The sequence below is a fragment of the Phyllostomus hastatus genome, unplaced genomic scaffold (assembly GCF_019186645.2).
Source record: "Phyllostomus hastatus isolate PE091 unplaced genomic scaffold, TTU_PhHast_1.1 phas_contig_58, whole genome shotgun sequence".
Lineage (NCBI taxonomy): Eukaryota > Metazoa > Chordata > Mammalia > Chiroptera > Phyllostomidae > Phyllostomus > Phyllostomus hastatus.
In genome coordinates, this window is record NW_025333916.1 from 48,374,928 (window position 1) to 48,663,285 (window position 288,358).

General features: G+C 35.0%; 1 protein-coding gene and 1 pseudogene across 1 annotated transcript; one reads left to right on the forward strand and one right to left on the reverse strand.

The window, feature by feature from the left end:
* Positions 1 to 63,807: 63,807 nt before the first annotated feature.
* CDH10 (cadherin 10) lies at positions 63,808 to 202,298 on the reverse strand. The gene is made up of 12 exons (XM_045847928.1): positions 202,044 to 202,298; positions 140,710 to 141,065; positions 108,237 to 108,531; positions 106,816 to 106,935; positions 106,219 to 106,386; positions 88,015 to 88,202; positions 86,461 to 86,714; positions 81,117 to 81,253; positions 75,937 to 76,058; positions 70,413 to 70,521; positions 66,997 to 67,248; positions 63,808 to 64,790 (listed from the first exon to the last, which is right to left on the reverse strand). The coding sequence occupies exons 2-12, from the start codon at positions 140,938 to 140,940 to the stop codon at positions 64,300 to 64,302; spliced, it is 2,367 nt and encodes a 788-aa protein (XP_045703884.1). The 5' UTR covers positions 140,941 to 141,065; positions 202,044 to 202,298; the 3' UTR covers positions 63,808 to 64,299.
* An 11,841-nt stretch (positions 202,299 to 214,139) lies between these two features.
* On the forward strand, positions 214,140 to 214,537 carry LOC123824836 (annotated as a pseudogene).
* The last annotated feature ends 73,821 nt before the right edge of the window (positions 214,538 to 288,358 follow it).

Below are 288,358 nucleotides of genomic sequence, written 5' to 3' on the forward strand. Positions count from 1 at the left end.
CAATAATTAAATGTATAATTAGTACAAATCAGTGTTTTCACACAGGTACTTGGCATATGTTCAGAAGATGTGAAGGCTCCTGTTCAGTAACTGCTGTGGAAAGTACAATTTAGAATTGTGTGAGGGTTTGTGTGGCTGATCTTTGTAAGAACACTGATGGTGGAGAACAGAGCCAGCACTGTGTTAGAACAAAGCTGAGCCCATGGTAGAAATCTTTATCCTTTTCTTGAAAACGTACTAGTTTATTTAAGTGTGGTAAACTGACCTGCAACCGGCATTAAAGCATTTGAGATTGGTTTTATTGTCTGAATTTTCAAGTCAGAAATAAGTATTCATGGATATAGAAGTTAGATATTAATCCCAGCTTCTCATTACATTTTTCCTTGAACACATATAAATATATATCTTGAATTAAAAGCAGTCATGGTTAATATTCAGGGTATTCTGTGGATAGTTCAACTGATTGTTTATTAGGATAGTTAATAATAAAATAATATGTTTAATTTGTCAAAATATAAGCAATGTTTGTAATTAATAAAATTATTTTACACAAGTATTATTGATATATAAGAAAAACTATAATTATGTAACCTCAAAATTTAAATTTTTACTTTCTATGTTTTAATATTAAAACTAAATAAAACTCCATTCTTATTCACTGAACAAAAAAATACTAACATAACAACTACAAAAGATAATGGGGGCATTTAATTTCTTATCCCGAGTTGCTTCTCCTCTTCTGACATTGATTCTTCTTTTGTACACAAAGCAATTGATGATTTTTGAAAGTACATTTTCCATTAAAGAAATATAGATTAATAGCCTAACAGGCAGCAAGCCTTTAAAACATGTCAGGTGCACCAACAATAAATACATTTTGTGCAATACTCCAAAAGAACCATGATGTTCTCAAAACCAGTTTCTAAAATAATTTTGATGAAGTCATTTTTTCTTAGTGTAACAATCTTACATCTTCCCTAATCATCAAAAAGAGAATATTTACTGTTTTAATTTATATATTTTGTGATTTTTAAGTCATTCCATGTTTACGTCAATATCTTCAATGGCTGCTTTTTTGAAGTGCCAGGAAGGACTATATCCAGGAGATATGACTGTTCTTACAGAAATAGGTAATGCGAGTTTATTTAATTAGAGGCACGGTGATAGAAACAATTCTTTGATCTTTATGCCTTTCCCAAAATTAATTATCCAGTGATGTTTTATTTTTCACCTTATTGAAAGATTATACAAAATTAATTTTCTTTTTTTGCTGTGCTAAACGTGTTTCAGTGGTTTACTGATATCACAAGGGAATCTCCACAGATTCATGCAAACAACTGTGGATCCCTCGACTCTGCAAGACGGAGAATAACAACATCTTTTCACAGGCGCACCTCTGCTTTCCATGAACTGGATGCCTTCACTCCTCACGCGGGGGTGTCACTTGGGACCAGCAGCTGAGTGTCGGAGAGGGAGAAAATGCTGCCAGCAGGTGAAAGCTATAGAAATCTTCTTTCCATTCATATTTTATGGTTCATATTCTGACAAGAGTTCTAATATTAAGCACATTCTTGTCACCCCCTCCTTTTTCCAGGCCAAGTTATGATGCAAGTCAGGTTCCAGTAAGTTTTAAAGTATATATATTTTTTAAAGATTTTATTTATTTATTTATTTATTTATTTTTAGAGAGGGAAGGGAGGGAGAAAGACAGAGAGAGGAACATCTATGGGTGGTTGCTGGGGGTCGTGGCCTGCAACCCAGGCATGTGCCCTGACTGGGAATCCTACCTGCAACACTTGGGTTTGCAGCCCGCGCTCAATCCACTGAGCTACACCAGCCAGGTCATTCCAGTAAGTTTTAAAACCTCAGGAAAACTCTAAAAGATTATATTAGCTGGTCAGAATGTGACTCCTGTGTACCATAGCAGACTAACACCTGTCTTCCCTAAGGAACAGGTCACCAGGGATTGACTTCCCCGAAATATTATCAACAAATGGCTTACAGGATAAGAAGACCTGAATGGCTCAGAAGGAACCTATTGATAAGTCAGGAGGCCCTGTTTCATGCTTTGGGGCTCTGAAATAAAGTTTAGATGGGGAGACCTCTGAGAATGCAATTTTCCTGGGACTCTCCCTGAGGCAAGATTTGGCTGCAGCTTTAAATTTCTGGACACTTTTATGTGTATAGCCTCAGCCCAACTAATTTTGGGGGCATGAATAAAATATTTCAAATTTCAACTTTTGTGGATTATCAAAATCAATCTTAGAACTTATTTGCCATTACTTAGGGGTAACATACAGTTTAATTTTGTGCTATTTAATATGTTTAATAACTCAGAAGAAGAAGGGATAGACTCAGTCAAGAAAAAGATATTAAAAATTTATAACACAGAAGAAATTTGTAAGTTTCCACTGAAGAGTCATTTCAGGCTTTAATGTGGCCTAAGTGCCTTCCTTGTATATTTCTTCTAATGAAGGAGAGCCCATTTCTCAAGAAATTAAAATTGTTCATAATATGCCTATTCTTTATTTCATTATAAAACTTTTTATCCATAAAAGTGAAAGTGTGAAATCTAACTGTAAGTTATATTAAAATGATCCATAACAAAATAAATATCCTGACCCAATAACATGAATGCAAATATCAAATGTTTCTAAAGCTCTTTCTTCTCCTTCTTGAGCCCATTGTTCTCTTCCTCGCCTAATATGGTCACTTTTCTTATTTTTTTTTAACCCATCCTCGATTTGTGTAATTTTATCCCCAAGTCCCTTATCCCCAAACAATAGATGATCAGTGTTGTTGTTGATCTTGTTAAGAAGCTGCTGAGAGAGATCCATTCATCACTCCCTGAATAGCCAGGCGCCCACTGATGTGTACTTGCCTCTGTTAACTGTTTCTGACCCAGGGCTGGAGGACAGGTGCCCCTTCCTGACCACAGCACGGAAGAGCAGCTTTTCAGCTCTCTGTCTGTGTTTTCCTTTTTTGTGGCCACATTTTTCAGTGATAAGTTCATAATTTGGAGACAGCTAGGATTTTTCATCACTACATAGAGAAGAGATGCTCTAATGCATTGCTCGACTCACATAGGGCTCCATAGAAAACCAAACAATGCTTTGTGTTGTTAAGTGACTGTTATTTATTGTCATGGCATTTCCTCAGTTTTGCCAGATGTGTTTTTCTGTGATCTAAATCTTTTGTACTCAGCATTAGTTTTTAGTATTCATCTACAGTGATACTGTAGTTAAAATCCATTCCTTCTCCCTGCTGGACATTAGCCTGCTGTTATTTTGAACAATGCAGCCTTATAATGTCTACTGGTGCTCCTGTACACCTACCTGCAAATGGCACCTTGGGTTGTAGGGTGTGAAAATGTTCACTGTTACAACATGGTACCTGAAAGGATTTTAGCAATTCAACCCCACACCACTGGTGCATAAGTGTCCCCTTTGTTGCAAATCCTCACCAGTAATGGGGTTGCTAGACATTTTAATGCATTGGATGTAAAATAGTATCTCATTATATTTTTAGTTTTTATTTTCTTCATTACAATGAAGTTGAGCATGTTTTCATATGTTTCATGAACATATGTTTTCATATGTTCAATTAGACGGAAGTTTAATTCAACTAATATGACACTTCTATGGAACACTTATTTTTATAATTATTTGGGGTTATGTTTTTATTAATTTGTAAGATTCTTCATATATTCTGAAAGACAATCCTTTCCTTATTATATGTTCAGCAGGTATCTTCTATTTTGTGATGTGTGTTTTTATTGCATTTGTTGTATTGTTTGATCCAAAACAAATCTTAACTTTAGAATGGTTGACTCTATTGACATTTTCCTGGATATTTAGTGCTTTAGTATCCTATCCATTAAAAATACTTGCTTTAATTCAAGGTAAAAAGTATTGTTTTATACCTTATTCTACATTTTTATGTTTTGTTTTCATACTGTTTTAGCTTTCTCTGGTATTAATTTTTTGCCATGATGTGTAGTAACAATCAGTTATATGGATAATGAACTTTTGTACTTCCTATCACTGTAGACTTCACCAATTTGCACTTCACCTAAATGTCATATCTGTCATAGATCAACATTTTCATCAACATAGGCCTCTTTCTCAGGCCTTTATTCAGTATACTTATTTTACCACTTTTGTTCCCCAATCTTCCTAATTGCTGTAACTTTATAATATTCTGGAGTCTTAACATGGCAAGTTCACTCCTCTAGTTCTTAATATTCAAAGCAAGTCTTTGCTCATGCTCTTTATATAAGTTTTAGAATTGTATTTACAAGTTCCATGCAAAATACGTTTGTTTGTTTCTGTTTGTTTGGGCATCACATGAAATTTATTACTCACTTCCTGGATATTTTTATTTTTTTCTAGGTACTCTTTGTTTTTGCTATTATAAAAGGTATTTAAAATGATATTTTCTAATACGTTTGTGCTGTATGTAAAAGTAATTTGTTTTCAATATCCATTTATATATAGTAATTTTGAAAAACACATTCATTATTTTTAGTAATGCAACTAGTAAAATCTTTGGCAGAATTGCTATCTCTTAAATTTAAATAAATATAGCTACATATTGGGATAAGAAATTTTAATTCTAAAAAGGTTCAATAACTATTTGAAAACCCTTCAAGTCATCCTTTACTCCAGGGGTGTCAAACTCATTTTCACTGGGGGCCACATCAGCCTCACGGTTGTCTTCAAAGGGCCAAATGTAATCTTAGGACTGTATAAATGGAACTACAACTTAACAGTTAAGTGAGAGTTCGGTGCTGCTGCCAGGTAGGAACAAGATGCCAGGCCAGATAAAACAAGGAGGAGGACTGGATTTGGCCCGTGGGCCTGGTGTTTGCCACCTGTGCTGTATCAGACACCCAGATAAGTGCTCTTTCATCCAAAGAAAAGTAAGGGGGCAACATCAGCCTACGACACATTTCAGAGATCCTCGTTTTTGTTAAGATGTTAGAGTGCTCCCTATATATCATAAGATTGACATTTTACCAAAACAGAAATGAGATAACTTAAAAATAAAACTTGGTATCAGCATTGGAGCAAAAAGGCAAATTGAAGAATGGTTGATTTAAAAAACAAAAGAACCTATGGGGAATCTTTCAGTGTTCCATAAAGAGATAGAGACTCTATTATTTTTAAAACTCTTATTTTGAGGTGCATTTAGGTTCACAGAAGAATTAAAAAGAATATGCAGTGTTCACGTGCATCCTTCATTCTTCTCCACCGACACTTAGCCTTTTATCTTACTGTGGCACGTTTGTCAAAACTAAGAAATTAACTTTGATACAAACTATTAACTAAACTACAAAATTTATTCACATGTCTTGCAGCCTGTCCAGGCCTGGAAGGTCCACTCTAGATTAGGGCGGAGGAAAAAAATGCACGGAGCTGTGGGAATGCTTGACATGCCTTTATTCAAAAGTGGGCGAGCCATGCATGCTGCAAGCTGCTTGTCCCCCAAGGGAGAGTCCCTACCCTCTTACATACTGAATACAAACAAAGCTGGCAGAGTGCCAGAATATATTGTGTTATACTCAATATTCAGCCTACCCTATATTATGGGAACCCTTTATTGGACCCAGTCTCAAAGCTATGAGAACACTGCTTATCAGGCCCGTTCTCAAGGTTATGAGAAACTGCTTCCCTTAGTTGCTCAGACATCTGGGTGAGGAAGCCAGGCTGCCTCTATTTACCCTACATCATATTTCACCAGTTTTTACAGTAACATCCTTTTCTTCTGTTCCAGCATGTAGTCCAGGATATCATGGTGCATTTAGCTGTTACATCTCCTTAGAAACCTTTTATTTGTAGCTTTTCTCTGTCTTTTTTTTTCTTTTTTCCCCACATGCTCTTGAACCTTTTGGAGATACTGGTCAGGTATTTCCTAGAATGTCTTTTATTCAAGTTTACCTGTTTTTTTCTTATGATTACTCTGATGTTATGAATTTTAGAGACAGTGCCATTTAGGTGAAGCACCCTTCTCTTTGCATCCTGTCAGAAGGCAGATGATCTCCATGTGTGTATAATTGGTAATATGGAGCTCCATCACTTGGTTACAGTGGTGTTCACCAGGTTTATCTACTCTAAAATTACATTAAAAATTAGCCTACTTTGTTCATTAGAAGGGATTTACTAAATTCAATCAACATTCAAAGTGAGAACAATTAAGTCAGCCTTCTGAAGTAAAGATCAGCAAAGAATTTGTGATATGTTAAAATCACCACAGTGATTAAGAAATATTTTTGGTGAAATATTTTAGGGGATTTTTATTGGTACATTGTACCCTTCATCTCACAATATATTTGTATGATTGAAACCCTTGTAACCCAAATTTTCTAAAGGCAAGTGATGATTGTAATTGTTCAACTTACTTTTGTTACTTCGAGTCTGTGATGTTAATAAGTAGACAAAAATAACATTAGTAAATAAAACAACCATAAGTTGAGTGCTCTGATTAGAACAAAAATTACTCCAACAATGTATGAGTAAACATGAAACTGTGGGTATATGAAAAGTTTTTTGTTTGTTTTTTAAATTATATTTCAAAAGGTAATTGCAATACAGAAATGGTGAACCTCAATGAGGTTAAAGGTTGTAGTCATTATTTTTACTTATATCATCCAAAAGTTGTCAAAATGTTGAATGAAAGAAATAATGCAAAAAAATGACTGATACAGAAATAAGAGATTCAATACATTTAGGTTAAGTAGAGAAAATGGACAATCAAAAATAAAATAAAACACAAGTCCTGGCTGGTGTGGCTCAATGGATTGAGTGCTGACCTGCAAATCAAAAATAAAATACAGAAATGATAAACATTAAACCCAAGTTATTAAATTTTAAATAAAAAGTATTTTCTTAATGAAGACACTATGTCCTTTCACCTAACAAATCAAGTTATCTCAATTGATTAAGGTGGCCACAAATAATTTATGCAGACATGTGAATCTATATGTGTGGGGCGTGAGGGTGGGGATTGGTTAAGAAGCCTTGAATGTCAATGAAACAGGGGTTTTCAAATATTCTCCCACCATGTCTATTTACTGAGCATTTATGATGTAAAATATTCTATGTGTTAAGGACATAATAGTAAATAAAAGAGGTATGGTCTAGACCTGGAGTTCATAGAGCTTCATTTCTTATCTGTTCAGTGTATTTGGTTACTTAAGTAACACCTAAGATAAATTCCAAATAAAAATAATGTAAATGTCATTGCATTGGGAACAAAGCACTAAATTTTTATACACCAATAATGCTTCAGCTAAAAGTTGTTTAGGTGAATAATCTTCAAGGATTCTGTATTTATTCTTGTTGTGATTTGTTACCAGAGCTATGTTAAAAAGACAGAATTTTTAATAATACCTGTGTCCTCATTTCCATAAAAGAGCAATGACCATTTGGGAAACAGTAAAAGCTGATGTTCCATATTGTTCTCCCTAAGCTCAAGACTTCCCCTGGGGGCTAAATAGATTTGCTAAACCACATGTTGTTTACCTAATTTTTGTGCCAAAGCATTAATGAGACTCCTATGGGTAATGATGCTTTGCCAAAATATTGGTTCTTCAGTTCAATATCACCTTTATTCTTGGCAATACATTTATTTTTCTATCTACATTTAAAAAAACAAGATATAATTCAGCATAAAAATAACACTCAGAAGATCCTGTTGAATTTCATTACTTTACACAGAATTTAAGTTACAAGTCTATTTCAAATACACATACTGTGAAAGAAAAATAAACAATAGTAAACTTTGACCTGTTCCATTCTGTGGCAGTGAGTAAAATAATCTGACACTTTTGTCTAGATTCTAACTTTTTAATGTGTAAAGCAAAAGAATAAAGACATAAACTGCCTATATATTTAGATTATAAAGAATATTTAAATTTGAATGATAAATACCACATTTAATAATAAGAAAAAATGAAATTTAATGAAGCTTAAGTCTCACTTTAAATAATACATTTCCCTATATGTTATTTGCAATTCCAAAACCCTAAAAGCTTTAAAACCAAGGAGTTTTTGTTGGTGGCATTGCTGTTATTGTTGTTGAAAGTTTTGGACAAGTTCATTTGGCAGTAAAACTACTCCTGTGTGGACCTGAGGCTCCTTCCAGTAATTATTCAGCCCTGTGCATAGTACAGCTATTCACATGGTATCAGCAAAAGACAACATTTCATTTCAGACTCAGACCTGGATATTAATGGTTTATGATGTATATGCTATGTATTAATATGTTAAAACACAAAACCAATCTGTATTATGAAGCATCAGTGACCTCAAGAGTTTATAGAAGGGATTCTTAAGAAATTCTTAAAATGGATTAGAGATGCCATTTACAAAAGACATTAAACAAACAAAAACGAATAATCAAAAATAATGATGTCTGGAGATTTCTTTGATCTACATAAAATTAATTTTATAAGGTTACCTTTCCATGAAGAGACACCAAGAAGAAAAGGGTCTCACCAGAGATATCATCTTGTTGACTGTGTTGGGCTGTCCTGTAAACTCTTTAATAATTGCTAAACCCTCTTTGTCTGGAAGCTAGCCATGCTGGCAATGACTTGGAAAATACATCTCTATAGATTCCCAGGAATATTATAATAAAATTGTTATATCTATGTAAAAAATCAATGCAAACATATCATCTAAATAACATTTCTTCCAAATATACCAAATGGTTTTATTTTGACAGAGAAAGCCAGTCACTTAACAAGACCTTTATTCTTTAAAGGAGACAGGGCGGAAACCTGGAAACTCAGGGCCAAGTAGAATGGATCTATCTAATTAAGAGGGTTGTGTGGGGTGCTCCACCACCCAGACAGTTTTGGTGTCACGGTCAAACTAGATTCATTTCTAAGGACATTCACAGGAAGGAAAGTGAGCGTCCATTATGGCCAGAGTGTGGACCGACAGAACTTACTTATGTCATCACAGACATAATTGTTTCATGACTACATCTAATTCTTTTCATTCCCTTTACATTTTTTTAATCGCTGCTCCACTTACAATGTAGAAAGTGGAAAGCAACAGACGATCAAAGACATCACCATGAATATGTCATCTATTTTTACAAATACGTCAAGCTATTGTGATATCCCAGAGTGTGTATCGAAAGACTATTCAAAGTTGACTTACTCCACCACGCTCATAGAGGCAACTTTATTTCTTCATGATGGAATTTACTTTAAGACTATCCAGAACTGTCTCCTTTGTCCATAAATTCCTCAGAACATTTTAAGTTGCATTTCTATTTGGCATAGTTTATATGGATATGCACAAAGCCAAATATCAATTGTGTGTCTCTTTGATTACTTACATTCTAAACAAAACTCATTAGCTTTTGCTCTCTGTGTACCACAGATATGAAAAAACTGATGTGTGATTCTATTTATGTCACCAAAAATAATATTACCCTTCCCTTTAGTCCTAACAAAGAAAAAAAACATATTTAAATGATGAAAAAATATTAGAGAGTTATAAGAACATTGTATTTATTTTGGACAGAGAAACATATTGTAGCAGCATAACATTGGTTTACATGACATGAGGCAAAATTAGATCCAGGACTATGTTATTTCTAAATAAATGATACATGTTATTGTTCCATGTGTTCTTCTATCAATGTACAGTTTAAGGAGGATTGTTTGTTGAGAGTGCTAGGATACTATGAAGAGAGTAAACTCATCCTTGTGATTGAGAGCCCTGCCAGAGGTGTCCCACAGACGAAATTGTCCTATTCAAAATGCTACATTGTGCATTCTCTGGGCTTTCTCTGTGACATGATTCTTAACAATTAGTAAATCTGTAATAAACATTAACATCATGAACTGTACTTGAGTAACTATTGTTGAAATATTTTATTTGGCAGGTAACCCAGAGGCTTTTTAGTTTATGGACAAACTAGATTCATAGACTCAAAGTCGTATCAAATGTTTTATTATTTCTGAAGGATAGACATTTTATAAATACCCTTAAAGATCAAGGTTGTAAAAGCAGAAGCTTATAAAATTCAAGCAAGTAACAAAAATGTGTGCTTGGATCAGGTGCACAACAACAATATATGATTGACCCTGCAGTTAATTGAAAGATGTATGCATTTCTAAGGACATTCATTCAAATGACATGTTTTTAATTATGCTGCTCAAAAACAATAAGCAAACAAAAATAACTGTGTCAGTTATCTACTATTGTAGTCATGTTGTATAGAAACAATCTCAAACACCTCAGTGACATGTGTGTTTAAAGACCTATTTAACTCCCACATCTGGGGGATTTTATGTTGGGCTAGCGCATGTGTCTTTGGTCTGCTGACATGGGTAGAGCTAACACAAGTGCCTATGGATTATGTGGCTTTCAAATGACCTCAAATACCCTTGCTCCAGCAAGCAATTGCAGCCATATCTTTATGTCATTCTAAGAGACTCAAGAAAGAAGATAGAAACACACAGCATTTTTTTTTCAACTCTCTGCATGCAATATATATCCATCCCATCAGTCTAAGTGGGTTCCATGTTCGAACTCAGAAGTTAGGACTGGAGAAACAGAGTGTCTTTAGTGAGGTAAACTGCAAAGTCATGTGGCAGAAGACATGGACATGAGAGTAATGGGTAGGGAATGTTGGCCATGATTCTGATCAACCTCCTTTACTTTGCATGCTATCTCTAATACAGGAGCAGCCATCCTTTATTAGATAAGGTGTTTAAGGATTAAAGTAGAGTCTCACTCTACTTTAGACTACAGTCATATACATTCAACAATCATTTCTATCTGCCATGAGTGCTCTGTAATCGAGGCCAGTAGAAAGGCGATTAATACTACATAAGCTGTTGTTAATCAAATTATAAAGACTGCAGACATATGACTTATAATGGATCTGTTCCCTTTATTTATGAACCCTATTCTATTTATAATGATTCATGCTCTTATTTTTTTTTTTATCTTTGGAATTGGTATATAGAGTTCTCATGATAGATTTTATCCTTAAAAATAAGTCTGTTTTCATATTAGGGCTTGGAGAAAATAGAAAAATTAGCCAAATTTATTTATTTTTCATAGATGAAAGATTATGAGTTCCTAGCACTGTTGCTGATAAAATTAAACCAACAAACAATCAAAAGCCATGAAGTTAGTTTGACATATAAGCTCATCTAACATTAACTTTTAGGTCACCCACAAAGGATTTCTATGTAAGATTGTCTCCCTACCTTATGCTCTGTGAACAAGAATTAAATTTTTATACTTCTCCTTAACACAGAGCAGTTGTCAATAGTTTTTCAATCAGCGTTTGCTGACTGAATTGGATGAAATATGACAATAGAAGTCAATCAGTAATTCTTGGTGCTTCATATTTTTCTAAAGCATTAGCTGAAGGAAGACGACAGCACGTCTAATCTTTTACTTTTAATATGTTTTGATTCCATTTGGCAACTTCTTCCCAGATTTCATCAAAAATGATGATGAAGATAAAATAAGATTGAAAGACAAAAGCTAAGATGATAAGTTCTTTTTGGAAGTGAAAAAGAATTGTCTAGGACTAGGGTTCAGTGGTTCAAATGTATGTTCCTCCACAAAGGCTATGCTTGTATGTGTGATGTGTTTAATTTTTTTTAATCATTATTGAGACTGCCATCTGAGAGTTCTACAGCAATCTAAGGGTAGCTAATTCTACTCTCAGGATAGTCTTGCCTTCTCTCAAAATATATTCAACCCAAAAGATATATTCTCTCTTTCAGAATGACTATTAAGATTAAATTACTTTCATAAATTTAGTGTTCTGGTTACCATAATGTTGTCATCACTAATAAACATGTAGGAGAAATTTAAGATAATATGATAAGATGTACAACACAAATAAGGTACTATTATTTATCATTTGAAATGTAGTTCTTTTTTTAAAAAAATATTTATTTTTAGAGAGGGAGGAGAGAGAGAGAGAGAGAGAGACATCAATGTGTGGTTGCTGGGGACCATGGCCTGCAACCCAGGCATGTGCCCTGACTGGGAATCACACCAGCCAGGGCTGAAATGTATTTAGTTCTTAAAAAATGTTTAAGGAAACCATTACTAAAGCTCTGTATTCATAAGACATAATAAGCTAGTCAAATTTTATATTACTACTGTCACATGAGTTGTTAAATGCCTGTTGAGATAAATCTCTATTATCCTATTTTTAATAAAAGTAGTATCACCATGAGTATAAGGTGTTTATACATTAAGATCTGAAATATGACAAATCCACAAATGGAGGAAAATTTAAGGATGACTTTTGCACTAATTGTATGTTTAAGAATAATATTCTTACTAATAATTCAGTACATAAAATTATTTGGAAAGTTTAAAATTTAAATATGATTAAATATCGAGGAGTATATCATGTTAGATAGGTTTCCATATCCACCAAGTTCAAATCTCATCACCATCTCTATAAAGGAAAGAAATCCTTTGCTGAAATAAGTAACTTATACTTGGGAGAAAAGAATAGAAGTGGTTAAATGCTCTCCACTGTTGAGAGCCTTGACCTGTTACTATTACTAATACTGATCAACTATTACACACTTGACCTTTAACATTTGATGCATCATTGCCATGAGTATAAATATCTATACAACATGGGAATACAGGTGTCAGTATATTGAATTATGTATTTTTCTTGTTCATGTATATGATTCTAGAGCAATAGTTGCAGGATGAAAAGTTTTACCTGTTTAGGAAAGCACTGTGGGATTTAAACAAATCACTAACCAGATAATAGACTAGCATTATATCACCCAATAGACTGCACAAGTGGAGTTCCTGACCTGATGGATTTTTTCACAGCATACCCACGGGAGTGTCATCAACTATTCTCCTTCCAAACTATGTGAATAAACTTAAGGCTTTTTCAAGGGCCTGTCTGCTTGCTTACCCTTTCTGTATTTACACTTAAGACAGTTTGCTTTTGTGATAGCCACAAGTAACATTGAAATATTGAGGATGGTTAAGTTCTTCAAAAGAAAGGTATCTCTGTGGCATCCATTCTGATGCATTGTTTCACAGGGGATGTATTTTGAGAAAGGGCAGATGGTAGCATTTCCCAGAACATCTGTTACCCATCATTCTTTCACAGAGCAACCCAGATGCTGTTGACAACTTGTATGTAAATCATGCTGACAATTTGTTCACTGTCTTTCCTGCTGAGACTGAGGTTGTCCTGGTCATACCATTTATCAGATCGAGGAGACACTGCAATCCCACAAGAGCAGCTCCAACAGTGTTTTGGCCAGGACGCTCTAACAGCCATTAAATCAATGGAACAATTTATCTACCTTGCAGTTATCTTCATATTACAGCAAGGATTTCCTACCTCACCTTTTGTAGTCTTATCTGAAGGCATGTGTTAGATATTAAACACCCTATAGATAGGAAAATGCCAAATTGCTTTCTGATACCTGTCCTTAACTTCTATTATTATTTGTTAGGGGTTATCATTTCTTTGACCTTGCATTTTAAGATTACCTTCATCTCAGAAAAATGACATAAGAGGGAAATTATGCATGCACAATTTCTATATAAATGTCAGATTTTTTAGTTTATAAATGCCTGCTATAAAAAATTCACAGTACTGAAGTTGATTTACAATCCATTTCAGCCTGAAATCTATCTTATTCTAATATGTGCCTTGTACTGAAATGCATTTTTCACATAGTTAAAAAGAAAATTAAAAAAAATCATTTATTTAATTAACCTACCTGCCCAAAGGATAAACTAAAACCATTGGCATTTATTAAATGATTATAGCTTTTATAAACAAACTTAATTAAACCATAAGAGAGGGAGTAAAGAGAGAAAATGCATAATTAGAATTTTAAAAACCTAAGCTTTTGAAGGCATTATACAAAACTTCTTGTTAAGATAATGAAGATAAAAATTAAAAATTTGGTCCAGTAATCTTAATAAAATTTTTCACATCAAAATATCCATTTAATTTGTAAAGTAAACAAATGTTTCATTGCAATGTTGATTATTCTGGATTTTATAACAATTGTCATCCTCTCAGTCATTTTTGTTATATAATTATAGGTTAACTGAAGCAACTGGTTAAGTATGCTACACTATAATATATTATAAATATATTCTATATTTAACTTTCAAAATAAAATATATATTGTATTATATAATACATGTATATATACATGTATAAAGTTATAAAATAAAAATAATAACTCTTAGATTGTTGTTATAAAAATGGGCTTGAACAGGAACAGTAATTCTTGCACTATAAAAGTCGGTAAAGATAGTTTCATGTGGGTTCTCTTTTAGTCAGCCAGCCTATTAAATTATAATTGCTTTAGACTAAAAGCAATGTTAAATCTTTAATTTTTAGAATTTTGAATTACAGAATTTATTTTATAGAAGACAGTGACATTTTCTCCCCAGTTTTTACAAATAGATCTTACAAGGGATGGGTATTTATCCTGTAACTTCTGACAAGTGGGACATTACCTCAAGGCAATCCCCAAACTTAGGAGGACTTTGAATAAACAATTACTTTTGTTCCAGGGATATGGCTTGAATGCTTTATTTTAAGTGAGAAAGATGAAGAAGTAACATAATTGACTAAAATGTAGCCAGTTAAAATATAACATATGTCTCCTTCACCAGGAGATTTTTGATTAAGAAAATAATGATACATCCTTAAAGTGTACCAGCTAAAAATTATTTAGCCTAATCTCTATCAGATACTTAGATACTTTAAAGTATTTAGTTATATAAGAAAGTCCTGAAGTAGAAGCTCAACACTATTTATAAGAATCCCAGGCACCCTAATTTTTCTATGTTTCTCAGTTATCTGAGTGACTGAAATAACTGTTTATTGAAAAATAAGATAAAAAAAAAGAGCTTGTGACTCAGGCAACCTGGGTTTGAATATTAATTTTTCATTTTTAACTGTGAGACATTGAGCTACTTACTTATTATTACTTTTACTAATTTGCAAATTATGAATAATCATGTTCCACCTCATCAGATTCTTGTGAGGACTGAAATAACATGTAAATACTTAGCACCTTGTTCAGCAAATTTTACTCATTTGATGACGTTTAGCTTTCTTTTGCAGTTACAGCAATGTAATATACACATGCATCATTGTTTTAAATTGAAGACACACTGAATGGCCATCAACTGCTGATACATCTATAGATTGGATTAGTACTTAATATTAAAAGGAAAAACTAATCAAAGTAACTACATGGTTGGATCTCAAAATACTGCAGTGAGGGTCAGAAGCCAGACTCAAAGTGTTACACACTGTGTGATTCCACAGGTGATGGTCACATTCTGGAAAAGGGAAAAGGCATGACATGAATGACGCCCATGTGACCTCAGTGGTTGTCAGAGGCTGGGGTCAGTATGGAGCTCTGTGCAAGGACATAATGGAATTCATTAAGCTGGATTAAATGTTTTGTCTTGATGGTGGTGGTTACAAGACAGGACTCACCAAACTATACACCTAAAAACGGTGATAATTTCCTATAAAACACCAATGGCACAATAACCTGACTAAAACACTGAATTTCCAACTCATTATGCAACCATTCTTAAAATTGAAATGCTTTTTATTTATTATTCTTTCTCCTTCATCCTGAAATAAACATTTCCAAGATTGTTTAAATTGTAACATATTATTCAGTAAATTCAATCTCCTTTTTTGGCCTTTGTTTTATTTGGTTTAATAATATTAATCTCTTTTTTCTTTATAACATTCTCTCCTTCCTCTGCTATGATAGTTCAATAGAGTGATTTTTTTATTATTGTTCAGTTGCAGTTGTCCCTCCTTTTTCCCTGTTGCTCTCCCCTCCCTTATCCTCCCCCCCATTCCCACAGTCAATTCTCACCCCTCAGTATCTGTGCCCATGAGCCTTCTATTCATGTTCCTTGAATTACCCCTTCTCTTTCTTTCTTTCATTAACCCCCCTCCTCTCAGGTCACTTGTAGTTTGTTCTTTATTTCCATGTCTTTGGTTCTATTTTGCTCATTTGTTTCTTTTGTTGATTAGGTCCCACTTCTAGGTGAGATCACATGGTATTTGTTTTTCACTGCCTGGCTTATTTCACTTAGCATAATGCTCTCCAGCTCCATCCATGCTTTTGTGAGGGGTAGGAATTCCTTCTTTCTTTTTGCTGTGTAGTATTCCATTGTGTAAAGGTACCACAGCTTTTTAATCCACTCATTTACTGATGGGCACTTAAGCTGTTTGTAGCACTTAGCTATTGTAAATAACACTACTATGAACATGGGGGTGCATAGGTTCTTTTGAATTGGTGATTCAGGATTCTTAGGGTATACTCCCACCAGTGGGATCACTGGGTCAAAAGACAACTCCATGTAAAGCAGTGTTAGATGTTAATTGTACCTAAAATTGAGCCTCTTGGCCCCATAACTCAAGGATAGCTAATCTATGTAAAATATCATAGTAATTTTAACCAATTTCTTGTGTAGGGCTTTTTAAAATAAGTTTTTGTCAATGAGTAGCAAGAGTAAAAAATAGATTTATCTATAATTTATGTTTAATATGTACTCAGATTTATGTTACACGTATATACATATGTGTAACATCTGGAAAGAATATTCACCATACAATATTTGCACTTGCTAAAATATAAAGTATGTAATAAAATTAAATTTAAAAAATCAGTATTTATTTTTATATTTTTAAGATTATTTTTGTATCTGTATAAATGTTCCCAAAACATTTCCCAAATATGATGGCACCATAACAAAGTATTTATTAAGTGATTTTTATGTATGTTTATCATACAAATCAATTAGTGAAATTAATTGGGCCATAGAATTAAGAAAAGCCATGTTCTGGGATTTTATTTTCTTATTAATAAGGAAACATCAAACCAAAAATCTCTGTACAATTTTGTATATGTATCTACTAATTAATGCACACATGTGTGAGCACACACACACTTTTCAAACTATTGTATGATACCAATTAAATCCAAGAATACACTAAGAGTGTTAACATTGTTCACCTGTATTCTGAGCAGTAAAGTTTATCCAAGTCAATCTGTATTGAATAGGTTCTACAGTATACTTGTAGATGATCATACTGTGAAAAAAAAATTAGTTTAACTTGAAACTCTGATCTGATATATATTTCTTTAAGACCTTATGGCTCTGTCTGTTGAAATGCAACATACACCAGTGCCTTCTTGCCATTGGCAGAATCCATGAAAGCACAAATTGGATGACCACACATTTAGCTTTCCCAAAACATTTCCATTATGTTTTTTTTTCTTGAACAATTAATAATGCTCCCATTCACTATAAACTATGCAGGATGACATTTATAGGACCACACTATTTATTTACCATTCAAGTTCATCATGGTCCTGGAACAACTCTTTTATCAGTTTATATCTGGGAATTTTTTACAGAAACTTGGTTTCTGACTTATGAATTATACCTCTAGAGTGTTTAGGTCAATTTCCACAAACAGATTTTTGTAGTTCCTTCTTAGGTATCTTTAAGATAAATTATAGTAAACTCCAATTGGTATCAACTTTCACACAGTGATTCTAAAAGAAAACCATAGCTGCCTCCTCACATACTGGTGGGCAGAGAGGTTTACTATCTGTAGGGTCATAAAAATCACTTCGTACCTGTGAAACTCCTTACTTTGCCTTCCATTTTAATTGAGAGCCTCGCTGGGTAGAGTAGTCTTAGTTGCAGGCCTTTGCACCTATAAGTGGAACCTAATCAACAAAACAAATGAGCAAGCAAAATATAACCAGAAATATTGACATAAAGAACAAACTCACAGTAATCAGAGGGGAGAGGGGTAATGGGGGAAGGTAAGGGAAGGACTGTTGGGAACCGCCCTGACTGGTATCAGAGGCTGAAACCCCCGCCTAAGCTAAGGCTAAGGGAACGCCCTTGGAACCGTGAGCCAGCAAGGAGACAAAATCTTATCTTCCTGGCAGGAATGCTGCTTCTGCTGCTGAACCCCAAAAAGCTTGGTCGGTTAGCCAAAGACAGGTAAGATTCCCCACGGGGGGAACAACCCAAGCCAGGCATGATCACTTTGGGAGGCCCCCCCCAAAAGAAGGACTTGGGGGGCTGCAGCAAAAGGGGGGTGATGGACCCTCACTCCTCGGCTTTGACAAAGTCTGAGTTCTCAGCGTCCGGAAGAAAATCTCCTTATCTCTCGGTGGCCCTAGTTCCCTTGCTCCACCTAAGCCTAAAACAATGACAGGGTAGTACAGCTCGGTACTGAGAAGTGCGGATTTCCCGGGGTGATCAGGCCTAAGAAAGAACATGTAAATTACTGTGAAACCTTCTTTGTTTGGAATGCTCTCAGTTGAATGAGAAGGGTCTTAGGAGGAAGTTAGTTTGTTCCTCAGCCTTACAGCTCTTTGACCCCCAACTCAATAGACGGGCAGAGTTCTTTGTTTTCTATAGTTCCTTACTTCCCCTGGTGAGTGCAGTACTTTACCTGAATTATTATGCAGGATGAGCCTAATAAAAGCAGGTATGGACTGTAAATCGTCACGCTCCCCACTAGGGGGGGTGGCCATTTCGTCCCTACTTCCCCACAGAAACAGGTTTGTCTCTGTGCATGTTGTTATTTCTCGCGTGTTTATTGTCGAGCCATCCACAGCGTTCCGTGGTCACTGCTGGGTGGTGACCCACGCGCAACAAAGGACCATCAAAGAACATGTATAAAGGACACATGGACAAAGCCAAAGGGAGTAGATTCGAGGATGAGAGGCAGGAATGGGTGGGACAGGGGGCACTGGTGAGAGGCAAATGGAGACAACTGTACTTGAACAATAATTTTATAATATCTTTATAAAGAGAAAATAAAGGGAGGATAAATGTTGATGGAAGGAGACTTGACTTAGGGTGGTGAACACACAATTTAGTACAGAGATGATGTATTGTGGAACTGTATACCTGAAATGTGTATAATTTTATTAACCAATGTCACCTCAATGAATTTAACAAAAATGAGAAAAAAAGAAATTGCTTTGTAAAGGGAAGTCTGTTTTCATGAACTTGACTAAACTCAAACACCAGAGAAAGATAATAGATGTGAAAAGTATTTAAGTCCAAGGTGCCACTCTACATCCTGTTTTGTCAGGAGCCTTTACTAGTCAAAATGTAATATTCCAGTAACCCATGGGGACAAGTTATTGTTCAGAGTTGGCTTACAAATGTATTCTGACATAAATAGAAAATCACCTTCTTAAAATTTGATCAGTGGTACGTCTTCTGCCTTCGGTATATACTAGGGCAACTGATATTATTTCATTAAATACAGAAATTATTTTGTCTTATTGGTGCAAAATAAGAAATATGTTTGTTTTATTGTGCACAAAAGTTCAAGATTCCTTGAAAAGCATTCATCTCCAAAAGGAAGTCCGTATGTTATAAAAATAATAAATTTTTCTTAATTGGTAGTTTATCTTTTCCTGGCAAACATTAAATTTATGGACTTTAAGTGTTATATGAAATTCAAGTACATCACTTTGTACTTCAAAGCCCACCTCCATTGACTCAAGTTAGAGTATGTTTTGAAATACCAGGAGATGGAGCTAGAGACAAGATGCCTCTGAAATGCTGGGGTCAGGAAACAGATTAAAACCCATTTTAACCCCAATCCAGGCAGTCATAGTTTATGATATTTATCAAATATTTGAATTAAACCTTTGTAGGGATTATCAGTTAGTTTCAAGATGGTGAGCTGAGTATATATCATCTCTTCTTCATACGTTAAACTTGATATATTTATGAAATGATATTAATAAATAATAAAATATAAGATACATATCTATCCTCAAAAGCAAGAAAAATAATGTTTAGGTGATTAGAAACTGTGAAAAAAGTCTCAAAATTAAAAATAAGGAGCAACAGAATAAAGATCAAAGTTACAATTTGAGCTACGTGCAAGAGTGTGCCTTAAAGTACTACACAAAACAGTACCTGGCTCCAGGCCATGTGAGAGCTTTCATCTGCCTTAGGGGTACCTTTCCACCAATGGTGACAGGATAATCAGGTTGGCCTTTAAAAAAATAAAGACCTGTATCTTTTTATTTTATTGGGTCCCTTAGACCTAAAGGTATTATGAAAATTGATGCTGCCCTGGCTGGTGTAGCTCAGTGGATTGGGCGCAGGCTGAGAACCAAAGTGTCACAGGTTCGATTCCCAGTCAGGGCACATGCCTGGGTTGCAGGCCATGACCCCCAGCAACCGCACATTGATGTCTCTCTCTCTCTCTCTCTCTCTCTCTCTCTCTCTCTCTCTCTCTCTCTCTCTCTCTCACCCTTCCCTCTCTAAAAAGTAAATAAATAAAATATTTTTTAAAAGTTTTAAAAAATGATTCTTTCTTGCTAAATCATAATAAAGAGTTTTAATTATTAAGTCTCTGATTTGTTAATCTATCTTTTATTATGGGCAATGATTTATTTACTAATGAAAAAGCTGAAATACATACATATGTATTTTTCCTTTCTAGCCTTTTATCTTTTTCTCCCCTTGTATCAGGACTAAATATATTTTTGTCTGAAGTAAATATGGTAAATCAGAACAACATCCTTGAATACCAGACAGGCAATATATGAGATTGTTCATAAATAATGCAAGCTTATTTCTCAAAATTTTGGATAAATTTTCTAATGAAATAGAGACCAAAGTGTTCTAATATTCATAGTTCCTTCAAAACTTGTTCATCATCACTAAGCCCTTATTATATGAAATCTTAAAGGGACTTATTTAAGAAAAAGAAGAAGACCAAAACTATGAACAGTAAAATGACAACAAACTCACAACTATGAACAACTGAACCTAAAGAACAAAAACAAACTAAGCTAAGAACTAGAATAGGAACAGAATCACAGAAATGGAGATCACATAGAGGGTTGTCAGCAGGTAGGGACAGATGGGAGAATGGGGGAAAAGGTACAGGGAATAAGAAGCATACATGGTAGGTACAAAACAGAAAGGGGAAGGTTAAGAATAGTATGGGAAATGGCAAAGCCAAAGAATTTACATGTATGACCCATGGACATGAACTAAGATGGAGGAATGCTGGAGACAGGGAGTTGCAGGGTGGAGGGGGCTAAAGGGTAGAAAAAAGGGAACAACTATAATAGCATAATCAATAATATACTAACAAAAGACAAAAGAAAGGAAACTTGTCTGAAATCATTGCAGTTGCTTGACTTTGCGTTGGAAATCATTCAAGATCTGTTTAGCCATTCACCCAGCAACTAACAAGCAACAGAATTCTGAATGAATATGGCTTTTCCAGAGCTCCATCCATATATGACCCAATTAACAGGATCGTTCCTCTATAGGGCTCTGCTTTAACACTGTCTGATCAGACTCATGAGTCCAAGTTCAGAGGTGTATTTCCTTACATTTCCAAGCTGAGTAACACTGTTACTGACTTAACACTTGATATATCCTAACCTGTAAGCATTCTTGATATGAACTATAGTAGAATGATTCAATTATAAGCATTATTTCTCTCTCCACATGTGTTTGTATAACTACATAGTGAAATCAGAAGCAGAACAAAATTACCTATACATCCCAAACAATACTCTACTACCCAAAAAGCAAATAATGCCTTCATCTGAATCTTTTACTTTGTATTTTATAAAAGCAAACATATTGAGCCCAATTTTGTTATTATTTATTGTTATTTGTTTTGCCTATATTCACATTTTAATTCAATCTTATATCAACCAAAAATGTAACAATGGCCTAATACTTAACACACAATTTTTAAAAAATCAAGTAATGAACTACAATGAACTAATATTGGTCATTGGCTGAACAGAAGTAATTTGTAGGTAGACAGACAATTTCAGATATGACAAATTTATCTATTCTTTTTGTCAGTTTAAGAATAAGTATGAGAAATATTTTCTTGACAATGCATGTACCAATCAAATATTTTAAAGAAGGTTGTGTTTTGTTTTTGCAATTTCATGTAAGAACACTATTTCAGGTATTTTAAATACTGTATCAACATACGAACATCATCAAAAAAGGGAGACATATGTTCTATATTCTGCATATGTGCATTTATTGTGAAAAAGGAACCAATAAAAAGCAATTTTTCTAGGAATGAACTCATCAAATATAATAGTTTAGCATTGATTTTAATTAGGTGAATATTTGCTTAGCCAGGTTCATTATTTTCTTAGGGATGCCATAGCAAAGTACCAGAAACTAAGTGGCTTAAAACAACACAAATGTATATACTCACAGTTCTGGAAGTCGGAAGCTTGAAATTAAGAGTTGTCAGGGCCATGTTCCTTCTGATATCTTCAAGGACTCCTTCATTGCCTCTTCTAGCTTCCTGTGTGTGTGTGTGTGTGTGTGTGTGTGTGTGTGTGTGTGTGTGTGTTTAAGCAATCTCTGGTGTTCCTTGGCTTGAAGGTACATAATTCCTGTCTCTTCCTTCTCCCAGTGTTTATCTGTCATCACAAGGACACCTTCTTAAAAAAACATCAGCCATATTGGATTAAGGGATGACTCTTCTTCTAGTATGGCCTTGTCTTAACCAATTACATCAGCAACAACCGTATTTCAAAACAAGACCACGATCTGAGACATACTTAGAGTGAGGACTTCAACATATCTTTTTTTTTTGAGGGAATACAGTCCAAAGTGTAACACTGGATATTACTATTTAAAAAGTCAACATAAACAAGCTCAATTTATCGAGGAAAGTTGGATACATTTGCCTGCACCCTTTTGCATTGGGGAAGAGACCTAGCATCTCTGTCGCCCAGGGATATCAGTTGATTGTGAATGAAAAGGGTAAAGAAATGAAAGGTCTGAAAATTTCTAAATTAAAATGTTTGCCATAGGCAATGATTTACAGTTATGATATCTCAATCAACACTCACCCAAGTTTGAAGGTACATGTAGCTTCTTTTTGAAGAAAACCCAGATGAGCTCTATTAGTGCCAGAGCTCTGCTCTGGGTAGAGAAGACAGAGCTGTTCAACTGGAAGAAAGCACTGCCTTCTCATTCTAAACTTCAAAATACAGTGCTTGTTCCCATTCTTTCTGGTAAGCATGGGGTCAACAATGGCTTCTCTTTATTCTCTAGGTTAGTATTTATACATCACAGTGGTGTTGGAGTGTTTAGTGCTATTCTAGTGGAACGGGAGGCACCACAAAGTTCCTAAACCAGGCCAGATGATGGTCTGTTCTCAAAGTTTTAGACGTGGCCAGTACATGTAACTTTATCTAATCCACTGCAGCACATAAGAAAATGTGAGCGTCATGTAAATATTTATAGAATAAATATTGATTGAATAATTCCTGCTGGAGTGTTTTGTTGTGTTCCTGCTCAGGTTGTTGCTGGTGCTGCTTTTTCTTTCAATTCTAGCCTTTTAAAATGATCTATAGTCAGTTCACAGGGGCGCCCTGGGTATTTCTGGTCAAAGTTAGCAGGACATCCTAGCTCCTCTCCTCCTCCTTTTGTCCCTGAGAATAGTCATTACAACAAAGTTATATTTAAATGAGACTACATGGTATTTTTTGTAATTTTTTAAAATAGGGTTGTGTAGGTTGATATGTTTACAAACTTGCTGGCTAATACAATTTGATTTCTGCAAATATTTTTTGTTTATTTATTTTTGATTCAGAAGACAAATAATTAAAGTTGCTCATTAAAAAATGTTTTAAAAGCCATAAGGAATATTTTTTGTTGACAAAAAACAACTCAACCGTACTTTTACTGTGTTCTTTCAAGGTGATAATTAACAGAACTGATTGTTTCACTTAAGGCAATTATTCATTCTTAAATGACCTAAGAAGATTAGCAGTGACCTCCTCCACGATCTTGCCTGAGAGTCCTAATGCCATCAAAGTGCCAAGACTGACGTTACTTTAGAAAAAAATCCCCTCTACATTTCTGCCACCTGTGTTTGTGTCTTGTTATCCACTTTACCGTTCTACCATCTGTCACCCCACTGAAGTGACCTATAATTAAGAACTTTGAAGAAAATCCACTCTAAATTATGATTGGACACAGTTTTTTCATGACTCTCAAAATATAAAGCTGTTCCTTTGCATAGGGGCATGGAGAAGACTATAATGTGCATAGAATAACCTTGCTGTCCCAACGACCTTTAATTATGCAGTTGGTTTTCAAAAGGCACAGTTACATGACAGCCACACAGTTATTTTTTAAAAAAAGAAGAGAAATGATTTTTAAATGTTATTTAATTATGTTTTCCTTCTGAGCATATAGTACACTTTTTTAAATTTTCCCCAAATAACTTTCAAATACTGTACCATGAATTTACTTCCCATTTTCTTTAAAAGCACATAATACAGACAACTGTAACTGAACAACAATAAGATAATTAAAAAATAAATGAAAGCACATAATATAGTAATTTTCTTATTAGTTTATTTTAATATGATATAAAGTGTTTTGGTCATATAAAATGTGTTTTGAAAGGAAAACAAGAATGGTGAATTTGAAAAAAATCTGCTAAAAAGATCAATCATGCATTATGAATAGTAATGTAAGATTTCATGAATTTTATTTTAATATCTGTATTCCAAATGCCAGATGGTTCCATAATGATAAATTTTGTGAGAGGAGGAACATTTCTCACTTTATTTTTAATGATTTCAAAATTTATTCAACTCACAGATTTGTTAGAAACACTGCAGATATCTTCCTGATTTCCATATTTTCTAATTCTTAAGACAACACGTTGCCATTTGGAGTAACTTTTAGGGCGTATTAAACTATCATTTGGAAGTTTAATGTGAAATATCACTAAGTAAAAGGGACCTAGAAATAAAATGCTTAGGTGAATAAAGGAAAACTGAGAGTGAACTCACAGATTTACAAAGTCTTCTCTTTAGGAACAACAGCTACCTATCTTTAATGGATTGTTATCTAAACACATCTGGCTTCTCACGTGGGTGCTGCCACTTGAAGACCCAGCACAGTCACCAGCCCTGTCCTTCAATCCCTCTACAGTCTACGTCCCAAGACCTCTAATCTATGTTTGAACAGCTATCATTGAAAGAATGATCTTACTCAACAGTATATCAAAAGCTCTTTCCCAACTCCCATTTTTTTATGTTGAAGTGTTAAACTTTTGGGAGATACATCTTAAAGCAAGCTCTCCTTTACCTCGCTCTACATCAGTGAGGTAACACAAGTTTGTTTCCCAGCCTAAACATTTCTAAGTCTCTTCACAACTCCTGAAATAGCAAGAAAGTTTTAATCCCCATCCTGGTGGCACTCTAAGATGTAATTTTTATTTAAATATGTTGAATAATTCCCATACTATATGAAATATATCATTCTTTGCCCACTATAGGTCATTGCTTTTGACTATCGGAGTGAATGATGAAGAATTTTATAATGAATAAGGCATACAGGTATGGAAAAATAGCCTGAGTTGAAGCATTTCATTCCTCAGTGCCATTAGAAAGCATATAGGGTATTAAAATCACATTGACAGCCAGCTATCATGGTTATGTATCAGCATCTGTGCATATAGTTAAGCTATGTACTCAAGAGGGACTATTAAGCATGTAGTATTATATCTCTACTTTTCCAATTAAGTGTAACTCTTTATGTTATATGTGTGTGCATGTACATGTATACACATGTACATGCATACATTCACATAGTACATGAAATATGTAATCTATTGTCTGAGGAAGTTTCTGAGATACGTCCAAAATATTCACTATCATGTTTGAATTTACTGATCCCTCAAGGACAAAAAACAATTAAATTTGTTTATTCCAATGCCATGAAAACAACATGAAGACACTTGTATCCTCTTTTCCTTATTGTATATCTTTCTTCACTTATTTTAGATAAACCAATGAGCGGAATTAAAACAATCATGCGAGACTTTTAAAGACCAGCTGCTGCGGTTGGCACGCAGTTGAAGCTGATGGCTAATCTCCGAATGCAGCGCCAGTTTTGTTAAAGCCTGAATCCTCTTTCATCCTGACAGTCTATGTTTCTGAGCCAAAATCAGGGACACTGCTTGGATGCCTGAATCTTCTATGCCAGAGCAGTGTAGGATAATCATATGGAGTGTAGGGAGAAGAAAAATGTTTATCCACACTTAATTCTGAATGATACTTTACTGTTATTATTTTTAAAGAAAAATGTGGAAAAGAATTTCCCATATATTATCAGAGATATGCTCTACCCCTGGCTGGCGTAGCTCAGTGGATTGAACGCGGGCTGCGAACCAAAGTGTCACAGGTTCGATTCCCAGCCAGGGCACATGCCTGGGTTGCAGGCCACAGCCCCCAGCAACCGCACATTGATGTTTCTCTCTCTCTCTTTCTCCCTCCCTTCCCTCTCTAAAAATAAATAAATAAATGAATAAAATCTTTTTAAAAAGATATGCTCTATATTTAGATGTTATATCTATTTTATTTTCAATATTTTATGAATGAACAAGAAATATTTAAAATGAAATATATTGACATCATTTCAAAACATTTTCCTGGTATGGATACAGTATTTGCTTGTTAATGTGACTTGGCATTCTTATAATTTGCTAATTGACATTGTGTTATTTTTCATTAGTTTTAAAATGACACAAGGGTGTCAAATGTCTCTATAACATGGAGACTTATTTTATGATAGTGCGAAGATATTTGTCCAGTTGTAAAACTGATGTATTTTATTTGTCATAATTGTAATTTGACCATGGTTTCCAATTTTTCTGAATTTTAGAAAACATCCATCTAACAGTGTTCAAATGAATACAATGAAATAAACAAATTGAGCAATTTAGTGAAGTAAACTGCTCAGTGTGGCTGTTTAATTGACCAGCGATCATTTTGGTGAATTATGTTACATCAGGCTCTTTCACAGTTGACCTCCTATTTTACTTGAAGATTAATATCAGTTGGTAAAACATTAAGAAATATAGGTTTTATATTAATGATATATAATATACCATATATATTTATCTTACATATATGCACATTTGCATATTGATGTCCTTGTGTTTATATATGTACATGTCAACATGTATATTCATGTAATTGTTCCACACTTAAAAAGAGATAACATTGAAACAAAAGAGGACGTAGGTCACACACATAATGTGTGTATATATAAATGACATATAATTTTATATGGTGAGCATATATAAAAACTATTCTCATACTCTAGATCAAGTCCTCAAACTATTCTATTATAAAGTCTTTACTGAATATTTATTTCTTAGATATAATAGCATTATGAAATAATTTTTATAAGTAAGTCTGTATCAATGTTTCTCCTTATTAAAAATAATATAAAAAAAACAATAAAATGTGATTGGAATGTTCCTGTGTTATTAAACATTAGAGTAGAATATTTTTATTAAAAACTCCAAGCACATAACTATGATAATGATGACGATGATGGTAATGATGGTGATGATTTTTCAGTACAGTTAGCCCAGAGAATGTAGATATTTTGCAAATAGGAAGATGCAGAAATACATGTTTAGGAGATTTAACTCGATGCCTGTAAAACTCATGAGGATGATCAGGAAAACAGACAGTGAGGACCTCCTAATGGAACAGTCTTCTCTGTCTCAGGCCCTGCTCTCATGCTTCATAACTTCTGCATCCAAAGGGACTAATCTACCAAACTCCTGGACAATCAGTCCCCTGAATGAAGAGCCCCGATGTATATTGATGATAGGAGAGTTGATCGTATTCTTATATCATATAGCACCATTAAAATGTGTGCTAACAGACATTGAAACTTCCCAGTCGAATTACTTTTGTAATCCAGAAGCATTCAACCAGTGCTACTCTTAGATATGCATTGTGATAGTGTTTTTCTTCAGCATATTTAGTTTTTGCAGCCTGTAAACTTCTTCATACATCTTCTTGAAGTGGCAGTCACCACGGCAAAAATTGTCTTCATGTCTTATTCATATTGCAATAGCCATTAAGAGTATGCAGCATATATCTCAGTAATATGGCAATTACCATTAGCTTATTTTAATGCTAATAAAATATATAAACATGTCATTGTAATACATACCACCAAGTTCATATGCACTCATTGGTTGATGACTTTAATAGTGTAATGGAAAAGGAAATCAGTCTTAGAACAGAAAGGCCAGGCCTTTGGAGTCAGACAGGCCTGAACTTCATTCCTGGCTCAACAGTTCTCTGAGAACCTAAAAGAATTTTTCTTTCCCCTTAGATTTAGTTTTTAATCTCTTTATAAACATGGATGGTAATGCCAACCACACAGGTTTTGAGAACATTAAATGACAAACATGAGTCCTAGCCCAGTTACCATTGTATTATAACCCCAAATAAAATAAGTTTCTTTTAAGTACCCCTTAACTCTACTTAACACAGTTAAGAGGAGAAAGTATCATAGAATGTCTATGCTTCTGTGTGTATGTGTGCTGTGGGTAGAGATGGTGAATTTCTGCAGGCTGAATAATGAAAAATATCAAAATGAGAACTGAAAATTAATTATTTATGCCCCATATATTCAAATAATTGAAAGCATGCCAATGATTGACTAAAAGTTTTAGCAGTTATTATAGGTCATCATTAATATCATGGTGGGTTAAATGAAGTTCCTAAAAATAAAATCTGCAAAATGATGCAAATATTGAGAGAAGTTACCATTTTTCATGTCTCTATTGCTCACATGGTAACATATAATCAATAAGGTATGTATCCAGTTTTATGTAACATCAGCTTTTTATGATATATATAAATATAATATTAATCTTTAGAATAACCTTTATTTAAACCCCACAGAATCTTGAAGGAAATCCACACTGTGGTTCTTATAAGAGGATGTTTGTGTCCTTTTGTCTGTATGTGTATGTGTGTGTGCATATTTCCATTCAGAATATAAACAGAAGAAGCCAAGAAGACCACTGTAACTGACACAGCAAGATAATAGTGTGGAATAGTGCTGATAGAAATAATAACAATAGCCAAACTACTGACTTCTGTTTTAACCAGGCCTCCAGGATAGGTGACTGGTGAGAATTGCAATCCAGTACCCTGTGTTCACTAAGCTCATAACTTGCTGGGAACGGTAACTGTATCAATCTAGACCCAGTTTTTAATTGAACAAGACATTTATGTGCCAACAAGCTTGCTGATACTCTTTAGTACTGCATGGCAGACCGAAATTCAAGTGAGCTACATAGTGTATGCATGACACAGCTACATGTAACACTGTGTTGTGTTAGTTTGGGTCCACTGACAAGAGGAGACTCCATGGAGGGATGTACGCACAAGGGATTTGTTGACGGGGGAGTGGGTGTGAGGAGCACTCGAAGGGGCGAAGGGTCCTGGGAGAGGACCAAGGTGGCTTTGATGTTCCCCTCAGCTGGACTAAACGTTAGACAGTTTACTTCCTGCCTCTAGGTCTCTGATGTTTCTCTCGCCCTGGCCCTTACAGACTCGGACTATGAATGACCTAACCACTGAGGTCCCTCCCTTCCCTTTTCTCAGAACATTCACTTTAGAAAAGTCATTGTAATCTCTTTGCTCCTTTGAGCTGTAAATCTTTTCAATAGTTTTTTTTGCCAATTTTATAACTCAGGACTGTCTTTCTCAAGGACCTAGCAAGCATCCCTTGGAAATGTAAACAGAAGGAAAGTAGTGCCCCTATCTCTCGGGCTCTGAGAGAGGACAGGACCTAACTGTCACTGGCCCATTGCCCCAAGCTGTAAAACCACCTCCTGTTGTGAATTATAGGAGAAAGTCTACTTTCCTTTGAATAACACCAATCAATAAACACAGATGGACTGTAATCCCCCCAACAAAGTGGCCATAAGAGGTGTCCTGCTTCTCATTATAATAGGATGTCCTTAGTACCTTTGCTGTTCATGGTTATGGCAGTATACAGGCAGGGTGGCCATGACCAAAACACAGTTTTAGAGATAGAGGGTCAGCAGTCATTTAGGTTTCCACAGCAAGAGGGTTGAGCAGTGCATTTTTGTGTTGTCTGTTGCCCAGACTGTGTTCTTGTCTATACAGGTTCAGGGAGCAGCTCCCTCAGGGTTCCTGTGGGCATTTCTTCCAGAGAGGAAATGTAGAACAGTAGGGGCAGGGGAGTGGGGCGTTTCCTTTAGTGGTCCTCAGTGCTGTAACTGATACTTATCTGTACTTCCCTCCTCTATTCATTCAAATCTGTCCTCACCTGCAGCTATCAGCTTCTCAGGTCTTAACGTCCTAATTGATAGTGTCACCCAAGTTTCCACTCCTGAGTGACCTGCACCCACAGCAGTCATACCCTTCACAGGCCAGGGCGGCTGCACTCACCATTCGCCATTGCAATAGAACAAAGAGCTACCAGGAAGCACCAAGTGGATCCACTGGATTTTGAACACATTGCTCAGGAATCTCTTTTATTTATTATTTATTTATTTATTTTTTTTTTAGAGCTGGAGCAGATACACTAATCAAAGGTTAAGAAGCAGAGCCTTAACAGGACAGCTGACTGAGAATAATGTCTCTGCATTTTACTACTGAAAACTCTGTATCGCTGGCTGGAATAAAGAAGCAAGGAAGCGAGTTCACTGCCAGGACCTGACGCTGCCCCACCCAACACTGGGAGGTGCCTGTGGCTCTACCCTAACCCCCAAATGAAACTAAAGACTTGTTCGTAGCCCTCTTCCAAGCTCTAGGAGCTGGGTGTGAGGATGCAGATGAGGTGGTCCCTATGAAAGTGAGGTTGCTTGATCTTTTCTGAGGGCACAAGGCAGGACAGCCCCTAAGCCCACGCAGGCTTTCCCTAGTCCTGTCACCAGTGGGTCTCGGTCTCGTTACCTTCATGATAGAAAATATTGTTATTTTACCTCAGACACCAGTGCCAGGATGTGGTAATAGATGATGTTTGGAAATAATTCAACATGTAAAATAACAGTAAATGCCACCTTACTTGGATCTGATTTACAAAATTTACTGACATATATTTACACATAAAGCACTCACACAAAAATAATTGTCAAGAATGAAACTTATGAGAGAACTCTGCACATTTGAGATTAATTAGTATTTGGTTGGCTGTAATGGATATTAAACTAATCTACTTCTTATTACAACAAATAATGATCTTTTAGATGCACAAAAATATTTGTATTTCTTTTCAGATCCTTTCATAGCAGAGTACTGGAATTTATTTAAAAAAGAGACAATTTAAAAATAACTTACTTTGTTTCTGTATAATTTGAGTCAGAATCTATAATTATTTCACAGACCACTGAGAGTATTAGGTGGTGGAAGTATCTATGTATAAAGAAAAATTTGACAAATTTAAATTTGATATGGTTACTTTGTCAAAAACATGGCCAGACTGCTGAGACAATATTAATCCATAATACCGTTAAGGTAAAACTATTTTTGACATTCACATTTACATTTCACACATAGAAATTAATTTGTTATTTGAAGAGGATTCTTATCACTATTTACTTTATTCATGCTCTGCCTTATATTTTCATAGCTAAAAATTAAATATATAAATTGCAGTGGGTCAGCTGCAGTTGAAGAACAGGAAAGTTGATTAGTAGAACTAAAAAAATAATTTTGACCCTTAAGGAAATAAAGTCTGCTCGAACATCTTTTCTTTAAAAGTGCGTATTAGCTTTCATTTGTATAACAGATACTCCATATTTCATTATTCTTTTCCCAAGTCTTTGATTTTTGACCCTTGACTATAATTTCTTTATCCAATCTTGTGAAGGAAAGGCAGCAGGGTTAGGTTAATACAGTAACTCAAGACAAATGCCAAGTGCATGTCTATGAGACTTATATTCTCCATTGAAGAAATCGCAGAGGCATGGAGCATGGTGATATATAAGAGTGTGACACCGAAGTTCTACAGATGGATGTAGATATATTGAGTTAAGCACTTAAAGCAATTGCTTTCAGTCACCTCAATGATAAGCAGTCACAGATGAGATGTGTGCATTTGAGATGAAAGAGCTTGGTGTAAATTTAAATCAAATCCAAAGTCTGACATTTACCTCATTTTGGTTGGAGAGGAAAGGGATATATTTAAAGCTGAGAAATGTATTTAAATACTCAAGATGAGTTAAAGAAAGTTGGAAATTCTGTAATAGAATCTTCACTTAGATTCACTGCAGAAAAATGAGTTGATGACTACCTCATATATTTGTATTTACATAAATAGAAGACTTCTTTGACCACATACTGAAATAAGATTAATGTGTGGAGACAAATTAGAGGGCAATCCTTTGATTGTTTAATTATGGGGAAAAATCAAGAAAAAAAAACATGATCATAAAAAATATACATCATATTCTAGGTTCACGCAATATGAATCACACTTCACACAGAGTAGACAGAACACTGTGATGCATGAACTAGTCACTGAGGCCAGACTGGCTGTAATGTACCACAGAACATAAGCTGTTCCCCGTCATAAATCACCGTGACTTTAGGCTTTGCAAATAAATGTATATATTTCTTGAATTTATATTTTTAATTCTAGTATGGCCCTTTCAGTATAAAATGTTCCCAGTATCTTTCAATAGGTTAATCAGGGAAAAAAGCAGGGCAGTGACACAGAAGAAATACAAATATTGATGCAGTATTTTAACTGGCCATGTAAAAATACTAAACATTTTCCCCAACCAATGGGTTGTTTTTGTGCATGTTAATATGTGCGGTGATTAAGGAAGGAATTACAGGTGATACCCTACTGAGTGGTGACCAGAGGTGACCACTTTTGTGGGGCCAGAGTCTTAACATTCACTTCCAGGGTGAATGTGTTTGGGAACAGAAAAGATGGTAATGACCAATACTTAACTTAGATTGTTTTGAGCAAGGATAGAAACTCTTCCAGTTTCACTCTGCATTTGTTCAAAATGCAGAGACAAAGGGGAAATGTTTATTTTAAGTTGTTATATAAAACGACAAGTTCCGCAAGATGGTCACAGTTTAGTCTTAGCTTAGGTTTCCCAGGAACGGCGACGTTCTTACAAAAACAGAGGTCTTTTTATCTTTGACCATTGACAAGCACTGCCCGAGGAAAAAGTAGATACTTTTTAACTCGTTTCTCCAAAATAACTGCTTATTTAAAAAGCAACACTTTTCTTATTCAAGGAGGAAATTCTTGAACTATTTAAAATAAGATTATTCTTCTAATCATATTCAAAAGGCTATGAGTTCATTGGGTCTGCATGTCATCAATATACTCTGTGTGTGTTCTCTTTGTGCCTTTCCTCCCAATACAGGAATCTGTCATTACAAACATAAAGAACTGGGAAGGTAACCTGACACAGTTTCACAGATTCTGGCAGAGGACCTGAGATTCCTGGGCCACAGATAAAGGAGTTTACTCTTCAATGAACAGTAGGCAGCATGATTTTTGTATTTGCATTGGCTTCCATTTGACACCCCTGACCTCTATTGGGGAACAACCTGGAAGCAAACCCCATCTGTAAGTAACCGCCCTGCACCAGCAGGGAATTTGTGCGATAAGGGAGGAGCTCCAAATCTACAAAAGCCCCCATTTTAAGAGGTGGTTACTTGCAAACCTGCCCAACCTTTGCCTCAGGTGGAGACATTATCTTTTTGAGACTCATCATCTGTCCTTTGCCCCAAAGGGGGACACCATTTCTATCCTCCAAGGCTCTTGGTTACACAAACGTCCTTGAAAATGGACCCGGGAAAAGAAGTTATCACAAGTCATATACAAATGCTCTGTGGGTGGTCTTAAAAAACTTAAAACAAAATATTTGAGAATTGAGTAAGAGAGAGAAAGCAGAGTCAAGGTACATCCCAAGTAAAAATATGGAATAAAATAAAATAAGAAAGCTAATCCCTCTTAGAATTACATGTGTCAATTAATACATGACAGTAATCAATATCTTCTCTAGGGTTGGGTTTTTCCTGTCACGTGCCTTTTTTCTAGCAATCTTCCTTCTTTTCTATTACCAGAATATTGCAGGGTGTTTCTTCTGTCCTGCTGACCTTCCATTTATTTGCTTAATAATATTTTTAACAGACACCATTTATAACAATTTAAACATTTTGTGACTCCTACATGCAAGGTAGAAGTGGTATAGATGTTATAAACGAAGGAAATACTAAGCTCAATCATTTTTCAGAACTTTTTCTTAAAAAAATAAAACACAGTTATTGGTAGTTTAACAAACTTAAAAGAATACTCACTGAGTGAAACTGATATGTCTACGATAAATGACACAGAAAATAAATTCTCATTAAATCACAGACTTCAACACTTTGCAAAAGATTTTATCTTTTACAATAATCCTAAACTGGCTTTTTTGATTTTTCAATCAGACACATTACTTGTTTTTATTGGCTTAAACCTTCTATAGATTTGTAGCCTCAACTAAAATATATGGTCTATTTAACCTTCATCAGCCTTATTGTAACTTTTTCCCATGGTGCCCCAGAATAGATTTTCTGAAATTTACAGCCACTCTGCTCGTGGTGTATTGGAATAGACACAGAGTACAATATCTCAAACAGTAATTCCCCATTACCTAATAACAGTACAGACCTAAAGTGTAACAAATCCATTGTCCCAATCAAGCAAAACCTCTCAGGCAGCTCATGAGTAATTGAAAGTTCTTGCTTCAACGTTTCCCCACAACATAATCAACAAATTTTTTTAACTGAATATAGAATCAGAAAAAAAAATAAATGTTTACTTTGTATTTTCTTAATAGATTCTGATGGATAATTTATGGTACTTCATTTATTTTAACATTGGACACAAGTATTTTTTACCCTTACATGGCAATCCATCACATTCAGTGACTTCCACTTACTGTTCATTACTTTAAGTGTGCTTGTTCGGTGTTTGTTAGTTTTTTTTCCTGTTAGTAGTTCATCTATCCTCAAGTTGTTTTGCTTTTTGCTCTCTTGATTCTCATCTGGAGAGGTGAATACAAAAAGACTTTGTGTTGAAACTTCTAAAAATAAATACCGATACAATTGCAGATGGAGGGATATCTATATTGCTAAAATAACTAATTATATTATCTACGTGGTAAAAATTGGCACAATATTACATTTCTTTTAATTTCTGCTGTCTCAATTTGATTTCGAGAAACTTTATTAAAAACTCTGAATATTTGTTTAAAGATTTCTCAAGTATATACATCTACACCAAACAAAAACACTGTTTTAGGTTAAATATAAAACAGAAAAATAAGACAGTCCACATCATTAATTGGTGGTTTTATTTAAAAACAATGTCAACTATCTTGACCTATTTTCTTTTTCTCTTATTCCTCTTTCTCCCTATTTCATTTGGGCTTGATTTCTTCTACTTCCTCAATAATGAATTCTAAAATCTGTGTCAATGACTTCCAGTGCGTCAGACAACGAGCTACACAGTGAGCGTGCCCTCTGGGCCATGGAGACCACAGCCTTCCTTTCTTCCAGGTAACACTCTAGTGGAGAAAACAGACAAGAATAAAATAAAGAAATTCAATGCAGTGAAACATGTGCTAAGGGTTATATAATAGCATGCATCATTTTTTCAAATATCAGGAAAGAGAAGTCTAGCCTGAATCCTGAAAACTGATGAACTAACTTCCTGCCTCATCCTCTCTTTCTTCGTCATATATAATCTTCTTGTCTAAATATTTATCATTGTTATCATAATGTGTACATCTGGGCCTCTACAATACAAGTAAGAGCTTAGCCTTGTTTTTAATTTTACTTAAGTACTATATGTAGTTACTTATCATTTTATAATCACTAAATTCCTGAGGCTTTCAGCAAAGTAAAAATTATGAAATTCTTAAATTGTGACTTGCTTTAAAATTAGTAATAACAATAACCTAATTTTTACTATAAGAGCATATACAAAGTACTACAAACATAATTTCATGTATCCAACTTAGGTATAGCTACTACAAACTATGCATAGTGTTTCAACACTTACACAATGCAGGAGTTCTTTACCATAAACATCAAGTGAAACTGGCTTTCCTTTTGATGATAATTCATTGTCAAGTAGTGCCTGTCTGCACATAACCTCACTTAGAAGACTAACATTTTTGTTATGCAAGTGCTAGGGCTTATTGCAAAGATATTGAAAATAGAGGGCATTTTTAAAAATCACACAAAAGTAATCTTCCCCAAAATAACTATAGACAATGTATAATATTTTACAGTTGTACTTAGTCTATAATGCATATATATAAGCACAATTATATGTGTTCATTTATATATGTACATATGTATACATTTTTTAAGTCAATCCTGAATGGTTACATACTATATCATTCCATGTATTTTATTTTTTCCTTTTTATTAAATTTATTGCACTGACACTGGTTAACAAGATTCTACAAGTTTCAAGTGCAGAATTGGACAGCACATCATCTATATACACTGTATTGTGTGCTCACCACCCCCACTCAAGTCCCCATCACCACCATTTATCCCCCTTGCCCTCTTCCACATCAACCCTCTTCTCCTCCCCCCTGCCCATGTCCATGAGTTTATTCTTTTTTTCTCAGATCCTCCACCCTCAACACCCAGTGCCTCTCCACCCACAGCTGTCAGCCTGCTCTCTATCTAATGAGCCCATCCCCACTTTGTTTTGTAGTTCTGTTGGGCCCATTAGATTCCACATGAGTGAAATTATATGTACATATACACATATATACACATGCACATATACATTTAATTTGCATGTCATTTTTCATGAAGTTTTCCCATAATACAAAGTAATAGTTGTATAATATTCCACTGAAGAAATTTCCTATACAATTAGGAAATAATTTTGTTGTTGTCAAACATTATTGTTATTTGAAATCGTTTTATGGATCAATTTTTTATTTTATTTTTTTACTAGAAATTTATCTTTTTTCCATTACCATTTAGTGTCCTTATACCCCCCTCCCTACCTTGAATCACCACACTGTTGTCCATGTTCATGGGTCCTTTTCCCTTTTTGTTCAGTCCCTCTACTCCTAACCTGCCCTATCCCTGCACTTGGCTGTCAATATGATTTCACTGATATACTGAATCTAATGAACAAGCTGAACTAACAAGCAAAATACAGACAGACTCATGGAGAGCAGAATCTAACTGTTTTCTTTAAAAATATGAGAGCAATGAATATGTTTTACTTAACTCTTTTCTTCCTTTCATGATGGTATACTATTTGAATTGATGAATGAAATTAAAAAAAAAGACCAATGATGGAAAGTTCCCATTTTAAACATTCTACTTTTGTTCCCATTTTACTAAGTTTTGTTTGACATAGATTAGCATTTACACTAATACAAAGAATCTTGTTTCTGATCAGTTAGAGTTATAGTTGAATAAGCCAGTTAAGAGTGATGCCTCGGTTTCTTACACAATAACCTTAAGGAAAAGAGATTAATAGTATTATCTCTGGCCTAAGATCTCTGGACTGAAACGTTACCCTAAAGGTCCCAAATCCTACAGCCTGCCTACGAGTACTTCACTGGTTGTCCCACGTCTTAAATTTGAAATGTTATTAAAAAATGCCGAAAACTGGATGGCTGAAACAAAAGACATTTCTTCCTCACAGTTCTAGAGGCTGGAAATCCACGATCAAGGTATCTCTGTGGTTGGGCTCTGGTGAGGACCCTCTTCCTGGCATATGGACAGCCACCTTCCAGCAGTCTTCTCACAGGGCAGAGATTAAGAACCGGCTTTCTGGTCTCATTTTGCAGAACACTAACTTCATCACAAGGACTTCACCCTTATGCTCTCATCTGAAACTAGTTTCCTCCCAAAGGTCCCACCTCCAAATGCCATCACATTAAGGGTAAGGGCCTTAACATGTGAATGGGGGATGGCACAATTCAGTCCATGACATCCTGCTTCTTCAGGTCATTCAACTGAAAATTGCATCTTCCTCCCCAGACGCCTGTGAGGGGCAGCAGGGTGGCAGTCTGGTGCAGGAGGAACCACTGCCAGGAGCCCCATGTGCACCAGGGATGTTCGGACTGTTCTTAGAATAAGTTGTTTCAGGCACGAGTGTGGAGAAATGGGCAGCAGGTTACTTGAAGGCATTACTTCTTTCATTATATCCTCATCTTCAATAAACAGGTCTGTGCTTTAAGAGCCTGACTGAAAAGATTAGGAAGAGCAGTTTCTCTGCGTTCCTTGTTCAGCTTTATTCAAGAATCATCTGCAACTTCAAGCCCTGGCTGGCGTAGCTCAGTGGATTGAGCTCGGGCTGCAAACCAAAGTGTCGCAGGTTCAATTCCCAGTCAGGGTACATGCCTGGGTTGCAGGCCATGGACCCAGCAACCACACATTGATGTTTCTCTCTCTCTCTCCATCTCCTTCCCTTCCCTCTCTAAAAATAAATAAATGAAATCTTTAAAAAAGTTTAAGAAAAAGAATCATCTGCAACTTCAAACTCAGTCTCACAGTTTGTTTTTGAAGTTGACAAGAAGACTCACTCAGCTCTTGTCTCTCTCCAGTACAAAAGGTTTGCACACTCTGAGTCTTGTTACTTTATCAGGACTCCTTTAAAATGTACTCCTTCAGCTTCAGCCTTCTGCAAAGTCATTTAGTCATATTTGGATTAAATCAGCCAATTTGAGGAATTTATGACTTGTTCTCATTCCAAAACAAGTCATTCCTCCAAGCATACATTCACACTATTGTTCTAAAAATCAAGCATAAAATATACTTCTAAACCCAAGTTTTAAAAAAACGCATTTCCCAGGAGCATTCATTAAATGTTCCTTTCTCATGATTTTTTCCATCCTTATTCTTCACTTTGTACTCTGCGATAATCTCCCATTTTTGCCAAAAATCATAAAAATAACAATGTTAATAATGTTAGCAATATAAATGTTTTATTTTACTATTTCCAAAGCAATTTCATAAGGATTAATATACTTGACATTCATGGCAGCTCTGTGAGGTTTGAAAAAAATATATTCTCATCCTCATATTGCCTATTAGAAAGCAGAGGTACAGTAAGAACTTACTGCATACTTAAGACCAGAAATACTAAAAGAAAGTGTCAGGAACTAAACCTGAGATTTTTCATTATAATTCTAAAAAAAAGTATTCTTAGTACTACCCATACAGCTTTCTTTTATTAGTTGTTCCATGGGCTTATGCTTTGACTAATCAATTGGATTTAAAATGAAATTTACCAGTTTATTTGTCTGCAGAATCTCAAATCACTATGCACATTCATAATGAAAAATCTTGTGTTTTTCACATGGAAGGATGTTTTAATTTGTATCACATGAAGAAGTAAGCAAAATTGTCAGACTTTATGTGCTGATGTTCTGTATGATAACAACCTGTATTTCAGAATTTCTTTTATAACTTCTCTTGAGTCCTTACATTTTCACAAATCCATTTCCATTTTTTGGAATAATTAGGCATATATAAAATAGTTCATTAGTAGAAGAATTTTATGCTTCTATAATATAAATGACTCATAGCAATTAGTGGGAAGCTTAATTTTGCCTGAAGTTATAAAGTTTCCTTTTTCTTTCTTTTTGACTCTTGGGTCAAAGATATAAAGCTATGTAGAAATTTGTATAATTATCTTGTGGATTTCAAAAGTTCTGGATTGTCTAATCAATTTAAGTCATGAAATAAGTTTTTCCTCTTCTGTCCAAAATCTGTAAATTCAGTATAATATAAAGCCCTTCAGATGTAATTCAATCAAAAAACCATATTTTATCTGACTTTGCCTGACCTAATTCTTATTAACAACATTCTTAACCAATATGCTAAAAATTAATTAATATTTTTATTAATCACTACATTGCTGGCATTTTAAAAAGGACGATCGATGTTTTACAAAAAATTACACTGTTTTCCCTAAAACTTCATTCATGCATTCATTTATCAAGTATTCTTTCTATGTGTCAGATATTTAGCTAAGAAACTAAATAAAAAGAAAAATGGGAACTTGTTTTGACTTTATGTATTACAGATTCCTAAGAAGCAGGAGGAATAGCCAAAGCCAAGTATAATAGCTGGTGTAATAGAGGGGTGTGTGTGTGTGTGTGTGTGTGTGTGTGTGTGTTACTGCGGTATCAGAGAGGAGGATGCACGCTGTCTTCAGGTGGACTGGTTGTCAGGGGAGCTTTCCCAAAGAAAACTGCTTTTACTCAGAATCATATCGTGTTTCAAATAGTTTGCCAGATGCACCAGGTAGGAAATAGGGAAAAGACACACACAAAAAAACTTTAAAGTGCATGGATTTTTCAAGCAGAATGAGCAAAGCGTTTTGAGGAAAAGGAAGGTGGATGGTATGAGCCAGGTGGCTTAGCTAGAGGAAGACTTTTAAATGTTCAACTGAAGGGGGCTTTGAAGTGGGGTTGGATTTAAATTCTGCTTCAACAGTAATGGCTGTTTCACCCTGGACAAATTTCTTGACATCTGTAAGACTTGGTTTTCATACTTCAATTATGGGGATAAATAAATATACGTTCCATGGGGTTGTCATGTTTAAATAAAATGACACAATTTAAGTAATGAAAATAGTACCTAATTTTAGTCAGATTCCAGTTATCATTGTTGTTGTTATTGTTATTATTATCACCATTAAGGTTTTACTCCACTGGAAGTTCATTCCAGAAGCCGTGGGGAGGACTCGACACTGTGGGCTGTGGGTCTCTCCACAGAACATTACCCCCACAGGTCTGAAGGACAGAGGCCGCAGGCAGCCACGCTGATGATAAAGATCAAAGCACTGTCTGAACTTATTTAGTGCCTCATACCTACAAACAATAAACTATATATAGAGAGAGAGTTTATATAGATGCAGTATATATAGATGGGGATAGATATACAGTATGTCCAGTATATCTATCTATATATACTGTATCTATATAAACTATGTATATAATTTATTGTTTCTAGGTATATATACACAGTATGTAATCTATATCTATCTATCTATCACCTATCTATCTATCTATCTATCTATATAGAGAGAGATTTATTTTAAGAAACTGGCTCTCATCGCTGCAGGGACTAGAACGTCTGAAATCCCTAAGGTAAGTTGGCAGGTGAGAAACGCAGGCAGACTTTTCAACGTCACAGTCTTCCGACAAAATCCCTTCTCCAAGAAACCTCAGTTTTTGCTCGTAAGGCCTTTACTTGGTTGACCTTCACATGATAAAAGATGGTCTGTTTTACTCAAAATGTACTGATAGTAAATGTTAACCACATCTAAAAGAAGAGCTTTGTGACATCATCAAGGCTGGTATTTGAGCAAACAGCAGAGCACTGCAGCCTAGACAAGTTGACAGGTGGACTGACCATCGCACTGGGGCCCACGTGACCTAGATTTAGTAGGCATCGACCATAACGTGGGAAGGGTCCAAGAGGCAGTCGAAGGTGAGGTTGGCATTCTACCACTGGGTGTCTGATTCCACACTCAGAATGTGTCATCCTCATCCTCTACCATCTCCTGGGAGAAGCAGACAGGGAGAAGAGAGGGCCCATGTGAGAGCTGTATGTATTTGTGGGAAACGAGAAAGAAGAGGGTAAGTGAGATTGTTTCTTACAGTTTATTTTGAACAAATCAGTGGCAGGTAGAGAGATTCTGAAATGGAATGACTGTGGAGGGTGAAGAAATGGTTAGCTTTGGATCAAGTAAATTTAATCCTGCAAGACATTAAGCAAAAATCCACATGTTGCCTACCACCCTGAGTGAAAATCTGATAGGGAAAAATCATCCTTTCTGGTTTCCTTCCTTCTCAAATGTTACCCTTGCTGTGTGAAAAGTCTTTCCACATGTATCTACTCACAACACCCAACTTCACCTTCAACTTTTAGGTGGTCTAGTGTCTTTCCCTTGAAGCCTTCTGTGAGTTTGCAGACACACCGACTCGTCTTTCCCTGTGCTTCCGCGGGGCACAGCTCTGTGACTGCTGTCACACACTCCATCATGACTCCCTTCGGCCGAGGGTGCCTGTCTGGCCCAGCTTTGTCTACGTAGCAGCTAACAAAGTGCCTAGTTCCCAGCACTGGGCAATATATTATTGCGAAATGAATAAAGATCAGTCTCCCTCCTCTTATTTATATAAATATGCATGTTGTTGGTCAGGAGTATAAAATATTATGGCAGATTTACGGGTCCTTTTAATAGCCAGCTTAAGTATGAAATGATCGGTGGACTACCCTGTAAAGTGCAACTCACTTTGTAAAATTTTTTCCATAGACTCATATCTTTTCTCGCTGACTCCAAACTATATGTCTTTCTTATGCCTGTGTATTCATGGGATTATGTAGGCTAAATTAGAAATGTTATTAATATGTGGCAGTGCTTTAAAAAAGGCTTTATTTTATCTCAGATTGAAATAGACAAATTAGCCTTTTGTATTTCTTTATTTTTTTTTCTGGCATCTATCCCATGTGTGTCCTTGTTTTATTTCTTTAATTCAGGAAAATCAGGTGACTTTCTATTATTTCATATAGTCATATAATGTGATATAACTCAGAATTTTATCATTAATTCCAATTAATCACCAACATTTAGTTGATGAGGGAAAGTTTTGAAGTCCATACTCTGTTTGAACTGTAAGGTTCATGGATTTTTTTTTTCTTTGAAGGAAGAGAAAGTTCACATGAACACTGACACCTGTTTTCACTTTTGAGGCCCTGGAATTCCATCTGCCTCTGTGGCACTGGGCCGCCCCGCGAGGAGGTCAGAATCTTTCAGGGTCATGTCAGCAAATTGGGCTTGGCAGCCAGCACACTCAGTAAATGCACCTACGACCAAGCAGAAGATCTCTCCTCTCATTCAGAGACACTTTCTTCCTCGTGTTTGCCTCTGTACATGGTCTCAGGCCAAAAAAGAATGGATGTGTGGTGATTTGAGTAATGAAGAAGCATTGGACATACGTATAGGATTATCCTTTATAAATGCCTTAAATTTAAATGCTGTAGGCATATAAAATTCAAGAAAGAGAATTAGAATGCCCACTATCATTTAAAAATTATATTGTGAATAATAAAAATACACAGATATGCATTTATTGAACTAGTTACATTTTACCTAATTGATTCTAGGTAAAATGATTATTTCTTTATCTTCTATTCTTTTACTGCTTCATTATTCAGTATGAGTATTCTTGATTTTAAACCTCTAAGTAAACGTAGAACTAGTTACTCAATAACAGTCTGTGAAATATAAAAAATAAAATATAATCTATTCAGACCAACACCTCTCATTTTCTCTCGGTGATATCAAATTATGTGAATAAGTTAAAATTTGTAATTAGGTTATTTTACCCACTTAATCCTAAACATGTTTCTTGTATTAATTTATCTTATTCTTAAAAGGTGTCCACATATTTGGATTCATGTGCTTGATTATGAATCTCTTGTTAGTTTTAAAATTCAGGCAACTTGTATTCATTTCCCAGATCCAGCCCCTTCTCCCTGTCTCGGCTATAGTCTTAGGCATTTTAAGATACTTTACATACTTTGCCAATATTGTCCTCACTTCTTTCTGCCTTCTATTTTCATAACATAATTCAATAAGCATTTAGTGAGTGCCCACTAGGTGTCAGACAATCTCCTAGTAATTAAAAAAAAATCTTCCCTGATATTCTCACAAATATGGAAAGAAGGACAAGGACAAGAAAAAGCACAGTGCATAAGAGAAGTAATTTTCTATTTTCTCTTTGAAAATCATTTTGAAGTACCCAACTTTCTGAGTACTTCTAAATTGAAGCTGATTTTACTATTTATTTCAATTTAACACTATATCCTTAAAAATGATTTTGAGAAACAAATTAGCGCAGTAAGGTAATTGTTCTCTTAAAGACTCATTTGCCAATGTTGTATTGTTCCCATCAAAGAAACTATTTGAAAGTTTATAAATAATATTTTATTTGTTCATAAAACATTTTTGGAATGTCTAGTACATGGTAGGTTTTATGCACAATTTTTTGAAAAGAAAACAAATAAAAATGTTGTTTATCTTCAAGGGATTTACACTCAGCAAGAGAAATTAATATCAAAATAATTCAGAAATGCAAGTTGGAATGTGAATGCTACATACTCAATGAGCAAAGCCAGAATTTATGTGACAATATGAAATATAATATTCCATTATTATACCTTTGGGCAATTTTCACATCAAAAACTTAATGGCACGAGTTAGACTTTGTTAATTTTAATTAAGGATATATAGTCTTAAAGCAGAATACAACTTCAAATTCCAGAAAATTTTGTCAAGTGCCTTAATGTTATATTGCCAAGAAAGTTAATGTGTTTCTCTAATTCAATCAACATTTTGAAAATTTTTAGACATACTCTTTACTGAAAAGGAGCTTCAAGAAGCTATAAGGTAAAGGCAACTACTTTATGAAGGAATGTATAAATTTTCATCATTAAAAGCAAACAGATATTTTAACTGATATATGACACACAAAATAAAAATTTACAGTATTTGAAAATAAAAATTTAATCTCCAAGTTCATTGGTTGGTTCATTTACATATGTAATATAGAAAGGCATCTCTCTGAAGATTCTTTTATTTAATCTATTTTTCCTATTACATTAAGTACCTTTATATCCCCTTCTTCCCAGCAATCACTACACTGTTGTCCATGGCCATGAAGATTTTTTAATTATGTTAATTCTAACATCTTCTACTTTATAGCTTCATGTTTAATTTCTACTGGTTTAATTTGTTTCTTTAGTCTCAGTATAGAAGTGTTTTCCAATATTTTGGTGACTTGCATAAAATGGACAGAATGCACTGTGACTACTGAGAAGTATGCACCAGGGTCACTTCTGGATGTGAGGTGTTCCCTTCCTCCTGGTTCTGATGAGCTCCCCAAAACATTTCTCTGTTTCTTCCTTCTCAGAGGTGGCACTCACTGCTCCAGCTCAAGATTAAGCACCATTATGGCTAATTCTAAAAGAAATTCTAGTAACTCAAAGAGTCTGTTTCAAGTCTATGCCCCCCATTAGTCTCTTTGACAACACATGTTTGCAAATTCAACATTGCATGCATCCTGCATGCGTTGACTCAGTGAGGCACGCTCTAACATTTTACTTTCACAAAAATGTTCTGTTGTCTATGTTCTGGAAGTGGTTTCTTCACACTTGAGACCTGAGTATGTCTACTTTATAAATTTTAGAGATCTCTGTATTTTTGTCAAGTGACAACATTTTTCATTATCTTATAGACAGCTATAGATTTGTCCTTATTTGTGAAATACCTTTTGGTCTATTGGGATGTTAAATGAAAGATGGAGTATGTGTATTTCTGACTGCATTATTTTGTTGTGAGATTTTAATCATCTTTAATTTATTATCCATGTTGTAACCTCATAGGTATCTTTTGAGATTCTGAATATTTTACTCTCTTTCACACAACTTGTAGCTTTAATAGATTTTTCATTTGAAAATGTACTTGTTTCCTTTATTCTTTGTTTCTTTCCCTAGGAAATGGCAACAATGTTTCCCCAATAAACCCATGCAAAACCTCAAGGTTGTCTTTGTTTCCTCATTTATTCCTCTTCCTTCCATTTAAACTACACATTCAGGGTTCCTTAACCTGTTTGCCTGCCTATTTTTTTTTCTATATTTACGTTTTAGTTTCCCAAATGGATTTTATTTTTATTTTTTCATTTACTTATGTGTTTTTCTTTTATTTAACATTGATTTCCCCTATACTCTCTTCCACCTCCACCCACCACCCCTTGCAATCACCATACTGTTGTCCGTGTTCACCAGTTCTCTCTCTCTTTTTTTTCTCTATCCCTCCACCCCCACAATACCTCCCAAGAGCTGTCAGCCTGCTACCAATGAGTCTGTTTCTATTTTGCTTGTTAGTTCAGTTTGCTCATTAGATCCCACATATGAGTAAAATCATAGGGCATTTGTCTTTCTCTGAATGGCTTATTTCACTTAGCATAATGTTCTCCAGGTCCATCCATGCTGTCACAAAGGGTAAATTTTCTTCTTTTTTACAGCAAGTAGTATTCCATTGTGTAAACATAGCGTAGATGTTTTATCCACTCACCTACTGATGGGGCACTTGGGATGCTTCAAAATCTTGGCTATTGTAAATTACACTGCAATAAGCACAGGAATGCATATATTCTTTCAAATTAGTGTTTAGGGTTTCTTTGGCTAAATTCTATAATGCAATTGCTGGGTCATATGGCAATTCCATTTTTTATTTTGTAAGGTAACTCCATACTGCTTTATATAGTGGCTGCACAAGTCTGCATTCCCACCAATAGTACACTAGGGTTCCCTTTCTGGAGATCCTTTCAAACATTGTGTTGTTTGTTAATTTATTGATGATAGCCATTCTGACAGGTGTGAGGTGTCACCCCATTGTGGTTTTAATATGCATTTCTCTGATTATTAGTGATGCTGAGCATCTTTTCATATCTCTGGACCCTCTGTATGTCCTTCATGGAAAAGTGTCTATTCAGGTCCTTTGCCCATTTTTTTTCAAATTTTTATTAAATCCTTTTTATTGTTATTGTTATTGTATTAAAATTGCCCCTATTCTTCCCCCCATGCCTTCCTCTACCCATCCCACCCCAATCCCACAGCTAATTCCCACACCATTGTCCATGTTCATGGGTCCTTCATGCGTGTTCTTTGACCAGTCCCTTCTCCTTCTTTTCACCATTATCCCTCTCCTCGGCCCCCACCCCAGTCACTTTCAGTCTATCCCATGTCTCCATGCCTGTGGTTCCACATTCTTCATTATTTTTTATTGTTCATTAGATTCATCTTGCAGGAGAGATCATATGGTGTTTGTCTTTCACCAACTGGTTTATTTCACTTAGCAAAATACTCTCCAGTTCCCTCCATGCTGTCAAAAAATCTGCTGCATAGTATTCCATTGTGTAAATGTTTTTTGATCCACTCATTTACTGACGGGCACTTAGGCTGTTTCCAGCAATTGGCTATTGTAAATAGTGCCACTATGAACATAGAGGTGTATAAGCTGTTTTGAATTGGTGTTTCAGGGTCTTAGGGTATATTCCCAGCAGTAGAATTGCTGAGAATTGCTGAGGCAGTTCCATTTTTAGATTTTTAAGGAAATTCCACACTGTTTTCCACAGTGGTGCATCAGTCTGCATTCCCACCAACAGTGCAATATTTTAATGGGATTGTTTGTTTTCTTGGTGTTAAGTTTTAAAAGTTCTCTATCGACTTTAGATAGTGACCTCTCTATCAGATATATCAGTGAACATGTTCTATTCAGCGGGTTGTCTTTTCATTTTGTTGATGGTTTGCTTTGCTCTATAAACACTTTTTAGTTTGATGTAGGCCCATTTATTTATTTTTTCTTTTCTTGCTCAAGGAGATGTATCAGAAAAAAAATGTTGCTGTAAAAAATATCTGAGATATCACTGCCTATATTTTCTATTAGGGTTTTTATGGTTCTGAATCTAACATTTAAGTCTTAAATTTATTCCAATATGGTATATAAAGTACACTTAAAAATCTATCAGAACACTAGTAGAACTAATAAATGAATTCAATAAAGTAGCTGGATACAAAACTAACATCCACAAATCAGTTACTTTTTAAATACCAATAATGAACTATCAGAAAAGTGAAATTAAAAAAAAATCTCATTCACAGTTGCTCCAAAAAATAATATACATAGGAATAAATTTAACCAAAGAAGTAAAGGACCTGTACTTGAAAAATTATAAAACACTGAACACAGAAATCAAAGAAAATGTAAATAAGTGGAAGCATATACCATGTTCATGGACAGAATTAACATCACTATAATGCCCATGCTATCCAAAACTATCTACCTGTTCAACAGAATTACTGTCAAGGTGTCAATGGCTTATTTCACAGAACTAGAACAAATAGTAAAAAATGTTGTCTTGACTGATGTGACTTAGTGGGTTGGGAGTTGTCCAGCAAAATAAAAGATCACTGGTTCAATTCCCTTCAATTCTCAGTCAGGACATATGCCTAGGTTGTGGGCCAGGTCCCTGGTTGGGGATATGTGAGAGGCAACCAACCAATATTGCTCTCACTCATCAATGTTTCTCTCTCTTCCTCCCTTCCTACCCTTTTCTCTAAAAATTAATAAATAAAATCTTTTAAAAATTATATGGAACCACAAAAGACCCTAAATAGCAAAAGCAACCTTGAGAGAAAAGAACAAAGTTGGATGACTCACACTACCTAATATCAAACTATACTACAAGGTCATAGTAATCAAAACAGCATGGTACTGGCATAAAAAAAGGACATGGAGATCAATGGAACAGAGCAGAGAGCCCAGAAATGAACGCACACCTATATAGTCAATTAACATCTGACAAAAGAGGAAAAATACAATGGACTAAAGATACCTTATTCACAAATAGTGTTTGGAAAATTGGACAGATATGTGCAAAAATGAAATTTGGTTTATATAATTTTTGTGATTTAATCTAACATGTACAGTAGTATACCATTGTAAAAAATATTACTAACATAATTTTCTCTACATTGTTACATTTCCAGTGAAAATGATACTGAAACATGAGATGTCTGTTCTATCAGACATCTCATATGCTGATCCACTCCTTAATGTGTATGTGATCCAGATAAGATATATTCCCAAGCAGAAACAGTTGTAACACTTTAAAAAAAATAGGCTTTATTTTAAACAATTTTGAGGTCACAACAAAATTGAGCAAAAATTACAGTCACTATATATCTACATAGTATAGGTTCCACCACTATCATCAGCCCCTGACCATTGATAGAAACATCATAATCACTCAAAGTGCACCATTCACCTTAGGTTTCACTCTTGGTCTTGTCCGTTCTATTGGTTTTGACAAGTGAATAATGACATGTATCCACCATAATAGTGGTATACAGGGCAGTTTCACTGCCCTAAATCCCTGGTGCTCCACCTATGCACCCCTCTCTCTGTCATGCCAACCTCTAGCAACCACTGATCTTTTTACTGTCTCTATGGTTTTGCCTTTTCCAGAATGTTTTAGAGTTAGTACCATGTGGTATGTAGCCTTTCCCAATTGGCTTCTTTCACTTGGTGGTGTGCATTTGAGGATGTTCTGTGTCTTGTTATGACTTGATAGCTCTTTTTTTTTCCAGAGTAATATTTTATAGTTTATTGTTGGGATGTAGCACAGTCAATTTATCCATTCACTTACTGGAAAACATCTTGATTCCTTCCAAGTTTTGGCAATTATCAACAAAGCTGCTATAAATACATGTGTAGGTTTTCTTATGGAAATATGTTTTCGGCTCACTTGGATAAATACCAAAGGCACAATTGCAGGATCATGTGATAAGAGTATATGTAGTTTTGTAAGGAAATACCAAACTGAACCCTGTGTGGTGTGGCTCAATTGGTTGCATGTTGTACTACAGAAAGGAAGGCCACCTATACTGTTACAGAACAAACAAGGGGGGCCTGGGACGATATACTATTATCGAAAGAAGCCCCCAGTACCGTTATGTCCACCGCCAGAAGAAAGACGTCTCTCAATGCCAGAGATTCGTGAAAAGGAAAGGAAACGTTTATTTAATGCTATACAAACTTAAAGTAGGGACCTAATGTCTTCACCAAAAATCCTAAAGTCCCTTAAAGCACCCACAAACAGACACAGTCCTTCCTTCCTTCCCCCTTTGCCCAGTCCAGAGTACTGTATCTCCTAAAGCTGCGGGGTCCCTACTCTGGCAAAGGCATGTGGTCCTCTCTCCCCGGACCACGGGGGTCCCCACTCTGCCAAGGCCGCGTGGTTCTCTCCCTCAGGGCCGCGAGAGTCTTCACTCTGCTCAAGCTGTGTGGTTCTCTCTTGCAGGGCTGCACATGGTTCTCCCCCTCCAATGGCTGCTGCGTCTCGGTTTAAATCCCAGCGCCAATCTTCCTCTGCAGCCCCATTTCCGGCTCCTCTCACAATTGGCCGCAGCTGCCAGATTCTGGGCAGGTGTGGCCCTGTGGTGTGGAGCCAATTATCTCCAGGCTCTTCCGGATCTTATTACAGATCCCTATTAGAGGCTCCCCTCTTGGCTGCACCCTGTTACAATACGATTCCCGGTCCTCGCACATGCCAAGGTTTGCGGACCTGGTCCCTGGTTGGGTCACATGAGAGAGGCAACCAAATGATGTATCTCTCTCACATTGATGTTTCTCTCTCTCTTCTTCTCCCTACTTTCTCCCCCTCTAAATAAATAAATAAATAAATAAATATCCTCAAAAAAGAAAATGTCAAACTGTCTTCCAAAACGGTGGTTCTTTTTTTGCATTCCCAGCAGGCTTTGCAACGTTTCATTGCTGGGAGGCCTCTTGTACACTATTAAGAAGGAATCCAATTACTTTCTTTAGAAAACCCTCACCATCTCCAGGTAAAACTAGGTATTTTGTTCTCCATCCTACCCTAAGTCTTATGTGATGTTAAGATTTCTTCCCCTCAACACTGCAGTGGTGTCTGGCAGATTGGGAACAGCAGAGTGAACTGACTTGTAGGGCTTCCTCCTGGAGACGGGGCCACAGAAACAGCAAAAATTGGACGGGGGTGGGATTTTGACTAGAAGAAGGGATCTCCTGGTCTTAGTTTTAAGTTGTCTTCAAAACCATGACCTCTAAAGAAAATTTTTAAGAAAATTGAGACCATCACTTACTGATGTCCAGAAGTCAATAGATTCGTAAATCATGCTTAAGGATTAAGGATTAACAAAAATTACTCAGGAAAAGAAATCATTAGGGGAATAAACACCTTAAAATTAGTAGCAGGCAAGTACCATTGAAATGTGGCTAAGAAGATAAGTATGAAACAGAATCTCCTAGTTACAGAAATTAGTAGAGGTCCAATGAAATTATGCATATTATTATATTTTGAAACAACATGCTATACAACTTAAAATGATTATTATAAAAATAAGTGTCTTTAAACCGTATTTGGAAAATAATTAAAGTAACTACATTTTAATTCAGCTCATTTTTTTTGGGGGGGTGAGATATAAGGAAAAGGCCCAAAACTGATTTTATTTAATATGAAAATATGAAAGTAGTTATTCATTTGAATTTGATTCATCTGTAATATTCTGGTATTTTGCCATTGCCATTATCAAAAAAAAAAATGTGTTCACACACCACAGTAGATAACTGGCCAGAAGAACTAAATTGTTCAATGGAAGTCCTCCGGAGCTCTGACCTGTGAGAATTTTTAACTTTCCACATTAACAAATGATCATCGTTTGATCACTGTCAGACTTTTTGAATGTATTCACTGTTTAGATGTGTGCCAAACTGACAGTCTTCAAATATTATTGTTTTTCTCATCATTAATCCAAGTGAAATTGACAGGAATGAGGACCTCTGCCAAGAAAAGACATTTGTTATTTCTTGCTTAGGAAGGTAACTGAGATTGGCTGCCTCAACTCCCCAAATGCTCAGCCTTAGAGAGGATTTCAGAATGAGTTTGGCCTTTGGTATATTGTATCATTTGAAAATTTTAAGGTGTTTATGTAACTTCATATGCAACATATATTTTTACTGTATATATTTTCTATGGAAGCGATAAATGATTGGGTGCTTGTAACTGATTAGAAAAATTATCATTCAATATAGGAGTGGTTAAGAGCATATATTTGGGTATTAAACTTACAGTATCAAATGTTATTTTATAATTATCTGTGCGACCTTGGGTATTCACTCACTGAGATGTTATTGGGATTAAATGAGTTGACACATATAAGATTTAGATAATGTGTTCAACATTCAAAATCAATTAGTGTGCTTTATTGCATAAAAAGAATAAATCATAAAATCAATATGATCATTTTCATGAATGCAGGAAACAAAACATTTGCCAAGTTCAAAACCTAGTCATGATAAACACCTCCAGTGACCTAAGTCTAGAAGGTGACATCTTTAATATGATAAATGATATGCATGGAAAACATAAGCAACACAATATTTAGTGGATGAAACAGGAACAGAGAAGCATACAGCAATGATTAAAATGGTCTATAAGTTAATCAGTGTGGGGTTTATACTTCCCATATAAACCCCAAAAATGGGAGCAGACAAGAAGCCACACATTAATGTCAGAGGACAGGCTGGGGGAATTCTATTATTTGTGCCTCTGTTCCTTTGCAAATTGACCAAGAATAATCTTAGCCTGCTTGTTGGCTCAATGAGGACAAGAAGAATAGCCAGTGCCATATATTAAAGAACAGGAGAGCTGTGCAGTGCATATGGATCACTACGTACCAGCAATGTGTGAAGTGAACTATGTCTGTATGTTCCATCTCATTAGCTCCAATCTACTCCCCAACATGCACCATTGGCAGGGTGCTTGTCAATCACAGCAGACAGTTGCAGGGTATGAGTTATGTAGGGCCTGGAACGGAGGTGATGAGAAATTATTTGGGGTTATAGGACACTTCTGGGAGAGAAATCAAGCAGATCAAGCCCTTCCTCCCTCACTGGAAGGGCAGTCTTCAGACGGCTAGACATAACTTAGTTGTAGTGAATGGAAACAGCAGTGTATCATAGGATGTATCACTTGACTTGTGTAAAATGTTCATCCCATAAGAACACAGGTGTTGGTCTGCTGGTCTGTGTAGCTCAATCCTAATACCCAGAGAGTCAGATTGCATCAACACCTGATATTTTATGGCACTCAATTCAGTAAATACAAGTATTGCTACTTTAATAAAATAATTTGTAAAAATGTTTCCCATGGTAAATTTCAATTTAAAAAGTTTCAAAAAAAGTACACAAGATAAAGCTTACATTTTCACTGCTTTTCTAACCCCAGTTAGGTATTAACAGCTAGACTAAAACAAAAATACAAAAGCATTAAAAATGAGCACATGAGCCCAGGTTGGTGTGGCTCAGTGGATTGAGCACCGGCCTGCAAACCGAAGGGTTACTGGTTCGATTCCTAGTCAGGGTATGTGCCTGGGTTGCCATCCTGGTCCCCAATAGGGACACAAGAGAGGCAACCACACATTGATATTTCTCTTCCTCTCTTTCTTCCTCCCTTCTCCTCTGTCTAACATAAATAAAGGAAATCTTTAAAAAAATAAAATAACATATCATGTTAAGAAAATGAGCACATGAGTATAAGGAACACAATCACAGTAAAAGATGATGAGAAATGTAGAGCACCAATAAAAAAAAAGAAGTAATGTATGTGCACGTGTGAGCATGCGTCTGTGTGTACAGTGTTGAAATAAAATCAAAAGAGAATATTCACGACATGAAACAGGAACAAAAAGCAATTTTAGAAATAAGAAGCAATTAAATATTGTAGGCATATAACCACAGTTGTTGAAAGAGCGATCATCTAGTTCAAAGCCCTCTAATTCAAAGTGGAAATTGTGACTAGAAACTGAGATAGGAAATAATTGTGTCATGTCTGAATGATCTTTTGATTAATATATGAGAACACGAATTTGCATATGATATTTTGTTTTGTTTTTTGCTACTTCCGAGATATTCTAATGATAGCATTCTATTTATTTTTAAAGAAACAGTTTTGCTTTTCGAAATCATTGTAGTTTTATTTTAGCCAGTTTCAACAACTACTTAGAAGTTAAAGAAATAAAAGGTGACTGTACAGTAGGGTTTGTCTCTCAGAAAACATCAAAAAACCCTGTCACAGTCCATCTTTACGAGCACTCTGCTGTACTGAGCAGTGGGAAAGTTTTAGCTCTTTAGCTGTAAAGGGTGATACACAAGAAAACTTGGGCTCTGAAGGAAACAGTGTTTGCTTGAATCTGATACTCGCCCCGTATTCTCCCCGAAAAAGCACAAGAGCCATGAATAGTGAAGCACACACACATTCCATTCCTTCAGCATTACCATGAAACAAAGAACACTACAAGAATGTCACTTCCTGTCCATAGCAATAGAGTTGGAGTTCTTGAAGAAAACAAACCAAACAGAATGAATATATCAAACTATAATGCAAAAAATTGTGTAAATTATCTTTAAAAACCTCAAATAAATCTATTGAAGTTGCCCGCCGTGACCCCGGGATGGGTCGAGTCCCGTTGCAGTGGTCCACAGTGGGGTGGCCTTGAGCTGGATTCGGCTTACTGAATCTCTCCCTGGTGGGAAGTCTACCTGGGAGGGTTCCACCACTTGTCACTGCTCGGTTGTGCAAGCTTTGAAAGAAATAACTAAAGTCCTCCTGAACCTCTGAGCATTGCCTAGTGGAGCTGGTTTCAGATGCACAGATATGTTTTCTACCAGTTAACATCCTACAGGGGTAAAGTCCCAGAGTGGGTAATAGGCTCTAAATGTGTTTCCCTACTGCAAGCAAAGACCCAGCTGCCGACTGTTAGGAAAATTGGCTACGATTTTCACCTGGTCCTGATGGGTCGTTTAGTAGCCTGGGCACAAGAGTGGCGACCTCTGCCAACTGTGAGCTACTGCGTGAAGGTTTCTGGCCATGCCCTTAGAAGGGGGGAGGGACACTCCCCTACCCTGACGGCTCTGTTCCCACCAGCACCAGGACTCTGGCTCTCACCAGTCCAATGGGGGCGCCCTTACCTAGCCACAGTCTTAGCTAAGGCAAGTGTGACTGGGACCCAGGTCCTTCTGTGGTTGCGCACTTTGCTGGATGTCACTATAGGCTCCATATTTCTGAAACAGTTACCGGTGGCAGTGGTCCCCTGCTTCTTTTTTCCCATTGTAGGTATGGATACCCTTGTTCAGCTTTGTACTTGATGGAATAAACCCGAATTCTTGGCCTTTTTTTTTGCGGGAGCTGTGAAATGGGAACTTGTCCCACTGTTTACTCCAGTAAACACAGTAAGTACTGGATAGCATTAAATCAAACATGGTACAGAAGGCCTTCGTTAGAGATAATGCTTGACCCTGGAGCCTTTCGGCTCACCATCGAACCTTTCATAGCCTATGTGGCCAGTGTTGAAACTGGCACCGATGAATGAAGATAACAACTGACTATCAAACCTTAAATTCATAGGTTCCCGCTGCTAAGATTCCCTTTCCTGATAGTGTAGAGAAGATAGCTGGCATCCAAGAAGCTCAGGGCCCCTACTTTGCTGTCCTAAATCTAGCCAACATAATTCACTCAGTCCCGATAACTACCAAAGACTCACTACCTCAAGTTGTTTTAGTTTCAGGGGCACCCAGGACACATGCAGCCGGCTGCCCATGGGTTATCTAAAAGCTCTTAGTCCAAATTCACTCACACTAACCCACTGCTGCCTTTGACATTGCAGAGATGATATTCTACTCTGGGAGCTTGCTGAGGAGGACCTTCAGGAATATTGTGTTACGCTGAGTAACACGATATCTGCAGCAGAGAAGAGGGGCCATTGCCCCTGGTAGGATCCAAGGCCCAGCCACGGAGGTCCATGAACATCAAGGAGTGGTCAGCTGAGACCTCAAGGGCAGAGGGCTCTCCTGGCTTAGCTCAATCGGCAGCACTGGTAGCAGTGCACCTGGCTCTACAGCAGGCCATGAATATGTTCTCCCAGGAGCACATGTTTTTGCTGTCTCCTGGGTGACAGCCAACAGCCTGGCAATACAGAGCGAACAATGGCAAAAGGATAATTTCACGATTTAAGGAAAGTCTGCCTGGGGAGCCTCCATTTTGAAAGAGATAGCAAACTCATCACATGTGCTGATTGCAAGTCACAAACAGCAGAAGCATATTATAATAATATTGCAGCCTCCTTGTGCAAACCACATGTCTCTTCCAAGACTCCGCATGAGCCACCCTCTGGAGTACCAAACACAGCTATTCCTCCAGAGATGCCAGACCTACTAGCAGAACGATCCCATGTCACATCAGACTGTGCAAAAGTGACAACACTCGCTGACTGGGAATGCAAGCATGGACACGCCACAGCTCTAGCCAAAGCAGTGGTAAATAATTGCCCTCTTTGCTCTGAAACAAGAACCCTGGAAAACTTCCAGGTAGGAAAATGTGCCCCTGGTGTGACAGACCCTATTCACGAAGGCAAATAGATTTTGTCGGACAGCTGCTGCCCTCTGCTGGAGCTAGTAGGTACACGGCCACTATTGATACCTTTCATTGGTCTCCTAGTAGCTGCTCCACCAGAAACGCTCCATCCGACCTTGTAACCGTCTTAACCAGGCACGCACTCATCCCTGTTGGCCCACCAGACATTACAGATTTAAATCAAAGTACCCATTTCACCTCCTAAACTGTTCATTCTTGGGTTTTGGAGCATGGGATCTAGTGGGATGTTCTCCTTGCTTACCAGCCCCAAGGAGCCAGACTCACCTGTGTACTGCTAGATGTTATTGAACTTTTACAAATAAGTTGTCCGCACAAATGGACAGATATTTTACCCCAAGCTCTCATCCTGCTTAACTGCTGGGCTTTGGGTCCCCAAATCACCTGCATCACCTATCAGTCTCCTCCAAAGCCAGTCTAGCCAGGGCTCCAGGAAGCCCACCCTCCTTAGATGTTAGAGAGGACACAGTTCACATCCTCTCACTGTTCACCATTTTGATTTTTTATCATCTCGCCATCTCTGATGCTAAGTGTTTTAAGTTAAAAACTTGATTCTCCATAACAACACTGTTGACAGAGATTTTTCACTATTATTACTCCCAGAGATTTCAGGATTTATTATTTTATCTTCACCAAGAGCAGGTTTGGCTTTAAGAATACTAACCTTAGAATTGTGTCCATTGTGTCAAGAGAGTAGAAACCTGGGGCATTTTATTTAATCTCAGTTGCATTTTCCTTGTGTATAAATGTGAGATAAATAAAACAGTGTAAAACAGTTTAATGGAGTATAAAACAGAGGTAATAAAAAGTACTTCCCTCACAGAGCCGTTGTGACAATTAACGTGATGGTATCTGTGAGACACTTTGAACAGTGCCTGGCGTATAATGGCATTTCATACATTTTAATTCCTGCCATCATCTTCATCATCATCATCTCTATCATATTGCATTAACCGTTACTATTATCATAAATTAGACACAACCTTACCATTCCATGCAAAAGTTTCCCAAGAACATTCATTAAAGATAGGGTTAGTCATTGACATTTTCTGTCCTTAAATTTGTTTTGAGTGATTGGGAGAATAACTTTTGTGTTTGTCTTTTTCTTACTTTCTAACAAAATGGAGAAATCTATACCAATAAATGTGTCAGATACAAAACTAATTGTGTTCAGTATTCTATTAGTAATGCAGTGAGATTTTAGCTTCACAGAGAGGAAAACTGAGGCATAATATGGTTTTCTTTAAATAACTTAACTTATTCACTTTAAGCAATAAATAAACCAGAAATTGAATTTCACCTTTTCTATTTCTGGCTCAAAATAAAGTTTATAAAAGAGTGCACTGAGTTTGCATTTCCTTCCCAGTCACCTAAATGCTGTCTGCTCAGGCTCTCACTTGTGGGAAGATGATGTAAGAAGGTTTCAATATATGGCTGGCATAGTCATGCAGAGCTGCTGTCAAGAGTTCCTAGGCAGAAACCGTCATCTTAAAAGGTTACTGTGACATTTCTAGAATATGCTTTTTCAAATATGAATGAAACATGTTGCCTTTTTGGTTGAGGATAGGAAAGGCATGGATTCTGACATTTTCCACAGTGCCAAAATTAGAAAACAAAGTATTAGAATGCCAAGATTAATCAATCACTCAACAAGTATTTATGTAATACCAACTTAGGTGTCCAATGTGTTGCTTAAAACTAGAATTTTATCAGGTTTAAGTGTTTAACCAAATGCAACCTAAAACCAAAGAGTTTATTTAATCTAAATTACATAGATCTGCCAAGAGAATGTTCCATCTGTTGGAACTACTTAAGTACCTATACCCTTTTGAATGAATATCTTTTATGCTCAGTTATTACAAATGTAAATTCATATTCTGCCTACCGTAAAATGTAACTCTTTGAAGAAACAGTAATTTACAAGTTACGTAGTTAGATGTGTATATGTATCAAATCACCGTTGTATGCCTTAAGCCTGTTTAATGTTATATGTCAATTATATCTCAATGAAGCTGGAAAAAAGATAAATTTATTTTAAAACAAATAACTTTCTAAAGTTAACATATTGCTCTTCTAAAAAGAAAAAGTAGAATAGTAGAATCCATCACTAAGTTTGGCTGTTTTTCTCAAAGATACATTGGCATTAGCAAAACCATTTAGGAGAGACTTATTTTAAGCTGTATTACTAGTGGGGATAATGAAAATAAATGCAAACTGTAACACAACGGCATGGATTTTACACATTGATTAAAAATCAATTAAAACCTTCTTGAGTATAAAAGCAGAGAAGGAAGGATCATGGCAAGAGCCAGAGAATATTTCACATTGTGTAGGAGGTTTGTTCAGATAAATTTGGGAACGAAGTTGTTGTGCTAGCCTTCCTGTGTAGTTGTAAATGTCATGTTCCAAATTCAGAAAGATTTCACAGCTGGGAAAAAGCTTCCACATGCTGATTACTTGTTTTCTATTATGCTCTTATTAATCATTAATCCTTCCCTATATACATCCTTTAATATGCAATATCCATTGTGATACTTTATGCATATGCTAACTCCATTTATAGTGATAGTAAGTAAAAAGGTTGTATAAAAAGGTTGTATCTTTATTTGCCTTTTTCATTTGTTTTGCTCTTACTAATTAAAATTGTGAAAATTCTCTTTCCCTTTCTTCTTGTCTTTACTTGGTTTCCACTTTTAAAAATGAAATAATGAGCTCAGCATGGACATAAGTACTACATTTGTAGCCTTAAGGAAATAATGGGGTTATCGGGAAAATTGGATGCAAATTATAATATGTATAATAAATGCTGGAGTGGACTTAATAATTTATGTGGTTTTGCTGGCTTTGGGGGGAATAGAGGGAGAAGAGTACTATATTTTTATGCTTCCATAATTTTCTTCCATCATCGAAATTTACCTTTGGCTCCAGTACCTTGGCTCGTTCACATCAATTCTCTCAGCTCCTTTTTTTTGGTTTTGATGTGAGTTCTTGGTTCAATGATTTCTCTAGAGTCCACCCTTAGGTAAATTTGAAGGCTGTCCTCTTTGTATATTAATAATAATCTTAACAGATAATATTCCTTGAAGGTAATCAGTAAAATACAAATCTAACTTTTTATACACAGTAATTACAGCCTGTAGAAAACAAACGCAAATTAATGCATGAAACAAATAAACTGAAAACTGAACTCCAGTTCCCCTTAGCAAGGAAGCAGGAGAGTTTTCCTTGGGGTCCTCTGGTCTTCTAGTCTATGTCAGCATTCCCTTTCATCCAAATCTTTCTCAAAACCTTTCCTGATCAACACTCCCCTTATCTGACCCTCCCAAAGCATTATTAAGGTCCCCCAAATCATGGCCCACTTCTCAAGCACACAAGAATGGAACCTGAAGAGGTAGTCATTCTCCCCCTGCAGCATTTATTTTATTTTATTTTTTGTCAGTTTCCACTGCCATAATCTCTGGCACACTGAAAATATCCCAAACACATTTTGATTTAACTTCCTTTAAAATAGTGTTTTGGCTTTCTCAGATTTGTGTGTTCTTTAAGATTTATCTCTACTTTTCTAAAACAATTAGGCAAAATGTTTATTACTGAAATTTCATTTATACTGTACCAGTGTGGAAGAAAAGGATTTCCCAGCAACTGAACAAAAAAAAAAAAAAATCACTGAGACACATCCTATACCTTTGAGTAGTTTACCATCTAAAAGAAGCAGCATAAATATCATATGCATATAATATGTATATATACATATATATTTTAAATTAAGCATAATAATATTGTATATTACTTTTCCCAACAAATGTCTGTTGATCACCTAAGCAGATAGACATAATTCCATTTATTGGGCATCACAATGCCCAATTCATGACAGTGAACAAAATGAACAAATGAACAAAACTGACAAGAGTCCATGCTCTCATGAAATTCACAGTCTATTTGAGAGAGACAGAAAATAACACTTATAAGCAAATAAGTCATATACCATGTTAAAAAGGTGGTAATGTTAGGGAGAAAATGCAGTACAAGAGCAATGGGCAATCTAGAGAAATAGTAAAACTCTAAATAGTAAAACTCTAAATAGTTTTCCAATAGTAAAACTCTAAATAGGGTGGAAAGGGCACACCACAATTAAAACTAGCATTTGATAAAGAACTGAAGGAGGTAAAGACACATGCCAGAGGAAAGGGGATGGTCAGTGAAAATACATGAGGGCAGGAAGGAGCAGCAAAGAGCCAGAGACTGGGGCCAAGAAAATCAGTCGCTATCCTAAGTAAAAGTAGGATATAGCGTTTAAAACCAGGGAATGAACAAATGGGAAAGGCATTTGGGAAACATGTATTTGACCTCAGTGCTGATATCTGGAATGTAAGTGGGGAGAGGTGAGAGGAGAAAGACCAGTTTGGAAGTTCACTGCTGCTAATTATGGAGAAAAGGAGTGTTGGTGTCTAGGGCCAGGGGATGGAAATAGAAGTGGTGGGATTGTGTGTGTGTGTGTGTGTGTGTGTGTGTTTATTTATTTATTTATTTATTTATTTATTTAAATGCAACAATTCTAACTTCTTTGATGTGGGGTTTAAAAGAAGTAGGATCTAGAATGACCACAAAGTCTTGGGCTTCAGCATAACGTTGGAAGAAAAAGGGAAACGCTAGGTTCTCTGATGTGCTCTGATCAAAATAAGTAAAAGACTAGGTGCTACTACCCCTATAGCATACACCCCGGCTGCTGTCTTGGTGATGAAAGCGCGAGCCCTGAACCCTCTCTGTGGGTCAATAAACCTTCTCTGCATTCTTTGAAAGCAACCAACGGTCCAGCAGACAGGCCAGGGGATAGAAGAAGAAGGGTCTATTTTATTTCAAGCTTGGGGACAGGCTGCACTCTTAGCAGATCTGGAAAGATAAGTCAAGGAGGTTGTGGCCACCAGTAGCACCTCTTGCCCCGGCAATCTTGCAGCGCCACCCACTGGTGACCACGCAAACGCAAGTACTCAGGAAAGGAAGCTGCCCCAAGTGATGTCAGTGCCATACAACAGATGGCCAGCAGGGTACGCTATAGCTGGTGAATACATTACATACAGACGCTCAATTGAATGTATTAATAATGAATCCAGACATGAAGATATACCTAATCTTAAATCGTAGGTTTATTTTAGGTTATCCTAGACTTCCAACTACTCTTAATGTGTTATGTTTAAGTCTAAAAGAAAAATGTTGTAATCTTGCATTTGTGTGACTGTATCCACTTGACATATATAGAGAAACCTCAGCATAAAAGCACACATTTATCATTACATAAGCTTTCTTTGATACTTTATTGAAAGCAGAGCCAATAAAATTGATTACCTTAATTGCCATTTTAATGACTAAAGGTTTAGAAATAGTTTGATTTCATTTATTTGAATATTTAAAACTTAAAAAGGATGGCTGTTTGTTGTTGGTTAAAAAAGGAGTAATAGTCCTGACTGGTGTGGCTCAGTGGGTTGGGTGTCATCTCACAAACTGAAAGGTAGCTGGTTCGATTCCCAGTCAGGGCACATGTCTGGGTTGCAGGCCAGGTCCCCAGTTGGGGGCGTGCCAGAGACAACAGAAAGATGTTTCTCTCACACATCAGTGTTTCCTTCCCTCTCTTTCTCCTTCCTTTCCCTTCTCTCTAAAACATAAAAAAATAAAATCTTTTAAAAAGTAATAATAGTAAAAGTTAGATGTTTTGTTATAAATTCTGTGTTTTGATAGTGATTTTGCCTTTTTTCGTTTTCACTAATAGAATTACATACATATATCAAATTATATATGATTTATCATTACATCTCTAGGGCTTAGAACACCCTTTGACTTATATGATAGATGCTCACAATATCTGATGAAAAGGGGTAAATGAATAAATATCAAATCCATAGTGGTCTGATGAAATCAATAACATGAAACTAAGAAATATTTTCCCCACTCCCTATATAAAAAAATTGAACATAGAATAATATGTATATTGGGTATATCGTTGGGAGAGTATCACGCAAGAAAGATTGTAAGAAAGTTTCAATAGGTCATCATAGGCATAATTTTTATTTCAAGAAATTAATCATATAACACCTTCATTAAAAATATTAGGTATCTATTATTGAAGACTGTTTCAGTACACTGAAAATGTTTTCTATAGAATATAGTTTTTACACTATGAAATAAGGCTGCTAATTAATCTCCTTAAAGAGAAACTTTGGAAATGTGGTCTGGATGATACTAAAGATAACTACTAAAATTCTTTATGCTCATAAAAATGGATGACAAGTAAAATAAACAACAGTGCAAGTTAATGTCAGTTTGAAATTATGACAATAATTGAAAATATTAAAATAAGAATTTTGATTACTGACATCTAATATTAATAAAATAGCTAATGATGGAAATTTGGAAAACTTTCAATCAAATGGTTATTGTATTTTGATTTATAACTAGTGTGCAAAGTTCATAATGTATATTTTCTTTTATCTTTTTTGTTTTTTGCTGCCTTTATTTGAATGAATAATCCTACTATGATATTGAAGGTTTTCTCTTCCTTCAGTTCAGTCTACCTGATCAAACCTTTCTTTTCCCTTAAACTTTGAACTTTTGACAGCATTCTGGGAGCTTAAGTGGGTTCTTGGAATACAAGCAGTAGACCAAGTTAGGTTTTACTACGGTCTGATGTGTCATTTTAACTTATAATGTGACTGTAATTTTAACTAGACCACATTTTTTTTCCTTTCATAATTAGATTACTTATGCAACCTCCTATGTCTGTGGTCAGAAGGCTGTGTACCTTATCAGCATGGAAGTTGGGGGAAAGAAAATCATTCAAGTAGATTGAAATAATTAATTCTGCATTAAGGATATGTCAATATAACTCTCCGACTCCCAAAACAATGGCATTCTCACTAATCAGAGCGAATATAAACCCTTGGTATTATTTACCATATATTCAGGGGGAAATACAAATCTTAATGTAAGCCCAAGAAATGTCCCATTTACAAATAAATCATGTTTGGAGCTTGTGAAAGGAAGGCTCACTGAGTGGCTGCTGGCCTCAGGATCTCCGAATAATTAAATGCCAGTTTGTTTTGTTGTTGTTTTGGTTTTGTTTTTATTGTTTGAATCATTCACTGACAGAAAAAAAAGAGACTTTATTGAAAATAAATAAATATATACTGCATTTTTAAAAACAAGATCATTACAGTGCTCTATCCTAATGGAATATTCAGCATTATCACTCTCATTACTAGGCATTTTCAATCACCATGGGTGGTAAGTATATTTCCCATTAAAGAATTCAGTCTGAGATCTGTCTGAACTCTACTGCCTATAAACCTCAATAGCAAAAGCGTCATACAAAAATAAGAACATGTTCTGCTCTTTCAGAAATTAATTTAGTAAACATGAACAAAATGAAGTAACTGCATTGCTAGTGTTTTGGGATATTTAGCATAAGGATGGCTATGTTCTAAGTTTGCCTAAATGGAAATATTTTAAGTGGTCTATCTATGACTATCACTTTACTGTGATGAACTGTCACATATCACAGCACAACAAAACTAAAGGGAAAAATAATCTTTACCTAAATCGTATTAATTTGGTCAGAGTTCTCAGCAGTAATTTAGTGACATTAAGTCCTTTTGTGCACTCCGTGTCATTTTGTGCCAAGACCTGTGGTCTGTGGTGAAACTTTTCTTCCTTTGGGGGAGAAGAAAAAGCTAGAGTCAAAGTAGTTGTAAAAACTGGTTTATTTTTTAAAAATAAATACAAAAATATAAATATAAAACATTAGCAGATAGAATTTGATGAAATGAAATTGCACGAACGTTTTTGTATACCAGGTTGCATATCACACCTACTAACACCACATGTACATTTTTTTTTTAAATTTAATGTACAGAACAGGATATACCTTAAAATTTTTCTTTACCTTTTTTAAAAGCTTCATTTGCAAGGGCAGGGCGTGTATCTAACAGAAGCGCTTGGTTGTCAGGTTGCTTAAGGGAGAACTATCCTGTGCATGTTTCTGAAATTATCTTTTATTTCTAAAATGGACAACACGGAATTTCCATAGCTTTGGCTCTTGGAAGTGATTAAATAAAATGTCGTATATATTCCATGAGACAGCCTACAGGAAAGAATTAATGCCATTAATGAACAAATTTAAAAGTAAGTGGGGAAAAGTTGTGCTGAGTGGCAGGAAGATTCTCCTGAATGTCAAATATTGTAAAGTGGAGATGGTGTTGGTACAGTTACTTCCTCTTATTTAGACAGAGCAGATATCGTAGGTTAAGAGTCTTTGTCGCTTTCCCCGCCACCGTACATTTCAGCTAGCTTATTGAACCGAGGGCCCCACTCCCGGAGGTAATCATAGTTTTGGTCTCCCTCAGTAGTGCCTGATTCTAGCGAACTCAGCGATTCTGCAATGGAATCATTTCCTTCGTAGGCATAGGTTGCAAGTGAGTCGTAGGGAGGTGCGGTGGGATCGAGATCGTGCTCTTTCAGCCTTTCATTAATGAAATCCCGGACGTCTGTGTTATCTGGAGCCGTAGGAGTCCTCCGGGGTATAAATAAAGTTTCCGGAATAATGTCTCGCCGCAGCTTCTTTTCCTCGATCGCCGCAGGATTCCTCAGGGTGCCGATATCAAAGGCCTGGGTGTCCTCCTCTCCGCCGCCCTCGTCGTTATAGCTCACAATGTTGTCTCTGATGTCCTCTTTAGACAAGATCAGAGGCTCTTTTTTTCGCTGTCTTTTCAGGGCTGCAAACAGTACTACTATAACTTGAAAAAAGAAAGATACATTAGAGATCCTTCTACAACACTGTATAAATAACGAGTGGAAGTTGTCCAGAGGAGTTTAAGTGACAGGTTTTCCAGGACAGGTTAGCATTGAAGATTAATTTTGTACTTCGATGAGCTTGGCAGGGGGCGTGGGGGTGGTATGGAAGAATTTAGCCAGGATTGGGGGAGTATAAGAGCAGCATGTTTTTTGTTGTTGTTGTTGTTGTTTTTTTAAGATTTTATTTATTTATTTTTAGAGAGGGAAGGGAGGGAGATAGAGAGAGAGAGAGAGAAACATCAATGTGCGGTTGCTGGGGGTTATGGCCTGCAACCCAGGCATGTACCCTGGCTGGGAATCGAACCTGGGACACTTTGGTTCACAGCCCGCGCTCAATCCACTGAGCTATGCCAGCCAGGGCAAGAGCAGCGTTTTTAACTTCTTGTAAAGTGATGTGGGATATTTCTCAATTCAGTGGCTTACGTCATCTATTTTTCTAAGAACTGCTTAAAGATAGTTTTTAATTGTACAGACATTATTTATACTTTGCATTAAATAATGACATAGATGTTATATAAAAATGACACAAACTGAATTCTGCTTCAATTAAAAAACAGTTAAGGGCAAAAATATGTCCACATTTTTACATAGTTACACAAGATTTAAAAAGTAGCATTCTTCACAAGATATGGAGTAGTGGTTTCTGCTAAATAGCTTTACTGAAGGGTTTGCACAGATTTTTTTTTTTTCTCACATTGTTTAAAGAAGGCCTTAATTACTAGGAAGAAAAGGCCAATCACTTAGGCTCTGATGGTTTAGAAATGTATGAGGCTTTCCACGGAAATATATATCATGCATGAGATAAAAAACAAATTGTTGGATCACATGATGGCAAAGCGAAAATTCCAATTAATACACTGAATTAAAATGAAAACTACATATGAACCTCGGCTGGATGCATTTAAGTGTAGCTGCACAAGTAGAAATGCATGTCACTCAAGGCATTTCCCCAATTCCATGACCAGGTATCAACAATAATAATAATTTTAGTTATAATAATGGTAATTGAACAAAAGATAGAAGAAAAATAATATTAAATTCCATCTGGTTGCATTAGTTTCTCATCCTCATTTCGGTCAGGATGTTTTAAAATGTTGATTTGAAAAAACAGAGATGAATTCAATTACTAAATATATATGTATATGAAGAAAATATCCTTTTATTTAGCCTCTTTTGAACAAACAGTTACAGACTATGGGATTTATTATTGTTATAAACTGAGTGTGTCTCGTCCTAACTCCTAGGTTAGAGCCTAAGTCCTCAATGGGACGAGATTTGCATGTGGGGGTCTTGGGCTCCAAAATCCAAGTTCATTTCACTGCTTCTTAAAACATCAGATGCTGTGTTTTTTTTTTTTATTAGGGTCACAGGACTACTCACATGGTTTTATGATAATGCAACTACAGAGTAATTCATCCTGAATCTTAATTCAAAGGCAGTCAGAAAGCAATTTGCTCTAGATTCTAAAATCCAGTATCATTGTTTTAGGGACAAGTGTACCAAGTAAAAAGGGCTATTTGAACGTTATTTCAGTGAAGAGGTAAAATGGTGAGGCCTCCATCCAGCCATGAAAAAATGTGTAAATAAACTTTAGATTTACTGGAAAAAAATCTATGTATACCGTATCTTACCTTGGTTCATACATTCAGAAACTGTGTAACATTAGAAAATGTATTTTGAATATCTCTAAATTATTGCAGTTTCATTATTTTACTTTCAGTTTCATTTATTACCTTAAAATATAATAAATAAGGTTGATCGGATAAAATATTTTAATATGAACAACATTCCATTGTTAACTTAAGATAGACATGTTAAGTGTTGGGGTTTGTTTAGGGGAAAGTATTTTAACAGCAACATTTCTTTCTTTTTTTTTAAAGATTTCATTTATTTATTTTTAGAGAGGGAAGGGAAGGAGATAGAGAGAAACAGAGAGGGGGGAGGGCATCAATGTGTGGTTGCTAGGGGGTTATGGCCTGCAACCGAGGCATGTGCCCTGGCTGGGAATCGAACCTGGGACACTTGGTTCCTAGCCCACGCTCAATCCACTGAGCTATGCCAGCCAGGGCAACAGCAGCATTTCTTATCTATACCTACACTACAGTGAGCAACCTAAGAAGTAATCACGTTTTCTCTGAAGTTCCTTACCCAGCAGGATAACGATGCAGAGAAGGATGGCGATCAGGGCGCCGGTGCTGAGGCCGGCGGGGAGGAGCAGCGCCTCGGCGCTGCACGACTGCATGTTGCCCTCGCCGTCGCAGGCGCACACGCGGATGGTCAGCGTGCCGGTGCTGCTCTGGATCGGGTAATCGTTGTCGGAGATCACCACGGGCAGCAGGTAGCTACTTATTTCATGTCTGTTGAATCCATTTTTTCTGGTTAAAATTCTGGCAGTATTATCTAAAATAAATTTTTAAATATGATAAATGACTCAGAGCAGCAAATTTGTCTCATCCTGATCCCCATGGTTCTGACATATAGATAAGGTGATGTGTGTGGAAAGTGTAACACTAATGTCGATTTTTGTTTAAATGCACACGATGCAGTTAAAATATAGATAAGACAAATTAGATAGTTTGAGGAATCTAATACTATCATTGCTTATACATTAATACATTAGATTTTTCAACTAATTCACAGATGTTTTCAAAATGGTAAATTTTTGTATGTGAATCATTTGTCAAGACTACATAGATGATAGTATATTGTTTTCAGAAACAAATACTCAGAAGAAAATATCATGCATACCCAGTAAAAAATTACAGTAAACGTTTTTTATTTACAAATGTGCATGGGTGTGTGTCTGCACAGGCCCACACACATCACAACACGTTAATTCAACATTCATGCAGAAGATATGAAGGGGGAATTTTTCAGTAAAGTTGCGGTTTTAGAATCAATAATCTAATCAAGAAACTTCCTAAGTTCCAATATATGGACAGCAGTGAACGAGTTACTTAATATTTCTGAACTTCGATTTCCACCCATTAAAGTGAATATAATGCATAACTTTAAGTATGGGTAACAGTCAAAGACGACACCAGTGTGGAGTGTCTGACAGACATGCAGGGAAAGGCAGGGATTTAATAAAGTCCAGCATCCCACTACCAAGTACACTGGGAGTGATATTTCTTTATCTGACACCTCACCCAGTATCCATCAATGGGGGAAAGGGGATTAATAAAAAAGATATCTTCTATGTAACCAATAAGTATTAAAAAATAAAATCAATATATACTTGGATAATCATTTTCTACTAGGTTTGCCCAGTGCTTTTAGTCCAGTTTAGTCAATCCCATAAGGCTGTTTAAAATGCCCATATAGGGGAGGGAGTAGGTTAGTCAATAGTTAAATCAAATAGGACAGAAAACAAAACTATTTTTTTTCCTGCAGGTACAGTGGTTTAACCTAAAACAATCATTTTCTGAATTGTTAGTGAGAAGTTAAATTCTACTACATCAGTTAAATAAGCTATGAAAGTACATTAGCAAAATAGATGTATAAAAAGCAGGTTTTTAAAATTAAGTGAAATACTGATAATTTTACAATTTGGACTTATCTTTCAAGAAGTATTAGGATACCAATTCCTCTATGCTCAAACCTATACTAAAATAAAATTTATATACATGTAGGTGTTTTTAGAATTTCTTACCTCATACTTTAACTTTCTAAAAGTTGCTAAATCTTAACTTTGTAAAGCTTTGATATATTGAAGAACCAAAGTTTTATGCTCAACTAACCATTCTATTTAAATCATTTGTAAATATTCAGAAAATCATCATATAATAATGCTTTTGACATAAAGTTAATGGAAAGTAAGGAAATCATAGTAATGAAAATCCCCAAATGTGGTATCACAGAAGCAATAAATTATTGTTCTTTAAATTAATAATATAATAGAATTAAACATTTTTAAGATCAACCTATAAACAAATACTAGGATATTTTATCAAGAAGAGAAACATTAAGGGAATTCCCATGTTACTGGAATTTCTTGCAAATCCACCCAAAAACAGAAAAGTAGTAATATATGCAGGATTCAGTCAAATATTCCATCAGACTTTAGTGGTATTCTATGTAGTGACATGTTCAGATTTACATTCATGTGGCTTTGACCCTTGATTTCAGTAACAGAGGGTCATGAACTCTTCCTAATACAGGAAAATTGTACTACTTGTCAAAGATTAAGATTAACCTTGAATTGTTTTCCCAATAACTGTGAAATGCTCTGTATTTAAATCATACTATTTAAAGTCTCTATTACTTTCCACAATTGACAAGTGCTTGTTGGGACCCAGGGCTCAGTTTTATGGGAACAAAAAACAAGAAATTAAACTTCAATTAGAAAAAGTTATAATACGTCCAGTCTGAGTTCTGTCTGTATGTTGCCAGAGTCAGCAAATTTAAATCTGGGTGTTGTGTTTTATGATATTCAGACGTCACCGGGTCTTTCATATTCTAAATGCCAATTATATGTTAACTTTTCCAATTGCAGGTATTTTAGGTGTCCAGAGAGATGGAAATCTTAGACAGTGCAAAAAAGTCAGAGTGAGCACACGTGTGCAATATTGCTACTGCATCAAGTATCACAGATACTAGTTGGCTCAATATAAAACTATTCATGACCTTCAACTGGATTCTGATGCTCTGAAAGCCACCCAGAGATGCTGTAGCAACCCGGCTCTGCCAGCATAAAGGCACTGTTATGATGGTTTTGTAAATGTTCCAGTGTAGTTAGGTTTATTTGAAGAATAACTGCATCTACAGATGCTCTAAAACAAATATGCCTTTTAATAAAAACTAGCTGATGTGATTAGTGTAACATAAATTTATGAAGGAAAGAAAAGCTCTAATTATATACTTCTGTTTAGACTAGACTAATTACCACATGTATTCTCCAAAGGAAGAGCTGTTAAACTTTTTTAAAATACTAACCATTTGCATATCCTTTTCTTCTAAAATATATTTTGACCTTTTTTTGTAAATACAAAAAAATATATATAATTTTGGTATTTTTGATTACAGAGACATAAAATCCATGCATTACGCAGAAGAATAGCGTGCCTTGCCCTTGCAACTACATTTTCTTTAAAATGGTTTATTTTTTTATTGTATTTTTCCATTACCATTTATCCCCCCAGGTCCTCATCCACCTCCACCCCACCCCCTGCAATCTTTAGTGCTTAATCCCATCACAGACTAATCTATGGTTTCTCCTTCTTCTCACTCCTCTTCTTGTGTCCTGTGCTTTTTGCTGAGGCAATTGATTATTTCCAGCCTTTCTAATGTTTTCAAGATTCAGTCTTTTAATGAGGACCCACATAGAGACTCCTTCACATATTTTATTATTTTAAAATTTAAGAAAGTAAACACTGGCAATCAAGAAATTGCCATAATATCTCATTAAATATCTGATAAAACCATTATTAGATGTTTTTATCATCTGATAAAATTCTTGTAATATAGATCAATAAATTAACACATCATGTACATGGCAATTGTTACTTCGGGGGAAATGTCTTATAGACCACCATAAAGCATAACGAACATGTTTCACAATTTACCTTCGTTGTCCTGTACTGTGAAGTTTGGGTTGACAGCAGCTAAACTGAAGAAAAATTTCTGTCCGCCTAAAGGGTCATCTTTGTCTACTGCACTTATAGTCTGTATTAGCTGCAGAAAAGAGAAAAATGCATAGTTTTCAAACTTCCATGGATATAACTCCTTTGTAATATGTAATTTTTTGACATCCAACTTTGTCTAAAAATGTTAAAAGGCAACTGACTTTTTTCCTAATGCATTTATCTTTATTAGAATTATTCAACTCTTTTTATTGTTGCTTTGATTTTAACCAAGTCTCAATATTTTTCTTTCTCGCTCTCCCTCTGTGTTACTGTCTCTGTTGTCTCTCTCCCTCTCAATTTTTCTTAAATATTATTCATTCCTTCAAAATGTCAAATGGTAATATTTCCTTGAAAATGTTATTCATTAAGATATAGTATTTAAAGTGAGTAGGTTATTTCATATATATTTAAATATTGATCTGGGAGAATTTAATGTCAAGAAAATTTAGAAAGTTATTTTCATTATGGCTTTTCTCATTAAAAGTAAAGCAAAAACAATTTAAAAATGTATAGATTCTACAGACAAGATTATACATAAGTCTTAAAGGAAGGAAAGACAAACACTTTACTATCTACTTTAACAGTAAGAGTTCACTTCATTTGCACTATCAATAAAACTATACACTTTTAAATTGAACATATTTACACTATGAAGAATGGTTATTTTATCAGAGTCAACTCTTTGATTTATTTGGGGTAAGAGACAATATAAGAAGCTACCAACTAGCAAAGGAGAAAATTTAACACCTTATACTAAAATCAGATAATTGCCTTGAATACATTATATGATTAATTAATATTATACATATCTATGTAGCATAACTCTATTTTTGGCATACAGATCCACTTTGTCTATCACATAACATTGTGCATATATTTTTGCATATTTTAATTTTGCAAAAGAGCTTCCAAAGTACCTAAATATATGTACCGATTCCTACAGAAATTATCAAATTTATGCTTAACTAAAAAGTAAATACTTTTTACTGCATTCACTCATGGATGGATCTGGAGAGCATGACACTAAGTGAAATAAGCCAGGCAGCGGAAGACAAATACCACATGATCTCACCTATAAGTGGAACCTCATCAACAAAACAAACATGCAAACAAAACATAGCCAGAGACATTGAAATAAAGAACAAACTGACAGTAACCAGAGGGGAGGGGGAAGGGATAGCAGAGGGAAAGGGGAAGGGTCATCAAGGGACATGTATAAAGGACACATGGACAAAGCCAAAGGGAGGTAGGATCCAGGGTGGGAAGTGGGGAATCGGAAGGGGCGGGTGGGAGTAATGAAGGGAAAATGGAGATAAGTATACTTGAACAACAATGAAAAATATTTTAATTTAAAAAGAAACAAAATTCCAGAAAATGCAAAAAAGTATAATAAATGTTTTAAAACTTCAAAAAAAACACACAAAACAATGTATGGATCTTTATTAGTGATATTTACTCCTGATGTTTTTGTTGATTGAAAGAGGGATTTCATGTTTAAAGCATGATGTAAAGTAATTAGAAAAATTAGAGAAATTATTTTAACTGTACTGTTATTTTTCTTAAAGCTCTTTAAAAAAATTAAAATGTGGTAAATTTGAGGCAATCCTTATTTAATTACAACCCTAACCATTTATTTTAAAGTGATACAATAGATATAATTATAACAAAGATAAATGTTCATTGTCTAGAAACACGCAGCAAAAACTGAAAATTTTGAGTAATTTAAGAATATAATTTAAAGTATAACTTCTTTGTGAAATGTTAGTGGTAATTTAAGTTTAAGTAGAAGAAAGAATTTATGGCTAATGGCTTATTCATTCAGTAGAAAACTGAAAGATGGTACATATATGAAGGAATTAAAGAGAAAAATGTTAAAATAATATGAACTAATAATCCTCAAAGATATAGGTTAAAATACAAAAAAAAATGTTTCTTGACTGACCTGTTTGTTGAGCAGTCTAAATAATTTTATTTTTAAAATAGTGACATAAGAATAAATAAAGGATAAAAATTGAATAAATGAAATAACATATCAAGAAATACAGTAGACTAATGAAAATTCATTAAGATTAATATATTAATACTCACATATAGACACATAAATGATAAAAATGTAACAGTAAAGCAAATGACCTTTTAAAATAAAAATTATATCTCATAATAAATATACACTTGCAACAATGATTACAAATTACAATTGCAGTTCATTTTTATGGACCAAAATACATATTTAAAGGAACAAATGGCCACATATTTATATATATCTATAAGAAATTATAAAGATTTACATAAAAATTCTAGATTAAAATGTATTATTTTAATAAAAGATGGTAGCATTGTAAATTTCAAAATCAGTGATTCACTCATACATTTTCATTAAATGTTATGAAGGAAATAAGTGAAGCTCATATTAATACAAATAAAATAGAATCGCATGTCAGAAATCTTTATCAGATTACAACATACATTTATGACCCTAAGACTTCTCTATTACAGATGGAAGCTTTTACTTCCTTCTCATAATTTTTTTTTCTTTGAGACACAACTTGGGTTCTGGTGTCCAACTTCTCCATGTCCAGCATTTACTTTTCAATCAGCATTTGTTGTTCCTTTTTCATTTTCAGTCATGCATCAAAAAATCACAGTACTTTGTTTTGGTATATCACCATAAAGCATTGCAATAGAAATCAAAAGTTAACAAGAGGGAGATAGTACTATTTCCTCTATCTCTCTGTAAAAGCACTCGCTACTTTATTTCCACTGGAGACAAATGCATTTTGATCCACTTCAAAAAGAAAAAGGAAAAAAAAAAAAGAAAGACGTTGTTGCAATTAGGGAAAAATATAACTAATGATGTCCAGGATCCATTTTAGGCATATAGATAACAGACACAGGTAAGTCACTTTGACTTTATCCCCCTAGCAGTTGTATAATTTGTTTATATTTTTGCTCAGCTATTCAAGAATAACCTTAAATCAACTTGAAGGGTGTTTTAGTAATCCTGCTACTGTATAATGGCATGTAGGGTGATGGATTTTAAGATGCTTAAAGTTAGAAAACTGGTCACTACGTTTTAACATAAGAAGACTAATTGTTTCTATTGATGAAAACATTCCCTTCATCTTGGTAAAGAGACACTTTTAGTTGTCAGGGAAGAAATTAAACACTGTTTTAAAGAAAACATGTACAAGATGTGTTGCGTGTGAACACGGCCTGCAGTGAGGGTACTGTGGATGGTAGTGTGTGAGTGCATGGAAGCGGCACTCTCTCCTGGGCGAGACCCAGGGAAATCCGTGAGAAGGAAATGCTATTTCCTTCCCACAGAGATTAAATATTGTTGAAATATATTTTATTGATTGAAAGAGTGGGGCATGTATGAGGGAAAATGGAAAAGAAGAATAAAAAAAGCTCAGGTCCTCGCTTCTCATCTTATTCAAGCTCCCCTACCTTCTCTTCCTCCGAGAAGGAAAAAATGGAGAGTCTAGTGCCCTAGGTCAGAAACCAGAAAGTAAGAATTAATAATACATCAGTTGTAAGTTGTATCTTTTCCCAGGGGGAAGTCTTCTACCCTTCGACAAGAAAGGAGTTGAAGGGGGCAATTAGCTTTACTTCTGTCCTTTCATTTTGTCCACATACCATCCGAATGGAATTATTTTCCCTGCTGTTGCTCTAAATCGCTACTCTTAAAGAGCACTTGATTCAGAGGAGCATTGGGTGGACTGAACTACTCTGTAAACAACTAAAGCACACACAGAAGTCCTAGCAAAACTCTTACTCCCTTGGAGGAGGAAAGACAGAGTTAGCAAATGAATTACAAGAAAAGATCTGGTAGAAGGACTTTACCCAATAACCACTCTGAGTTTTCCTGCCAAGATGTCAGAACCTAGAATCCAGCACTGGGTATATACAAGTTTGTTCAAGCAATCATGTTGCAGCCTACGAGACCAAAACAACATTTGACAAACTGCTCTTACTAAAAACAACTGCCATGAGAGACTATCGCATATGCAGCCGATGAGACAAAAATTTATTAATCATGTTTCTCCTGTCATGTTTGTCAAAATAGGCTAACTACGTTTTTATTAAATCATCTTTTATTTGATGATATTTGCCTTCAATATGCCAACTTATGTTTAAAATTCCAAAAATATGAACTTACTGAGCCAGGTAAAGTTTAAAAAGGAAATTTTGACAAAGCATAAGGAAAAATAAACACAATCCCTTATTTTGTATATTTTGAACACAGTTGGAAATCAGTCTTTATAATGACCCCAATGCTCTGAAAAAGATATCTTTTGAAAATCAAATAAAACAACCGTAGAAGAAGCAGTGTATGCGGCAGTTGCCAAGTGGGTATTTTATCTTTTTTTTTTTAGAAGCAGCTTCAACTTATATCATGCTGAGCCTGGCAAGCAGAGGACTATTTGGAATGGTATTTTCAGTGCACACACTGTTTTATTAAAAAGTAGTTTTTAAGCAGCTAAGTCACTTAAATATTCCAAATTAAACATTTCTGTAATATTTTCAAATAAAAAAGAATCCTACTGCAACAATTTTACCATTTCAAACAATAGACAGGCTATTGAATTCCTGTTACAATCTGCAGAAGAATCTGAAGTTATTCCACAATGTAATTTACATAAAAATGTAACAATGACATTGATGTTTATAAAGAGCATCACATGATGTCAAAACACCACACAGTTTTACGATGGCTTCTCTTTCTTTAGTAAATCAAATTTGATTTCCAATTATTATTTATAAGATGCAGCTTCCTTCTGTGAAGATAGCACTCAAACTAATTAAGAGCATTTCTTATATATGCCGGAGCTTTTCAAACAACAAAATGAGTCCACTGAGGAAAAGACTTAAAGAGTTATAAACAAAGCTGATAGAGGAAGAATGGTTTAAAGGATGAAAACTAAGTCATTATGCATTTTATGTGTTGCTATAATGATAAAATGCAAGTGCAGACGTGAGGAGCCAACTCGGCAGCCCCACTTCGAGCCGCGTTTGTGTACAGTGAGATACGGACGGATTGCGTTGTCGATCCCACATACTGGTCTGTGTTCTTTCCAACTTTTACCTGCCATCTATCAGCTACCAGTCTCTATCTAATGGCACAGCTGATGGTTTTCCTTTTTTGGTTGTTGGTTTGTTTATTTGGTTTTGTTTTTAAATTTTAAAAACTCAAGTTATTCTTACAACCTATTTTTTGTGGCAACATAAAATCTTATATGCATTAGAAATTTACAAAACACATATGAAATTTTCTATACCATTATGTATAAGATCTTCAACCTTAGAAACATCAGCGTGTGCATGTTTGCTTTTCATTATGTTCCTGGGACTTTATATGAGTGTTCTTATCTTTATTTTCTCATTCCTCTCAAGATTAAGAAAACAAAATATCTAACCATGCTGTCAAAATCTCCCTATGCTTTTCAATCTTATGAGTACTCACCTGTCCTGGTCTGGCATTTTCACATACGAAAGTGTCATAGAACACAGCAAACTGTGGGGCATTGTCATTAACATCCAAAATTCTCACAAAAACAGCCACACGAGTCATCTCTTTCGGATTGGCTAGAAAAGGGAAAGGAAAAATTTAGGGAGACACAGTTTGCCCCAGATTTACTTTATATAAGTGTCTGCGGATATTAAGGGCTCACGCACAAATAAACATCATGGCAATTCCACTCACATAATGAGCACACGCAATAAAGACAATTACTAAGAGCCTAATTAAGTAGTCATGAATTCAGTCATTGGGCTCAAGAGTACCATTATTATTTTGGAAAATATTTTTAAAAGCACAATCCAGTGTAATTGAGTTCATATTGTATTTGTGTCCTTATTGTTCAAACATATATATATATATAAACATATATATATCACAAAAACAAATATTTAATAAAGCTTTTTCTACATCATTATATTACTTAATCTTTCCTGACTTTATTGGAGGAAGAACTAGTTTTTAATAAATTAGTAACTTGCCCAAGGTCATTAGCTCCTAAGGAGTAGTTCTTATATTACAACCTATACTCTGACTGCTTTTATCACTGAAATGCATTCAAATGGCTACTCTCAACTCTCCTTTTGGAAATTTTAATATATAGCTACTAATTTTACAAAATGGATAGCAATTTGCAATAAAATATATTTCACTAATATAATTGTTGCTTGTATTATTTCAACAATTCAGGCAAAATTCTGTGTAACAAAATTAGCTCTCCAGTAACCTATAATATAATAAATACAATATTTTGGTACAAATGCTAAAAACAAGAGCATCAAACTTTTCACATAAAAAGATGCATTTGAAAATTATTTCCATTGGAAAATGGAATTTTAAAATACAAATGTCTATGTAGCTTACTTAGCCTTGGGTAACAGCCTTGTATCAATCATAATTACATTATCTCCACTATGGATATTTCTAGGCCCTTGTACAGATATCTGAGAGTATTTTGACATTTTAAATTCAGATTATATGCATCATCCTTCATGACATCAAAATCTCAGTCTTTGGATAGAATTCAACTTCTGTGTGAACTTTGGTGAACTTAGGCTGAAGATCAATGTAAAAGGAGAAAGGAGATGATTAGCTAAAGCAAAACAAAATGCAGAGCACATGACCTGAGGGACAGACACAATCTTATTTAGCAGTCTCCCTGAATGCAAGTTAGGAGTAATAGCATTTACCCTTGTTAAAGTTATCTTTCTGCCCTGGCTGGTGTTGGTCCATGGATTGAGTACCAGCCTGCGAACCAAAGGATCACAGGTTCCATTCCCAGTCAGGGCACATTTCTGGGTTGTGGGCCAGGTCCCCAGCTGGGGATGCACGAGAGGTAACAACACATTGATGTTTCTCTCCCTGTCTTTCTCTCTCCCTCCTCACCACTCTAGAAAATAAATAAATATCATCTCTAAAAAATTATCTAATTTTATTCAAATACTTTTTGGATACGAGGGTAAAAACCCCTATTTGTATCATGTGCAAATAGGGAGTGTGTCACAATTCAAAAAGAATTTATCTCTTCTTTCTCTCCATGTAATTATATTACTAAAATAAAGAGATCAGGACTTTTTAAAAATATTGTGCAAGAACCAATTACTCAGTAGGGAAATTTATAAGGTGGAAGTAGTATGAAGGCAAGCAATTATAAATCCATCTGGAAGTCTATTTACTTTTCCTTCTTTTTTTCAAGAGAAACTTTCAAATACCTGTCCTCTTCAGCCTTTCCTCAGTCTTCTTAACCCACATGCATTCAGTTCTCGGGTTCTGATTTCCCACTTGCTAATCTATTGCTGCATATTGTTTTTCTTAATGTGTCAGATGATTAAAGAGCTCAGACCCTGGAGTCAAACAGAGAGCTACTTTTATATCCAGGTGCACCACTCATTCACTGTATGACTCTGCTCAATTTACTCCACCTCCCTAATGCTTCCGTTTATGCAACACGAATCAAAGCAAAATTTCTCACAGAATTATTTGAAAGATTGCATGAGTTAATGGATGAAAACTTCTGATCAAAGAAAGCATCAATTTGTTGTTAAGTACCCAATATGTGTTGACTTTTCTAGTTAAGGTTATCTTTATTATCACCTTTATATCCTCTTCATTTCCTCGCATTACTTAATAGCTTATGTGTTCTTTCCTCACACAAAGCATCCCCACAATAACAACCTGTTCAATGGCTTTCCTACTGTTCACGTGGGTGTGAAGAGGGGCACATATGGGGAAAATCGGAGAGAGGAGAAGATGCTCTTCACCGTTCTCTGACCTATGCTACTTCTAGATCAGCTTATTCACACCCAGAGGCACAGTGTCAGCTGCACCCGAACACTCAACTATCTATAGTTACCTGGATAAGAGCAGGGAGGTATGATTCTTCTGTATTTTCTAGAATGGGCTCTTTTCACCTACTTACATTTAAGCAACATGTTTTCTTTCAATTTAATTCTTGACATAAAATAACTCTTTTGTGGGTAGCAATTCATGTTCTAAGTTTGTCACAGAATCAAGAGAGAGAGAAAAGTCTCGTTTCTAAAAAACTGCAATGTCAGTCCCTTCTCTAACAATAGTACATAGAGATTCTCCAGCCTCCTTACAAATAACCCAGTGCTCTTCAAATGAAAAAGCTAAGCCCACAGGGATAAATGTACTTTTGTAAGGCATCAACCCTGGAGTCACCTATTCAAAAAATAGTGCCCGCACTGATCTTTTTACTAGCAGACACTGCAGCCAATGTATAAATAAAACTATAAAGCATTTCAAGAAAGCTTCACACTGAATACTAGCTGGCATGCATTTGCCACCTACCTGAGTCTCTCTCAGAGTCATCAAGGCAAAGTCTGTTGTAGCAAGAAAGTATCAGCAGTCAAGAATCTTAAAATTATGTCCAAAGGTGAGTCTGTGCCTATGTCTCCACAGGCTTTTCCATACCTCCCAGAAGGGGACATTCAACCATTATCTAGGAATCTCAGGCTTAGAAAGATGCTATCTTTTCTACTTGCTTAGCTCACAAATTTCCACTAGTAAGGAACGAGGTATAGATATGGAATCAGTCTTTAAGCACCAACTTTGCTCGACTGTCTCAGAATGTTTTGCAATGATTATCGTTAAGGTTTCAGGCGTGGGGGAGGAACTCATGGGTCTCCACAATGATGTGTCCAACAATCCCCGACTGTGACCTTTAAGGTTAGATTTGTTTTTATTCTTCACATGGCATTTAAAACACTTTTTTTAGAGAAGAAATGGAGTAGTTATTCAGGGTATACTGCACTAAATAATTACTGCAGTAGTACTTGCCACATGCTGTGACATACTGCAGTGGAATGTAGAATTAAACTGTTATAGGCAGGGTCTGGAAACACGTTGTCAATCTGCCCTGCTTAGGGCTTGGCGTAGGCACGCTTACCATCAACCCAGCGTTTAAAATCTAGTGGAAACAATTTCTTGTGTGCCGTTCCCCTCTTTCCCTCATTCCCTTGAACACCCGGTGCAGCATAGTGGGCCCCTGACGGCTGTGGTTTGACAGGTAGACAGTCCCAGCGGTACTCCACAGAGGTACTCCATGGACTGATTGATTTAAGGGTAAGAAATAGGTTTAGTTTTTAAAAAGAAGAACATAATTGGTTTCCCTTTTTACAGAACCATAATTACTTCAACTAGCTTTAGAAGTTAAATTTCTCAAAGTATCTGAAATGGAAAATGCAATTTCTAGCTCACTGGCTTGAATAAGGATCTAGGATCAACAGAGAGCACAGACCACAAGTGTGGTTCTGGGATGACCAGGTTGGGTCCTGTCAGGCATTTCTCCTACTCTTGGTGATATGGAGGAGAGTATGAAATAAAGGCTTCCTTTAAAAGAAAAAACTCCGAAAGTCTTCTGTTAGTTTTAAAAGACATGCCCATTTATATCTCACTATAGAAACATTGGACCATTTGGATTATCACATTCATCCATATTTCTAAGCCAGACTGAAGGAGGAAGCTGGATCTTTTACTTTATCTTGAAGCTTTGAATTTATTGCTGATGGTCTGTTTAGCCTAGTTGCATACTTCTGAGACTCTTGGTGGCCTTCTAAATCCTGGAATGGATGCTTCGAATACCTTGACCTTGATACATGTTTGTGGATTCAGCTCAGTATTCAGATCTGGTAATCTATAGGTTGTTTTTCATAATGGTTCAGTCCCTAATTAATGTGTTTTTTAAAGAAGTTAAAGAGTTGCTCTACTCCATGTCCATCATAGTACAGGCATCAGAAACCAAGAACAGGTTTGCATATATGGACAGTGTTGATGCACAATTAATTGTACTGGGCCTCACACTATTGTTTCATTGCTCTGCTATCACATGTTAAATTTCTTAATCATTTTTAATATGAAGCCTGATACTTTCAATTTATATTGGGCTCCCCAAATATGTAGCCAGTTCTGTGTACAGGAAAGAACTTTTTCCGTTAGAGACATATGTGGTTTTGAATCTTGGTTTTGCCCACTATTCAGTGGATGAAATTCTGTAAATTAGGTACAGAATTAAATACTTGATCTAGAAACAAAATGACTAGTTTCAAGTCCCCGTTTCACTACTTCTGGCATTGTGATTTTGGGTGAGTTACTAAAATACTTGGAACCTTATTTTCTTCTCTTTCCAATAAGGTTAATAAAAACATTACTAAGAGAAAATTAAATTTAAATTCTTAGTCTAATACCTATCACAGAGTGTTTGCTACAATCATCCCGATTACTATGGTTTCCTTATTTATGGAATGAAAGTAATGGTGTCTACCTCAATGTTTACTGTTAAAATTAAATGATATACACCCAGCATCCAGCACAGACTCTAATTCTTAGTGTCCAAGAAACAAATCTAATACATATTATTTTCTTAACAGAGCTTATCTTTAGCTCCCAATTATAAATTTTAATTAGTTGATATAAAATGTAGATTTATCTGGACCTATAGATATCACTCAGTAAATGTAAAAACTATTGAAAAATTTGGGTATTGAAAAGCTTTTATAAAACTCAGATTAAAATATAAATCATGTATGCAATACAAAGAAATTATTTTAATATAAAATAAAAATAAAAATATATGTTAAATATTATACACATAAAATTCATCTTACTGATTTCAGCAGCTATGACAGTCAGATTGTGCCACTGAGAGAGTTCACGGTCAAGTGGCTTTGATATATAAAGGGATCCATTTCCAGAATGTATATTAAAGATCCTGTCAAGGTCAGTATGGCGATCCAAGGAAAACCTGAACAGAGAGATCCAAGAAAAGTACATGGCAGTGTTATTGATGGTGTGTTTGATAAACATCGTAAAATGCAAAGATACAAGTTCACAGATATATAATAATTTCAGGAATGTACACTGTAGTGATCTAGAATGCAGACAGTATTATCAATTTCTCTCTTTCTCTCTCTCTCTCTCTCTCTCTCTCACACACACACACACACACACACACACACACACACACAGTTCTTCCCAAGGCTTGAGGTGGCACTTTGTTCTCTACTCAAATTCTAGTCTTCGAAATTTTGTTATTTTCATGATCTATTTCCATATTCAACTGATTTTGATGTACTTTTGTTTCAACAAAACAGTTGGTATTACAAGTGGTTACATTATCAGCTGACCACCTAGTAACTAAAAATTCTTTTGAGGAACTATAAGATCTAATGCAACAGATCATTCCCAGAAGCAACATCTTTTTCTTAGTCAGAAAGTCATAGACAACATTAGTTTCCCTGGAGTAGAAGGTCAGCAATTAATGATGGTATTTGCCAGCTTCATGGTATGAGATCTATGTAGCTTCAGTTTCTTACTGAATGTGTCACTGTAAAATGTACACATTTTAACCAGAGAAATTTCAAAAATAGAAAAACTTAGTATAGAAGTTTTTACACATTTGTATCAAATAAAAATCCTAGTATATGTATTTTTTTATTTTTAATTCTTTTTTTTTAAGATTTAATTGATTTATTTTTAGGGAGGGAAGGGAAGAAGATGAGAGAGAGAGAGAGAGAAACATCAATGTGCGGTTGCTGGGGGTTATGGCCTGCAACCCAGGAATGTACCCTGGCTGGGAATCTAACCCGGGACACTTTGGTTCCCAGCCCGCGCTCAATCCACTGAGCTACGCCAGCCAGGGCTCCTAGTATATGTATTCAAAACCATGTTCTGCAAATTGATTAAAGGCATTGTGTCGGATATCATTCTAGAGCTACACACCAGGTTTATCAGCTAGGTTGATGTACTTCAGATAAATGCCATTATCTGTGGATTTGTCAGCCAAAGCTGAAAATAGCTATAACTGTCATTGGTCGCTGCCATTTCACAAACATAGTGGATTATAAATGTTTCATAGTTCTTGAGGTAGCAAGCATAATCCTCAAGTTATATTTAATTTTTCAATATTAAAAAACAAAGAAAACAAAATGAAACAAAGTGGACAAGACCAGGAGTAATTCTGAGTTATAGTATATCTTTCCTTAAGCCACAGCTATCATTTATTTTAAGAAAAAGTATATTAATTATTATTTTTAAATTAAGTTTTGTGAGTAATACAAATAATTGAGAAAGTGCCATAAAAATCTCCTATAGTGTTCCAAAATTGTATATTTACAGAAATCAATAGAAGTTTATTTAAATTTGTTCTAAATAGAATATACCAGTAACTCATAAATCCTCTTAGTAATTCTAGTTCTTTCTATTAACATAATATGAAATCAGTTTTTTATTCAAACTACACATCTTACCATTCAGAAATGAAGCAAAACATTGTATCTCTACATTTGGAATGATTCACAACTTCAATGCCAAGTTAACAAAATGCTTTTACTTCTAAAAGACTCAACACAAATTTTACTTCTTCCTTGGAGTGCTCCATAATTACCTGAAGTATAATTTATTTGCCCCTTCTATCATAAAGTACCTTTTACCATTCATCCCTGTCGTTTACCACACTGCAATAGGAATTAATTTCATCTCACATCTCTTACATGAAATGAAACATGGAAACTCCAAGCATCTTATGTGGAGTCTACTAAGCATTCAGTGAATATTATTTCTCATACTGAATCATCTCCCGAAAAGACTGAGAACTCCTTAAGAAGTATTCTAATACCTGATGTGGTGATCCATCGATATTTGTTAAATGAAAGAGAAATAACTGAATTATTTGGCATTTTGGCAAATAATAGGCTTCCTTATTTCTACAGAAATATGACATGAAGTGTCAATATATAAATCAATATAATACATCACTGTGTTCACCAAGTCAATTTATGCATGTTTGGAGCTAATTATACCTTGTAGTTTACTTTAAAGGAATAATGACAAAATTGAGAGGATTGTGTGAAATTATCTTGAAGACACAAAGACTCTGGTTTTGGTTCAATCTTGATAAATTATATTTTTAAAATACCTATTAGGAAATTGTGGGTTAATATTCATCCTCCTTTTCAAAATCATTTCCAAAACACATTTTAAGTACTTCTCTTTGATCACTGCATCAAGATGAACAGATTTACAATATATGACAATTTAAAGGGTGCCAGTACTATCATTCCATGATTACATTTCACTAATAAAGATACTTTATTTCTTTAAAAATATTTTTAAAAATCCATGGTCTATCGAGGATAACATTATGAAATGTTTATTTGCATTTTCTAAATCACTGTAGCATAAATACAAATATGCATCAACCTTCACAGTATAGACACTGTCATTAATAATCAGTGAAATTATTAATTTTATTGCATATGGTATAGATAAATGGATTCTTTTCTGCTGGTCTTCTATCCTAATTAATATTTTATATATATTCATTCCTCACCCAAGGGCATGCTTATAGATTTTAGAGAGAGAGGAAAGGAGGGAGAGAGAGAGGGAGAGAAACATGGATGTGAGAAAGAAACATTGATTAGTTGCCTCTCATGTGCTCCTCGACTGGGACCAAACCCACAACCTAGGCATGTGCCCCAACCAAACTGAACCAGTGACCTTTCTGATTATGGGACAATGTTCCAACCAAGTAAGCTACACTGGCCAGGGCTAAATATCATATTACTGTTTCAAAAATCCAAAACCATTTCTCTGATTCTGTTCCTGTTCTAGTTGTTTGTTTAGTTTTTGTTTTCTTTGCTTTTCTTTTTTCAGGTTTACTTGTTAATAGTTGTGAGTTTGTTGTCATTTTACTGTGGAGGGTTTTCAGTGGGGAGGGGGAGGGGAAGAATGGGGGGAAAAGGTATAGGGAATAAGGAGCATAATTGGTAGGCATAAAATAAATGAGAAGCGATAAAAAATGGTATAAGAAACAGAGAATTCAAAGAACTTATATGTACAACCCATGGACATGAACTAAGAGGAGAGAATGCTGGAGGGTTAGGGGGTGCAGGGTGGAGGGGGGAGTAGGAAGAAAAATTGAGAAAACTATAATAGTACAATCAATAAAATATACTTTAAAAAAATCCACAGCCATATTTTGACAGAGTCATCATCAATTTACAAAAGGATGAACATGCATGCCATTGTGTGAAGAAATATCATGTTGCTAGCTAACAATGCTATTAGATTTAAGATAAATGTTTAAAAGATATTACCTAATTTTTATTAAAAAAGGTCATTTCAAAATCACAGCCTATTAAAGTCCATTTTGAGCTATGCCAGGAAAATGTTGGGTAAGTATTTAATGGAGTAAATCAAATGTGTATATTGGTTATTTAAAAGCCTCAAAGGGGAAAAAAGTCCAGAGAACGCAGCAATTTCAGTGAAGATAAATGGTTGGAGAAGAGGCATTTATAGAAAAGTGATGTTGGCAGACTACAGCTCTACGTGACTACCAGGTACATGTTTCCCCTGCCAATATGTAACCTGTGATGCCATATGTGAACAGAAGACAATATTTAGATAAAGTTATATAAATCAAATAAGAATTTTAATGTATACACACACATGCACACACACATAAACTATGTCTTGACTGAAGATATTGCAGAACCTACAGAATGTTTAAGTCTAGCTCGAGTCACATGGCACATAAAATTAGAGGTTCCCTAGATGGCGGGGAAGAGTGCACTTGGAAACTGCCTAGCCACTTGAACTCCAATTTGACTGGTCCTCCTGGAACAAGGGGCAAGCAAAATCAGCCTGCTGAGAATTAAGAAAGCAAATGAGATACAAAATACGTAATAGACAGTTGGAAGTGAGCAGTCATTTTGATGCTGAGTATTGTATATAGGTATCTGTATTTCTTTAAAATGTACGAGAAAGTGAAAACTTTGAATCTTTTACTTTTTGTGTGTGTTTATCACCTCTCAAGTTCTCAAGGTGCCATTTACTCTTATCTTTCTGGAATGTTCTAATATGTTTTGATGAGAACCAAAACAACAAAAGCCACTTCTTTGATGGCAACATTAATGGGGGAGTTTCTAATTCTGTAATGTAACTGCCGTGAAACATTATGATTATATTTTAATTGTTAATATTCCTATCAATCTTACATATTTAAGAATATGAAAGGACAAATGAAGTAATTTAGTTGCATTTTAAATGTTCAGATGAAATAGTAAAATAATGTCCTTTATCTATACCAGGAATCAGAACAACAAATCCCTTAAAGAGACAGGCAGATGATTCAGGGCACATTTCAGGCTTAAGGGAATGATTAGGGCTGAAGCAAATTACAAAGTGTGTGTGCCTTTTGCGGAGAGCAAGACCACTAAAATGACATTGGTCCTAGCAAGATGGCACAGAGTACTGTATTTTGTTGTGTATAATATGCACTTTTGTGCCCAAATTTTTGAGGGAAAATAAAGGTGTGCATTATACATAGGTAGTACCTAAAATACCTCATATTTCTTCTTGTGTTTTGTAATTATTTGTTACAGAAAATTTCTTGTACCATAATGTGTTCAAAATAAATTCTAAAATGGATTTATAATACAAAACAGACATCTAAATATAAATAAATAAAAATAGATGGAAATATTAATATGAAATTTTTCCCTGAAAGTTTGGGCCACAAATGTGGATGCACATTATACATGGCAAAATATGGTATATAAAGCCAAGTGGAGTCACGTATATCAACTAAAATGGCTGTCAGTGAGCCATGACACTCTGGTTCAAGAGGAAAGTTACCTAAGTCAGAGCAAACACATCTGGCAAGGAGACACATCTGCCCACGTAGTCAGAGCAGTCACATCTGGGGAGGAGACGCTCTTAAGGTATCTGCACATGTGATAAGCTAGCCGAGCAGTTTTCCGACTGACTTATAGAAAAGACTATTTCACAAACACGCTCGTGACACCCCACCCTCCAACAGAGACAGATTTATGTGCAACTTATTGAGGGGCCCTCTTATCTTTCAGTGCATTAACTATTTCAGTGGAACTTCACGACATCTATATTTACTTCAATTATTTTTCTTTTCATCTTAGCTATAGGCATAATTACCTAATGGGGCTAGAAGAAGAATCTGGGTCCCTTGCCATTACAGTTCCAATAATTGTCCCCACTTCAATATCTTCATGCACCTCAAACAGATAGGAGGACCTGCTGAAAACAGGAGGTTCATCCACATCTTCTATAGAGATTTTCACAATTGTTGTATCTTTAAAGGGTCCTAGGTAGTAAAAACGTGGATCCACGTGGGTATTTTCTGCTTCGACCTTCAGAGTGTAAAGTCTTCGACTCTCATAGTCAAGTGGCTGTATAAAAAAAATAATGATAAGAAAACATGAAATTCAAGTGAGAGCAATTGGATTATATGTTCCTTCCAAGTTATAGTATGATTTTTAAAGCCCCATTGAGTTCTAAGTTTTCCATTAACAACAAATAAATAAAAATAATAGAAGTAATAATATTTATATGTCAATAGGAGTTAATTTATCTCTTTAATATATTCAATATATAATATCAGAACATAGGAAAGTGAGATTTTAAGTCTTGGAAAGTTAGACAGGATTAGAACCTAAGGTGGTGGCTCATTACAAAAGAATGGGTTCATGGACCCTGTGTGTGTGCCGAGGTGTTGGCCACTGCTAATTTTTCTAAGAAAAAATTCACTTATCTTTTTAAGTTCATGTTGTAATATGGCCATTCAATTTAATGGATTCCTGGTACTTTATGAATTAAACTTTCACCTGTTATAAGAGATTCCACTTGTACGACTATTATTTCTGATTATGAAGATGAACAAGAAAGCTGCTTTTCCCTTCGGTGATCGCTGTCCATTTAAAACTGGTTGTGTACCTTGCGCAGTGCGATGGAATCTCAGGATGGATTCTCCGGTGCTTAGTGGTTACTTTATGCATACAGAGTGCTCAGGATATTTCATGAGGACTTAAATTTTACAGAGCCTTATTTTTTTATAATGATGATACTGACTCTGTAATAAACATTTTAGTTACCTTTAAACCATGTCAATAAGCATATGTTAGCAGAAAAGCTTAATTTATGTAGCAGAAGGGAAAACGTGAACAACTAAATTATCCTCTAATCCATGCTGCCCCTTTTTATTAGCAGCTCTAATTATTACTTCATACATCTGGATGGATGGTATGCTACTTTTTGAGCCTCCAACTGTGATGACAGATTGTCATTATTAGCTATTAACTGTGTTCTTTAAGAAAACAATTTTATTATGGAAGGCTTTTATTAATGTGGCTCAGAAGTATAATCGCACATAAAAGGTGAGGCAAAAGTTTACAGTTCTGAGTACATAAAATGCAGAGTCTATTCTTCTGTTGTCATTTGTTAACTATTGTATTACTTTCCATATGAACAGCGGTAAACCTAGTTTTGCTCTATCCTGGATAGCCCAGGTTTCAAGCTTCAGTCAACAAAACATTGGTAAAAAGGTCCAAGATCTTAGGCTTTATGTGTCTCAGACCACATGCGATATAAATTACATTTGAACAGGACAGTGGATAATGTATGAATGGAAAGTACACTCTGAAATCTCTGCTGTCTAACAGTTGGATGATTATTTATACTGATGCTGTGCACCTTTTTCACGATTATGATGCCTTCCTGTGTGTCTTTCTCAGTTATGATGTCAAACATGTCAGTCCCATCGCCATCAATAATTCGGTACTCGACTTCGGCATTTTTTCCAGTGTCGGCATCTGTGGCTTTCACACTTCCAATGGCTGTGCCAACTGGGGAGGATTCAAGTACTCGAAGATGGATAGAATCTGCAAAGTATAAAGACGATGAGAGAAAAAGAGAGAGAGATGTTTATCAATAGAACATGAAAAGGTAAATGTGTTATTACAAATCTTAAACTCTGCATTAGATATCAACTAATTGTTGACTAATTAATAAGTTGAATACACATGATAAAGATAATATTAAATAAGTCTAGGGGCAGAGAAGGTTGAGCTTTGGGGTTTTTGTTCATGCATGTTTTGAATAGTGAGTACCAGCCTCTAATCATATTAGGAATTCTGGCTTTAACAATGAGCATGTTGTGTTTTTTGCATTTGCACAGATAACTAGAGATCGACTTTGAGTGCAGATACGTGTGTACTATGTGTATTTATGCAGCCGTAAGAAATTATAGAATAAGCAGTAACTATTTATATTTAATTGTCTGTCCTTTGTTGTATTTATATACTTCTCAGCTTATTTTTGCTGCCAGGAAGAACATTACAAAATTCCAAGACATCAACCGTATAATCAGCAAGAATCCTATTTCTATCTGTGACAGGAGAAACAAAGGATAATCTGTAGGAGAAATACAAAGATGCCCTTCACAGTGTCAATATAAAAACGCTAAATTGTGACAAAACGCCCCTTCATTCCAGAGCAAAACAAGAATTTGCCAAACCCCGGGTGCACAAAGATGCGTTTCCAGCATAAACAACCTCTACTGCTAATGAGATTTATGTGTTAGCACCTGATCATAAACTATATGTTACTGACAGATTAATAGACCTGAAGCACCCTTCTGATTATAGCAGCTTCTTGCTCATAAACCTTAAGTAATTCTCCTTAATATACATAATAAAGTCCAAAGCTCTCAAGTAATCATGTTCTTGCCTGAGTATATCTTTTCTAAAGTATTTTCTTTTGGTCACTTCTGTGAAAAATTTGCACCAAACTGAACTTTTCTGTTTTGTTATCAAAACTTAATTTCCTACATATCTCTTTATATTTTTTGCATGCTATTTCCCCTCATGTAAAATTATTTCCCAACAACCATCATATAATCGTAATGCAGTTAAACAAATCTGAGAAATGGCAATGTTATGGCCTCATTGTTTGGATGGGTGTGCCCCTCAGAATTATGTGTTGAAGCCCTAACTTACATTAGTACCTCAGAACGTGACTGCATTAGAAGATAGGACACTTAAAGATGTAGTTAAAGTTATATGAGAACATTCAGGATGGGTCTTAACCTAGTACCATAGTGTCCTCCTTGGAAGAGATTTGGATGTAACAGGAACAAAGAGAAGATCATTTGAAGACATAGAGAGAGGACATCTACAAGCCAAAGAGAGACCTCAGAAGAAATCAATCCTGCTGATACCTTGATCTCGGACTTCCAGCTTCCAGAAGTGTAAGAAACTAAGATATCTTTGCTTAAGCTACCAGTCTGCAGTACCTTGTTATGACATGGCAGCCCTAACAAACTAATGTAGGCGCCTTGTACCCACATCTGCTCAGTTATGAAAGAAAGTCATTTCCCAGGAGACATCATGATGATTCCGTTTCCATCACACTGCACTTAGTTCGTTAGTCTGCATTTTTTACTCCTTTGTCTGTATTTTTCTATCTTTGGTAACATTGTTGAAAGAAATTCTCAACTCGTTCCTTAGCTATTGTCTTATTGGCTCTCTTTACTTTTACTGGTTCTCCTAGAAGCACCTGACTCCGGATAGTCTGGTGCTCTCTCACTTACTTCCTTCAGGGGACCAGAGGCCTGCTTAACTGTGACTTCTTCAATTGCTTCGTCCAGTCATCTTGATGAAAATAACCTTACCAAGAATAACAGCCTATCACTCTTCATATCACTTGCCACTGGTAGGCATTATACTACTTAAGTATTTGTAAGTACCATGAGGATGTGCTACAGCACAGGTACTTTTTTTTGCCATCATTAAATCCCACTGTATTTCTTTGAGTAGCCACAGCATATTTATTTATATATTGAATAAATGAGCAACTTCCTAACTATTCCACCAGCTTCAGCACTTGCCTAAATCCAATCAAATCTCAGATACTCTGTATACACCATAGCAATATTCACCTTTGGGAAACAATAATTTTTATCAATAATTACTCAGAGCTTTAAAATATTTTGATGGCCCCCATTGGGCTTAAAATACATCAGTAGTTACTTGGCAAATCCATTTACCAATTACACAGGGCTACAATAAAGATGAGAGAGGAGTGGGCAGACTTTCCCCAGGGCCAGGAGTGCCCACCACCAGACTGGAAGAGCTTCTCCCAAGGCATCTTTCTGCTTTGCCCTAACTCCTCACTCATGAACTATATGCCTCTACTGACTGGTACTTGTCATGGCTAAAGACAAACAAAACGCATATTTAGGCTGGCCCACCACAGCTTGATTCCTCTTTCTTGTCATTCTTTCCTTTTTTTTTTTTCATAAAACTGGTCTCCTTTAGATTTTTCCAATGTTCTTTTCTCCAGCTTAATAAATTTTCCTCCCTATGAAAGCTTTTCCATACAACTCTGCCTGGCAACCCCCGACTCCTCCTTTTGATATATATCTACTTAACTACATTCTACCCCCAAACATCATCAGATCTAGCCTACTTACTTTAAGAACTTTCTTTAAAAAATTAAATCATATAGAAACAGAACCTTAGTACATTGATGAATAGGAAGACTATTACAGTGTAATGCACTGAAGTAGTCTTTCTATAACACATGAAAGGTAACGCTGCTCTATCATAAGCACTTATTATAAGGCTAAATTCTTAATTTTTCCATTTGGTCTTATAGAATCTGGTTTCTATTAAAATCCTCAGTGACATGATTATCTAGTCTAAAATCTAGATTATATGTGAAATGCAGCCACACTAATGATTTCCCTTTCCAGTCAGTAATCAACAGGACTGAATATATTATAAATGCATGTAATGTTTAGCAAAATAAATAAAAGTAATAAAATGTAAGTGATATGTATAAAAAACCTGCATGCACAATCTAGAGAATAAAGTTTCTTTTCAAGCATGCATGAAGCATGGAACCAATTTTATAGAGTATTATTAGACAAGTTTGCATAAATCAGAATCTTCTATATTTCTTAACATGCTTCAATTAAAGTAGAGGTTAATACAAAAAAAGATAACCCCCAAACACTCATATTCTTGCAAATTTAGAAGAAAATTAAAAATAACTTCTATGTAACTGATAGTTCAAATAAGATGCAAACTTGGAGATTTAAAAATTGAAAAAGCAATGAAGAGAAATTAAAGCAAATGATGCAGAGAAAATGATTCTACTTAGTAAAAGTGCTTTATAACTTCAGGTGCAATATCTTCTGGAGAAGAGACAAATGTTTGCCAACTCATTATACGAGATCAGTATAACCCTGACTTCAAACCCTGGCGTGAAGAGCCTATGGTTGGTTGCGTAGTATGGGTTAAAACTCAAGCTCGACCATAACTACTTGTATAACTTTTAGCAAGTTCATTTTTAATTTTCAATTCACAATCACTAATATAAAGTTCAGTTGATGAGAAATGCTACTTTAACCATTTCACTATTAAGCAAATTCCACACTTGGTTTGAACTTCGCCAGCTTTCCCACGCAAGTCTTTCCAGAGATCCCACTTTGCATTTGGTTGTCAAGTCCCCTTCTTTTCCTCTAATCTCTGAGAGATCTACTGTCTCTCCTTGTCTTCTATCAACTTGACTCTTTTTGGACAATACTGGTCTGTTAATTTGGAAAAAAAGGCTTTCAGATTGGGTGTGTCTCATATTTTCTTAGGGATAATTGATGTCATGCATTTTTGCCAAGGATTTCACAGAAGGGAACTGTTCTCAATGTATCAGATCAGGTAATAAGTGATGTCAATATGTCTTATGACTGATGATGTTAATTAACCTTGATCACTTGGTTAAGAAGGTGTTTCTGCCAGTTTTCTCTTTTGTTAAGTATTTTTCTTTATAATTAATATATATGTTGGGAAACATACTTTAGGATTATGTAAATACTGTCTCACTTCAAAAATGTGCCCATCAATTTCAGAGTCACTCAGTGGCCTTGCCTATAAATAATTAATGCTGTGGTTTTCTAATGGCAATTTCCTACATTATTTCTACATTTATTACTGGGAATTCTTCTACAAGGAAAGCTACCACTTCTTCCTATTTATTTATTTTTGTTTATATTACATATTTATATCAGAAGTCAAGGACATTTGTTTTATGTGTTATGATCCTATAATATGGTTACTTATGCTTTGTGCAAATTCTTACAGGCTTAATTACTGGGTGATCTTTTAGGCAGCTCTGGTGCCTATTCAACATACTTTCATCATTTTGAGTAGCTCTCCGACCCCTGGCATTACAACACATTATAGGTTCACTTTTCATTTTCTCTGCCCAAGACCTGAAATCAACAATGTCTCCAACTAACTCCTTGTTTTACTGGAGAAAGGATCATCTTTTGGAATTACGAATTTTTGAACAGTGAATATATTCAGAAATTTTAATAAAGAGAGTAACTCTCACTTCATAATATGCAAATATATCAAAAAGCTAAGAAGGATGGTAACTATATGTATTAGAATTAAGAAATCTAAGTATGTCTTTGATCTAAAAATTTAAATAACCCTTATTTTCTGTTAATACATTATTTGATCTTTGTTTTAGAAATAAAATATCTGTATCTTTCAAAAGGAATTTTGAGTGCTATGGTTTACAATACTAGTATTTAAAACTGTTCAGTAATAGCACATTTGTACAGTAACAGAATAACAGTACTTAAATAGCAGCATTCTTATTAGAAATTGTAAATCACCTGCACAATTTGTTTTGATTATTTTCACTCAAAAAAGCCTATAATTCCATTTCATGAGCCTAAAACAAAACCCTAGCGCCCAAATGCTGGTTAGTAATACAAGTGTTTTCCTAAGTCTTCTTAGAGATCTGTTGTTTCTAAGACTGAGGAATGAAGAGAAAATTGAGATTAGGATTTTTTGAGAAAGAAAGTAGTTGCTCTATCAGAGATTAATGGGATCATAGAAAAGTACAAAGAAACCAATCTACATTGTTTCTACTGGCCAGCATTTTGAAAACCTGATCATTTATAAGAAAATTTAGTTGATTAATATATATTAAAACTGATTTCCATCAATGCAAGCTAGATAATTCAGTACAACTTTTTAGCTTATAAACAATATTTGTAGATCATACAGATAAAGATGCAAAGTTTTAAAAATCAGTACAAACTCCAAATTAAAAAGAAAGGAGAACAATTAAAAAAAAAAGAAAAGAAATGAGAAGTGAAAGAGAACGAGAGCCAGAGAGAGACAGAGCGAAAGAACAAAAGAAACATGTTATTGTTCAATTTTTCTGTCACTTAGACTTCAGTGTATTGTCTCTGGGAATTTATTCTCCCACTTTTTATTTTTAGCTTGGGCTTTTTTTTTGAGATTGCTTATATTTTTAGGCACATGCTTAGATTCTGAAAATCTGTCTGCTTATTATAGTTCTGCTCAAGGATCCAAACTTATTTATCACTTCATTTTATTTCTTGGTTGGTACAGAGACTACTTTTATTCCAAAGTTTCTTTCATTTTGCTTAGGGTAAGTTTTATCCATGTTAATTTTCAGTACCTTCCAAGATGAACCAGGGAAGTAATCAGGCTGCATTGGTCCATTTTTAATAAGCCTAAATTATATGTCAGGCATCTCCCACAGTAAGTTATTGGAAGGGGCACATATAGTGCTTGAGTTATACACATACATACATGCACATACATATATTCATTTTTCCTGGAAACATTAATAGAAGTGTTTTCAAGGTATCCATGCTATTCAGAGAAGCCACAATTGATCCATTCATCAAAATAGTATAGAATTAGTTCTCCTGTTTTAAAATTTAAAAAGCTATATTATATAGATATATGTTGTATACACATATACAATGCACACATTCATGAGTACTTAATTTATATGGCAACTTTAGTAATTGATTTACTCAACAAAGATTTAGTCAGTGCCCAAGATAAATAATTCAATTACACATTCTCTGGAATTATGCTCATCAGCCAATTTCGGGGACAAGATTTTTGTTCTATTTCAAAGTTTTAAAAATGGTACATTTCTATACTTTCAATGTATAAAAGAGCTACCTATTCATACTTTTTATTTATTTCCAAGAGCAGTCTGTTGAACACAACTATCCTAGTTTGTCAAGCAAACTGAAATTAATTAAGAGCCCGGAAGGGTGTCTCCCGCGCAGGGCGCACAGCAGGGGGGGGCGCCAGGAAGCAGGCAGATTGTTACACACACTGACAAAGGCAAAGTGGTGCCTGTCGCCCATCTTATTTTTTTTATCTTACAGTTGATGAAGCTTTAATTATGTGGTATGCTTTCCATTCTCCCATCAGTTCCAATTTACAGTTAGATTACACTTATTCCCAGGTGTCAGGTTGAATCATCTGCTTCTCTTTTCGTGTTTAGGGCAGATAAATATTTCTTCCTGGTGACTGCATTCTTAGTTTGGTTTCGATGTAGGCACAAAGGCATAAATATGAGGAGAAGAGAAGTGACTGCCATTTCTGTAAAGCATGTGGAAAGTTGTATTTAGATGTAAAAATCTAAAAAAGTAATATCATGACAGCTTCTTAGGGACTGGTCAAAATATATGTCTCTTTAAATAAGGGTACTTGGAGGTTGTTACAAAGTCATATATTGGATTTTCATTATTGAAGATCTCAGACAATTTTGATGTCTTGTTGACTTTTTAGGAATAAATGCTAAATATTCCAGGTCACTTGTTCTATCCAAAACGTTATCAATAGGACCCTTGCATTTGAATATTAAAAACACTGCAGCTTTGTGTACCAGAATTAGAAGAAACTGACGGCTCAATGTAAGAGCATTTGGCGGAAAAACACAACAGGCACAGTAAGTGATGTGACAGGCGGAGTTCCTCGGGAACAGAAAGAGTGATGCTAGGCAAGGGCAAGGTCAGGTTTGAAGCTTTGCTACAAATTGCTGCTGTTTGGTTTTACTGATAACAAGCAATGAAGCAATGAGGTCAAATATATGACCTCTATAAAGGGAGATAATTTATCTATATCTCCCTATATAAAGGGAGATAATTTATCTTTTTTCCTTCATTCCTGCCCTTCTTTCTATTCACATTTGCATAAGAAATCTGCTTTTCCAGAGTTGAGAAAACATACACACACACATATGTGAATCAACACAATAATTTAACATCAGCTTAATTTTTTAAATTTGCTTTATACATAATCTTATTGTAACATCTCTATGCTACATAATAATCTCAAACAATACTTGCTTTAAGAAAAATGACACAATTATGCACGTTTATAAACCATTCCATTGTATAATGTTTAAAAGATGTTTTTTAATGAGCTTAACAGGAAGAAATTAAAAACAAGATAGAGCTCCTTGGAGGAAACTGCAGAGTAGTTAAGGAAATTATGCGATGCTAAATGGGCATTTAGGAGACAGGAGAGGAGAGCTCAAAGTCACACCGGAGACTGACAAAGGATACAGGCTTTGCAACTGAAGACTCTCACCAGAGAAAAGACGGAAACCTCAATTAGTGAGCACGGGAGGCATGATCACCAACTTAGCTTTGGGCGTTTAATTTAAATTAGGGCAAAAGGAGCTGCTGCACCATGTCTTAGTTTCCTGTCCGTGCCACTGAGGAAAGTCACAGGCCAAAGCTTTTAGAGGGGCTGCCACTGATCGCCAGGGACCAGGGAATCCGTCCTGGTATATTTCTGCGAAATTGCCTCCAAGTCGATTGGCATCAATAGATACACACAATTGCAATGTGTGACAACATAAGTGTATAGACTTGGGGGAGGTTAACATAACCTTAAATTAGTCATTCATAAACATTTTAGGTTGTATCAGGTACTCAATCTCTTTGCAATGTGTCTCCAAGTAGGCATAGTAAAGATTGTAAAAGCAGTCTAATTAGTCTAAACATATTTGCACAGTTAGTTTTATATCTATATATCTATATCTACCCAGTTTTTTTTCCAAGTTTGTTCCAGAGGAAGCCATAATAAGAACTTTAAATCCCTTTATACAAAATGCCAAGCAGTCTAGTCTAAGAAAGCTTTCCACTGGAATAGCTGGAGTGTCTCAAGTGGATCTATGTATAATTTCCATGCAAAAGTAGGTTTACAGTTGTATGAGAAATAGTTTATTCTTGTATTGTTAATCATTGCATTACATTTCATATAAGCGACCGTAAACCTACTTTGCCCCATCCTGTATATTTCATTACACTGGTGAAATCATATATTTCCCCAGGTATGACATTCTAAACACTTAGCCTGATATCATACATGTCTGTTTTCACTTACATGTCATGTGTGCACCTCATTTCATGATCTAGTACATAGTTATACTCCACTATATTTCTACATGCATCTCAATTCAAAATATTCAATCAAACTAAAATCCCTGTCTCCTCATACAAGTTTCTCTGGTAGGAAACTAGATTGTATCTTTTGTTCTATTCTCTTCCTCAAACCATTTGTCGACCTACTTACAAAGTCTTGTGTGTCACCCACTTAAATGTCTCTCAAGTCCCTCCTCTCCTCAGCATTAGTTCAGACTCTCATCAACTCTTTGGATCCATGCAGTTTGATAGATCAGAGTAATTAGTTGCTGCCAGAATAATTAGTTAAAATGAACAAACATACCTGTGCTCTCTTAAAAAAAATGGTTTCTCAAAACTGAACTAACAAGCAAAACAGAGACAGATTCATGCAAAGCAGATGACAGCTAGTGGGGGGGAACTCAATGGTAATGGAAAAATGCAATAAAGACTAAATAAGAAAAACAAAAAAAAACACATAGGAATGAACTGTGTGAAGAGCTCTACCATCATCCCAGGAGAAAAAAAAATCTGAACTTCTTTGTATCTTTTCATAAATCAAAGGATATCAAATATACTTGACCATCTTGCTTTTTAACATTTATTTTGAAAAAAATTGTTTTCTTTCATGTTGGGAAGCTAAAGAAAATGCCTGTTAGTAGCTACAGTCACTTTGATGTTATAATAGTTCTCAGAGAACATTTTTAAGCGAAATACAGAAATCCATTAATGTTTCACATGAGATTCAAACTCGGGCATTTGGGATGAGAGGGAAAATCCAAGTAATGAAATATTTCTGTCAAGATAAAAATGGTTCCTTGGATAATATGTGGCATTTCAGTTTTATATCAAACCCATTTCCTGATGTTAGCAGCGCCTGTGTGTCCATCCCCATCACTCAGAGCCCCTGCTCCAACCTGGGCTCCAGCCACAACAAGTCATTCCCACTCCCCTGACTGCCCGCTCCGTGCTTCCTGGGCCCCTAACGAAAACATGTCTTTCAATGCCCCGTGTTGTCCTGCCGAGAAAACTCTCAAATCATTTCTATTTCTATCCTGATCTTCCTACATCTGAAAAGATATCATTTCATGATTTGGGTTTTAAATGACAATTACAGCATACATGTTATTGCATCGCCCTCCAACTATATTTGTGTACACCGGTTTATATACATGTACCCACATATATGTGTTATGTACTTATAGTTTTCATAATATCAAAAATGCACCCTATATTTACATACAAAAACAAGAAAAAGTGAGACAATGTATGTGAAACTAAAAACTACAACATAACAAATTAAATGTGTATGTGTGAGTGAGAGAGAAAGAGATAGATTGTGACTACAATAACCTTTCAAAATGCAAATCATTTATGGATGTATCCTGTATCTTCTTTCTCACCTTAACATTATTAGTTTGGCATTATTTCTTAGCATGTCTCCTGGCATGTAGTAGGGCTTCGGTCAACTTTTAATAAATCAAGGAATGCTTTAATAATATTATGTCTTTGTAATTCTTATAAATTATAGGAATTGAAAGCATGAAAAAAAATTCCAAATATTTGAGGGTATTTTGATAGCAACAGTAAAAATCACAGCTATATCTAACCAATATCAATTGTAGGACAGCTTTGAATATACGTATTTTTTTTCCTGGATAAAAGGAAAAAAGTGACATTTTTAATATTCCCTTCTTTCTCATGCTAAAGTATCTTCCTTGGGAAATACCTGACTATTGCTTGAGGTGAAATGTGCTTGATAGTTTTGAAATATGCAGATCAGCCTGGGGCCTACATTACCTTGGAATCCCCAGAAGAGGAGAGGTTGACTCTATTTACAGAGTGAAAATCAGCACTTATTAAATCAAATCTCTCTCGTACCAGGCAGGGATTAAGGTAGTCTCACAGCTCACTGAATGTACGTGTCTTAAATCCCTCTGTATATCATGCAGACATTTCCTTGATATGCATTTCCTCATGCAAACTTGCTTATTTTTTGGCCTAAAATTGTTTGCGTAGCTGATCCGGGCAAAGGAGCCAGTTGTGTTTGGTCCTAAGGTATTGTGAAAACACCAACCAGCCAAGGTTTGATTTTCCTGTGTTTGCACCGAAATGCATAGACATTGTAAGAATTCAATGCCCAAGCTAAAATTGTTTCTATAATATATATACAAGTAGTGAATCATGAAACAAAGCAAATGTGGGATATACTGGGGAAGAGAGAGTCTTTGATGTACAAATTTCTTTCTGGGTGTAATGGTTAGAAGGACAGATTTTGGAGCCAAAGAACCTGGGTCCCCAACCTCTCATTTATCTCCTGACTGTTGACTTAAGTTTATTTGTGTCAGTTCTTCAATTTTAATGAACAACAACAAAAAAACTACCTTATGCAGATGTTGTGAAAGTTAAATGAGTTAATATTTGTATTATATTTTATTGTGTTTAATACATACTCTAACACTTTATTTTATTTACATTTGGCAAATTAGAAAATCCATATTTATGTAATTTAATGCACTAAATAAAGTCAGTCAAGGTAATTCATAAAAAGAAAGGTAGATATAAAATATCTTTTAGGCTCAGAGTGACTCCAGAATTGCTTAGTCTTGCTTGTGAATTGGTTGTAGTTATATATAATTTTTAGAGATAATTCAGTACAAACTATGAAGACATGATATCAAAATACTCAGGCAAATAGGATCTCACTAAATGTATTTGCACACCCAAAATGTACCATCACCTATTATTTAACTTAATAAAAACTTTCCTAAAAGTAATGCTGTATTATTTTCACAGATAACAATCAAATGAACTGATTTCATTTGGTGAAGAACTGATTTTTGTTTCTATTATAATAATTGAAAAAATAGCCCTGGCTGGTGTAGCTCAGTGGATTGAGCATTGGCCTGCAAACAAAAGGGTCACCAGCTTGATTCCCAGTCAGGGCACATGCCTGGGTTGTGGACCAGGCCCCCAGTAGGGGGTGCACAACAGGCAACCATACACTGATGTTTCTCTCCCTCTCTAAAAATCAATTAATAAAATCCTTTTTTAAAGAAGAAAATATATAGTAGACAACAATAAATTCACTCTTTTGAGTGCTCTTGGGGTAGATCTGGAAGCTTACATAGTAAATACATCAAATTCTCATAAATTTGATATTACCTGTATTCAACACATCCTGAAACATGTCATGAGACAGTCAAAGATAATTAAATGGAAATTGATCATCACTCAAGCACATATTTTGTCTCCATTTATATATATCCCCCCATAAAGTGTCAGTTGAGCTGACAGTATGTAAATGTACTTGTTACTGGTCCCTGACATTCCTTGTCCACCTAAGTTGTGTGCAAACATGCCTGTGACAATGATAATATACCAGAGACATGGGAGCGTGAGAGTTCAGTTCCTCTAGAGCACATACCAACTGTTAGAAGGAATGAGAAAGTCAATATACTCATTTCTCTGTGATATGATGTGCTGAAAAGCAGCTAAATGTGAATGGATAGCTGTGGTCCCTTTGAACTGAGTTGTAGGTTGTAGAATTGTCCCATTTGTGGGTTGGAAGTTTTTGCTTGTGAGGCAGCTGCTCACTTTTCTTCCTTCTTCTGGAGTCGTAGTAAAATACTGCCCCATGTAAGAACCAGAGCCAAGTGGTAGGCACCAGCTGCTGGGCTGGGAGCTTGACCATCTGTCATCTATGCTCAACTGCTTTTGGAGACTCTGATTGTCTAGACCTGGACTTTCTTTCTAACGTCTACTGTTTTTCTGTGTTTTCGTTTGTTTTGTTTTTTTTAAGTAAATGGATTTGAGAGTCTTATCCCATAGCATTCTCTGCTCTATTAAGGCAAAGATATCTGTACTAACCTAGCTTCTGCAGATCAGATAAGCTTAATTACTGACTGTTATTTGGAAGAAAATCAGTGTCTTACCATTTTCCCAGAGATGTTTGAAAAAACAAAACAAAATAAAACAAAACAAAATAAAATAAATAAAATAAAAACTAATAAAAGGCCATTTTGGCACAAATCTTGGTATCCAATTGTTTTTGCCATACTCTACAATGATCAGGTTCCAATAGTTTAACATTTTATAGACTTTTTCCAAGGAGCCTGTTTTGTTTATCTGATTTTAGGGAAAGAAGGAAGGAAATGAAAATGAGGTGAATGAGACTAAAATATTTCTGCAGGCGTACTGGTTGGCTAGATTTACAATAAGGAACTATAAAGTTTTTCCATCTTAGCACAATGAAATATATCAAAATTTAAGGACCATTGAATGTTTCACTGGTTGGAGAGCAGGAAAATTTGCTCTGGGTTCTTCATACACAGAAGCATTCCTTTTTTCACACATGGTAAGTACATTCATTTGTTTGGCCGCTGGGATAATAAATCTCTCCAGACTTAAGCTATTTTTATTTAATCTTTGGTTGGCTGTAAAAGAATAACAGCATAGTATTAGGACAGGGAAATAGGTAAGTTTAGAAATACCTGACACATTTCTTTAAAAGGAAAGGGAATGGGAGGCAATCCACCTGTGGAGAACTTATTATATGTTACAATTACTGCTGGATATATTTTATACATGCAAACATGTTTCTTCATTTTGACACTGCATGATAAGTATTGTGTATGTAGCAAATGAGATCTGGAGAAGTTAAATTGCCCAGTTTTTGAAGTTTTCAGGCTTCCTTAAAGAAAGAAGTCTTCCCTTTTTATTCTTTTGAAGGTAACACTCTTGTCAATTCTCTAGTCATTTCCCTGCTTGATGTTCTTTACAGCACCTAATACTCTGCCAGACATCATATTTACATTCATGTGGTTATCATTTTTTTTTTTGTCTACACCTTCAATGGGTAGCTCAGGTCCCTTGCTGACCGCTGCAGCCCAATTCCTGCTTAGAACCTGGGATGTAGGAGGCTCTCAAAAGTTATCTAAGGACCCACGCCTATGCCAGAATTTCTTCTAATACAATATATTATTTTTCTATTGTATTTTCTTGTACATTTCAGCTTCTTAACATGCAGACATTATTTGTTCAATCCTCTTTCTGTCTTTCTTTAATTCCTCCATTTGTTATCCTCCAGCTTCTCCAAAAATGTTTTCTGCTAAAACTAACTGGGATAGACCACCCACGATTTCCCACAGTATGTCAATTCCAACAGCTGCTCTCCAGTGCTCATTTTATTGCCAGTTTTGTCCTTTCCATCCCATTATTGCTTCTTATTAGAATTACCCAATTATAAAAATATGTAAAAATAGGACACACAGCAAAACAAACATTAAAATCACCTGCTATTTCATCACCAAAGATAATCCTCACAATCATTTTGAAGCATGTTTTTGCCTATGCAGAAGATGCCCATTCATAAATAGGTGACTTTGCTAATTTCTAATTTCTTGACCTCTTCTTTCCTATTCTTTTAGCTTATAGTAGTTTTAAGCATTAGTTTTAAGAAAGGATTTAGGTGAAGTGATAGGTTCTCCAAAAATAGCTTCCACTGTAGAGGATGCAGTCAGTACCCCACCCCCCATATTTGGATCAGGGCTGCTCCTCTACCCCCCCCCCATTTGCACTGTGCACACATCCATGATCACCCTATCATTTCACACTGAAATATTCTGCCAGACAACAAGCCACCCATAATCAAAAATCAAGACTCATTAATCTTCATTTGCATAATTGGCAATAAAGTGCTTTCTCCTGGAAGGAAACAAATACATTTTCCCCTTCACTTATTGTTTTTAAAATTAAATTAAAGCACTTGAAATAACTCGAGATTCTGAAAGAATTTCAGCAGAGATATTTTTTTGAGAGTGAAAAATTTACACCTAGAGGAAAAGAACAGAAAATGCTTTCGGAACTCAGTTTTCAGGTGCACCCCAAACTTTGGATCCATTGACTTTGTTTTAGAAGATTACTGTGGTGCATGTGTTGTACTGATGCTCACCTCTAAAACCACAAGATCAATGTGAGAACTTAGATGGGGTACACAGTTCTGTGTTTGTTACTACTGATGACATTTTACTATTGTCAGTGTTTCCCGTGAGTGAAGTGCCCTGTGGTCCAATCTCCCATCAACCTCCTTGTTGTTTGGTAGGATGCAGCCCCACTTCTCTTTGGGTCTTGACATATATCATTCCGTCTCTAACCTCAGGGGTTCTCACATGCTGTTTCCTCTGCTTGCAGGATTCTTCCATCCCTCTGTATGGCTGGGTCTATTTTATCTTAGAAGAAATTATACCTCTTTAATGAGTCACTTTCTTATTTTACCCCCAAACATCACCACTACACACGTTCCTCCTTATCCGGGACTGAGCCAATCCCCTGTGTGTACACAGTGCTTCTGTTTATGTACAGTTTGCCTCCCCTGCTTTAATGAAAGGTCATAGGGACAAGAAACAGTGTAGGGTTTTTTTTTGGCAAAATTAATATATCTAGCATCTAAAGTAGTGTTTGGTGTAATAGAATCCTCAATACATATTTTTAGATAAATAAGTTCATGATTTCACTGGAAGAATTCCTTATACATTGTATCAAAGTTCTCAGCACAAAGTTCTTATTCTCCGCACAATTGGCATCTTGGGCCCAGTGGCTCTTCATCATGAGAATTCTAAGGATGTTTAGCAGCATCCCTGGCTCACACCTATTAGATGCCAGGAGTGCCCACCAACTCGGACAAGCAAAAAATGCCTCCATTCACTTGCTCTGGGGGCAAAATTTTCCCTGACTGAGAATAATTGTTGTAGATTCACATGATAAAATAAACTGAACAGTGAAGGAAGACATCTGAGTTTTCTTGTGCCCCTTTCCTTTCCAAATGACTGAGGTTTGTATCTTCCACAGATGTAGCATATTGGGGAATGTTGAATTTGGGTCAACCCACATGCACGGAAGTTCAAGTTCTAACTCCACTTTTATAATACTGCATAATGGTGATGATGAAGATAGGGCAGCAATTGCACAAATCACCATCACTGAGCATGTCAATACACTAGGGGAAATCACTAAGTGTTTCATAGGTATTAAATTATTTAGCTTTATATCACTCCATGGACTACACATTGCTATTCAATTTTATTCAATTGACCGAGGTGGCAAGGTACTAAGTGGAGAAGTCAGCAGTGGGACTCAGGCAGGGTAACTCCACAGTCTGCTCCAAAGATGTCTTACTTGACAGCCTCTAGCCAGGCCACCCCCTCTCACAGACCCATCATTGGCTGGAAATGTGGTAAGTCTGAATTGAGACTTGACATAACTAGAAAATACTTGATGTAAGTGGGTATTTCAAAGAGTGATGGGAGAAAAGAATGTAAAATATCTGAATAAGTTTTACATTGATGATGTATTTAAAGGATAACATTGGGTTAATAAAATATAATATTTAAATAGATACCCTCTGCTTTAATTTTTTAATGCATGGCTGATAGAAATTTTAAAATTACAAACGTGGCACATGCTTTTGGTTTGTAGTATATTTCTGTGAAGCAGCACTGATTTGATTTTGCTCTCATTTCCTCTCTGAACCTCCTCTACTTCTTCCACGCATTGGGAATAATAAAAATAACAATGTGAGATTTCAACAATGTTCCATGTGATAGGCTTCATAAACTATGGGACCCTCTCCAAAACTTGGCTAGTTAATGCAATGATGTAAAAAGTTAAAAACTAATGTTCCAGATGTTAGATGACAAATTATCAAGCAGCATTCTAATTGCTGTGATTGAGTGTTCCCAAGAGTAAAATATGGTTGCAAGTATCATAGAAGAAAAGGTAATTGAGAAAATAAAAATCCATAAATTAGTCTCCATCTATGATTAAAAAATAATGAGACAAGATATAGTACACTCTGAAATTTCTGTAAATGGGTTTGTTCATACATCTGGAGGGACTGACAACAACCCACATCTGCCATCACTTGCAATGGGGCCCTCCTTCACTCATGTGTAGACTGGAGGCCACAAAACTCTCCTGAATCAGCTGGTCTAATTGCATTAAGTAGGTCAGCAAATAGTGTGGTATAAGGCTCAATAAAAATATGATGTGGAAAATATAAATTATACTTTATTATTATCATTATCATTATTATTACTATTTTAGGGCTTGAATAATGTTCCTACCAGATACCAAGTAGAAAAAGAATAATCATTGAATGAATTAATAGAGATGTTATAACAGATAAAAATAATAAAATATATGTTTAAATACATCATAAAATATATGATATATAAAATGTGAAATTTAAGTTCAATGTAACCGGAAACATCTTTAGAACTGTTCTGAAACACACTATAAAGGATAACAATTGGTTTCCTTTTCCCTGCCAGTAGTAAATGTAACCTGGAGCTGAAACCTTGTTTGTTGAAAGGCACATGAGCAAGCACCTTTCTCCCTATATTTTGGGCCAGGCACCACACTACCAGACCTGACAGTCATGAACCTTAATCATTGAACAAAATAATCATCACAACACATAAGCATATGATTAGTCTGCTCAACAAAATTCCATTTGGATTTTGCAATATTTCTACACACATGACTGTAAACAATTCAGTTCAAATAATGCACTTGGAATAATAACTTTGAAGTTAGAAAAACAATAGCACAAAAAGAGGTAAAATGCTTTATAAAGAGTCCAAATAATACAGTGAATTCTTAGACCATAATTTTCTCTGCAAGGATCTTTTGTGTAAAAATGTAAATACGACAATAAATGTTAATACTTTGTCACAAAGGTCCACCTAAGATTAGAGAATTGATTCAGAAGTCAATGCACAGGAAATACTAAAATTAAGTACACCGATCACACTAGAGCCTACGTGTTTATGCCACGTTCCTAACAATGTGAAGTTTCAACTTGAGCATAGGATCTTTCAGAATACCGGGAAACTGGCTAAGTCTTGGGAACGTCCATTGAGACCTAATAAAATCCTCTCTAGCTGCACATCTACCAAAATTGTGAGAAAAGAAAGTAAGTGCATGTCTTGTAAGGTCAGAAGTTAATGGTTTTTTACCTATTTATGATCTATTTTGAGAATTTGAAGGTTAATTCTATAACACAGAATATATCTATAAATAGATAAGTATATGAAATGTTTTATTTATGATTGCTATTCCAAACACAGACATATTAAATGCAGATCTGGCACAGTAGTATTAAGTGCAAATCTGATTAGTTTGTAAAGTTCTCTCTATGTAGCCCTTTCTAATATGTCAGATTATATTGTTTACTGAAAAAATATTACCCTCAAGTTAAAATCCTCCTTAGTAAATTTTAAGTGGAAATAAACACATTCATTGTCAAATTATGACTTACTTTGTTTTCCAATAAAACATTATTTTCTTTTGCTAACTGAATTAAATAGCTTTAGATTACAATTGTAGATGAAAAGTATATGTATGAAGTGGTTTTGTAATTTCCTTGTATCTGAACAAAATTTCTGAAATATTTAGTTTTTAATCTTTAAATAATAATGAATTCTTCAGCATAGACACCTATTTTTTTTTATTTTTGTAGCACACTTTCAATGTGTTTTCAATTAAATAATGGACAGTTATTTGGGTTTTTTTTTTTCTGTTCTTTTTTTTTACTCTAAAGCTCTTGCCCTGCAGAAAGACCTTGAAAGGCGGCTTACTCTGGGGGAAGCGCGGCGGGTTGTCATTGACGTCCGTCAGCGTGATGTTCACGGTGGTGGTCCCTGAGAGGCCGCCCATCTGGCCGCCCATGTCCTTGGCTTGGATCACCACTTGGTACTGCTCCCTGTTTTCTCTGTTCATATTTGGTAAAGCAGTCCGGATGATACCTTGAAGAAAATATAAAAACATTTGTTACCATCATTGAAATATTAATTATTTATTGTTTAAACTCACAAATTGTACATCTAACCTAGTGACTTTTGAAAAATATGTGTTTTCCTTATGAATTTTTATTTGCCTAGAAATTGTAAAAGCTATTCAATGCACATGTTTTACAATTTGTGTTGTTTTCCTATGTCCTAAAAAATACTGTATGTGCTTCATAGTGACCTAAAGCCATATGTGAAAACATAACAACAGCTATATTTTCATTAACTCAATCATTCAGCACTGAGCTTGTAAATCTCTTAAGTGTGGCATCATCACTCTGCTGGGGCTATTAATGTTAATGTTTTTTGCTTATTTTCCCACTGTTTTTCCTATTTATAGGGGTCGTAAAGACTATTGAATTAGCAAACCAATTCATGACTCCTGACCTGTTTCAGGCTCCACAGAGAAATATGGCTGCCCTTGGAGAATGCTGTAAATGACTCTGGCGCTGTTCCCGTAGGAAGGGTCATCGGCATCAGTGGCTGTGACTTGCACCACAGAAGTACCTGAAGTATCCAAATTCAGCTTAGTTCTGCACAGTACCAGAAGGAGGAGCAAAAGCACTGGTTTTCATGGAAGACTTGAATGATTTTTGGTGTTAATAATGACCTCTTAAAGAAAAATTATTGATAATGTAGATAGATGAAAATCATATGTAAAGTTACTATAGGTAAACTCTGAATTCAATTACATATTTACTTAGCCAACAAGTGTATTTTTATGCATGCAATAGATAATGCTTGAGTTACTAGATTATAAAAAATGCAATCACTTTACAAATGCTCAGATTTGATACTTAAATTCATTTTTACATAATAGATTTGTTTCACATAAAGGACATATCTATCTAATCACAAAGGAGTGAGTATGCTCCTCTTTCCCTCTCTCCACTAATTAACTATAAAAATAATTAACATCTGCTCCAGAATATGTTTTTATGAATAGATTAAAGTTTAAATTTAGAAACAATCCAAGAAGATCCCATGTTCCATGAACTATTAAAAGCTATTTAATAAAGTTCAAGATATTTAAAAGGGCTTTATAATAAGGCAACTGGCAAAAGTCCTTGGGATTTAATGAAGTAAATATTAAATAATACTCTCAGAACAATGCTTTTGAGAAATGAAGAGGTGAAAATTTGCTACCACAACTGTTGAAAGAAAAAAAATTGTAGTTGTTTTATTAGTTAATACAATTTCTCCCACATTTGAGAAATGAATCTACTAAATCCAAATATATCTCTAAAACTGTTATTATTTTTTTATGTTTTTTATACTCCTCTGTTTCATAAAAAATGCAGTCTATGTAAAAATAATTGGATAATCTCATCAATTCCATCATGCATCTTGTCGAGATAATGCAGACAAACTCTAGGCAAATGACTAGAATATAACATATATGACATATATATATATATATATAAAACAATAAATGACATATATATATATGTAAATATATTATATCTATGCTCCAAATGTACTTACAGTATATTTGGTGTCAGAATATTACACAGCTATTATTCAAATCCATGTTACAAAAAAAATTTTCATAGTTTTCTACTGGGGTAAATGGCATTTTCTTGGATTTTTGAGGAAAGTGTCTACTTCATTTGTATTGTAAGATTTACAAACATATGGGAACTGGGAGAGGCACTCATTTTTTTCTTACATCTTAAATGAGAAAATTATGTGTATATTCTTAGTAGGGAATCAGAGGTGATTTCAATGAATTGATCATGATATTTTAAGAATTCCTTGATGTTTTAATACTTTTTAGATACCATGATAACTGTTGTGAATAAACTTACCTACAACGGACATTTCAGGAACACTAGCTGTATAAATTTCCTCTGGGAATGTTGGCTCATTGTCATTAATATCATGGATTTTTATCACAAACTCAGACTCTGGTTCCACTGGCCTCAAAGTTCTTCTGTTAATAGCTTGTGCACGTAGAGTATAAAAGGCCTTTTCTTCCCTATCAATTCTTCGTGTGGCATGAATGTCACCTGTTTTTTCATCAATAATAAAAAGAGTACCAGCTCCATCTCCAGATAAAATATATTTGAGTGATCCATCTCCTTTATCTTGGTCTGAATGAAGCTGGGGGAATAAAAAAGAGTCTATCCATGATAATGTCTGAAGGTACATAATGCTGAAAGAATTCACAAAGGCCTCTCATGTCCCATCACTGAATAATGGGGCCAGTTATCTTAGTTTTTGAAATGAGAACTGAATAAGTATGATCACACTCATCTATATACTATAAACAATAGGTCTAGCCTTTCACATATTAGGGTGATTTTTATTCTAAATGGTAATAAAAAGAAATGAAACACTGTTCCCCCTTTGCTTTGCTTAGCAAATAACTTTTCATAAGCAAAAAACTCCTGTTAAAGATATAAGTCATCAGTCTTAATGTGCTGGTGTAAAAATTGCTTCTCTCATTTCTTTCTGAGTGGAAAATCATTTTGCTCTCATATTATGCAGGAAATCCATCTCCTATAAACTTATTAGTTACTGTATTTCCATTAGGAGTAGTAGTGATACCTTAAGAATGGTAAGAGAGGCGAAGTTGTATGGGACGTCGTTAGAGACACGATGCATCATTTGGATTTCATATAAAAATGACTGTCCAACATCTATTTTTGAAGCTCAGAGAAAGAATACAAGTGGATATCCACATAAAATGTGTCTACATATTTTAAATTATAAATTGAGTTAATAAACTATAAAATAAAATATGCTGTATCTAGCCTTCTACCTTGTCAAATCTATGTTCTTAACAACCTCAAACAAGAATTCTTGTGTGTATTCTTCTGTATAAGAATAAGGCAATGCAGGACAAGTCTTTTTCCTAGCCCCTGGCTCATGCTCATAACACCCACCTTCCAGAATCAAGTCATCATGTCAGAGAGCTCTGGTCACATTCATGTAGACATCTAAACCCAGTACACACCCTATTTTAATGCCACTGCCAGCCCAGGAGCCCATGTGTCATGGGCAAATTCCTTCTATGTTGTTCTTTTAACAGATGCCCATTAGGCCAACCCTCAGGATTGCGGGGGCACATGACAGTTAGCTAGTCTGGCTTTCAGGCGCCAGACCTGGAAAAGACTCTCTTTAGATGCAGAAGCAAACTCAGGGATGTTTGATATAGGATAATCAGTTCCAAGAGTCTCTAGTGCAGTCTTTCCATTGCCAACCACAGAAGTCTTACCCTGGAGGGATGGGCTCAGTCACGGTAGGAACACATCATGGCTTTGTGAAACACAATTACTATAACTTTCTGTTCAATTGTACCAACCAACTACAAATATTTTCTTTGCTAGGATCATAGTTTATTTGTAATAATTATACATTAAAAAGGTTTTTATTTTGTTTTGTATTCAGATAAGAAATATAAAAACAATGTATAGATTCTCCAAATTTCTGAACAGCATTTATAATAACTTAGACTCATAAATGTTTTGTTGATATTCATATAAAATGTAGTAATAAATCAGAATAGGCACACTAATCTGTAGCTTAGAAAATTAAACATTGAAGAATGTATTTTTCAATTGTACAAAAAATTATAGATGTTGTAGAGACATATTATCTAAATAGGTTTGATTTTTGTTCTTTAGATGATTTACAACAAACATTTTCATCTAACTAAATGTAAAAAATATTACATTGATTTTTTCAATTGAAATAGAATTTTGTTTATTTGAAAGTTTCCTTTATGGGAGCTTATGCCAATGAATGTAACTGAAAATATTTTTATACAAACACCACTTTTGAAAATTAAATACATACTTTAAAACATATATATGACTAATATATTGTATTACTGGTATTGCTGGCTCTTCAAAAGCAGTCTACTTTTTTGTTAATGGTTTGCAGTAATTAGTATTTAGCCATCAAATTTGAATCAGACTCCATTTTTATGATTTCTGAACAAATAGCTCATTATTACAGACATCATAGATAAAGAAAACCCCAAATGGACACATACTTCAAAGGAAAAGAAGTCAGGCAACAATTTTTAGCATTTTTTTTGCCATTCATAAACAACAAAGCAAGGTTGAGAAATTCTAGAAATAGCTGCTTTTAACTAAAAACCTCTCAGAAATAACTTATAAATGTATTGTACAAGGAAAGGTTCCCAAAAAGTCAAAAGATTGATGCTTTTTAGTAACTGAAATTGCAGGTAGTTGCCAGGAAACTTTCCAATTATATGAATATGAAACAGTGGCAATTTTCCAAAAGGCGGCGTAAGTGTTGCATATTTCTTACTTTGTCTGGGAATCAAAATAGTTGAAGAATGATTATTGATATTATTGGGTTGGCCCAAAAGTTTATTTGTTTTTTTCCTGAGATAGCTCTGATAGTATTGAGTTGTCTTTAACCATCAGTGTGCATTAAAAAAAAATTAAAATTGGTGATTTTTTTGTGTAGTCATTTAATATTGAAGATGAAAGAAAATAAGCAACATTTTGGGCATATTATGCTTTATTATTTCAAGAAAAGTATAAATGGACCCTGGCTGGTGTGGCTCAGTGGATTGAGTGCCAGCCTGTGAACCAAAGGGTTGCCGGTTCGATTCCCATTCAGGGCACATGCCTGCATTGCAGACCAGGTCCCCAGTAGGGGACACATGAGAGGCATACACACTGATGTTTCCCTCTTCTCTCTCCCTTCCCCTCTCTCTAACAAATAAATAAGTAAAGTCTTTAAAATAATAAATACATAAATTTAAAAAGTAAATATACAACTGAAACACAAAAATAAAAAAAAAGATTGATGCAGTGCAGGAGAAGGTGCTCTGACTGATTGAACAAGTCAAAAGTGGTTTGCAAAGGTGTGTTGTGAAGTTTTGTGCTGGAGATTTCTAACTAGACTATGCTCCACTGTCAGTAGACCTGGTGAAGTTGATAGCTATGACATGGAGACATTAATTGAGGAAAAACAACATTATAACACGTCAAGGACAGCTGAGATACTAAAAATTTTCAAATCAGTACAGTTATTGTTGAAAATGAAAGATATGTCTCTTATTTTGTGGAAATAAAACCACACAAACTTTTTGGCCAACCCAGTAGTAATCATTTGATCACATAAATTTGTGGTTTGCAGTACACATTTCTGATGTTTAATGTCTATTCTTCCAACAATTTTAATTGAGAAGTGTTTGCTTACTCTTATAAGTATCAGGTATGTCTAAAGAAAATCAACAATTCCATTCTAGTGTTATGAAAGATTCAAACACTACATAATGGCAATTCACAAGACAACCCATAAAATAGCCCGCAGAAACTAGTGAGGTTTCTTAAGTATATAACACCTAAATTACTTGATAAAGAATAAGAAGAGGTTTAAATGTGGGATTTTCTTGTATTTTCCAAATTGTACATCTCATGGGAAATACTGGATTAATATAGAACACAGATTCAAAGCAGGGAGAATGTAAGGCAAGATGGGAATCAACACCACCTCTGTTACTTTAATCAGTTAATCACACAAAGGAATGCTGCCAGTATTGTTGAGGTTTTAATTTTAATAATGCTCACTTTTGGAATACGAATCACAGCAGGGTTTTTAATCTTCACCTATACTATAGGGAGTGAAAATTAAAGCTCACATCTTGTGAGTTTCTGTTGGATTAGAAAATTGAACATGGTATTAGGGAATCAAAAAGATGAGGATTGGAAGTTGAACTGTGGTTTTGAGAATCCGAAATAAAAAGGTTTCTACCATCTCATGACTAAGAACAATAATTGGACCTATGAATTTGTAAGTTTTGGTCCAAAAGAGCCAGACTTACAATAACACTTCCTTTTTTTTAAAGATTTTTTAATTTATTTATTTTTAGAGAGGGAAGGGAGGGAGGGAGAGAGAGAGAGAAACATCAATGTGTGGTTGCTGGTGGTTATAGCCTGCAACCCAGGCATCTACCCTGGCTGGGAATCAAACCTGCGACACTTTGGTTCGCAGCCCACGCTCAATCCACTGAGCCAGGGCTACGATAACATTTTCTTGAACCATCAGAAAAATGCCTTCTTCTTCTTTTTTATTTCTTACAGAGGGAAACAAGACCACAAACCCTAGAATGAAAGGTCAAAAACCATGTTTGGGCACTTTGCCATTAGCTTGTGTTTACTAAAAATCTTATTTAAATATAGATATTTGAGAAATGCACAAGTAAAAGAAACAGCAACTATAAAACAGAGAGACATTTCTATATCTCATGAGATTAGGGGAGTTGCTCCTTCCTCTAAAGGAAACAGCTGGGGAATGAGAACTAATAATAGGTAACCTACACTGATATTGATTATTTCCTCAATGAAAGAAACAGTTAAAGAAAAAGAGCAATGGACTGAATCCTTTTATTAAAGTCTCTTGCCTAAGCCCACCCTCTTCCAAGTTTCTTCTTATCACTTTAATTTATTTCAAGGTCCTTCGTATACTTTTTTCACCCTTACCCGGGTATTGTTTCTTCTCTCCTTTTCTTGTGTGTTAATAGAATTTTATTTTATTTTAATTCATATATTAAGTAATTATCAGATGAGTGTTAGTACTAACAATTGTATCTTTTTTGCTAATCTTCATTTTTACATTTGGATGTTATTTATCAATATGTGGATTTATTAAACATTTAATTGAATAAAATCACTGGTATCTGTTACTGAGAAGTGGGATTATGGATTATGTGTCAAATCACTTACAGCATCTACTTTGAAATAACTTTTATATTGATTTGACCTTGTGCTATTTTATTGTGTGAGACATTAAGTTTTCTTTAAATGGAGAAAAATGTCAGATTATTGAGGCTTTAGTTCCTCAGTAACACCTGTTCTTTGGTGTGAAACATTTGTGTCACAAATCTTTAAGAAGAATTTTATGTTAATACTGACCTTTCCTTTCCTTGAGGAAAACCTATTAAATATTCACAACCTGCTATGTTCCCTGTAAATTCACAAGCAGATAAAGGACATGGCAAGATACAAGACAATTAATGAAAACAGAACAGGCTCTGCACTGCACATTTAAAAGGCATTTCCTACTACTTCACTTTTTCTTTAGAGGTGGTTAATTATAACTCACTGCTTATATTGAGAAGTTTAATAATTAAAACTAAACAATCCATTGAATGTAAAGACATTCTTTAAGTGCAGATGATTTAATGAAAGTCGGGTAATTTGACATGCAGCAGGCTTCTGCTATTTTTACAACATTTCATGTCAAGCACTCATCTTAAGATTTGTCTAAAACTAATTTTTATCATCGAAAAGTGGTCTTGTGTCTTATAGAGTTTAAGGTCCTCTTGATTTTTTTGTAATTTTTGGAATAAAGGAAGAAACAAACCCAACTAATTCTTTAACTCACAGAAGTTAGAGTATGAAGGCACTTCAGGATAAGTACTATGTCAGTGGAAACTTGAGCTCTTAACATCAGTCCATTTTTATTTTTCAGTTTCTCACAATCAATGAGGACTTATTTTAATCTCTTATGTTACTTATTTTATTTATTCATTTAAAATGTTACTTATTTTAATTTCTTATGTTAATCTCATATGTTACATCATATTTTCACCCTGTCTGGAAGAAAAAAGAAAAGCAAGTTTATAAAGTGAAAAACCATATCTATCAATTCTGCCTATAGAAGTTGATTACTAGTTCAGAAGGACATATTTTTGTGTGAGATTATTCCTCTTTCAGAATATTGATGCCTATTGGATAATGGTAATTGTTGGTATTTGGTTATACTTAAGAAACTTGGAAAAGGTTCTAAAGGAAATTAGAATTATATTAGTAGAATTATATGCTAATTATGTTTTTAATTGTTGAACTAGTTCTTTGAAAGATGAATCTTGATGAATAAATCACAAGGACTATACCATTCACTTTCTGATTTAACAATTTTGCATTTTTGAGTTGTTCATTAACTTAACAGATTAAGAAATTATTAAATAGATTTGCTAATGCACAGTTACAATTTTATGCCTGCTGTTCTTCCAAACAATAAATGTTATATTTGTTTAAAAAATCCAGATTGCAGCAAATATGCCACACTATTCCAGTAGCATCATCATTAGCATTTTGCTCTTAGTGCTCTAGTAAGACAACATCAAGTGGAAAATAAGGCATTCAATCAAATAGCTTTAAATTTACATCCCATAAGAAATATTAGTGAAGGTGGCCCAGCATCGGGAAGCAGCTGAAGGCATGGGAGAGCATGCAAACACAATCTGGTCAGAAGTCAATAGTAGTTACTCATTTTGTTGAGACTGGGGAAATAAGGAAAAAGCAATAAAGTATCTTAAAATGGAGTAGATGAAGCTTACAGAGAAGGCTGAGCATTATTTTAATATTAATAACAAAGAAAATAATAGACTAAACTGTATGAATCCAAATAACATCATTTTTTTCCTTCACAAATACAAATGGGGAAAATAAAGTTTAACAATGGAATGGATTAGGTAAAAACAATTATAATAATTTAAGAATATTGCCCATCTATGATTTAAATTGATAAATCCTTTTCTGAACACCTTCTTTCTAAGGCCAGAGGAAAGCATAGAGGATTAAACAATGGATGGACAATGAAGTCTACATAGCTTAAGGTCTGGCACAAAAATTAAGTGATTTAGCTCTGCCTGGCATGGCTCAGTGGGTTGAATGCTGGCTTGTGATTCAGTATGTTGCTGGTTCGACTCCCAGGCTACATGCCCGGGTTGCTAGCCAGGTCCCCAGTGGAAAGTGCCAAGAAGCAACCACACATTTATGTTTCTCTCCATCTCTTTCTCCCTACCTACCCCTCTATAATAATAAATAAATAAAATCTTTAAAAATAAGTGATTTATTTTCCACACTTGAAAGTGTTCTCTAGAAATCTCTTCCAGGAGGATAAACCTTAGTGGGATCTGGATTTAATAATTAGGAATACCCCTTCCCATTTGGTCTTCCAAAAAGTGCAGACAGCTGAAAATTGACCACCCTGACTGGTGAGTTGAGTCTGGGATTCTCCTTGAGTATCGAGGAAGCCCTTTGAAGACTTTAGGGATTAGGCAAGACCTTATAACAGGTCAGGTTTCTTTACAGAGTGCTATAAAAATTCAAGAAAACATCACCTGCTAGAAATGCTGCTGACTCACATCTTAAAGTGTCTCAAGAGGGCACATGTCTTTACTTGTATTATCAAGATACCAAGATTACACTGAAGGAATTTATTTAAGTTTTTTTATAGACATATTTTTTAAAATGCATTATATGCTTTAAGACCTTAAATGGTACACATAAAACACAGTGGAAACATTCTTTCTAATGGTCAATTTATCCTTTCAAAAGAGAGTTTTTGGGGAAATAGTTTAGAGAAAGTTTATATTCTTCTAGAAGTCTAAAATTTTCTTTCTTACAGTTTTGAAAATCACTAAATTATATCAAGTATCCCCTTGGTGATTGAAAATGACATTGAACATTTTATCTCTCCTTTTCCCCCCAAAATTGAAGTCTTCTTAAGTATCCTGGATTTACAAGAATATATGTAAATGCATATCTAAAAAGTTGTTGAGTAAATTCAAAATATTTAAAACTGAGGGATTTATTTTGAATAACAAGGTGAAAAAAATAGAGCTAAAAACATAATGAATGATCACCTCTTTTCTGTGGGCTGCTGAGGCAGCTGAGAATCTTTCCTTTTTCCTTTTTGCCAAGAAAGGTACAGTGACCGAAAAGGTGAAAGAAAGACGGTTAGGGATATTGATTGAAAGAGTTTATTTAAATAAATATTTCTTGAACTGGGTTGAACTAAACTAAACTAAACTGAAGAGAGTGATGAGACCTCTCTGTGTGGTATTTTAGGACTCAAATTTCAGAGATTATTGCTACAGAGACAGTATTTGAAGCTGTTAGGTTGTATCTTGAAAGCTATTGAGTGAAAAGTACATGATCGCATGCCCATAGGAGAAGGACCACACAGCTGCCTGCTCTCTCTCTGTTATGATCAAGGAAGAGAAAAATTAAAAGAAGTTTTGATCTTTACATTTACTGTATTTTTCAAAGAGCTGGCTAAAATGAGAATCTAACCAAGGGGTATGAACACTATCCTAGAAAAACATGTGTTCATGTGTGTGTTGTCTGTGGGTAAAAGACAATGTTTCATGTGATATCAGGAAGTTCAAATACCTTCTGCAATATAGCCATAGACACTAGATTTTAAAAAGTCCCTAGTTCAGGTTGACTTTCTATGTTTTTCCATACAGAAAAACAAATGGAGAAATCAAGAAAATGTCCTCATTAAAAACAAGATTGCTCGTTTGCTTGAGAGACATTCATGCCTTCAGTAAATTCTGAGACCTATTCCCCAAACTTATCAGACAATATCTTGCCTCTACAACTTATGTCCTTCCTGTGGTCTTGATTTATCTACCTTGCAAATTCTTATTCATCTATAAATTTCCTACACAAAGTCCTTTTTCAAATATCTTTGCAAGGCTACATTGACCCCTATTCCTTTTGTGCCCCAATTCTAATTTGTGTGTTTTGTATGACATATATATAGACACACACACATATATATACCTATGTAGATTTTGAACTATTATTTTTATGTTTTTATGGAGCTACACATACATTTCTGTTGATGTTAAGAATCAAATATTCCATTCTTTGGGACTCCTAACTTTTCACAGTACACATTTCTTTATAGACGAATAGACATCAAAGTCAAATGCAATAGACATGAGAAATAAAGAGCTCATTTTGTGCTATTTCTTTGGAAAAGCTAAGAATTTTGGTTGAAGTAAAATGGAATTAGAAGTCTATAATAAAAAGTGGGCATTGGTCATGCTACACTGTAAGTATAAATGTACTTTTAAAAAAATTTTCATATTAAAGAAGATGGGGCTGTGAGTTAGATAGAAATTCCAGTTAACTACAAGATTGATTCAGTGGAATATATCCACATGAATATCATACAAATTTGTTTTTTTTCATTAGTAGCAAGAAGTATAAATATAAATATAAATTTGTCTCTGAAACTATATGATAAGTCATTGCAGACATCTGCAATTTATCTTAAGATTGTGATAAGATAGTTGGGAAATAATAACAGGCAACACTGTCACTGAAAACCTATAGAACATCTAGATGGATTACCAAAAATCACACTCCCAAGGCCACACTGCTGTGTTCACCAGGAACTGAAAGAACTAAAACCTGGGAGGAGAGAATTGTACAAAGGTAAACTGTGGATTGGCAGTTGCTCTTTCCCTAGGGAAATTTGCCAGTTTGGGACTGGACTTGGAGGTAAGGATCAGCGATTGTCCAAAAAAGAGCATGAAAAAGAAATGAGAAAAAAAATTAGAGTTCATGTTGAAGTGGAATGAAAATATTGAAGCAATGAAGGTCCTCAAATGCTCTGCCAAGCTTCTCATAAGACATGTGTTGAATTATTAGTCCATAGATGGCCACATTCTCTGCCTTCTGAGCTTTCCTTTTTTTAGTTTACATTAAACCACAAACTCTTCCACAACTACCTAAACTTCTTCCAAGCTGCTGAAGCTAAGTGGTTCCATCCTTTGTGAAGACAATCTCCCAGAGCCCTCTGACATGTTCCAAAGGGACTTTCTGAGATTCAAACTTTATTTATTTATAGCTCTTAGCTTCTGATCCTTCTTCACAAGAATCCATGCCTCTCCAAACTCCAGCATGTATTTTCTCTTTGATTTTTTTTTGTGATATCCAAATGCTAGATACACATATATTCTCTTATTGGGCAAAGAAGTTACAACTGGGTATTATTTTTGAGAATATGGAATATGCTACTCTGTCACCTTCTTATTAATATTGTTATTAAGAAATCTATAGTCTTTCTGATGTGTGATCTTTGTATAATACTCAGAGATTTATTTTTCTCTGTGAGCTTGCAGAATATTTTCTTTATCCAGATTCCTTAAAATTTACGGTGTTGCTCCTTGGTGTTTATATATTTCTATCAAAATTGCGGGATACCCACCAGGCCCTTCATTCTGCTATCTCATAATCTTTTGTTCTGGGACATTCTAATGCGTTTTTCATTGACATCTCATTTTTTCTTGTTCTGAAGCTCTTATTATTCAGACATTGTTCCTCATTGTTTTTCCTTTTAATGTCATTGTCCTTACTACAAATTTTCCACCTTTATCTTCTTGCCTTAATGTCTAGGTAATGATTCTAATGTTATTCTCCATGACATCTACTGAGATTTTTATATTTAGCAACATATCTTTAAATACCAAAGACATGTTTTCTCTGTAAAATTATCTTTTTAAACAACTAGCAGAGAGTGTTTCCACAAGTTGTTTCAACAATATTTCCATTCTATAGTTTCTTCCTCTAGCTTGTGATCATCTAATCAAGAGGAAGAGCTCAATACTTCCATGGAATCCTGGTTAAGAGGAGGAATTGAATTCCTTTTCCCTGGAATCTCTTGTAATGGACAGAATGTAGCTAAGGTGATGCTGTGGGATTTTCTGAGGCTGGGTCAAAAAAAGCTAGGAGACTTCTGCCTTTAGTGAGCTAAAGCATTTGGACTATATAGCCCTTGGCCACTGTGTAAACTGCCCAGTGGATCTGAAGGTCTTAGGTTCTTAGCAATCTCAGCTAGGCAGCTGGAAGGGAAAGGGAGAGAGAGAGGCGTGGGGGAGAGAGAGAAAGACACCATGACAAATAATAACATTATTGTTTTGTGGTAAGTCATTATATTTGTGGTGTTTTGCAACAATGCTTAGCCAGAAGAGCAATCTATTTTATTTTTTGAGTGTAACACATATAAATTACTACTGAATTCTATACTAACTTACACTTATCTTGCATACCTATGGAAGGTGTTCTTATGAGATTTTTTTTTCTGTTCATATTTTCTAATTTTTTTAAATTGCTTTTTTATTTGTGTTTTTCTCTATGACTTACACTAACAGACTTATTCAAGTGTTTTGATTGGTAATTTACTGGATATATGATGTTTTGCTTCAAATAATATTTCCTCAGAAAATTTTAAAGATTGTTCTATTTTCTCTTAACACCCAAGTTTGTTAAAGATTTCTAGTCAGAATCTGATTTTCATTTGATTAGGTTAAAAATTATTTTCTGGGTATAATTATACTGGAGATCATATACTTGTGGTTTTAAAACCACATAAAATAATCACATAAAATCTCATAAAAATAATTGTAGAAATTAAGGTCCTTCATTTTTATGTTTTATGGAGTCCTTCCCATTTGATCACTTGATGTCTGTCCTTATCTGTGGAAAGAACATTGCGATGTTTCATATTTGATTACCGTAGCACTTTCTAGTCTGACCTTATTCTCTTTCTTCTTCCCTCTCCCTCCTCCTTTTCCTTTTTCTAGGTTTTCCGTTAGAAGCTTCCTAGATATCTGGATTGATCCTTGACTCTTTTATCCACATCACCTCCTTTTCAAGTTTCTTTTGGCTACATATCATTTGAAATAAAATACATGTTTCAAATGATTTTTTTATGAAAATGCCCTACATTTTTTATTCTCTTAGAAAATTCAATTTAATTATTCTAAAGTTCTTTACTCTGTGTGACTTATTTCTTCTACTCCAGAGAGTAATGCTCTATCTATTAAATGAGGTGCTTCTTTTTTGGTGCTGTGAGATTTTCTAAAGTGTTAGTGACATTTTGTTATTCCTTTACCTTTGCGGAAAAGGTTCATTAGAAGCTTGAGTGATTTTTCTCCTTCCCCACAAGCCTGGCCATTAAGTGATCATGACTGCATACTATCCAAACAGGATCATCAAGCAGGCTCTAAATAGTACATGATGGCAGCTGCTAGGTTGGCTTGCCACACTTCCGTAGATTTGGCCACTAAAGACACACTGAACCCAAACAGATGTAGGCAGTTTACTAGGCTAATCAGAACAGATGGCCGAAGCTTCATGTCTGTGTCAGTTTCCCTTGTTCCCCGAGTATCAAGGGGGTACTGCAGCATCACAGACTCACTGTGTATCTGTGGCTGTGTCACAGCTGAGAGACATTGAGTCCAGGAACCCCCAAGGGAATTTCTATCATAATCTCTATTTCTCTGGAATGGAAGCAAATCTTCATGAGGATTCTACTATCCTGGAATATTGCTGGGTAGTCAGCTAGTTTCTATTTTACTATTCTGGAATGTAATTTAATCTAAGCAAATTGGTTGTTAATATCTAGAAGTGAAAAATATGTGAGAAATTAAAAATTGTCTTCCAACAAGAATAGAATGTGTATATCAGAATTGAGAACTTCAGAATAAATTGTGCAAATGGGAAATGGGAAGGTAATAGGGTCTCATCTCCATTACAATGCACATGTGCTGGTATTAGCAATACCCAATTTCAGAGCCATAATCTCTTCCAGGAAAATATTTGATTGAATATTTTCCTTATGCTATTAATAGATGGGGAGGTACGAAGGAGAAGCCAATCAATACAGCTGATTGGTGAGGACATAAACTAAATAACCAATGAGTCCAAAGTAAAGTTGAAAATAATACTTTCATCTCACTTATTCCTATACGACTCTTATCATCTACTCTGCTCTGGGGTTGGTGTAGCTATCCCAGTGACCCATTCCATTTTAAGTGCCCATAAAGTCTCCATAATTTTTGTTCATCTGAAGCCTCATCAGTTTGTTCCCTGTGCTACCAATCTAATCTAATATAAATCTACTAATCTAATATAATCTAATATATTCGATATATAATCTAATATATAATCATATATATAATCTAATATGTGATCATGAGACTGTATATAAAATCATTTATATATGTATTTTTTTCTTCTTTTTCAGAAGGGAAAGAAAATAAACAAAAATTCTTAGGCTACCAAATTGAAGAAAACAGATATTTCTTTTAAAAAATGATGCAATTATACTAAACCAATTTGAAATTAGAGCTCTAATTGCTCTTTAAATAATTGTGGCTTAATTTAAATTATAATAAAATATAAGTGTGAAGATTGAGTTAATTTCTATTTTTGGCTGTAGAATCTCTAAATTTCAAGGATATTTAAAATCTATAGAATGTAATTGCTTTGCATGATTAAATCAAAAGAACTCTTTTTAGTACAGCATAGGATATAGAGTCAATGATATTGCAATAACTTTGCATGGTGCCAGGTGGGTACTTGAAATACTGGGGGTAAAACTTTCTAAAGTATATGATTGTCTAATCAGGATTTTGTACACCTGAAACTAACACAAAGTAATAATGAATATAAACTGTAACTGAAATACACTTTTAAAAATTAAAAATAAATAAAACTAAACAAACAAGACACACAAAAAACTGACTTTTTTATACGTTTTAATTAAAATCACTTTCTAAACTTCATCCTTGCTGAAAAATCTTTCAAAGTTCCCTTTACTACTACTGATTAAACATGTTTTTGTTTTTGTTTTACAGATTTTATTTATTTATTTTTAGAGAGGGGAAGGGAGGAAGAAAGAGTGACAGAAACTTCAGTATGTGGTTGCCTCTCACGTGCCTCACACTGGGAACCTGGACAGCAACCCAGGCATGTGCCCTGATTGGGAATTGAACCAGTGACCCTTTGAATTAGAGGCAGGCACTCAATCCACTTAGCCACACCAGCCAGGGCAAACAAAATTTTTAACTAACCATTAAATGGTAATTGCCTGGGTGATTCTTTAAGTTTAATGACTATACAATTGCAAAAATGTGATTTAAAATAAAATATTTAATATATTTATAATAGAGACCAATGCATGACAGTGTATATGACAGATGATAAGGGAACTAAGCACAACATTTTCTTTATTTGTTATGTAACAAATCAAAATGTAACTCGTTATGTTACATTTTGCTTGTTACATTACTTGTTTTCTAGACTTATTCACAAAAATATTCTATACATACTCAGATATTTGAAGTGATTTTGAAACAGCTGATAAATTTTATTCCCATGACTTTTTAGTTTTTTTTAAATATCATAACTATAAATTATATTTAAAAGTATTCTCTGCAAGTTTGCCCAGGCCACCTCATTTCCTTTGCCTGAATTCTAGGAAAATTGTTGATGTGCACATGGGGTGGTAACATGATGAGGGGGAATTGATGGCTTTCAGTGTTGTTAGTACCATATTCTACAATTTGCAAACAGATTAACAGCAGGGTTAGTAAAATCCATTCCTTTTTTTGTATTTACTTTTTATACTTCAACTCTGATGCTTCCTATCTACCACTGATACTACCTTAACAATATTTTTAAGTGGAAAGTTTCTGGCTTTTTCTGCATTACCTGTAATTTGACTTTATTGTTAACAATGAAAGCTTCATATTTTCCCCTATTCTATTACCCTTAAAATTATACTTATTTTCCTTTTTGTCCTAAAATTTTTATCCATTCTGTTTTTAGTGAAATAGAATTACCTGCTCATTGAAAATGAGTGCAATGTATTTCTATGTAATTTCATGCTTACTTTTATTAGTGATCCTCTTCACATAAATATAAAGACAATACGCCATCAAAATTCAATTTCAGCTAAGTTGTTTGATTGCATTCTTTAATCATAAGTCAAGAGAGAAGAAAATGAGATGAATTTCCATTCAGTTAGAAAAAAAAACAGGTTGTCACTATCTCTGACTATGACAACAAATAATTACTCCAGTTTCTGCAACCAGTGATGATAATTCAACTAACCCCTCCCTGCTGAACTTAACAATTGCTTAAAATTTGGCATAGACACTAAACAAAATAAGTTGAATAGAATGGATTGAAGATGCAACTAATGATGCATATCAGTGTTCTCAGGCATGAATTGAATTTAATTGTTTCTAACTCCTTTGAGAAATCACTACAGAAATTTTATATATTTGCTTGAAATTTTAACCACACTCAAAATTCAAGATTTTAGAAACAAGACAAATGTGTAAAGTAAAATATTTTGAGCCTATTATAATTTTATGTGATATGAAAAATAAGCATAGTAAAAAGGAAAAGATGTTTTTTAAACAGAGAATAATACAGTATATTATAAACCTCAGATCATCTAAGTGTTAAGAATCTATAAGATTTTCAGAAAGTAGATGTTGAGGATTACTTAAATTTTGGGGAAAATTTTTATAACTGAGGATGTTTAATACAAAGCTATTTTATATTTTATCATTTCAGAATATTTGGCTTTCTGTATGTAATTCAGAAGTTACATACAGAATTTACATTATTAAATTTATTTAGCTGTACATTATTAATAAGCTATGATTGGGATTCTGAATTTTATAGAACATTCAAAATTTTAAATATTCTTATAAACTATTATTTATATGTAGGAAACAAGGACATTATGACAAAATAATTATAAGAAATGAGTAAAGTAATCTATTGGAATAGAAGTTTGAAAAACTATAATTATAGAATAAGAAATTAACTTAGAAAACTATATTTTTATCTTAGATGACCACAGTTATATGGAAAATTCTATTCAATTCTAAAGGGAGTAATTATATGTTTTAAGAAATATTAAAATTCATGGCCTTTCTCGATATACTTTTGAAATTAAAACAAAGAAAAGGGCCAGAGTCAAGACATGAGATGTCAGCATAAAAACTGAAAGAGAAAAAGGAACAAAGAATAAAAAAGTATCAAAGAATGCTGGTAGAGAAGATATCCAGATTATTCCATTTTATATCAGTTCAGTCCAGCAAACACTCGGCAATTGCGCTGCGTCAGAATCACGTGTTCAGTGTGGGGGAAGTCTTTGTTTTTGCCCTGCCGTGACCTGCCAGTGTGAAATGTAATATTTCACGTTAGTTATTGAAATACATTATAATTATGTGGTTTAAAATCTAGTACCTATTCACATGAGCCTAGTCTTATCTCATTCAGCAATTTTATTTTAATGTTTCATTGATTTTTAAAAAACTCTATTCTGGGCTGAAAGTGACCAGAGGGGAGAGAAGAGGGAATTTCAGGGGAGAATGGGAAGGGTTTACAGGAACAAATTTAAAGGACGCATGGACAAAAACTAGAGGGAGGGTGGTAATGGGAGGGAAGTGAGGAGGGATGGGTAGGTGGGCTGGAATGGGAGTAAAAGGGAGAAAACTGTACTAGAACAATGATTTAAACAATAAAAAAAAACTCTATTCCTTAAAAGCAAACATTTTTACCTCAGGGGGTGCAGTGGTGGTGGTGGTGGTGGTATTAGTCTGGAAGAGGGGGATCTGCCACATATAAATTATTTGTTTTAACTGGTCTTTTTACGAGGGCAATTCTTCCCGTAAAACATACAAACACTGTTTGTCTGATTTGTTTTATTAGTTCACACAAATAAATATGCCATTAAAAAACAGGTTTTAATAGAATTAACCACCCCCCCTGTTTACTAGAAATAAACAGGTAAAGAAAATAAGTCGAGATCACTTCATTCATCAGGCAGACGGTCCTATAAACCTTATCCAGTCAAGTTGTGTGTCACAGACAACATGAGCAATTAATAGACATCAGCTGAAATTTGTTAGTTTGTGACATTTTTGGCTCTTAATTTTTGTGTACAAATGTATGTCTGAGCACATAAATAAATAAGATGTTTTCAATAAATTACTTTTTTCAAAACCTACCTAATGCACAGCTGTACTATGCATATATTGATCCTAGATCAATGTCGGAACAATTCTTCCTTTAGACATTTCACGACTGGATGGATTCACACTACGATATTTAACTGAAAATATATACTGGTTAGGAAAGACAAAACACTATTCTTAACAAAAGCAAATTTGTAGTTAAATATTATAAAAAGTGGTTGCATCTAACAGTAAAACAGGTTAAAACAGTAATTGATGAGTTTTAAAGGAAAAAAACAGGTTTCAAGTAAATATTTGAGAATGAAGTTCAAAATGTCATAAAAAAGAAACATTACAGTCTACTTAAAATTGCTATTCAAAAAGTGGAGAATGAAAATTTTTACTTAGAGCTCTTTATCTGATTAAAATTGAAAAAAAAATCAGTTTATTTTAGGCTAGATTTCAGTTGGGTACACTTCTAAGGCCAGAGACAAATTAAATGTATAGCATACTTCCCATATTTTAAAATGTTACTTTTTTAATACTTTGCTATTTTCATGTCATTGCTCTTAAATGACTTATTAGTTTTTATTACTTTATCTCCAAATTTGTGAACATCTGATTATTTGTGTTTTGCCTTTAACATTTTTTAGATGATTTTAAGTGAGTAATCCATTATCCCAGCTTCCAAAGCCCATCCAAAAGCAATGTTTTACTTTCTCTCGATTAAATTACAATAAGGTAATGATGCTTCATTTGGAAGTATGTCCAATGCTATGTGTGTATTTATATGAGTAAATGCATGTGTTTGAATGTGTGTGTTTCAATGTTCTATGTATTTCCTTCTCCTTTCATGTTTCTGGCATATTAAACAGGTCAGCAGGAAGATATGTCCATGAAGAGGTCCAACCACCAACATAATACATGGCCAACACATAATTATTACACATAATAATTATAAATGGAGAGCAGCCACTTCCATTTCTGAGTGTTTCCTTTAGATTCTTCTTTTCATTTACACAGTTAAAACTACATTGAACTAAATATGCTTTTGTTAGAAGCTATTGTATTTTTTTTTCATTTATGTGTGCCCCAAACCGTAATAATGCTGTGCATTTATGCAAGGCCTGATGGGTTTTAAAGAGTTTGCATATTCAACACCTAACTTTGATTTCCAAAATTACAACTTGCATGAATATAGGTTGTTATTTCCTTTAGAAATAAGGAAACTAAAACTGAGAGATTAGATCATGCTTTCAAAGAATTTGGCTGCTAACATGTGCAGAAGTTTAAAATTCAAGGTTCTTTACAAATGGTTGTTGGTATTTTAAGAGTAAAGGAATTTCAGGTTTAAATGGATTGCTGATAGATTTATAAATCCACTGAGAATACTATCCACAAAAATAAAATGAAATAAAGAAAAGTTATGCTTTCTGTCTGATGTTTTACATCTATTTACTAATATGCTAGTATACTATAGTCAAATAATTAGTTTCCTGGTAATATAGTACTACATTTGAATCCTAGCTGTATAATAATTTAAGAGTTAAGTAACTAGATATAAAAACTACCTTCTCAAAGCTTCAGTTTCCTCTTGGTAAAGTAGGAATGCCAATCTTCGTACTGCAATATCATTGTGTAAATTACAGCATCTACGGTGTCTACAAAACTGGACACGCACTGTGCCCTCGAAAATGGTAATTAATATTATGTTTATCACTTAGTGTTTAAAAGTGTTACACATTTTTTACATAGTGCAAATATTATTTTATATATAGGCAAAAACATAACTAGAACAGAATACTTATGGATTTGAAAATAGAAATTTCAGGGGGTTGACACAAATTTCATGTTATGTATTAGTTACTTCAGAAATATGTGCTGGGACAGATTTGCATTTGATCAAAATGGATCACAGACTTAAATACCAAATGCAAAACTAAAACTTCTGAGAGATAGCAGAGAAGAAAACCTAGAGCAAACCTTGGTTATATAAATTACATACAAAAAATCAAAAGCATAATCCATAAAAGAAAGAATGGGTAAACTAGACTTCATTAGAATCAAAATACCCTGTTTTGTAAAAGAGAACAGAAAAAGAATGAGAAGATAGGCCACAAAATAGAAAATATTTGTAAAGACACTGATTAAGGACTATTATCCAAAATGTACCAAGAGCTCTTAAAATATAAAGATGGAAAATAAGCACATGAAAAGACACTCTACCTTAAATGTCACAAGGAAAATACAAATTCAAATAACAGTGTGTTACCATTATGCACCTATTCAAATGCCCCAGACCTGGAACACTAACAACACCCTTGCTGGCAAAGTTGTGCAGCAGTAAGAATCCTCATTCATTGCCAATGGGGATATAAACTGGTATAGCCACTTGGAGGAGAGTTTGAAAGTTTCTTACAAAGTTAAACATACTTCTACCATATGATCCAGCAATGGTGCTCCTAGGTATTTACCCAGAGGAGTTGAAAGAACTAAAGTCCATACAATAAACTGCACATGGATGTTTATAGCAGCTTTGTTTATAACTGCCAAAGCTTGGAAGCAACTGAGATACCCTTCCATGAGTGGATGGTTAAGTAAAATGGTGCATCCTGATGATAAAACATTATTTAGTACTAAAAAAAATGAAATAGGAAGCCATAAAAAATCATGAAGTAACCTTAAATGCATACTACTAAGTGAAGAAAGCCAATCTGAAAAGGGCTATATAGTATTAAATTCTAACTATGTAACACTCTGGAAAAGGCAAACTATTGGGAAATATAAAAAGGCCATGATTGGCAGGGATTGGGGGTGGGGGAGAGAGAGATTAATAGTCAACTGCAGAGGATTTTAGGGCAGTGAAAATACTCTATAACATAATGATGGGCATATCATGATACTTTTGTTTTATACCTTTGATGAACCAATGTCAACCCTAATGTAACCTTGGACTCTGGGTTATTATGATGTGTCATCATAGGTTCATTGATCTAACAGCTGCACCACTTTGCTGAGTAATGTTGATAACATGCATGTGTCAGAGTAGGTAGGGGTGATATGGAAAATATCTGTACCGTCCCCTCAATTTTACCATGAACCTAAAAATGCTATAAAAATGAAGTCTTAAATAAGCAAATACATAATAAACCAATACTTCTATAAGAAATTTATGAAAATAAACTTTGGTGGTAAGAAGAAAAAGACATCTAGCAGTGTAACAGGAAGTTTACTTCCTGGTAAACTAAGGTTAATTGATGATTAGCTTCAAAGAATCCCACTTTGTTCTTCTTTTCCTTTAAATGACTCTGTGTAATTCATATTATACAGAAGTCATGGGCACCGATGATAGTAATGAATTAAATACTAAAATTCAGAACTTTAGGAAAGGCCAGTGTGTATATCTATTCCCACTGGGTACCGAAATAAACAAAAGTCTGCCTCTGTTCACCAACTGAATGAAAAATCTTTCTGAGTAGAAATAACCTTTTAAAATACCTATGGTGTCAATTAGAAAAAGATGAAGAATAAAATTACGTTAGCAAAATATCTTTCATGTAAATTTAAAAATATACACTTACATAACTATATTCACAATTTTTAGAAGGAAACATGTTTTATGAAAAATATACCTCAAAAATAAAAAAACTTTTCTTGCAGAGATTTATAGAGAAAGGTTAAAGCCAAGAGTTACCTTCCCTTTTTTCCTGAGTGTACATTTTTTTGTTTCTTATCTTTTTATTAGCCATGTCAATATAGAAATACGAACTGTAAAGAACATAATGGTGTCTCAAATTTCATCTACTCAACTATTCTGTTTTTAGTTGGGTTGAAACCAGAAACCCAAGGGATTAAATGATTTTTCCATAATCATGCTGATAATTGTGTCAGAGCATGGGATTCAGCACATCTTAAAATATACTATCTCAAGGTTAGCATTAACTGTGTTTTGTCATTATAAACAAATTCAAAACATCATTTTCTACTTATTCTACATAATTTCTGTGGTTAATATCTGTAGAAAGGCAGAATGACTGCTCTGTAAGATCTGAACAAGACAAGATTTTCCATTCACATCATTTCCATTTAAAATAATACTGAAGATCCTAACTGTTGCCGGCAGTAAGTAAAAATACAATCACAGCTGTACTCATTTCAAGAAAAATAAGCACCATTTAAATGTCACCCGGTAGTAACAAGGTACATTTGTGAATGCTTTGGAAGCATTCTGGCTTCCAAATGCAGTTTTGACCTGACTAGAATCTGCAGTGTGAGATGAACAAGGCATGGGTGTTCACTGCCTTTGAAGTTCTATTGGTTTCTTACTTATTTTACTAAAGTTTTGTTCCCTAATAGCTTTTCCCTAATTTGATCTGAAGAAAAAAAAATAGTGTCCACTAACTCATCCCTTCTTTTATAAGTTTCATATTATTGAAAATGAAAATTTGCATCAGTAAATACCCAATTTAAAAGTTTTGAGGGAGAACCAATCTTCCCTCACTGTATTGTGACATCCCCCTCCATAATCAGCATCTCAATAGCTTCACTTATGGATTGTATACATAGGATATACTACTAAATAACTGATATGCTTCTGGACATTTAATAGTAAGATTCATGATGAACCTTGAGGACTGCATAGGCAATGGGGAAATTTTTAGAAGCTGAAGATGACAAAAACCCAGGGAGTAAAAATAATAGGAACTGCTTCTAGTAAACTAAGAGATCGATTAATGCTACAAGCCACAGAGGTCCGCCATAAGAAAATGCCTCAGAGAAAAGTATAACTGAGAAAAGTGGGACAGGAAAGTAAATTAAGTCAGAGGTCAAAAAAGCATTATTATTGTTTTGAGTCAAGGTCAGTATAAGAATAAAGAAACAATTAAGGACTTCCATGAGAACTGAAGACACTGGTTAGAGTAGATTAGCAGAAAGGCAAGAAGGGGAACAGATTATTAATTGTTTTTGAGTATTTACAATATGCCAGAAAACGCTTATTCCATAAATTATTATATTCACTTTTAGCAATATCTTCATGGAAAGAATTCTAATATCCAGTGGTAAGTTGGCAAATTATTAACAACGAGCTCTCAGAGTCAAGAGTCCTGATTTGCAGTCCCTGCCAAATCCTGTGGTATAACTATCACACCGCACTCAATTTAAAACTGTCACCATGGCATCAACTGGCGTGCCAACATCCTGAAAAATTAACACTAGGCGTTTAAAGCTGGCATCAGCAGGCTACATCAGTGTAATAGTGCTACATGTAGTTTAAAAATAAAGACACTCAAAAAAGTCTTAAATTCAGGAAAGGGTAGACTCAAATTTATACAATGTTTTTCTGGTTCAAAATTTGATATTTTCACTAAAGTAGTATTCAGAAAACAAAACATTGTCTGCATGGCTATTGAGGATTTTATCCTAGAGCACTGGCTTGGCCAGAAATCAAAATTAATTTTGAGCTAAAAAGATCTAAGAAACCAAAGTGGCAGGGTTAGAGGAATAAAGTCCACCATCCCCTGGACATCCAGAAAACAGCCTTACAATGCTGAAATTTGCCTTACAACTCTCAGTTACAAAATAACTATACCTATGGAGAAGGTTTCCCTCTTCTTCTTCTTGAACAGACTCAAAGGATTTTAGAAGATTAAGAGAAAAAAAAAACAACAAACAGTCTTTGAAAAAAACAAGTGATACCCTGAGGCTACTCACATGCCCTGACTTTTAAAAGAGCAAGAGGAAAAGACACTAAGAGGACACCTGGAACTGAGGATCTAAAAAAAAAAAAAAGTTGTCTGGGTTCAATTTGACTAAACACTTAGTGTCACATGGCAAGAAAAAATCAACACCATCTTATTTAGGGGAAAGGGAACAGCTAGGTGGGCTGACAGCAGAAGAAGAGAGCACCCGTTTTGGCACATGCATGGCAGGGTCCAGCGAGTCACACAGAAAAGTCATTATTTGCAGGAAGCTGTGCTAGTCTGAGACTAAGAGAAATAAGAAACCTACATTTTGATTTGTCCTAGACCCTCTAATTTGAGCTGGCTGCAGAGAATTAAAACCAAACAATCTTGCCTCTATTCATACCATGTTCATATCATAGTCACACGTTTAGAGAATTCTTACCCTGCACTCATGCCTCCACGTACACGCTGTGTGCACAGGACAAAACTGGACTGGACTGGGACAGAAACTGTATCAGTGACTGGACGTATTAACTCTGGTGAATCCTGACAATGGAATATCATTCGGCACTAAAAAGAAATGAGCTCTGAAGCCACGAAAAGGAGGAATATGAATAAAAGCTCCATAAAAGTGATAAAGACAAGATGCCAGAAAAAAATCTAATGAGAAGCAGAAACCTAGATCACTAAGTGGAACAACAGATCACAAAGCCGTTTTCTTCTAGAATACATTTATAGTGAAAAACTTGCTTTTCAGCACCATTGTCCTCTTGGGGTGACAGGTATACAATTCACAACCAAAGATAAAACTAGCTGTGCAAGCTGCAGAGAAAATTACCTCACTATAAGCAAAGCTAGAGAAATAAAAGAAAGAAGATGCCTCAGTAAACTAAAGGTAAAAAGAAAAATACAACTGACCACAAGAAGCTATCACTACAGTCTGGAGCTCATGAATATTTTAAGCCAGATTAAAAATACGTAAACTGGAGAACCCAAAGATAAAAACTTGAAAGAAGTTAGACAAAAACAGGCTGATTTCTCCAAAGCAACAAACAGTCTTTTAATAATCCACAAGAGAGAAATGTTACCTGATGTGGCTTTTACTTTTTTTTTTAAACATCAATGTACAGTTGCTGGAGACCATGGCCTGCAACCCAGGCATGTGCCCTGACTGGGAATTGAACCTGCGATGCTTTGGTTCGCAGCCCACGCTCAATCCACTGAGTCACGCCAGCTAGGGCATGGCTACTACTCTTCAATTCCATACCCACAAGAATTAAATTTTTAACATAATGCCAAAAATACCTTCAGATAAACAAAGCTGAAGATGACATCGCCATCATACGCTAATAAAGACTCTTTATAACATACGAGTCTTTATACATAAGACTCTTTATTTTATAACAAAAGCAAGTGATTTCTAATTAAATTTCTGAGATGCAAGAAGAAATAAAGAGTGAAGAGAATGCTCAGCTATCCCAGAGGCAGAAGCTCACCCATGGCTCCAACTCCCTCCCTCTGTTCTGCTGGACTCATGGTAAACAAACACATACAAACAGAATTCAGCACTAGATTTGAAAGTTGGCTTGTAAATAGTAATAAAATGGGTGTCCCCTGGCTGGCATAGCTCAGTGGATTGAATGCGGGCTGAGAACCAAAGTGTCACAGGTTCGATTCCCAGTCAGGGCACATGCCTGGATTGCAGGCCACGGCCCCCAGCAACCGCACATTGATGTTTCTCTCTCTCTCTCTTTCTCCCTTTCTTCCTTCTCTAAAAATAAATAAATAAAATCTTTACAAAAAATGGGTGTCAAGAAAAGTTGAACAACTCAGGAGTGTTGGAGATTTTTGAGGGGAATATTTGGAAAAGACACCACTGAACAGAGAAATCCAGTGATGCAATTTAAGCTAAACAATGGTCAAAATACAAAATGTTCCTCTAGAAAAATTCCTATCACGTCACACATGCTGATTGCTCAATTTTTTACAAATAAAATAAAGTTAATTCTGAGCTGAGATTTAACATCTTAATTTACCATTTTAAAGTTAATAGTTTTATGTAATCTATAAATACATAAAGTATAGTTTTAAATGTGAAGTTAGTAAAACAGCTGTACTGTAGAGGGAATCTGAAATATATATAAAATGGCCTTGGCCAATCAGGGATCTAAGAAGAGATCCCTTCAAAGGTTTGTATTTCATGTTCTAACAAAATTAGTGTTTCTGTTCCTAAATTTTGTTCATCAACCTGGAAACTTACATGATTTTTTTAACCTTAAGTTACAATTGCCAGGAGCAATAGAATTCAGTTATCCAACTAGCAACATAATTAGAATACAATAAAATATTAATATTAAATAATATTACTTAATGAAATAGTTGTTCAAATTTAACTGTTATTTAACTGTGAGTAGTTTAAAATTGACTTCAGAAGACTTATTAAAGCGTTTCCTCCTCTTCTCTTCATGCCTTCGTAAGAAGCAACAAAGAATATGAACACATACCAAGTGAGACATTAATGAGCAAACACAATTACATACATTTCATGTTTTCATTTTCTTTACTGAAAAGAACATTATTCTTCAGTACAATGGGGACAAAATTTAATTCAATACATAATTATATATTGTCTCTAAGAAAGAAAATAAGAGGGTTTTGGTAGAAATCCATAATACCATAATAATAATTTCCCATGCTTCATGGACATTAAACACATACGTGTTACTGATAAATTATACTGAGATACTTTTTGCAGAGAAAATATATGTGTGATTTAATACATTTTATTCTATAGAGACTTATTTTGAGTTTTGGCTAAAAGTCATCTACTTGATTTTCACATAATCTTCATTTATAAAACAATTATATTCCCTAAAAGTTCTATGTTTGAAAAACAATAAGTTAAAGTGTAGATTAAAATTTTATTTGAATTTAACTATTTTAAAATAACAGGTAAACTTTTCTAAATGTATTTGGTAAAGAAAAAACTTAAAATTTTTTTTTATTTATTTATTTTTAGAGAGAGGAGAAGGGAAGGAGAAAGAGTGGGAGAGAAACATCAATGTGTGGTTGCATCTTGCACGCCCCTTACTGAGGACCTCGCCCACAACCCAGGCATGTGCTCTGATTGGGAATCAAAATGACGACCCTTTGGTTCACAGCCTGTGCTCAATCCACCAACCTACACCAGCCAGGGCTGGTAAAGAAAAAACCTTGAGTCATGTTTTATTATTATTTGTCTATTATTACCAAGTCCTATCTCCTTCCAGTTATTAGTCCTTCTGTCTGCTTCCAATTATTACTAGTCTTTGTGAATTCATTGGCCTATAACTAGAGAAACAATAGCTATTTAAAAACAAATGTATAACTACTTCTTATAAAAACATACTCCAATAAAATTCAAAGTACATACCGTTAGGTGGCGAATTTTAAAAGGAATTATGTGACAAACTGCAGAAACAGGAATAGGAGATGAAGAGACTTGTGGGTGGAGGGGATTAGTAAAATGGTGACTATAAGAGAGAAATCTACAAAACAAGGCTGTGATGGGAAAGAAAAGATGAAAACACTCGCAGCATGCCTGTGCTAGTAATTCAAGGGAGGAAGACAAGAGCAGGAGGCTCAACTGACATGCCACAGATCTCTAGAGTGCAGCATGGCCAGTGGTGTGTGGTTACAGGTTTGGGTGCTGTGCACGGCTTAGTTTGGTTATTATCACTGAAGTGAACTTGTCGCACATGTACATGAATAACCATGATATTGGATAACATAGTACATAAATAACTTCATCACAGAGTTTAGTAAATATCTGCTATCACTACTACACATAAGAACTTAGAAGTAAAACAATGATTGTGGTTATTATTTCTCTATAAGCATCCCATACTTAATTTCCTTTATATTGGTTTCTTAATTATCAATATTTGACATTTTTGCTTAAAATACTAACAGGGAGTCTATTGTCCATAATTTTAAGTGGGAAAAATATAAAATTTTTGTACATTATATCCAAACTCATAACCAATTCCTTAAAAGGTAACTAAAACACAGTAAAATCTCTATATATGATTAACATTTTATATGTTAGTATATAAAATGCTTAAACCAGTGTTAACTGATTGTTTAAAGTTTAATGGGAATTTGCATGGGTTCTTGAAGTGATTATAATAATGGCTATTCTCTTTGACAGCCTTTGCTATCTTCAAATCATCAGTAAGTAATTTGGAAGTTCTACCAAGTATATCTAGAATACAACTCAAGATCTCCCTGAATAATTACAGTAAGCATTAAGGATGTAAGCATATTTTCCCTATATACCTGCTGGCTAAAATATCACTGTATGGAAGGAGATAAATATTGTTGTGCTTTTTGAGAGTCAAAAACCAAGTGGTGTTCTTCCTAGAAAACATCAGGACTTTGCAAAGCATGCTTCTATTTTAAAATGCTGGTATTACCCCTTGTTTGTGGATTAGTATAAAGTCCCTACAAACGCTCATGCAAGTTCACATTATTTTGTTGTCTTTACCTGTCAGTGAATAATGTTCATATTCATCCAAATGTTCAAATGTCTTCTCATCAGGAAGGTCTTTACAATCATCCTAATTATTTTCTTCCAGGACTTTTTCTAACTAAAATTACTTACTCTGTTTTTACTTCATGCTCCATTCTTTTTATAACTGCAAGTAATTGGCTTGAAATAGAAAATTATGGTATACCAACACCCCTGCTACCCCAATTCCACCACTAAAACAAAGTCTGCATGTGAGCAGCTAAATTGATTTGTTCTTTTGCTTTGTTTTTTGGTCATGTTGGGATTTTAAAATAAGTTGCCTAAGAATCTTTGTTTCAACAACATTACAGTTTTTAAAATATCCAAGTGTTTCCATCTCTCTGAACTCTTGCATTAACGTGAGGTTTCTCCAATGCCCACCTGAGATCTAGTTCACCCTACAAAGGCTGCAGTGGGGAGGTCAGGACAGCTTCTTCTCTCCATCCTCGTTGCAGGGTACTACTCCTGACCCCGTTGTAGCCAGGTTAGGCTTGGATTCATATTAAGAGCAGAAGTGATACACTCTAATATATTTGGCACAGCTGGTATTTCTGGGATTTGTGAATGTTTAAAGTTGGTTTACTCTCTCATGGATCATGTTTTCACATTTTCTGAAAGATTGTGTTTCTAGAAATTTCCAAAGATCCCTACTATATGGAGGATTGTGCATGAAAACCCCCTTCCAGCACCTCTGCCAATTTTTAATTGAATTGTTTTTTTCTTTTGGTATTATGTTGTATGAGTTCATTATAGATTTTGCGTGTTAACCTGTTATTAGATGTTTTATTGGCAAATGTCTCCGGTCATTCAACAGGTTGTCTTTTTGTTTTCTGGATGGTTTCCTTTCCTGTGCAAAAGCATTTTATTTTGATGTAGTCTCATTTGTTTATTTTTTTGGTTTCCCTTTTGTGAAGAGATATATCAGAAAAAATATTGCTAAGATGCAATATTGCTAAAATGTCCAAAATTTTACTGCTTATGTTTTCTTCTAGGATTTTTATGGTTTTGAGTTTCACAGTTAAGCATTAAGTCCATTTTGAGTTTTTCTGGTAGTGTTAGAAGGTGGTCTAGTTTTACTTTTTTCATGTATCTGTCCAGTTTTCCCAATACTATTTATGGAATAAGCTGTATTACCCTACTATATGTTCTTCCATCCTTTGTCATATATTAATTACCATGTAGATGTGGTTTAATTTCTGCTCTCTATTCCTTTCACCTATGCATCTGTTTTTATGCCAGACACTTCTCCAAAGAGGACAAATGGCCAACAGACATACGAAAAGATTTGCAATGTCACTAATCATCAGAAAAATATATATCAAAGCCACAATGAGAACCTAAGCAACAAAACAAGCAAACAAGCAAAATATAACCAAAGACACTGAAATAGAGAACAGATGACAGTGACCAGAGGGGAGGGAATTTCAGGGGAAAAGGGGAAGGGTTTTCAGGAACAAGTATAAAGGACACATGGACAAAAACTAGGGGGGATAGAAATGGGACGGAGGTGGGGAGGACTGGAGGGGTGGGCTGGGATGGGAGAAAAAGACAGAAAACTGTACTTGAGCAACAATTAAAATAAAATTAAATTAAATAGTTTTTTTAAAGAAAAAAATCTATTTTCAACATGCTTTTCTCCCCTTGAAAATAATTATATAGAATACCGACAAATTTTGTGTAGTAAATAAAATTGGTAATTCACTTAGAGCTTTATATTTGTTACAGACAAAGGTAAACTCAAGACCATCTAGCTTAATGTCATATTTATGTATTTGAATATTTGGAAGCATAAAAATCTTAAATGATCTATCCAGCACAACTGAATCAGGCGATGGGAACCTGTGATTACAAGCTACATGCAAAAAGACATTAATTTAAAATAGTTTATAATGATAATGTTTCTCAAATCCTAAACTGAAAATTTTGAATATGTTTATATAAGGTTTGCAATATGAAAACAATAGTGCAAAGTGGAATACTTGAAGTCCAACTTTTAAACACATTCATTGCTTTGAAAAGGGAGCAGGTATTACCCAGTAAGAAATTTCTTAAAGAGCAATAGTGTGATTATCTTGCCAAAAAAATAATAACTTAGAACATTGCCTTAGAATGTACTTCATGGAATTTAGATACATTGCTTGTTGGTCACTGAACACTGAACAAAGAAGTGCTTTGAGTTCATTACTGGTTTCCTAGTAACAGTTGTGGCAGAGTGACAATTCAGCTCCTGAGCAAAGTCCTTCTCTTTGTGTGTGTCTCTCTCTCTTTACTTATTTTCCTAAATACCTTCTAAATACTCACATACTCTATACATATGATGTACATTAAGAGTATATATCAATAATACACTAAGAATATATATTCACATTAAGAACATATAATAAATATATAGTCTCTGTTAATATGTATAAATGAATACGTATATAAATATATATATATATATATTAAAACACTGACATAATAATGCACTTTGATTTCATAGATGAGAAAATGAAGGACAAGAGAAGCTAGTTGATTTAACTACTGACATAAAATTAGTGGTAGAAACAAACTTACATCTCAGGTCTTCTGATTGGCTGTTATATCCTTTTCCTAACTTTCTTTCTGCTTTAACGCAGTGAGAAGTAAGGGTTTCGTCTTTTGTTTTAACACTTTAAGAAGGAAAGACTTTTGATCTGAGAAGTTACATATCATTCATACTTTATAGGATTTGGTTGGCTAATTTTTGGGTATTTTTAAATTTTGCCCCCCTCACTCATATGCCATTCAGTCTTGCCCTCAGTCCACCAGTGTAATTCTCTCCACTGGCCCTATTCAGAGTCCAACAGATGTTTCTCAGCACAATGGGTGTCTAGCACTGTCTTCCTATAGAGCAATTGGGACATGCATTACTCCTATGTCTAACCTAACCTTGAACATTAAATCACTTACATCTACTATAGCACATGCCTACACTAAAAGAGGTAAAAATTAGAAGGAAAATTCCTGAACAGAGGATGAGTGTAATAAATTTATTAGAAGTAATGGTGAAAAGAATATCTGGGGGCTTTTAAATTTTTTATACTTCATGCAGAAATATGTCAGCATCAACTTATATTCATTACAATGTATATTTATTAAACTATTATATATTCCATGTTGTTTTTTGGCTTATACAAATTTATGTTTATATCTAAAATAAAGCTTTTAATTGTGTGTTATTAATGCAATATAAATACTTAATAAGTAATTAATAAAGTATATACTATACTACAGATGAGAAATTCTAAAGTAACTATTTCAAAGGTCATGACAAATAAGTGATAGAAATAAAAATGGACTTGAAATATAAGCTAGATATATACACTGTGTACATTAAAGCTACAACATCTAATATATTTCTGTTAATCTAATAGTTTAGCATACACTGTATAGAAAAAAAACTGGTGAATACATTTCATAAATTCTTTATGCCTGCCATCATTAAGGAGTTTTCTGATTTGCTTTTCTAAAGCAGAGTAAGAAAGTACACAAATTGAGTTGTATATCAAGATTCATAAATATGAAATATTTACCAGCTTTAGTTGCCCATAGTGATTTAAAATTCTAGACTAGTTTTCCCTACCAAGAATCAAGTGGTATCAGATGACTCTGAGAATTTGATTCAATACAAATCAGGTCATTTCAATCAACTAAATAATGAGCTCTACTCTGACAGCTAGAGACAAAGAGCAATAAAGTTCTTGATTTCAAGGTGATCATATTCTTGGAGAGACAATAAATGAAAGTACATAAGAAGTAGCTTGAATATCATGAGATGGTATATAATGTAATGATAATTCAATTTATGAGCATTTACTAAATCCTCATTAAGGACTGGATGTAGAAAAACACATGCAAATAAGCAAATAATTGCTATGTCCAGGAAGAAGCAAAGGAAACTATCTAGTTTCTATGGTTCGGGTTTCTATTATTATGTTTTCATGCGGTTGGTTTCATATACTAAAACTTGCCTATTTCAGCAACCCTAAAATTTACTTTAACCCTGTGATCTTAGTCATTCAATCGGATAAAGCCAGTGATGCCTACTCCTGTGTAATTTCTGATAATATTTCTGTCTATTTTTTCTCTTAATAGTCAATATGAAATTTAACCTTTAATGACATTTTCCCCATATTACTAGACTCTTAAAACAGATGAAAGTAATTGAAACATGAAAAAAATATACCAAAGTATTTTAAAATCAGTAAACTTCTACCCTCCAAAAATAGTTTTTCTTACAACAAACACTTTTAGCACAGTTTTAATTATTTGAATGAAGCTATTAAAGTTTAGGTTAATGCAAAAGTCACCAAGATATAATGTATCTATCATCATTTTATAGTGTTAATGTGATTATATCTGTTTTCCTCTTGTTGATGTGTTTAACTTCTCTCTTTTCTTTGACATATTTTCATAGACTGTCCATAAAAATAATAAACCTAACTATTAAAGTGACTTCTTTCTTAAGACATTACATAACATCAAGTATTCTGATAGTACCAACAAAGAAAATTAGAAATTAATATAACTAGTTTATAAAAACATTTATTGTTATAGCACTTGTATGTAACAGTTCTCATATTACTCCCAAACACAAATAATTTTCCTTGCTAAGTTTTATAATTAAATAGAATGATAATTTGCCTTTGTACACATCATATTATAATAAACTATTTTTGCTTGTTTGTCCTCCTATTTATTTTTCCTTTATATAAATATATCCATTGCGGGACTTCAGCAAAATGAAAATAACACTCATATCAGGAAATATTTTCTTATAATTAAGAAATCTGGGGGCCTTAGGTCATATATTTACATTTGCTTTCTCATTCTGTAGCACATTAAACAACTTTTAAACGTCTTTTCTTCTTTACCAAAGTCAATAGCAATGCAAACATATATATATATATATAGTTTATAATATATAATATATATGATATACATTCATTGACATAGTTTTCTCACTATCATTGATTTCTAGCTGTAAAATCTAAATTTGAAATTTTTAATACTTCTTTTATCCATGAACTAGTGGACAGAATTCTAGTAAATGAATTCCTATATTTATCATGCTATATTCATTAATTCTACAGTTTTCCACATCCTAATGTGTATTCCATAAACAAAAATTGCTTTAGAAATATTGAGAGAATCATGCTCTGGCTGATTTGGCTCAGTAGATTGAGTGTTGGCCTCTGAACCAAAGAGTAGCCAGTTCGATTCCCAGTCAGTGCACATGCCTGGGTTGCAGGCCAGGTCCACAATAGGGAGTGCTCAAGAGGCAACCACACATCGATGCTCCTCTCCCATTCTTCTCCTTCCTTTCCCCTCTCTAAAAGTAAGTAAATAAAATATTGTAAAAATATTGAGAGAATCAAATTTATAAGAGTGATGGTTTTGATGCCCTTCAAATTATCCTTAATAAAACACACAAGGAAAGAATGTAAATATTTGCCATTTCAATACAGACTTACCTTGCCTACATATTGATAATCAGATCCCGTATATTCTTCCAGTAAGAAAAACTGATTCCACATCCAACCACGTTTTTGACGATGCAGAATTTTGCCATCGCTTCTAGGTATGCGTGGACCTAATATTCTCTGCTGAGGCACAGGAGTCCTTCTGAACATTATCTCTGGAGAACAGAAATGTGGCAGGCATACCCAGAGTAGAAATGGTAGTAAAAATTGATATATTGTCATAGTTCACTTCTTGAAAATTCCCAACGTGGATGAAGAGAAAGTAGTCCTATTTTATTGGGTTGAATTTTACTGTGTTTCAACTGGTTTCCAACATTTCATCAATGTTTTTGACATGTTTCCAAAAGCTTCAAACAAACAAACAAATAAAAAATGTCAGTTGACAACATTATGAACGTTACCTTTCACTTTAAACTTAATGTGACAAAGATTAATGAGTAATAGCAACTAAAATGTTTATCTTCCCTCTTTTATATAAAATAAGAATTTTGAGATCCATCACTTGTCTAGTAATATCTCTTCAATTTAAGAAAAGATACAGTAAATAATTTCTTTCAAACAACATTTTAAAGAAGACACACATCAAGCTTTCATTTCTTTTTACGTTTTGGCACTTTAACTTTTCAGGAATTATGATCTCTACACAGACTGAAAATGTAGTTAATTTCACATATCAATTTTTCCAGAGTAATTTAACAAATTAAAACATTAAAACTAAATGGTGATGTAAATTAACTATGGGAAACAGGCCTCTGTCATGCAATGCAATGTTACATGTATATGGGTGTTTTTTTTTGTTTGTTTAAACAGTGGCAGCATTTCTTCGAATTTAATCTGCTAGAACAAGTGAAAAATGAAACTAAAGCTGGAGTGCCTTTGGCTAAAGACCTCTCCTCTCTTCCTCATATTTCAGTCTGGGAAACTACTAGCATTGCCTATAATAGATAACTAAATCACTATACAGCAAACCAACTTGGAATATAAATAATACTATTGTCTAGAATGATTTAACCACACCGAGAAGTCTGGGAAATGTGTCCCCTCCTATCTGCTGCTGTGCAGGCCTGGAACTCCGTGAGGCTCCTGACTGCTCTCCACCTCCCTTCACGGGCTTATTTTCTCAACAAAGCACCCCTGGCACTGTCATTAAAGTGTCAGTCAGACCATGTCACTTCTGCGCACAAAGTACTCCAATGACTATTCATCTCACTTTGATTAAAACCCAAGATCTGACAAAGATCTAAAATTCTGTATTTGGTTTCATTAGAGCCGGTCACTTCTCTGACCTCATGTTTTATTTGAATCCTCCATATTACTCCCCAAAATTTGGCCTTTCCAGCCAAAGTGTTCTTTCCACTTCACCCTGCAACACATGTCATATGCTTTGCTCCTCAGCCAGGACCTTTCTACTCGTTCCCTTTTCTCTGTAGATATCAACTTCAGCAGACCCCTGGTTTCCTTCAGGTATTTCTTGAAACCATAACGAATATGTTATGTATACCCATATACTATATGTACTTTATTTATTTATTGTTTATATATTCTGTCTACCTGCATAATTCCATAAAGGAAGGGAGTTTTGCTCTATACTTTGCTACAGTTTTCACAGTATCTAGAACAGAATATTATGCCTAGTAGGTACTCAATAAACACTTTGAATGAATGAATGAATGGTTAAGTTGATTCAAATATCTGAATGCCACACTTCCTTTTGTAGTTATATCCCAACATTTATGTACAAAAATAAATACTTTAAAATTATAATTACTTCATTTTATTGCTCATTTATATTATTGTTCAAATGTTATTTTTTATTTTAAATGTTTCAAATTGGGTTCAATTTGGTTTTGTTTTCTGTTAGGCATGAATTTTATTTCAGGATATGATGAAATATGTTATATTAAGTGGTTGGGGACCAAAAAATACTGAGTTCTACTTCCCTAAAATGACAGTGCATCTTCAGTACCCCAGCATTGACATTCATGCTTTAATACACAGTGATTTGTAAACAACCTGTTAACTTTTTGTTTTATTGTTAAGAAGATTTACCGATTAATGTAAACATGCTTTAGAAATAAGATTAATGGTGAAGCAGCACTTCTCTTGAATGTGTTCAGTGGTAGTGGAGGTCTCCATGGCATGTGAAGCAAACCCGTGACGGAGGAAATCTGTATGAAACTGCACCGTGTGATGCCGCACTTGGAATGTGGAAATAATCTGATGCATAAAACAGTTTTATATCACAAAGCACTGACTTTATAGAAACTCACACTGACTGGATTCTAAGGAATAAGAACATTTACCAAAATGATGTTTTTGTCTTTTATCAAGTCTTTTCAGGACACATTAGATGTTATTTTCTATACACTTAAACTGTTCCTAAGAGTTAGTGGAGAGTTTGTGTAATTTAGGGTATCTTCTCTCTTCTATAAAATCTTTAAAAACTATTGAAAAAACAGTTCTAATTTCATCTGTTTTTCTCCTTTTAAAATATTGGCCAGCAACTACATATCTGTGATCATTTTCAATGCAATTATAGCATTACCTATTATTTTAGAAGTTTAAGCACTGATATTTTGGGAATTAGTTGGTAGAAATTTTATTTGTAAAAGTTGTTAGTAAATGATTGGCAGGTACTCCATATATGCATGGATTCTTTTCTTTATTGTTGTTCTTTTTTCTATTATTTAATGATCAATTTTCTGAAGGGTCTATACCAAAATACATTAATTAATATTGATTCGGGGTCATTAAAATAACTTTAAAGTATATTTTATATAAATGTTATTTGATAAAATCATTTCAAACAATGACAAGTTTAAATAAAGGTAAAAAAAACAAAAAGCTTTTAATTTTGATTAATTTGGCTTATGGTTATTTTATTTAATAGATTGGGCCTAAGTTAGGTTCAAAGAGATTTTTTTCTTAAGAATTTTTATAGTCTTATTTCTTATATTTAGGCTTATGGTCCATTTTGAACCAATTTTGATATATGTTACCAGATATAAACAGAAAGTTCCTATCTTGCTTATGAATATCCAATAGCTCCAGCATCATTTGTTGAAAAGCCCATCCTTTCTCCACTGAATTGCCTTTGCACCTTTGTCAAAAACCAGTTGTCTACATAGGTATGGGTCTATTTTTGGACTCTCTAGTCTCTTACATACATCTATTCCTCTATACTTATACCAATAACACACTGTCTGTATTACTGTAATTTGGAAATCTTGAAAATGAATAATGTTAGTCCTCCAACTTTGGACTTCTTTAATTTTTTTTTTTTGCTTTTTTAAAGTCTTCATATTTTCAATTTATTTTTATAATTACCTTGCAATGTATATATAAAAGCCTGTAGGGATTTTTATTGAGATTGCATGCATTATTGAGTTCTCAGTAATGTTTTATAGATTTCAGTATACAGGTCGCACTGGGTATTTTTAGACCCACAAGCGATGGGAGGACTCAGGACAAACTACTGCTCCCAAGATGGAGCGGCAGACAGGTGAGTGGGGGGCAACACGGTTTACCACAGAGACCCATGAGCAGAAGCCACTCCAGAATCAGTAAGGGGGTAGGAAACCTGAATTGAAATAACAAATTGCGGGGACTAAGCACACACAATTCTGCAAATTAGTAACTCCAACAGGGCCTAGTAACGGGCAGGAGGTGCTCAATACCAAGATTCACTTGCAGGAGTTTGGCCTGGTTTCCACAGTAAATATCTGAGAAAATCCCCTTGTGCTTCTTCCGACAAGGAGAGGGAGGAACAAAACATTTTGAAATTCCTCAGATCACTCTGTTCTTAATGAGGACTGCCCTTAGAAGAAACCAGTACCAGAGTCTAATCTCTGGGAGTATCATCAGAGCCTAACTGACCTGGAGAAAGGGGAGTATCTATTTCAGCCAGCTCCCAAAGCCATTCCATCCCAAGAAAGGAGGGAGAAGAACCGTGCAACACTTGTGAGTTCCCCATGCAGAGACACAGGCTCCCTAAAAGACAGCTGTGTTAACATAGGCATAAAATGCTTCCTCTGCCCTCACATCTAACCCTCCCATTACTAAGAACTATTACAGCAGTCCCATTTACCAGTACATCATGTCTGGCTATCAGGAAAAAAAAATTTACAAGGTAAACCAAAAGGCATAATGCACAAATTGGGAAGGAAGAAGAAGCATCAGACCAGACATAGTAGGGATGCTGGAAATATCAGACTGGGAATTTAAAGCAACTATGAGAAACACTCTAAGGATTCTAATGAAGAGACAGCATGCACGAACAGATGGACAATGTAAGCAGAGAGACAAAAATCCTAAGAAAGACTTGAAAACAAATGCTAGAGTTAAAAAACCACGTAACAGACACGAAGAATGCCTACAATAGACTCATTAGTGGACTGGACATGGCTGAAGACTCTCTGAGTGAGATGATGTATCAGTAGAATCCTCACACATTAGTCCAAACCCATAGAATGTACAACACCAAGACTGAACTCTACGGTTAACTATGGACTTTGAGTGATTATAATGTAGCAATGCATGTTCATCGGTTTAAAAAAAAACACCATTCTGATGCGTAATGTTGATACAGAGAGAGACTACACACGTGCCGGGGCAGGGATACACGGAAAATCTTGCACCTTCTCAATTTTCTTGAAAATCTAAAATTGCTATAAGAAAATGAACAACTAATCAACACACACACACACAGACACACAAAGAAAGGAAGAAAAATAAGATAATAGTGGAACAAACCAACAATCAATTTGCCCTACGTTAATACTTCCTTGGTGTCATCTGTAGCTAGAAGTCTATATTAGTCAGCCTTTTCAAAACAATGTGCCTTTATTATGAATACCACAAGTAATAATTCTTCCAGTTACCTGACTCAAAATACAAAACATCTTTGATACTTCCATTTAACCAAGTAGACCTCTTATATTATTAGTCAATCCATTCCCTTGCATTTATTTTTTTTCTCCTTCTTGGTTGTCTTCTTCTTATTATATGTCGCACAACACTACTTTAAATCATCACTATTTCATGCAAAAGAGTATGCAGTATCTACCAACAGGTTTTCTTAACCTCAATCTTTCTTATTTAAAATACATCCTACAGGGTGTTAGTGAAATTAATTTTCAAAACCCACTTCATCAAAACCAAATCAATTAAAAATTTTAAACATGTCTATTACTGGGAAGTTAAATCTGAACTTTTAGTTCATTGCATCTGAAACAAGATTATTTAAAAAAATTCTACATACTTCCTGTTTTTAATTTCAAGCCAGTTATGTAACTTCTTATATGTATAAACTTGCTTCACATTCATATATTATTCCAAATTATGTCTAGGTGATTATAGTTCATGGGATTTCCCTCACTAGACAACAGCACATTATTGTGCATATACAGGTGTCAGTAAACCTTTTTTTTAATTAGATAATTATTATGTTTAGAAAAGAATTGTTCTAAATATGTCTGACTACTTGTGGTAAGAAATAAAAGCTAAATGTTAGAGTAATATGAAAATATTATGTAACGGAGATTACTTGTTTGAAATTGCAAAACAGAATAATAATTAGAAAGAATCAAGTGGATTGAGACTATAGTTAAAATATTTCCTGGAATAAAAATGCAGAAAATTAATACAATCCTAAAATGTCACTTCCAGTAAATACATTTCTTTTTCAAGAAATCCCTTCAAAACCACCTTTTCTTATTTTAGTCTGAAAAATAATTCAATACGAATATTACACAAAGTCAAACAATTATCAGACCCTCCCTTAGCACACTACATTCCCTTAGTGCCTTTAAGACCAGTGCTTTTCAAACATTAATATATATTCACATTTCTGGGACTCGGGCTAAACATTCGTGTCGTCATTCAGCAAGCCTGGGGTGGGGTCCAAAATGGTGCATTTCCACAAGCCTCCCTGTAATGCCAAAGAGTCTGGACGACATACTTTGAATTGCAGTGTGTAGACCCCTCCAAACCTAAGACATCATGGGAGGATGTTTACAGCATTTTCCTGTTTTGTGCCTCACAGTTCAGGTATGTAGCTTATTGCACCGACGGGAAAATAAAATATTAGGTGATTGATGTGGGAGATGAGAATGTTATTTGTCAATAGTCCTTTTTTTCCAGAATTTTCTCAACCAGAAGAATCTTTCTGATTCAAGTCAGCTCACACTACCTCAGTTATTCTCCTGCTCATACTACAGACTGCAAATTTCCCTTTCTGTGTACATTTTAAATCATTTGTCTCACTGAATTTTATTTTATTTTTATAGTCTCAGAGATTTCATTATCTGAAATACTTATTTCATATTCTAAAATACTTATCATAACCATTGTTTTTCTTCCCTATAATGTACTAATTTTATTACATAAAAAGTCAAGGACAGTAGATCACAGATATAATATAATAGGCATTTTGACACATTTCACTTACTAATAAAGTCTCCACACATCACAGGTGATCAATTAAGCTACAATACACCCTTGGCTAATAAAAGGAATTAGTCATTCTTCAGTCAGTTGATTATGTTGATTAAGATCTTAATGTGCCAGCTTTTTTCTTTAATTTTACCATTTATAATCATAACAGAAAATGCTAATGATTCCTGAGCCCAAACCCAAGCTTCTATGGATGAACAATTTTAATCCTTTTAGAGTTTCACAACACCAATACAGCCTAATGAATTTCAACCGTGAGAAATAAAGGTACATTTTTCAGGTGTGTTTATACAATTAAAATGAGCCTGTGCATACTAAATACTTCCCTTTATGCACTGATGCCATTTTATGCATCTAGTATAAAGCACCATGTGACAAAATTGAATCAAAGCATTCCACTAAGGACTCAAATAATGTGAGTCCATATGCTTGATTATATTTTCCAAGAGTTCATTACATATTACCTACTGTGCCCTAATCTCATAGCAAATATATAATTCTACATTTAATATTTATCACTCTGTTTTAAGTACGCATTTGCATATGAACCTCTGTTTAGACTGTGAGTTTAAAGCTGGGTCTTGTGTCTTGCATCCAAAGTTGCTAATATTGGGATTTGCTCCTAGTGTTCAACCAATATTTTTTTGAATTGGATTAAATATTGTTATTCTTTCTCAAATATTTCAACTAGAGGAAATTTGGTTCATTTCCCTAAGAAAGCACAACAATGTGTCAAGGGCTATTTACCCTATTATATGCTTAAATCCTATTCATATGTAACATGACAGAGCTCACACAAAGCATTAGTCAAATTGGGATCAATACATCATTGATGAATAAAATACACAAAACTAAGGTTTGCTAGTTTCAGATGTTATCACATATTGCTAATGTCATTTCCAATGGAGAGAATTCTAAAAAGCTCTGATCCTTGCTATTCTTTTCAGATTAAAATTCCCCTTCAAGCAAAACCATTTGAAATTAATTTTATTCTCCACGAATGTGACCTGCACACAAAGCAGTAATATATTTCTGCAGTTACTCTGGGCTAACATCTTAACAAGATAATTTACAAAACCAAATATAGCCCATATACATTTGCGTCAGTGGGTGGATAAAGCATATGGCAGTGGTAAAGAAAAGCATTAGTGAGTGAGACACATAGCTTGGTGTGGCCATTTTCTCTAAGATTCTGCTAATAAGCTAAAGAATGGCACCCCAGTGTTCTTGCTACTCTCTCAGCAGCCTTTTTAAATGTCAGCAGTGAGTGTCACAGTCCCAGATGTAACCTGATCCACAATCAAGTTAGCAGTGCTAATACAGCTGTGACATTACACCTGCTGCTCCTGGAAGTCTCCTGCTACTGTAGCCAGGATTTATTTCATTATGTGGAAATTGGTAGCAGGGATACTCTCAGCAAGAATGGTCTCCTAACTTAAAGATGTTAGAATGAAAGCCATCTGGTACCCTATTTCCTAGGATCCAGGGCTTGAACTGCTTCTGCAAACCACTGAACGAAGAAATGGGAAAACAGAGCTTGGAAGTTCTGTTAGGTTCTCCTACTCAGAACAGGGTGTCATTTCTCACTTAATGTATCATTAGTAGAATGTCAAGAAAAAATGTCCATAGCCAAAAGAACTTGTTAGAGATCATTTCCATTCAAATTATTTGCAGGGAGAACTTCTGTGCATATACTATTAAGTAGTGTGTAAATAATCACTATACATTCTTGAGTGCTCTACTGTGTGAGTGTGGAGAATACGCACTAAATTGGGATTAACTGGATTGCAAAATTTGCTATTGCTGTTGTACCTGAAAAGGTAAAAATATGCATGGCACCCCAGTGTGAAAAATGGAAAAGACATAGATGTGGATATATTACTGGTCATTAAAAATCTATTTAGAAGTATAAATATAGTTATTATACAAGGATAAGCACAGTAATCATAAGCCATATTTGTGGTATGCATTGACAGGATGGTCAGGCTTAAGTAAGAGAAGCAGAAAGTTTTATCAGCACTAATTTTTAATTCTAATTATGCTCCAATATTCACACAATACTAAAAAGCCCATTTGTAGATAGCCCATCTTATCTCTGTGAGGCCCATTACCTAAAAAAGGATTAATTCCTAAAGTATGTCTGCAGCTGAAAATAAAATTGGAATAGTATTGTGTTAGTTAAATTCCATGTCCTTGAGGGCAGAAAGGGACAAGATTATAACTTATTTTCTATTTTGCATAATGCTTGGTTCAATGTTAAATGATTTTTTCATCAGTTTTCACCTAAAATAAAAAGATGATGAGGGTTTTCTTTTAGTATTATCTAATATTTTTTTTAATTTTTAAAGGTATCAATACCTAAGTACAGATTCCCGACTCTAAAACATAGCATTACTTTTATAAATACTACAAGAAGTACGCTGTATTATAATATGAACCACTTGTACATTGTTGACTGAGTGTGTGTGATTTTTTCAGTGCAGTGCCTTCAGACTTTTCATTCTACAGATGGAGTCACAGAGGCTCAGCCCTGTTCTCTCAGCAATGTGAACAGAGCACTGTCAGTGTGCTGTACATTTAACTAAGGAAGCTTTCAAATGTGAACAAAACAAATAATTCTCAACCTCGCAGCATTAACAGTGTGAATAGTAAACAGATTACCTAATGCAAACACAGGTGGTCTGAGAGATCTTTTGTGGGGAAATCATTTCCTAGTTAACTTTCAGGTAAGAGGAGGTAGACTACTATTTTATCTCTGTGTGCGCATGTTGTATGCAAATAAGTGAAGAAGTAAAGGAGTTAAACTGAGGTCTAACAACAAGATAGGATGGGATTATGGTCCATGAATTGGAATAACGGATCATGAGTATGTAATGTGTCATCAACAGGGAAAAGAATGTGCAAAGCTCAGGGGAGATTCAAAGAGTATATGCATTCGCAAATGGAAAATAATTGTACTTTGATTGTATGGCACAGTCTAAGAAGACTAAGCTCAAACCTAAATTCAGAGCCAGTCTTAAATATAGCATTTTTAAAAAAGATTCCATTCATTTATTTTTAGAGAGGGAAAGGAGGGAGATAGAGAGAGAGAGAGAGAAACATCAATGTGCGGTTGCTGGGGGTCATGGCCTGCAACCCAGGCATGTACCCTGACTGGGAATCGAACCTGCGACACTAGAGCCAGTCTTATTACCATGTGGAGTCCAAATCATCCAATTGTTCAGCCACAGTTTCCTGTCTAAGCCAGAGCTGTGCCAGGATTTTCACCGGCCCTAGGCAGTTTGCCTTGCTGGGCTTTTTCCTTGATAAAACAATAGAAAATGTATTTTGTAACTGCATTCACACAAATACAAATATGATCATATTATATACTAAAGCATTGCCTTTGACCTTGAAGCTCATTTCTTGCCTCTAATCTTTAAAGATGTTAAAACATTTTCATGAGCCCTTGCCTTAAAGTATAGAGGGTCCTAAACTCAGAGCCTATGCTGTGTAACGGAAAAATTGGTCCTGGCCTTAGCAGCAAACATATGATCACATATTTTTATTTTTTATTTTTTATTTATTTTTTAAAGATTTTATTTATTTATTTTTAGAGAGGGAAGGGAAGCAGAAAGAGAGAGAGAGAGAGAGAGAGAGAGAGAAGCATCAATGTGCGGTTGCTGGGGGTCATGGCCTGCAACCCAGGTATGTAACCTGATTGGGAATCGAACCTGCGACACTTTGGTTCACAACCCGCACTCAATCCACTGAGCTACACCAGCCAGGTGATCACGTATTTTTAAAATGAGTTTCTGAAATAAATTTTTTATCCTATAACTTAACTTAAGAGTGAAGAAAAGAGTTTCAAAAGTAATGTTAGTAGATGTGCTCAGTCTCAGTGTTATAACCAGAAATACAACCCAGGTCACCAGATTCTCCATGCACTGTTCTGAAATGCCCTGCATAATTTCATACTGAATCAAAGTTATTATTGTTCCAACTTACACTTTCATGCTCTCACCTAGAAGATTCTAGCTAGCTTCCAGTTTGCTGAGTGCAGGTAAGATGGACCTATTGGAAGTGGGAGATTTCTGATAAACAAGAAGTGTTGAATTCAGACTGTGGAAATATGTGGACACCTATAATAATGTTCTGAGCAAAAAAAGAAATTATTAAAAAGATTAATGAAAATGTGTTTAGACATGTAAATGCCATAGACAGCTTCCGACTTGAAACATATCATTGACATGCTGAATTTTAAGTATAAATTTGTTATGCAAGTCCCCTTGAGAACAAAGATTCCATAGCTAATTTTTCTTTTTTTTTTTTTAAGAATTGTGTCTTTGGAGGGAAAGTTGGATGGGGTTAAGGTTGTAAATTAGTTAATATAAATTGATTTTTAAAATATTCTTCACAGGTATGTTGACAATAAGTGGTTTCTTCCCCATACCCTCACACTAACTCCATGCCCTGTCCCCTCCCTAACACTGCCAATCTCCTGCCACGCTTGCTGGACCCCACTGAAATGCAACTTCACTTTCATGTGGCAGTTTTTATGACCACCTAGTTAAAAAAAATTTTGGTTTTCATGTATGTGTATGTGACAACTTTTGTAGTTCAAACAATAATGGGAAAACCATGACCTGTAATTACTTTGAAACTTAATAAGGTATTCAGGTTTATAAACCTGATTTACTAAATCACTTAGTGCTCAAATACAGTGTAGTGTAACACCACACACAGACACACAACAAAAATCTACATTTCTGGAGGTAGTGGGATTTGTAAGTGTTCAGACATTAAAGGAGAGTATGCACTGGAGTCGAAACAATTACATTCTTGGCCTGTATTCAGTCATGAACACTATCAGAAGTGGAAAAATGCATCATTTTATAACAATGTTGTGGTTTAGGATCAGTGCAAGGTACAAATCTGGATTGAGACACAATCAATAAAGTGCCATTCACTCTGTTAACTGCAAACTACTACTTCAATCAGAGTGCTGCTCGATATTTGGTAGCTCCCTTGGATTATTGGTACACCGTCTGGCCATGGAAACATGACTCCAAATTCCTGCATGGGGGTACTTACCACATGATGTTATATCCTGACCTCTTAACCATTCTTTCAGACATGCATTCTGCATCTTGGGGAAAGGCATCCTTTTATTATTCTGCGCACGTGTGTGTATCAAAAAAAGTATTATATAACTTGAGTTTCCATTTGAGAGCATTTTAACCTTTTTCTTGCCTCCTACTACCATCTAGAAAGATGGAATCTTTGATACATGTGGGGGTGGGGTGCATAAAAAAAAGTGAATAATATATTTAGACTGAGTTTTTTCACTTTATTTTTTCTTTAGGTCAGCCACAGAATAAGAATAAACAGTCACAATGAATGAGTGTGTCTCAAGTGCTGATTTTCTGGAATGAAAGCCTCCTGTATGCTGTCAAGATTTATCTTGATTTCTTTTATAAACACATATATTCACTCTTTTAAGCACAGTCCATTGATCATTTCCAGAACTTATCTTGTATTGCAGCCAGTTTCAGTTGATAATGAAACACTAAAACATAACTGTTTTGTTTTTTTTTAAACAAATGCAGTAAGACTACTGGGGAAGGAATAAGACATCTGTGGTATAGGAACAGAGAACACAACATCATAAGGAAGGATGGGACTTTGCCCTCTTCAGCTTTAGTTGTACAAACTACTCAGTTCAGCTTGTACTTTGTGTCTGTGAATTCTAATGCAAATCAAGCAGGAAATATATATATCTATATATCCAGACAAACAAATGCAGTGTGCTCATACTTTTAACACTGAATTTATCTTAAAGCTTTGAAGAACAAGAATACACAGCAGTAGGAAAAGAATGATAAAAGTATATGATAAGACACAAAACTAAATATCATTTAAGATCAAAATGCTTACAGTGGTCCTCCCAGTCCCCCCCCCCAAATATTGGGTATGTCTAGTGCTCAGTGCAAGTGTACATATTAAGTTTGTAATTGTAAAGCATGAGTAAAAATTGCAAGTGAAAAAAATTGTTCAATTGAAAAAAATCAACTAAGAAAAAAATAGCAGTATAATTACACTTTTCATGGTACTACACTTGGCAAAGTCCATGCAGAAGGTCTATAAAAATAAAAATAGGAATTCAATTTGGATTAGGTAGATTTATCATCAGAAAAAAATAGATAATAAAAATGGGACAAACAATAATAGGCTTATAATAAATCATATTTTTAGAGTTAATTACTAGGATAGCTAAATTCTTACAAATACTAGGAAGCTCTGTATCCTAGTTTGCAGGCTACAAGAATTGGTAACAAAGTACAAACTGACTACATGCTTTTTAAAAGAAATTAATTCTTAGCAGGAAGAGAGATAGGTTGAAAGTAAAAGAATGCCTAGTACAGAGTGGGAGGAAAAGTAGGTTTAAGGTTGTACATATGGAAAATACTACAATAATTAAGAAATAATAATACAAGAATAAACTGATTTGTGTACACAACTGTAAAACTTCTTTTGTCTCATCCTATGTAATGAACAAGAGACAAATCACATATAAAATGTATCCATCATAGATGTGTATAAGATTTTTAAAATGCCTTAAGCAAAATTAATGAAACTGAAAGGAGAAATTTTGAAAAATTACACAATTGCAGTATGAATCTTCAACATTCTTCCCCAAAATACCAGAATGCATATTCTTTTCAAGCACACATATGAGAACATATTCTGGATTATGATGCAAGTCATAGTATATTTAACATTAAAATCATACATTTCTGACTATAACAGATTTAAATTAATAATGAGAGAGATCTGAAAATCCATAAATATTTGAAAATTTTAAAAAACTTTTATGTAGTCCATGAGTCAAAAAAGCCACAAAAAATAAAGTCTGAATTGAATAAGAATAGAAAAAAAAACTGTATTTTAAAATTAGTGAGATGCAGCTAAAGAAGGGTCTAGAGAATAGTTTATATCATAAATACATATTTCAGTAAAGAGAAACATATCAAATCAATTGTCTAAGCTTTTCTTTTAATACACTATTAAAAGAAGAAGAAGTTAACCCCAAATCAAGGACCTAAAATAAACAGTATGTATTCATAAGATATAGTTATATTATATCATGTCTTTTATAAGAGACATAATTAATGGAATAAGAAACAAGTCAAAACTTGGAGGAAGTAATTGTAAATACATATGTGATTAAGAAAATATTCACATTACATTAAGAAACACAGAACTCAATAATTAAAAATAAACAATGTGATTAAACATGGAAAAAATACTTTACCAGACATTTTAACAACTACCAAAATATACAGATGTCAAATAAGCACATTAAAAGAAGCTCAACATCATCCACAATTATGAAATGAAAATTTGAAAATTAAAACTGCAATATAAGCCCTGGTTCAGTGGATTGAGCGCCAACCTGAGAAGGTTCGCAGGTTCGATTCCAAGTCTAGGGCGCATGCCTGGGTTGTGGGTCAGGTCTCCATTTGGGGGCATGTGAAACGCAACCACACATTGATGTTTCTCTCCCTTCCTTTCTCCCTCCTTTCCCTTCTCTCTAAAAATAAATAAATAATATATTTTAAAAACCCTGCATTATATACCACTACACCATTAAAACAGCTAAAATAAAATTTTAAAAAGACATTACCAGATGGGAGGGGGGGTTGGAGACACAGGTGAAAAAGGTGAAGGGATTAAAAAGTACAAACTGGCAGTTACAGAATAGTCATGGGGATGTACAGTACAGCACAGCATAAGAAATATAGTCATTAATTAATAGCTATGTTTGGTGTCAGGTATGAGATTTTTCAGGATGATCAATAAATTATGTAATATCTAATCAATGGGGCATACAGCTGAAACTAATATAATGCATGTCTACTGCAATTGAAAAAAAATTAATTGATTTAAATTTTTTAAAATGACCCTGACACTTAGTCATCCCAAGTGACTTGCCTAAGATGGCCCAGTTAGTAAGGGAGGCAGGCAGGACTGAAATCCCACCTGTCTTGACTCCAAAGTCCATAACACATCTCTCAGCCTGCGCCTCCCTTAACATGTCATTGCATTCTCACTACAAGCCTGCCTGGCACTTACTATGTCCCCATTTCACAGAACAGGAAAGCGAGCCTTACTTTTTTATACTAAGTACAAGAGACCATGCACAAAAAGTCATATATCGTGTATGTATCCATTTATATGAGATTCTTTAAAAAAGTAAAAGTCTAGAGCTACAAAACACAACAGATTAGAGGTTGCCAAGGCCCAATCACTGCAAAGTGACATGAGCAAAGTTTTGGGGGATATGGATATATTTTTTTTATTTTATATGTTATTGTTGTTATAAGTCAATACATGTGTCAAAAATCATAGAATTTTACACTAGAAAAAATGCATTTATTCTATGCAGATTATACCTTCAAACCAATGGCCAATAGGTACGTAAAAAGATTCTCAATGTCACTAATCATCATGAAAATGTAAACCAAAATCACAATGAGATCTCACCTCACACCTGTCAGGATTGAATTACATAGAAGGATAAATGTCATTAAAGAAAGGAATATTTACCATCCTTGTACTTTCCTTAGTCAATTATTAAATACTTGAACTATTAAAAGCATTTAAAAAATGTGTTTTGGGGAACCCCAAAATTGTAAACAAAGTAAGTGAAGGAGCACAACTTAAAAAGAATCCCTCAGGCATTTTTCTCCACTCATGTACTGATGGGCCCTAAATCTGACTGTAAATCTTGGCTATTGTAAGTCAAATTGCAATAAATAGGTGTGTTACCAAACAGCAAAAAAAAAAAAAAGTGTGCTTTTATAAATTATTGAGTAAATAAAACATAAAAATGTGTATCTCTGGAAATTATTAAGGAAACAAAAACTACCACATACTATTTATAAACCTAAATATGCAGAATGCAGAAAAGGTTTATCATTTGGAAAATCTTTTCAAACCAATGGATTCTTTATTCTGCTCTGAGACATCGGTGTTTTAAAGAAAAGCATGTCTTATGTTATATGCCCAGTATCATCTCCTGTTATTCTGTAATTCTAGCTACTTCTAAGTTGTCAAAACAACAGACCAAACCTAACACCTAATGGTGTGCCAAATATCTTTTTGAAAAAATCTACATAATCTCATAAGGACTTTATACCCTCAGGGTGGCCTGGACACTTGCAGTTTAGAAAACAGGGCATCCGTGCAATGGTGCATAAAATATGAGGGCTCAGAAAGCCCGGGCCTGCTTAGGGGAGTGTGTGATTTAATGGTGCTCATTGATGTCAGTGCGCTGGCTCATCACGCTTGTGCTGAGGTGGAAGCCTGCAGCACACAGACTCCTGCTAATTAGATGACTGAAGTAAGATTACATTATCCCTTGGAGACAGACACAGAGGTGGGAAAGTTATTCTCAGAAGGATTTAGACATACAAGTATTTGATGGAACAGCACAAAATAGGGAAGAGTATACTTCAGGGAAAGCCAAGTAGGGAAACAAACTCAACAGAATTGTAGTGTTTACAAGAAGATGCTATGAAAGACACCAACGGGCTTCTCTTGTCACCACTTCATTCACACAAAGATTTCAAACAAAAATGACAAAAAGGTAATAATGTTTTATGACATACTCATGTACACTAAGCTAATTATCCCTTTTAAAAATCACAGAGAAATCAAAAAGCTATGAGTAAGAATTCCAAATATTGTCTTTTACACTTTAGTGTCTGGTGATATCCACTAGTTATACCTTTAAAAAAATATTTTATTTATTTATTTATTTATTTATTTATTCAGAGAGAAGGGAAGGGAGGGAAAAAGAGAGGAAGAGAAACATCGATGTGAGAGAGAAACATGGTTTGGTTGCCTCTTGCATCCACCCTGACCAGGAACCGAATCTGCAACCCAGCCATGTACCCTGATGGGGAATCAAACCAGCAACCTTTCACTTTATGGGACGATGCCCAACCCACTGAGCCATGCTAGTAAGGCATTCCCTATACCTTTTAATATTATATGTACAAAAAGTTGAATTAATAATTTCTCCAAAAAGGAGTTGAATTATGTACCATTCACAGAACAATGAAGAATTTTTCATGAGATCATACAAATGAAAGTTTTGCTCATATTTAAGCAGAAGCAAATATTCTGTGATTTTCATAGTACTTTTATTAAACTTTAAATGTTTTATCTTCCAGCCTGACCTAAATATTAAATATTACATGGTGATAAAAAGTGTTAACTCAGAATTGTCCTAAAGGATCTTATATTTTAAAGCAAGCCCTCTGCTTTTACTATCACTTGAGAAAAATCAACCTGGACATTTTAGCTGTCTGACAAGGTTTTGAATCCTCAATTTGTCCCTGAAATAACCTCGACAAAAACTGTTGGTATTAAGAGAAAGGACATTAAACAGTGTATGTGAGACAATATTTTGTATTTTTTAAAAAATAGCATAGATATACTCTTACAAAATTTAACAGACTGCAAACAGAATTATCATATTTTCAACCAGTGGCAATGAGGAAGGTCAGGCAGCAGTAAAGGATTCTGGTAGAAACTGAGCCATCTCTGTTGACTTTTCTTACTCATTGTGTCAACACAATGTATGTGAGTCTCAGTTGCTTGATTTACAATCGGGTGCTCTGGAGCAACATTTTGATCAATGACAAACCCCTATGTACAACAGTGTCCCAGAACATTAGAGCGAAGCTGAAGTATTCCTATTTCTTGGCGATGTCATAGCCTTTATAATGTCATAGGGCAACAAATTAGGTTTGTGGTGATGCCGGTGCAAACAAATCACTATACTGCTAGTCATATTAAAGTCTATACTTGGTAATGTTAATAAGCAATTATGTTACTGGCATATGCATGTACTATACTATGCTCTTCACTGATATTTTAGAATGTACTTTTTCTCACTATTAAACACTGTTTACTGTACAACAGTATGCCTTGTTACACTGGCAGCAAGTTCATGCATCTCTTGTATATCACATCTCTCTTTTTAAAGATTTTATTTATTTATTTTTAGAAAGGGGAAGGGAAGGGAACAAGAGAAGGAGAGAAACATCAATGTGGTTGCCTTTCACTCTCCTTCTTTTGGTCCCTGGCTCACACTCAGGCATGTGCCTTAGTCTGGGTGTCAAAATGGGGACCCTTTGGTTCCCAGGCTGGCACTCAATCTACTGAGCCACACCAGTCAGGGCACTATACTGCATCTCTTGAATGTATCATTTTCTCTTATGTTTGAATTAATCTCATGTTGTCCTGTGCTAACACACTGTAGAGGCTTGAAGTTTAGGAGCAATAAATAGATTATCCCACATAGCCTAGGTGTGTAGCAGGCTATACCATTTAGGTTTGTGAAAGTGCACTCTCTGATGTCCACACAATGAGGGACTCACCTAAGGATGCATTTTGTCAGAATGCATCCCAGTGATTAAGGGGAGCAAGACCGTACTTAAGTTTTGAATATTATAGCAAAAGATTTCATAATAGAACATAATGATGCAAACTGTATTGTGCCAATATTTCAGTGATAATGAACCATTATAATTGATATTATCCCATCACTTAACCCACTCAATGAACAGCTATTTAATACTTAGTATAAAGCAGATACAGTAATATAGAATAAGATTTAAAGGTATAACAACACTCTTTTACATAAGCTTAAAATTCAACAGAGAGAAATACTAACATTATAAACTGAATAACTAGCATTCTTAAAGATATTACAATTTGTATATTTAAAAAGTTCCCATTGGCCCATGTTGCTCATTGTTACGCCCCAGTTGATTTAATATTATTGTTTGGGCTGGAGGTCTGGGGTGCTAGGCTGCAAAGGTATAAATACAATAAAGTTGTGATTATATAGTACTGAGTTTCAAATTTTCTTTAGTATATTTGTACATTAAATGCCTAAATAAGTCAGTAATTGTTGAATCTGTAAAGCTTTAGTAAGCACCTCAGTATGGAGAGAACGAAGGACAAAATGTGGAATTCCCAACCCCCTGGAATGGGGGAAACCACTGTGACTTCTGAAGAAGGGCTCTCAGGAAGAGACAGAATGACAAGTGGTCAAAGAGCCCTTATCTCCAGGCTTCTGGCACTTTCTTTCTCCTCTGTGTCTCTAGTCTACATACACGAGGCTTGGCTGAGGGGCAGGGAGGAACAGTTAGAAGCACAGACTGAGTGATGGACAGACATGGTTGATGAATGAACCTGGGCGAGTGAGCCCGAGGATAGCCTCACAGGGCCCCATAAAATTCAGCATGCCTGAGGAAGCCGCCCGTGACCCAGAACAACATTATAAGGAAGGGAGGGGAAAAAAAAAACAAACAAACAGAAAAAGGGACCACAGACTTCAGCAGCAGATTAGCGCCGGGCACTGCTACAAAGTGCAACCAACCACACAGAAACCCCATGTCTTTAACACGACCTTTTCTATTTCCTCTCTTTCCACTGCCTTTATCATTAAGCCCCTGGGATATCACATTCTGCTCAGCATCAAACTGTCTGAAGAACAAAGCCTCAGGTCTGTGCAACACAGAAACAGAGCTTTGGTCATACTAAAGATAGCATCTTGGCTTTAGTTGTGTTTCAGCCCCAGGCCCATGAAATCCCAAAGACACTACAGACCACACCATCATGAAACCAGTAACAACAAAGCTTTGGCTGACATCCAGGCTCGATACAATCGTTAATTATATTTTGCCGTGTATAATGTACAACCACATTTTGGGCCCAAACTTTCAGGAAAAAAATACTTCTTTTTAATTTTTATTTATTTATTTAGATTTAGTTATTTCTCTTTTTGTATTAAAAGGAATTTTAGTATTTATTTTTAACATACTATGGTAAAGAAATTTTATGTAATGAATAATTACAAAACACAAGAACAGATACAAGGTATTTCAGGTATGACCCATATATAACACATGTTCTTATTATTCCTTCCAAATTTTGGGCAAAAAAAGTGCACCTTATACACGGCAAAAACATGGTAACTACTTCCTACCAAGACCCCAACCAATCAGTAGAGCCCTCCACCCTACCTCCTTTACTCACGGTGTTTAATAAGTTTCCCCAATGTAACCCATCCACTGGAAGCCATCGGAAAGCTGTATCTTTGACACTAGCTCACCTGTTACTCTGGGCTTGGTGCCATTTCCCCAAATAATAAACCATCTTGGCTGCAAACTCCTATTTCCATTAGATTAGTCTTTAATGTCTGCAGGCAAAAGGACCTCTTTAGTCCAGTAGCAAAAGCATTAAGCCACCTACACTCCATCAGAGGCCAGCAGCATCCTGAGGGTAACCACCAAAACAATCATCTCTCAAAAGCATGTGGTGTAGGATTTTAAGTATTAGCGACTTTGCAAAAGAGACCAGCAAGAATCCAAGAGACCAGGGGCCACTACCACTAGGCCATGTGAGCTTGCCTGCAATGTTTTGGTCTCTGTCACTCCCTGCTAGATCTGTCCCTGCAAACACAATCCCCAAACTGGCTTGAGTCATCCTCGCTACTGAAGACTGTCTACTAATTTCTCAGGTCAGCCTGCTATGCCTCCATGGTTAGGAACCCATCAGAATTACTGATCATACTGCTCCCTGTCTCTCAGATACCTGTTCACTCTCCATACCAGTCTCAGAATTCAAGCAATAATATCTAGGAAACATTATAATGCAAGTCAGGAGTGCAGAGCGGAGGAGCATGGAGGGGAAGGCAGTAAAGTTATCAGCATATTTTATGGAGGTCCTGGACCCAGAACTATTCCAGATTAATACACACATGCTCAACAGTTTTTGCTAGTTGACCCTGGATTGTGGAGTCTAATTTTATCTTAAGACAGTTCTGGGAAATTAACTTTCATAGGTAATCAATTATTATATGCCAAACACTGATCAAGGTACTTTCACAAGTGTTAAATTAATTCTTAAAATAATATAAATTACATTATTTATATATAATAAATTAGGAAACTAAAGGCAGAGAAAGCTCCTGATGTATGTGTTAAGCTAGAGAATATAGCTTCATATTAAATAGCTTCCTAAATGTAAATTGGATTCTTTAATCTTAATTTCAATAAACAGTAGTTTTATAACCCATTTACAATTTGTATTGACTTGGGTCATCTGTATTTTTACTTCGATTATGCTAGTTGTATTTGATTAAATTTAGAGACAGATATTTAAATATTAATGTTTTTCATATTATAAATATGAATGTATGGCTTCTATTTAAAAAATACCTATGAATAAAACATTACATTTTCTCTGAATGGCAATGTTAAGTAGTTCTACCAAATGGAACTATGATCCTTGAACAAAAATATTATATATTGTTTAATTTATTTATGATGAAATCTTCATACTAACATTAGTAAATATTTCCTGGTGATATTCTCATGCTTAGTCTTTTAGTTTCCAGTTGAAATACTCAAGATTTTAAGTGTTTTGTGTTCAGGTGCTCTTAGAGGGCAGGGGAAAAGAATGGGAAATGATAAGGAGGTAAAGAAATGCAAACCACCAGCTGAGAGTCCTGAAGAAAAAAAGGGATGATGCCCATTTAATTGATGCCCTAAGAGTACAATAATTGTTCTTTTGTTGTCACTAAAGGATGAGCAACCAATGTATAGTAAAAGAAAATAGAAACAAAAGACCTCTTCAAAGCCAAAAGTAGCTGAGTACCTATTATATAGGCCAGATATATTTCTATATAGTTTAAATGCTGTTTCTCATCTTAGATTATTTACTGCTCTGCGAAAGGATTATTTATTACTTCGTTTTCTTATCCCTAAGATCTAGCATGGATCCTTATATATGTAGTGATTCAATAAATTCTGTGAAAGTAACACTTTTTCCCTCACGGGATACCCACAACTAGAGCACATTACACATTAATCCCATTTAACTGATAAATCATTCAAGGCTGAGGAGTTAAGTAATATGTCTAATGCAATATAGCTAGTAAGTGACTAACATAGGATTTTAAGTCTTTCTCTGTCCTCTTTATTTATATTCTCTTCTAACAATAGACTCTTTGTAACTTTTAAAACAGCAAAAAAAAAAAACATAGTTATAGGGCAGAAAATAAAACAGGATCACTAGAAATCTTTTTCAAAAATTCCTATCTCCTGTTTTTCAGAGTAGATTGTTATTAATGGTTGTGATAGGTATACATACAAGTGATCCCCAATAATCACTTTTTCCCCTGTGTTTACACCCACGTGTGACCCACACCTCTTGAATTTGGTCTGGCCCATGGATTTGTTTCTAACCAACAGAATACAGAAAAGGTTCAGGGAAGTTAATTAACTTCAAGGATTGTGAATTACATCTTACTAGCAGACTCCCACTGTTGCCTATTCTGCCTGCGGGCTTACATCAGCATGCTGCCGTGTTGAAGAGGATCATTTGGAACGGGACTGACCACAGCCCATGGCCCAGAACCATCAAGAAATCGAGGTTCTCAGTCCAACAGCCCACAAGAAACCAAATTCTGCCAACAATCATCTGCTGAGTCCCTCTTATGACACCTCAGCTGTGACCTGTGAAAGATTCTAAAGCAGCGGACCCAGCTCAGGCGTGTCTGGATTCATAACCCACAGCCACTCTCTGATCATAAACAAAGGTTGATTTAAGAAGATAAACTTTGCAATAATTTGTTACACATTAATATACAATGAAAGTAATATGCAAACATTAATTTTATAATAAATTATTCTAGGATAAAACTATCCATTTCTTAGCCTCATAGAAACACATGTACAAAAGGAACAGAGTGTCTAAAAGGCCCACTGAAGGGATTAGTTTCTTAGTGACAATAAATGCCATAATTAATGTGGTTTCAATGCAATAAACTTTTTTCAAAAAGGACATATTTAAAAAGCTTTAAAATTTTGGGGGGTGTGCCTTGGCCAGTCGGTGCCTTGGCCTTAACTCAGTCGGCTGGAGCATTGTCCCATAAACCAAGAGGTTATGGGTTCGATTTTCAGTCAGGCACACACCTGGGTTGAGGGTGTGGTTCACAGTCAGGGCACAAGCAAGTTTCTCTCACATTGATGTTTCTTTCCCCCCTTTCTCTCCCTCCCTTCCCCTCTCTCTGAAAAATAATAATCATGTCTTTGGATAAGGGCAAAAAAATTTTTTGGTGTAAACCCCTTTTCTTAGAACCTTATCTCATCAATTCAGAAATGCAATTTCCCACATTTTACCATCTCTGAATGTAGAAAACATCTTTCAATCAATGGCATAGTTGAATGAATTAAAGTTCATTCTCTTGCTGATAACAATATTGTGCTCATACAACTGATAATTTATAATTGTGTTAATGATATACATTTTTTTCTGTGACATTTGAATAAAAACAAGGTTTCTGAACACAGTGGTCCTGAGGAATTCTGAAGTCAACTAAGAAAATATAGAACCCACAAAACTATACACATATTTCTTACAGCAATTTAAAGTGTTTTTTTTCACTTGCCCAAGTTTATTGATGTGGCCCCATTTCATCAATATAGTGAAATTGATGTGACACATATTAAACTTTGGAAATGTAGAACAGATTTGTTTTAATCCATCAAGAAATGTATGTGGTAATAACAGCCTCTGATGAAATATTATTATTAAGCTTTTTAGACTTTTTTAAAGGATGGTTGTATTCCTTTACCAGGAGTGTGCAGTAGCCTATTTGCAAAGTATGAGGACCCACCCCTCCAAGAGATCTAACTCACGTCTTATGTTTCAGAGACAAACTGCAAGTAACTGATTATCGGTAGCACCATAATCATCTAGGATTATCCTAAAGCACTTCCATAGAGAAAAATAATGTTAAACAGTGCAATGCAATAGGTTTACTAAAAGGTTTTTATTTTATTTTATTTTTAGAACGGGGGAGAAAGAAAGGGAGACAGACAATGTGCACATCAGTGGGTTTCCTCTTGCACACCCCCAGCTGGGGACCTGGCCCACAATCCAGGTATGTCCCCTGACTGCGATGGGAACTGGGAGCCTCTTGGTCTGCAGGCCAGTGCTCACTCAACTGCCTCACACCAAACAGGGTGCAATGTAATGTATTTTATTCTATCCTTATTGGAGGTATCTGGTTCTTAAAACTGAATGATAATTAAAGTGCAAATCGGTAGTAGAGAATATGTGGAGAGTGGAGAGTAGTATCAGTATTGAACTATTATTATTTCAAGTTTAGTTTGACGATAGATGGAGTTAGTAAATTACCTCACAATACAAACTCAAGGAAAAATCAATGCATTTGTACTTTCTGCTGTTAGTGTGTCTATAAGAAAGTATAAATAACTGGGTGGTTAGATAAAACTCATTTTCACAGCAGTATGATTCACTTTTACAGCCTTCCTGGCAAAGAGATTAAATCATCTTTCTTTTCTATGTGCTCTCTTTCTTTCCCGTAGAGTAGCTTCCCAAATTTCTTCATTGTTTTCATTGTATTATTTGCTCCATTGTTTGGCTTGCAAGCATCCCATTTATTGAAAAGGGAAAAAAAAAGAAAATGACAGATTTCATTTACAATAAAAATGAAAGAATGTCCTTGGAAGTGTTTGGGCGACTGGTGAAGGCATTTTCTGTATGACTGGAATAGTGTTGCTGTGTAGAACATCCTGGGTATTGTCTCAGGTTGTAAACAAACTATTTTGGGGGCAAACAATTTATTGATGGTTAAAGAATTAGTCTCTTATGAAGATACAGTACATAGCACAGTTGTATACTTTCACTGTGTGTTGAGTAGAAAGACTTTAGCAGAAAGACTTTTTGGATTGGGGTTCTCTCTCTTCTTCCTCCATCTCTACTGAAAACACCTTGACTTCATTATTCAATCAATAGAGGTCTGTTGATTAAGACATTTGTTTAATAGAAAAATGGCAAGTAACAACTTCGAATCTAAGAAATTACCTATTTGGAGAGATATCTAAATAGCAAAAATAAAATTGTTTTGTGGGTAAAAATATGGAGTCTAAAAGAGTATGACTAGAATCAGATCAGAAAGCTAAGAAGTAGAAGGGAGGGAGAAAGAGAGGGAGAGAAACATCAACGTATGGTTGCCTCTTGTGAGCCTCCTGCTGGAGACCTAGCTGACAACCCAGGCATATGCCCTGACTGGAAATTGAACCAGTGACTCTTAGGTTTGCAACCCAGCACTCAATCCACTGAGCCAAACCATTCAGGGCAGAAACTTAGTCTTATAATACTTTAGAAAAGAGTGGTTTCTGGTTCTATTGTGTAGTCAATGTTACTTTATAGCTATAATACAAACATGGTGGATCTGAAAGTGTTAAAAAATGATTACCTGCTATTAGTAAGACAAAATCTGTGAGATCTAAACATAGACCACATTGCTGCAAAGAAAATGCAAAACATAATAGGAAAATGCTAACAAGTACACATGAAAGGCATGTTTGAATAACTGAACTTTGCTAACACAATATGCAATATAGTCCCTTTCTAAAACAACAGAGAAATAGAAAATTACCTCTTAGTGTCATGAAATTAAATCTAGAACTTGAACCCTTTAAATGGTAGCCACATTCCCTGTGGTCATACAGTACAGAATTTAGATGATATTAATTTGAGACAAAAAAGTAAGAATCGTGAAGCTGTACTTGCTGGTATGACTATAGTTAAGGATACACATTTCAAAGTTTTAAATTCTAAATAATGGGAGGTTGATAAGTATTTGACAAAGCAGCCAACGTGACATGTCAGAAGCCTATACAATGGATCACGATCAATCTCTTCATGTTTTCTTTGCCATTGCCGTCCATAACCTTCTCCCTGTTGGTGCCACCATCTGATGAAGCATTTAGCTTTGTTCTCCAGATAAGGTAAATAGAGAACCTGGCACAACTATTAGGTGAGTGGTGTCTGCAATAATTCTCTCTGCCAACTAGACTAAAATGTGATATTTGGGTCTACACTCTGCACACATGTTTAATCTAGGGAACCCCATGTTTACCTTGGCTTTCATTCTTTGTTTTACCACGTGCTTGTTCTAAGAAAATCCACAAGAATAGGGATTATTTTTTTTTAACATAGCATCACTGTGCTTTCCTATTGTTCAGAACAGTGGCTGAGGAAGATGTGCAGGCACTGGCTTCAACCGTCATGCCATTTTCAACCATGGAAGTCAAGCACCTGGACACATTCTCGGGTTCTGATGAGTGTGGCCACCTTCCCAAACTATGCTTTCTTTCATTTTAAATTAACTATTGACATGAATTTTATACACACACACACACCATATATATATATATATATATGTAAACTGCACATATTTAATGCATACATGTTGGTAAGTGGGGACATATGCATATACTCATGATATGATCACCACAAAAAAAGGTGGTAACATATGCATCATACCCAAAACATTTCTTGCTTTTGTGTGTGAGTCGGTGGTGGTACTGGGGGAAGGAGGGTAAGAACATACTTCCTGTGTGGAGAGTTTTGATCACATTTTACACGTTTCACATTTCACATTCTCCAGTCTGAACTCAAATATCACCTCCTCAGAAATGTCTGACTGTCCCACTTAAAGCTAGCCCTCAAAGACATTCTCACTCACTTCACCCCATCCATTTCCTTAACACAGATTTTTATCACGCAATTATCTTATCTTTATCTTTATCTACTATTTAACTGTTCATCATCCATCCCTGAAATACATTCTATGCCAATAGAAGAAGCTAAAATGCATCGTTCTTTGTTGCAGCCACAATAAAGGAGCAATGTTTAGCCCATTGTGGATCAATATTGTCAGCAATGAATCAAATGAGACAAAGAGTAACTCCACTCCTTTCTAAGACTGGGGAGCTGCTTTAAAACCTTTTGTATTTATTACGGGTGGTGCTTCTTCTGGTAAATATAATGCTCAAAACAATGTAAAAGACTTCCCACTTCTCTTACTTTTACTTTATTTCCAGGAACAGTTTGGATTCCCACTTTCAAGCCTGCCCATTACAATGATACTCTTTATACTGATGCAATTTAATTCACGTACGTAACTCAGCAAGGGGATCAGGGTGAGCACGCCATACCATTTGCACATTCTGCCTTGCAGCATGAAGTGGTCCCCACTGTGATCACCCATAGCAGCAGTTCACTCCCCAAATATCTTGGAAGTTAGAGGAAGTTTAATTTTGACTACAGCATTTTTATTCACCCTTTCACATTGACAAGGTGCTAGTGTGTCTTCCATTTTAATTACTCCAAATTACATCAGTGAGAATCATACTATTTTTGTGCATCATTACCTATGATTTTTTTATCTGTTATGCTCTTTCAAAAAAGGGGATGTGTTACATCATACTGAATGAATTTAGTTCTTTTAAAAAAGTGAAAAAGAAGAGGGTATCTATGTGCAATAATTTTTAATAGGTATCCAGGGTTTAGTAAAATCTAGACTTCGGTCATTGCATTTTTATAATGCAAAGACCAAGTAACATTTAAATGTTCAGTAGGTAAGTCATTAAAAGGTGATTTTTTAATGCTGTTTCCTAAGGCTAATAAGAACCAGGAAACTGTTTTTTTAAGCAATAAATTTGGATTATGGTTAGTAAACAGTTTGCAAGATTTTGTTTGTTTGTTTGTTTGCATTTCTAAAGAAGAACTCTGAATATGGGTCCTATACTTAGGGAGTTTCTCAAAGTCAAAAGACAAGAAAAACAAAGTATAAAATAAATAAGTATTTTAAAATGGTAACACCGATAAATGTATGAAATAGAAGCTATCACTAAGTTGCAATTATTTAGGAAAATGTGGACATAACTAATTTTCCATTTTTTAAAGTATTTTACAAGCAACCGTTCCTGTTCTATGAGAATTTAAATGTGAAACAAAATGATATTTACTCTTCAGAATGTTTTGCTGGGCATTCAGATGTTTTCATTGACTCCAGATATACAGGAGTATCAAATTCATATTTCTATTAGAACCTGGGACTAAGGCCAACGTCTTATGTTTCTCAATCTGTATGTCAGCTAAGTATGCCCGATGGATTACTACTGATAGCCCTGGCCCTCTAAGTGCATGCACTACCATTCCCATAGCAAATACCTTGTGAATATATTTTGGTTTTTTCCAAGAACGTCAAAGCAAAATGGTGATTCTAAAAATAACACAAATCCCTCCTTATTATGATTTGATTAAATCTAAGGCCTCATCCTTATATCCATTTAGTCAAAAATCTTTGCACCATTATTACTAAAAAGAAATGGCAAATCTGGCCTCTGGCAAATGCATCAAGTCATATTCACAGTACATTTTTAACAGAGTTTTTTTTTTTTTTTTAGATAGCACTATTGACATTGTAGACTGGCTAATTCTTTGTTGGGGGGTGCAGGCTGTCCAAAGTAAAATGGGCAGCATCCCTGGCCTCTGTCCAGCCAACACTGGTACCAACCCCGTACTCAACCAGTACAGACAAAAATTGTCTCCACCTGTTACCAAAGGTTACCTGGAGGAGTAGGAGGAAATCTGCTTTCAATCAAGACCCACACAATTCTAACATAACCTCAAATTATTTATATTTAATTCTTAAAAAATGAGCATGGAAAGCAAACTCTAAACAAACACATGTCAGTTTAAAGAAAAATGAAGGCTGAAATTAGGATCTGGCTAAAGTCCTGAAAAAAAAGTAGGTTTTAAGCATATGTTTGCTAATTAACTCATATGCAGACTTACAATGACAGCCAACTTTCATGAATACCATTTTGTTTCTCATTTCTAAGCTATTTTCATAAAAGCTTCAAGTTCAAAATGACCTCAGAGTTAATCTAATCCAAATCAGTAATTGTATAAATGCAAAAAATAGGTCATCATAGGGTAAATTATTTCCCCAAGGGTTAATACTGGCATTAGCTGAACCAAAAGCCAAACACTCCAGAGTCAGTCTCACACCAAATTCCTGAAAACAGTTCGTATACTCTCCAAAACATCCCATTTAATCTCTAAAATATGCTGCACTCTCAAGCATACATTTAGTCTCTATCCTGTAACACACTGAACTGAAACTTGGAAACATCAAAAATCTCCTTTACACTACAGTGTGTAATTGATGAAGCTTAATAAGGTATATTCTGCAAGAATTGCCCCAGAGATTTGCTGGAAAAACTGGCACTCAAGGCATGTTGGAGAAGGTAGAGGCAAGAATATTTGGGTTCAGAGGAGCTCAAAATTTGCCTTTTGTAAGAAATGTTGCTGTCAACAGTCATTCCGAGCACTGGGAAATCTCTCCCATTGGCCAAAGTGGCAGCAGGGCGAGGTTCTAACACTGAATGCAGCAAAAGCTGGAAAGATGAATGGAGAGGGCCTGAACTTGCTCAAAGTTGGCAAGATAATCATATAGGAAAAAAAATTCTCCTTTCCTTATCCCTATAAGAACTGTGGGCTTGAGCAGAGAGATGAGATGGTCTTTGAGGCAGGAATCCACCATTCTCCCAGGTTGTGTGGCACCTGAATAAACTTCTTTCCTTCTTCACCGGCACCTGCCTCATGAGTTTGGCTTTCCCACTGGAATGCACTAACTCGATATACCTTTTTGAAAGGGTGTCTTCATTTTTGGTTTGAAGGCAATAATGACAATAAAATATCATTTGTGGTATTTTTGATGACTTAGTGATCTTGGCTTATTTGAATTTTTCAATACTCATAGTATTTCCCCAAATTAAAAAAAATTGATACTAACTTAAAACATGGAAAAATACAAATATTCAGCCAAATTTGCTTATGAAATTAGTTGATTATTGGAGAACTGGATCCTCATAGTCTAGTATGTCAACATAAATTACAAATCACTACAAGGGTAAATATAAAAGTGAGATTATTATTTATTAACATTTTCAGATCATAAAATAAAAACTGAACAAAAGAACAAAACTAGTTAACCATAAATTAATGGAAGAGATTTCAAACAAATAAGTAAATAACCATTTGCAAGTCTTCACTCACTCTTTCTGTTAGCACTGCAGGTCGATTCTCTTTACCATGAACCTCTAAGGAGAAAAGTCTCCGTGTGGAGTTAATGGCACCCACACGGTCACTCTGCTGTCATTCATCTTGGCCCCACCACTTGTTTAGGCCAACTGACGGGGAGGCTCAGTGGCAAAAGGACTACTATGATTTTTGTTTTGTTTACATGAAAACATAAAACCAATAACTGACAAATATAGATTTTACTTATATTTCCAAGTATACATTAATTTCACAGCAGTAAGAAAAAGATGATTTTGGCACTTTTACAATGACACTTGGAGGAAAAAAACATAGCAACTTAGTATTCTAATGAAATATAAAACAAAATTAATCAAAAGGTGATTTTACAAAGCTCATGCCACAATGATAGATGATGATGTTTTTAAGTCTTTGAAGTCTTTTAAAGGACAATGTGCATATTTGGAAAAAAAAGATGTAACATATATGGTTAATAATAAATATCTCAAAGAGACAAAGGGCTTTGACAAATTGATAAGAAAAAAATGAGAACCATGTTAAAAATACGTGAAAAAAAATGATTACCATATTGTTCGGACCATAAGACACACCTACGTTTTAGAGGAGGAAAATAGGGAAAAAATTTTGAAGCAAAAAATGTAGTAAAATATTTAATAACATAAATAACATAATATTTCACCAATATAAATGTAAACAGAACTCAATAGCATTATTCCTCCCAAATGAGGGGGGTGAGTTTTATAGTCCAAAAAATAGTAGGTAATGCCCAAAAGAAAAAATAAGCATCACCATACTACATATGTGTCATTCTTTTTTCTGACAAGTTTGTTTTAAATATATTTCCAATGTACTGAATGACCTGCTTTATAATTCCTGAAACCCAAGGAATAATTTCAAAGCACAGATCTCTTAGCTTCCTTTGCAGTTAGGAAAACCACATGTGAATTTGGCCTCACAAATTTGAGGCATCAAAATCTGAAATGACATAAATTGGTAGAACTGGTTCTCAGAAACCACTGGAAACCTCAGGGTGACAGAAGAAATGTTTTCTTCATTATTAGTCTTAGTAGAGTAAATGGATTCCCCCCCAAAATCCAGCCGAAATTAAAAATGAAATTGCATCATCTCACAGTTCGCAGTAGCAAAACAGCTAATTAAATTATGACTGATGGTAACCTGGAGTAAAACGCTCACTTCACACGAAGCTTTGAGGGATCAGCTGGCTGTTCTGAGAGAACATATAAATGGCATGAGGAATGTGTGAACTGTGAAGGTAAATTGGTTGTATCAAACCATACTGACAGCTTGCAGAAAGCGAATAACAAGATCATCGCCCTAAATTTTGGCTCAAGGCCCAGAGAGGAAACCACGGGAATTTTATGACTGATGAAATAATCTTGTGTCACCTACAACTGTAGACCTACCTAAGGCAGAGCACTAAACTCGAAAGTTTGATCCTTCCAATTATAAAACTTAAAAGTTGGCTGTATACGTAGTCTCATTACTACCACAGTGTGAAAGCTAGTGAACTGACTGAGAACAAGGGAGATTTGAATATGTGTCTTACTTGGAAGCAGGGAAAGGTGACAGAACGGAGATGGCTCAGTGTCCCTGGACTCCCAAACATCTCTGAGTCTTTGCTGTTTGCAGGAGCAGCCCTTCCTTCCTTTTCAGTCCAAGAAGGGCCTTTTTGCTTTTGTTTAAAATCCAATTACAAACTCATCTGAGAGTTACCTTATAAGGGAAAACTATTCTTATTATGCCCATCCTCCACCACTTCTAATTATCTCCTGATCTAAATTAGAAGCAGAACTCAACATGCCCCAGGGAGACAATTACAAACTCAAATTCTAGAAGAGATGATTAAGCATGAAAACAACATAAGAATTTATGGATTTGTGTTAGCAAAATCTAGAAAATATGCATAGAAATTAATTTTGAAAATACTAAATGAAGAATTGCATAACATAATTTTATAATGCAACATATATTAACATAATCGTCCTCATAAAGTTTAGAATGACTGTACTAACCTCTGTACACGATAATGGAGCTTGCTTTGTTGCTTGCTTAGCTAATTAAAATATGAACTTAATAAAGACTCTAAGATGCCTAACACTCTTTGAAATTTTCTGTATAAAAAAGTTTTACTTAATTAGGGAAATTAGAATGACTTTATCATGTGTAATTCACTCACCCTATTCCTTACATCTCTTGAGAGAGGGTAAAAATGCTTTCCAACCTGGGCATTGAGAAATACATACATGATAGCATATCAACATATTTCAAAAGTATTGTAGAGATTGTTTTATGTAAGCTAGGAATTTAGCTGATACGAGATTTTGCATTTAAAATAGGCTCCCTTATTTCCACGGTCATGATGAGATCCTTGGGTGTTAAGACCAAATAATGTTAATGAAACATCAGATGCAGGATATAATTTCTGTAATTAATAGTGGTGGTGCAAGAGAGCACTTTTCAGTCCCTAACTGACCATAGAGTCTGTAGGACTTAAAAAGATATACAGTGCCCTAAGGTCTACACTCCCTCTGTACATGGTAAACCTTTTGGTTGGCCAGGCAGGAAAATGGTGCTCCAGCTACAATAAGATCTGGCTATTCAGCCAAAGTATTTGAGTTACATTAGACCTGAGTTACTTCAAAGACTCAGAGTCCAGTTAGTAATCAAATATTTGGGTACATCTGAGCAATAAACATGATAACAACACAAATATCTTCTCTCTGACATTTCCAAACAAGACTGTAGATATTTTTCTGGGCTAACCATGAACCAGGAGGACAGAAATAACTAGATATTTTAAGAACTTTGATAAATTCCAAGCTAATGAAAATACCTAAGAGGACTCCCCAAAATTTTCTGGTTCACTGACTAGTGAAGACAAATGAGTGTTGAAATGAATGCCTGATCCAATTTCACCTCGAGATCAACTCAGTGAAGCTTCAAACATACCCAATACCAATATATTCAGTTTCTAGGCATATTACTGGACAAACACGCTAAGAAACTGGAAGAAAACACCCAATAGCTAGCTATAGGACACTGTTCTGTATGGTGTGGGCCCAGCTCCCACTCAGAAAGGCCAGCAGAAAGGCCAGTAGAAAGGCGGGTGAGGTCCGGTGCACAGGACCCACACCCACGGATAGGTTCTCTTGTGGGGAATCAGGCCTGCATTATACCTAGGCCACTTTGAGACATTCTTTTCGCTAAAACTCCCTCATCCTGAATTGAGGAAGCAAATGTTTACTGCATATCTTTAAAGTGACTTCCTAAAATCTATGCTAAGCCTTCCAAGGATGAGTGTAACTAGTTCAACCACTTTTCCCTTTTCATTTGCAAATATCCTTCTTCCATGATGTGATTACCAGCATCTTCTCCTGTTTTCTGTAAAAGGTAACCACCTAAAGCGAAAAAGTGCATAGTAAATGAAGACTGTCCTCAATGTAATGTGCCCAGAAAAGCAATAAAAGCTTGTCAAAGCAAGGGTTGGTGCCCTCTCCTCTTGAGAGAATGCCCTAGACGGTCCCAGGCACTCTCCTTTTGAGACAGTGGCCGAGCTGTTCACAGGACTTGGTAGTCTGTGTGAATTTGTCTCACCTCATCCATAAGGCTGCAGGACCCACAAGTCAGGGTCTGCATCAGCTAGCCATTATTTATTTCTTTTTCTTTTTTGTAAATACTATGTACTAAATACTAAATACAAATTTAGATTTTTATACTCTAGTCCTGCCTTGTCAGTTTATGTTGCTAAAGAGAAGACTTAATAACAGCACTCACATTTGCAAATTTCTGGTTGATTCAAGGATAGGATTCTGAGAGAATCTCTTCAGTTGTTCTCAATGATATCTCTGTCTCACGTTCTATCTCTTTCACACCTGCTAGTAATAACAAGGCATGTGACCTAGATTACTACTGGCTACCTTTACAATCACACAAGACCTCATCACTGGAGGAATTAAAAATTGAATTATAAGAAAGAGCCAAAAGAAATGTGGGTTCTTGAACAGCACAGAATCCCTGTATCAGGAAACTGTAAGGTTGAACCATTTCTGGCCTTCTACTCAACTAAATCAATAGGTTTTCTTAAAAATTTGATGAGATTCACTAATAGCAGGTTCACTAAAATCCGCAAACAAAATTATCCTAACTTCCTGCTATAAGCTGTGTATGCACAACTTGAAATAAAATAGTACTTGTTAGTTTGGCTCCATATAAGATAACACATAAGACAAGGTGTTTTTTACTTATGAAAAATTTCTTAGCATAAGTGTTTAATTCTTTTGTTGATGATGAAGTATTTTTTATTAAGCAAGGAGCATGCTTACATAACATCTTAACATAATAGATTAAGTGTGAAAAACACCGTTACTCACCTGGCAATTGTGAGATCTTTCTAAATAAATTTCCTGTTACTTCAATGAGATTTATGTTTTCCAGAAATTTGCCATTTGAACCCCTACGGGTGTGTTTTCTTTCATACAAGTCATAACTTGCCCGTTGGAACCCCTAAGACATTCCGTGAGGGTTTTAAAATTCATTGATAAATTTATTTAATTATTTAACTATTGTGTCATAGTTTTTATCTGTTATTTGAAATTTTTAAAAATAATTTCTAAGTAGGCATAAATAAGGATTTGGACCTTTCACTATTTGACTCGTATGTCTAAACCACAGTTTAATCCAGTGAACAGTTTAAAACCTAGAATTTCATTAATACAATTCATATTTCCTTTTTATTGAATGTATTGGGGTGACACTGGCTAACAAAATTACACAGGTGTCAGGTGCACAGTTCTACCACACATCGCATGCACGCTGTAGTGTGTGCTCACCACTCCGAGTCCAGTCTCGGCCCATCACCATTTATCCCCACATCCTCCTCCGCCTCTCTCCACTGCCCCTCCCCCGCATACTGTGGTGCATGTCGGTGAGATTTTTCTCTCATTTTCTTTTGTGCTCCCCCAGCCAACGCCAAGGCAGCTGTCAGCCTGAATGTTATTAACAAGCAAAATTAACCCATTTCATATTTCTAGCATATGAAGTCAGGTATTTTAAGTTAAATAACTTAGGCCTACATTTTCTTCCTAAAACTAAGGTGCTCTCACCATTTATATTCTTTCATAGAAAGATTCACATCTTTCTAAAATGTGTAAAGGGTGCTTAGAGTTTCTCTTACTGTGTTCCTGCCTTTTCAATTTAATGCTGATAAGTTAACACATATCCATGTTTAAGGACTAAAACATTCATATCATTATTGTATATAGTCTTACCAATTAAAAAATAAATGTATATTGAGTTATTTTTGTTTGACTCTTTTAGTATATTATTGAACAATATTACAGAACAGACTAAAACAATAAAGAATAACAATTATAAAAATAAAATTTGACAAGGGACAATGAAGTTTGCAAATAATTCAAAATCAAGTTTGAAATAATCGAATAATTATTTTGTCAGACACATATTGAGGATAATTAAGAAGATAGGAAATTAATTACTGACAATAAGCAAGGCCTCTATATACTTCTTAAAATGTCATTTAACTTCAGTATAAAATAACCTCTATAAAGGAAACCATTTAAAGAAAAGGAAGTGTTTCTGTAGATATGTCATCTTGTGATTATGAATAAACATTTGATTAAACTGTTGTAATGCTCAAGCATTACTTAGATAACTATACATTGTAACATTTTTTCTCCTTCATGATTCTATAAAATGGCAAGTACTAGTTAATGAACCACTTATTTAATAAGTTAGATGGTTATCAATTAGATGGAACTTGTATGTCCTTGAAATCACTATCAGAATAAAACAAGGCCAGAGTTTAAATTTATTTTTAATTTATTGATTTATGACAGGGCAGAGAGAGAAAGAGAGACATCAATTTGTTGTTCCGGTTATCCATGCACCCACTGGCTGCTTCTTGTATATTCCCTGACCTCACAACCTTGGACCATCTGAACAATGTTCCAACCAGCTGAGCTACCTAATCAGGGTGAGGTCATAGTTTAAAAGATATAGTTAATACAAACTTAGAACTTAAATGAAAATATTAATTTCAATAAAGAAAAGTGTTTAATGCCTGTTCACTTGTCATTTGTGCATAAACATATATATTATTGTATAATCAAGTATTTCAATAGTGATATTTAAATTACTAAGTAAATATGTTAATTTTTTAAACCCAATCTTATCCAAAACTGTGCTCAAGTAATAGTTCATTTGCTCTGAGATGTACTCTTGAACAAACAGATGATGAATCACCTTCATGATCTATATACAATGGGAGGAAATACCAAACTCCTATTAAACAAACATTGAAGTTGGATAATGAGCAACTGGGGATGTAGTCTACCTTTTAGTGTGATAGGACGTAGCTGAACAGCGGCCATTCTCAGACAGCAGCCATTCCCAGATAAGCAGTCAGCTCAAGGTTGCACGCTAACCCCCGCTTTCTGCTTCTATATGCCCGCTTTCAGCAGCTGCACTCCTTCCCCCTCCTCCTTCTGCCTTTGTAACAAGAATATAAGCCAGCCCCAGCCTGAGCTCAGGGCCCAGAATTTGGAATCTCTCCTCTGGGTCCACATGCGTGAATAAAGCTCCCCTTCGCAAACCCCAGAGCCCTTTGAGTCATCTTTTCTGTAACATTTGCAGTTGTAGAAAATACAGGTGAAATCACAAAACATTTTAACAACGGTTTATAAAATGTGTTGTGGGGGGTAGGTGGAGACAGATTAATTGCCAAGATCCCATCTTCTCACTTCTGGGCTACTATAACAAAAATACTATAGACTGGGTAGCTTAAACAACAAACATTTATTTTTCACAGTTGTGGATGCTGGTAAGTGCAAGATTGAGGTTCCAGCAGAGTCAGTGGTTGGTGAGAGCCCACTTTCTAGTTCACAGAGGCCCATTTTCTCACTGTGTCTTCACATGGGTAAGAGGCCAGGGAGCTCTCTGGGGTCCATCTGATTAAGGCATGTATCCCATTTATAAGGGCTCTACCCTCCTGACCCAATCCCTTTCCAATGTCCCACCTACAAATTACTTCTCGTTGGGGATTAGGTTCTAATATGGGTTTTGGAGAGATACAAACATCCAGTCTATAGTAGATCCTTTATTATTATAACAGGGTAGGGCTTTATGACTGAGAAATCCTGGACAAGGTGGTTAATTGGGTCTAGAAGTGCACTGATGACGATGGAGTAATGCAATGCCCTAAATATTCTCAGAAATGTCTAAATCCTCCTGTGCTCTGAGTCATCTATTTGTTACTCAATTATGTAAAATTTTAGAGATTACCTTATAAGCACAGGCTTTTCAAAATTTCTATCTAGATTACAAATTCATTGTAGTTTTTTATCTTCCTTTTTATCCACCTCCACATCCCACCCTACATCTAAGATGGAATGTAAACTCAATAAATAATTTGGGATTGACTGACTTTTCTCACGGAACATTAGAAACAACCACCTTAAAAAAAGAAAAAAACAGACAGACATTTTAGCATACTGTAACTTGGGATGGTTTTCACATATCCTGACAGCAATTTTGATATAGTATTAAAAAGAAAAGCTTTTGGTTCATCTAAAATGAACACGCCTTATTTATGAATCAATTAAGATAAGAAAAAACCTTGCATAAGATATATAAAATGTTATTGTGAGCTTTGTTGTCTCAAATATCTGACCTTTGAATAAATGAAGTTTTTCTAAAATGGAACAAGCACATTAAACACTGAACTTGACTTAACCTCATACAAATGCAACTATTATTCTAGGTGCATGGTAAGGACAGGACATATACTTGTCAAAGTTGTACTTTTCTGACCTTTATATATTGTTTAGAATTACTCTAGGCAATCAATTCTGAGTGTGCCAGTTATAAATTACCACACTCGTGGAAAAGCAGATTGTTTTCTTCCTTCCATTGCCAGTTTTGTAAGTAGGGCCTGTACTCGTCAGTATTCATATTGGACATAAAGAATGTTGACAGAAAAGGCCCAGGCAAAATATACAAATCCTATAAAGCAGCCATCAATTTAGCTAACTGACTAGCTCTGGACAGTTTGTTTCAACTTTTGAAGGTTTATGGAAAACTCTTTTTAGTTTCATCTTATCATCAAGGTCTAGCTGCCAGCAAGTATATGAGACATTTGGAACTTTCAGCAGTTGACTTTATGTTCTGAGGCTGAGACTGGGATATATCTGCCAGCATGCAGCAAATATCAGGGCTCCAATGCAGTTTAATTCAGGAAGGCGTCTCCTTCATCACCTGTCTACTGAAGGGCAGTCAGAGCTGCCAGTTCAGGGGGGTTGCTCCTTAGAGTATCTGAGCGCTGTTGCCCCTCACCCCTGGCCTACAACACTGAGGGGCGTCCGAGTAGCACTGGGGAGAAGGGAAACCAAAGAAGTGACCTACTCTCCTTGAAATCTTGAGGACAGGTCAACATCTAGAAATCTAACAGAATCCCCACATTCATTCATTGATTTATGTAACCAATACATGTGAGCTGGGAGGACAGGAAGGTAAACGAGTCAGTGTTCTTGCCAGCACAGCTTACGCTGGAAGCTTTAAACAATAAACACAATAAAAAAGTAACACAGCAGAAACAAAAACAAGCAAATTCACTATCGTCTAGAGCTTGATTTCCATAGGAGGCTACTACTAATAAACAAATGGAATACATAAAATATATAGCATGTTGGGTGTGTGAGGTGTTTAGGGAACACCAAAACTGGAAAATGGCAAATGAAGTGTCAAAGAGTTTCTATTTTAAAGAGGGTTTTGTCAAGAAAAGTCCTCCTGTAGGGGTCATGTTTGATTAAAGACCTGAAGGAAGGAGAGTGAGCTTGCCCTTGCAGTTATGTGTATGTAATATATATGTAAATGTACATATGTCTGTATATGAAAATCTTCCCATTCAGAGGGGATATTAAAGTGCAAAGACCTCACCCAGAGCAGGGACATGACAGAATGTTTTATGGTCAGCTAGAACCAGTCAGTGCGGCTGAAACAGTGAGTCCTGGGACAGAGACGAGTTTAGAGAGGGAACGGGGAACAGACAACAGAGAGGTTTTGCCTGCTCTTGCAAAGTCTCTGGCTTTTACACCATGTGAGATGCTTGCGCAAAATAGTGCCATAGTATCACCTGGTTAACAAGAGGTTGAAGTAGGGCAGACAGGGAAACAAGGGGACCCATATGAAGCTTCAGTCAGGATGAAGACTCTAGAAAATATCAGCACAAACCCAATCTCATGAAGCACAGCTGACCTTTGACAGAATGTGTTCACTTGATGTGGTGAATGATTGGTAACTGAAATTTCTTAGCTTCTGAATACTGTGGGTAAGACTGAACATGGCTGATCAAGAATACACCCAATAATTTGCAAGGAAGAAGATAGGAGCATGAAGGAAGAAGGGGCATTCTAATAGGCAGCCATATCAAATTCTGCAGGTCTGTTGGTACTAAAGAATATGTTGTACTAGGCTGCAGAATTTGAAATGCATCAGGATGGTGAGAATATGCAGAATCAGAGATGTGCTTTAGCCAAAGCACTCTAGGTTCTGATCAGAGAATAGGTCACCATTCTAAAACCTTGTAATTTTTGACATTGATAATCATGATGCACTTTAAATCTGCTAATACAAACTTCTGGACACAAACTCTGGCTTGCTCTTCTTCAGGTCTCCAGCATGTAAAATTTCTAGGACAAAAGAGGCATTCACTGGTGGTTGTAGTATGGCAGCCCTCAGTATTTATGAGACACCAAACATTGCCTCATATATGTTAATCACAAAGACATAAGATATAGTTTGTCAGGGGGGGAACCCTCTAATGTCAGATTTATATTGTACCCACGTATTTTTAAATATTTACTTAGAATCATTCCATTTTGTAAAACTTAAATAAATGATAGGAGTCCTCTAGCTCAATTCTTCATTTTCAATAGGATTCTGAGACCAAATAAAGTTATGTGACTTGCAAATATGACCTTAGTTCTGGCATTTTCTAGTACACATAAAACTGCAAGGTGGCTTCAAAGAGCGCTGTGCTTATCATGCTAAGTGTATGGAAGGAAGCTGGAAAAAAATAGTATGCTTCTGCCTGAAATGCGTATTATTTTACCTGTCCTTTCTGTCACACAGAAGGAAGATACAGGACTCGGAAACAGAGCTACTAGATCAGGCAGGCTCACGGTGCTCATTTTCTGGCAATTCTAAGGCAGCGGTTCTTGAAGATGCAGGAAGCCAGTCAGGCACACTCCCACGGGGGGGTGCTGGTTTTATTTAACAGTCCTGAACAGCTGGAGAGCACACCGCTAACAACCACTTGAGCATGAAAGTGTCTGATGATTGCACATAAAATATGACATCCAATGAGGAAAAAGGTAATAACAGTATACAACAACACATGTGCGTGTAAGCTCCGTAACAAATTTGAAAAGGGAATTGCCATTGTCATGTGCATTCTTATAGAGTATTTCTTTCAAATAAAAAGTAATTTAAGCAGTAAGAACAATTATCTCTATTCAATCACTCCAAAGCTCCATGAATGAAAAATGATATGAAGTTCGAGGCAGAGAAGAGGAAAACTTCAGACAAAGATTTTCAGAGAGGGAGGGAGTTTCCCAATAGCATCTGGGCATCATCTGAACAAAATACTTATGAAATGAAACAGTCCTCTGGTCCGAGGGTCTCTTACCTTGCAGAAAAGGAAAGCTATCAGAAACAAAGCAAGCAGAAAGCAATGCTGAAATCCAAATGCAATTGCAGGCTGAGCTGTACTTTAAAATAGCCACATATGTGTTTTTAGGGATTTGTCTCACGGCATATGTCTTTTTTTTTCACATAACTGTCAACTATATCAGTGATGAAAATGAAAAATGTATCACTCAAAACTAGTTTTTTTTTCATTTTCTGAACTGCACCTTATCTAATGAGAAATGTAAGTCCTCTCCCTCTTTTTTTTTCCCCTAAGAAATACATTTCTGTAACATCTCTTCACTATCAAAGTGTAACAGCAGGCTGAAGGAAAATACTCACACAGCAACCAATTTTTTGAGAACTCTCTAGATGTTCCAAGGTCTAGTAAGGGACAAAACCCCAGCCATCAACAAGCAGCCTCTTATTGTGAGAAAGATACAACTTTTAAACCATTAACATACCTTCCTCTACATTGTTTTATTTATAGCATCATTACAATCAGCCATATTAAATATTTTTGTTATTTAGATTTTTAGATTTTTATTTTCAGATCCCTACTCTGGAATATGAATTCCACGAGGTCATTAGATTTTAGTCTCTTTTATAGGTGGATTTTTCCCCAATACCTCAATCAATATTTAAATGCATCAGTAAAAAGATTACCAAATATTGCAGAAAACTGTTGCATCAGATTGTGGTAAACAACATAAATAAAGAAATAGAAAAACTGAGTTCTCTCTGAGACATTAAGAAAGCTATAATGAGGTAACACAGATTGGGTATGGTGGTCAAGAAGGCTGCAGAAAGATTTTATGTCAGTCTGTAAAACTATGGCTATTTCCATATTAATGACCAAAGACTTTTTCTAAATCATGTCATTATATTTCTTCTCTCATTAACCACATCAAAAAGTATTCTTCTTTTTAAGAATGTAGTGTTGTAATTTCATTTCTGAGATCTTGATCTAGAAAGGAACTTAAAAGTCAGCTCTTGTAAATGTCCAATCTTTGATGAAAGCAATATAAACTCAAGAGGTATTAGGCTTGAGTTAAAGATCCCTTGGTTGGTGAATGGGCCAGACTGGACTCATATTCTGAAATGTTCAGTGTTTCTATTGTAAATGCCTATGCACCAGGAGCCTCAGTGTTCTCACACAACGCAGACTGCATTACCTCAAAGAAATATAATAAAGCTAGAAACGGCTCACAGAAAGACAACAAAACTATCATTAACGAAATAGAAGAGCTTTGTATGGGAAGACCTTAAAGATTAGAATCTTCAATCTGGAAACTCTGACATCTATTAAATCATGAAGAAGGTGGATAGTGTGAAAGCCAAGCTTTCCACAAACTTCAATTACACAAGGTCTAAGGGCACCCTTTGAAGTTTAAAAGAGATAAATTTAGGATAAATAATGGGAAGTGCCATACTACTTGATTTATTAGGTAGAGAGCTCATGGAAGTAACATGAGCAGAAAATATAATAGGTTCATAAATGGTTTAGATAAAAAACATACAATAAATCAATTCTAGACTATTAAAAGGAAGTGGCCCAATATACCATTAATGCGGCTTTTATCTTTGTCAAAGTACAGGGCTCTCCTTGCTCTTTAGTTAAATTCAAAGTGATCAAGGCTGAACACTTCACACTGAAAGGAAAGAACCAGGTGTCTCAGAAATGTGGGCTCTATGGCAAGAGCTGACGCAGTGCAGTGCTCTAACGCAGCAAGTACTCAGTGCCTGCTGAGGGAATGAATTTCCTGCAGCCAAGCCAAATTCTCCAAATGACCATTATGAAAATGTGATTCAATTTAGTGAGCTCTCTCTGAGGGTTCAGTAAATGTTTACATTTAACTGCAGTACCTTTCAGATATATACCAATATGTATCTGATATATTTTTAAGATATATATTATACACATACATATACGTGTATGTGTGTATATATCACACATTCACAAACATGGAAAACATACCAAAGGCTAATGTTATTTCTCTACCAGATACTCATTCTAGATTTTGATACATGAAAATATTAGTCTCTTGGTGTTATGGACCTATAAAGTCCATCACATTGTAAAATGTTATTCTTAACTGACAATTATCATCATTATCTATTAAAATTACTCAGCAATTATGTCAGAGTGGCCATGGGCTTTTAGGTAGAATTGTGCTCTCATATCATGATACTAGTGCTACATAGATCTAAATGACTCATAGAATAATGTTACTGGCAAATGTATAAACTAAGCATAAAAGCTTGTACACAGTTTTGTGAAATTATCAACAGTTGTGCTTAAAATACAACACAAAAGTACTAATTGAAAACATAACACAAAACTGATAGCATTCAAGTTAATACTAATTTTATATACAGATTTTTTCATTTCATAGAAACTAAGTGGTTGATGAATGCAAGCATGGTACCCAGAGTTAAAATGGAAATGCTTTAGAGATAAAAGTATATAAAGTAAACACTTTTCCTTATGTGTCAATACTTTCAAATAATTCTCATACTTCAGTGAAAGGTCATTTGAAGCTCACTTAGCAAACAACCATAAGAGATATAATAATTTCAACTCTGTTCTTCTTCCAAAATCTAGTGGAAGTGTGAAAGCTACAATGATCACAATGAAAAAGTGGGTCCTAAAATGACATAAGGTTAATTTTTACAACAAAGATACTAATCTTAAATATATGAATGCATTAAATGTATTCATGTTATCATATGAAAGCCCACATGTTTCAAAATTCATATAACCTGAATCAGGTTTCTGAAAGCCAGGTTTATGTCATAACATCAAAAAGGTTTTCTAACAGTGAATTTTTAAAAATATATAAAATCCTCTTATGGTTTGAGCCACATGGGTAAGAAGCGTTGTTGAATGTTTTCCTGGCACTAACTGTTTAGTTTATGGAAACTCGGTGAGTAGTGTATTTGTGTGTGCACGTACTCGAGTGAGTCAACGCACCTTATACAGAGGAATTTCAGTGTCTGGAATCTTTCATTTTGCCTATGTTCAATAGACTACATAATAACTATTGAGCCATTTGTATTAAGCTTTTTTGAAAAATCCATATTCGTAGCACTTTCTAACAAAAGTACGTATATATGATGAAAACGGTTCTCTGACTGCAGGCACAGGAACTCCCTAGCCCTGTAACCAGAGCAACTATTGTGACCGCTGTCCTAGGCAAACTTTAAAAATATTCCATGTACTTCCAAAAATATCACTATATGGCTTATTTGCCTAACTTGGCACATTAAAATATAATGATAATAAGATCCAAAAAATGACTTAATGTTCACTGAGGAATTTATGGCAATTTTGCAAGTTAGCTGTTTTAGTAACTTTTCCAACCTACAATGCAAATTTTCTCATCATTCATGAATTTTGACAACTCAGTTGTACATACTATTAAAACAGTGCCTAAAATATGGCACTGTTTTACTTTTATATGATAAACCTTACTTATTTTAGGCCAATTTTCACTCATTGAAAAAGAAACAATAAAAATAAGTCAATAGTAAACACAAATTGTATTAAAAATAGGAGTAGAAAAGTCAATCGTAAGTTTTCTTCTACCAGGAATTCAGGAATATATATAACATCATTTTACCTTGACAACAGACAATTCATCAATTCAACAGTTACTGAGTACTTGTTATGGGGTAGAGGTTATGAATGGAGGGCCAGTACCCTATTGCCAGAGCTTGCATTCTGGCTCTCTCACTTTCTGGCTGTATGATTTGTGATCACTATCTAATCTCTCTTTGCCCCTGTTCTTTCACTTGTAAAATACAGTATTATTACACATTTCCTTCCATATAATGATGAAAAGAAATACTAGATATACATCACTCTCTACAGTGTCTAGCACTTAAGAAGTTCTCAATAAAAGATATTTATCTTTATTATGGGTATTGACTAATAATTCCCTTTAAAGCTTTTTAATAGAAAAACATATATAAATAACCCCTATTAGCAAAAGCACAATGATAGCTTCAACTATAATGTTTAGAGTATGTACTATATACTATATAATACTAGTATATTACATGTATTACCTCAGTTAATTATAAAAATAAATAAACGCATTAAGTTGATACTGAGTTTTCATTTTATATTGAGAAAGACTTTGACCACTAGTACAGCATGGTAATAATAACACAAGGATGGGAGTTTTATGACATAAGCTTTACTTTGTATTTTGCCAAAAACTGGGTGCGAGACTAAGGGCAGGTTGTTTTCACTAGAAAAAAATAATTCGAGAGTTTGAAATAAATAACCCCTGGTTATGCAAATGAGCCTGAACTGAAGTAAAATTTAAACAAAACTTTCTGACACATCAAAGATACCACTCATTAGTGTGACCATCAGCAGCTGTAAGAGCTTTGAAACACTAGAACCCACCCACAAACAGGGACTAGATCAAAGTGCACTTCCATCACTGAAAGAAGATGCTAAACGCCAATCAACCCATAATGAACTTTCACGGGGTGGAGGAAAATCACAGACATCAAATGAAAACTCAGAGCACATCTGAGGAAACTGCATATCAGAGTACAGCAGAGCACACATGAGGAAACTGCTAGGGATAGAAAATGGGCACAATTAGCCCTGCCTGCTGTGGCTCATTGCATTGAGCACCAGGGCACCTGTGAATCAAAGGGTCGCTGGTTTGACTCCTAGTATAAGGCACATGCCTGGGTGTGGGCCAGGTCCCCAGAAAAGGGAGAGTGAAAGGCAACCACGCATTGATGTTTCTCTCCCTGTCTTTCTCCCTCCCTTCCCCTCTCTAAAAATAAATAAATAAAATCGTAAGGAAAAGAAAATGGGCAGGATTATTTATGTATTAGCATAATTCCACTGACACTCTCAGGGTTGAGTTACCTTGGGGAAACAACAGAAAAGTTTTTGGTTGACTGAGCATTTGGATTTATATTAACACCACCCTTGGAGGCATATAAAATGCCAAGAATAATAATTATTTCTTTAACTTTATTTGCCCCGAGTGTTTAGGGCAAGAAATATATTTTTAAATAAGCTTTCAAAATAGTACCTCTTTAAAAAAGGTTTTTTTATCATGTCTGAACCCCTTAAACTAGTATTTTAAGTTTTTTCATAAATGTAGTTTTCTCAGCATATTTTCTTACTGAGCAACCAAAATTCAGTGTTCATTCCTGGCTTTGCTCAGAGATACAAATTCTGGAATCGCTGCCCTTACATACATTCTATACATCCTCCAGGCCAAGGTCAAGTAACAATCTCATCTGCCCCATTACTTCAGCTTTTGGCCTTACACTGATGACTGCTAGTATTTACTGCTTTAGAATAATTTTAGCACTTAATTTTATACTGCCAAGTACTCTGTGTGATATTTTGTTTCTTGGTATCATAATGTCTCTTACTTTTTCAGTTGTATTTCTCTCAGAGTGGAACACCGAGCTCTGTGGACAATTTGTGCTTAAAACAATTAATGGCTATAAAGTAAGGGATGATTTGAAAAATCAAGTAAGAATTTTTGTATATCAAAATGAACTATTTCCTCTTCCATGCTCTTATTTTTCAAGGATACTTGTTATTTTTTAATGTATTTCTTTCCTTTTCAAAATTGACTTAGAATCAGTTTATGGGTTCAGACATAAAAACAGCACCATATTTTCTAGTTACAATTATTTATCTGATTTTTACATTCAAGTCACCTGGCAAGAATTTTAAACTACATAGCCACACCATAACTCTGAAACTTCTGACACCGAAGGTCTGAGGAGGGCCAGTTATGCATATTAAGTGAGTAAGGCAATAAATCAGGTAGAAAAAAACATTACAGACTTACACACCAGAAACCTATAGTTTTATTAACTAATGTCACCCCAATACATTCAATTTTAAAAAGTTATTCAAATTTAAAGTTTTTAAATTCAAATTCAGAAAGGGTTTGCAGGAACAACAAACCCACGTGTCCTATAAAGGACACATGGACAATAAGGGGGGATGGGAGGGAGGTGGGGAGGGACGGGGTGGGGGTTGGGAAGGGGTGGGGGGAAAAGGCAGAAAACTGTACTTGAACAATTAAAATAAATAAATAAGATTTTTAAAAAAAGTTAAAAAAATGAAAAAATAAACTACAGTTACGAAAACAATGTTTTGTGACCAACTACAAAAAATGGACACAAATCTAATTTTACTTATTAATTCAACATAATGTAACATTTTTGCTGAAGAAGGTATGGAATCTGGTTCTGATTTTCAATTAGACACTTCCATTGATTAAAATAACCTGCTTTAGATATCTAAAAATGTAACAACACTTTTGACTAAGGAGAGAGAAAATATTTTCCATTGGCGAGAAAAACCACCTTTTAATGAGTTATTTGATCTTTCAGTGGAGTGTATTTATCTACGCAGCACATTTATCTATAAAATGTAAACCATAACATATGTCCTGCTTATCTGATGCATGCATTTCTTTATTACACATGTGTTATACGTGGGAGTTACTGACTTATGTTGTGGTTGTAGACAAAAATCTAAATGATTCTGGTTTTAAGAAAAGCAATTATATACATAAAAGGCACATATAAAAAATAATACAACGGTGATTATAACCCACAGTAAAAAAAGAACTATAAATAAAAAGTTAAGAGTTTCCCAAAGGTCAGGAGCCCTTATTGCAGAACTTAAAAAAGTTCTTAAGGAAAAAGTAACACATGAAGCCAACCAGGCTGCAATGAGTTTCAGCTGTGGGCCTGGGGGTAGGGTGACCAGTAGAAACAAAGCTAGAGATATTTAAAATAATAATAATAATAATAATAATAAATTCTGCTACAACTGTGAGCAGTGCAACTGTGAAGCAAATTGAGAGGAGGGGGCAGAAGAGTCTGCAATGATTTAGAAGAACAAGGAAGGTTTAGATCACATACAATTTAGAGTTTTGGATTTTACCCAGTAAACAGTAATAATGCTGGTAATATTTACTAGGACTGTACGAATTTTATGTGTGTATGTGTGTGTGCATTTTATAATTGCAGCTTCATTTAATCTTTTCAGCAGGCTTAAGCAGGAGCCACATTACCCTGTCTCCTAGACAGGAAGCTCCTTGGGGGCAGAGTTAATAGTCTATGTGCCCCTGCCCACCCCTGGAGTGACAGCCGCTTACCACTGTGCAGGAGCATCTCTCGGAATGGAATTGTGCAGGGAATTTCTCGAGCTAGTGAGTGAAACAAAGGGTCACAGCTTGAAGGTTTTAGTTTCCACCTCATCCCTCAAAAAAGCCTGTCTCAGACGTGCACATTGGCACGTGCCCTCGTCGCTAACCCCAGAGTAGCCCACCCTCTTCTCTAGTACTGAGTTAGAATCAAGGAATGAACCAATTTTATAGATTTCATAGAGTTAGGATTTAAAGGATTTATCAAATCATATTTGAGGGGGGAAACCCTGAAGATTCATAAGCAATGCATTTTTAGTTGTAGGTCCTTTAAAAAATAGTAAGAAGTTTAAAAATTGTTCCAGGATACTGGTTAATGATGGAAATGTCCCCTATTACTTGAGGCTAAATTATCTTGGGTAAACAGGTATGCTATGTTTTAGATTAAAATCAAGAAGTAACTAGACATTTCTAGCTAAAAGTGTCTTGAATTGTTTTTGGCTTTGTTTTTTCCTCACCAAAGGTTGTGGTTTCATATGTTTCTTTCTATGATTATCCACTCACTATTCATTCTGCAAAATAACTTTCCCCTAAGCAATAGCACTAACTGTGAATATGACATCATCAGCAGATTTCATCTATATTTTACAAATTTCTAAATACACCATTTCAATTCATCTCCCTTTTAGAGTTGAAATAAATATTTTACAAATTTATTTGAAATAATAAACAGTGTACAGCACTGCATAGGAAAAAACAACAACCCTGGCAGTCTTTTGAGAATAAAAACAAATCAATAGTAATATCTCTTAGAATAGAAGCACTTTTGTTGACAGAGGGAACACAGTCTAATGGGAAGCAAAGTATTCTTTGTTTTCAGTCAGACTGGGGCTGTGCATGAGAAATGACCCGCTCTGACCACTGTCTTTTATATTAAAGGACAGCCTAGTGTGTTCAAAAAAGAAAGAGAAAATAATTTGCTTTATAAAGATGGATAACTTATGGCTTTAACATGTAACAAGCACAGAGATGATCATCAGAAGATGATTTCTGTAATTTTATAAATTTGTCCTTAGACCCCAGTGAGCTCTATGGTTTCCATTAAAGTTAATCACCCCAGTCCCTAAAGAGTGGCAGTGCAGGATGTGGTCACACCATGCCCATAAGTGGCACTAAGGGATCCCATGTCCAGTCTTGGAATTGAAGTATGACTCAGGTTTTCATGACACTGATGATGGTAATGAGGATGAGGATGATGAGGATGATAATGATGGTGAACAGTAATACTTTCGGATGGTAACATAAATGTGTCCAAATAGATAGAACAGACAGATAGACAAGAGATAGTTATAGATATAATTATAGACACAGCAATGAATTAGATAAAATAGTTTTTGCTCATCTTTTGCTATGGACAATTTACAAAGTAAAAGCATTCTTCTCAAATTTTTTTTATTAACAAGGAAATGTAAGACCATATGAGCAGTCAATGGCTATTTCAGATTTTAAAAATGAAGAAGTGTTTTTTTCTGGTTGCTAAGAAATAACTGTATTGTTTTGTTTTGAAGTTTACTTCCTTGTAACATTTACAGAAGCAGGAACCACAGGCCCTACCGTCGTTCAAGTTTGTTAGTAGAACACACACAAGTAAGATGTTGGGTAAACATGTGCATCACACCATGCAAATTATAATTTTTCGAGTATTTGTGGAAAAGTAAAAGCAAAAATAAGATAGAAACAATAAATTTTGTTTCGCTGAACTTCCACTGAAAAACACATTCAATAATCGAGGTGGCTAGCATTAGTTCTTTGCTTTTCTTGTAGGCTGCATATTTACATTTAAGTTTCCAAAGTGCAAAAATAACAGTAACAAATCTCCTGGTTTCCTCGTTTTGCACACCAGAGGCTCTGAAGGAATTTTGTGTGGAGAAATTTAAACATTTAAGGCTCATTAGAGTGGACTTGCAGCCGCACTGTAAAATTGTATTTTAGCTTAACAATTATAACTTGCCTCAAAGGTGCTTAAATATTTTGCTTGTATTTTTGTAAAACAGTATTTTTACAATTAATATAAACATGTAAAAACTGAATATCAACATAATCACTTCAATGTCATTTTATAGCCTTTAACAAGTTTACATTTTCTCGATGCTTCCTGAAGCCAGAGAGCATTCCCTAATATACTATGATGTGGCCACAAGGTGGCTCCAAACACCTAAATGTTATTTTACCTCTCGAGGCGTGAAAAGAATTTTACCAGAAATATTAACAGCAATGTCTCGTATAAATGGGTCAATACTGCAAAAAATATAAGCTTATTGCAACCTTCTGATTAAGCTTTGAGTATAATTTATATCATTTTAAAATGCAAACATTCACAACAATATCAAATGTTTGACAACCTTGAGGAAATCTGATGGATTTTACTTAGTCTGCGTAATTCCTTATTTAACATTTCTTTGTTAGTTTTAAAATTAATTTCTCTTTTAACTTTGCACAATTTTATTCTCACTTGATTTCCAGCTACACAAAAGGAAAATATCTGCAAAGTAATGAACTTTTTTCTCACAAAATTGAAGAATTTTAAGACTAAAGAGAAAGCATGTATTTTAGCCCTTGGAAGAACTAATTCTAAAATTGCCTACTTTTAGAAAGCCAAGTAAACTGAAGTATACAACATTAATAAAATATTTTAAATTAGTATCCTCATCAATCAGCCATAGATTGTTAAATCATTTAACCAAATATTATAGTGAAGCCATCAAAACAAATTGAATATTTTTATTTTTTTAAGATTTTATTTATTTATTTTTAGAGAGGGAAGGGAGTGAGATAGAGAGAGAGAGAAACATCAATGTGCCGTTGCTGGGGGTTATGGCTTGCAACCCAAGCATGTGCCCTGACTGGAAATCGAACCTGGGATACCTGGTTCGCAGCCCAAGCTCAATCCACTGAGCTACGCCAGCCAGAGCTAAACTGAATATTTTTAAATGATTAAAACATTTAATAAAGATGGTATGAAGATTGTGACTTTGACTAGATAAATAATAAACACATAGATAAAATGTCATATACAATGATGGAAAAATCAGAATTATTGTTACCATGTTACTAAATTACACTTGTTGTCTAGGTTTTGTCTCTATTATGACTCATCTCACCTTTAAAGGTGGGCGGAAAAGAAAAAGTGCCAAGTATATTCTTTAACATGTGAACTTCTAAAATAAATATATTAATTAGTCCTGAATTATAAATAAGACTGAAAAAAATGAATGCCGTGACATAATTCTGAATTTTAAAAGTAAAGTTAAAAAAAAAGGTATTTAAAGACTTACAGAAATGTCTATTTTATTACCTCAAGGTTTGGTTTGTACGTTTATGTAATCCACAGAATTCATTCCTGATGCTTTTTTTTAAATTATGATATAAAACAAAAAAAAGAAGTAAAAAAAAAACCAGAAACAGTGACTTTAAATTAATCTTCATATCACCTTGAATGTGAAGAAGAAGAAGAATGAACTACCTAAATAAAACCTTTTAACATTTTCACATTGTGCAGCAGATGATATGTCTTCATCATCCGGTTCCTGGGACCTCGTCTAGAAAAGCAAGATCCCACCGACCTTTCAGCTCGTAACACGGACTGCAGAATTATCCCGGAGATTTATTGGTACCCAAAGTTTAATGAGATTATTTCTGTAATGCATTGCCTCTGTTCATCATTCTTGTTCTAATTCTCATTACTCTGACCTCAAGAAGGAGAGCCTGTGAACGGAAGCATTACGGTAGTGTATTCAGAACGGCTCCTGTTTCACCTGAGTGAGTTCGTGCGGCTTATGGAGCTCACAACAGTTAGTCTCCATCTTTCTAACGCTTTCTCCCTCCCTGTCTCTTTTTTGGGCCCTCACATCACTTTCAAAATTCTTATCTGTTAATTCCCTAGCTCATGCATGAGTCTGAGAATACAATTTAAGTTTTCAAGTGACATTCTGTCTTTGTGCAAGGGACATTTCCACCATCATTAGGGAATAAATATATATACAACAGTTATATTTAGCCCTTTCCAGTTATAATAGGTCGTATAAGCCTATTCTAATAATAACAAATAAATAAATTGCATCCTTAGAAATTACCTGGTTCTAATTCCAATTTTTACTAACCAAATATATATATATATATGAAAAATGTATTATCAGCAGAATAAGTGACAAAATCAGATTTCAAACAAAGAAAGGATTTCTCATTTCAACTCAAGCACAAAATTGTTTTACATAATACAAGTTAAATTTTCCAAAAATTTTAAAGGATAGTAGCAAAGTCATATCACATACACTATGGTTAAAAAGTTCACTGGACAATGGTGGGGGGAGGACTGAATGTGGGAGGTGGAGGGTGGGTGGGGTGGGGGAGAGTAATGGTGGAAAAATGGGCACAACTATAATTGAGCAATACAAACAAAAAAACAGAAAACACTCAATATTAATGAAAAAGCACAGGCCACGTGAATTTATAATGTAATAATAATAATAATAAAATGATCGGTAACAATAACATGTAGCACTAGAATACTGACTTTGCAACAGGTATTATTAGCCCTTTACATTGTAGGGTTTCTTCTTATCATGACAATTACACTATTGTGTGAGTAGTTATTAACCCATTTTACAGATGAAAAACTGCCAGGAATATTAAATCTTAAACATATTTAATACTAAATATATGATGAGTGACATAGGATTTAAACCCAAACAGCTTAGTACCATGGTCCATACTTTTGTCCATCAACAAAATTCTAAGAGAGGCAATCTTGCCATTATAAGAAAGGCAATCTCACTTTGTAGTATCTGTATTAATGTGACCTTCATCAGTTGTCCTCACAACAACAGAATATTGCATGGAAGAAACTTTTTCAGAGTGACCAAGTTTAAAACTCAAAGGCTTCTATGGACTAAATATTTTGATTGCTTGTGGGGATGTGGAAGCTTCTATTCACAATAATTTTCAGCAATAGAATTGTAGGGTCTTCTTGGTCCACAGGTGTATACTTTTTATTTAGGCATCTTTTCTGGAATGGAAATACTAGTCTCATATTTGAGTCCTTGTCACAAGATGACAACTGGCCATTGCAAATATGGAGTGCAATGAGAATCACCTTCTACTATGGCTACTCAGACCTGAAGCAGAATTCACTCTCAGGAATCCAGTGAATGGATCTGAGGGTACACAAAAATGTATCTGGAACTAATCTACTAACTTATTCTGATATTTTTGAAAGAGGTTATGTGTTTTTAATAAATAATACATTTTAAAAAATAGGTGAAATTAGTGCATATTATTCATTCTAAAAGTACCTACTACTCATCCTTCTTGCATTAATCAAAGGAGAAATATAGTAAGTCATTTGTTTATTCATTTAATGCCTCACTGTGACAGAGGTTTGGTCTTGTTTTCCTTTCTCTCCATGTGTGCATCTCAGGATGTTTGCATAATGTCTGACTTACGGTAGGCCTTAAAGAATACATGACGAATGAAGGAATGAAAGAATGAATGAATAAAGCAATATACTGAGAGGCTTTTTCAGTAGTTTATATAATAGAACATAAAAAATGAAGTCTGTGTTATTTGGAGAAATTAGGTGACTGCTGACTGATACTCTGTTATCTAATTTAATACTATTCCATGAAAATGAAAACATTTAAAACTACTAATGTTTTATTATAAATCATATAATAGTTGTGATTATCTCACATTATAATCATCTCTCTTCAAACACAAAATCTATACTGGATTCATCCTTTTTAAAAGAAGATTTTATTTATTTATCTTTAGAGAGGGATGGAGGTGAGAAAAAGAGAGATAAATAAACATCAGTGTATGGTTGCTGGGAGTCATGGCCTGCAACCCAGGCATGTACCCTGACTGGGAATCGAACCTGCGACACTTTGGTTCACAGCCCACGCTCAATCCACTGAGCTACGCCAGCCAGGGCTGGATACATCTTTTAGATGTACAAAATACATCCTTACATGCCTGGGTGTGGCAGTAGGAATAGTCCATACAATCTTCCCCCCAAATAAATTAATGAAATTAGAGGCTGAGAAAAATTGAGCAAGTTCTTATTTAGATTTCAGGAGATTATTTAAATGTATAAAGAAAAAATTTGCAAAAGAAATACATGACACATGCAAAAGAATAAAGAACTACATAGCATAGCCAAAAATCAAAATATTGTTAAAGATTGTAAATTTTGCCTTGTCATTGTAGATAACTTGTTAGCACTATTAGTAATTTTCCATAAAGCTCTTTTGAGGACAGTTATATGCAACATCTTAGTTTTCTTTTATCAAAAACAAGGTTCACCATGGCTGGTGTGGTTCAGTGGATTAAGGAACGGCCTGCAAACAGAGAGGATGCTGGTTCGATTCCCCATTACGGCACATGCCTGGGATGTTGGCCAGGTCCCTGTTTAGGGGTGTGTGAGAGGCAACCATTGGATGTTTCTCTCCCTCTCTTTCTTCCTCCCTTCCTCTCTCTCTAAAAATAAATAAATATCAAGAAAAAGAAAAAAAAAGGCTCTTCTCATCCACACTATTTTCATCTTGGACCTACGTAGAAATGGGTTTGACCCAGCTCCTACCAATAAAGTGAGCTGAACCAATGTCTTCACTCTGAAGTCAAGATTATGGTTGCCACTTCTTAACTTCACATCTCCACGGGGCTGGATGCTCAGCAGAAGTTGTACACCTAACACTGACATGTCTTTGTGCCAAAAAGAAAGCATGTTTTCCCTCATTTTGTTCAAATTTCATACGGTGTGATGGAAGATCCAACTCCAAGAAGAAAGCTGAGTAAAGAAATGATTTTTCTTAACACAGATTTTAGGGATATTTAATTTCTTGAGTATTTTTTTTACTGTTGAAAATAAATACTTGTATCTATTCCCAAGACAGTGAAGTTTTACAAATTGATTTTTTAAAATTATGTAGAACAACCTAGTTATTAAATGTTGAAAAAACTGGGGCATATGTTTTAAAAAGGCCTCAGTAGTGAAGATTCTTAGAAAAATGTAGGGTTCTCTCTCTCTCTTTTTTTTAATTGTATGGATCCAAAAAGCTTTATGTCAGTAGGGGGAAAAAAAACATTTATTTAGTACAGAAATTCTGCAGAAAACCACCATTCTTTATTCTGGCAGGAAAAAGAAAGGAGGAAAAAGAAGAGAAAGAGGGACAAGGCCTTCCAAGGACATATTCTGTACTTAGCATTCAATGTGGAACAGATCCCCAAAAGAGTAACTGAATCCTTGGTGAAGGGGGTGGAGAAAGATAGACATACTTTCCACAGGTTCTTCATGAGTAAAGGCTTGGATTCAAGTTTATAAAGCTAGATGCAGACAAAATAAGTGCTCATGCTGGTGGTTTTCACTCTCCAGAGACTACATATATAAAAGTCACTCTGGTGACAAAATGCAGTTCAGGACAACGGAGCAAGGGTAACCCCCAACTTACAATTCTTTAGGAAAAACTCAAAACAAAGAGAAAGAAGAAAATTTCATACTTGGCTAATGGTTAGTTATTATGTACTCAGTTTCTGCTTATTTGATTTAAAATGTTGACATAGGTTATTTGATTCCAATGGTAGCTTTCCTCTATGTTATTGAAAAAAAACAAATAAATACCACACTGTTGCTAAAGACAAAATTCATACGCCTTATTTTATTATCAATAGATTTAAACCAATGAATTACTGGCAGTGAAATTTTATTTTTTTCAGTTTATTTAAAGCAAACATTTTAAGTAAAATAATTCATTAATATACTCCTTGGCTGGTGTGGTTCAGTGGACTGAGCGCAGGCCTGCAAACCAAAGGGTCACTTCCTGGATTCCCAGTCAGGCCACATGCCTGGGCTGCAGGCCAGGTCCCCAGTGGGGGGCAGAGGGCAACATGCATTGGTGTTTCTCTTCCTTACTTTCTCCCTCTCTAAAAATAAATAAATGAAATTTTTGAATACACACACACAAACACACACACACTTTTGTACATGGAAGACTTACATGGTAAACACAGAACTACTCAAGTCCTTCAGTTCACATCTACCCAAACATGAGGCTATTAATTTAAAGCTGATACTTAGAGGTGAAACAACCCAGAAACTTCATGGCACTTCACCTAAATCAAAAGTCTGATTTAAGAATTATAGAAACATTCACAACTTTTTAAAACCCCAGAAGTTATCATGGTTTTCAAATTGAGTTGGTTTAACTTGATTTTATTGGGAGTAGAGTTACATGAAAAAGGAGTACCTTCACATTTTAAAAATTCATGATATTATACAAAAAATGTACTTAACCTAGGCAAATATGCTGTTTGCCTTTGATCTATTTAGGTAACTGTTAAATTTCAACTTCAAGTTTTGTATGTATAAGTACTATGTGAACATTGCAGAGAATGACCAGAATACCCCCAAGTTAAACATTAATGTTTTAATGTTTAATAAAGTTAAAACATTAACTTTATTCCGTTTATTGATTATTTTAGTTTCCCATATATTCTGCTTAACTTGATTAGTTACAGTTTGTTTCCCAATTTTTCAACTTGCTATGAAGGAGAGAAATAGTATTTTTTTTTTTTTTACTCTACAAGATCTAGAAAAGACATTTGCTCATTATATGTCAGTTTAAAGTTTAGATTGCAAAATGGTAATATTCATATCTTGTAACAAAGAAAAATCAATGTGCCCAATCAGAGGCTGCTTTTGGAAACATACAATTTATGTTTATTTTTAAAATTGGGGCTCTGTCAAACTCTTCCAATATTTTCTGTTACAGTAAATCAACAAAGATTCCCAATCAATAACTGATGTACTGAGTATAATAACTCATGTCTATGCATTCTACATCCTGATACATTGGAGAAGTCATTTCATTACAAATGCTGAATTTCCCATTATTGCTTGCGAGTGCAATAAACTGCATTGGTGCCAATTTCAAGTCCTTAAAAGCCTAGGTGTTATAATATCTATAAGAATTGCTTTCGTTTTAAAAAGACATGCTCTAGCCAACTGAATGATCATATACTTTATGCTATAATGCAAAAAATAATGTAATGAATCCAATGTATAATGTAGCAGGGGATAGAATGCTGGCCATAAAAATCACAAGATTTACAGAAATATCATTTCATACAGAATAATATAAAAAGTGCATGGAAAACTCATTCAAGGACTTTTGTAATTGTCATAGAGAGTGAAGAAAGGGAGTGAAGGAGAGAGGAGGAAAAAGGCAGGGAGGGAAGCAGAGAGAAAGCAAGATCAGTAGGACTCTGAAGTTTTTAGACATGTTATTTAATGATGAATTTCCTATTGTGAAGCAATGTTGTAATATATTTTATAGACTACAGCTTCTTTTTTTTTAAGATTTTATTTATTTATTCCTAGACAGGGAAGGGAGGGAGACAGAGAGAGAGAGAGAGAGAAACATCAATGTGCGGTTGCTGGGGGTCATGGCCTGCAACTCAGGCATGTGCCCTGACTGGGAATCGAACCTGCAACACTTTGGTTCGCAGCCCACGCTCAATCCACTGAGCTACGCCAGCCAGGGTGGAGACTATAGCTTCTTTAAAAAAATTATGTATTTATTTTTAAAAATGGGGAAGGGAGGGAGAAAGAGAGGGAGAGTAACATCAATGTGTGGTTTCCTCTCCAACACCCCCTACTGGGGACCTGGAATGCAACCCAGGCATGTGCCGGGACTGGGAATCCAACCAGTGACCCTTTGGTCCCCAGGGTGGCACTCAGTCCACTGGGGCACACCAGCCAGGGTAGCTTAATTCTGTTCTGAAACTCGAAATGTGATTTAACTTTATATTTCTGCCTCATGCAGAGTATTTATAATGAAGGCCATTTTCTAAAAAAAAAAAGGAGGGGGAGGAGGAGATTTACAATGGAACTCGCATGATTTAGTAAAGTGCTTTATGATGTTACTGGCAAACTCTCTAAGGACATGTGTCTGGCTAGCACAGAGGATTGTTTATATGAAGGCATTTCAACCTCCCACAGGCGGTCATTATTTTCAAGGAATGCTACATTTATTTTCTAAAATGAAGTATAATGTAATTTTATTTCATTCATTCTTACTCAATTTTCAGCTTTCCTTTTCTTCAATCCACCACCAAAACGGTACTGTTTCTCTAGAGAGCATCATGCACATTTCAGGAGAGAAATAAAAATATAAAGGCATTGGTGAAAACAAAGCACATTTATTCTTTTTAAAAAAATCAGGTTACTTTTTTGTGAGACATTCCATTGAAATTACAGAGTTAAGCAAAAGTTATATCAAAAGATTTTTTTTTTTAATTATCTGAGTGAGTATTTTAATGGGATCAATGCTAACATTACATTAAGGATAATGCATTCCCAGAAACCTACAACTCTAATGTGATAGATGTGACTTTTTACATTGTTTGCCTCCTGAGTAAGTTGGATTGAGTATGAAATACTCAAAGAAAGTATGGCAAAGGCAAAAATGGCCTCATATGCTTTAGATCTTCTTACAAAAGACAACAAAAATGGATTTTAAAAGGACTCAAGGTCTCATACAAAATGTCAAGAAAGGTGAGGATGCTGTGTGTAGGGCAAGAAAGAAGAAAAGGTCAGAGGTGACTCTGAGTTGATACTGTTATCTCAGAAAACAGGCACTCTGTGTTGACTGGAATTTCCTCGTCCTTATGCATGAAAAAGAAATCTGTAATTTTGAAGGTTGAAGTTATTGGGAGTAAAAGCGGGATATATTATATTATCGTTCTCTGGACCTAATCTAAATGCTTTGGGAAAAAGAAGACAGATTTTAAAATGTTTCAATTCAAGACTTTTTTATCTGCATATTTCAGGTTATTATACTTATGGATAAAGAATGAAGTTGAACTCATTGGTCTGAATAAAGTGTCAAGAAAAGGAAAGTAGGTTTTCCTATGTTAACTTTCATTTCTCAAATATGTGTTCACAATGCTAGTCCTTGGATTCTGATTACTTCTGTCAAAATACCCATAATAGGGACCATACACATGGTGCAACACTTCATCAGTGTCACCATGGCTCCATATGTGCCTAACAAGAAAGAGACCACCTTTCTTGCTACTTGGTTTTTACCTCCAGTCTATTTCAGACAAGACTGTTAAATATAACATGGTTAGTAGAGTGACTTTTTTGAAACCTGATCTAGATAGTATTTCAGTTTAATCAAAAGTAGAGTTTTCAAACATAGACCCGAAATTTTGAGGTCAAATACACAAAATTACTTATGATTGGTATAAATTATTTTTCATTTCCCTGCTTATACTTTGTTTCGATGTTTTACAAACACTTCTAATGTGGCAACAGCATTATAATGTCATTTGCATAGTAAAAATAAGATTCCATTATGGCTAATGCTTTGGAAACCCAAGGGCTAGACCAGAAATAGGTGGGTATACGTCGTGACTCGCACTAAAAAGGCTCACTGTTCAACACTATTACTGATGATAACACAACAAAAATACGGTTCACTTTGCTGCTGAATCAGCATCATCAGAGCTACGGCTGTCCCTATGCTGCAGCCTAGCGGAGTGATGCGGTATAAAAATGACACATTCCAGGATGCGGTGTTATCACTTGCTGCAAAGTAGGTTAAGAAACGGAGGACATAAGTCATATGTTCAGAAATCCCACAGACAATATACACTCTGTCCCAGTTACATGTTTATATGGAAAACTAAGTGAAGATGAAGAAATGCCCCTAGAGTCTAAACAGGGTTCACATAATCTGAAATGAACCTTTTCAGTTTCAGATACTATCTTTTCCAACAACAACAAAAAAATCATACTCCTTTCAGATGGCATTAACTTTTTAAATAACGTGGCAGAAATATATATCCCTGTAGATGGAAAATCAATTTTCTATCCCTTCTTCCTTTTTAAAAAATAAAATATGACTATAGGTAAAGACTTCACAATACAGTGTTAAATTGAATACCTATACATTACTGTCCTTATCAATAAACAGCTAATTTTTATAAATATCTAGGAATATCACTTGAAGCATTGATCAGGTACCAGGAAATTTAACTAGAGACCTCACACATATACATATGCATGTGAATATCATACAGATTACATGCTGCCTCCCTATTTTTCTGCTTTTTTTTTTCTTTTCCAAAACATTTAAGAATGTGGAATTCTATTCTTTCATTGGAGTCAGGGAAGGCATATGCATTCACCAGGGAAGTCAATTTGTTAGCAGAAAGTAATGGAAACCAAAGAAGTATCTGACTTAATGAAAGCAGACATTGACTCATACTTTAATCAGAAAAAAAAAAGTAAAAGCAAATGAAAGAAGCATTTCTTTATGTTTTTAACATCAGAATGGGTTTGTATTTGATGTGTTCCTAAGCCACAGACACACTCTGCTATATTCGTGCACTCTCCAACCCCTTCACCCTCCCCATCCCAATAAACCACTATTTCCTTCTACATTACACATTGAATACATGATGTGTTTCATTACTACACTGCAGGGAAGGGGAGCAGGGCAGATTATCTATGCAACTTATCCTTCACCTATTTTTCTATGACACAACCATCTCCTTTTTTTCTTCACCACTCTAACTAAAAATGAACCAGGAGCTCTTGTCAATGACATAATGCTTTCAAGAAAGTTCTACTAATTAAAAATCCTCACCATACCAGACCTAAAAAATGAACACACTCTTGCCAAGTGTTATTCACCACAGAGACGCTCTTGTAGCTACATTTTGAGGAAGACTAGAGAGAGGGGTATGGTGTGGAGGGAGAAAGTCTACTAACATATGCACTGAAGTATAACAGTTCTCGGCGTCAGAGGGACAGATTATTTTTAATATAGGTCCTTTAAGAAAAGAGGAAGGGAACAAAAAATAATGCGTCTCCTAAGAGCTAAGAGTAATGGATGTGTAGTTTTTGGATAACAGAAGCTTTTACTGGAATGAAGAACCACAATTATAGGAAATAGCTCTGGTTTTTTGGAAGCAAAAGATGAGATGTCAGTGTTTAATGATGTTTTTCTTTGATTGCACCTGTAGACACCTCCCCTCCCCGCGCCTTTTTAATGATAAGGACATGGTAGGTTTTTTATTGCAGGAGCATAAAAACACTTTCAGACTACTGCTTTTGCCCATGCTTACAGTTCCATCCAGTGCTATCAATAGTTACTTGTTGGGAACATGCATTTAGACTTGCAATGTGCTGCATTAATTTAACACCACATAAAATATGGATTTTATTGCAGCAGAGACAATAAATGCTGCAACTGCTGACTACATGCATTTAATCTCCCCTCTTTCATCTCCCCCCCCCATACTTCTGACTCAGACATAAAAATGAGAATATGGGAATGGTGCCTATTCCATTTCTGATAAATGTCAATCTACTTTATTTATGTGCCTGCTTAGTGACCATTGACTGTTTCCAGGAATCTGTCTTCTGCCTGTCATTTCTCTTTATTTTAAACGTACAATGAACTGTGATTATGAATAAGTGAAGAGTGAATCCATTCACATGGAATGCAAAGTAATGTTAGGTGATGCTCGAGTTCACACCACAACGTTGTCTCTCCAACTGATTTCCAAAATAAAGAACAAGTATGAACATGCCAAATTTCGCTCCATGACAGATTCTCAGCAATTGTTCAGAGTGAATAAATTCACAAACTCTAATATCATGACCCACTGTTGAGCATGGTATATAATTTATCCAGTTTTAAATTACCTCTACAGAAATCAAAGCAGTTTTTTTTCTAGAATCCAATATATATAGTTTTATGCTTATTAATTTAGTAATGCCCTCAAGATGATCATTTGGAAATAATTGCTAAATACAACTTAAAAACAAACATTTTCCCCCCAGGGAAAGGAAATAAAAGACCTTAAGGGAGTTTCAAAAAAAAAAAAAAACAGAGAGAGATGAAGTCTTCCTACCTTTTTTTATCAGCTTCTGGATAACGGAAGTTGGTTCCAGCCAAAATAACCCTGGAGAAATTGTCACTATGTCCCCTTTTTGTTTGTTTACGGCTGTTATTTCCTATCACTGATTCTACTTCAATCTAACTCGAGCTTTCTCTCAGCATCACTTTTAACTCTGGACGGCAGGGAACAGAAGAAAACGGGGCTGGGGGGTGCGGCGAGCTCTCTCTGATTGGCTTTCATTCAGTGCTCCTGATTAAGGGAGGAAAAAGAAATGGTAAGGGGTGGGGGGAAGCCCTTCCTCGCACGGAGAGAAAGGTTCTGCTGATAGAGCTGCAGCACTCGCCATGGGAAGGTTGGAGACTGGGGAAGTGCTGGCTTTTGCTAGCACACAGCGATTTGCAAGTGAATGCGAGGGGAGGGCGCATCCGAGAGGAGGGCTTTGGATGAAAGGCGTCCCCTCCCCCGCAGGGCAGAAAGACTCTCTGTTTCAAGGCTAAGGTAATCAACCCAATCTAATCCGGCTGTGTCCGTAACACAATCCTCGGAACCGGACTGCTTCTTGCAATTCTTTTTAAACAGACTTCCTCTTCTGACATATATATTCCTACACCATCCCTACGCCGGACTGCCGAAATACAAGTATCAGCGGGCGTCAGGTGAAATTGCAAGCAGACCTGACACGTTACCAAAGTGATGTTTGTTTCGGTTTAACATTTTTATTTTTGTTTTCATAGGATTTTCCTTCACTGATTCTCTAAATACCTTATTTTTGTTGCGTATTGTCATACGAGAGCCTGCCTCGCTCGTCCTTTTGGACAGTCCTGTAGCCAGTCTTGTCTGCTTAATTTTATCTGCTTTGCGTTTTTAGATTTTACAGATAAAAATCTTATTCATAATTGGATTATGTAGTTAATGCTATCAAAGTATTTAGACTTTAGACTTGCTACAATAGCCTTCTCTTTTCCCTTTTCCCTTTCTGTCCTCAGAAATTTGACTTTCATGCCCAAATAGGTGCGTGGTTCTATTTACTTATCAACCATCTAACTGTCCACCCTCTCTCTCTCTCTAACTCTACATCAAGTTGGAATCGACGGAAACCTTACCAAAGGATGTCAGTATAGCTCCATGAAATAACTAACATCTTTGTATTTTTCTGGCTACATGCAGATAACATTTTAAAGTACATAAATCATACAAACATGCTATAAAATAATAAAATACTAGAAAATAATTTTAAACCTGGGTGATGAATTATGAAGATAATCTTGATCAAGTACAACTTTAAAAAATAGATAGCACTGCTCAGAAATGTTAAATGACTTGCTTAAGCAAGGACACTAGTGACAGAGTTAAAACTAAAAGGACATAATAGATATTTATAATTACAATTTAGTACTGCTTCTGTGATGTGTACTATCTCCTGGGTGCATATTTGATTATGTTTAACATCAGTAGACCCCTTACACAGTCAGCATAATGGGAAGGGGAAAAGAATCTCCATTCTTATGGAACTGAACTCATTTAGATGACCCAAGAGAGATCACCTTTTCATCTGCTTTCTAGAAAGAGGAGTAAAATGAAGATGGAAAGAGTGATCCCTTCCATTGAAGTCTGCTAAGATTTCATTGGCTGAAAACGAGACGGCTACAAATTGTTGCAAAGGAGGCTTGGGAATTTATGATTCACTCTGGAGAGCTATTTGCCCAGCCAAAATCCTTGGTACTGTTAGAAGAGGATGTGACAGAAATGGATACAAAGAGCCACAGTGCTGTCCTACCTATATCACAAAATAGTAGATTGTATGGTTTTTCAGAGGAAAAAAAATGAAATTTTGTTCTTTTCTAAAAGTTTGTCATTATTTTAGAGAATGGTATACATGCAAATATTTTTAATTGTTGAAGTATGGAGCAATGGTATGGTATTTCCAAGTTTTTCACTTTCTGTTTTATGATCGCAGGATATATTTATTAAGTTATAAACAAAAACTCAGGTATTTACATATTCCAAAGTTCGGGAGATATAGCTACAGATATGAGGAGGCAGAAAGAGAGAGAGAAGGTGGGATGAGTGTACTAAAACATCCCATTCTCCCTAATCCCCTCCTTGTAAAAGAAACTCGTATGCTATTTTATTAATTACAAGCTTTACTAATAAAAATCAAAATAAAGAACAAATGAAACATTGGCTAAAAAGTAAAACCTCATGATGAGTTTTGTCCAGTTAAAAATATCTTTTTTCATTTCCTTCTTTATTTCACTCTATAAACAGATAAACGTGGGAGTCTGCAAATTTCTCTGTTTCTTTCGGGTTTTCTCTGGAAGGTTTTCATAAAGTAGTCCTGAGAATTAAATACAGCTCCCCTGTAGTCAACGGTGTTAGAAAATAGTAGCCCACGGAAAGTCAGCCAACCAGACTGTTAGCTCTAGATGAGTGAGTCAGCGCCTCACCAGTGTCCCTCGGTGTGCAGAGAGGCTGCGTGCATGCTATCCACAAGTAAAGCTAATGAAAACTTTAGAAAATGCATTTTTATACTCTTGAAACTGAATATGAAATTGTATAGAAAATGCCTTACTATGATCATAAAAACACTCAAGAAACTAAAGAGCATTCTATCATTCTAGTAATGGGGCCCTCTGAAGGCTGATGTCCTCCTTCATTGCAGATATAAAAGACTCAATTTGGTTAAAGTTAATGAATAAAACAACCTCCGATTCCATGTGGAATTATATGCCTAAAAACGCCATGCTGTTGGTTAACAGTAAGCATCAGTCCTTATGGTGTCACTTGATAAATACTTGCATACTTGTTTAATTTTTATTTTTTAAGATTTTACTTATTTATTTTTAGAGAAGAGTGGAAGGGAGGGAGAAAGACTGGGAAACATCAATGTGTGTTTGTTCCTCATGTGCCCCCAGCTGGAGACCTGGCCCTTAACCCAGGCATGTGTCCTGACTAGGAATCGAACCGGCGACCCTCTGGTGCTCAATCCACTGAGTCACACCAGCCAGGGCTGCATACTTGTTTTGAAACAATAGCTTCCCGGCCCAAACTTTCCTGAATTTTTTTTAAATGATAACAGAGATAATATCAATTTCTACTATAATAAGAAGTTAAACATAGTTTTCTCTCTATGGTTATAAGAGGAAAGGAGAGGAAGTATACACTGCTTCACTCTCCTCAAATACATCGACAGAAAACTAATTTGACGTAGTTTGTTTAATGCAACATTTTTTTTTTCCCTAACCTTTTCCCAGTCTGCCTTACTGGATGGTAGAGACCGGAAAATTAAAAATTGCACTCTCTTGGCAGTAAATGTTCAGGGTGGGAGTAAGAAGCGATTCATATTCCAATTTTTAAGATGTCCTCATCATCCTTGAATTAGAAATTGAATTAAACGTGGAGAAAGGTAAGGTAGAAGGCGCTGATTTGGCCACAGAGCTTAAGAAGCCTGGATTTGCAGTCACCCTCACCAGGGACAGTGTTGATAGCCGTTTGGACCACGGCAATGCACGTGTTATTCTAGAGGCTGATGTGCTCTTGACATTCATATTGTCTCTCTCCTTCTATTCATGTTGTAAGCAGCCATCTATCATTTAATATTATTATCATTGCCTAAAGTAGCTAGAGTGCCTCCTGTGACCTGCCACTAAATGTTACTGAAACCTCTGTGACAACAACCATGTTATCGTTGCTTTTTAACTATATCTCAATATTTCTTAGATCATGTAATTTGGTAGTGGGGCCAGGGAGGACCAAGCCAGGGAAAGATTAAAGTATCAAATAGCCTGTTACGCTTTAAAAAATGTAATTATTTTGAAAAACAATCAAGGGTTAGTGAGGAAAAAAATAGTCAGAGCAGGTTTTCTTAACTTTCTTAGATCGGACCTGAATCCAACCGCTTGGTTTTTTCCCTACAATTTTTAATGTAAAAAATTTTGATTACCTATGCAAAGATTTACAAGTAAATTGGATTCTGTCTTCTTAGTGAGGCAGAAAAAAAAATAGATTGAATAATTCTCATGTTGATTGAAAAGTAAATTCTTACTCAATCTGACTGCTTCCATCCATACCTGAATAAGGTTAGTGGCCTATTTTAAATATTGAAACATTGCTGAAGTGAAAATAATCAGAAATGAATTTTCCATTGTCTGGTGGTGATGTAACTTTAGGCCTGAAAAACTGAAAGAAAAATCTTTCAAATAAAAAAATAGTAGAAAAACAATAAATCATAAGTCTAATGTGCTTGCAACTGCATTAAATGAACAAAAATGTAATCTTTTATTTTTATATTTTAAGTTTTATTGTGAATGCAGAGATTAGGCCTGAGTGATAAAAGCAGCATTTTAATAAATATTATCACCAAAGGTCATTCTGAGAATTCTTAAAATCTTTTTAAGAAAAGGCAATATTTTAAATGGATTAAATATCTTTAAAAAACTAGATAAATCATAGCTAGTATTTTATTTCTTCTTCCTTAAAATACCATTTCATTTCTCCTCCTACTTTATCATTTCAGTCCTCTTCCTCCTTTATCATTTGTCGATAACTGTTAATTTTACAGTACTACGCGTAAGTTATCAAATTAGCTTCTTAGCTTTGCAGATATTGGCAGAAAACATGGGACTCTAAGCCAGAGACAAAGGCCCTGAAACAGCATGACCATCCTTTGTGTAAATTTTCTTTGACAGCCCCCACCCCATCTCATTGGGGAGATGCCTGAGGTGGGCTCAGGTGAATGCTGCACCTGCAGTGGGTTTGTATCAGAGCTGAGGGACACCACGCTTAGGGGGACCCTGCTTGTCAGGAAATGAACTGTGAACAAAACTGCCTGAACTCCACTCCAAAGGGAGACATTATCTTTATTTTATTGTACAATATGCAAATCCTCCTACTCTGGTGGGGACCATAATTCACCATCCAAGGATGCTCCTATGAATGCCCTTGAGAAGATAGTTTAAAGAAAAGGGTGGTTAGTAAAGAAATGTGAGAGACATATGGATAACTGTCTCCCAAGATTATTATTTATTGGTCCAATGAAAAAAATGTCAGCTGGAAAACTCACCTATACCCAACACACAGTCACCCTTAGGAGAAGTCTGCAAATGACTGGTTGTTCCATCTACAGAACCAATTATATGGCCTGTGATAAAGATTCTTCATCAATGAAACTTTATTCAAACTCCCCTGAACTCTTTTCTAATGTGCCCCGGCTTTTGCACTTCTGTATTTGTCCCAGCATTGTCCAATTTGTCAAGAATCCTGATAAATTATTCCCAACCCTCAATAATTGATCACCCTCAATTTCTGACCAGGTTTCTCTGCTCCATCATCCGCTGGGTGATGTCTGATCACCTTATCTTGCCTTCTGCCAGAATCCTGTTGGGTAAGGTTAGCTAGAATCCCCTCTTCCTCCTGCTGTTTCTTCTTAGTAATTTTTCTTTTTTAAAAATTGACTTTATCGAGGTGACTTGGTTAATAAAATAATGTAGGTTTCAGCTGTACAATTCTGTGTATTAAACACCATTTGTGTATTTAATGTGTTCACCGTCCCAAGTTAAATCTCTTTTCTTCACCACTTACTTATCCTCTCTTTACCGTCTTCTACCTTCCCAAACCCCCTCTCCCTCTGATAATCACCAGATTATTGCCTGTGTCCATGATTTTTCCCCTTAATCCCTTTACCTTTCTCACCTCACCTGCACCCCCTGATCTCTGCCCTGCTCTTTGGCTATAAATTGCGACTTGTCCAATCTCTCTTCCCCACTGAAAAGCCCTATTGCAGTGGGTCCTACACCCAGCACAATGGACCCTTTGAATAAAGTTTTCTTTACCCAGTCTTTTAGCAGGTGTTGTTTAGTATTTTTTATTTATTGTCTGGAAGAAATAGTTCTCAAAATGCAGTCTATGGATGAACAACATTAGCATCACCTGGGACCTTGTTATAAATGCAGATCCTCAGGTCCAGTCTCAGACCGACTGCATCAGGAACTATGGAAGTGGTTAGCATTCTGTGTTTTCAAATGTCTCAAAGTGATTTCAAGAGCTACGATTTGAGAATCACTGGCCTACAGTCGATTTAAAGCAATCTGAAAAGGGAAGAAACCCTGACTTAAAACTCATGATTTACAAATGAGAGATTTGTTTATGCAATCACTTATTATTTTTAGCTCATATAGATTATATGCAGAATCACTGCAAAACATTACGCTATTTATACGATCGTGGGAGAGAACTATAACTACAGTCCTGGCTAAATAAGGATTTAACCATCTAATGAGAAAGACAGTAATGAAGACAAGTGATACACAAAAGTAAATGAAGGGGAAGAAAAAAGGGAATTTTGCCAAGTGTGTGATGAATGTAGAAGTAGTTTCTCCCAAGGTTTCAAAATAGAGAATTACAACTCTGATGAATGTCAGCTTTGGTTTTTCATTTCAGCAGTCAAAGTGCTGGGGGGAGGAGGGCAATGAAAATTCCTGGCCATGATGCTCCATCCTAGCAGCGTGTTGATTACACAAAATCCCATCTGAGTTGCCAAGAGAACAGACCAGAAGGAGGAAGAGTTCTGAACTCCTCACAATCTCCATTGATGATGGTACTTTACTTTGCCTACAAATATCTGTCTTTACCTCAGTTCCTCTTTATGATTGCATACCCCCACCTTTTGCAACCCTTTATACGACATTATGGGAAAGAATCAGGAAGTAGAAATGAAACAATGAGAAGAAACAGGAAAAGGAGAAGTTTTATAAAGTCAGATTCCAGAACTAAAGGAAACAAAAAATGTCTTTTTCAGTATTGATGGGGCTTGCTTTGTGGGTGTGAATCCTGAGGAGTCACCCAGGACGCCATGCTTAGAAAGGGTGCATTCTTGGTTTAATGCACTTTTGAATTTTTAAATGAGTTCTGAAAGGGGAGCTCCATGTTTCGTTTTGCATTGGGACATATGATTTCGTAAGCTGATCTGCTTAATAACTGGCTGATAATGCTGATGAAGTATGATGTCATCTGTGGACTAGAAAGGTCCCATCATAGGTGAATGTGTAGACAATAATCAATGTTGACATTTAGCAGACAAAGACATCAATAACCTGATTTGTCATTAGTAAACAAGGACAATAAAGTGTACTTGACTTATGTTAAGCTGGGCTTGACTCTGAAACATTTGATCTTTAGTGTGAAGACACTGGCATAAGGCCTCAATGAAATCAGTAGCTATAATTTTATTCATTCAGGTATTCAGTTATTTATTCTCCAGCTACTTATTGAGTTGCTAATGTGCCATACATTTTGCTTAGCACTGGGGATGTGATGGTAATCAATAGCTCATTCAGTACTTAACCGCACAGAGTTCACTCTCTAGTAGGAGAAAAGAATAATTATTGAATGTCACAAATGGTTATATTATCATTCACCATGATAAGTGGTCTGAAAGAAGGACCTCAATTCTACTGCAGTTTATAGGGGCCTTGACCTGACTGGAAAAGGGAAAGTAAGGAGAACGTTTAGAAAGGGGGTTAGTGAAATTTCCTGGATGAGGCGATGCTTGAGGTGAAATTAGAAACATGATGAAATGCTCTTTTACTCAGTGACTTTCACAAGAAAGTCACACATTTTGTGTGCTGCCACAGAATGATTAAGTGTGATGGTAACATTTAAATCATGTATCCCTAGCAGCTAATTGGTAAGGTAGTTCCAGTAGTTCCATCATTGCAGGTACCTGTAACCAAAACTACAATTGATTCCTAGTGTATCAGACATGGTAGAGACATATGCATGTGAGCATTTTGTTGCACTGAGAATATCTTGCTCATGCAATGGTCATTAGAATAAAGCAAAGCATACTTTGACTACTACAATATATCAAAGGTTACATCTGTCTAGTCCCTGTGAAAGTATTTCAATCTTTGCCAGCTTTTCAAAAACTGTTCAGCACTAGCAAATAAATGAAACAAAAATAAAGCAAAACAGCAATTATTGAATCATTTGCTAATTATTTGGTATCAGACCATATTTTTTTTAAAAAATCATGGCAAAAAATAACTTGCAATAATTATTGTATTAACTATACAATAGTGAACTATAGTTCACTATGCTATTGTTTAATTTTTATGTAAAGTTTTTTTCTTTTTATCACAGTCACTATTTCAAAATATTTTGCTTAAAATCACCAAGATTTATTAAGTACTTAGAGTTTTTTAACTCAATATAAATCAGCCCTAAGTTAAACCAAAAGTCAAAATAAATGCACTCAGATTTAGAAGAGTTTTATTTTTAGATAAAGATTTATATTGCATAAAGTTTATCATTTAATTGATACAATAACTATTCAACCACATCCATGATCTCAAGCTAAATATAGTTGCTTAACATTTTTTGCATTCCTTATCCTAATTCAACTAATGCAAATGGATTAAAAGTATTTGCAAAAAATGCACAATCAAAAGCAAATTTTAGGTAATTTTTAAAAATAATTAGCAGTTCAATTACTGCCTAGTTTAAAATAATAGTTTTAAATTTAAGAAACAACATAAATCAAATCAAGAAAATTATCATTTGTGAAATCCCTGATTTGATTTCTATAAATACTGCTCGAGGAGTGGAAATTTTTTAAGTGTGTTCATTATCAACTTCACTTTTGTCATTTGTCATCATTCTAGTATAGTAAAATAGTCTTTCTCTAACAAAAAAAAATGAACAATGTTTAAGACAAAGGAGAAACAACATCATTTAACAAAATTAGTATGCTAAACATAAAATTCCAAACAGTGGGAAAGATTTAAGACACAATAGTGAGGACTCCAAGTTTGGTCTCATCCCTGGAGGCTTCTGGTCTGGGCTTGGGGCAGGTGGTTGTCACCATAACAATGGACAGTTTCCCCTCCATAAGACAAGATGAAGGATAAAGTGGGTTATGCTTACATATGAGTTTATGATGCACTATCCCAGCCTTTTTCATGAAGTCATACATTCATTTTTGTTTTTTTTGTCTCTCTGATCAGTATAATAAAAATTGATTTTCATATTTTTTCTCAGTGAATAAAATTATGCATGCATGAATAGAAGCCATTGGAAAATTTATGAAATTGGTAACAACATACAGACCAGAAGATTAAAAAATATATATTAGCAGTATTGATAAAACTATGTAAGCCATATGCAATGTGTGATAGTATTTAAATTTAGTACAGTAGACAGTTACAGATGAATGGCTATGGATATCATAAAGGGAAGTGCATTGAAGATATTACTTACTAAGCTTCGGAAGTCATTATTGTAATATTATTAACTTTTATTCTTTGTGTTCTTCTTAGCTTTCAGTCTATAGTGCAAGCAGAGTATGCCCATTATCAAGCCAATAGAAATAAAATTACATTTTTACTTATAGACAGTTATTCAAAAACATGTCTATACACAATCCCACAAAAGTAAAATATAATCAAAACTTGAATACAATCAGAACAGATTTCTAACCAATGACAAATGGAATCAATTCAGATGATACAGTTTTAAATGAATGTTCAACTTTCCAGGTGGAAGACACACTGATGTACCATACTCATGGTATGAAATATTTGGATTTTGCTTTTTTTTGGGGGGGCGGGGAGTGACTCCTACCACCTGCACATATACAATTAAGAATCTTTGGAGGCTGTTCTAGTTCAATAGCCACTATGCTATTGCGTGTTTTGTTTTTCTTAGAGGATAAAAGTTTCACCTAGTTACAAGCTTGTAATACAGAATTTGCTTAATTTTCTTTACTTAATCTATCATTCCTTGGCTGGGCCTTATAAATGTTGTGGTTTACAGACAGATTGCTATAATTAGAACATGGCATATATTATATCATGAGACCTGCAAATTCTATTGTTATATTCAAATGAATATATTTTTTAGTAAAAGTCCTTAATTTCAGTATTAAATTTACTATTCCTAGTCATAAATGTCTATTTTAGTTGTTAGCTATTCAATACACCTGACATTTTTTCATTGAACAAATATTTCTTTAATGCTTACTATATTCTGGGGACTATGCTAGGCTTCAAAGGGATATAGCGGTACAGAACGAATAAAAAGCCTTTGTTCTCAAGAAATTTGCATGCAGCTAAAAAGGAAAATATAAAAGCAAATAAACAAGCATATGATACCACAGATGGTGATAGGTGTTATTGGGGGAAAAGGCAGGGTAATAAGGTGTGGTAGGCAGAAGAAAAGCAACCAAAGATTTCCACACCCAATCGTTAAAGCCTGTGGATATTTTAACCTTAGATAGCAAGAGGGACTTTGCAGGGATTATGCAGATGTGATTGAGATGAAGAGTTTATCCTGCACAATTCTGGCAGACTCAATATAATTATGTGAGTCTTTAAAAGCAGAGAAAGTTTCGGCTCAAAAACAGATGTAAAAACAGGGGAACGGAACCAGGGAGATGGCAGCATGATAAGGATTCAATTCATTGTCATTGACTTTGAGGATGGATGAGATGATTGATGTGGTCAGTCTCCAAAAGCAGGAGAAAAAAAAATGCAAGGCAACAGGTTCACCAAAGAACCAATTATCCTTGATTCTTTGTTTTTTTGGTGCCCTTGCTGATATCTTGATTTTTATTTTAGCAAGACCCAAGAGGTGTCAGAATGCTCAGTTGCAGAATGGTAAGATAGTGAAATTGTGTTGGCTTAAGCCACAAAATTTGAGGTAATTTTTTAGAGCAGTGAAAGCAAACTAACACAACAGATTGAGAGACACTGGTCAGTATGTACCATTTTGCATAACACTTAAAGGAAGGCTTGTGGAAGTTGTGATGCTTGGGCAGGGTTGAATGAGGTGACAAAGCTAGCCATCTGCTACAAGCAGGAAGGACTTTCCAGGCAGAGGAAACTGCAAGTGCAAATGCCCTGAGGAAGTGGCATGCTCAGTTGCGGAAAAGCAAGGAAGCCATCAGGGCTGAAAGATCAAGGACACAGGATGGTGTAATGTGTTGAGTGCTGGCATCAGTGAGCCAGCCCTTCTGGAGCTGGTTACATCACGGCATTTTATTCTGACTGAGATATGGGGCTCTTACAGGTTAGGGGCACAGGAAAATAATATCTGGTTTAGATTTTAAATGGGTCCATTCATTTTGATCACCTTATGAAGAACAGTCCGTAGGAAGGGAAAGAGTAGGAGTGGTCGAGCTGGCAGACAAATCAAGAAACTTGTTCAAATATAAGATAATGACATCATGGAGGGGTTGGTGAGAAACAGATGTATTTTGGATATATTCTAAATATAAATATAGTAGTATTTGCTGACAGATTAGATATTAGAGTTTGGAAAAAAGGAAAGGTGGGTAACTCCAAATGCAAAGCAGAATTGCTATACTAAGATGGAAAGAAAATAGGTTTGGAGCCAACCAAAATATCAGCAAATGTCCTCTTTCAAAAAATTTTAAACAATTTCTTACTTCTTCCCACCTCACATGAGTTGAATTTATCTTTCTTTTACACTACCTTCAACATCACACGTGACTATTATTGTTTTCATTAACTTAAAATTTTCAGAGTAGTATTTTAGAAGAGACCATCAGTATTTCCACACTTGATGCACCATTTCTGTGCTGTTCGCTGGAAGTTCAACTCTTCAGCATTTCCTGTTTCCCTATTTTCTTAAACACCTATAAACTATAAATTTTTCATTCGAGTAGGTTCTGGTTAATGCTTTTTGAGATAAAACTAATTTGAAAATCTAAGTAAGAATGATATTTAGAAGGCACATGCAAATTCTTTGAGATGAGATTTCATTATTGTAAAAGTTCTCCACTTGAACTTTTGTTAGCACTGGACATGGCTTCCCAGGCGAGGCGATGTGGGAATGAGCACTTTTGGAGTTATTAGGTGATAGGTTTCAAGCACTAAACATCATGGCTATGGTTCACATTAACTATGAAATTTCAGAATTATATAAATGAAAAACAGTGTACTAGGAATAAGGAGACCTAAGTTTACATACTTATTAAAATAAAAAGTGACTTAATCAGAGCAAAGTAAAAGATAATTTGGATTTAACTAAAATGATTTTTAAATTGCTATCCCACTTTCTTCCTTGGCTACCTGGTAACTGGCTGCCATCATGAAAGACACAGTAACTCTCAGGACGAGGCAGTCCGTGAACAAAAGATGACTTCAGCAGAAACAAATGGTCACTGATGCCCTTCACCCTAGGAAGGCAACAGTACCCAAGACAGAAATCAGGAACAACTAGCCAAAATGTAATAAGCCACACCAGACATCACCCTTGTGTGTGGATTTAGAATCCATTTTGGCGGTGGCCAGACAACTGGCTTTGACATGATTTATGCTTCCATGGATTACAAAAAGAAAAATGAACCCAGGCATAGTCTGGCAAGACATAACCGGTATAAGAAGTAGAAGATCTCAAGAAAATAAAGAAAGGATCATAGTAACAGAATAAATAAATTTAGGAGGACTGCAACAGCCAATGTTGGTGCTGGCAAAAGGAAAGAGTGAAAAGTCTTCAGTGATTCTATTAGTTGTGATTTTTTTTTCATAAAAGGATTAATAAAGCAAGAACTTTTATGTGAAAGAATTGTCACCTGGAATAATCAATTCTCTCTAAACCCATATGAAGTATTTAAACATATAGATATGTCTGTAAATGGTATATAAAACATTTAGCTTAATGTAAATTAAATGTGTATATATCTTCCTATAGCAAAGTAGTATTTTTAAACAATTGCTAATCAACCATAAACTCCCATTAAATCATCTATTGAGAAAATAATTTTAATAGTGTTTTTTTTAAAAAGCCCAGAATAATGTCACTTAGCTCATGATGGTGTTAGTGTAGGTTGCTAGGTATTAATATAGTAAGGGAGCAAAAGAAATCAAACATTATTAAGCATAATCCACTGGAGAGCACTAGCCTGCTTAATTAAGAAGCTATCCCCATGAGAAGTTCACACACTCAAGGGGATAGCTTCATTGCCCCACCAAGGGGATTAACAGCTCTCTTTTCCCCATGTATGGAGCAGCCCACTCTCCATTACCAGATTTTGGAGGGGACAGGGAACATAGGAAGGTAAGCACATGTGCAGTAGATGCCAAAATGCAAAGGAGAAGGTGTTTCTATGAGATATATGACATGAGAGCCAAGACGATGATCACAGAGGCCTGTCTAACCTGGGAAAAGAATTAGATTGGATAGGGGACGTGAAACAATGGAGGACCAGAAAACGGCTTAGTTAGGGGAAGGATCCAGAACCAGCCAATGAAAACTTTGGAGACTGATTGGTTTGAAAAAATGCCTGGTCCTTTCCAAGGCCAAGGTAATATAATCCCAGTTTAACAAAAAATCTTATTTCTCTCTCTCTCTCCCTCTCCCTCTCTCTCCCTTTCTCTCTCTCTCCCCTTCTTTCTCTCTTTCTCTCTCTCTCTCTCCCTCTCTCCCTCCCTCCCTTGGTAACATGTGCTTGCCACATTTATTTGCGCATTCTCCCTGTAGCAGCCATGTGGCCTCTAGCAGCTGTTCAGCCAGTAGCCACACAAACTTCAAGCAGGCTCCAGGACAAGCCTGAGTACTGGATACAGCAGTGCCAATCAGCCAGAGCACAGTCGGGAACAGACTAAACTAGCCGGATTGGGGCAGAGAAATGGATTGAACCTATAGCATAAAATGTCTGGATATTGCCCTTATTTCTGGGCCTGATGAAGACGAGATTGAACTTTTTCCTCAGCAGGACAAATGGAAATGAAACATTGGAAACCTGGGGACAGCCTTCTATTTCCATCCAAATAAATCTTATCACACTACATCCTTCCATGCATGCGTCTCTCAGAATGCTTTCCTTGCGATCCCATGAAATAACCTACTTCCACCAGCAAGAATACCAGACCTAGTGGAATACCTAATCTAATTGTCATTTCAATACCTCACAGAAGCAGAATCTGTATGGGAACTTTCTGATCAAGTACAAGTAAGAAAATGGGCCTTCTCCATGCCCCAGAGAAAAAAGAGGCGCTATGCATGGTAAAAACCCTACTTGGGTGCTTCCCCTCTGAAAAAGGTGTCCGGGCCCAAGAACAATCCTTTCTATTCCTTTGTTAATAGCTCCTTTGCCTCACCCTTCTTCCTATAAAAGCTTTAACCTTCTAGTTGCTAGATGGAGTGCTGCCCAATTCGTGAATTGCTTAGTGAAGTCAATTAGATATTAATATTTAATCATTTTTAATAATGACAATATAATTTTATTATATATTTTGTGAATTATCATCAAACATCTATAGAAATACTAAGAATTTAGAAATCATTAAAAAAAATAACATTCTTTCCTGCCTGAACGTGAGAGCTTTCTGTGGCTACTTTGTGTTCCTGCAAGATTCATTGTGTTAACACTGACCTCTGATACTGCCATGCAGCCACACACAGCTTGGTGACATCTCACAGACACACAGTGTGAAGAGCACAGTGTAGATGGGAAACAACCCAAAACCAAACAAAGATGTTCTAAGAAATAGCAAATAGTTAATAATAAATACTAGTAGCAGCTAAGCTATGACCTAGTTACTAAATTAATAATATAACAAAATATGCTAATTTATGTCTAAATGTAAAATGTCATTTATGCTAAAAATAATACCTCATTATGTTTCACAATAAATGGATATTGTACTAAATTCAGAATTTTGAAAATAATAGTACTAAATTACTATTCTGGTAATTTATTAAAGTCATCTAAAATTTATTGATGCAGAATAGCTTCTCTTAACCTCATTATTTTAAAAAATTAATGTGAAATGTGATCAATTCTGTGCAATGGAGACCACAGTTTTATCCATATTAAGATCATCATTAATCATCAGTTTTTCCCCTGCACATAAAATTCAGTGATGTCAAGATAAAAATGTTTAGTTTTGATTTCCAAATATTTAATTAATGAAGTCCAGTATAGGCCTTATTTTTTCTCACCGAATTAAATTGCAAACTTACTAATTTAAATTTATATGTACCTTTGTTACAAAACCTTTAGTTATAAATTAAATCACCACTTTTCATATCTTGGTATTTGTCTGTCAGTTTAATTCAACAAATTTTTTCTGATGTCTTAGAGAAAACATTTGAGAAAAGTCTAATTGTGATATTTAATAGTGTTTTATGATGCCTGCATGATTACATTTTCTTCTTTTGTTTGGTGAATATATAGGTATCTCCTTTGTAACATATTGAGAGTTAACTCACTAAATCATGAAGCTTTAGGTCTGGTGGAAAGCTTGTAAGTAAGCCTCTAAAAATCAATGTTTAAGAGTTGAGTAAACTGAGTCAGGACAATATTAACCCCTATTTGATATTAAAATGCTGATGTTTAGAAAATTTGGGACCTGCAAACAACAAGATACTTAAGCACTAATTTATTCTTGTGCATGGTGTCACAGTATTAGAAGACATTGAATCACATGTCCTTTGGGGTCTAAGGTACTTACTAACTTGTGGTTGTGAATTTGAAGTACAGTATTAAATCTTCAAGAACATCTTATGTACAAATAATTCTCATTTAAGTAGAGTCCTTTCAGTGATACTCTTCATCATCCCATTTGCAGACTTTTCAGTTTTACCTTTTTTCCTTTAATGAAAAATTATGATTTATTTGCATACGTCCATTTACACTGTCTAAACTCATCCCCAAAATTTAGGTAAATAAATAGTCACATTTGTAAGGTTACTATCCAAGGGCAGGGTACCAACCTATGACTAAACGATGGAACTAATGAGATGGTGGAAAACAAACCAATCACCTCCTTTGTTCATTATTTACTGTTTCCTCACCAACTGGAAAACCAGTTTTTATGTACTATGCAGAATTATTGCTGTTTTGTAGGCTATAGCTTATTTGACAAGGTTAAGGCCCATGAGTCAATATAGACTGAAAAGAAGATTTTATCATGATAATTCCCCCCTGAAATAGAGTTTCAAAATATCATTTTTCGTTCAGGTTATGCTTTAATTCCCCAAAGAAATGTTTACCTCCTTGTCCACAAAAGAAGTGCAGTATAGTACAGAAAAACAGGTCCATGAAGAAACAAAAATAATTATTAAGTCTAGCTTACGGTAATTAAGAAAAAAATATGAACACACAAACAACAATAGCAAATGAAGAGATTATGAGGCTATAGCCTATATTTTTCATGTGGAAACTGAAAAGCAGCAGGAGATTTTTTGATTCCAGTCCCTTTGTTTTAACAGCCTTCCTAAAAAACCTCACCCAAATCTAGGTTCCGAAAATTTCTAATGTGTGATACTGAAGGAGGTCGAACTCTAATGAAGACCTGTGGGAAATGAAGAGCTCAAGCTTTAGAGGTTTGGGTGTGTTTGTTTGTTTGTTTGTTGTCCCTGTGTGTCAGCTCTTAAAACCCACGCAGAGTTAAGAATTCAAAAGATTTAACATGAAACTATTATTCAGCATCATACTCTGAGAGCAGAACCGTTTTCAAAGCATAGAGGTACTTCTAGATGCTTGTGCACTCCATATTATCATAATAAAAGTACTACCCATTATACTGAAGGGTTAATATTAATAAAACTGAAATAATTTGTTTCCAATAAAATTTTAATAAAGGCTATTTGGAAAATGCTCCATATGCATGCCTTCAGGACAAATTTCTTCTAAGATAATTTCTTCCAAATATTGTTTCCATTATATAACATCACATGAAAAACTTGTAGTATACATTTATTACCATCTGACAGCTTATATTTTTTCTCTCATTTACATTTTCATTACCGGTCAATTATAAATGTAAACCTGCCAAAGAATACTCACTCACTCATTCAGTCAATGACTCTTCCAGGAGGAAAATGAGAACAGATACAATAGCACAGTGTGCATAAAATGTTATATACTATACAGCCATGCTTTGATGCTTTAATATATCAGCTTTCATCTTTGTAGCTGTACCAACAAAACAACACAACTACTTGAAAATTTTTAAAAATGCAGTCAAATTGTTTTCAACATGTTAAATAATATTCTTGACAGCTTTTGGAAAAACTCCACTGGTTTTTAGTTCTGAGTTAACCAAATTTTGATTTAATGCATTAAGTAGGTCTATCCAGATGAATAACCATGGTTTCATTTAGGAAAGTCTATTACAAATGAAGCATTTATATATTTCTTTGGTGCTTAATCAATAATGTCTACACTGTGATATATTTGTTTGGGAGGTAAGATATTAATCGTAGTGTATTTGAAGAGCTAAGTATATTATGCAGTGCCTTATGTATGATTATTTTATGTTTCTTTTTTCTCTCATCTTGGGGTGAAGGGTAGTAATATAATGGTACTGATTAGAATTTATCTTGTCAATGAAAAAACAGGTAAAATATTCTATCACTTTACATTAGACACGTGTGTTTAGTATTATGGTTCTGGCACTCAGTGGCTGTGTGACACTATGCAACTGACTTAAACTCTCTCTACCTCTGTTTCCTCGTCTATAAAATGGAAAAAAATGTTCTATCTCCTTTTGTATTATTTATACCATTGCTATACATTAAGAATACAATAGTTGCTATGTATTACAAAACATACAATACAACAATGTTGCTATGTAATACAAAAAAACAGTATGGAAGTTCCTTAAAAAACTTAAAAGTAGAACCACTGTGTCATTCGACAGTTCCATTTTGAGGTATACATCCAAAAGAATTAAAATCAGGATATTAAAGAGATATCGACATTCCCTTATTTATTATATTACTATTCTAAGTAGCCAAAATTTGGAAACAACCTAAATGTCCATTGCAGATGAGTGGCATATAAAAATGTATGTACAATACATAGAGCAGAACATTATTTTTGCCCTAAAGAGCAGGAAAGTCTGCAATATGTGACAACATAGGTAAACCTGAAGGACACTATGATAAGTGACATAAGCCAGACAAAGAAAGACAAGTACTTCTCTGAGGTGCCTAGAATAGTCACATGCATAGTCTCGTGTGTGGAGTGGTGGTTGCCTGGAGCTATGGGAAGGAGAAATGGGGAGTTTCAAATTAACAGATACAAAGTTTCAGCAATGCAAGATGGATAAGCTCTATAGATATGCTGTACAACATTGCATATACTGTTGGCAATAATCTGTTATATACTTAAAATGTGTTAAGAGGGTGGATCTCATGCTAAGTATTTACTCATTTGTTTAAGTTTCTGTTGTGTCTGCAGGTTGTAATTCCCACTGTGAGAGGTTTTGTCTGACATCAGCTGATACTGAGTTTTGATGCTATTCCTGAATTAAAACATTTTATTGACATCACATTTAAAGCACCTACAAGTATTTAGATTATGATGATAATAGTAATAATAACTCCTTAATTGTAGTGTGTCCCTATATTTGGAAATTCAGTTTTTCACATGTTCTAATTTTTTTTTAGTTTTGATTTAATCTTCACTGTATTTTTCGCATTACCGTTTTAGTCCCCCATACCTGCACCCTGCAATCACCACACTATCATCCACGTCCATGAGTCAGTCCTCTTTCAGGCTTTGCTCAGTCCCTCCACCCCTTAACCTCCCCCCACACTAGCTGCCATCTGCTCTCCATCTATGAATCTGTCTCTGTTTTGCTTGTCAGTTCAGTTTGTTCATTAGATTCCACATATTAGTGAAATATACAGTAAATTTATTAAATTTTGTATGCAAACTATACACACATACTTTCATGTGTATTAATATATACAAAAACACACTCATCTTGAGTAGAACTATAATTTCAGACAACTTGGAGGAAGTGTTGAAATCATTACATGCCATTTAATTTGCACTATTCAAAATAACTACAGCTGGTCTTTGCTTAATCTTGCATCCTAAACTATTCAAATTGTTTATTCCTTTAAGACCTAATTCAATTTCTATCTGCCAAAAAGGGAATTTTTCAAAGACTGTTAACACTCACTGATATTTAAAACATGACTTAGCACTACTTTTCATACTGACTTGGTTTTCTCACTCCTTTAGTTATATACATTACTCATGCCACCTCAACTTGAGAGAAAAATTCTTCAAGATAAGCACAAAGTTAAAGGCTCATTTTTAAATGTTTCATAGTGGAATTGAAAGAGCTTATGATCTATACTCAGATAGATGTAAGTTGCAGTTCTGACCTCACAGTTGGCTGAGTGACTTTCACACATTTTCCAAACTTCCCGGCCTCAGTTTTCCCTCTGAAAAATATACCTGACAGTTTTGTATATGAGATGTCAGTCTTCATTATTACCTTTCTAGAACCATGTATTAATGTTTGAAACATACGTTGTTTTCTATAATCTTTGCTGATTGAGTAATCATTTTATTATCTTATTTCTGTGCTGGGAGTACCAAAGCTCATCAGATCTGTGTGTTTGTATTTACTGCAATACTTCCAACAAGTAAATTTAACACATTTTGAATAATATTCCTAAATGTATATCTCTGATATCAACAATAAGGGTTCCATAGTTAATTTAAGATATGCATGAATCACCAAATGGGATACGGTGCCATGGCTGAAATATTTCAATATGAAATGAAAATGATGGTGAGAAACAGAATTTCTAAAACTTTAAATTTGATTTGAAATGATCCCAAGCTTTATTGATTTTTTTACTTTGTCTCAGCTCTCTAGATGAAATGCATATCTTTTAGCAAAACAATTTAGCATTGGAAAATTTTGAAATTTTCCTGGGGGTCAGGAGGAAGGAATAAAATCAGGTAATATATATGTGTGTGTTTCTGTGTGTGTACACACACACACACACACACACACAGAGCTAAATAAATAAATATATATACACTTTATTTAGCTTACCATACAAGTATATATATATATATATATATATATATATATATATATATATATATATATGATATGTTTTATTCTTAGACACTGACTGATCCAGCATCTGAAAATTGTGAATTACTTTGTCTAATCCCCATATTACATTTGGCCTATGATATAGATGACAAGTTTAACACATCAGTTGCTTTAGTCATGTTGTCATAATATCCTCCTATATTTTACCATAGCTCTCTGCTCACTGCAACCAAATATGGAAAAAAATTGATGACCAAATCTTGAAAATTATGAAGCAATAAAATGAATTTTACATATTCACACTTGTGTTTATTGTAGTGGGATATTAAATTATATATTTTTAAATTAGCATGTTTTTAATTCTGAGAAACTAATCAAACACATAAATTTGCAAAGATTTAGAATATAACTAAGTGAAAATTTCAAGGAGATGTTTAGATTTTGGTTGATTAATTTTTCATTTCTAAAAACCATGTAAAGAATAATTGGTGAGTTAGAACATGGTTTAATTTGAAGTTGCTAAATATAGAAACATTGGCTTTATTTTCTTTTTAAGGAAAAGAGGTACATTTTGTTACTGAATATCAATTAAAATTTAAATTTAAGAAAGAAAGTAGAAAAAAGTGACTAAAAGGAAACCACTAGTAGGGAAAAGAAATTCAAATAGTAATCTTAATAAATGAAACTCTTAAAAAAAAGGAAGATATACTATGAAATTTTCAGAATACTTAAATCTAAGTAAAATCCTCAGTCCATGAGTATAAGGAGAATAAAACAAGCAGAAGGATGCAATCTTATTGATTAGGGTGTTAGAAAATAGAATTCTGTGCGGCCAGTTTGGTTGGAATTTGAGAAAGGAAATTCTATAAAGAAGGACATCACCCAAGGTGGGACAATTCCACAATTTGTACATAAGTCCCTATAGATTCTTGAATAAATCCTCACTTAGACATACAAAAGCCCATCAGAAACTAATTATTGGAAAGCTAAAATGGGTAAGCTGTAGCAGAGACAAAATATGGAGTGTGAGCCCCCAAATATTATAAGGTATAAGACAAACATTATAGATTTATCATTTAAGAATTACAGTTGTCACACCAGAACATTAAAACTAGACTGCAAAATTTAAGGCATTTCCTTCAAAAAACAAACAAACAAAAAAACCCATGACACTAATGACACTAAACTTCCAAAAATTTAAAGTGACACAGTATTTTTATTTTGTGCTGCAACAAAAATAAACACTTTTTAAAGAAAATAACAGAATTCAGAGTTACTATGTAACATCATACACACTATCTAGTTTATTGTGAAAAGTAACTAGACAGGAAATAAATGTAATTAAACATCAAGAGAAAAAGCAGCCATAAGTAGAATTTGAGATGGCATGGGTATTAACATAAACAGTTGAGACCTTAAAACATGTGCTAGGAGAATCCTAACATGGCCCACCAAGATTTTCTGACTCAGTTCCTGGACCTGTATTATGTTGAGATGTCACAGCAATGGTCATGTACCATAACGTAGCAAAAAAAATACAATGGGTAAAAATTAAGATTCCTACCTGTGCTGAGTAATTTTATGTGTCAACTTGGAGGGTGTATTTAAATAAGATTTAAATCTGTGAACTCTGAGTGAAGCAGATTGTCTCCATAATGTAGGTGGATCACTACCACAATCAGCTGAAGGCCTGAATAAAATGATAAGGCAGGCTGCCTTGAGAATTCACCTGTACCAGTGGCTCTCCTGAGTCCCCCAGGGTACCAGCTTTCTGAAAGAAACAGCATCATTCTGTAACCAGCCCACACTATACCACTGAGCTATAATTATGGGTGCCACTTCCTCTACATATATAGATTTCCTAGTGATTGAACTTATTCTAAGCAAAGTCACCCTTTGAAAGGCAAGGACCTACATCCAAGATTGCTTTATCCAGCAAAGCTTTCATTTATAATGGAAGGGCAGATAAAATGCTTCTCAGATAAGGTCAAGTTAAAGGAGTTTGTCATCACCAAGCCCTTATTTTATGAAATGTTAAAGGAACTTATCTAAGAAAAAGAAGATAAAAAACATGTACAGTAAAATGACAACAAACTTACAATTATTAACAACCACACCTAAAACAAAAACAAACTAAGCAAACAACTAGAACAGGAACAGAAACACAGAAATGGGGATCTCATGGAGGGGTAGTCACAGGGGAGTGGGAGGTGGAGAGAGGGGGAAAAAGTACAGAGAATAAGTAGCATAGATGGTAGGTAGAAAATAGACAGGGGCAGGGCAAGAATAGTATGGGAAATGGAGAAGCTAAAGAACTTATAACACATGGACATGAACTAAGGGGGGGATGTGGGTGGGAGAGGGTGTGCAGGGTGCAGAGGAATGAGGGGGGAAAATGGGACAACTGTAATAGCATAATCAATAAAATATATTTTTAAAAAAGTAAAACATCTTCTACTTACTCGATTTGGAGCACAGGAAGAATTTGACACATAAGTGCTGGCTGGCTTTGAAGATGGAGAGGTCACATGCCAAGAACAGAGTGGCTTTTAAGATATGAGAAGGGTCTTTAAGCTGAAGGAGCCCTAGGCTAGGAGCTAGAAAGACAATGAGCACCACAGTCCTACATCCACAAATAAATTTATTCTTTCAAAAGCAAGAATAAATTTGGAAGTGGATTCTTTCCAGATCCTTAAGATAAGAACTCAGCACAGCTGATGCCTGCATTTCAGCCTTGAGAGACCCTATGCATTTAGTAGACACTAATGGGATGCATACAGATTGATGGCATGAAAACCTGCAAGGAAACACAGTGGAATTATTTTAAGCAGGTAATTTTGTGGTAATTTGTTGTGGAGGAATAGGAAAGTCATACAGAGACGGTATTGTGAATATTACAGTCCATGCACTTGAATGAAAAAATGTGGTCATAGAAAACACACAGATCATCTCTGAAAAGAGATAGACACAATACCAAATAATCAAATTAAAATTATATAAATAAATATATAATATCTGGATTTAAATAAAAAACACCCATACCATATGAATTCATCAGGAGCTTGGAATGGCAAAAATGACAATCTAAACTTGAAATAGAAAGAGAAAATCAAGCTGAAAAATAAGAAGGGCGAGAACCTTCATAAGTTGTGAGAACTACAAAGTGGATTAATATATATCTAATTGGAGTAACTGAATAAGAAGAGAAAAAGAATGAGAAACAACAGCAAACCCGTTTGTAAAAATAATTAACTAAAAGTCTTGTGAACTTGGTGAAAACCCTATATAAGAAATCTAAGAAGCTCAGTAAAACTAACATAGGATGGAGAAAGGTCCTTATGAGCAAACCACTGAACACTAAAGCTGGGATGATTCTTGAAATTGTTTGTTTTTTTTTTAATCACATTATGTTGAGGAACCAATTATAGGAAAGACAATAGGTTTTTAAAAATCAGAAAGAAACTAGTACACAATAGAACAAAACAAAAATGTAACTGTCATTTCATAATTCAATATCCAATGAAGACATCTGTTAAAATGAGTACAAAATAAATACAACTTAAGAAAAAAAAAACAAAGTTTGAGGGAATTCCTGAACTATAAACAATGCTAAAGAATATTCTTCAGCCCTGGCTGGCGTAGCTCAGTGGATTGAGTGCGGGCTGCGAACCAAAGTGTTGCAGGTTCGATTCCCAGTCAGGGCACATGCCTGGCTTGCAGGCCACAGTCCCCAGCAACCGCACACTGATGTTTCTCTCTCTATCTCTTTCTCCCTCCCTTTCCTCTCTAGGAATAAATAAATAAAATCTTAAAAAAAAAGAATATTCTTCAGATTAAAGGGGAAATTTCCAAAGATAGAAACTTGGATCTATTGGATGAAATTAAGGACACCCCGAAAGTAAAGATATGGGGAAATATAAAAGACACTCTTTTTCTTTCTTTTAAATTATTTTTTAAAAATATGGTTATTTAATACAAACTTTAGAACATTTGGAAGAGTCAGTAATAAGACACTATAGTATTGACTTCAGTTTGAAAACTTGATCAATGAAGCTGAAGACAGAAACTAGAAATAGCCCACATTTATATAGACAATTGATTTTCCCCCAGAGGTGCAAGAAGTTCAGAATGGAAGAATGCTTTTCCAACAAATGGTACTGCATCAATTAGATAAATGTTGAAAAAAGATGATCCTGAGTCCTTGCCTAATCCCACACACCACAACTAATTTGACGAAGATGGCAAACCTAAATGTAAATGTTACAAATATGAAATCCCTGCAAAAAACAATGTAGAAAAGAATCCTTTTTACTTTATCATACACAAAGATTTCTTAGAATTAAAGACAAAACAACAAAACAAACAAAAAAACAACAAAAATTGTAATTTCTTTTTAAATTAGAAGATTTAGACATTGGGTTTCAGTCTCAATATGTAAAGAGCTTAGAGCCCATGATATCTGTATTTACAACAAAAGTAAATTCTCAACCTGAAACCCACTTTCCTTGGCCCCATCAGAGAACCCAGGTGGCAGAGTAAGCCATTCACTGTGATATCTGGAAAGACAGGCAAATTCAGACAGTTACAGCTGAGACCTGCTTACCTGGAATACCGTTTCAGGAGCCATGAACTTCAAAGACATTGAAAGGTAATTTTGATGAGTTTTTGGAGTTTGAAAGTGGAGTAGCTAGCTAGAGAGTGAGAAACTCCTGGAGCTACAGTCTTGGCGGTCTCTTCATGTTTGTGAACTTCACCTTCAGAAAACTCACCAGGTCTCAAAGATTCCCTCTTGGCTCTGGCAGTGGGAAAGATTGATTGCTGTGAAATATGCCTATAGCATCTTCATTATAGAGCCTTACTTTCCAGAGCAAAAATATTTTGCCCGAGTTTCATCCCTGTGAGAGAAGAGCTTTCCCCCAATTCCACCTGCTACAGACATTGTATCTCAGATAAGGGGGTGTCTTGCTTTAGAATGTTTCCCTTCCCCCACACCTGACCATCCTACCAACAGTGCTCCAGTTCAATGATTTTCAACCTTTCTTATCTCATGGCACAAAATAGCTAATTACTAAAATTCTGTGGCACGCCAAAAAATATGCATTTTGCTGATCTGACAAAATAATACGTATAATTTTGATTCATTCACACTGGATGGCTATTGTCGTATTGGCTGTTGTTATGTTTTAATTTGACAGTCTAAATTGCTCCAGCCTAAATAGTCTGGTATTGCTTGTTTTAAAAAGTCTTGTGGCACGCTGGTTGAAAATTGCTGTTCTACCATAATAACAGTGCCTGGAAGCTGAAAGAGGGCCAAGAAGTAGATTTCATCTGAGGAAGAGCATGGAGGAATGTGCCGTGTTAAGATGGCAACAACAACAGCAGCAACAACCACAGAAATACTAGAATTTGAAGCTTTTGGCAAACATTAAAACATTTAACTCCTAGACAGAGTCTCCCACAATTTCTAATGTTAAATCGCCCTCCTCAGGTGGCTCAGTTGGTTGGAACATCACCCTGTACATAAAAGGTTACAGGCTGGATCCCAGGTCAAGGCAAAAACCTAGTTTGTGGTTTTGATTCCTGGTCAGGGCACATACAGGAGGCAACCCATTGATATCTTTCACAACATTGTTTATCTCTCTCTCTCCACTTTCATCTCTCTAAAGTCAATAAGCACACCCTCGAGTAAGGATTTAAAAGAATCTCAATATTAAAGACCTATTTACCTCAGATTTTAGAACCCATTAAACATGCCTGGTGTTCAACATATATAGGACAAAACTAATAGAAAAAAAATAGCTATAACATGACAGCTACTAGTCCAACTATAACAATGAGCATTTTAAATGTGAATTGCCTACTGTCAAAGTACATAAAAATAAAAAGTAAATCATTTTTCATCTGTATGTAATTCATTTTAAATATAAAATCATAAACAAGTTAAAGTAATGGGACAGAGAAAAATATGCTATGTTAACTTTAATAAATAAAAAGATGGATTGGTTATATTAATTTCAGACAAAGCAGACTTCAGAAGAAAATTATCAAGAAAACATGAGCCCAGGCCAGTTGGATCACTTGGTTGGACATCATCCTGCAAACCTTGGGATCACTGGTTCAATTCCCATTAAAGGCACATACCTGGGTTGCAGGTCCAGTCCCTAGTCAGGGCATGTGCAAGAGGCAACTGATCAATGCTTCTTTCTCACAATGATGCTTCTCTCCCTCTCTTTTTTCTTCCCTTCACCTCTTCCTAGAATCAATAAAAAGAAAGAAAAAGAAAAAAACGTGAAATATAATACAATGATAAAAGGATCATTCTCCACAATGGCATTATAATCCTAAACATCTATGCAACTAACAATGGAACATCAAAATGCACAAAGCTAAAACTGATAGAACTAAGGGAGAAATTAAGAAACCTACCAAAATAATCAGTGACTTCCACTGCCTTTAGACAGTAGTTGATAAAGTAGAGAGAATATCAATAGAGATATATTTGACCTAAATAGCACCACCAGTCAACTGAGTTTTTTAAAGATTTTATTTATTTTTAGACAGAAGGGAGGGGACAGAGAAAGAGAGGGAGAGTAACATCAATGTGTGGTTGCCTTTCACACGCCTCCTACTGGGGACTTGGCCTGCAACCCAAGCATATGCCCTGACTGAGAATCAAGCCAACGACCCTTTGGTTCATGAGTAGGCACTCAGTCCATTGAGCCACACCAACCAGAGCCAATCAACTGAATTTAATGGACATTTGTAGAATATTCCATCTAACATCAGCAGAATACACATTCTTTTAATAAGCTATAGTGTATACATACAATGGACTATTAAATAACAATAAAAAATAGCTATCAAGGCACAAAAAGACTTGGATGAATCTTAAATGCCTTTTGATAAGTGAAAGAATTCAGTCTGCAAAGAATATTTTGAGTCTATATGATTCCAAATATTTGACATTTTGAAAAAAGCAAAATTAAAGAAATAGAAGGAGAAAGTAGAGGTTTCTAGGAGTTTAAAGTGGAAGGTTGAGTAAATGAAGCACAGAGAATTTTTTAAAGTAATGAAACTCTTCTGTAAGATACTATAATGGTGGGTACATGACATGCTGCATTTGTCAAAACCCACAGCACTTCATAGCACAGAGTATAAAATGTTCATGTATACAAATTAAAAAAATATTATTTAGAAGAGCTGGGCTCCTAGGAATGTGACATTTAGAATGTGACCAATAATTTATTTGTATTACAAACATGAAACAACCTCACTGAAGGGATTCAGGAGAAAAAGTACTGACTTAACTAATTCTGGAAAGAGTGTGTAAGAATAAAGGCAAAGACAACTGTGTATAACGCTGTACTCTGGCTGATAAAGTTGTTTCACCTGGGGTGATAGTTATTTCTGATACCCCCATACAGAGTACTGTAATTGAACAAGAAAGTATATTGCTGAGTCAAGGTTATAGGAGCCAAGCGTAATACTGATGAAGCGAGAATTTAGAGTTAAGCAAGGGCAAGAGGATAGAGTGATCCATGTAGCAGGTACTAGAGGCAGAGACATCACTATGAACTCATTCTTAGCTTAATGTAGCTAAAGAAGGTTGCATATAACAATAAATATAGTTATCTGTATCTCTACAGGTTATGTCTATACACATATAAGTGTCCTTATTATGTCAGCTGAGATGAACTAAAAACAATGACACCTCAGTAGTATCAAGCATCTAAAAACCCATATTTAGGTTCCCTAAAAGAAATGACTTATTCTAGGACAGAGGCAGAAAATACATAAGATAAGCCTGAAACATCTTATAGTACCAGTAAGTAAGGGAGCACTCAAAAATATACATATATACACATATGAAAAAATGTTCAATATCATATGTCATTCAGCAATTGCATATTAAAGGAACAATGGAACATCACTACACGACTATTAGAATGACTAAATTTGAAAACACTCACAACATCAAATGCTGCCGAGGTAATAGAACAACAGAAATTCCCAGTCATTGCTGGTCAGAATGCAAAATGCTACAGACTCAGGGTGGCATGTAACTTTTAACCCCTTAGGTTTAGGCTGATTTAGCGAGTCTCTTCCAAAATGTACTGAAAGGAACAAGCAGGGGAAGGTATGTGAGTAACTGTACTGAGAAACCTTACAAATATTACCTCAGCCAAAACAACAAAATCAACACCGACAATATGTCAGGTTGACAGCACGTATGTTAGGGTGTCATGAAAATGACACATTATCTTCATGGTCTTTCTCTCAAATATACATGAGGTCAGTCTAACAGTGAGAAAAATATTAGACAATTCCACATGAGAGACACTGTACAATGTCCTTGACTGGGACTTCTCAAGAAAACCACTCAAAAAACTGCCACAACCAAGAAGAACCTAAGGGACATAGAGATTACATGTGATATGCTATCCTGGATGGGATCTTGAGACAGAAGGAAAGGATCTTAGAAAAAATAAAAAGGAAAAATGAAAAAAGTGTAAAGTTTAGTTACTAATTGTGCATTGATATTGTTTCATTAATTGTGACTAATATTTCATAATAATATAAGGTGTTCTAATAGTAGGGTAAAATAGATGCAGTCTATAGGACATATTGTATTATCTTTTCAATATTTCTGTATGTCTAGAATTATTCTAAAATTTAAAATACTTATTTAAAATATTTTTATTTCTTTTGAAAATTCAAGTAAATGAATATGCAAGCCAAGGATATATATGCTGGATATTTATATTCTTGATACATCAAGACTTCTTGTAAATAAATAATAACATTAAAAATTTAAAATTGACCAAGAAGCCTAAGAATAAATAAGGAGAAAAGAAGATGCTATGAAGGTTTCAATAAGCAATTGAAAAAGCATTCAACATCCATAGTCATCAGAGAAATGCATGCAAAACTAACACCTAAAAAAAAAGAGTAAAACTAAAAATACTGTAAACATTAAATTTATACAAGAGGTGGTGCTACTGAATCTCACAAACATTGACAATGAGAATGCTGCAACGACTTGAAAATGTGTTTGGCAGTGTCTTATAAAGTTGAAGGTGCACCTATCCTGTAATGCAGCAAACAGACTTCAAAGTATTCCACCAGGTGAAGTAAACACCTGGGTCCACCAAAAAGCCTTATTCATGAGTGCTCGCAGGAACTTTATTTATAATGAATGAACTCTGATTGTCAAAGTTCCATCAACTGAGTAATGAATGAAATAGTTGGGGTATATTCATGACCCATTATTAACACGATGTATTGATCTTCTGCAATGAAAGAAATGAAACTTTAGAACACAATGTATGTGAATAAAATCTCAAAATTTTATGGTGAATAAAAAAGCTAGAAAAAATATTACATACTCTATGATTCAATGTATATGAAGTTCGGAGAAAAGCAGAACTAATGCTGTGGAGATAGAAATAATATTGGGGTTTCCTTATGAGTGGATGGGCTTGATTAGAAGTAGGCATATGACAACTTTCTGGAAGGATGAAAACATGTTTTATCTTAATTGATTCATCCTCATGTAGGTGTTTGCATTTATAGAAACTCATCAAATGAAGTTATTTGCAGATTATTATATGTAAAATGTATCTTATAACTCATCATATTGGACGAAGAGCTGTTAAACTATATGTTGTTTATAGACATCTGTGGTAAATATTGAGAAACAATTTATTTTTGCCATGTTTTATTTTTTCTTTTTGAGTAAGTTGATAACAGATTTCTTTTTTTGAAGTCTGTATGACATAGCATGCTCACTTATTTTTACCAGGTTGGCATTTAAGATACCTATATATTCACATTTTACGTGTTGCCTCATTACCTTCTAATTATGTAACAGTGGTACTTAAAATTTGCTGGGGGTGTTTTTCCTTTAAAAATTCTACCATTGCTATTGAGAACCTGAAGTCATAAGAAATTTATGGGTGGAAATTTTTCCACTTATAAGAATAGTGGTGGTTATATTCCAGGGGAAAAGATGTCAAAGTATATACAACAGGAAAAAAAAGGTTTAAAAAGTACTGCAGAACTGAGAGCAATGAAAGGGCAGAAGGTCTAGAATGACAACCACAATTTGTAGGATGCAGTGCAATTTACACATTAGTAAGAGCTTACCTGGGTGATACAGTTATGTCCCTTAGGCAAAGTGCTCCTTATGGAGGGCAGATGGCATGCCATTTCTCTGGTGTCAGAATCAAGGAAGGTCTGTTTTATCCATTTATTTTAAATAAATATTTCTCCTTCTCCTGAAACATTACTGCAGAAAGCAGAAGGGATGATGATGCAGCATAAAAATTTGAAGCAGCAATAAGAAGCCAGGGCAGCAGGTGCACTTGGCTAAGGAATGAAAAATACACAGTGTGGCACAGACAGCAGGAGATTAGAAGAAATGCACAGGCGTGGTAAAGGGAGAAAAAGGTGGTAAAAAATAGGTTTGAAAAGAGAGTGCAGCAATAGGATCCCGGACTAGGTGCTGAGAAGAGAAGTGGTATTTATAGGAGTGCACCTCTCTGAAACAAAAGCAAAGCAAAAGATGAAAGAGTTGGAGTTAGACTCTCATTATTATTATGCATTAACAGGCAGAACCATAACTACCAGTGTACTAATGCAAAGGTGGGCAAACTATGACCCACAGGCCAAACCTGGCCTATGAGTTGTTTAGTATGGAATGTTTTTTGGATTTTTTAAAACATTGTAAAAAAGCAAGTAGAGAGACCAAAAATCAAACAAACAAGCAAAATCCAAAGAAGAATTTGCAACAGAAACTGCATGAGGCTGCAAAGCCTAAAATATTTACTCTCCATACCCTTACTGAAAAAAATCGTTCTCCCACCGGACTAGTCTGTTATTCAACATTTAATTAATCCCATCATTCCTTTGACTCAACAAGTATTTTTAGCGCATGCCATGTGCTGGACAGACAGCGTGTCACATGCTGGAGCAACTGAGGAAGGTGACAGCGTAGAACGCCATCCTCCTGCAGGTAAAGGGATCAAAATTAACAAGTATTTTTTTTGTAAATAAGTAATGACAATAATGACAAGTTCTGAAAATAAGCATATGCATTTTCTAACAGCAAGTATATGTGAAGAGACTCTGCTTAAAGTAGAAAAGCATCAATTGCTTCCATGAGAAAGTAATCATTATATTGAGGGCGGTGAGATACATATGAGCTAGTCAGAATAAAAAGGAGAGAAGGAAGGAGAATATTCCAGATAAAGCAGCACATGTAAAAGGATTCAGAGGTGAATATTTTTTGATGAATTTAAAGGGAAAAAAAATGAAGTCAATCAGTTTGGAACACAGAGGAAGAAAGAGTAAGATGAGATGTGACCAGAGAAGAAAACAAGGATGAGATTTCCCTCAGTGTCCTGTGGGCTATGAGTGGTTGACAATGGTTTTGTGTGTATGCCTAGTTCTTGGGCCTTCAGACCTGAGATCAACAGGAGTCCTGAACTTAACAGTCCGGTTTTTGGCTCAGGCTTGTATATACAAACTATGTTGAAATCGTGTTTATTTCTCCTTGGACATTTACCCAAGTGATGTATCAGTAAACATGCTTTCTCTTTCTCTGGAAACTCCAGCAGCACTGCCATGTGAGTCTGCAGATGCCACTGGCATCTTGAATGTATCTCAGAGGTCTGTCTGCCTGAGAATAAAGTCAGTGAAAGGAAAAACATTACTGAGAGAGAAGAAAAATGAGTCAGATCGCTAGGGACATAATACGAGCATCTATTCAGTCGTGTCTGAAGAATATTTCATTGGGTTTTTGTTAGCTTTGTGAAACAATAATTTAGTTGCTTAAGTCTTTTGAGTTGGGTTTTTGTTACTGACAGCTGTAAGAGTCCTTAAGCATTCTGGATTTTATAAACCCACAGTGGTAGTAATTTTACCCCATGTTTTATAAAGTGCTCTTAATTTTCTCATTTTGAGGCAAATGGGAGAAATGAAAGAAAGTGGAAATCTGTGCTTCAGAATGCTGTTTGTCATGGCAGAAGAAGAAAATACTTAGATGCATTTGTTCACCCAACACATATTTATTAAGTACCTATTATGTGCCTGACAATTAAGAATGTAGAAGCAAGCAGTTTTTTTTTTAAATCTGCTGCCATCTTGGAGTCCCTGTTTTAGTGAGCTTACATTAAAATATTGAGAATACCTTAGTTTAATATGTAAAATAAATCAAGGATAACACAGTATGTTTATATATATATATATCACATATAAAACAGTATAATTTGCTAATTTCACCAATATAATTCAATTCAATTTCAATAATTGGGACTTAGAAGAAAATGAACCAACACACGTGGACTCTGGCTTCTGATATAATCACTTTTTCAAGACAAAATAATGTTTGTTCTGCTCTGATTTTTACAAATTTGAGCTCCTATAATTTATATAATATTGCAAGACCTAAATGAATCACTCTTATTCTCTTTAGGCAAAAATAAATGGGGATGTATAGGGTTGAGGCCATAGTTTCAGAGGGGTCAATATCCACTGTACTGTAAATGACCTTGTTCATTAAGAACAAGTCCTTCCTAGGTTGGGTAATGCAGGAGCGGATGATGGGTATCATTTCTTTCCTTAGTCATAGGATTGTTCACAGTGAAGAGTCAGAGGTAGGTAGAACCCACAGTCTCAGCTGGTGTACCTGGCTGAGTGCACTTGGGGTATTGTGAAGGTTCTAGAAAGAAATAAATTTAATTTGAAGAGAGTTGATCTGATTATAGTTTATGACTTAATCATATGTACAAAGCAAGGGAGAAAAGGTCATTCTAAACTTTCTAACCCATGTTATAGGGTAGACAAATGTTAAAGCAGAATCTCTGCGTGTGGTCACATGAAGAAGTAATTGTAAATTCTGTGTAATATGGTTTATTAGATATTAACTGAGTTAAGAACACTGAAATTGCACACAATTAAAATTTCCTTTGGATTTGCTTGATCCTGCTTTTTCTGTACCCCTACCACCCTCAGTAGATGATAAGTTATTTGTTCACTAAATGATACCTAATGCTGAGCATCACATTAATGCCTTGTAAATAATAGATACATTTATGGCTTGAATGAATGAAGGAAGGAAGGTACAAGGCTACCAACTGATACAGATTTGAAGGAGTCAGTAAGTTTGTCTATAATAAACATTCTACTTTTTTGGAGTCTTAGTTCTAGACATATTTTGTGCATACTTGCATTTGGCAGACAATGAAAACCAACAGTCTTTTGTCAGAGAAGAATATGCATCCATGAATATAGTATAGTCTGGCCTGGAATCAGAGGAGGTGATAAGAGTATCACAACAACTCACATCCAGAAACACCTGCCACTATGAATACTTAAATTAATATCACTGTCATTAAAATACATCAGTGTACTGAACAGCAAAGGGTGAAGCCTTAGAAGTTTACCCTGAAGTACACGTCTATTATGTATATGTAGAAAAGAAGAGTAAGAAAACCCAGTGATTTCTGCTGACACATCAATGATCTCTGATACATTACTACAGATTCATTTATTGGAAAAAGATCATTTACAGCTTAAAATAAGTGATGTTTGGAAAGGAAAATATGGAAACACACAGAACAACAACAAAACCAAAAGAAAGCAAACATAATCCAAATTCAAGAAGGGTGAGAAAACACAAGGCACAGCAAAAAGCCTACTTCTGAATCTTAAGGAGCTCAAATGTATTCACTAAACATTTGTCACTCAACTGGTACTCAAAAGTGCTGAAGTTAATAATGCATTTGCCCTGATAAAGCATACTTTGATTGTGTCAGCTGGGGTAATCCTTGATTGTCAATGGATCTCATATGCTTCTATGCAGAGCAGTAACAATAGTGCCAGTCGAGTAGAGACCTGCCCTAGATCTTCCTCTGCTGATGCAGTAAATACTCCTTAGCAACAAGGAGGAACAATGTTCTGGAGGAGCACATTAACTGGGAGTGGCGGTTTTGTCATGGAGGCCAGTGTGGTTTGCTCAAGGGGAGCCAGGCAACTATTAGGAGCTATTGCCAATGGCTTAATGAGCATTCCATTTACTTCACACGAGCTAGGGTAGGGTTTTGCTCAGGGATGGAGTATAAATGTAAAGTACAGATCTAGGAAATGATAATGGTCCTGCTTTAGGATATACTTGGGTATGTATTCCACTAGTTTAAAATAATTATTATTTGTTGCACAGCTTTACAAAGCAGAATAAGTAATATACTCAGCAGATACTGAATATTATATACAAAATATAAAGCAAAACTTTGTGTAAAAAACAAAGAACTCATGTTCTTGACATGTGCATGAAAACACCGCCTACTGACACAACACTGATTGCTGAGTGCCTTTTCTTTGGATTTATACTCTGTCCTCACTCTGGGAATCATCCTAGAAACATTTTTAACTCAGTTTCCTCAGCTCTGATTCTGCCTCCTCTCCTTATTCTCCATCTCCTTCCATTTGTAGATTTGATCAGATAATAGGAAAGCCCGTAAAATCAGTGTCTTGTACATGTTAACCAAAAAGGATGCAAGCTTATCAATACAAAACAGTGCAAATGATTATGTAAATGCTTACATAAATGAAAAACATCCCTTTGTGACATAGAATAAATTAAAAGTGTACACCTTAAGCATAAGGTGACTTTTGAGCACTCAGATAATATAGCAGGAACCATTCCATTTTTTTTTTAACATTTTGTTTCACTGCTTATGAGGACAAACTTATTAAAGACTAGGACCAGGACATATTTTGCCTTATAACCTAGACTCAATGATATGCTTGTGTATAGATTCTTTGTTGTATTAGCTTGGCTGAACTTTATGTTTCCCCCTGAGATCCCGTTGGTTTACAGCATATGTGTGTGCGATCACTAGTGTGTGACCTTCTACTATTTACCACTTAAATATCTGTTCCCTTGACTTTTGCCAGCTGTACTGTAATGTTCCCAGGTATATTTTTGGTCCTGTCAGCACTTTAAATATCAGAAAGAACATAGCGGTGGATTTCTTGAAAAATTCCCCTTTCCTTACTCAGTGAGTGAACCATCCCACACTTGAACATAATTGGCTAGAAGTCTAAGGTATGATCTTACAATTCTTTACATTATTTTTTTTTCAATTTAATTTTAGTATCGAGGTCATATATCTTCAAAGGGGATAGATCCAAAGAAGAGAAAGAGATAAGATACCTATTAAATCTTTGAGACAAATTCCTTTAAGACAGTCACTGGGTAATTTCTATATTCTGCATACAAAACAAAATGATCTAAACTAACTGTATTATGAGGTAAATGGTAATGCTAATGGGGTCTTTTGGCCCTCATCAAGATAGACCGGAAAGTCATAAGCCCTTAAACTTAAGTACTGCCTTCTGTGAAGTTAATTTCCTTTAGAGGTTATGTTAATTCCTTGAGGCACATGGGCAATATTTACTTTGAATTTATTACTGCTCTCTTTATAAATATCTCTCCAGTGATCCTAAACAGTGATCAAATATTTGCAACATGAAATGTGCTTAAATTGTTAAATTATAAAAATGAGTAATTTAGCAATGTGAAGCGTGTGGCTGGAAAATCATGATGAACACTTCTTGCTGATTGAACTTTTCTTTTCCTTTCCCCTTTTTTTCCAACTACATTTTTCTCTTCCTTGAACAGGATAAATTTCAACTGGGAGGACCACTAATAGTCTCACTTTCACTATTTAATGATGACTATAGTCAAATGCAATGGTCTTTGACAAATAGAATTCTAATGTTTAGTATATTCAGAACCTCTGCTCTGAATGGGGGAAGATGGAAACCAAGCAGACAGCGAGCTATTGATATTTTATGATATTTGGTGTATTTATGTAACTAAACAACAGCAACAAAAAACCGTGGAGGTTTGGCTGCCTGTCGCCTCAAAAGCCAAAATTGTGAAGCAGATGCAGGTGTAAAAGGAAAGAGATTTTATTCAGGTGCTGTGCGCTCTCAGAAAATGGGTACTCCTGTCTCAAAGCCCATCTCCTCAGCAAGACCAAGACAAGAGCCAGTGTCCAGGGTCCCTGACCCAATTTAAAGCATAGTCCTTTGGAGCCCACAAGTGACTGCTAAGCAGTCCTAGTCTTTTTATTAATTATTTTATTTTTAAGATTTTATTTATTTTTTTTTAAATAAATAGGAGAAGGGAGGGAGAGAGAGGGAGAGAAACACTGATTGGTTGTTCTTCACATGCCTCCAACCAGGGACCTGGCCCACAATGTGGGCATGTGCCCTAACCGGGAATCAAACCAGTGACCTTTTGGTTCACAGGCTGGTGCCAACCCACTGAGCCACACCAGCCAGGGCAGCAGTCCTAGTCTTAATCCAGGTACCTTACCTTGTTCCTGGCTGCTGTTCATTTCAGGCTCCCTCCCGGAGCCTGTGTGTGAAGCCTGCATGGCCATGGGCCATGCCTCTGCCAGAGCCGCATGGTTGCATGCTCCCAGGTGAGAAAGTGTGTGAATGCACGGGCTAGAGAACCACCAGGTGGGCAAGAGAGTGGGAGATTTCCTCTCGGAGGTCAGGGGCCACATGGCTGCTGAGGCTACATGGCCCATTGGGAGAACAAGCCTGTGCACCATGTGAGTTCAGGTCATGAGACAGAAGCTCTTGGTTCCCCTGGGGACAAAGTTTGGGTGTGGGATGGGTCAGATGCTTTCTTAAAATAACCAATCAAGTTTCCATACTACGTTGGAAGGATCAACGTAGTTTGATCCAATGCTTTAGGAGGATCCATCTCCCAACCAATCCCTTCTTTCCCCAGGTTAGCCTGACAGGCCTCTTTGGTTCAGCACCACCCCCTGCACCATTTTGGCTTCTACTATGCATGGGCCTGCTGCCGTGCCTGGTTGCAACCCCAGCCTAGTACCAGGAAAGGGGAGAAAAGCCTTTGTTCTATCCAATTATCTCGATAGCTTTTCATTCTGGGCCCTATCTGTTGATTTTTTTAGCTTTCTGCATGCTTAGTGTTAGGAGGCTCCCCCTCCCACCATACTGGCCAATGGTCTGGACAAGCTGTCTACTAGTGACACTTCTATGCTACAGATGAGAATATAAAAGTTGGAACATTTGTCTGGGTCTCACTATTTTGCTATTTCTAAACTTTTCCCATCGACTCACTCTAGGACTCACAGTGTATGAGTGTATTAGAGTGAGCTGAAGTGTGCCTGAAATTTGAGGCCTCATTTTTTTTATTCTAAAATGTTGCAATCTCTTCTGCTAAAATATTGCTACTCCCATTGTCTCTGTCTTTTAAATTCTTGTTACATTTATCTTGGAGTCCTCAATTTTCTGTACTCACTATCATCTATCTAGTCATGTATCTATCTATATCTTTAATTTCTTTCTGTTTGTGTTTTATAATCCAGTTTTTGTTGGGACTATGCTTTACAATTTTTTACATGTGTGCTGCTTTACATACTTTGCTCCTCCTGGAAAACAGTTGTGAAATGTGCAACATGCTACTGAAGGCATTGTTTCTACTTGTCGTAAGAAAATAGTTCTGAGTTCCAAGCACTAACTTTATAAAAAAGTAGTAACTTTACATATACGTATTCACTTTATATAAAATTCAGTCACTCATTTTTAAGAAAACAAAGTCATTATAACTGATGAACTTGAACCTGATATTAATAACTTTAAATACTTGTAAATATTTGACACCGCCCTTGTGATAAATGTTTAGGTCTTTGATACTAAACAACAGTTTGCCATTGCTGAAGTGTTTCATAGCCGTTCTTGTCATCCTTTTGTTTGCTTGTTTCTGACAGTTTTTTTTTATCACCATTTAGTCCCCTTATACCTCCTACTCCTCTGCAATTGTTGCCCACACCAATGTGTTCTCTTTCCTTTTTGCTCGATCCCTCCACCCCCTAATCTCACTCCCCAACATTATTCATCCATTTCCTTTGGAAGATTGAACTTATACTTAATAAAAACAAAATCTGTGTGGGTACTTAATTTAGTGGAGTACATTATATCAACTAGTTTTTTTTCATGGCATTGTACTTGTTCATATGTTTTTGTGGTAGTGACTCATTTTAGATATAAATTAATTTCCCCTTTTGCATCTCTTTCTCCCTGTGCTTTACTTCCTCTGTCCAGAAGTTTTGGCAGTGACTTCAACGAACTGCTGTTCCCACCAATGCAAAAGCAGCTTGGGAGCCCCGTCAGTGGTGAAAATGGACATTGTAGAGTCAATCTCCAAGCAGTCACGGTGCTTTGTCTCAATCCTCACCTCTTTTAAGACCCTCAGCTAATTCACAGCCTAGGGAGTAATAAGCAGCAGTTTTTTCTATTCACTTCTTAGGAAGTGTTTCTCATGCATGATACCTGTGTGAAGAGCCGTGTTTTGCTACTGTGCTTTAAAAAGTGCAATTTTTTTGTTTTTATTACAGAGTAAACTTTCCTTTTCCTCTCTATTGTCTGCTTGTTTTAGGTCAGGAGACTTGAAACTTCAGTCCCATGTTCTGATTTATGGTTAAATTCTGATGATAAATTATGGAAATATTTTTGTTATGGTTGAACTCATTAAGTCCTCCCCCCCTAAAACTTAGACTATTGATTAAAATTAACAGAGTGTGAGTATAGGTTTTGGAGTTTTCTTCAACATGTGATCTTAGAGCCATGGATATGTAAATACAGCTATTTTTGAAATCAATAAGTAAGCTTCATGTATAAGAACATTAAACATCACTGACTGGTATGGCTCAGTTGTTTGGCAATAGTCTGCAAAGCAAAAGGTCATCTGTTTGATTCCCGGTCAAGGCACATGCCTGGGTTGTGGGCACTGTCCCCAGACGGGGCGTGAATGAGAGGCAAACAATCAATGTTTCTCTCTCTCATCCATGTTCCTCTCCTTCTCTTTGTCCTTCCTGTCCTCTCTCTTTAAAAATAAATAGATACAATCTTTAAAAAAGATCATTAAACATAGAATTAAAAATTATTTCTAAAATAACAAACTTATAACCTTGATAAGAAAAAAAAAGAAAAAGAAAGCTCTGGAGTATGTTCATTTAAAATTTAATTTTTCCAGCTGAGTCATCATCAGTTAGCTGAAATAAATTTTTATGTAACAGATTTAAATAGGCTTCATTTTTTCTTAAACCTTGATATAATTAAAATTAAAAAAATTTATTTTGTGAGTAAAAGAATGTGTATTTTTTACTTCTAAAAGGAACCTTACCTCACCTCTAGATTAACCTACTTTATTTATAGATAATGGCATGATGTTTGTTTTTAAGTTAGTACTAGATATATATGTATGTGTGTGTATTATTATTTGTATTAAATTTATTATTACATACATATGTGTATATATATCCTTTGTATATATATAACATATATGCATATATATGCTTTATATATACTTTATATATACACATACAAAGAGAGAGATACATATAGATATCATATACATATTTTGAAATAACACAAATAAGAAAGTTGAATATCTCCACTGTTAATGTATTTGAAGATGCATTCATTATTATTAAAAGAATATGGCTGTTTCATAAGTGTTAAGTGAATAATATACTCTTCTCATTAAATATTATCATGTATTAAAGTAGTGACATTACAGAGATAATTGCTTTATTTATATCCTCAGTGAGGAGTTAGTACTAATTGCAGTAAAGGTCTTATCTGTTGATTATGTTTTTTTAAACATTATAGATGATCCAAGAAAAGCCTTAAAATAGTATATCTGATACATTGCTCTCACATATGTTTCTTCCTAGCTAAAGTGTTTGGATAAGTAACAATTACTGAGATTTTGAGATCATTAAAATAATTGCCATCGATGATATGAGGAGAATTCAGATACAATGTGCTTTTGCCAAAACTTGTGTACTCCTCTTATTCCAAGAATAACTAAATTTGATGTTTTCTTTATATTTTGGTCATTTCTGCTTAGGCTAATTAAGTTACTAATCTTCCTAGTTGGATAGATGGTAGATAGGACTTTGAAACTTTTGTTTCACATCAGATTGAATTCAATAGGGCAGCAGTCCCCAACCTTTTGGGCACCAGAGACTAATTTTGTGGAAGATAATTTTTCCATGGACCAGGGTGGGGGTGATGATTTGGGGATGATTCAAGCACATTACATTCAAGCCCACCTCTTGCTGTGTAGCCTGATTCCTAACAGGCCCAGACCCATACCAGTCCTTGGCCCAGAGGTTGGGGACCCTGGAAATAGGATCTTTCACAGTACTGTTCACAATGTACAAATTACTATGCTTTGTTCCCTGAGTATACACATTTTATAATGAATAATAAATACATCTTAAAATTTAGAGTTACATAAAAATCAAATAACCAGTAATCCAGTAATTTTATACATTATACACATACACAAGAGGACAAAAAATAAAAATCAGGATTTATTGTTTGGAGGGCAGTCCCCTTGCAGTACACACTTTCCCCATCGGGGGGGGTGTTCTAAGAACTCATCTGTATCAGTATACCAGCTGGCGTTGTTGTGAGAGGTTGCATTTGGCTTCAGTGAAATTTTTTTAAAAACTTGATTCATGTGCCCATTACATGATGCTTGATTTACAAGCACATCTGCCCACACTGAGCCAAGTGATCAAAAACAGCATGACCCCCATGCCCCACCTTTCCTATTCACCCAATCTTGTCCCAAGCAAATATGTTTTATTTCCCTGGATGAAAAATAAATCCTCAAAGGGAAACATTTTGATGCTGTGGAAGAAATGATACAAAAAATGGCAAAAGTACTAAAAGGCATCAAAATCATTGAGTTCAAAAACTGTTTTGAGCAGCTGTAAAAATGTCTCAGTAGGTGTGACTAAAGTTTAAACATGTAAAATAAATGCATATTTTTATAAATAAATTTAATTTTTGGGTTCCCCTCATATGAATATATATATTCATTCTGTGGAAATTTAATAGGTATTTTAATTTTCCCAATAAAAATACTTCAGTGCCCTCTTCTTCAAATTGACTAAAAATAATACCAAAGCCATTGCATCAAAAGGCATGAGTAGATATTAACAATGCAGTGAAAAGTTACTGTGTTTTAATATACATATACCCATATATTTCTAAAGCCTTATAAAAATAAGTGTAATAGCTAAAATGTTTCAGAACAGAAGAATAAATTCTGAGATTTGTTCTCTGTAATATAAAAATACAGAAGCCATGGGATCAAAAGTGTTGCATTGTTAAAAATAGTTGTGAGGAGTCAAGGGAATGAAATACATAGGCTGATGTAATTTAGAAACATTAAGTAAATGAGGAAAAGATAACTATTTAAAATGGCTCTTCTTAAATTGACTCTTTGTGATATAAATTTTACATTAAGCTTTCCCAAGTGTCTTAGTCAGCTCAAGTGGCTATAACAAACACAATAGACTGAATGGCTTAAACAATAAATATTATTTTTAACAATTCTGGAGGCTGGTAAGTCCATGATCAAGGTTCCTGCCAATTTAATTTCTAGTAAAACCTCCTTCCTAGTTTGCAATTGGACACCTTATTGCTGTCTCCTCACATGCTGGAGAGAGAGATCATTTTTCTTTGGTCTTTTCTTATAAAAACTCTAATTATATCATAATGGCTCCTCCCTCATGAATGAATTACTTCCCTAAGGTCCCACTTCCAAATGGGGATTACAGATTCAACATAAGAATATTTGGGAGATAAACATTCAGTACAAGGTACCCAGTATCAAATTAATAAAGTGCATAAATTATCACTAGTATATAAAATTAAGTGCAGCCAATGAAATTACAAATTATAATGTTCCAACCTCTATTAAAAATAAGTATATTTTTCTCTATTGAACATCAACAAATTTCCATTTACCTGTAATAAAAAGGATAATTATTGGATTTAATTATAAAAAGGATATATAACAACAACAAAATCCACAAAGTCAATATATGGAACAAGAATATAATTGCAAGAAAATATAACAAGCAAAGAATTAAAATCATGGGTAGACAAACATTTTCAATTAGTATCATGTAGGTAAAAATATATAGTGTTAGGCAATCCTAAGAATAAAGAATCAAAGCTACTCAACACAACAGTAGCCAAAGACAAATAAAAAGAAATACATTTTTTCATGATGAGGTCATTCCAAAGAACTTATTTTATATTTAAAAAATAAAATGTAGTCTTATGTGGGTGAAATGTGAACATGGCAGTATTAACATAATGAAGTAGCAAATATTTATTGAGAATACATTATGTGCAAGGCTGGGAAAAGAAGCCAAAGTTCAAATGGTTTAAGTAAATTTCCAAAGTTGACAGGGCTACTAAACAATGTAACCTGTTGTGAAATCCCAGACTCTTGGAGTTTCATGTCCTTTACACTTTCCATCTCTCCATCTAAAGCAAACTTAGATACATAAACCTCTACTAAGAAATAATAATAAATGGAGACAGTATTTTTGATTCAAAAACTTGGCTATAAAATGGTAGAAATGATGCAAATATTTAACTGTAAGGATTTATGAAATCTACATACTAGCTAGAATATAGTAATTGAAAATTGGGTACTTAAGAAATGTTTAATACCATATAGGTGTATTCATTTTCTCTATATGTGTATGCACAGAGAGACAATGATAGAGGGAATTTCACAAAAAGTATTACAGTGGTTAATATATTATTTCATAACCTAATTTAACTTTTTCTTTGTAATTTTTCTATTTGCTAAAGTTTCTCATTTCCTGATATTTATGTTGGTAATGTGGTCTAAGTAACCTAATACCAGTATGCCCAAAATGAAAGTTAAATAATTAAATAAGTAAAAACTTTAAAAATGGTTTACTTCTCAAATAACAAATATCTCAAGGTGATGGATAATCCATTGAGCCTCTAAATTAGAGCAGATTTGGATGTTTCTGACAGTGTTTAGATTTTGTTTTCATCCTCTGAGATACTGAGATTCACCAGGGAAACCTTGCATTCCAAATGTGTTAGAAAATACATAATGTGTCAACACATCGTGACATGGGAGTGATACTAGTAAAACCTGTTTAGGTCTATGAATAACACAAAACCAGTTCATTCTAATATCAGGCAAATATCAGCATATTCCAGGTTTTTTTCTTTCTTTTCTTTTTCACTGTGTGTTTTTATGCATCTGTAGAATTATTCTATAAATGAGGGGAAATGATATATGAGTTAACAAATGATGGTTTGTATGAAAATTCTTCCTTTATCTGGATCTGGTTAATTGCAAATTACATCTCAAACTACTTTCTCCACACATTGTTTTACCCCATTTATATCACCTCCATTTTGTCTCTCTCATGCATCATCCTTAATGCTACCATACAAATTACAAATGAAAGAATACTTTGCAAAATTAACGATTTGTTTCATGGAAGTTGCTGACTGATAGAGAAAAGAACAAGCAAGAGCAATAGATAAGTGATTTTGACCTTACCGAAATGCATCTGAAGTAGGACGTATCATAGACGTGAATAGTCAGTGAGCTTCCTTTTTGGTTCATGGGTGAAATAATTGACGTGCTCCTTCCAACTTCATGTCTATTACCTAAGAGGATGAATTGAACAGATAATGTGTTTATGTTTATTACTTCTATTATATTAATTATTATTAGTCACTTTTATTGCTATTTCTTAAACTTGTATTTGTTCAGAAGCATCATGTGTCTTTTTTAAAGTTATTGATTGAACTCTGAAAGTTCTAATCTTTGCTGATACATTGAATTACTTCCATTTTGTCAATAAACATTTTGGAGAACATGACAGTGAAACCTGATGATTGCAGTTTCTGCAGAAATGAGTGTGACTAACGTGCTGTATGACAAGGTGACCCGGTGATAGTGATGGCAGTGATAACAAGAGGACTGGAAATCCCTGCACAGTTGTCACCTCAACTCAGTGAGGCAAAGGACAGCTCTGCAAGATGTGCTTTATTTCCCCCCCTTGGGAAGCTTGTTTTTCATTGAGTTTGCTCTTTCATTATTATTATAAATTGGAATTAACTGATTTCCTCAATCTCATCTTTAATGTGCCAAGATATGTCAAATGTGTCCAATTGCCTTGAACAATTTGAACACATTCTATTTTAATCTTATTGATTATATTGATCTCATTCTACTCCTCAAACAACACTGCCAAAAATATGCCATCCATTTCTGCAAATGAAACCTCTAGGTGAAGGTTAATTACAAGGCTTGTAAATGAAACAACTGAAAAGAGACAATGATCAATTGAAAATAGACCCTAATAGAGTATGACCATTTTTTCTTACAACATAAGGGTTGGAATTATAAGTCACAGATGCCAGTTCCCAGTTCCCCATGCCAGCTGGGGGTACATTTGATCCCATTCTTTCTCATTGGGTTTGAAAACTACTTAATTATCCTTGTATTGTAATGACTGTGTTTGCAGCAGGGCATTGAGATCTAAATCTTCTCTGTGATGCTGAGATGGGTTCAGTTTACTTCTCTAAATAAAGGATTCTTTTCTTTTCATACAGATCCATATTACACTTTGATACAGTAGGAAAAAACACATTTGCATCCTTCTAATCCAAAAATGCAGTGAAAGTAAATCTGCAGTGTGTGTGTGTGTGTGTAGGAGATTGGGGAGAGAGAAGCAAACTGGCACTTTTTCACGGACAGTCTAGCTATTTGCTATTCCACAGTTGCTTCAGGAGTCTGCGGTGGCAGCTGGTAGTGCTTCTATGATGGCCAGGCTTCCAGGAAACTGCAGAGAACTAAGACTTAACCTAAAACAATAAACTCAATCCTATTAACAAATTACTACCCCTCCCCCCTTTATAATCATCCCTTTCCAAAAAACATCTGTCTTCTTGGTCTTCCCATTTGCATGCATAAAGTCACTTCTAAAGGTCACAGTTTCCTGAACATTTTTTCTATTCTCTATTTAAAAATGTGCTTTTCCCACCATCATCTGACAACTTGTGGCAGCAGAAGTTGTGGGTATTATTTAGTTTTATTGTCTCTGGACAAAAAAACCTACTCTGCTCACATATTAAGCAATGAAGAACATACATAACAGATAAGGAGCAAACATTATTGGGGCAATGCTGTAAAATAGGATAATGCCTTTAAAGAAATTTACCTTTGACAATGATATCCACCTTCCTCTAAACCCTATTTTATGCTGGGATAGATTATTTTAGTTTCAGGGTATTTACTAGCTTTTCTTTTCTTTATGTTTTGTCTTTACATTACAAGAATTCTACCTCAACTCATATTGCACATACATACATACATTTCCCATTACCTAGATGCATTTCAAGACTCAGTGGCCACCACCACTGCGTCCTGGTCCTCTTATCTTTCCTGGTTAAGTACACATTCTCAGCTGAACTGTACTTCCATTGATAGTATTTCTTTGAGGATTATCTGAAGAAAGAAACCTACAGGTACATTCTTTTAATGTTTGTTGTCATTCGAATATGCCTTTTGCTTGACATGTCTAGTACTTTGGTGTGGGGTATGCTAGTTGAAACATAGCTTGCACCCCTCAGCAGTCTATATTTCATGTTTGTCTTCCACCTCCTATTATTGAATATAAGAAGTCCAGTTTAGAAAATTCTTTCTTATTTGTAATCAGTTGTTAGTGCCTAGAAGACTATTTAAAAAAAAAATTTGTGATGATATGGTCTTACAAAGATATTGTCTCTTTAACTCTCTGTTCATTCCCAATAACACATTTTGATTATAGTGGGCACATGAGAAATATTCAGGAACTATGAATGAATATAGATTGCTGCTAATGCTACATACTCTGCTAGATAAAATACAGGCATCCTTACACCCTTGCTCATTAAGTTTAGAATATGATAAAGTGGGCAGTTAAACATTCAATTATAATAAAGAATATAAGAAATACTAAGTTTCAATTGTTTAAGAATTCAATAAAGTTCTCCTTGTGGAAGTAGATAAAATATTTTTAATGGATCCTAAAAAAGTTGGTTGGGCTTTTTAAACAAACTTTTTTCCTTTGTTTAGTGGAATTTTCATGACCACCAGATAAATGTCTGAAGATCTTTGATTTTCTCCTACTTTGAACCCTCGTTTCCTTCATCATTGTGCACCTTGTTATTTGGTGATTGCTAAAACATACAGAGCACAATTTCACTGCAACTGAGCCTGCATTCATGCCAATCTCCAATCTAGAACAGCTTCAAAGATTTAATCTGGCTCCTATGAAGAGCTAGAAAGTTGTCAGTTTTAGGAGTGAAAAGGAGTCAGAGATAACTCCTAGACAGAAGAAAGAGTGCATATGAAAGGCCAGGAGCAAGAAAGAGATGAGATCATGAGGTACTTGGGGCCATATTACACGTATGAACTTGAATGCAACCAGGAGGCACTGAATGGAAATGGCGTGATGATGTGAACTGACCTAGAAGATTACTCAAGGAGGCTCAACAGACAGGAGTGGTGCTGGGCTAATCCTGTAGTTCCAAGATAAACAGTCGTGGAAAACGTAAAGTCCTCATTTTTATGAAATGCTTTGTATTAAATCCAAAACAATAGGAAAAGGGAAAACTGTCTAAAAAGACTCTAATGGCTCTAATGGAGCCACTAATGTTTTGGGAACAAAGATAAATTCTCTCTTGTATTTTCCTCTTTGATTCCTGTGTTGGCTGGCATAACACTTACTAGTTTTTGTTTAAGGTTCAGTTGCTTTTTCACTTTCGTGAGCATCTCTGTAAAAGCAGTCGTGTGGTGTGGGAGGCTGCCTGAGATTTGCGGGGCATCTGCTCATGTCCTCACTGAGATTTCTCTAAAAATAATATAAACCAGGAGAACACTGATCTGAGCAAAACTCTCTTTTTATTAATACCATTTAGCACAGTTGGCTAGGTTGAACGGCATAATCAAAATGCCTTTTATTTGAAGATTTTTTTGACACTTGAGAAGCTAATATTTTCAAGTATACTTAAAAATTATCATTTATAGTCACTTAAATGTTTATATTTAAATATTTTAAATGTAAATTAATATTAGGATATAAAATTTAAAATACACAGTTGTTAAAGAGAACACTTTTCGGGTTCCCTTTTCAGCATTGAGAAGATCACAGTCATAAACTGTGATAAGACATCTGATCCTGTTCAAGGAAATAAGCTTAGATGGGTGAGAAAGTACATTTAACTTGTATGTAATTTCTGAGGATATGCTGATATGTATCTGTATATCTACAGGTATACGTCCTCCTGGGTTAGGTTGAAGTCTCCAATAAATAACTCTTCAACACTACATAAGTTTTGTACTCTCTTCTAAGTGAAGGATGGCTGTTACTTTAAGATTGATTGGTTGGCCAATTGGCATATCTCCTAGTATTAGTATCATCTAGCATTTTTTTCAGTTTTACCAGTATCCAGTTTCACTATATTTTTCTTAATTTAAAAATAATATATGCACTTTTTAAATCAAAAGAGGTAACTATTTTAGGATGACTTAAAAATAGTTCAAGGTTCTTTGTCCACAAACAACAACACTCTCCAGAGGGAAACACATTAAACAGTATATTATAAGCTCTTATAGATGTTATATAGAGTACTACTCCAGAATTATTAATTTTAGTCATTATTAGTATTTGAAATGTTCTTTTATCAAGTACATAATTAGATAGATTTTTATATTGGATGAAAGAAGTTCATCTCACAATATAAGGTTGTATCTTTCTTTAATTATCATATTGTGATAGTTTCAACTTTAGACCTCACCTCTCCTATTCCCCCTTTGATGAAGAAACTTGTATTGATTACATCTGTGATTAATCATTTTCCAAACTTGTTTGAACAGAGTTTACACATTCTCCCTCCCAAAGAATAGTGTCTTCAAAATCTGTGTGTGTGAGGGGGAGGGGTTGGTGGCAGGTGGGCACTCAACTTTTATTTAATTGTTTTTATCTCCATAATTTTATATTTTCAGTCCAATTATTTCCATGTCATAGCCACCCACATTTCTCCATACAAGGCATTTTTTTCTAAAATTCATGTGAATTTTTCTCCTTTAATGTTTATTTGGTTTTAATATCACAATAATGTTGTCCCCCTAAAATTAATTTGGAAGTATTCTCTTCTACTCCAGTTTCTCAAAATATTTGCATAAGACTTTTAGTATTTCTTCTCTAAATGTTTGAAAGAATTCACCAGGCATAACCATCCATCTGTAGAAAACTACATTGTTTTCCAGTAGAAGTAGGAAAGTGTTTTATTATGAATTTAATTTTTTAAAAATGCAGAACTGTTCTGATTTACCCTTCTAGAGTCAATTTTGATAATTGTTGTAGTAAAGAATTTTACTCATTTCTTCTGTTTCTAATTTATTGCCATTAGAATTTCATAGTAGATTTCATAATATTAAGATTTCATAGTATTCCACCATTATTTTTTTCAATATAGTGAAGGACAAAATGTTTACAAATGTAATACTAAATATACTATAATAATTAATAATAATAATACAAGAATAAACTCAGTATTTCCTGTACTCACACCTGCAAACCAACTTTTGCTTACCCCTGTATATGGATGGGATTTGTAAAGATATCTCCTCTGATATTTTTAATTTGTGTTTTTCTCTTTTTTCCTTTGATCAGTGTACTCAGAGATTTATTAATTTTCTTAATAATTGAAACAAATGAGATTATAATTTCATTAATTTTCTTGTTTCTTATTTCATTTTTTCTTCTTGTCTTTATTCCCTTTTTCCTATTTATTTGGGCTTAGTTTGATTTTTTAAAGGTTTTATTTATTTTATTTTTAGAAAGAGTGAGAGAGTGATAGAAAGAGAAAGAGAGAAATATCAATGTTTGGTTGCCTCTCACATGCCCCCAACTGGGGACCTGGCCTGCAACCCAGGTGTGTGCCCTGACTGGGAATTGAACTAGTGGCCATCTGGTTCACAGGCTGGTACTCAATCCACTGAGCCAGAGAAGCCAGGGCTAATTTGATGTTTTGTTTTTCATTTCTTCTTGAGTATATTAGCAGTTAAGAAATTCTCTGAGCTCTCACTTATCTGAAATATAATCCACTTTAAAGTTAAATTTTGTCTGACATAGAGTTTTAGATAGACTTCCCCCTCATTTTTCCACTTTAAAGATTTTTAAAAATTTTCTTACGACTTGTTTCTGATATATCATTAAAATTGTTGCCTTATATTTAACATAGCTTATTCATTAGGTTGATTTTTTTTCTTCTTTGTGTTTAAAATTGACATTCAGTCCTGGCTGGTGTAGCTCAGTGGAATGAGTGGGGGCTGTGAACCAAAGGGTCACCAGTTTGATTACTAGTCAGGGCACATGTCTGGGTTTTGGGCCAGGTCCCCAGTGGGGGGCCACATGAGAGGCAACCACACAATGATGTTTCTCGCCTTCTCTTTCTCCCTCCCTTTCCCTCTCTTTAAAAACAAATAAGTAAAATCTTGAAAAAGTAAAGTTGAATTTCAATATGTTAATTATTATATTCCTAGTACTTTCTTTGTATTTATCCTTAACATTTTGATATATAGATTTATGTTTTTCTACCCAAAAAGTGTCAGTAGTTTTTCAAACATATTTCTGAAGTTTTATTTCTAGAATACCAATTGTAATTATATTTTAACTGTTGATATTGTCCAAAATGAAACACTGTTTATTGTTTTCAAAATTTTATTTTTCCAATATGCCAGTTTTATAATTTCTATAAACCTTTATATGTTTAGTTAACTTTTCTTCTGTAATCTCTAATTTGATGTTATGCTAATCCAGTAAATTTCTCATATTCTTTATTATAATCTTCAATTCTGAAATCTTCAGTTGGTTTATTCAGTTTCACTTAATTCTCCTGCTGAGATTGCTATTCTCTTCAATCATTATGTCAATCATCTTGTTTGGATGATTGAACATATTTACAATAGCTTTTTAAAGTCCTTGTCTGCTAATTCCAGCATCTGGGTCATCATGTGTTCTATTTTACTTGTTTATAATTATCTTTTTTTCTGGTTCTTCATAAGAAAAATTATTTTTCAACTTTATGGCAGACATTTTTGATGACATGTTGAAAGTTATCTGGATCATGTGGTATCCCTTTAAAGAATGTTAAGTTTTGTTTGGAAAAAAGTTAAATAACTTGCAAATTATTTTATTCTGCCAGGCTTGATTTTATTGTTTGAAAGTACTATTTCTGTTTTGACCTTATTCATAGAATCTGGCCTTTACATAGCAGATCATCTTTATTCCTAAGGCATGGATTTACTCTGGTGCAAATTAATTTGTCCTTGGCCAGGATTCCCAATTCTCCCAGCACTGTATGACCTCTGGTGTTTGTATGTAGCCAGCAGCCCCCACAGCAGTCCCACTCTGCTAGCTTCAAAAGGTTTTACTCCATAAAACCTCAGATCACACTTAGGCAAAGAATCACAAAACCTCCAAGCAGACATTTCGTATTCACTTTTGTGCAGCTTTGTCTTCTCTTTTATCTGTCGTGTTCCGCCCTGACAATTTCTGAGCTCTGCCTTTTTATGTCAGCAAGAACACCATGCTTTGCTTTGCTTCTTCTTCACCAAGCCCTATTCTGGGAAGCATGTCCATGTAGAAATATGAACGGCAGAGGAACTTCAACTTGAATTTTCTCTTCTCTCAAGGATCACACTTCTTGTTCAATATCTAAAACTTTCCTCACTTATTTGGAGCTAGGATGGCACCAGTTACTCCATCACTGCTAGGAGAGGAATTTGAGCTTTCATTACATACTTTGGTTAATATTAACATTTGTGTATTTGATGTCATTCTAATAAAGGACACTATACACATAACTGGAATTGCTCCTTCAGATTAAATGTTTTTTTTAATTTTCACTTTTCTTCAAATTGACAATACTATAAGATATCCAAAGACATTTCTTGGCCTTTGGTTTTACTATTATATTTCTTCTAATTTAAATGATAAATAATTGGCATGCTATATTTTTAGAGTAAAAATTAAACATATTGTAATGTTATATATTGCCTTTGAATGTCTTATATCTGTCTACTTTTCTCCATCTGCACTAAAACCACCATATTTCACACCACCTTTAAGTGTGACTTTTTCTTTTTACAATTACATTTTCACTAAAGTTGAAATTTCATTCAGGCTTGTTTTTCTCTAATGTATTCTTTACATTGAGTTGCAGTGACTCTTTAAAATGTGTGTATAATTATGCCATTTCCCCATTAGAAAATATTCAACAATTATCCATTTTTCCAAGAGAACACTCTAAGGACCAGTATAGCTTAAGAAAGTATTATAGAACAATGTTTCTTGAATTCTATTTTGTAAAATAGTCTCTCCATCTCCACCTCTCATCATCGCTCTACTCCCCATCAACTCACAGTATGTGGACTAGGCATACTCAGATATTCACAGTGCTTCTTACAGCTCCCTTCTTCTACATTAAACTGTTATTTTTCCTTATTATTTTAACTTAGATGTGTTTTACTGCTTTCAACACATGTTTACTCATATATATTTACATTGTAGTCTAAAATACTTTAGAACAAGGACAGATCAATACTTGGTATTGTTAGTAAGTTTTGAACAATTTATATCTATTGGATCATCAAACAATGTTTTTGAAGCTTGTCGAATTCATTTGAAAGTTAATGGAGTAAGTAAAAGGTACATGTTTTAAAATATTTATATTTTAACTCATTAATAAATGGTACACAAAACCTTTAAAATACAGGTGCTAGAACATGAAGTTATTAACATTTAAACACTGAATAAAATAGTTTAAAAAGATAATTAAAAAGAAAACTAATACTAACATCCTGGTGAATTGTATTGAAAGATAAAAGTTTGCTTCAACAGTTAAATGTCTTATATTTCTTTTTTTTTAAGTTGGGAATTCTTTTAAAAATATTGATTTATTTTAGACAGAGGGGAAGGGAGGTAGAAAGAGAAAGAGAGAAGCATCAATGTGTGGTTGTGTATCGTGTGCTCCCTGCTGGGGATGTGGCCCGCAACCCAGGCATGTGCTCTGATTGGGAATCAAACCTGCAACCCTTTGGTTTACAGGCTGGAGTTCAATCCACTGAGCCACATCAGCCAGGGCTAAATGCCTTATATTTCTGAGTGAACGTTTTCTTTTTACCTAGAGAGAATATGAGTATAGAAGAGGCAGAGAATCTATAAACATTGCTGCTAACTTACACAGAACTAAGAGAAAGATTGGTGGATTACTGATCCTTCCTTGTAGATAATCACATTTTTATAAAAGAAAATAGTTACAGTAAGACTTATTGATATATAGATAACTATAGATATTATAATATTTTGCTGAATACGTAAGATAATAAATCAGAGCACAAATGTGCTTAAAACAAATTTTCAACATGAATTTCTTGACAAATTGAATGTGAAACACATAATTTGGAGTGGCAATTCATAAGTGTTGTTTTCACAAGGTGCTCAGAAAAAATATTGTTCAATTTTAGGTCCAGAGAGTATAGATTATGATGAAAACAATAGATGAACTTCAATTAACATTGTCTTTGTTTTCTAGTCTGATATTGTCACAAATGTTTTAAGCAATAAAGACAGAATGATCACATGGATAGATAAGAAATAGTAAGTCCTTAAAATAAACAACCATATGCTCCATTTTTTCCCCTCAGGAAGGAAGTATAGTTTCCAGATGAAATAAAGAAAATCTTTAAGGAAGGAGGCCAAGACAGAAAGAAATAAAGATGTGTAAGTATTTGAAAGCAAACTTTGAAAAAGTTTGATAAAATTATAATGGTGGCATAATAAAAAAAAATCAATATACACTATTACACAACATTTTAAATTTGTCATCCTTTTGTCATAATACACAGAGAACAGTACTTTCTTAGCTCAGGCTACCATAATAAAATAGCATAGACTGGGTGGCTTCAACAAAATAATTTTTTATTTTCAGAGTTCTGAAGGCTGAAAGTCAAAGATCAAGGTGCCGACATAATCGGGTTCTGGTGAGACCCTTTTTCTTGGCTTGTAGGTAGTAGACTTTTTACTGTGTGCTCATATGGCAAAAGAAAAAAATGAAGCAAGCTTTCTGGTGCCCCTTCTTATAAGGACACTAACAATCAATGGAGTATTTGTCCCTTTGGAGTAAAAAACAGAATCTGAAATCAGGGTCCTAGGCAAATAGGAAGAATAGGTAGTAAGTGGTGAAAACAGAATTCTTAAATGTGAGGTTGTAAAGTATTGTCAGTTATTGATACCAGCAAAGTCTTAGGTATAACCATGCACAGTGTGGAGGACAGAGAATGACATCTCGTTGAAGGAGAGAATATCAAGTCCAGGATATTGGAAAGATCATTCGTGGGGATATTAAAATCACCACAGATCAGGACATACAAAAATATTGGGAAGAATGTCAACAAACTAAGAACCAAAATCTTCAAGAAATAAGGGCAAATGTAGATGACTCCAACAAGATCAACTAGTGAGTGAAATTAATCTGTTAACATTAGCTTCAAATATGGTTTTCATATTATGCTTAATCAATGCTATGTTTTATGCCATGAGTTATCAAACAGCAACTGTCCAGAGATGTTTAATGAGTAACATAAAACACCCAGAGACAGTTTATTTTACTTCTTTCCCAGTCCTCAGGGAAAAGAACTAGTTACAATGGATAGAAGTTATAAGGCAAATGTCAGCTCTAAAAATTCAACATTTTAAACAATGGTGTAGTTTAGAAATAATGAGCTGCAGTCACTGAATGTTCAAGCAAGTCTGTATGACCATCTGTCAAGGATTCTGTGGAGATGATTACTTATTTTCATGGGAAGTCTTTTTAGCACTCTAGCATATTACCCTTGTATGGAAATAGTAAGATAATATCACATATTGATCAGATAACTTTGCCCCATCCTTCCCTCCCTCCTTCCCTCCCTCCCCACCTCCGTCCTTCTTTTTAATAATTGCCAGGCTCTGTGTTAGATCCTGTGGATAAAGATTTAAATTTAGGTGCTGTAATTCTAGTTCAGTAATTTAGGTACTATAATTTTAGGGATAGGAAATAAAAAGGTGGGTACATGCATCTTCACATCAACTTGTATATGTGGTCCGTGAAAATATAGTAAAAAATAGCTTCACAGAGGAGAGAATGCTAGAACTTTCTCTATAGAGTGACAATTCTGATGGTCTGAGAAAAAGGAAAGCACATTTAAGAAACTAGAAACGGCATTTGCATGGATGTAAATGCACAGAACCGTGGACACTGGGAAAAGGCAATGCTAACCTTGGTGGGGCAGTTTGAGGCTAGAGGAGTGGAGCTGCCAGGGACAAGTGGAAAGAGATGAGGCAAGAGCTTGGCCAAGAAGATCCTGGAATTTATATTCTGAAACCCAAGTTTGTATTTTGTTCATTTGTTGGTTACTTGCTTATTTCTCTTAAAATGCAAATGTGTTTATGTCACCTTTTTAGTGTCACATTAGGGTCCACCAAGGTTTTGTGTCAGTAACCCTCCTATATTCCATACACACACACACACACACACACACACTCTCTCTCTCTCTCTCTCTCTCTCTCTCTCTCTCTCTCTCTCTCTCTTACATCCTCTAGTAAAGGCAAAATGCTTGAGCACCCCCCCGACCCGATCAGGTCCGTTTAAAGCTGTATGTTCTTTTTTCCTTCACAGCCTGGTTAAAGCTTCCCCTCTATTTGAGAGAATCATCTCTCCCAGTGCCCACCATGAACTTCTATCTCAATTCTCCTCATTTTCAAATGGGAGCTGTCTATGCAACGTATTATACAACTTATTATATCGCAAAGCCTTTGGCTGACTCTGATACCTTGGTAGGTCCTCTGTTTATGGACTTGCATTTTCTTGTGGTATATACACATTTCTTCCCATGGCTTTGGTATAGCTAACCTTAAGTCTTCCACCTTTGACTACAAGCTCCTTCAGATCCAGGAGCTCCACACTTTCTTTACTGCTGGGACTCAGGAGAGTGAGTGGGTGTATGAAAGGATGGGAGTTTGCGTGGAAATACACTTCAATATAGTGGGAGTATGGGCTCTTCATGTGCCTGATATTCAGTGGATCAAACAGTGAAGTGACTTGATTAAATTTGTTCAAAAATTTCTTTTTCGTGAGCCTGGTGAAGACACTTGGAAAGAGGTAAGGTTAGCGAACAGCTATCAATATGTGAGTTAAGAGAATGTTTTAATGTTTTAAGAAAGAGAACCATATGGAGGAATAGAGATAACAAAGTAAAATAATTCAGTTACAGAGACATTTAGATGGTATATAATAACTAATGAGATACGCAGGATACAAGAAGGGTTGTGGTGGTGGTGATGATGAAAACGACATGATTCTGGCTGATTAAATAGATGATGATGTCTTTCATCAAAACAAGTATTAATATTAAAATAGCAGATCTGGGGTTGAGGCAATACATCCTGTTTTTATTAGGCTTAAACTAGTTATGTAGAGAGAAAACTGGCTTCAAAATATATCTAGTAATCTCTACATGGGTTTGGACAGGAAATGTAAATTATAGAATCAGTATATAGGAGATAATTTTTAAATAAAGTGAATACATTTTCAAAGGGCAAAAATTTAAAATGAGAAGGGTAGGACATTAGTTTGGAAAGACTCAATCTGAAAGGATCCCCCTTAACCCACAAAAAGTGCTAAGATAGCAAAGTTATAGGACAAAGAGGAGAGGCATTTTACATGGAAGTTAATGGAAAATAAAATTTCCTGGAGCAAGTGATCAAAAATATTAGATGTGGCAGGGAGGTCAAATAAAACAGAGCCTGGGGAGTGTTCATTAGATTTCATCACACACAGGTGATTGCTGCCTATTGTCAGAGACACTTCAGTCAGGTAGCAGGGCCAGCAACCAGACCACAAAGGCAGAGGAGTAATTGCAAGGAAAAGAAGTTAATAAGGGGATTGTCTCCTCCACCGAGAAATGCACCTATGTTAAGAAAGAGAAGGAAAACATCACAAGGCATTCAGGCTGGTGGAAGGGTATTTCTTAAAATTCTACTAGTCTCAATGGCAGTGATATTTCAGAGTAAGAACATGTTTTGTGGAATGAAACCTTATCCCTCAAATTTGATTAACTATTCAAAGTACTTACTCTAAAAATATTCATGCTTAAATAAATAAATAGAAAAATATCCATGCTTAACCTGTAAACACTTTGTAGTATCCATCTTTTTGTTTCAGTGTGAGACTACTGGAATTTGTACTCTAACATTTAATCTGAAGGTCAAGGTGATAAAATTGGTTGGAGAAGTACTTAAAAGTATTTTATAACACTGAAACAATGTTTAAATCTAAAGCATCCCTATTATTTGTTCATCAACAACTAGTTTGGAGTGCTGAATAAGTAACCCATGTCTATGGGAGCTTACGTTTAAGTGTCTACATACCATTAAGAAATAGGAATTTTGTTCTGGTAACTTAGTAGACAATTTATCATTGGCAGTCACTTCTGGTAAGCATGCAGTCTAATTTTTAAACACTGCTTTCCTCACCTTCAACAAGTTACAATGTCACTGTAGGTATTGTCATAAATATTTTATGCTGGAGATTTATCAAGAGAAGAAAAAAAAGCAACAGGCACATAGTTATTCCCTGAGGTATATTTTCTAATAGCTAAATTGTTCTATAATAAAGAAATTATGTAAATTATACTACATTAACTTGCTAGCATATTATGTTGTCTTTAAAATAATTATGAAAAATTGTAACACAAACATGTTTATACAATGTTTTATTAAAACATAGTCTATAGAATGGTTTGGTCATTGCTATTTCAACCATAAATTATGCATATCCCTATTGATAGTACTTGGAGGAAAACATGCAAACATAAAAATAGTTGAAGAGTGAAGGTGGCGGCTGGGTAGGTGGAAGCTGAGCCCACTTGTTGGTGGCCCCAGCACGGGTTTTAGCTGATCTTCTGACAAGTGACCTGAACAACCAATGGAATCTTAGCTGATACGAATTTTTGAAGCCGAGAGCATAGAGGAACTTTTGCACTGTCTGAAAAGAGATGTTGCAAGTTGAAGGGGAAATACCCTGCATGAAGTGCCGCAACAAGGGAAATGACAGAACTGAGATAACAGCCTGGAGGCTCCTTTTCCTGCCGGAGTGGGGGCCCCCAAATCAGCACAGGGAAACGTCTACCCTAATCGGGAGAGACTTGAGAGGATGTGTGTAGAGTCTGGGAGACTCAAGCTGCACACACAGAGTGAACAATATGTCCGTAGCTGCAGCGCCAACCAGGAGAGTCAGAGAAATTCGAGCTCCTGGAACTGTTGGAGGCAGCGGCAGGCCATAGCCAGGGTTTCTGACCAAGAAAATCTTTTTTGTCTTTGGGGGAAGTGGAGCGCATGGAGAGCAGGACAGTGGCTCAGAGCTGCAGTGTGAGTGCCGCATACGGACTTCTTTAAAAAGGGGAATGGGGGCATGAGTAAGCAGGGAACTCATGCACATGTGTACATCTGCCCTGCCAGCACAGAAGTCAAATTCAAAGTGCAGTTCATGTCCACTGAACCCAGCTGGCTAGGAAGAGTGGAGAGCTGCACAGTGAATGGACTGCAAGGCTCCACCCATGCAGTTGGTGAATGAATGCCAGGGGTCTGCTCGCAGAATGGAGGGTTCGGGTCTGCGCCTCCTGCAAGAACAGTGAGCTAGGGAATAAATGGGCTAGAGCTGAGCACCTGACACTCTTTGCGGCCAGACAGGGCCACTCAAGCCATGGAGTACAAAACTCTGGGAAGAGAAGGGCATACCCACCCCCCACCTGCAGGATTGCAAATTCCACAAAACAGTAAGGTCATGCTCAAGAACACTCTGTCAGCTGCATATCTGCACAGGAAAGAAAGAGAATCTCCAGAGATACCCTTTATGAACTTTTATTAGATGCTATGCTGGCTCCTCCTGGGGCACTATTCCACTGAAAACAGCAAAGCAGAGAAACCGGAAGTGGGGGCAGTATAGAGGTATTCAGGGCCCTGATCAGCCTCTGATCCCACACAGAGCTGCTGTCAGAGTCAAGCAGGAAAGAGAGCCAACCCTTTTACAGATTGGCCTCTCACATGAAGCGGTTAATTCATCAGAAACTATGGATTATTGGAAATAATATGGGACAAAGACATGTGGCACAGGAGTGGGTGTACTCACATATCATCTTCCCTGAAGGCTGAACAGCACCTCCCAAGGGGTGATCCAGGGATCCCACCCTTCCGATTGCACCAGGGGCCCCTCTCGGGCAGGGGAAAGTGGTATAGTAGTGGCGTTGGGCAATCACCTCAGGCCTTGTGCTGATAAAAAGCCAGTGGTGCAGAACAGCGGGGACAAGCCAGGCCTGAAAGAGACAGCCACAGACTGTGCATCACTTGTAGCCTCAAACAGGCTGTGTAAAGCCAGACTAAGACACCAGCTGACATCAGGGAGGGATCCTGAAGGAGAAGACGGTAGACCCACAAACAGTGGACTCTGCTGAGATGAATTCCACCCTGGTCTTTTTCATTATTTGTGGATTTTTGTCTCCTGTATAGCTTTAAACCATTGTTTCTTTGTCTTTAATTTTTCCTATTATTTCACTGTTTTTTATTTTATTTTATGATGACATGTTTATTTATTTTTATTATTTTTATTTTAGTTTTAATTCCAGTCCCATATTTTACTCTTCCCTGCTCTTACTCCATTTTGCTTTCATCCTTTTATTTCTTATTTTTGTTTTAAATTTAATTTTTCCCTTTCTATGCCTTGTTTCTATTCCCCACGATTACTATTTCCCTTCCCTCCATCCTCTCAGAACAACCTTTCTTCCGATTAGTCACCTTCATTCTTTTCCCTTTTCATATAATACACTTATTTTCCTTCCACCTTTATTAATATTTGCTCAATTGTCATTGATATCATGGTTGTTGTTGTTGCATTTCCTCAATTTTACCCCTAGTTGTTTACTATTTCTTTTATTTTAAATCTCATATTTTACTGTTCCTCTGTCCTATTCCACTACCTTCCTCCAGCTCTTTTCTTACTCCAGTTTGCCCTGTTCCTCCCTATTTTACTTAAACCAAAAAAGTCTTTAGTGACCTTTCTTGGAAGATCTATGTGCAATGGAGGCGCTGATATGGCTTTCGTGCACTTCTACATTTCTTGATCGATCATATTGAGAAGTGCATCTCAGTAGGACTGATGAGTGTTTTTCGATTTACTAAAAGGCATCTACCCAAACTCCAGAAACAGAGACTGGACTAAAGTTTGAATGGATGGATGACTTTATGTTAATTAATTAGTTAGTTAACTTACTAAAAGAGTCCAAATAAGGGCAGTATCCATGACAGAGTCTAGTCATAGCAAATGGAAGCCCAGTGGTTTTCCACCATCGCTTTTCTTCTTGACATGTCTCATTAAGATCTGATACAAGTTACTTAACGATTAAAGAAATTTGATGATTCCCTACTAGAACATAAATTCATATGGAGTCATGAAATCATATATTTTTGAATTTAGAAGAAACTATGATGTCATTTAGCTCAATTGTCTCATTTTATAAACGAAGAAGCTATAGTTGTAGAGACCAAATAGCTTCCCAGGAGTGTAGATTTAAAAACATTTAGCATGATACTTTTGACCTTCAGCTCAATTATTTCCCTGGCCCCTCTTGCTTATATGCTATTCAGTTTTAATAATGTTCTCTACTGTCAACTCTGCAATAAGAACATGCTTTTTACACGGTAGGCACTTATGGCTATTTTAAAAGAAGGCCCAATTTACAAATGTATGTGCACTATGTTGCAGAGTCTACAGCTTTCAATAGTATATTTTTAAAAGTCTTTCTTATTCCATATTTGGTTCATATGGTAGTGTAAAATTGATGGTATGATTTTCTAAGTGGGTATAAAACTTTAAACACATAAAGTGGTTCTAAGAAAATGTAGTACCTTTTTTCCCCTTCAAAATTGTTCTTCATAGTGATAAATGATTAGGAAGGGAAAAAAAATCTCAATTTTTTTAAACTGAGTACTTGCACAAGAGGTCACAGCTAAGGTTACTTTGGGAGTTCTAATTCTGAATTTCCTGAATTTTGTGCGTTTAAATCATAACTTTAATGTTCCATTAATGCAGGGTGTTTCTTTACACTGAATTGTTTTATGTCTTTTATTCTGCACTAATGGATATTGTGTTGATTTCTGTGAATATCAAAGAGAGCAAAATATTCTGGTAAAACTCTTTTAAGTTCATGCATTTTTTTACATGTTTTTATTTGAGTTTTACTAAAACAATTTAAAAGCTTTTCTATCAATAGTTTTTTTTGTCATAGAAAGAAACCAAGCAATATTGTTTTCTGTTTCTAAGATGTACCTTCTAAAAACTTTGAAATATTTATAATTTGTTTTATAGTTTAGTAGATTTAAAATATTGTTAAATCATTAGGCCAGCACCTTTGTCATTGAAATTTTTAAGAAATCAGGCAGTCCATCATAAAAAATATCAAAACAAAAAATGAACCACACAAACTTTAATTGAACATGAATGTCAATCACAGTTATATTCACATTACAGTTCTTTAATTCTAAATTAATTTGAGAATTTTGATGAGAGTAATTATGTTTTAATGTATTTCATATAATCAATCAGAGTCCTGAATTAGTTGCTTAGTAAACATTTATTGAGTTAGAATTCTTAAGTTCCCACACTTATTGTTTATCTCTATTCTATTTATTTGAAAATATGGTTCTTCAATCTAAATCCAAGTGGCACACACAACTTAAAATTAGCTTAGTGATAATTCTAGTACTGAGAATTATTCAGTAACAAATTAAAAGGGAAGAAAGATGGGTCTTGGTATTACTGATAAACCTATTATATGCAAATGGACTCTAGGCTTAGTCAAAACAAAGACTGTTTTGTTTGCCACTCTAGAAGTAGCTATATCATAATGATATTTGAAATAGGACTTAAATGGTGTGTTTGCTATTCTAACATCAATTTGACCTATCTATAGTATGACAAATCTAAATATTTCCTATATATATATTACACATTTTTCTTAGAATGCAAATACTGGACATACTAATATGAATCTTTGAGGCATTAAAATGAACAACAGATGGAATAAATGAAATAATTGATGATGTTGTATAAAAAAAAAAAGAAAATCCAGATGGGTAAACTACTAATATAGGTCAAATACTTCCAGTGGGTGAGATATGGATGACTCTTAATATGCCACTTAACTCTTATATTCAAAAGATGATTCTTTTTTTCAGATGTGAAACTTAATATTCAGATAGGTAAAATCTGCCATATCTTGGCATAGGAGAAAGCAGGGAAAGTGGGGAATCCAGCACATGGTAGCATAAAAAACTAAAATGCTTCTATTAAAGGTTAATGTATACTCTGACCCACAATTTTATTCCCAAGTATATACTTAACTGAAATGTACAGTACTATTCATCAAAGTTCAAGCTCAAAAATGCCCAGAGCCTCACTTAAAATATTCAAACCTGAACATAAATGCAATATATGTAAACTTATATATTTATATATTTTTGATTTTTACACATCTATACATATGTTTTTACATATATATGTGTAAAGTACATAAGTAAAATACATGTATACATGTTAAATTGGGTAGGCTCATACAATAGAATATTATACAATAATGCTAATGAGCTAACTACAATTACATGCAGCAAAAGATAATGGTCTTACAAGCACAATGTCGCACTAAACAAGGTGTATACAATTTTATGCCATATGATTCTATTTACATAAATTTCTAAAAGAGAGAAAACTAATGTATGGTTTTGAAGGTACAATACTGATAACTTTGGGAGAGTTCATGACAGCACGTAAGGTTTTGGGTGCTGATAATTTTCTCTTTCTTGATTTGAGTTTTGGTTACATAAACATGACCAATTGTAAAATTTCATTGAAATGTATAATTATGCATTGTTATGCAAAGTTACACTAAAATTTCAGTTAACCAAAAAACAGATAAAATGAAAGTAAAATGTGTTTTGGAATCAGAGATTTAACTCTAAATGGATCTCCACTTTTAGTTTAAATTGCCTTTAAGTTTCAGGTGGGGAAATGAGGCTAGACCATCTACTTTATGAATTGTTTTAAAAATAAAATCAATGAATAAACTATTCATGGTATAAAATAAATAATTAGATAATAAGTATTTTTGTACACAAGGTTTTATTTTTGTACATAAAAATTGAAATGCATGGTAGGCACAGAGTTGGAAATCAAATCTACTGGATACATCTGATTCTCAATTCCACAGTTTTTTCTTAGATCATATTGCCTGTCTCCTACTATGATTTTTCACTTAAGGAAGTATGACATGTTACAGCAATTTAAAAAAATCAACTATTATGAATTGCTTTTAGCTTAAACATTTTTTAACAGCAACATCTAGGATGAAGAAGAGACATATTTCAAGCATTAATTCATTTGAACACTCAGTGGCCTCAAACGACCAGTCATGCCAGTACCAAATGTTCTCACAATTACTTTGATTTTTCAGTTGGTACTTTCATGAGAGCTTAGGGTCCGAGAACTTGAAATTTAACTAAGAATACCAAACGCACAGAAAGAGAATGGCTGAGAGAAAGAAGGGCCTACACAGGTCCCTTCATGGCCTGCCATTCCTTCACTGCACGCTGGTAATGCTGAGTTTTCTCTCATAACAGCTTGTATATTTCTCTGCCTTATGACAAAACAGAAAGATACTGACTTTTTAAAAGATGCTCTTTCCCTTTTTTGTAAAATGTCAGGTTTCTTGTTTGACTCACCAGGTCTCTTGCAGGTGGCTTTTGATTCACTCTGATTTCTCCTTTACCAACCAATTTCTTGAAATTGAATATTTGCCTGCTTTAATTTTTTTCAAGGGTAAATAAGCTTCTTTGGCATATCATGGATAAAGGTTAAAACACACACACATTTGACTAGGTCAATAAGGGATGATAAAGAGAAGATAAATGTAGAACCTGGCATGAGAGCTGCCTACTAGTTTCCAGCAAATTCTGAAGGAATGGAAGAACAAGTAGATGCTAACCAGGCAAGATGGTATCTAGGGATGAGAAGTTCTAAAAAAATGTATTATGATGCCTAATACCCAGGCTGCTACAATAAGGTGTCAGAATCATAATCAGTGTGTGCACTTACAACCCTGAGAATGCATAAATGGCTATACATTCATGAGGGTGAACATTTAACATTTAAGAGATGTATCCATGAGAAACAGAGACAGTCACTTACAGTAATTTCACTAAAATGTCTTGTATAGTGAAGCCTTGGGGTTGTGGTTAAGATCAGAAATAATGAAAAAGAATAAAGCGATTCCAGAGTTGCTTTTCAGGAAATCAATTTCAAGAAAAGACCTGCCTAGAAGAGGTTTTGTGGCACAGGAATAGTGTCTGTTAAGTGGCACAGGAGCACTGGAGAAATAAAGATGCTAACTTTTTAGTAGGGTGCTGAAAGTAAGACTATTCTAGGCAACAACAAATGAGGTTTGCCTCTTGCAATGGTAAAGTTAGCATATTTGTTAACTTTTTTTTTCCCTGAACACATAAGAATGACTGTTTTTCATGCAAGTCAGATCTAGAATTCTGGACAAAAGAATAAGGTATAGGAGGTTCAGTTGACACTTGCCTCAAATGTTTACTAAAACATAACTCTATTAATTTTTGGGATAGAGTTTTTCCAGAAAAGGCCAATCTATAGAGCAGGGTTGTCAAACTCATTTTCACCAGGGGCCACATCAGCCTCGTGGTTGCCTTCAAAGGGCAAAATGTAATTTGGGACTGTATAAATGTAACTACTCCTTAACTGTTAAGGAGCTGAAATTATGTTTGGCCCTTTGAAGGCAACTGCAAGGCTGATGTGGCTCCTGGTGAGAATGAGTTTGACACCTCTGCTACAGAGTAAGGGAATAAATTAGTGCTTTCCTGGGGTTAGGTGTAGAAATAGGTAATAACTACAAATGGGCACAAAGGATTTTTTTTGAATGATGAGATTTTTCTACATCTGTACTGTGGTGATGGTTTCACAATTCTAGAATGTTTAATATTTACACAATGGAATACTACACAGCAGAAAAGAAAGAAGGAGCTCCTACACTTCATGGCAGCATGGATGGAACTGGAGAGCATTATGCTGAGTGAAATAAGCCAGGTGGTGAAAGACGAATACCATATGATCTCACCTAGAAATGGAACCTAATCCACAAAACAAACAAGCAAGCAAAATATAACTTGAGACACTGAAATAAAGAACAACTGACAGGAACTAGAAGGGAAAGGGGGGAGGGATAATGGAAGGAAATATAGAGGAAGGACCATCAAGGAACATGTATAAAGAACAAATGAACAAAGCCAAAGGAGGTAGGTGTGAGGGTGGGAGGCAGGGATGGTTAGGGCAGGGGCGCGTGCTCAGGGGAAAATCGAGACAACTCTATTTGAACAACAGTAAAAATTATTATTAAAGAAAAAATGTAAGAAATCATTTAATTGTACAATTACATAGATTTTTATACAATAGTATGTAGATGGACCTCAATAAATCTGCTTTAACAAAGTCTGTAGTATTTAGACTTGTTGGTTAACAGGCTCCACTCTTCACTGTCTTTTCTTTATAATACTCTTTTTTCATTAGCTATTCCTTCATTGTGTGTGATGCATAAAAGTTAATAGAGACTCTCAAGAAAAAAATTCCAAACTGGACCTCAGATTCCTTAACATTAGTAAGAATTCTTATTTTTTTTTCTCTTGCTGTGGAAAGCCGACTAGAAAAATAGATTAAATCATTGTGTGTTTGTTTTAAGCAAAATACAAAAGGGTTCTGGGCTTTTATCAAAACATAAGTCTGTGTTCTGTAATGAAAGTGAGACTATGCAAGGCCTGCAAATCTTCTTTTATAATCCTTCTTTATGTTAAAATAAAACGGGCCTATTTTTAAATATTTCCATAAAAGAATAGGAAGGGTGTACCTTTTGTGTGTGAGAGAATCGAGATAGAATGTTATCATTGACTAACCTTGAAGGAAAACAGAAAAAGTCGGAACAACCTTCCTGCCTGCTGGCTCCCACACTGAAGGTCTCGGAAACTTACTCCTTGGGGAAATAAGTTTCATAATACAGGCTGGGTCAAAAGCGGGTATACATTTGTGGGTTCACAAAAGCAGATTTTTTTCTTGTATCATTATTTATTAATTATTGTATTATTTTTCATATGAACAACTGTAAACCTACTTTTGCCCTACCTTGTATATACATAAATGGTTTCTGTAACCCGTAAACATTACCCTGTTCAGTTACTGTCTTAAGAAGATTGAAATATGCATTTATATGACATTTTCTTTATCCATTCATCCACCAGTGGACAACTGGGTAACTTGCACATTTTGTCTACTGTAGTAGTGCTACTATGGACATGGGAGTGGAGATATATCTTGGAGATTCTGATTTTAATTATTTTGAATACATACCTAGAAATGGAATTGCTAGATTACATGGTAGTTTATTTTTTAAGTTTTTAAAAAATGTTTATGCTGTTAACAATTGTTCTCATTTTTTTTCTCCCTTTCCCACCTCCACTTAGCCCCACCCTCTCTGTTCCCTCAGTCACTCCCCATGTTGTTGTCCATGTCTGTTGGTTATGAGTAAATATTCTTTGGTGTATCCTTTCACCATCTTTCATCCCATCCCCCACTTCCTTCAGGCAGCTGTCTGTCTGTTCCGCGTATCTATGCTTCTATATCTATTGTGTTCTTTAGTTTATTGTGTTCATTAGATATTACATATAAGTGAGATCACATGGTATTTGTCTTTCAGTGACTGGCTTAATTCACTTCATATTCTCCAGGTCCACCCATTCTGTCACAAAAGGTAAGAGTTTCTTCTTTTTAACTGCATGGTATTCCACTGTGTAAATGTACCACAGCTTTTTTGATCCACTCATCTACTGATGGGCACTTAGGCTGTTTCCTGCTCTTGGCTACTGTAAAAAGTACTGTTATGAACATAGGGGTGTATAAGTTCATTTGAATTGGTGTTTTATGATTCTTAGGGTATAGTCCCAGCAATGGAATCTCTGGATCAAAAGGCAAATCTATCTTTAATCTTTTGAGGAAACCCCATATTGTTTTCCACAGTGGCTGCACCAATCTGCATTCCCACCAACAGTGGACTAGGGCTCTCTTTCTCCACATCTTTGCCAGCATTTGTTGTTTGTTGATTTGTTCATGATAGCCATTCTGATAGGTATGAGATGACAACTTATCGTGTTTTAATTTGCATCTCTCTGATGGCTAGTGATTTTGAGCATTTTTTTTTCATATGCCTCTTGGCCTCTGTATGTCCTCCTTGGAGAAGTGTCTGTTTAGGTCATTTGCCCATTTTTTAATTGGATTGTTTGTTGTCCTGCTGTTGAGTCACATGAGTTCTTCATATATTTTTGAGATTAAACCCTTGTACATCCCATGGACATGAACTAACAGGGGTAATATTGGTGGGAGAGGGTTGCAGGGCAGAGGGTAATAAAGGGCAGAAAAAAATGGAACATCTATAATAGCATAATCAATAAAATACTTAAAAAAACCTTGTCTGATGTATCATTGGCAAATATGTTTTCCATAGTCAGTTCCCTTTTCATTCTGATGATCGTTGCTTTAGCCATGCAGAATTTTTTTGGCTTGATGTAGTCACATTTTATTTTCTCCTTTCTTTCTAATGCCCTAGGACTTATATCCAGAAAAATATTGCTACATGAGATATCTCAAATTTTACCGCCTATATTTTCTTCTAGGATTTTTATCATTTCATGACTTACATTCAAGTATTTTATCCATTTTGAGTTTATTCTTGTGTATGCTGTATACAGCGGTCTGGTTTCTTTTTTTCCTGTACCAGTCCAGTTTTTCTAACACCATTTATCAAAGAGACTGTCTTTGTTCTATTACGTATTCTTGCCACTTTCGTCAAATATCAATTGATCCTAAGTGTGGGTTTATTCCTGGGCTCTCTGTTCTGTTACATTGATCTCTATGTCTGTTCTCATGTCAGTACCAGACTATTTTTATTACACTGGCTTTATAGTTTGATGTTAAGAGTTGTGATACCTCCAGCTTTGTTCTTCTTTTGCAAGATTGCTCAGGCTATTCAGGTCTTTTGGGTTCCATATAAATTTTTGGAACATTTGTTCTAGTTATGTGAAATATGCCATTGGGATTTTAATAAGAATTGTGTTAAATGTATAGATTGCTTTAGGTAGAGTGGACATTTTAATGATGTTAATTCTTCCAACCCATGAACATGGTATGTTTTCATTTACTTGTGTCTTCTTCAATTTCTTTCTTCAGTGTCCTATAGTTTTCTAAGTAGAGGGCTTTTACTTCTTTGGTTAAATATATTCCCAAGTACCTTATATTTTTGTTGTTGCAATAGTAGATGGGATTTTTTTTCTTAGTTTCCCTTTTGATAGCTCATTATTGATGTATAAAAATGTCATTGCTACCTTGGCATTGATTCTGTGTTCTTCCACTTGGACAAATTCACTTATTATTTCAAGTAATTTTTTGTGGGAACCTTTAGTGTTTTCTAGGTATAATATGTCTTCTGTGAATAATGACAGTTTTAATTCTTTATAATTTGGATGCCTTTTATTTCTTCTTGTTGTCTGATCAATGTGGCTAGGACTTCCAGGACTATGTTGAATAACAGTTGTGAAAGTGGACCTCCCTGTCTTGTTTCTGATCTTAAGGGGAACTAGTTTAGTTTTTGCCTATTGAGAACAATGTGAGCTATATGTTTTTCAGATATGGCATTTATTATGTTGAGGTATGCTCCCTCTATTCCAACTTTGCTGAGAGTTTTTATCATAAATGGGTGTTGGATTTTATCAGACACTTTTCCTGCATCTACTTATATGAGCATGTGATTTTTGTTTTTCATTTTGTTTATGAAATGTACCACATTATTGATTTACCAATATCTTACCAACCTTGTATCCCCAGGATAAATTCCACATGGTCATGCTATATAATCTTTTTTGACTTTTAATGTTTTGGAGAATTTTTACACAATTTTCTATGGTGGGTGCACCATTTTTTTTTAATTCCACCAACAACACACAGGAATTCCAGTGTCTCTACATCTTCACTGACATTTCGTCTTTCTTTCTTTTTTGTTGGAGTAGTCATGGTAATGGTATCTAGTATATTTGGTTTGAATTTTCTGTTGATTAGTAAAGTACATCTTTCAATACACTTCTTGGCCTTTGCATATCATTTTGAAAGAAATGTCTGTTCAAGTCCTTGATCTTTTATATTACAGAGGTTATTTAAATTTTTTGATAGCTACTTGTAGTTCTTTATTCTGGATATTAACTCTTTATTAGACACATGATTAGCAAGTACTTTTCTCATTCCACCTGTTACTTTTGAACTGCTGATTGTGTGCTATGATGCACTCAAATTTTTTAACTTTAGGGCAACCATATTTACCTGTTTTTGCTTTGTTACCTGTGCATTTGGTATAATATTCATAAAGTCATTTCCAAGATCAACCTCAGGAAGATTTTATCCTGTTTCTTCTAGGAATTGTATACTTTTGTGTCTGACATTTAGTTCTTTATTCCATTTTAAGTTAATTTTTATATATGATGTAAGACAATAGCCCAAATTTATTATTTTGCATATGGATATTCAGTTTTTCTCACACCAATTATTGAAGAGACTGTTTTTCTGCATTGAACTATTTTGGTTCCCTTGTTGAAAACTGTTTGACCTGATATGCAAGCATTTATTTTTAGAGTCTTTATGATATTCACTGCTTTCTATGGCCTTTAACTCCCACGATAAATTTACCATTGAGTTGGCCATGTGCCTGAAATGGAGAGTCATATTCTGGAAGAAGAGAAAATACTCTCATGCTAGTACAGAGATGACCTGAGTGAGCGGGGAATTTCTCTTTACTACATGGGCTATGCCTTGGTCTAATGTTTGGCAAACTTCATGGTACTGCCAAGTATATTTTCTTAATTATTTTTCATCAGCCTTAACATATTCTTTTAACTGTCTGATATTATTAATGTTCTATATTTGTATGAGTTGACACCTAATTTTGTAGCCCTCTAGGTGTTAAATCAAGAAAAGATAGAGCTTAACCTGGGGGGCATTTAAAAATTTCCAGTAGCCCTGGCTGGTGTAGCTCAGTTTTCTGGGCATTGACTGCGAAACAGGGGGTCACCAGATCGATTCCACTCAGGGCACATGCCTGGGTTGCAGGCCAGATCACAAGGTGGGGGGGGGCATGTGACAGGCAATGACACATTGATGTTTCTCTCCCTTTCTTTCTCCCTCTCTTCCCCTGTCTCTAAAAATAAATAAGATCTTTTTTAAAAATGTCCAGTAAGCATGGTAGTTGTTTAAAACATATTTCATTAGAATGCTCTCTTTTTATTATTCTTTTTTAAATATATAATCTTTATTATATTTTTTCCATTACCATTTAGTCTCCTTATACTCCCCCACCCCCAGCAATCACCACCCTGTTGCCCAAGTCCATGAGTCCTTTTTGCTTTTGGCTCAATCACTCCACTCCAAACTCCCCGCCCCCCATTACCTGTTATCTGTTCTCCATCTATGAGCCTGTCTCTCTTTTGCTTGATAGTTAAGTTTGTTCATTAGATTCCATACATGAGTGAAATCAATGGTATTAGATTTTCTCTGACTAGTTTATTTCACCTAGAATAATGTTTTCTAGTTCCATCCATACTATTGCAAAGTGTACCATTTTCTTCTTCTTTTTTTTTAATGGCTGAATAGGATTTCATTGTGTAAATGACCCATAGTTGTTTCCCACTCATCTATTGATGGATATCTGGGCTGCTTCCATATCTTGGCTATTGTAAAAAACACTGAAATGAACATAGAGGTTCTGATTTTCAAAAGGCCCCACATAACAACAGGGATCCTGAAAAAGAAGGATAAAGTTGAAGGAATCACATCACCTAATTTCTTACTATACTACAAGGCCATGGTAATCATAACTGCCTGGTATTGGCATGAACATAGACACATAAATTAATGGAAGAGAATAGAGAGCTCAAAAATAAATCCACACCTATTATAGTCAATTAATACCCGACAGTGGAAGCAATCACATACAATGGGTTAAAGATAGTTTATTCAACAAATGGTATTGGGAAAGTTGGACTAATATGTGCAAAAAAAAAATGAAACTAGACCACCTTATTACACCACACACAAGAATAAATTCAAAATAGATGCAAGACTTAAATGTTAGACCCAGAACTATGGAATGCTTTCAATGACTAATAAAAGTTTTCTGCAAACTGTAAATATTAGACTCTATTTAGTTATTTATTCTATTTAGTTATTCTTCTTAAAATATTGAAATTTATATGATTCAGTTCAGTCTAGATCTAGATTGGTATACAAATCCCATTTTTAGAAAAATATCATTGTTTGTATCTCCTAATGGTAAGCATCTCTCTAGCTTCATTGTTTTTCTGATCCTTGTAACATTCATTCTGGTATAACTCACTTACTCTTAATTTTTTTCCCCTACAATTTGCTTTTCAATTTTTTTACTCTCTATTCTATCACTTCTAAAATGAACACATCTGGATTCTTTGCTTTTCTTATTAAAATAGCTCTTTAGTTCTTGGGGTCTGCATATTGAACTTCAACTATACCTTATTGTATGTCTGGTGACTTTGTTTAGAGTCAAATACTCGATGTTATCAAAATCCTGACTACCCAGAAAGGATTTATTATGGCAATAAGTTTGGTCTTGTCTTCTGTATCTGCATACATGAACCCAGTCTTTTTATTCTTACAGTACATAACAAAATTAATATTACTTTTTGATAAGGCAATTTCAGATTGCATTTTATAAAACATTTGCCCTTTAAGGCCCATAAAGACAGAAACGTTACATCTCAAACACAAGTAACCATTATTTTCCAAATATCCTTATATTCTTCACACGCTTTACCTAAAACTGCATGTAAACAGATAAAGAACTAACTAAAACATAAATATATTTGTTAGATTTTTACAGTATTTTTATGAAAAAATGTTTCCCAATAAACTTTTTTACAAATATTTCGTTTCATATGCTAAAAGTTTTCACAATTATGTGATAGATCTATAAAGTTTAATGCCATGTAGTAGGTGATATGAAAAAAAGTTAATTAACTATAATTCAATGGGATTCTAACTTAATCAAAGCACAAGATAAATTCATAAAAATATAAGTGAAGTGTATGCAAAGTATGAGTAGTAAAACAATAAAATCCAATTATCTGTATTATTTTTGCTTTGAAATAAAACATGGCCATTTATAACACTGACTGTAATTAACAATCTATGATAAAAATGCTATTCCTGTATCCATTAATCAACAATATTGCATTGCAATTTACAATTACTCTAAGTATTATTAGTCTCTGTAGATTACTGTAACTCATTAACTTAAAGTGAAGTCTCTTGAAGCATCAAGGTTAAACAATAATGTTAAAAAATATGTCCTTATTCTCATGATTTACTGATTTTTAAAATTTAAGTTTATCTGAATTGCATTTAAGCCTAAAATTAATATTTATAATTCAATGACAGGGCATAGTATGAAGAAATGCGATGAGATTATATGGTTAGTGAGTTATATTTTATGAATTTAAGGATGGACTTGGAATCTGCATTTTAGTAAACATCTCAGGGAAATCTTATGTAGATGGTCAAAATCTTCATTTTTCAAAATTCTGACCAAGTAACTCATGAAAAGAAAATTAAGACAAAAAGTATAAATTTTAAACCACTTGATTATCATTCAGCATTTCTAAATAACTGCTGAACAGCTTTAATCTGGGTGTTTTTGTAGTACTTGTTATAATATGTCTGGAATGGAGTCATCACTACCTCAAACATTCTTTCTGTCTCTATCTCGTATTTTTTTATTAACGCCTTTATACTCACTGTACTCTTTTCTTTTACATTAATCCTATAGCCAATGTTCCTTTTCAACTGTCCTTAAACTCATTGCCATTTCCCTGAAGTTTACATTAAACTCCAACAGACCTTTCAACCTTCTGTTCTAATTCACATGCCACAATGGAGTCAGATTATTTTCCTAAAGCCACCCTAATCATGTTACATTTGCATAAAGCCTTTGAAAGAGCCTTTATTTCATACCAAATAAAGTCTACAAGGATTTTTATGTGAAACCCAGAATTACCTGTCCCCAAACTGACTTTTCCAATCTTAACTAATCATATTTCTTGCCACTCAATCTGTTTTATTTTACCTCAAACTACAAACCAATTAAACTGTTCACTCTATACTACTTGAATTACTACTCTGCTGATTCATTTCATGTTTATAAAAGCTCCCTATCAAAACATTTTCTGATTTACCCAGCTGGAAGCAAGTCTTCCTCTAAAATCATAATAACTTCTCTTCTAGTCCCAATTAACCTTATATTTAATAATTATGATAAATAATGACCTATATATAGGTCAAATTTTCTTTTCTAGAGTATATATTCTAAGCACGAAGTCTATTTCAACTTCATACTCCCTCAGAACCTATTTAAAGGTCTCTACAAAATAACAATTAAATTTTTTCAAAAAATAATATCTGCTTTGCATTTCAGATTTTTCTTCTTTTGAACCAATGTCTACAAGCTAGTATATATTATTTTATATTAAGGTAATGTATAGAAATGCATTCATTGCATTTAATATTTAATAAACACTTATATAGATTTAACTTTTGCCAATCTTTGAATTATTAAATCTATTATACATATATCCCCTGGGAAATTCTCAATGTTATCTTATGTATGAGATGACTAAATATATCAAAATATATTTTATTTAAAACAATGTTGATTATGTTAATGCAATATAGTAAAGACAGTCATAGAAAAACAGCTTTATATGTAAATTGAAAATATTTTATAATATTAATTGTAAAATAAGACATGGAAATTTAAATTTAAATCCACTTCAAAAGTGAACATTTACTTTACAATAAAATTTGGTGTACTGTAGGTAATTTTTAGAGATGTTTTCAGTTTATGAACTAGCAGAATTTACTTAAACTGTTTATGTACACACATCAGTTTTTTGTACCTGGTCATGAAGAATTGTATGATAGTCTATATGCTGCTAATTAATTTTAAATTAACATTTCACAAGGCTTTTGCCCTTACAAATTTTCTTTTGTAAGAATAAATATGTTATGGAAATGATAGGAATACATATGTTAAGGCAAGTTTTGCAATTTATTGAACAGTTATGGAATTTAATTTTCAAATAGATTTTTATTTTTAACTTGTTTTATTTATGGAGGATCATCAATGTGAATTATCATCTTATTAATTTTAAGAATACTCTTTCATTTATTTAATGCTTTAATGTATACACAGAATTAGCAATAATATAAATTATAAAAGAAAAATTATAAAATTGTAAATTTCAAATAAATATCTCAAAATCAAGTATTAGCAATCACTGGTAGGAGGTAGACAACAAGAAACTGCGAAATATTAAAAGAATTTCTCTTCTGTAATTACAAGATAGGGCAAAATTAGCTTTACAATTGGGGGTTCACAGAATTTATTCTTATATTATTAGTAGTTATTGTATTCTTTTTCACATGAATAATGGTAAACCTACTTTTGTCCCACCCTGTATTTTGCTGTAAAATTAGTTTTAAAAATATTTTATTCAATTAATGTGAGTTTGACTCTCTTATGCTTTAATAGTTTTAATAAATTATTTAAAATTTTTTATAAATATGATGTAGTTAATTAATTGTATGTGCCAGTTTGGAGGGTTTTCTTTAATGGAGCTCATTGCAATACAGATGAGGTATAAAGACATGGGCCTGAAAGTTGTTCTGAAGGTCAGGACTACAAACCGAGAACAGCTGGGGAACCCGTGTTCATTCTCAGGGCACTGCTTCCTTAAGAGGTAAAGCAGTCTATCTGTTCCTCCTTTATGGCTTTATTTGTCTCAGGCAGATAAAACTTGATACCTTATACATACCTTTGATGAAGATGCCCCATTAAAGTTCTCACAGTTATCTCACTTAACATAGAAAGGAGAAAACCAGGAAATATCAAGGAAAGAAGTTAGAGAAGGAGGAATACAGGTAGAGGATGTGGTTATAGGGATTAATAAAAAAAAGTCCAGCCTTCCATTTCCTCACTGGGCACATTGCTACCTCTTAGCTGCCTGCAATAATTAAACATAACACACACATATGCACCATGTACTGTTTCAAATTGTTTATTAATGTTAATACCATTTAATCCTCACAGGAAATCCCTAGGGTGGAAACTATTATTATTTTCACATTGCAAATGAGGAAATTGCTGTGCAAGGAAGTTGAGTAGCTGCCCAACCCCACAGTTTGGTGAAAGTAGTGGGAATGAAGGATCAGCACAGGTGGCAAGGGGCCAATTCAGGAGGAGAGGAACCAACTCAGTCTAATTCCTGAATCTAGCATCTATCGTTTTTATACTCCTGTTTTTGTTGTGGGTTGAATTGTGTCCACTAAAAATCCATGTTGAAATCCCAACTCCAAATACCTCAGAATGCCACCTTGTTTGGAAATAAGATCATTACAAGTAGAAGTAGTAAAGTTAAGATGGTGTTATACTGAGTACAGTGGGCCTTTAATCTAATGTGACTGGTGTCCTTTATTAGAAGGGGACAGAGAAACAAGGGAGAATGCCATGCAAAGACAAGATCCACAGAGAGAAAATGCCCATGTGACAATATTGCATGCCTAAACTGAAGTGATTACTCTGTATCCAAGAAAACCGACAAAGTTTAACAACCACTAGAGGTTCAGATGGCAGCATGGAGTGACCTCTCCCATGAAATATTGTAGAAGAAATCAACCCTCTTCATATCTTGGTTTTATACGTCTAGTCTCTAGAACTATGAGAGAACAAATGTCTGTTTTTTAAGCCACCCAGTTTGTGGCATTTACCACAGCAGCCCTAAGAGAGCTAGCTAGCACACTCTACAGACAATTTCTTTCCCAGTATTTTCTTTTACTTGACTTTCAGTCCTTATTTTGAATTATATCACAAGACCTGCATTAATTCAATGAAAATAATGGACTCTGTACTCTATACAAAGGCAACTCGGGAAATTGTAAGAAATGATGTAAGCTTGGAAAAGATAGAGTATTGGTAGGAAATAGTAGCAGTTCATTAGGGTGTGGGTAAAGAAGACATACATAGTACTGGCATCTGAAGTAGGTTGATATTGAATGATGGAATAGAAAACTTGGACTTTGTTTTGTTTTGGAGTGCCATTGAAAGTCTGTGACCAGATGCAGAATGGGACAAGAAGAGTGCTTCAGGAAGATCCATCTAACTACAAAGACTTAGATCCTGTGGAGTAGAAATAACTGGAGGCAGGATGATCATTAGGAGACTCTAATTCTCAGAGGCAGTAGTGCAGGTAAGATAAGAAGACAATTAGTATTTAAGAAGAGCCTTCCAAAGATACTCTGGGAAAAGAAAATTCCAAGGATTTACTTGTAATGATTGCATATGCAGAAATAGAGAAGACAAAGATAATTTCAGGTTTTAAACCTGAGTGAATGAAAATCAAGTTATGATATTACAGAGACAGTATGTGACAAATACATTTTGTTTTATTTTTGTGTTTAATGTTGATCTTATTAAGTGTGTATTACTAGTCATGCAACTTAGGTGCAAATAATCTGGAAATGCATAACCCAATTTTGAAAAGAAATAGAAGTAATAGCAACTAATACCCTTTGACTGACTGTGCCTTCTGCACAAGGCAATAAGAACTTTCAGGTGGTGCCTTATCAATCCTTAAATACTTTGGTAGACTGCAACCATTATTATATACATTCAATAGATGAGGAAAAATAAAGATTAGGAAGTAAAAATAATGTCCCAATCACATGCTAGTAGTAAATGAGGAGCCAAGATTGGAACCCAGGTTGTCATACTCCATATTTTGGAGTCATCTTCACTTAAGTGATGGTAGTTAAATAAAGTACTTAGATGAGATTCATGGCAGTTAACTTAGATACTCCGAGGATCAGAATCATAGTGTTCACAAGATGTAAAGTAATACCCTTCAAAGAGAACACTTTCCAGCAAAATCTTCCCTGTCTAGCCTTAGGTGTTGGTCCTTTTGAACTAGAGATTATTTTACTTGAAATGACCCTCAACTGACTCTAGCATCCATTTTACAACCACTCGATTATACAGGGGTGGGCAACAGTAGGTTTGCAGTTATGAGTATGTGAAACACTGAGTTAATAAAATTACTATAATAATCATAACCTGCGTGTCTTTTTCTGTATGAACGACTGTATACCTCCTTTGCCAACCCCTGTATATATCTTGAACTACCATTTCTACTAAGCCATAGTATAAAAGTATATTTATATGATATTAAGAATTTTAAATAGAAAAGATATAAAAGTCTTATACTACAAGGTTAGTCCATAAAGCTCAAATCTCTCTGGAGCTCTGTCCTAAATGTAATAAATGAACAGATAGGGCACAGGTCATTAAAAATATGTTATTCTTTGCTAGGATGGCTTATAGAAAAGTTTCAGTAAAAAGTAAATAAAATAATAACAGAAATGTGCCAGAAGGGACATAGTGTTCCATGCATGTTATATTTCCCTAGAGATTTTGACTGAATGGATTACCTTTTTTACTTCCCTTAACCAGCTTTGAGGTGAGTGCGGTAGACTGTTAAGTTTCTATATTTAGCCTAAAGCTGAGTGAATTTTGCTGAAGTATGAGGCAACTTTAAATATGTTTGTCTAAACATTTGCTGAATTTTAAAGCACTTTGACGTCATGGTGAATAAAAATTGCTCGAAAGACAAATCAGTACAGATGAATAAACTGCCATGTACGCTCTTGAAAATACCAGATTATGCTACTATTTTTGGCACACATGGGAAGCAGTATTTTTTATTAGTCATAGTTAAATAATTTGTATAGAATAAGAAATATTGGGCATTGTAATGGATAGAATTTAAAATAAGTTTTATCACCGTTAACTTATCAACAGAGAAATACCCTTGTAACTGTTAACTAAGTGCTTTTGAGCATGCAGCTCTGCAGAAAGCTATGGCAGTCTCCAGTTTACTGAAAGTAAATTGACCCATTTTCTCTACGAGGCTTAGTTTATCACGGATATTTTTAGCTAAGCTAGTTTCTGTAAAAAAATATATAATCGTATTGCATTTTAGAATATTATTTGGTAAAGATTATAGCAAAAACATAGATTATATATAGGAGGAAATATCACTGCTGTGACTCAAAGATGGTTATTTAACTTTCTTTTTAGCAATCCACCAACCTAAAGATATTAACCAGGCAATAATGGTAAGACATGTCCATTACATAAAGGAAATTCTATGTTGAGCAATAAGTATTTAATGAACAATGGAAATAATAACCTATTTCACTTGTGATTGGATTTGTTAATAACTAGCAATATACTGGAGGACATTATAGTGCAATCTTACTTAAAATGTTCATATCAGTAATGTATTGGGCTTTATTGAAATATCACTGATACACAGGAATTGCATATATTTAAGATGTACAATTTGATGTTTTGGTTTGTATATAGATTTGAAATAAGCACTAAAACCAAGTGAATGAACACATCTATCACCTCATATAATTACCTTATTTTTTCTTTTTTGTGGTAAGAAAACTTACAAACTCTCTCCTCTTAGTCAATTTCAGATACTCAATACAGTATTGTTAACTGCAGTCCCAACGCTATACATCGGATCTGCAGAAGTATGGGAGTACAGGTATATCTTCAGTATACTGTATTGTTTTCCCTTAGATATATACCCACAAGTGGGATTGCTAGATCATATGATAGATCTGTTTTTAATTTTTTGAGGAAACTCAATACTATTTTTCATAATGATGGCATCACTTTACATTCCCACAATAGTGGACAATGGTGCCCTTTTCTCCACATCCTCCCCAAGCACATTTAAGGCTCTCAGTTATGTTCCAGTGGCCTATTCTTTTTGTCAGTGGCATGTAGTTTTTATTCCTGTACCTTCATAATGAATTTTGAAATCATGAAGTATTATTCCTCCAGATTTGTTCTTATTTCTCAAGACTGTTTGCTTCTTTGGGGTATTTTGTGGTTACATACACATTTTAGAATTTATTTTTTTCTGTTTCTGCTAATGTGTTCATTCTATCTACACAGATTACTCTAGTATAGGAGGTGACCCTCACCAATCAGATTGGCCAGAGATTCTGGGTGCATCTCAAACATTTGTGTTCATTCAAAACAGTGTCTTTGCTGTTAATGGCCATCCCAGGAGACTAGAGTATGCTAAATTCCATCTGCCCCTGAGGGCGGTGACATAGTAAGCCATGCCTCAATAGCACCTAGAAACTTTCAGTTGTTCAACATATGGTCCAATTCATTGTCTCCTCAGAGAGAAGCTGGGAGGTGGACTTTATCACCTGCTCACTCTGCACTGATGTGGGGAGGGCATCTGTGGCAAATGCCTACACCTTTGCTCAGACCGCATGATCTTTCAAACCATTGCCTTGCTCTCCGTCGCCCCCAGTAGCCTAATAGATGCTGGACTGCATCAGCTCTCAGAGGCAGGCATGGAAGAATCCAGTTCTTTGGGTAGCATCCAGAAAAGTTTGGGAGCTAGAAGTGTAGAACAACTGCATCTAAGAATGAATTGGAATCTTCTTTTCCTGGAATGAACCAGGGGGAGATCCTTGAGATATGTCCACCTGCCTATACAAAAATCCACAGAGGACTAGCAATTGACTGCCTATCAGCTTCCAGTGATAGGTGATTTGAAACCCAGATTTTTGGCCAGAGAAGTTGAAACAGTAGATGTCAGGAAAAAGCTGGGAACTGCGTGTTATTGCTGCATTAAGTGGGGTATGGGGAGGAGTCACAGGAAGAGCCCACGATACTATTTAGAACCATTGTTTTGTTCTCTTCGGAGACTATTGACTACAAGGCCCTTCATCTTCCAGAGACAGAAGAGCTAGAAACTAGGCCCTCAGTCAACAGCTGGAAATGCCAGGATGCTAGATGTGACATTCCAACTCCTTCCGAAAAGAGGCCAAAGTGAGATGGGGAAAGAAACTGCAGAGAGTGTTCACATGTCCATTTAAACTTTCAAGGAACTGGTGATTGCCTGCCTCATCAACTTCCAAAGGCAGGTTACTCTTAAGCCAGATCCTTGCACAGCAACTAGAGTCAGAACATTAGATATGCAGGCTAAAATTTCTTTCAAGAAGCACCTGGGAACTGTTTTTTGTTTTTTTTTTTGTTGTTGTTTTTTAGCCTTGGCCCTCTGCACTGACTAGAGTAAGAAGCCAAAGAAAATGCTAGTGCACCAATTTAAAACCACTTCTTTGATCTCTGTGGTCCCAGGGGACTAGTGAATGCTGGGTTGCTAGCTTTCAGAGACCAGGAAGCTAGGAGTCAGCACCTTGAGTAGCAGTCAAAAAAGGTAAGGCACTAGGTGTGTGGACCAAAGCCTCTTCTCAGGGCAAAGTTGGAAGTCGGGTGTTCCTTCCTGATTGCCACTCTCTGGGAGAGGGGTTTATGGAAATATTATGTATCAACTTTCCCTACCTGTTTTGATGTGCATATTATATCAGTTAGCATGGTATACAAGAGTCTTTGAACTAGTTTCTGAATTTCTTACAGATGGAATTGACCCAGGTTTTGTTGTTTATTCAGTGTGTCCATATTGATAAATTTAATTTAAAAAATTATATTTTTATTTCACAGAAAATTTTGAAATCATCATTTCTACTTTCAATCTGACATTAAATAGATGATGAGAGTATGTACTCAATAAATTTGTTCATTGACTGAATGAATGAACATGCTTTTCATTTATATTGTCTCTGGTTTGACCTTTTTGTCCCTTAATAAAAGCAAAATTACAGAAAGAGGAAAAAAGTCAAATGATTGGCTATATAATCTCTTAGATTCTCAAAACACCTCCTGTTTATATATCTAAACTCAGACTCGGTGTAGCTTTTTTGGTGTGCATAAAATATATTTGAATTTTACATAGAAATCTCTTGTTATTCATGTGCTTCTCTTCTATTATTATTTAAAAAATGTGAATAGTGCTGTGACTAATGACATATGAGATACTTATTTTTAATGTGCAAATCATTTCTCAAAGAGAAGCCATCAAGCTTCAAAGGTATTGTGGTCAGTATTTCCTTCACAATTGAAGATCAACAAATAGTAGTGTGAAAATGAAGCAGACGGTTCTTTGGCTTGCCAGCAGAGATTTCAAATTCTGCAATTATCTATGAAGGAAAGTCACTGGATATTCTAATTAAAATATTTTTTAAATTAGAAATGGAATTTTGTTTCCCATATTTTTTCTTTTTTATTAAGAGAAAGAAAAAGAAGGCAAATGAAGAACAGTGTTTGCATCTTAGAGGTTCAATCTGCAGCCAAAAGCATGGTTTATTAATAGAGTTTTATGAACTTGGTAACACTTGAAAATGTTGTCAGCTACTGTATATTTATCTGTGATTTCTGTAACTTCTGCTATATTTGTGGTAAAAGAGTGTGCTTGAGTAAAATGAAATGGATTATGTTATTTGAAACATTCATTCTATTTGCATTTACTTTGAGGAAAATACATATGAGAAATAAAAATTTTTGATTGTGCCTATCCTGAATAGAGCAAGTGGTATGAATATCTTAATTCTAACCTTTTAGAGACCCAACATTTAGAGGATTATGTACTAGATAATTATAGAGAAAACAATTAGTTTTAAAAATATACTGACAATGTTTTTCACTCCATGTAAAAAAAATCAAATAAGTTCTTATTGTGATTCCATCGTACATAGATTCCTCAGGCTGTGTTTTGTTTCTCTGAAATTTCCTTTGCCCCACAGTACTAATTTTGTTTGCACAAGTCAAGCATAATATATGATATATATATGTTATATTATATGCTATATTATATATTATATATGTACATTCTGCAATCACAAACTGAGTCAGTAGGAATCTTGTGAATAATTTAATCCTAATAATAACATTTCATAGGTGAGGGGAAAAAAACAAGAATAAGAAGAGATTTTCCTAAGATAATTTAAGTAGTTAGACTGGAACTCAAATTTCCTAGTTTCTTAACAAAAACACATCTAGCCTTTTATTTTTATTATGTTGGTGTTTGATGGACAAATATTAAAAAAATACAACTGCTATTCTACTGTGGTAGGTAGGATACACTTACTGATAATATCAAGCAAGTAATTTTGCAGTGTAGAAATAGTAAACCACCTATAAAGTCTCATTTATCTACTTTCATAAAAACATTTCAAAAATTTTAAATGGGCATACCAATTAAGCAACCAATACATACAGCTAAATAATTCTTTAAATATAATATATACCAATGAATAAAATATATATTGGCTATTTATCATGAAGAGGGTATAGTTTTAAAATTATATACATAAAATTAAATTATCATTAAAAAATTAATTCCTTAAGGGTGTGTGTGTATGAAAGTAAGAGAGAGAGAGGAAGAGAGAGAGAGAGGAAATATTTAAGGTAAGGAATTAGTTCATACAATTAGGAAGACTGAGATGATCCAAGCTTTGTAGTTGGCAAGCTAGAAGCCCTGGAGAATCAAAATATGAGAAGGGCCTCCCCAAAACCAGAATTATCATCTGGAGGGCAGGCATCTTGTAGTATAGGCTTTTCCCACCAGGTGAGTGTTCTAGGAACCCATTTGTATCAATGGACGAGCTGGCATTGTTATGAGAGGTTACATTCAGTTTCAGCATTTTTTTCTGAAGGCTCTTTCAACGCATTTGTCCATTTCATTATGAGTGATTTATGAGCACATCTGCCCATACCTTTCAGAGTGTTCAGTAGTTTTTGAGCAAAAATGTCATTACACCAGTGCTCCACCCTCCCTATTCATGATTTCACCTCAAGTGACTTTTTTGTTTGTTTCCCCAGATAAAAAAAAGTCCTCAAAGGGAAACGTTTTGCCAATGTAGAAGTGGTGAAACAAAAAATGGCAGAAGCACTAAAAGGCATCAAAACTGAATTTAAAAATTGTTTTGAGCAGTAGAAAAAAAACATCTTGATAGGCATATTGCATCAAATAGAGAGTACTTGGATGACTGAAGTTTAAACATGCAAGAATAAATAAATAAATTATTTTTTTATAAATAAATTCCAGGGTTTTTTAGGGTGGGGGGGGTGGGCGGGGTGCATCCCTTCTTCTTTAGTTTCAATCCAAGTCTGAGGGCCGGGACATCAGGGAAGCTTATGGTATAGGTTTCAGTCTGACAGCCATCAGGCTCAAGACCCAAGAACACATTTCAGACTGAATGCAAAGGCATGAAAAGACCACCATTTAATCTCATGCAATCAGCAGAAAGAGCTCCCTCTTACCCAGCCACTCGCTCTTCAATAAGACCCATCCACATTAGGAATGACAATCTATTTTTTCTTAGTCTACTGATTCAAATGGTAAATTTCACCAAAACACTGTCACAGACACACCTAGAGCAATGTTCGACCGAATATCTAGGCACTCTGTGGTCTAGTCAAGTTCATAAAACAAAACATCATACTAAGCAAGCAATAGCAGTGGTTTGAAGTAGGTTGTTGTCATTGGAGTATAATTGATGAATGTGGAAAACTGATATTGGAGTCATAAAGGTATCCACCTTTATGGAAGCTCTTACAGAGAATATATAGAGAAAAATGGGCCCATGACAGAAATCTGAAGGCTTTCGATACAACAGTGTAAGAAAGAAGAGGAGAAGTCACAATGAAGATCAGTATGGAGGAAGTCAAATGGGTAAGAGCTGAACAAGGAGAACATTAATTGTAGAGGCCATTCAAGTAAGATTCTTTTCTGTATAAAATGGTTAAGGGTTCAAATGCTTGTGTGGGTTTAGCAAAATAAAGACTAATATATATTCTTCAAATTTAGCTCTAAGGGAGTCACTGTGGACCTCATCAAGAAGAGTGTTAGTAAAGTGATGGAGGAAAAAAATCCAGATGAAATATGTTAAGGTGTGAATGGAATTTGATAAAAATAAAAATAAGAATAAAACTAAAACTAAAAATAAAAATAAAAATGAAGAGAGTGAGATCATGGTGTTTTTCCAATATAGTAGAGGTGTAAAGATGAGACCACAGACTTTAGTTTGAGAGGACAGGGCCACAGGACTAAGGGGGCAGTTAAATAAGGTGCAACTTTCAGGAAAAGAAATGCTATTTTTGACTGTGTTAGAAGAGAAGAAGCACCAGAATGTTGCTTATGTTTGGACCTCAGGTCAACAACTTTGGTACTTGAGTTCTATATAAGAAAGAATTCAGAGTCAAGGCTCAAATACAAGCAGAAGTTTATTTAGAAAGTCATAGAGTTAGAAGAAGTTAGCCATGGAAGAAGCGAGCCAGCTGGACTGTGTGGGCACAGGAAATAAGTTACAGAGGCAAAAAAAAATAGGCTCTTGGACATTAGGAAAAAGAAAGGCAGAGAGAACACTCCTGGGGAAAGAAGAGAGGAAAGGACATGGTTGTATGAGAGAGAGTGTGTGTGTGAGAGAGCGCGCTTGGAAAAAAAAATGAGGTGTGGGGAAAGTCATAGACATGCTGAAGAGGGAGAAAGCACATACTGAGGATTTTTATACGGCCCCCCTTCCCAAACCCAGGGATCTTAAAGGAGGTTCCCAGGGGAGAATCTTAATGAAATATTCATCAACTTTCCAATTATGTCCTTTCAGGGTCATGGTTTTTACTGATAAGTTGGTGTCTGGACAGGTGTCTTTAGTCTTGCAGCTGATTCTGATGTCAGCCATGGTGTTGCTTCATCTGGTTTTGCTGCTTTACTGGGTCTGGAACTGAAAAAACTGAGGCCTAAATGTTATCTTTAGTTTGACCAAAACTCTTTCTCGGTGCTCACAGCCCCAGGCTCTTCCTAATATTATTTAATTCAGGTCAAAACCTCATTGTCTTAACAACTTAATGCTTAATGATGTGGTCATGCAAAGGTTTGCATGACAGTCATATGAGGCTCTTTTTCCACCCTTTTGTTCCTCTTCTAAGGGTGTCTACCACAGGACTAGAAAAATGCTAGGGCTGGAAAGATCAGGGGAGGGTCTGATCAGCTATATGAAAAGTCAGGGGGTCTAAATTGCTGACCAGTGATAGGTTAGGGGATGAAAGGTTACCTAAGCATGAAGTCTCATCCTGCAATTGTCCTTTGCTGGGCACCTGGGGCTTTCCAACCTGGTTGTCTTCTGTAGTTAGCCCATCATTCTTATTCTGTTAGTATCTGTCTACTGTAATTGCACCTGAAATTTTCTGAATATAATCAATTATCAGTTACATGCTTTAAAAATAAAGGTTTTAGAATTGAAATAAATGAACACATAAACATTTCCAAAAAGTTAGTCTGCATAAATTTTCCACACAATTTCAAGTGATGGATTTTTCATTGCTAGGTTTCAAACCCAGAAAGTACAGACTTTATTCCTTAAATAGAAAAAATGTTAAAAAAATCCTGCTAATTTCATCCTGTGTCATGTCATTGATGGTTTTCTGTAATCTAACCACAGGACATTTATTCAGTTTTTATACCTCAGCAAGCTCCATCAGGTAATTTGCCCAAGATGTTCCCTCTTTCTGAAATAGTTCCCAGAACTCTACCACCTTTATCCTCTCTTATCCAATTAATGCCTACAGGTCTCAGATCAATTATCATTTATTTAAAGATGATTTTCCTGACCTCCCTTACTAAAACAACTTCCTCTAATAAATACATTTATCTCACTGAATGATTCTTCCCTTGGAAATTTCCTGAGTTTTATTTTTAGATTTATTAGGTGGTTCTTTAATTAATATATATGCAACCCACAAGGTCATCATCTTTATTAAAATATAGTCAGTTATATTTTCCTTTTATTTTATCTACAGCACTGACAAGCTCCTCACAAAAAAGGAGATGCTCAATAAGTATGTTTAGAATGATTGAATATACCAAGCTTACATTTAGCTGAAAATTGGAAATGTGTATGAATTAGCTAGCTAACATAACCTATCAGTCTTCACATATAGTAATGACTGATACTACATTTAAAAGATGAAGGTTATTTTTAAATGGTACATGATGTTTTATTATATTTTATTTATTATTATGTCAAATACAATATCAGATTTATATTTGATATTTATTTGGGGAATAACAACTTATAAAAGTTCTATTTTCATATGAGCTTTACTAACACATTTTAGAGCTATTGGAGTTTTTTTTGGAGGAAGGTTGAATGAAAATGTCCCAGATGTAATATGACATTATAACCTACAATACCTAATACATTGTTTCAAGTGGTTTAAATCATCTAATATAAGTTGCAGTATTGAGAATTAGAGCAAAAATATTTTACTCCAAATAATGACTATATGTATGTTTCAAAACCAGCTAGTGAATGGCATATTTTAACATTTTCTTGGAAACAGAAAACAGATATATAGTCATTGAATCACAGACTAATAGATTTTCAGGAATACTTATGCCACCAGTGCAATTTACCCCTGAAAGTAAGAATCTCATCTACAGCACCTGAGGTATATATTCATGTATTCTCTTCTGCAATAATTCTAAAGAATTTAGACAGAAGTAAGTTGAGAAAATTTACAATTGCCAAAATGGTCCTCTTTGTATTGATCCAGCATTTTTCCCTTGACAATCCCAAATTTTTTATACCAGCTCACCTTCCAGGGTAGCTTAAGGAATGTCTAACCATTCTCCATTCCTCAAATATTTGAAGGGCTCTGAATTGTTTCTTTGAATATAAGTTACTGGGTCCCACACAGACCATGGTTATCAAGGTGTTTATAACAAAAGCAGTCATGCCACACCTGTTTTAAAATGTACATGAGAAATTCAATTATGTTACTTTCCATCTTATCATTTCACTGTTCTTTTAGCACATTAGCTATCTTTTATAACTTTGTTTGTCCTACAAATATTTTTTAAAGTGTATTTTCTGGATTATGCTATTATAGTTGTCCCATCCATTTTTCTCTCTCTTTTATTCCCCTCCACCATGCACCTCTTTCCCACCAGCATTCCCTCTCCTTAATTCATGTCCATGGCTCGTATATATAAGTTCTTTGGCTTCTCCATTTCCTATACTATTCTTAACCGCTCCCCCATCTATTTTGTACCTACCAATTATGCTTCTTATTCCCTGTACCTTCCCCCCATTCTCCCCCTCCCCTTGCCCTCTGATAACTGTCCATGTGATCTCCATTTCTGTGATTCTGTTCCTGTTCTAGTTATTTGCTTAGTTTGTTTTTGTTTTTTATGTTCA

Bases quoted from the DNA above. Each gene is read 5' to 3' on its own strand.
- CDH10 (XM_045847928.1), bottom strand. From the start codon at position 140,940: ATGACAATATATCAATTTTTACTACCATTTCTACTCTGGGTATGCCTG. The intron at 108,532-140,709 runs GTAAGTCTGTAT...TTATTCCCCCAG, and splicing joins ATTATCAATATGTAGGCAAG to CTTCATTCAGACCAAGATAA. The intron at 86,715-88,014 runs GTGCACAGCATC...TTTTTTATACAG, and splicing joins GCATCATAATCGTGAAAAAG to CCACTTGACTATGAGAGTCG.